Source organism: Rhinopithecus roxellana, chromosome 10 (genome assembly GCF_007565055.1).
Source record: "Rhinopithecus roxellana isolate Shanxi Qingling chromosome 10, ASM756505v1, whole genome shotgun sequence".
In the NCBI taxonomy this organism is placed as follows: domain Eukaryota; kingdom Metazoa; phylum Chordata; class Mammalia; order Primates; family Cercopithecidae; genus Rhinopithecus; species Rhinopithecus roxellana.
In genome coordinates this window covers 100,646,820-100,865,310 of record NC_044558.1, presented here as the reverse complement: position 1 = coordinate 100,865,310, position 218,491 = coordinate 100,646,820, and the positions used below count along the sequence as shown (strand labels likewise).

At 40.5% G+C, this 218,491-nt stretch overlaps 2 protein-coding genes and 1 pseudogene across 7 annotated transcripts; 2 read left to right on the top strand and 1 right to left on the bottom strand.

The window, feature by feature from the left end:
- The first annotated feature begins 20,125 nt into the window (after positions 1-20,125).
- On the top strand, positions 20,126-83,668 carry WASHC4 (WASH complex subunit 4). Of its 2 annotated transcripts, XM_030938304.1 has the most exons (33): positions 20,126-20,267; positions 23,514-23,653; positions 26,878-26,931; positions 27,024-27,089; positions 28,102-28,147; positions 28,545-28,612; positions 31,665-31,747; positions 33,613-33,655; positions 34,165-34,268; positions 35,176-35,296; positions 39,314-39,437; positions 39,545-39,672; positions 40,437-40,597; positions 47,127-47,253; positions 51,539-51,664; positions 53,944-54,051; positions 54,530-54,676; positions 54,797-54,876; positions 56,380-56,485; positions 57,059-57,175; positions 58,218-58,386; positions 58,646-58,800; positions 60,351-60,425; positions 60,947-61,051; positions 63,543-63,677; positions 66,212-66,320; positions 71,015-71,081; positions 71,520-71,606; positions 74,600-74,747; positions 77,298-77,394; positions 78,347-78,543; positions 78,869-78,968; positions 81,403-83,668. In XM_030938304.1, exons 1-33 carry the CDS (start codon positions 20,207-20,209, stop codon positions 81,468-81,470), a joined length of 3,522 nt encoding a protein of 1,173 aa, XP_030794164.1. In that variant the 5' UTR covers positions 20,126-20,206; the 3' UTR covers positions 81,471-83,668. The 2 variants fall into 2 exon arrangements, with proteins under 2 accessions (XP_030794164.1, XP_030794165.1); XM_030938305.1 differs by lacking the exons at positions 20,126-20,267; positions 23,514-23,653 and having other exon boundaries at positions 34,153-34,268; positions 81,403-83,664.
- A 4,461-nt stretch (positions 83,669-88,129) lies between these two features.
- Positions 88,130-150,444, bottom strand: APPL2 (adaptor protein, phosphotyrosine interacting with PH domain and leucine zipper 2). Of its 4 annotated transcripts, XM_030938302.1 has the most exons (22): positions 150,146-150,437; positions 144,645-144,908; positions 142,325-142,423; positions 130,179-130,238; positions 129,588-129,659; positions 123,723-123,810; positions 120,745-120,786; positions 120,558-120,616; positions 119,639-119,785; positions 116,292-116,374; positions 112,432-112,590; positions 110,834-111,022; positions 108,768-108,810; positions 108,628-108,684; positions 108,444-108,532; positions 103,206-103,370; positions 102,987-103,039; positions 101,499-101,673; positions 92,049-92,085; positions 91,717-91,857; positions 90,871-90,918; positions 88,130-89,280 (listed from the first exon to the last, which is right to left on the bottom strand). In XM_030938302.1, exons 3-22 carry the CDS (start codon positions 142,346-142,348, stop codon positions 89,146-89,148), a joined length of 1,866 nt encoding a protein of 621 aa, XP_030794162.1. In that variant the 5' UTR covers positions 142,349-142,423; positions 144,645-144,908; positions 150,146-150,437; the 3' UTR covers positions 88,130-89,145. The 4 variants fall into 4 exon arrangements, with proteins under 4 accessions (XP_030794162.1, XP_010373652.1, XP_010373654.1 ...); XM_010375350.2 differs by lacking the exon at positions 144,645-144,908 and having other exon boundaries at positions 150,146-150,444; XM_010375352.2 differs by lacking the exon at positions 144,645-144,908 and having other exon boundaries at positions 88,130-89,067; positions 150,146-150,444.
- Positions 146,084-146,700, top strand: LOC115899880 (annotated as a pseudogene). Its single transcript, XR_004059464.1, has one exon. The product of XR_004059464.1 is annotated as an interferon-induced transmembrane protein 3 pseudogene (transcript).
- Positions 150,445-218,491: the final 68,047 nt, after the last annotated feature.

The following is a 218,491-nucleotide window of genomic DNA, read 5'->3' as shown; positions in this document are numbered from 1 at the left end:
TCAGAGGGGTACCTGGCTGTATGAGGTGTAGGTCGGCCCCTACTGGCAGATGTCTCCCAGTTAGGTTACTTGGGGGTCAGGGACCCACTTGAGGAGTCAGTCTGTCCGTTCTCAGATCTCAAACCCTGTGCAGGGTGAACCACTACTCTCTTCAAAGCTGTTGGACGGGGACGTTTAAGTCTGCAGAAGTTTCTGCTGCCTTTTGTTCAGCTATGCCTTGCCTCCAGAGGTAGAGTCTACAAAGGCAGGCAGGCCTACTTGAACTGCAGTGGGCTCCACCCAGCTTGAGCTTCCTGGCCGCTTTGTTTACCTAGTCAAGCCTCAGCAATGGCAGATGCCCCTCCCCCAGCCTCACTGCAACCTTGTAGTTCAAACTTGGACTGCTGTGCTAGCAGTGAGCAAGGCTCTGTGGGCCTGGGACCCTCTGAGCCAGGTATGGGATATAATCTCCTGGTGTGCCATTTGCTAAGACCATTGGAAAAGTGCAGTATTAGGGTGGGAGTGTCCTGATTTTCCGGGTACTGTCTGTCATGGCTTCCCTTGGCTAGGAAAAGGAATTCCATGATCACTTGTGCTTCCCGGGTGAGGCTATGCCCCGCCCTGCTTCAGCTCACCCTCTGTGGGCTGCACCCACTGTCCAACAGGTCCCAGCGAGATGAACCCGGTACCTCAGCTGGAAATGCAGAAATCACCCATGTTCTGCGTCGTTCATGCTGGGAGCTGCAGACTGGAGCTGTTCCTATTTGGCCATCTTGGAGGGCACTCTGAAAATATTGTTTAATTCTTCTATATACATCTACATTGTGTCTACTTTTTATATCAAATACTGAAAGAAGAATGTTGAAGTCTCAAACTATAATTGTAAATTCATCTATTTTTTCTTCTTTCTATTCTGTCAGAATTTGTTTCATATATTTTAAAGTTCTGTTACTGAGAGCATATATATTTAGAATTGTAATGTCTTCTTGATGAATTAGTCTCTTTGTCATTGTGAAATGTCTCTATTTATTTGAGATAATATTCTTTGTTCCAAACTCTAATTTGCATGATATTAATACAGCCACCAGCCACTTCAGCTTTTTTTTTTTTTTTTTTTTTAGACAGAGTGCAATGGCAAGATCTCAGCCCACCACAACCTCCGCCTCCTAGGTTCAAGCGATTCTCCTGCCTCAGCCTCCCGAGTAGCTGGGATTACAGGCATGCACCACCACACCCGGCTAATTTTGTAGTTTTAGTAGAGATGGGGTTTCTCCATGTTGGTTAGGCTGGTCTCGAACTCCCAACCTCAGGTGATCCACCCACCTCTGCCTCCCAAAGTGCTGCAATTACACATGTGACCCACTATGCCTGGCCCTCCAGCTTTCTTATTATTAGAGTTAGCATAGTATATCATTCCCTTTCCCTTTGTTGCATAAAATCTGTGTCTTCATATTTAATGCATATTGCTGGATTTTCTCTTTTCACCCAGTCTATCTCTGCATTCTTTTTTTATTTTGAATTTCTGCGGGTACATACTAGGTGTATGTATTTATGGGGTACATAAGATATTCCGATACAGAGATACAATGCATAATAATCACATCAGATGGCTGGGCACTGTGGCGCATGCCTGTAATCCCAGCTACTCGGGAGGCTGAGGCAGGAGAATCACTTGAACCCGTGAGGTGGAGGTTGTGGTGAGCCGAGATTTTTGCCATAGCACTGCAGCTGGGGCAAGAAGAGTGAAACTCCATCTCAAAATAAATAAGTAAATAAATAAATAAATAAATAAATAATCAAATCAGGCTAAATGGGGTATATATCACCTCAAGTATTTATTCTTTGTGATACAAACAATCCAACTATACTCTTTTAGTTATTTTTAAGTGTGCTTTTGTGCTATCAAAATACTAGATTTTATTCATTCTATCTAACTATATCAACTATATTTTTGTATCCACTAACCACACCCACTTGCCCCCTACCACCTGTGCCACCACCGCTACCCTTCCCAACTTCGGGAACCATTATTCTACTCTCTAATCCCATGAGTTTAGTTGTTTTTCTTTTGTAGCTCCCACAAATAAGTGAGAACTTGCAACATTTGTCTTTCTGTGCCTGGCTTATTTCACTCAACATAATGACCTCCAGTTCCATCCATGTTGTTGCAAATGACAAGGTTTCATTGTTTTTATGGCTGCATAGTACTCCATTGTGTATAAGTATCACATTTTCTTTATCCATTTATCTGTCGATGGACACTTAGGTTGCTTCTAAAACTTGGCTGCTGTGAACAGTGCTGTAATAAATATGGGAGTGAGTGCAATATGTCTCTTCAATATACTGGCTTTATTTTCTTTGGGTATACACCTAGCAGTGTGACTCTTTGGGTATATACGTAGCAGTTTTGTTCTTTTTGCACAGGATAGCTTTGGGTATTCTGGATCTTTTGTGGTTCTATATAAATTTTAGGACTATTTTTTCTATTTCTGTCAAGAATGTCATAGGTATATAGATTGTAGATTACCTTGAGTAATATGGACATTTTAACAATATTGTTTCTTCAAATTCATGATCATGGAAATACTTTTCCATTTTTTGCATGTCCTCTTCAATTTCCTGCATCAATATTTTATACTTTTTATTGCAGAGATCTTCAATTATTTAGTTAAATTTATTCCTAGGTATCTTATTTTACCTGTAGCTATTGTAAATGGGATTACTTTCTTGATTTCTTTTTCAAATTGTTCACTATTGGCATATAGAAATACTACTGATTTTTGTATGTTGATTTTGTATCCAACAACTTTACCGAATTTGCTGATCAACTCTAATGGTTTCTTGGTAGAGTCTTTAGATTTTTTGAAATGTAAGATTATATCATCTGAAAACAAGGATAATTTGACTTCTTACTTCCAGTTTGAATGCCCTTTCTTTCACTTGTCTAATTGCTCTAGCTAGGACTTCCAGTACTATGTTGAATGACAGTGGTAAAAGTGGGCATCCTTGTCACTGTTTCAGATCTTAGAGGAAAGGTTTTCCATTTTTCCCCATTCAGTATAATACTAGTTGTGGGTCTGTTTACTGTGTTGAGGTATGTTACTTTTATACGCAGTTTTTTCAGGATTTATCGTGGAGGGATGTTGAATTTTATCAAATGATTTTTCAGCATCAAGTGAAATGATCATTGGTTTTTGTCCTTCATTCTGTTGATATGCTGTATCACATTGATTAATTTGCATATGTTGAGCCATCCTTGCATCCCTGGGATAAACCACTTGGTCATGATAAATGCTCTTTTTAACATCTTGTTGAATTTGGATTGCTAGTATTTTTTTTTTTTTTTTGAGGATTTTTGCATTAATGTTCATTGGGGATATTGGCCTGGGGTTTGCTTTTTTTTGATGTGCCTTTGGTTTTGGTATCAGGGCAATACTGACCTCACAGAATAAGTTTGAAAGTATTCCATCATCCTCTATTTTTCTGAATAGTTTGAGTGGGATTGGCATTCATTTTTCTTTAAATGTTTGGTAAAATTCAGCAGTGAAGCCATCAGGTCTCTGGCTTTCTTTGACTTTATATTAAAACTTTGATCTCATTACTTCTTATTGGTTGGTTCAGGTTTTGGATTTCTTTATGGCCCAATCTTGGTAGGTTGTAGCTTTCTAGGAATGTATCTATTTCTTCTAGATTTTCCAATTTATTGACGTTCAGTTGCTGATAGTAGCCACAAATGATCCTTTGAATTACTGTGGTATCAGCTGTAAAGTCTTCTTTTGCATCTCAATTTTATCTATTTGGCTCTTCTCTCTTTTTTTCTTAATTAGTTAGGCTAAAGGTTTGTCAATTTTGTTTATCTTTTTTAAAAAACCATCATTTCCTTTCATTGATCTTTTGTATATTTTTTTTCATTTTAATGTCATTAAGTTCTGCCCTGACCTTTATTATTTCTTTCCTTCTATTAGTTTTGGGTTTGATTTGCTTGTGCTTTTCTAGTTCTTTAAGATGCATCATTAGTTTATCTATTTGAAGTTTTTCTTCTTTTTCGATGTAGGTGCTTATAGCTATAAACTTTCTTCTTAGGACTTCTGTCACTATATCCAGTGTCTGTAGGTTTTGGTAGGTTGTGTTTCCATTATCATTTGCTTCAATAAATTTTTCAATTTTCTTTTTAATTTCTTCATTGATCCACTGGTTATTCAGGAGCAACTTGTGTAATTTTCATGTGTTTGTATAGTTTCCAAAACTGCTCTTGTGATTTCTAGTTTCATTCAATTGAAGATGTTTTACATTATTTCAATTTTTTGAATGTTTTAAGACTTGTTTGTGACTTAACATATAGTTCATCCTTGAGAATGAGCCATGTGCTGAGAGCGTGTATTCTGCAGCCGTTGGATAAAATGTTCTGTAAATATCTATTAGGTCCATTTGGTCTATAATGTAGATCAAGCCTGATGTTTCTTTGTTGATTTTCTGTCTGGATGATCTGTCCAATGTTAAAAGTGGGGTGTTGAAGTCTCCACCTATTATGGTATTGAGGTCTCTCTCTGTAGTGGTAATAACATGTACTTTACTTACGTGGGTGCTCCAATGTTGGGTGCATATATATTTACAAGTGCTATATCCTCTTACTGAATTGACCCTTTTATCATTATATAATGATCTTCTTTGTTCCATAGTTTTTGTTTTGAAATAATCTATTTTGTCTGATGTAAGTATAGCTACTCCTGTTCTCTTTTTGTTTCCACTGGCATGGAATATCTTTTTCCATCCCTTTATTTTCAGTCTATGTGTGTCTTTATAGGTGAAATATGTTTCTTTTTTTTCTTTTTCTTTCTTTTTTTTTTCAGACGGAGTCTCGCTCTGTCCCCCAGGCTGGAGTGCAGTGGCACGATCTCGGCTCACTGCAAGCTCCGCCTCCCGGGTTCACGCCATTCTCCTGCCTCAGCCTCTGGAGTAGCTGGGACTACAGGTGCCCGCCACCACGCCCAGGTAATTTTTTGTATTTTTGGTAGAGACAGGGTTTCACCATGTTAACTAGGATGGTCTCGATCTCCTGACCTCATGATCCACCTGCCTTGGCCTCCCAAAGTGTTGGGATTACAGGCATGAGCCACTGCATCTGGCCAGGCGAAATATGTTTCTTACAGGGAATAGATCATTGGATCTTGTCTTTTTACTTATTCAGCCACTTTATGTCTTTGGAGTGGAGAGTTTAGTCCATTTACCTTCAACGTTATTATTGATAAATAAGAACTTACTCCTGCCAATATGTTATTTATTTTCTGGTTGTTTTGTGCTCTCCTTTTCCTTCTTTCTTTCCTTCCTGTCTTCCTTTAAATACAGGTGATTTTCTCAGGTGGTGTTTTTAAAATTCTTGCTTTTTATTTTTTGTGTATCTGTTGTCTGTTTTTTTATTTGAGGTTACCATGAGGCTTGCAAATCATATCATATAATCTATTAATTTAAACTGATGATAACACTAATTGCATAAAGAAACAAGCAAAGGGAAAACTAATATAAACTCAAAATCTCTATACTTTAACTTCATCCTCCAGCTTTTTAACTTTTTGTTTCTTTTTTTTTTTTTTTTTTTTTTTTGAGGCAGAGTCTCACTCTGTCGCCGGGGCTGGGGGCTGGAGTGCAGTGGCCGGATCTCAGCTCACTGCAAGCTCCGCCTCCCGGGTTTACGCCATTCTCCTGCCTCAGCCTCCCGAGTAGCTGGGACTACAGGCGCCCGCCACTTCGCCCGGCTAGTTTTTGTATTTTTAGTAGAGACGGGGTTTCACCGTGTTAGCCAGGATGATCTCGATCTCCTGACCTCGTGATCTGCCCGTCTCGGCCTCCCAAAGTGCTGGGATTACAGGCTTGAGCCACCGCGCCCGGCCAAACTTTTTGTTTCTATTTATATTTTATACTGTGTATGTCTTGAAAAGTTGTTGTAGTTATTATTTTTGATAGGCTCTTTCATTCTTTCTACTTAAAAGTCGTGTACACACCAGTCACTGTTTATTTTTAATATTCTGTGTTTTTCTGTGTGCTTAGTACTATTAGCAAATTTTGTACCTTCCGGTGGTTTCTTTTTTTTCTTTTTCTTTTTTTTTTTTGTGTGACAGAATTTCACTCTTGTCACCCAGTCGGGAGTGCAGTGATGGGATCTCAGCTCACTGCAACCTTCACCTCCCAGGTTCAAGTGATTCTCCTTCCTCAGCCTCCCAAGTAGCTGGGATTACAGGCGCCCTCCACAACACCCAGGTAATTTTTTGTATTTTTAGTAGACACGGGGTTTCACTGTGTTGGCCAGGCTGGTCTTGAACTCCTGACCTCGTGATCCACCCGCCTTGGCCTCCCAAAGTGCTGGGATTACAGTGCCTGGCTCAGATGATTTCTTATTGCTCATGAATGTCCTTTTCTTTCAGATTGACAGCGATTGGCAAATCCTGCCAGGCTAGTGTCTTTCCCTTGAGGGTTGTGAGTTCCTATAGTCCTGACAGGGTTCTCAGATGCCATCTAGGAGCCAGGGCCTGGAGTTGGGAACTTTAGGAATCTACCTGGTGCTCTATTCTACTGCAGCTGAACCTGGCACCAAGGCTGGAAGATAAAGTCCTTCCCACTCTTCTCTCCCCTTTCTTCAAGCAGAGGAGTCTCTCCTAGTGGCATCCACTGCCCCAGGCCTTCAGTGCATACTACCTGTGTACCCCTGATATTCACTCAAGACCCAAGGGTCTTTGGTCAGCTTGTGGTACGTGCTGCCAGTTCTTAGTCTCACCCTTCAGGAGAGTAGGCTCCCCTCTCGCCAAGGGCAGGTCCAGAAATGCTGTTGGGAGCCAAGGTCTGGAAGAGGAACCCCCAGGAGCCCACCTAATGCCATACCCCACTGTGACTGAGCTGGCACCCAAGCTGATTTTTGGTTCTTATGAAGGTGCTTTTCTGTGTGGAAATTCAATGTAGTATTCCTGCAGGGGCGATGATCACTAGAGGCTTCTGTTCACCCATCTTGTTCTGCCTCTCCTATCTCCGCCTTCTATTGGAGTGTTTAGAATATGCTTCCTTCAATGTAATTATTAATGTGGTTTGGTTTTAAATCTATCATTTTGCTATTTATTTTCCATTTTCTTCATGTGTTCTTTTCTTTTTTTCCCTCTGTCCCTGCCTTCTTTTGAATTAATGGAATACTTTTCATTATTCCATTTTATCTCTACTACTGGCTTATTAGCTACACCTCTTTGTTTTTTGTTTTTGTTTTTTAGAGCTTACTCTAAGTTAAAAAATGTATCTTTAACGTATCACGTCTACCTCCCAATAACGTACCATTTTATGTTTAGTATATCAATCCTACAACAGTATTTTTTCATTTACCCCTCTTGTCCCTTGTGCTATTTTATCATATATTTTACTTCTGCATATAATATAAACCAAACAAAACATGTTTTCAATTAGACTTTTAAGTATTAAGGTTATTTACTTTTTTGACTTTTTTGAGACAGGGTCTTCAAAAAAGACCTGTCTTTTTTACGCAGGAGAATGGCGTAAACCCGGGAGGCGGAGCTTGCAATGAGCTGAGATCCCGCCACTGCACTCCAGCCTGGGCGACAGAGCGAGACTCCATCTCAAAAAAAAAAAAAAAAAGTGGGGAAAAGAGAGGTCAGCCTGTTACTGTGTTATTATAGAAAGAAGTAAGTTTAAGAGACTCCATTTGGCTCTGTATTTGAGATGCTGTTAATCTGTGACCCTACCCCCAATCTTGTTCTTACAAGAGACATCACTGTGGTAATTAAGGTTTAAAGGATTTTGGGCTGTAAGGAATGTGCTTTGTTAAACAAATGCCTAAAGGCTGCTTGTGGTTAAAAGTCATCACCATTCTCTTAAATCTCAGTAAAAGAAAAACATCTGTCTCCTCCCCATCCCTGGGAAATGGAATATCTCCGTGTATCTATATGTCTTACTGCTGATTTACTCCCTTATCTTTTGAGCAATAAAAGCTCAGAGACCGGTGCCGGTGTGGGTCCTCTGTAAGCACAGCACTGGTCCCCTGGGCCCCGCTTTTCTTTCTCTATACTTTGTCTCTGTGTATTATTTCTTTTCTCAAGTCTCTCGTTCCACCTAACGAGAAGCACTCACAGGTGTAGAGGGGCAGGCCACCCCTTCAAAAAAAAAAAAATTTTGCTATTTCATTTTCATTTTTAAAGTATATTTTGGCTGGGGAGAGGCACTTTTGTTTGTTTTGCACCCTTTTGGCCCTTTATTGGCCCATTGTCACCTGACTTGCATAGTGTCTGGTGAGAAGTCTGTAATTCTTTTTTTTTTTTTTTTTTTTTTTTTTTTTTTTTTTTTTTTTTTTTTTTTTGAGACGGAGTCTCGCTCTGTCGCCCAGGCTGGAGTGCAGTGGCCGGATCTCAGCTCACTGCAAGCTCCGCCTCCCGGGTCCACGCCATTCTCCTGCCTCAGCCTCCCAAGTAGCTGGGACTACAGGCGCCCGCCACCTCGCCCGGCTAGTTTTTTGTATATTTTAGTAGAGACGGGGTTTCACCGTGTTAGCCAGGATGGTCTCGATCTCCTGACCTCGTGATCCGCCCGTCTCGGCCTCCCAAAGTGCTGGGATTACAGGCTTGAGCCACCGCGCCCGGCCGAGAAGTCTGTAATTCTTATCCCTCTTCTTGTGTGTAAGAAGACATTGTATTTTTCTCTCTAGCTTCTTTTACGATTTTCTCTTTATGATCAGTTTTTAGCCATCTTAACATGATGTGAGTGTGTGTGTGGTGTGTGTGTGTGTGTTTATGTCTTGCTTGGCGTTATCGAGAGTTTAAGATATACAAGTGTATTATTTGCTTCATATGAGCAAACATTTTGGTCATTGTTTCTTAAAATATTTTCCTGTCCTTCCTTTTCTGGGTCCTCAACTATAGGTACATTACAGCACTTGATACTGTCCCAAAGGTCTCTGAGATTTTCTTAATTTCTTTCATTTTTTTTCCTCTGTCTCAAGTTTAGATTGTTTTTGTTGGTACTTCTTCACATTTATTGACAGTTTCTTCTTTGTGCCTACTCTGCTGTTAATCTCATTTCATAAATCTTTCATTATCATTTCTAAAAGTTTTGTTTGGCTCCTTTTTTGCTCTTTTTTTATATCTTACATTTCTTTCCTCATTGTGTTCATGTTTACTTTTTTTTTTTTTGAGACAGAGTCTTGCTGTCTTGCCCAGGCTGGAGTGCAATGGCACGATCTCAGCCTCCCAAAGTGTTGGGATTACAGGTGTGAGCCACCATACTCAGCCCATGTTTTCCTTTAAGAACTGAAACAGGCTGGGCACAATGGCTCACATCTAACATTCTAGCATTTTGGGAGGCAGAGGCAGGCAGATCACTTGAGGCCAGAGGTTCAAGACCAGCCTGGCCAACATAGTGAAACCCTGTCTCTACTAAAAGTACAAAAAAATAGCTGGGTATGGTGGCATGCACCTGTAATACCAACTACTCAGGAGGCTGAGGCAGGAGAATCGCTTGAACCTGGGAGGTGGAGGTTGAAGTGAGCTGAGATTGCACTTACTGTACTCCAGACTGGGCAACAGAGTGAGACTCTGTCTCAAAAAAAGAAAAAAAAATTAAAACATAAGTTTATCCTTTTTTTTCAGTTAAAACTTTTTATATTTTAATAGCTTTGGGGGTACAAGTGGCTTTTGGTTACATGGGTGAGTTGTATGGTGGTGAAGTCTGAGATTTTACCACACCTATCTCCTTAGTAGTATATGTTGTACCCAATATACAGGTTTTGTATCTCCCTACTCTCCCGCTTCTGAGTCTCCATAGTTCATTATATCACTTTGTATGCCTTTGCATATCCATAGCTTAGCTCTTGGTTGTGAGAACATAAGATATTGGGTTTTCCATTCCTGAGCTATTTCACTTAGAAAAATGGCCTCCAGCTCCATCCAAGTTGCTGCAAAACACATATTTAGTTCTTTTTTATGGCTGAGTCATATTCCATAGTGCATGTGTATCACATTTTCTTTATCCACTCATTGGTTGATGGGCACTTAGGTTGGTTCCATGTCTTTGCAATTGTGAATTGTGCTGCAACAAACACATATGTGCAGATGACTTTTTGATACAACAACTTATTTTCCTTTGGGCAGATACCCAAGAGTGGGATTGCTGGATCGAATGGTAGATCTACTTCTAGTTCTTTAGGAAATCTCCATACTGTTTTTCACAGAGGTTGTACTAATTTACATTCCCACCAGCAGTGTATAAGCTTTCCCTTTTCTCCACATCCACACCACCATGTGTTGTTTTTTGACTTTTTAACACTGGCCATTCTTGTAGGAGTAAGGTGGTATCTTGTTGTAGTTTTAATTTGCATTTCCCTGATAGGTGATGTTTCATATGTTTCTTGGCCATTCACGTATCTTCTTTTTTTTTTTTTTTTTTTTTTTTTTGAGACGGAGTCTCGCTCTGTCGCCCAGGCTGGAGTGCAGTGGCCGGATCTCAGCTCACTGCAAGCTCCGCCTCCCAGGTTCACACCATTCTCCTGCCTCAACCTCCCGAGTAGCTGGGACTACAGGCGCCCGCCACCTCGCCCGGCTAGTTTTTTGTATTTTTTAGTAGAGACGGGGTTTCACCGTGTTAGCCAGGATGGTCTCAACCTCCTGACCTCGTGATCCGCCCGTCTCGGCCTCCCAAAGTGCTGGGATTACAGGCTTGAGCCACTGCGCCCGGCCTTCATGTATCTTCTTTTGAGAAATGTCTGTTCATGTCACTTGCCCATTTTTTGACAGGATTATTTGCTTTTTCTTGCTGTTCTGTTTGAGTTCCTTGTAGATTCTGGATATTAGTCCTTTGTCAGATGCATAGTTTGCAAATATTTTTTCCCATTCGGTAGATTATCTGTAAAACATAATTTTAATGCTGTTTTCACATTCTCATCTACAAATTTCACCATTCCTATTATTTCTCCTCCCTTCCTCCCTCGCTCCCTCCCCACCTCCCTCCCTCCCTTCCTCCTTCCTTCCTTCCTTCCTTCCTTTCTTCCTTCCTCCCTCCCTCCCTCCCTCCCTCCCTCCCTCCCTCCCTCCCTCCCTTCCTTCCTTCCTTCCTTCCTTCCTTCCTTCCTTCCTTCCTTCCTTCCTTCCTTCCTTCCTTTCTTCCTTCCCTCCTTTCTTCCTTCCCTCCTCTGAGACAGGGTCTCACTCTGTCATCCAGGCTGGAGTGCAGTGGTGCCATCGTGACTCACTGGAGCCTCGACCTCCTGGGCTCAAGTTCCCATGTCTGTCTCCTGAATAGCTGAGACTACAGGTACACGCCACCATGCCCAGCTAATTCTTGTATTTTTTGTAGGGACAGCATTTTGCCATGTTGCCCTGGCTGGTTTGAACACCTGAGCTCAAGCAATCTGCCCACCTTGGCCTCTCAAAGTGCTGGGATTACAGGAGTAAGCCACCATGCCTAAGCCATTTCTATCCTTTCTATGTCTATTACATGATTTTCCACTTGGTTATAGATCACATTTTCTTGCTTCTTAATATGTCTCATAATTTTTAATTGGATATTTGAGTCTTACACTGTTGAGTGCCTAGATTTTGTTATCTTCTTATAAAGCTTTTGTTTAAAACTGTACATTGTATATAATATATTGTGGCCACTCTGGATTCTATTTTGTTCTTCAGATAATTTTTTGACCGGTATTTTTTGTTTGTTTGTTTGTTTGTTTCTCTGAGACAAGTTGTTGCTCTGTCACCCAGGCTAGAGTACAGTTGCAGGAGCACAGCTCACTGGAGCTTTGACCTCCTGGATTGAAGCAATTCTTCTACCTCAGTCTTCTATGTAGCTGGCACCACCGGTGTGTATCACCACACCTGGCTACCTGGCTAATTAAAAAAAATTTTTTTGTAGAGATGGGGTCTCACTTTGTTGCCCACTCTGGTCTTTAACTCCTGGGCTCAAGTGATCCTCCCACCTCTGCCTCCCACAGTGCTGAGATTACTGGTGTGAGCCACCTTGCCTGTTTATTTGTTTTTAAATCAAGTAAACTTGCCTAGACTCCCTGTCTCCTTAGTAGAGTGAAGCAGTTTATATTCTGCTTAGTTCTTAGTTTAGTGAAGGATTTGGCCAGTGTTTACACTTAGACTGTGGGCGTTACACCCATCTACAGTTGCCGTAATGATCAGTCTTTCCTTCTAAATTCTAAACTGCTTTACCAGCTCTACTTCTATTCTCTGTTATCTCAAATAAGTCTTCAGCTTTCTGCTACCCAAGGTGTACCTCTGTTGGGAAATATATGCATTCAAAAGAGCAGCAAACTCACACACTTCACTGAGTGCAGTTCTGTTTTTCAGGGACTCCTGTTATTTCACCAGGCCGTCTGTAGTTTAGCGGTCAGCCAGGGATTTGGGCAGAGTTTACACCCACATTTTGGATCTCACACATTTTGGAGGTCACTCCCCAAACTGATGACTTCTCTTCTAACAAACCCTGTACTCAGTTTACTGACAGTTTGAGCCAGTAAGCCTGCAGTGCTGAACTTCAGTGGGTGAGGGACACCATCAGACAAAAAGCCACAAACTCAATATTCTTATCAGTTGCTGAACAAATTCTCCTGTGATTTTTACCTGCTTCTATTGTTTTAGATCTTTAAAGAGTCACTTTTTGATATTCTGGCTACTTTTCTTAGTTATTAACTGTAGATGGGTTCACTTGACCACTTTATGCTGCCTCCGTTATCAGAAGTGCCCTATCAATTATTTTGATATGAAGATTTTCAAAAATGTCTATGCTTTTACAAGTAGATTATTTCAACCTACTTTACATAACTTATGTAGCAAAATTTTTTATTTTTATTTTGAGACAGAGTCTCGCTCTGTCCCCAGGCTGGAGTGTAATGGTGCAATCTCGGCTCACTGCAACCTCCGTCTCCCAGGTTCAAGTGAGTCTCCTGCTTCAGCTTCCTGAGTAGCTGTGACTACAGGCACACACCACCACGCCCAGCTAATTTTTGTATTTTTAGTAGAGATGGGGTTTCACCATGTTGGCCAGGATGGTCTCAAACTCTTGACCTCACGATCCACTGGCCTTGGCCTCCCAAAGTGCTGGGATTATAGGTGTGAGCCACCACGTTCAGCCAGCAAAACTTTTTTAAATATTATTTTGCTCTTTTAGAGTTCAGATAAGTCAGCAAACTAACTTCCTTCCCTTCCTTCCTTCCTATTTTCTTTTTTCTTTTCTTTTCCTTTTCTTTCTTTTTTTCTTTCTCTTTCTTTCTCTCCTTTCTTCCTTCCTTCCTTTCTTTCTTTCTTTTTCTTTTCTTTCTTTCATTCATTCTTTCTTTCTCTCTTTCTCTTTTTTTTTTTTTTTCTTGATAGGGTCTCATTCGGTTGCCAAGGGTAGAGTGCACTGGTGCAATCACAGCTCATTGCATCCTTGAACTCCTGAGCTCAAGTGATCCTCCCACCTCGGCCTCCGAAGTAGCAGGGACTATAGGTGCATGCCACCATACCCAGCTACTTAAAACAATTTTTTTTAGAGATGAAGTCTTGTTGTGTTGCCCAGACTGGTCTTGAACTTCTGGGCTCAAGCTACACTTTCACTTTAGCTTCCCAAACTGCTAGGATTACAGGAGTGAGTTACCATGCCCAGCTGACAAACTTTTTCTTTTTCTTTTTCTTTTTTTTTTTTTTTTGAGACGGAGTCTTGCTCTGTCGCTCGGGCTGGAGTGCAGTGGCTGGATCTCAGCTCACTGCAAGCTCCGCCTCCCGGGTTTATGCCATTCTCCTGCCTCAGCCTTCAGAGTAGCTGGGACTACAGGCGCCCGCCACCTCACCCGGCTAGTTTTTTTGTATTTTTTAGTAGAGACGGGGTTTCACCATGTTAGCCAGGATGGTCTCGATCTCCTGACCTCGTGATCCGCCCGTCTCGGCCTCCCAAAGTGCTGGGATTACAGGCGTAAGCCACCGCGCCCGGCCGACAAACTTTTTCTTAAAGGGCCAAGTAATACATATTTTAGGCTTGTGGGCCATATAATTGCTGCTATAACTACCCAACTGCCATTTTAGTGTGAAGCAGCCATAGACGAAACACAAATGTAAATTATGTTTAATATAAAATATGTAAGTTAATGGGCATGGCTGTAGTCTGATATTTTATTTAGAAAAGTAAGTAAAGTTTTACTTTATTTACTGATCTGCTGTCTGTACTTTGCTGACCCCTAAGTTAAAATATCTGAAAAATTTCACTTATCAGACAATTGGGCTTTTTGAAGAGTTTTGTCACTGTGGCATACCAAACAGAGAAAGTCCTGATTAATAAATACTGGTTGAAGAAATGAATAACTAAAAAAGCCATATTATTTCATGATTTATTTTATCCCTTACAGATTCTTTAACAAACAGTGCCATCTATTGAAGAACTAAGAGGAAATACTTTTTCTGTATACTGAGTATTTATTACAGAGCACTTGAAAAAAATGACAATTATTGGTTCACTCATTCAACAAATACATATTTACCATCTATGTACCTAGCATTATACTTGGCACTGAACTGTATCAAAGAGATAAGGTTTAGATGCTTATAGAGCTTACAGACAAGTGGGAGACTATATTATTGTAAGCACAATTGGAAGCTGCTGGGGTAGTATTTCCTACACCCCATCATATAAATATATATTACATTTTAAAAAATCCATTCATTCCTCTATGGACATTTGGACTGCTTCTGCCTCTTGGCTATTGTGATTAGTGCTGCAGTGAATATGAGTGTGCAAATATCTTCTTGAGATCCTGCTTTCCATGTTTCTTGTCTGTTTTTTTGAGAGAGTTTAGCTCTTGTTGCCCAGGCTGGAGTGCAATGGCGCAGTCTCTGCTCACTGCAACTTCTGCCTCCCAGGTTCAAGCAATTTTCCTGCCTCAGCCTCCTGAGCAGCTGGAATTACAGGTGCATACCACCATGCCCGGCTAATTTTTGTATTTTTAGTAGAGACGAGATTTCACCATGTTGGCCAAGCTGGTCTCAAACTCCTGACCTCAAGTGATCCACCCACCTTGGCCTCCTAAAGTGCTGGGATGACAGGCATGAGCCACCATGCCTTGCCTGTTTTTGGATATATACCCAGGAGAGGGATTGTTGGATAATACTGTAATTCTATTTTTGGTTTTTAAGGACCCTCCATACTGTTTTCCATACCAACTGCATCATCTCACAGCCCACCAGCAGTGCACAAGCATTCCAATTTCTCCACATCCTTGCCAATACTTGTTATTGTTTGTTTATTGATAGTGGTCATCCTAATGGGTGTGAGGTAATATCTCATTGTGGTTTTGATTTGCACTTCTCTAATAGTGATGTTGAACATCTTTTCATATGCTTCTTGCCCATTTGTATATCTTCTGTGGAGAAATGTCTATTCAGATCCTTTGCCCAATTTTTAAATTGTTTTGTTATTGTTGAGTTGTAAGAGTTCTCTTACATAATGTGGAAATCAATCCCTTATCAGACATATGATTGCAATTGTTTTCTCCCATTCCATAGGTTGCTTTTTCACTGTGTTGATTAATTCCTTTAACATGCAGAAGTTTTTAAGTTTGATGTTATCCAACTTTTCCATTTTTGCTTTTTTTGCTAAAATCCTTTTTGAGGACATTGGAAACCCAGGACAGTGAGGATTCAAGGAACTGAAATTCAGGAGAGATGATCCAAAAAGTTGAGCTTGACATTTGGTACCACATTTCACCTCAGGACATCTGCTGATTTGTAATGTGGAAGCTGAGAGTTGATGAGGCTGGGGAGCAGAAAGCAGTAGCTGAGAGGTGGAAAAACCCATCAGGTTTGGCAGGCCCTGCTGAGCACCCCTGCAAAGCTATACCCTAGGACTGAGGTGATAACAGAAATAGATGAGCTCTCACAAAGACAGAAACCCAGTTTCAAATCAGAACAGTCCTAGACTGGGTTAAAGTAATCTGCCCCTACACTAATGGCCTTCCAGAACAAATAGTAATCCCCTCTGAAGAAAGATGACATCATTCAGAGCCTTAACTTATCTTTACAATTTTTCGTACATAAAGGTCAGGATGCACTAAAAAAATTATCAGCTATACCAGGAAATAAGGCCAAATGACGGAAAACCAAGAGAAAAAGAAACAAAACATGACAAAACAAAACATCACCAGAAAACAGAAAACAAACCCACAGGAAATCCAGATATTGGAGTTACCAGAAAGTACTTCAGGCTTCTTGACATCCTATATTTACTGTAATTATTTTGTCATGTTGGTCAGGCTGGTCTTGAACTCCTGATCTCAGGTGATCCGTCCATCTTGGCCACCCCAAATGCTGGGATTACAGGAGGCAGCCACTGTGCCCAGCCTAGATTACTGTTATATCTAACTCCCTGAATTCTGGTTGGACTGAGTGCTTAAGCCCTGTGCTTCCATGATGTTTACCACTTCGAAGTTATCTATTGACATAACTAAAATGTGTCAGGGACTGTGTATCAGGGACTGTGCAATGTGGGAACAAATCATGGTCCCTGATACCAAAGAGTGGATGGTCTGCATTAGGCTGAATAACAGGTGCCCAAAGATGTTCATGTCCTAATCCCTAGACCCTGTGAATATGTTACCTTACATGTTTAAAATGACTTTGCAGATACGATTAAGGTAAGAATTTTGAGATAGGGAGATTATCCTGGATTATCTGTGTGAGCTTGATGTAATCACAAGGGTCATTATAAGAGGAAGGCAGGTGAATCAGTCAATAGTAGGAAGAAGTTCAAGTAATGCACAGAAGCTGAGAAAGGCAAAGAAACAGATTCTGAGTGTCCAAGAGGAACCAGCCCTACTAACACCCTTACTTTAGCCCAATGAGACTGATTTTGGCGTTCTGACCTCTAGAACTAGAAGATAATAAATTTGTACTCTTTTAACCACTAAGTTGGTGACAATTTGCTACAGCAGCAATAGGAAACTAATACATAACTTAATAGGGAAGATAACTATGTCAAATTATCTTCTGTGACAAATTACTAAGTGAAATATCTCTAGTGAGTTTCTATTGCAGGAAGAAGATTTTATTTATTTTAGATTTTATTTATTTTAAACTTTTATTTTAGGTTCAGGGGTACACGTAAAGGTTTGTTACATAGGTAAACTCATGTCATGGGGGTTTGTGGTACAGATTATTTCATCACCCAGGTATTAAGCCCTGTACCCAATAGTTATCTTTTCTGCTCTTCTCTCCATTCCCACCCTCCACCCTCAGTTAACCTCCAGTGTCTGTTGTTTCCTTCTTTGTGTTAATGAGCTTTCATCATTTAGCTCCCACTTATAAATGAGAATATGTAGTATTTGGTTTACTGTTCCTGTGTTAAGTTTGCCAAGGATAACAGCCCCAGCTCCATCCATGTTCCTGCAAAAGATAGGATCTCATTCTTTTTTATGGCTGTATAGTATTTCCATGGTGTATGTGTACCACATTTTAAAAACCCAATCTGTCATTCATGGGCATTTAGGTTGACTCCATGTCTTTGCTATTGTGAATAGTGCTGCAATGGGAAGATACATTCCCATGCATGTATCTTCATGGTAGAATGATTTACATTCTTCTGGGTAAAAATGCAGTAATGGGATTGCTGGGGTGAATAGCAGTTGGAAGAAGACTTTAAATGTAAATTAAGAAACAAATTCATGAAGAACTTAGCTATATAAGATATATTTAAAATATTTTGGTATGGAATAAACTGGTATTTAAGGTGTGGGTATATGGGGCTATATGTTAAAGGCAGGGATTCCTAGGAACTGGCAGGCAGACACCTTCTGTAGGCAGCTGTTCTAAAGTTCACAGAAGCTTTCAGAATAGCACAATATTGTCCATATGAAAAATTTCTCCTTCTATTTCCAAGCTTGCTTTTCAGAAAGTACTGTGTGAATGAAGAGTAGTAGAATGAAGAATATGTGACCACTTAAAATAATGATTTGCCTTCTGCAGACTAGGTCTAAGAAATACAGGATATTTATTTTTATAAATAATTTTCAGATAGCACTTTTCATTTAGTGAATGTGCTTTTCTATTTGGTATCTAATTTGTAATTCTCTAACAAAATTTGAAATTATAGGCTGTGGAAATTGATTTAAACATATTTAAGATCAAGGCAGACAATCCCTGAGTCTTTATTTATTTATTTATTTTTGAGGGGGCAGTCTTGCTCTGTTGCCCAGGCTGGAGTGCAGTGGCTCCGATGATTCTACTGCCTCAGCCTCCAGAGTAGCTGGGACTACAGGCAGGCACCACCATGGCCAGCTAATTTTTGTATTTTTAGTAGGGACAGGGTTTCACCACGTTGCCAGGCTGGTCTTGAACTCCTGACCTCAAGTGATCCACCCACCTCGGCCTCCCAAAGTATCGGGATTACAGGTGTGAGCCACCACACCGGGCCTTCTGAGATCTTTTAAAGATAAATCTATATTGATTCATAATAGCAACCTGGTACAGTATGTGGTTGGTATTGTTCTATGTACCTTATATGTAATAACTAATTTGGTCCTCTTAAGAATCCCACAAGGTGTTTACTAGTTTTATTTTATTTTCATTTTATAGATGGGGAAATTGAGGCAGAGGTTAAATTACATGACCCCAGATCACATGGTTAGTAAGAGGCAGAGCCAGGATTTGGATCTTGGCAATTTGGCAGTCAAAACTGTGCTTTTAATGATTACATGACATTGCCTCTTGCTACTAATCTATTAACTTTAATAGATTAGTGTATTTATAGATTCAAATTATTCTGACTTGTAAGTTCAATTTATCACAATGAGCTGCTGGGAGATTAATTATAGTGATTTAATGCAAATGTTAAGAATCCAGGAAAGTCAAACTCACAGTCACACAGAAAGTACAGGGAAAAAGTTTGTCAGCCATTAGACCTTAAGGATGCTTGTCATTTTCAAGATTTTTTTCTTTCTTTCTTTCTGAAATGCCCACTAAGTCTGCCATAGGGCCAGAAATCAATTTTCTTACCTGTTTTATAGTTTCTGCATCTAGCCTCGTGCCTGGTACCCAGTGGGCACTCAATAAACATTTAATCCAGGGCAGATCCAATGACCTCAGAAGAATGCTCTTCAATAGACCTTTTGCCTACACTGATTAGTTCTTTTCGGTACTTTTTAAGATGACACGAGTAAAACCTTAATAAATTCTCATTGTTAAGGATTCAAAACATATACGTAGACATATCAAAACTTGAAAATCCTGTTACTCACCGACACATACTTTCCCCCCAGGTAACCACCGTCTTGTGATTTGTCTTCCTATGAATTTGTATACATATACGCACATACGCGTTTGTATAACTTAAAAACATAAATGTAATCACAAATACACATTGCTCTACAACTGTCTTGTCTTGTGTCGGTTTTTCATGCCATTATAAATATATTTCATCTATTTTAGCAGCTCTTCAGTGATTTGTAGTATGGTGTATTAAGCTTTATGTAATTCACTTGTAATGGACATTTAGATAGTTGCCTATTAAAAACCACGTTGCTATAAACATTCTTGTGCAAATACATGTGTGCACGTAGAATTTTACACCGATCCCGATTCTCCAAAAATCCAAGTAGCGGGTGGGATCATTTTAGAATGCACTTCAATAGCGTTCTTCAACCCTCCTCGCGTTTTTAAAAGGACTGAGTGGAGACCCGGGGAGAGGTCGTGTTCGTAAAGTAACTCTTCCTCTCGCACAGCCGTCTTCGCTAAAAAACAATCTGCACAGAACGTGCGGGAGAGCTGTAGGAACTCCTACGGTGGCGACAGGGAGGGAAACAGGCTTGTTGGAAGAAGCGCCTGGTCAGCGTTGTCCTCGAGGATCACGCCTTCCTGTTAATTCTACCCTTTTTAGGTTAGACTGAGGAGTAAGTTTCCCAGGTATTAAAAATCGTCTAGAGAGAGCAGGGCGAAATTAGAGCGCCGAAGTGGCTTGAGAAGCACAGCGAACGGTGGCGAAGCCCAAGCCGGGTCGTAGTACGACCGCGGGCACTGCCTGCGCCACGGCTGCCGCCTTCGGCCACGGCGGAGGACTCGCTTTCCCAGCGGCCCCCGCGGTCGCAGGGGCAACGAGCTCGGCCGGCCCTCGCGAGCGGAGGCGGGGCCGGGGCCGGAAGTTACGTGCTGTGACAGTAGCTGGGGTGAGGCAGTTGTCGCCGCACGGGCGTTTTGGGGCTGTGTCTGTGGGAGGCGCCGGGGTGATGGCGGTGGAGACTCTGTCCCCGGACTGGGAGTTTGACCGCGTTGACGACGGCTCGCAGAGTAAGGGAGCAGCAGGGCGAGGGCTGCGGGTGGACGCTCCTCCGGCCCGCCGCTGTCCTGGGCAGCGCTCTGCGAGAGACGGCTGCACAGCCGTCTAGTGCGGGACACTTCAGAGCCCTTGGGGTGTGCGAGGGACGCGCTCCAGCGTTACTTTCGGGGTTGGGGTCCCAACCACGGCGGGTCAGGCTACCCGCTTAGGGCTCGGCGTATGAGGCGGGGGCTCTCTTGGGGAACCTGCAGTGCCCCGCGGGAAACGGCGTCCGCCTTCAGCTGCCCGGGGGCTTGGGCGGGGCGCGCCCGGGAGGCCCAGCGGCCTTGGGAGCCCAGGCTGCTTCTGTCTTTGGCCTCTTGGGGATTTCGCCAGACTCTCAGCGTTCAGCTCTGGAGGACGCTGATGTCTGGGTTCCTGTTTCGGTTTCCTGTTTTTCTTCTTTTCCTCCCAAATCAACTTTTGCAAGTTTGGGTGTCTTTCCCATTGCGTTGTTATAACCGTAGAAGGGAGCGAAAAAAGAACTTTTCACCCCGCGAAAATAAACACGTGAATGTCATTTTAACCTTTTCCAGGCCTTTTATATTATGCTAAGTGGTATTTTGCAGTGATTTTCTGTAGTTTCCATCACAGCTATAAAGGCTTCAAAAATTACAGCAAATCTTCACATTTTGCTTCACAAGATCAAATTTTCTGATTTTAACTTAGAAGTCCGTCCCGAAATAAATTCTGTTTTCTTGCAGTAAAATATTGGGGCCACATTAATTGTAGTGAAACTCTGCTTGAAGTAAATACAAGTTGGCAATCTGCTTCTTGTCTTTGGTGATAGTAATCTGTGTGAGTGATCTAAGATATCAGAGCATGCTGTTTGTGATTTTTTTTTCCTTATAGTTTTCCCAAAAGGTGGAACGTCGCTTTTAAAGATTACAGATGAATTTTGCTTAATTTTACAAAGAGAGACTAATGCCTGCAAAGTTAGATGAATTAGGTATTACAAGTCTCTCAGAGAAGAGTGAGCTACACCAGGATGGGTTGCAGTTTTTCACAAAACATTCTTGAGGTCAGGAGTTCAAGACGAGCCTGGCTAACGTGGTGAAACCCCGTCTCTACTAAAAATACAATAGCCTGGCGTGGTGGCGGTCACCTGTAATTCCAGCTACTTGGGAGGCTGAGGCAGCGGAATCACTTGAACCCGGGAGGCGGAGGTTGCAGTGAGCCGAGATAGCGCCATTGCACTCCAGTCTGGGTGACAGTAAGATATTAGCTCCTATGCAGCATAAAAATTAATCTTGGAGGTAATGACAAAATCTTTAATAATTTTTTTTGTGGAGAGGATTCTGTATTTATTGTTATAAAGTGAACTGTACCTTGTCATATATGAAGTTTTATGGACAAAGGTGACGAACTGGAATCTTCAAAAAAAATTGGAATAGAGTTATGTTAATTGGGTTTAAATGGTTCAGCCTGGAGTAGAATGATCTGAATCACTCAACAGATACTTTCTACAACCAGTGACTGTGCTAGATGTTAGGGATACAAAGATAAAACAAGGAATGCAGTCTATTGACAAAGATGAGCATGTTAAGTAGGTTTTTGGAACTTTTAAAAAATTACCAGGTAGTTATTAAGTTTTGTTAATTTAACTTTCACCAATTTTACAACCGTTTGTTATCAGCGAGGAACTTTTAATGTTATTTTAGGTTTTCTGTTGCCTGTTTGTGAAACCCTAAACATATTAAAGGAGTGATTTATTGGCGTGGTGTTTTTTTAGCATTGTCTTTTTTTTTTTTTTTTAAGAGAAGGTCTCACTCTGTCGCCCAGTGCAGTGGCATCGTCATGGCTCACTGCAGCCTCAACCTGCTGGGCTCTCGTGATCTTCCTACCTCAGCCTCCCTAGTAGCTGGCTGATTTTTTCTTTTTTAATTGGGGTAGAGACAAGGTTTCGCCATGTTGCCCAGGCTGTTCTTGAATTCCTGGGCTCAAGCCACCCACCCGCCTTGGCCTCCCAAAGTGTTAGGGTGAGCCACCATGCCCGGTCTAGCATTGTCTTTAAGAACTCATTTGCTGGCCCAATGCAGCTTTGGTCATTTCCCGTGTAGTTGAGAATAAGACAACTATTAGGGGTTCTGAAAATCTAGGCAGTTTTATATGTAAGCTGTAGGGAAGAGAACACCTCCTTATGCTTGGCTTTCATTAATTTTTGTTCTGTGAATCATATCTAGACTAATTGTTTTGCAAAATTGCCTAGATTAATGCTATAATAAGACAGAAACCTTAATGAACTAAATGGATTCACCGGATTTAGAACTTTATGTAGTTGAAGAATAAGGGAGAATGGGGGCTGGGTCTTTAATACAGCGTGAGTCAGAGCACACTTTATCTACTTGCTTCACATTGCTAATTTGAGGAGAGCAAATTTTTACCTTTTTTAGAAGACAAAGGTTGAATGAAGTTATATCCATAAAAGAAACTGAGTTGGAGTTGAATTTGTTACCTTTGGGAACAAGTAATGAATTTTTATGTGTAACGTGAAATACTTTCATGCATTTCGACGAATAGGCATCTTTTAAAATCCAGCTTGTTCCAGTGATTCCTTAAAGTTACCTATGAATGTGTTAATTCTGTGAAGAACAGCATAGTATTCTGTAGTTAAGCAGTGTTCTTTGCTGTTTTTTCCAACTTGATTATGACAGTTAAATAAGTTAACAGATATCTTGGTTAAATTTTAGACAGTATGGAAATAATATGCTCAATCAGATCTAAAACCTCCATTTAAAAATATTTAGGTGTATTATTAAACATTAGTGCATATAGAATTAAAAACTACATTTTTAAATGTTACTTCTGTGTCAGAATTTTTTTTTCACCTGCTTCAGGTCATGAATATTTGTTTTTGCAGAAAGGTTTTTTGTGACTAAAAGATAGAATCAGGACATTGAGTTGTTTAAGGCACTTTTCAAATTGGTTCAAAGCCCTCTATTATGGGGTAGATGGGCTGGTGACTTTTTCATAATATGTTAGGGTTTTAAGGTAGTGTCTTTATAATGGTAACATTTACTGCTTTTAAAGTTATTTCATGTATAGAGAAGATTGAAAGCTGAATTATTGTTTAACTTTGAAACTTTATTTTCAGGAAGTCCAGACATTCCGGAGTAATTATTAACAAGGCTTTGCGTGACTTTTGAGGTTATTTGAAGTAAATGTCCTGTAATTCATTACTTGTACTTATCACATACTGTTTTAAAATTTAAACTTAGAAATTCATGCCGAAGTCCAACTTAAGAATTACGGGAAATTTCTTGAGGAGTATACATCTCAACTGAGAAGAATTGAGGATGCTCTGGATGACTCAATTGGAGATGTTTGGGATTTCAATCTTGATCCTATAGCATTAAAGGTTTGATTTTTTAAAATATATGTATGTATTTTCTGGACATGGTATATCCTGAAAACATAATTTTTTAAAATGGAAAAAGTATTTGAAATCTAAGAACAAAATGAAAGTTGGAGAAAATTGTTGATTTCCTTTTCTCTAAGCCATGCAGTTGGTTTTTAAATGTGTGTGTGTTTTTTTAAGAATGACACAAACTCCAAGTCTTTTGAGCTTGCCTTTGATTTTCATTATTAAGAAAATAATGAGGGCTAGATAGAATATTCAGCCTTTGTTTTTTCTTAATTGAGGCTATTTTACATAGAGTGAAATGCACAGATACTCTTAATTTTGCCAAACACATGTAACTCATATCCCAATTAAGACAGAATATTTTCACCATTTCTGAAAAGTTCTCTCATGCTATATAGGAGATGTTAATATGTAATTTTTTTTTTTTTTTTTTTTTTTTTTTTTTTGAGACGGAGTCTCGCTCTGTGACCCAGGCTGGAGTGCAGTGGCCGGATCTCAGCTCACTGCAAGCTCCGCCTCCCGGGTTTACGCCATTCTCCTGCCTCAGCCTCCCAAGTAGCTGGGACTACAGGCGCCCGCCAACTCGCCCGGCTAGTTTTTTGTATTTTTTAGTAGAGACGGGGTTTCGCCGTGTTAGCTAGGTTGGTCTCGATCTCCTGACCTCGCGATCCACCCGTCTCGGCCTCCCAAAGTGCTGGGATTACAGGCTTGAGCCACCGCGCCCGGCCAATATGTAATTTTTTAATGTATAAAATACGTCACTCTTTCCATTTTGAAATACTTTTTATCTTTAAAATTAGTTTGTTACCACTTGAATAATAACGTACATTTTATTGAGCACTTATGTATTAGACACTGTCCTAAGTCACACACTGACTTTTTATAACAACTTTCTTGAGAGATAATTCATATATCATACAATTCACTCATTTAAATTGTATAATTCCATTATTTTTAGTGCAACCATCCCAACAGTCAACGTTAGAACATTCTCACGCCCCCGAAAAGAAATCATGTACTTTGGTAATCAACCCCCTAGTTCATGCCATGGCATACCTGCCCTAGGCAGCCACCAATCTGCTTTTTATCTCTGTTTGTCTCCTCTGTATACTTCATATAAATGAAATCATACAATGTGTACTCCTTTGTTGCTGGCTTCTTTAACTTAATGTTTTCAAGGCTCATCTGTGTTGTCACATGTTTTAGTACTTTCTCTTTTTGCTATTGCTGAATAATATTCCATTGTAAGGAATGGGTAACCACATTTTATTTATCCATTCATCAGTTGATAGACGTTGGAATTTTTCTACTATTTGGCTATTATGAATAATGCTGCTATGAGCATTTGGGTACATGGTTTTATGTAGACATATATATGTATATTATATATAAAATGTATATATACATTATGTGTATATTTTATACATATGTATATATGGGAGTGGAAATCCTGGATTATGTGGTAACTATGTTTAACTTTTTGAGGAGCTGCCAGAATGTTTTCCAATATGGCTATACCATTTTACATTACTACCAGCACTGCATGAGGGTTCCAGTTTTTCTATATCCTTGCCAGCTTTTATTGTCTTGATTATATTCTTCCTTGTGAATGTGATAGCTCATTGTGGTTTTGATTTGCATTTCTGATGGCCAGTAATGTTGAGCATCTTTTCATGTGCTTATGGCCATGTGTCTATTTTCTTTGGAGAAATGTGTGTTCACATCCTTTGCCCATTTTTAAATTGGGTTATCTTTTTAGTATTGCATTATAGGACAAGTATTGACTTTTAATTCCCACAACAATCCTATAAAGTAGATATAATGTCATCTGCATTTGTAAATGAGAAAACTCAGGCATAGAAAAGTTAAGTAACTTAGTCGAGTAAGTGACACATTTAGTTAAATGATGAATATTAGGCAGCTTGGCTCCAGAGCCTGTGCCTTTATCCAGTACCCTAAACTGCCTCACAAATACTTTATATATTTGTAAACTGAAATTACTTTCCTTTGACTTCTTTCTTGCAGGCTGGATAGACCTAGTCTTACTTTAAAAATCTTTCCCCCAAATTTGTAATTGTCTCTTTTTGTTCTTCAACACTTCTGTGAGAATCCTTGTATGTAAGTTATAGGAACTCTATGAGGAAACTGTCATTCTCAACCTGTACTGTCTCTGAGGGTAGTAAGTTTCATACCTCTGTCACTTGCCATACAGTAATACTTGCTGATTTTTTAAGGAGATGCTGTTCGGCTTTCTCGCCATTAAGTAATACTTGTTGATTTTTTAAAGACTTGCTCTTGGGCTTTAAGGGCCTCTTCTAGATAGGATTATAAAATCTGTTTTTTGTCTTAATTCTCAGATTTTATAAAAGGGTGAAATCATCTCTTAGTTTTTATCTTTCTCCTACAGAAGCATTCTAATCTTTCCAATTTTATTATCTGACAGACTCCGTCTCCCTAGTTGCTTTCTTTGAAACCTCTGTTTAAGTTCTATTATTGGGCAGTTGTTTAATTGTTTTTACTATACAAGGTTCTTAGTATTTTGGGAAAAACCACAAACTCTGATAAAATATCTGTAAACAAAAATTACAACCTAATGAGAAAGGGTGTATAATAACTTACTTGCATAAATAGTTAATTGTTAGTATGTAACCAGAAGGGAGATCTAAGATTTCACTTAATAAAGAGATCACATATAGTCGATGATCAGGAAGAGGTGGAAATTGAATGGGCTTTAGGAGTGAACTCCACACAGTATTTTAAGTGTTTCTGAGCATGGATTTATACAAGAAAATACATTTTTTCTGTCTTGTTTCATTCTTAATTTATTTTGACTCTTTAGTTACAATATCTTATTAAATTTGTGGCTGCATAGACAATTAAAAAATGATGAGAGGTTTTTCCCCATGATCATAACTAATGGAGTTTAATGATGTTACTGTTACCTTATTACCTTGCATTTTCTTGTACTGCACTCATAAGTAGCCACCTTATGCTCCATAGGACAACTAGAGTTGTCGCAGCATGATTGGGTCATGGTGGGCCATTTCTTATGTGTTGTCTAATGAGATTGTTTTGGATGAAGTAGTTGATATGGTGCTAATGTTGAGTACAGGATCTAACACAATTTAAGTCGAATAAAGCTAGTCTGAATTTGTGTATTTAAAATTTCGGTTATTTTTCAAATTGAAAAGAAATGTTCTTTTCCTTTGTTTCTGTAGCTTTTGCCTTATGAACAGTCTTCTCTTTTGGAACTCATAAAGACTGAAAACAAGGTACAGAATCCTAAATCTAAAAAGTTATTTAAAAAATGTTTTAGTTATCTGTTACAGTTTACTTTTTATTTTGTTTTTACTCATGAAACTAGGTCTTAAACAAAGTCATCACTGTTTATGCTGCACTTTGTTGTGAAATCAAGAAATTAAAATATGAGGTAATTATTTGAATTCTTGTCTTAAAACTTTAAAAACAGATCATTTAGAAGTAAGTATGTGTTTATATATGTACAGTGTGCAATAAATATTGAATGTTGAATGAATTATTTATTTAACATAATACTAATACTACCATTCATTGAGTACTTAGTATGTACAAAACGCCAGGCTAACACTAACCCTTATAGTAACCCCAGGAGGTAGGTGAGACATTGATGAGGAAACTGAGGCTTAAAGAGAGGGTTACTTGCATAACATCTTACTGGTAGTCAACAGTTTGAATCTAAGTTTACAAACCTCCAAAGTTTGTGTTACCTGTCATATATACTGGCTATCTAGAGAAAACGGATTTTTTTTTTTCTTAGAATGCATTTAGTTTTGTGTTTCCTTACCCAAGAACCGTTAAAAGCCTGGTAGAAGTTGTCAAACTTCATATTTTATTCTCTTGCTTTTTGATACCGTGTGGTTGCTCTTTATTTCCCATGAACTAATGGGAGGATGTGGGACAGTGAGGGTGGTCAGGTAAGATGAAGTAAAGGCTAAAGGAATCAGGATATCACTTTGAGTATCAGTAATATTTTTGTTACTCTAAAGATAAATTGAATTGCTTTATAAGCAGGTTTTGAATTTAAATGAATTTGAATTTAAATGAATTTGAATTTAAATTGAATTTAAATGAATTTGAATTTAAATGATGTAGCCCTCTGTTTATGACTGACTATACAGATCTAAGAGAACATAGGAGGGGGGAGGGGGGAGGGATTGCATTGGGAGTTATACCTGATATAAATGATGAATTGATGGGTGCTGACGAGTTGATGGGTGCAGCACACCAACATGGCATAAGTATACATATGTAACAAACCTGCACGTTATGCACATGTACCCTAGAACTTAAAGTATAATACAAAAAAATAAATAAATAAATAAATAAATAAATAAAAAGAGAGAACATAGGAATTTGGAAACAAAACAGTCTTTAAAATTATTTTAATTTTTTCTTAAAAACAGGCTGAAACTAAATTTTACAATGGTCTCTTGTTTTATGGAGAAGGAGGTAAGTTTAAAATTCAAAATTATAATGTGATGCCTTTTTGATATAGAAATGAACAAAAAGTTAACACAATTTTAGGACTACTATGATTATATAATAATGTGAGAAAATAGTGTCTTTTTTTGTTGGTATGTTTGGTAAACAAGTAAAAAATCTGATGAAGCAGCATCAAATTTGTGGTATCTTTGTACTTTATGAAGTATTATAGCTAGATGAGAATTTTCCTTGAATTCATTAAATAGTGAAGCAGATACTTCTAATTATTTGATTAATGATTGTCTCATTTTTCTATTAGTAAAAGATGTTCTGATGGGAAAAAACCGCTTTTCCCCCTTTTTTTGGTATTGATTGAGTTTAAATTTAAAAAATGAAATATACTTAATCATGTTGCCTTTTACAGCTACAAATGCCAGCATGGTGGAAGGTGATTGCCAAATTCAAATGGGGAGATTTATTTCATTCTTACAGGTAACTGATTTTTACTTTCTACTGAGCTTTTACTTTGAAAAGTTTGAGTAAATTACACAACATGTAAAAAGTTCTGAAACCTTCAAATACTAAAGATGGGTACTCTGAGGATAAGACACTTAATTAGCATTGGATTATAGTTTAGGAGAGCATAACTCCTAAAAGATTTCCAAATATTTTTAGAGGAAAAAGCTATCAAAATAAGATTCTTTGTATATATTCATTTATGGATGACTTGTCACCATGCCTTTTAAAATAATTTAAACTTTGTACCCACTGGAAAACACAAATTGTATCAGGAAAAGTTGTTAACGGAGAGGAGAGAATTAAGCTGTTACTATTACATGAGCAATGATGAAGTTGTTTAGAGCGGTAGCCCTGGGTGCTTCTCACAGCTTGTTTCAGTTTAGGTAGCTTTTCATCGCTGCCAGCTTTTAATGATTGTAGGTCCTTTGGTTTACTTTTATCAAAATAATAAAATAGCTTCTATTTCCTCCTCTCTTTATGATAAAAATAATGCATGTACAATGTGAAAAAGCAAAAATTGAAGCTAAAGAAAAAATACTCATAGTCCCACCTCCATTCTGGTTGTTGAGTACAAGATTTGATACATTTCATCAAATTAGGCATGCTAACATACTGTTCAAATCTTTTATATCTTTACTACTTTTTTTGATCTAATTGAGAGCATTTTGTTCATATTATGATGCGTGTTATTCAGGGTCCTGTCTAGAAAACTTCATGCAAAGTATTTCAAAAGATATAGTTTGGAGGATACAAAGTAGCAGATATGTAAGATGAATAAGTCTAGAGATGTAATGTACAGCATGAGGACTACAGGTAATAAAAGTACCATATATGGCATTCATGCTGAGTAGATTTTAGCTGCTTTTGCCACCAAAAAAGTGGGTTAGCTATGTGAGATGATGGATTTGTTCATGCACTTTACTATAGTAACCTTTTTATTATCGGTATGCATCCCATAACATGTTGTATACCTTAAATATATACAATAAAATTTATTTAAATAAGAAAAGAGGGGATTCAATATAGAGAATTGGTTACCCAGGAGCTGGAGGACAAAGAAAATAGTGAGGTCGTCCAAAGGAAATGGATACCTCCTTTACATCCAGGGAACAAAGAGGAAAAAGATTGGAATTGCCAGGATCTGGGAGCTTGGAGAAGAAGCCTCATAAAACTGATGCCCATGCCTCTGAGGAGGTGGCACTGCCTAGCTGCTGCTGGCTTCTTTTCCATCAAGGTGTCTAAAAAATGTAGTTGGTAAGGTCCCAGAAAATGTGGAAACTTTGCATTTTTCATTTTTAGGATATTTTATTCAGTGTGTACAAGTTTAGAATTGTTAATCATTCCTGGTAAATTGAATCTATTATCATCATTTGTGACCTTCCTTAGCTATGTTCATGATTACGTGTATATGATTATGTATATGTATTTTACATACATAGCAATTTACTAGACTGATGCTAATCAAGTCTGTTTTGTCTGATAATAATGCTGCCCTGGCTCTGTTTTAGTTAACGTTTTCTTGATTTATCTTTTTCCATTCTGGCAGCCCTTCAGTGTCATGTTTTAGTTGGGTTTATTTAAAACTACATATATCTCGGCCGGGCGCGGTGGCTCAAGCCTGTAATCCCAGCACTTTGGGAGGCCGAGACGGGCGGATCACGAGGTCAGGAGATCGAGACCATCCTGGCTAACACGGTGAAACCCCGTCTCTACTAAAAAATACAAAACACTAGCCGGGCGAGGTGGCGGGCGCCTGTAGTCCCAGCTACTCGGGAGGCTGAGGCAGGAGAATGGCGTGAACCCGGGAGGCGGAGCTTGCAGTGAGCTGAGATCCGGCCACTGCACTCCAGCCCCTGCGACAGAGTGAGACTCCGTCTCAAAAAAAAAAAAAAAAAAAAAAAAAAAAAACTACATATATCTGAATTTCGCTTTTTTAATGCAGTCTGACAATACCTGTTTTTTAATTGCTTAATTTATTCTATTTGTAGGTTTATCTTATATAGTCTGTATATATATCTGGGCTTGTTTCTGCCTTTTTACTTTGTTCTTCCTATTTGTCCTGCATTTTCTGTTCTTTGCTTTTATTAAAGTTTTAGAAGTTTAATAGGACATGTAAAACTGTAGCTATTTAAAAATAAAATGCATTATTTATTTGAATTTTTAAAAATGCTTTACATCATTTTTAGATCTCACAGCTGCATAAAAATTCCATTTTTAAATATTCAGCAAATATGTTTTGTGAGCCTAGTATATGCTAGAAACAGTTATTGGTGCGGGTGATATAGCAGTGCACAACACCAACAGAAATTCCTGTTCTCATAGAGCTTAAAATTTAGATCAGCATAGTTTTAATTAGGTTTTAAATACTTCAGATACACACTATTTCTGTAGGTTTAAAAGTCGAGAGCTTCTGAAACGGATTTTCAGAAAGTGTAGGGTATGTTAGATACGAACTAATTATTTGATGACAAACGTATCCCTAGGATAAGTGATACAACATTTCACTTGCTGTGTGCCAAGCCTGCTTATACATACGATTACAGGTGATCAATGTTTGAAGTTGTTTTACAGTGACTTCTGGAAACCCCTTCCTGCCATCGTTGTACTTTCTATACTGGTGGCTTTTGAGCTCCTTCATTCATTCAGGTGTTTATTCATGTAATAGGATAGAAATTTATTGAGAAGCAGGTGAGTGTTAGTCACTATGCTAGGCAGTGGATATCAAAGAAGGAATGAGACAGCACCTATCATTTAGGAGTTATATGAGTAACTACAATATTAGACATGAGATAGTAGTATGAATGAAATGCAGTGGGAATAAAGAGATAGGAACGACCTTGGAATGCAGGAGGTGAGTTAAGTGTTGATTGCTTGAGGGATGCTTGAACTTGTCTGGGTTTTGGTTAACTGGAGGCTTTATTGGAAAACTGTTTTGTTTTTATTAGAGTTGTTACTGTAAATTTCAGTAAAAAATGGTGAGATTTAAAAAACAACTTTGTAATATATACCCACCTTGTCATTTCAGGAACTGTCTTGTTTTGTTACGAGGTGCTATGAAGTGGTGATGAACATAGTCCACCAGTTGGCTGCCCTCTATATCAGTAACAAGTAATGGATTTTAGAAATATTTTTGCTTTTATAATAGAGATGCAGAAAATGTTCTTTCTAAAATTAATGACTTGAAGTAGTTTTTCTTTCATTCAGCATTCGTTGAACACTTATATTTCAAACAGTACTTGATGTGTATAATGCATAGGTTAGTAAGACGCAATTTCCACCATGGTGAACGAACCCATTGTCTGTCTGAATGAGAGTGTGTGCAGAACAATCTTAAAGAAATTTGACCATGTAGAGGAAGGCTAACATGGAATTAGTACATGTTCTGTGTTCTCTCTCTTTATTCCTTTCCTCTTTACACGAATGGTTGCCTGACTCTAATGGAGTCACTTGAGACTTTTCTTAGACTACAGAATCTTGAGGGTTGGAGCTAGGGAATCTACATTGAAGAAATTTTGTGAGTAGTTCTAATGATTTTAAATATACCCAGTAAAATATACCTTAAATATACACTGTAAAATTTATTTAAATTAAAAAAGAGGGGATTTAATATGGAGAATTGGTTACACGGGAGTTGGAGGGCTGAAAGGACAAAGAGAACAATGAGGTCATCCAGAGGAAATAGATGCCACCTCTCCATCCAGAAAACAGAAGGGAAAAGATTGAGGTTACCAGAATCTGGGAGCTTGGAGAAGAAGCCTCATGGAATTGGTGCTAATGCCTCTGAGGAGGTGGTACCGCCTGGCTGCTGCTGGACCGTTGCCCTAAATCAAGAAAAATGATCACATTTTCATAGACCCCTTGTAGTTTTACTGCAAAATAATATCTCACATTTGATTGGTTCTTTATTCCTAAATTTTTTTTCCATACTTACAATTTAATTAATACAGTAACTTTGTTTAGCTCTACGACTAGGGATTATTAATGATGAGAAGAGATAACTGAGACCTGGAAGAGACAGCAAGAGTCCCTAGCAATTTTGGCACTGTTCTTTTGGTCACCAGCACATTCATTTTTCTTACTATACCATGCTCCCTAGTAACTCTTTATACTGGAGTGTTAACTGTTTCTTATTCTCCCATTTTCCACCTCAGTTAGGTATTTATGTTCTGTCTTTTCACTGAAGCTCTCATGGCAGGAGAGAATGAGAGTATAGCTCCCCCACCCTCTGCAGTACCTGATGGATAGTTCTAGGAAGACTCCCCCTCATCCAACCCCTGCCCTAGAAGGATGAAATTTATTTGAATTTTGTGTTTAAATTTAAAATATGCATTCTATCTTGTGGAATATCTGTATGTGCTTTAATATTATAAGTACTGTTTAAAACTTGTTGAGCAAAATGAGTAGGATGTAGAAGTGAATTTTTCTTTGATTTTTGACTTTGGTATAATTCTAGTAGTATACACTGTTTTTCAGTAGGGATGAGGACTCAAACAAACCCAACTGAAGAGAGGACTGATTCCTAAAGGCCAGTTTGGATAGAATAACAAAAATTGTAGTTGGTAATTGAGAAATTCTAGTAGTTTAGAAAGATATGAATACCACTTTTAATATTTCTCTACCTCTATCCCAAGATACATCATTTGGGTTTAAATGGGTAAGGTTCTTCATAGGTCACCTATCATCATAGCCCTACCCATGAGTGGGATATAGGCAAGAATACTATTAGGGTGGTGCAAAAATTATTGCTGTTTTTTAATCACAGTTACTTTTGCACCACCCTAATAGTATGCACAAGGTAGTTCTCTTCTTGGGAAAGTGGATTTGACGTTCTTAAATTTTAAATGACTAGAGCCTTAATAAAGATAAATATTAAAATTCCAAGATCATCTGCTCCTGTGAGTATTTGAAATAAGAATAAACTGACAAAAAGGAAAGTTTTTTTTTTTTTAAACTTGGTGGTTATTTTATTATAGGATTGCACCCAAAATTATAGAGACAACTGGAGTTCATTTTCAGGTAAAAGACATTTAACTTGACTTGTAAAACTGTAATTTTTACTATATTTTACTTTGGAGTTTGTATGGTTGGAGAGTATGACACTCATAACAACACTCTTAAAGGGGTGTACGTGTGTGTGTGTGTGTGTGTGTGTGTGTGTTTGCATTTGTTCTCTTTCATCTGTGAAGTTGATGAGTCATTATTAACCATTATCAGTGTAACTTCGTTTTTCCCAGTAGTGCCTTAATGCAGATTCCCTAAATGATCTCTTTGGACAATGAAATGAATCTGCAGTATTGCAATTAAGGATGAAATTTTGTTCATCTTAAAAAGAGAAAAGAGTTCTCTGTTTAAGACTAAAAGACTAGTAGTCCTTTCTGAGGATCCAACCTGTAGCTGAATAAACTGATTTACCCACTGCTTTTACTAATTCAGTAATTAGCCCAAATGATTTTACTTTAAACGTCTACATGAGGCTTAACTTCTAACTAGTGACTAAATGATAATCATTAAAGGTTTTTTGACAGACTATGTATGAGCACTTGGGAGAACTGCTAACAGTTTTGCTCACCCTGGATGAAATTATTGATAATCATATCACACTGAAAGACCACTGGACTATGTACAAAAGGTACACCAATTAAAATATTTTAAAATGGTCTCTTACTTTGGTTAATGTATTTGTGTTAGTAAAAAGGAAACAAATATAAATAATACAGATTTTCTAAAAGAGCTGGGGATTGATATTTAGAAGGAGCTCATATCAAATATTTTTATGAATACAGTAACCGTTCTTTAATTTCACATGAGTTTGTTGGGACAAGTATACATCTGTATAAAGCATCCTAATTCTTATAGTAGTAGAAAGTTAATTTGCCTAGCTTAGGACTCAGATTTATTTTTTTGCTTGGGTTCAATTCAGGTGACAGTTTTTCTTTCTTTTTCTTTTTTGAGACGGAGTCTCACTATGTCGCCAGGCTGGAGTGCAGTGGCGTGATACTGGCTCACTACAACCTTTGCTTCCCGGGTTCAAGTGATTCTCCTACCTCAGCCTCCCAAGTAGCTGGGACTACAGGCGTGCACCACCATGCCCAGCTAATTTTTGTATTTTTAGTAGAGACGGTGTTTCACCGTGTTGGCCAGGATGGTCTCCATCTCTTGATCTCGTGATCTGCCTGCCTTGGCCTCCCAAAGTGCTAGGATTACAGGCGTGAGCCACCATGCCCAACCCGACAGTTTTTCTTTCCTGAGCTTGGTTTTATTTTATATACCCTGAATTTTTTTAGACCATGGTTTATTTTATTCATGTTATAAGTACTTATTAAATGTCTGGTATGTACAGAGTATGAGGCATTTTAATTTAAGATGATATTAAAAAGCGTAAGAAAATCTATTAGGATTATTGAAAAACAAATTTTCAAATATATAGCGCCAAACAAGAAATACAAAGATAAAATTTTGACTTCCAGGAACATTTTTAATTTTTAATTTAAGAATTTATTCGGTGAATTTAAGATGTTTCTCTTAATTTCCACAAGATTACTGAAATCCGTCCATCACAATCCTTCAAAATTTGGAATTCAGGAAGAAAAACTAAAGCCATTTGAAAAGTTCTTGCTGAAGCTAGAAGGGCAATTACTGGATGGAATGATATTCCAGGTAAGTAGGTCTGTATCAGACTGTAACAACTGGGCTCATATTAGACGACAAAGCTCAGAATTACAGTAGGCCACTTTTATAATGCACTGTTAAAATATATTTTTCTTTAAAAAGTGCTTTGGCTTAAAATTATTGTTAGAGTACTAAAATATTTCTGTATCTAGTAGCCAACAAAATTAATAGTGTATTAGTTGTATCTAGAGTAAGAGTTTTAGAAAAATTATGTAAATGGATACAAATATTTGAGGATTAGCATCTAATCTGAGTAGTTAGGTATAGGCATATCTTGTTTTATTGCATTTCGCTTTATTGCATTTCCCAGGTAATTGCATTTTCTACAAATTAAAGGTTTGTGGCAACCCTGCATCAAGCAAGTCTTTGATCGTCATTTTTCCAACAGCACTGTGTTCACTTTGTCTCTGTGTCACATTTTGGTAATTCTTGCAATATTTTAAAGTTTTTCATTATTATCATAGCTGTTATGGTGATCAGTGGTTTCTGATGTTACTATTGTAATGTTCTGGGGTGCTACAAATAGTGCCCTGTAAGATGATGAACTTAATCGATAAATGTGTGTGTTCTGACTGCTTTATCAACTGGCTGGCTGTTGACCTGTCTTTCTCCCTCTCTTCAAGCCTTTTTATTCTCTGAGACACAACCATATTGAAATTAGGCCAATTAATAGCCCTACAGTGGCCTCTCAGTGTTCAAATGAAGAGTTTCATGTCTCTTAATCAAAAGCTAGACATGATTAAGCTTAGCAAGGAAGTCACATCAAAAGCAGAGATAGGGCCGGGCGCAGTGGTTCACGCCTGTAATCCCAGCACTTTGGGAGGCTGAGCCGGCAGATCACGTGAGGTCAGGAGTTTGAGACCAGCCTGGCCAAGATGGTGAAACCCTCTCTCTACTAAAAATACAAAAATTAGTAAGGTGTGATGGCAGGCGCTTGTAATGCCAGCTACTCGGGAAGCTGAGGCAGGAGAATCGCTTGAACCTGGGAGTCAGAGGTTGCAGTGAGCCAAGATCACGCCGTTGTACTCCAGCCTGGGCATCAAGAGGGAGACTCTGTCTTGCAGGCGGGGCGGGGACAAAAAAAGCAGAGATAGGCCGAAAGTTAGGCCTCTTGCTGAGAATAGTTAGCCAACGTGTGAATGCAAAGGAAAAGTTTTGAAGGAAATCAAAAGTGCTGTGAACACACAGATGGTAAGAAAGCGAAACAGCATTACTGCTCATAAGGAGAATGAGCAGTTTTGTTGGACTGAATTGAAAATCAAGCCAACCACAACATTAGTTTAAGCCAAAGCCTAATCCAGAGCAAGGCCCTAACTCTCTTTAATTCTCTGAAGGCTGAGAGAGGTGAGGAAGCTGCAGAAGAAAAATTTGAAGCTAGCACAGGTTGGTTTATGAGGTTTGAGGAAAGAAGATGTCTCCATAACATGAAAGTGCAGAAGCAGCAAGTGCTCATGTAGAAGCCAGTAAGTTATCCAGAAGGTCCAGCTAAAATCACTGATAGAGGTGGCCACACTCAGCAACAGATTTTTCAGTGTAGAAGTAACAGCCTTCGATTGGAAGATGCCATCTACATCTTTCATAGAGGGAAAGCCAATGCCCATTTGCCATTCTGAAAATCTTAGGACCCTTAAAAATTATATTACTCTACTCTGCCTGTTCTCTGTAAGTGAAACAACGAAGCCTGATGACAGCATATCAACATTGAGGCAAGACCCTCAGCCAGCAAAAAGATGATAGCTCACTGAAGGCTCAGATGTTAGCATTTTTAGCAATAAAGTATTTTTAAATTAATGTACTTCGACATAATGCTATTGCATACTTAATAGACTATAGTATAGTGTAAATATAACTTTTTGTTTTGATACAGAGTGTCACTCTTGTTGCCCAGGCTGGAGTGCAGTAGTGCAATCTCAGCTCACCACAACCTCTGCCTCCCAGGTTCAAGCAATTCTCCTGTCTCAGCCCCCTGAGTAGCTGGGATTACAGGCATGTGCCACCATGCCCAGCTAATTTTGTAGTTTTAGTAGAGATGGGGTTTCTCCATGTTGGTCAGGCTGGTCTCAAACTCCCGACCTCAGGTGATCCGCCCGCCTCAGAAATTTGTGTCACTCACGTTATTGTGCTGGTTGGGAACTGAGCCTATGGTTTCTGTGAGGTGTGCCTATATTGTGTTTGCTGTTAACCTCTAGGTTTAGGGGTTTGTTTTTGTTTTTGTTTTGGAATCTCGCCCTGTCACCCAAGCTAGAGTGCAGTGGTGTGATCTTTGCTCACTGCAACCTCCGCCTCCCGAGTTCTAATGATTCACCTGCTGCCTCAGTCTCCCGAGTAGCTGGGATTACGGGCGCCTGCCACTGCACCCAGCTAATTTTTGTATTTTTAGTGGAGACGAGGTTTCACCACGTTGGCCAGGTTGGTCTCGAACTCCTGACCTTGTGATTCGGCAATCTCAGCCTCCCAAAGTGCTGGGATTACAGGTGTGAGCCACCATGCCCCGTCAGGTTTAGGTTTTTAAGACAACCCTTAACAAGTCTGTTTAATTCTTCCTAGGCCCAGGGAATATAATTTGGGTTTGCACAGTCCAGTATGGTAGCTTCTAACTACATGTGGCTATTTAAATGTAAATAAATTAAAATGAAATACAAAATTCACTTTCTTGCTCATGCTAGCCACATATAGTTCATGGCTAGTTATCATATCAGACAACACAGATGTAGAATATTTCCGTCATCACAGAAAGTTCTGTTGGACAGTGCTGCTTTGAGCAGGTTCCACCAGAAATTGCATTATATTCCATTTATAATATATTTCAAGGTTACCTTTAGTTTATGTTTTACGTGATCACAGTTTTTAACCGATTGATCTCAACTCTTGTTTACAGTTGACCTGACCCTTTGAACAACATGGGTTTGAAGTGCACACGGGTCATACAGATTGTTTTTCAAGAAATGTATTAGAAAATTTTTTGAACATTAGCAACATTTTGAAAAAAACTTGAAGACAAATGGCTTAGCCTAGAAATATTTTAAAAACCTGAGGAAAAGTTAGGTATGTCATGAATGCATAAAATATATGCAGATACTAATCTATTTATGTGTTAATTGACTTATCCATAAGATTTTTGGTCAACAGTATGCTATTACTAGTTAAGTTTTTGGGTAGGCAAAAGTTATATGAAGATTTTTTACTGCACGAGGGTCAGTGTCCCTAATTTTGTGTTGTTTAAGAGTCAGCTGTATATCAATTTAATGTTATTTTTTTAATTTAATTTAATTTTATTTTTTGAGACGGAGTCTTGCTCTGTCGCCCAGGCTGGAGTGCAGTGGCGCGATCTCGGCTCACTGCAAGCTCCGCCTCCTGGGTTTACGCCATTTTCCTGCCTCAGCTTCCCGAGTAGCTGGGACTACAGGCCCCTGCCACCTCGCCCGGCTAGTTTTTTTTTTTGTATTTTTTAGTAGAGACGGGGTTTCACCATGTCAGCCAGGGTAGTGTCGATCTGCTGACCTCGTGATCTGCCCGTCTCGACCTCCCAAAGTGCTGGGATTACAGGCTTGAGCCAACGCGCCCGGCCTCAATTTAAATGTTAGTTCATTAGGTTAAGAAGATAATTTTTTTGTTACTGATTCTTTTTCCAGGAGACATTTCTATACATGCTATAATAAAGTTCTAGGAAAGTAATTATAAACAGTAAACATAAATTCTACTCATGAAAGTGCAAAGTAAAATAAAAAATATGCTTTATCTTCTATACATCTCTGAACATTGTGTGTATTTCTTTATACAGGATTATAGATTTGGATTCAATTTTATTACTTTCACATAACTAGTACCCAAAAATATAAATACATACATATTTTTCATTCACAAAGATCTAAACATTAGATTTCATTAAGAACCTGAACTTTAGTTTTAGTAAAATTTAAATGATGAATATAGAAATTTATCATTTAAATGTTTAATCGTTAATTATTGAGAGTCTGAATTTCTCTTTAAATGTTTCCTATCTAGGCCTGTATAGAACAACAATTTGATTCTCTCAATGGAGGAGTATCTGTGTCAAAAAATAGCACTTTTGCTGAGGAATTTGCACATAGTATTCGGTCAATTTTTGCAAACGTGGAAGCCAAGCTTGGTAATGTAAATCTCATTTTTTGTTTTTTGTTTATAAAATTTGCATTTCCTTAAAAGCATAATTGAAGTGTAATTGTTCTGCTTTCTCTTATGTTATTGATTTGTAAGGAGAACCTTCTGAAATTGACCAGAGAGACAAATATGTTGGAATTTGTGGACTCTTTGTATTGCACTTTCAGATTTTTCGAACTATTGATAAAAAGTTTTATAAGTCTTTATTGGACATTTGTAAGAAGGTAAGAGCTTGAAACTTATTTTTCAATTTGAGTAGATTAAAAAGATTGCAGATAAAACTAAGTATTTTAAAATGCATTTTATTCCTGTTTATAAAAATAATTTAAAAGTATTCTCTTGTAAAATTCAAGTATTCCAGAAATAAGTAACTTAGTGAATGAAAATACATCATATTTCTACATCATATTACTACATACTGGTAGATGGTGTTCAGGTTTGTTCTGTACATTAACTTTCTTTTAGTGGTACTAGTACTACTTTTTTCTTTTCCTTTTTTTTGCCACTGATTTTCATTACTGAAGATGAAGAAATTTAAAATATATTTCTTTCTGTGTCTTTGTTATTTTCATAATGTGGCACCTGATTTCAAAACTGAAAGATTAGTTTATGTGTAACATCGAGTAATAGTGACTATGATAACCCAGCCAATTTTTTAAAAACTTATATAAAATGAAACTAAAGGACGTGAAGATTCAAGTTTCTATTTACTTGTTGCATTTTTTTATCTGACAATCCATGAGAGGGTGTTTTGTGTGTGTGTTATTTAATACTTAGGGGAATAAAACTGTCATGCTCAACACCAGATGTAGAAATGCCTTAACTCTGCCACAGTGAAAGATATTTGTCTCATAATATATTAATAAGTATTTTTGTGGTTATTTTTTCTTGAAATGAATTGTCTTCCATGTGTATTATAGAACTTTTACACAACTTATTGTTTAGCCTGCATTTAATGATTTTTCCCCTTTTCCCTTTTCTGTTTCAGGTACCAGCCATCACTCTAACTGCTAATATTATTTGGTTTCCTGATAGTTTTCTGATCCAGAAAATACCAGCAGCTGCCAAACTTCTAGACAGAAAAAGTCTTCAAGCCATTAAAATACACAGGGATACTTTTCTACAACAGAAAGCTCAATCACTTACCAAGTAGGTTTTATAAACAAGTATAATGAAAATATTTAGATATTCTTTATTTTCAAATATTATACTATAAATGTATAATACTATTTGAGTTATTAAATGTACTTGCTAATTAAGGGTCAGGCAATCTCCAGGAGATTTGTTTTCTAGAGGTTTTTTGTAAAAAATATTTTACACTTAAGGTCAATTTAAGATGTGGACAGATTATACTTTATGGATACAAATGCGTACATACATAGTTTTTATCATCTGTGTTAAATATTTTTTGTCTAAATGAAGTGAAGTCTCAGATTTTGTTGCAGTGGATATCATTTGATGACATTAAAAACGTGTGTCCATGGTGATTTTGGGAGAGGCTGAGTTTTTCTTGATGTGCTTCCTTTTTCCCCCTTTATTTTTATTTTTATGAAAATAATATATGCATATATATAAAACATCAAAAAGTGCTAACACTTAAAGGGAAAGATAATTCTTCCCAGTTCCTTCCTGTATTTCAGTCTTGCTCTCCAAAGGAACACTTTTAACTCTTTGTTTCTTCTGATATTTACATCCTTATTTTTTGTTTATCTCTTATTGTGTAAATTTTCAAATATACACAAAGTAGAGAAAATAGTATAAAGAGCCCCTACATTCCCATCACCCAGCTTCAACAATTAATTTATTGCACATTCTTTCTTGAGTATAGGGCTAAAATCCCATGTTAACTTGGATAAAGCTTTTGAGTGAAATGACACAGGACTCTGCTGCTGGCCCCATCCTGGTGACAGATTTTGTTTGTGATATGGCTGGATGTAATGGGGATACTTATCCACTTTCTGTTGATTTTGACTATCAAAGGGAAGATGGGTCACTACTATACGTTGGGGGAAGGAAGAGCATGTCATTTTTAGTACTGCCATGTCCTCTGATTAAAGTGGAAAACTACCACCAATTTAGGCAGGTCTACTGATTTCAGAACTCTAGTAGATATCCTAAATCAGGTTTGAAGAGGGATAAAAACAAATGTTTAGATTTAGATTAGAGAGCTGAATTAAGTAATATAAGATTTAGAGACATTTATCTTTCCATTTGAGTAGCAGTAAGTAGGGAAAAATGTGTGTATTTTAGTTCTTGGAATGTTGATGTTTTGTAACAGTGTGATGCAGTTACTCAAAATGCCAATACATACTTAGCTTACATTAATAACTGTAATACCCAGGTTGTAGAAACTAGTTATAGTACAGGTTGAGTATCCCTAACTGAAATGATCCAATACTGGAAACTTTTTGAGTGCCATTGTAATGCCCAGTGGAAATGCTCATTGGAGCATTTTGGATTTCAGATTAGGTATGCTGAACTGGTAAGTATATAATACAAATATTCCAAGATCTGAAACACTTCTGGTCCCAACCATTTTGGATGAGGGGTACTCATCATATATCTAGGTCATGGGAATTGATAGTTCCATTAATTTGGCTAATTAATGGATTATCCATTAATCCATTAATGAATTATTCTATTCCAAAAAATGGATAATTCCATTAATTGTTTTTTTCTTTTTCCTTTTTTTTTGAGACCAAGTCTTGTTCTGTTGCCCAGGCTGGAGTGCAATGGCGTTATCTTGGCTCACTATAACCTCTGCCTCCCAGATTCAAGTGATTCTCCTGCCTCAGCCTCCCGAGTAGCTGGGACTATAGGTGCCTACCACCATGCCTGGCTAAATTTTTTTTTTTTTTAGATGGAGTCTTCCTCTGTCACCCAGGCTGGAGTGCAGTGGTGTGATCTCAGCTCACTGCAACCTCCGCCTCCTGGGTTCAAGTTATTCTCCTGCCTCAGCCTCCTGAGTAGCTGGGATTACAGGCACATGCCACCATACCCAGCTAATTTTTGTATTTTTAGTAGAGACGGGGGTTTCACCATGTCAGTCAGGCTGGTCTCGAACTCCTGACCTTGTGATCCGCCTGCCTCAGCCTCCCAAACTGCTGGGATTACAAGCGTGAGCCACCGCTCCCACGCCCGGCTAATTTTTATATTTTTAGTAGAGATGGGATTTCACTATGTTGGCCAGGCTGGTCTTGAACTCCTGACTTCCGGTGATCCACCCACCTTGGCCTTCCAAAGTGCTGGGATTACAGGCATGAGCCGCCACACCTGGCCTTTTTAAAATTGTTTGTTTGTTTTTAAACTTTTAAGTTCAGGGTACAAGTGCAGGTTTGTTACACAGGTAAACATGTCATGGGGGTTTGTTGTGCAGGTTACTTCATAACCCAGGTATATTCCATGGAATTTTTATTGGTCAGCTCATAGCTGGTGTTCGGTGGTGCCATGTTTTGAGAGGGTCACAAACTGCAGTATCCCTAGATAAAGCTGATCAGGATGTCAGAAGGTCTGAGAAGCATGCCTTCTTGTTTATCTTCTCTTTGTTAGTGTCTGTATAGTTTGGCTTTTAAAAGAGAAATCTGTGGAATGATGCAGTGGGTTTCTTTCAGTATTTTAGGGGCATTCGGAATGAAGAGGGAACAGATTTGATCTCTGTGGCTTCAGTAGGCTAAACTAAAACCAAAAGGTGAAGATGACAGATAGTAATGATAATAATTGCCAACATCATGAAGCTCTCAACTCTGTGGCAGACATTATGCTAATAGCTTTAAACATATCATGTTCCATAAAGCATGTAACAGTCTTCTGGCATAAAATAATAAATGTAACAACTAATGTTTATGGAGTGCTTACTATATGCCAGTAGCTATTCCAGGAACTTCACACGTCTCCTTTAATGATCAGAAAATTGTATGAGGTAGATATTGTTGTTGTTGCCGTTTTATAGATGAGAAAACCCTACAGAGATTAAACTTGCCCAAGTTTAAACAACTAGTAGATGGCAGATGCAGACAGTTCAACTCTACAGCCCAGGCTGTTAACTACTACCATAAACTATTTTTATCCCATTTTTAGATAAAGAAAATGAGGCTTAGAAAAATGAACTTTGCCAGGTCACACAGCTAAGTACATGTCAGAGGGGGCATTCAGACCAGTGCCAGTCCTATTCTAGTGCCTCTGCAGCAGGTAGCGTTGTGTAGGCTGCTCTGTATTCTCCTTCACTAAAGCTGTATAGGCAGAATATAGACGACTGTCAGTCCAAGATCTGTGGGAAGTGAGTCTTATTAAGTGGACAGTTGAATAAGTTGACTTGAAAGACTTATCACATGATGGAATTTTGTTTCTAAATTATTTACTACAGAGCTCCATGAAGATGAAGAAAAAGGTAACTGAACAGTTACCTTTTTCAGTCTCTTTGCAGTTATGTCAAGTAAACCTAAAATTCACTAAGGTGAAACTCAGGAGAGAGATGATGTGATCAGCATGGGCTTTGTCCTGACATTTTAGAGAAAGTTGAGGGGGTGTCTAAGAGGTGTCCCGAGGTCTTGCTTCAGAGTTTACGTGAGTAGGGAGCAATGGAGAGCAATAAGCAACAGTTTTCCTGCCCCCACACTATACACCAGACCCCAAGTGGCCAGTGTCCCAGCTGCGTCCTTGACTGGGGTCCAAGGTTTGTGGATTTTTGCATTTTGCTTTTGATTCACAACCATTTTAACACTGGAAAATACTGCCTTTAGAGGACAGAGGTCTGAATCTTCGTTTCAGCCCCCCATGTTGACATATAGGTGTTGACACTGTTTAGTACTTTATGTTGGGGCAGGAGATTTTGTTTTTTTACCTTGGTATTTTTCCTGTTTGTACTTTGAAATGCACCTGACAATCTAATAGGTCACTTGGTGATTTTTGTACTCTTTGTCAGTTAACTTGCTTTTTGAAACTTGAAGCAATTTCATTTTTATATATTTATAAGAGGTAAAGATCATCTGTCATCTGGATGTGATCACAGAGTGATGGGCAGAAGTGACATATAAACCTCTGCATTATCCTATAATCTTACCTAAAACTGACTGAATGCCGTTCACTATGTATTATTGCCTTCTTCAGAGTGTTATTGACGTAGTTGCTCATCAGGGAGAGTTCCATAGTCTTGCCTAGGTCTCTTTCTTTGGTCCTTGCTTATGATTTTTTTCTGTTCTCTCCTGTACACGGTATTCCTGCTGAGTCTTGATCACAGCCTCCTCCTCAAAAGTGAAGGTGTTGCTCTAGGATCATGCTCTCTGTTTTTAAAAAAGGACCAGGCTTTTAAAAAATGATTCCTTAAAAAAGGAGTCATTCATAAGTCAAACAACGTTTCAGCACCATTCTAAGCAAAGCCACAAAGTACGACTATTTGTGTTTTTCGTCTGACGGAATTATGGCTCTGTAGAAACCATTTTTCTCAGATTTTGTGCTAGGGTTTTACCTCCGTGAGTCACATTTATTAGAGACTTTGGCAGGATACCTCTTTAGATTGAACTCTTGAGACTGACAGATTGCCCGGCAATATGGCTAGCCACTGACCTCAGTGTGGGATTCTAAATGTAATTGAGTGTCTTTAGTTCCTTGCCCTGAAGAGCTGTCCTCTAGCTGATTCTAACCTGTAAGAATGGGACATTTCTTTACCCTGTGTAGCTAAGGAAGATTTGAGTTGGTAATGTCTGATTCCATAAAGGAGAATTGTCCATTTTGCATACTAAGTTTTTGTTTGTTTGTTTTTGAGACGGAGTCTCACTCTGTCGCCCAGGCTGGAGTGCAGTGGCGCGATGTTGGCTCACTGCAACCTCTTCCGCCTCTCAGGTTTAAGCAATTCTCTTGCCTCAGCCTCCAGAGTAGGTGGGACTACAAATGTGCGCCACTATGCCTGGCTGATTTTTGTATTTTTAGTAGAGACAGGGTTTCTACTAAACCCGTCTGGTTTACTAAACCCGGCTGGTCACGAATGCCTGATCTCAGGCAATCTGCCTGCCTCGGCCTCCTGAAGTGCTGGGATTACGGGCGTGAACCACCGTGCCCGGCCACATACTAAGTTTTTTAAAGAAAAGTATAGCTTAAACAGCTCGTGAATACAAAGAGGTTCCGAACCATCTTGAATGAGATTGAGTTGGGAAACATTGATGGAGTGATTTAGTATTTGTAATCATCCCAAATAGTAGAGAGAATTACATTTTTATTGCCCTAGTCTTTCTGGGATGGAAAAACTTCCTGGATGTGAGCTTGAATCTTGCCTGAACTTACGATCTTGCTGCCTACTTAACTTCTCTGTGTAGCAGTTTCTTGTTCTGTGTGGAGGTTGTAGTACCTGCCTCATAAGGTTAATGTGAGGATTGAAAGAGGTGGTGTGTGTGTGTGTGTGTGTGTGTGTGTGTGTGTGTGTGTATATGTAAAGTTCTTGGAATAGTAGCTGTCATATAGTAAGCATTCAATAGCTATTAGCTTTTATATTCAGATTCTTTTTTTTTTTTTTTTTTTTTTTTGAGACAGAGTCTTGCTCTGTCGCCCAGGCTGGAGTGCAGTGGCCGGATCTCAGCTCACTGCAAGCTCCGCCTCCCGGGCTCACGCCATTCTCCTGCCTCAGCCTCCCGAGTAGCTGGGACTACAGGCGCCTGCCACCTCGCCCGGCTAGTTTTTTTTTGTAGTTTTTAGTAGAGACAGGGTTTCACCATGTTAGCCAGGATGGTCTTGATCTCCTGACCTTGTGATCCGCCCGTCTCGGCCTCCCAAAGTGCTGGGATTACAGGCTTGAGCCACCGCACCCGGCCTATATTCAGATTCTGACCACTTCCACTGTTACTATTCTGGTTCAAGTTGTCATCCTCTTTCTTCTGCATTATTACAGTAGCTTTCTAGGTGGTTTTCCTGCTTTTACCATTGCCCCCTCTGTAGTTTATTTTCAACTCATCAGGTCCTCTTAAAACTAAAGTTAGATCAAGTTACTTTGCTTGGATCCTGTAGTGGCCTTCTGTCTCAGAGTCAAAATCCCTACTCCTTGCAAGTCCTTCCACAAATCCCTTCCCCATCTTACTTTTCCAGTCCCCCACTCCCTCCCTGTGTATCTCGCTGATCTAATCCCTGCTCACTGTGCTTCAGGTATACTGACTTTTTTGTTATTACCTGAACAAGCCAGACACATTTCCAGATGTCTTAGGATTTTGCATTTGTCGTTCACTGTTCTACACTTCTCGTATATTTGCATGAATTACTCATTCATCTACTTCAAACTTTGGCTCAAAATCACCTACTCAGTGAGCCTAGTTTGATCACCTCCACCCCAGTCCTTATCCTTTTTCCCCTGCTTGTATTTCTTCTGTAGTATGTATGTTTTAATTAATTTAAAATTTTACTTACTGATTTCATTATTATACAATTCTCCTTTCTAGAATGTAATCATCATGGGAGCAGGGATTTGTATTCATTTTATTTACTGCTGATTTCACTGTTGTATTCTCAGTACCTGTATACACTAACAGTGCCTGGCATGTTTGTTGAATGAGTAAATTATGTATGTCTATATGATATTTATCTTTTGAAAACCAGAAAGATGAAGTGACTGCTGCAGAGAAATAATGTACTCCAATCAATATCAAGAAATGGAAGTAAATTTTCTTTGCCAAGTAACCCCAGTATTTTCCTTTGTTAGAGATGTACAGTCTTACTACGTCTTTGTGAGCTCATGGATGATGAAAATGGAATCTATTTTATCTAAAGAGCAGAGAATGGATAAATTTGCTGAAGATCTCACCAACAGATGTAATGTTTTTATACAGGTAGTTGCATCTTATAATATTTCGGGGAATTTTTTTTGTTAATCTTATAGAAATTAAACTTGGAAAAAACTGAACAAAGAGTAGAGTCTGTTTTTGTTTATTGAAACAAATTGATTTGGTTATGTTGGGATCTGTGTGACTTACTAATTTAAATTTTCTAACAACCCATTCAAAGCTCTACATTCCTTCAAAACTTGACTATTTAACTGTACCCTAGAAGTTTTGATATGTTGTATTTTTATTATTTATTTCAAACTATTTTAAAATTATAAACTTTGTGGGCTTTTTGAAAGATTTCCTTATTTTGAACTATATGAGGATTTTCTAGTTATTTTATTATTGAGTTGTAGCAATAATTAAATAATTTTAGTATTTTGGAGTTTGCTTTATTATCTAGCTTATGGTCAACTTGGGTAAACATTGCACATCCACTTGAAAAGAATGTATAATTTGTATTTGTCAGTTGTAGCATTTTGTATATGACAAGAGGATCATATTTATTAATGATTTTTGTCTGTGTATTTCAGATACTGAGAGTTGTGTTAGAATTTCCCACTATTGTGGATTTGTCTGTTTATCCCTTGTTCTGTAGTTTTTATTTTGTGTATTTTGAAGCTAAGTATATAATGTTTAGAATTGTTCTGTCTTTCTAGTAAACTGGACCTTTTCTTGTTAAGAAATATTCCTTGTTATCTCTTGTAATGCTTTTTGTCATAGGTCTCTTTTGTGTGATATTAACTATAACTGTTTTAATTAATGTCTGCATGGTATTTTCTTTTTTGATCCTTTCACTTGTGGCCTTTCTGGCTCCTTATATTTAATGTGTGTCTTCTGTAAGTAGCATAAATTTTTTCTCCTATCTGATAATCTTTGTTTTTTTTTTTCATAGTACTATTTTTTCTGTATGTCCTTGTTGATATATTTGGTTTTAAACTGCCACCTGACTAGTTGCTTTGTATTTGTCTCGCTTGTTCTGTGTCCCTTTTCTTTTCCTCTCTTGTTCTTTTTTGGAGTATTTTTAATTTTATTTCTCCTCCTATTAGTTTAATTCTATATTATTTTACTTTTCTTTTAGTGGTTACTCTAGACATTTAAAATGTATCGTTTACTCATTTAGCTCTAATATAAATTAGTTTTACCACTTTTCTGACAGTGTAAGGTTCTTAAACAGCTTTAATTCTGTTTATCTGCCTCTCACCTTTTGTGCTGTTGTTGTATACTTGAGTTCCTCTGTATTTTAAACCTCACAAGGCATTATTATTGCTATTGTTGTTTTTATAGTCAGTGTTTATTTAGATTTACTCATATTTACCTGTTCTGTTGCTTTTTATTCTTCCTACATCTCTTAATTTTCATCTTCCTACTTGGGGAATACTTGCTAGTATTTCATTAATACAAGTCTCTGTTGATGAATTGTAACAGTTTTTGGTCTGAATATGTCTTCATTTCAATCATATTGCTGTGTTAGAATTCTAGGTTAGTTGGGTTTTTTTTCTTGTAGCTTTTAAAGGTGCCATTTTATTGTCTTCTGGTTTCCTTTGTTTTTGTTAAGAAGTCAACTGTAGGTCTGTTGCTTTTACAATATGTATCTTTCTTTACTTTTTGGCTTTTAGTAGTTTTCCTACAGTGCCCCTAGGTGTGGTTTTCTTTGTGTGTTTGTGCTACTTTGGGATCAGTATAACTTCTTGAATTCATGGAATATTCTTTACCATTAACTGTTCAAGCATTACTTCTTTTCTATTTCCTCTGTTTTAATTCTTCATCTATCTCTAATCTGCTGTTAAATTCATCTACTGAGTTTTAAATTTTAATAATTTTACTTTTCAGTTGGCTTCTTTTTTATAGTTTACAGTTCTCTTCTGAGATACTTGATTTTGTGTTTTATTTTCTTCAACACATTCAGCTTATTTTGAAGCACATGTCTAATAATTTCATTATTTGGCTATTTCTCTTATCTGTTGTTTCTCTTGTTTTTGTACATCTCTTACCTCTTTATATACCTATTTTTTATAGAGTGCCACACATTGTATATGAAAAGCTGTAGACATAATTTGAGGATCTGGATCTTTTCTTCCTCCACAAGGGATTTGTATTTGTGTTTGCTTTTGTACACAGCTAGTCTAGGACAGTTAGCAACCCAGTATATCAATCTAGTAGGTTGATCGAGACGATTTGAAGCAGAATTTTGATCCTGTGATGGTTGTTTAATTCACCCTTACTTTTTGGGGGCTTACCCTTCAGGACCCCAACTCAGAGCTTAGGTGGTTTACGAAAACCAGCTCTGATGAGCCCCGAGCTCCTATTTTTATCTCCCTTCCCTGTGAGATGTTGTTGAAAGATATGTTTGACTTTTGTCTTTAGAGCAGATGCTTTAAGAGAAAGCAACCCTGAATGCCAGGCTCACTTCTCTGAGTTTCTGTCGTTCCAGATCTTGGCCTTATATTTCCTTGTTTTTTTGAATCCTCTGATGCCTTAGGAGGCATTTTTAAACCATTTTGCTCAGATTTTCTAGTTGTTCTCAGTGGGAAGGCTGGTCTAAATTGTTTATTCTGTCATTAACTAGTACAGACTCCAGACTACCCTTTCCCTTACAATTTAGATTTCAAAATACATCCCTTCACAAATTAATGGTTATCTGGGAATGTGCTAATATGGGCCCTGGAGTTCTGTACTTCAAGTACCTCTAAAAAAGGGAATCCTTCTTTTTCTGCCTGACTTAGAGTTAGATTTTTGCTGTTCCTTGTTTGTGCTTTTTAATTTTTCCCAGGGCTGCACTAGGGTAGGGTCTGATGTAATAGTCCTGTAGCCGACAAGGTAAGATTTTGTGGCTCTTTCTGCATGTATGTGCCAAGCTTTGGTCTTACTGTCACCTTTCTTAGGATGCTATCCTCTCTTTGATTTTTTCATTTTGTTAATTTAGCACATGCCTGTTTGCCACAGAGAAACTTTGTGTGTGGTTCAGAGGAACTCCTATTTTGTGCTGAGTATCATTTCTTTAGTGAGCCGCTGTTTCTGATGGGAGAATACATTCTCTCACATGTGGTGGGACAGGAGTAAAAGGTTGAGGAACACTGGCATATAGCTTCTGCCCCCACCTCCTTCATGTATCTACAGTAACATAGTTAAGGTTCATTGCTAAACTGTACATGTATCTCTTTTGGGAACTTTATAGACCCAAAGAATCTCCGTCATTATCTTTGTGTTTTTCTGTGTTTCCCTTTTGGGTTTAAATGAAAAACTATTTGAGAAATAATATCCCTTTTTTCCTATTTTCTTATTCCACCGTTTCACTGAGTTTAATACCATTAAAAGAATTTTAATACCTCACAAGACCTGGCTTCCTTCCTGAATAGAAGGGGAGGGGAGAATCTGTTCTCATTGGCCTGGAAGGAGAGAAAGCCTAATTGGCACCAAACTAGGCAAGGAGGAGATAGCAGATGGATTGTGTTGATTGGTCTAGGTGAATAGGAAAGGGGGGACTTGGCTTGGAACTCAGAAATTTCTGTGCCTATATGTATTGACTGAACAGCTCTCTTTCTCCTTATTTTTCCATTTTTAACTCCTTAGAGTCCTCAGCTCTTGCCTTAAGTGGCAACAGATAGGAGTCTTTATTCTCTTCCCTGGCAGGTAAGATAAGGATGAATAGATACCTTTCTAACATCCAAATTGTTTCACTCAAAGCTTTTCTAAGGGAAAGAGTCTTTTTTTTTTTTTTTTCTAGACAGAGTCTTCCTCAGTCGCCCAGGCTGGAGTGCAGTGGCGCGATCTCGGCTCACTGCAATCTCTGCCTCCCGGTTTCACGCCATTCTCCTGCCTAAGTCTCCCAAGTAGCTGGGACTACAGGCGCCTGCCACCATGCCGGGCTAATCTTTTTTGTATTTTTAGTAGAGACGGGGTTTCACCATGTTAACCAGGATGGTCTCCATCTCCTGACCTTGTGATCCACCCACCTCGGCCTCCCAAAGTGCTGGGATTACAGGCGTGAGCCACCACGCCCGGCCAAGGGAAAGATTCTTAAGCTGTGATTACACACTATTATTTTGACAGTACTAAACTTATGGTATGTGACAGGATAAATAAACGGTTAGGGCTGTTTTGAAACTTAACCACCATGTATAACATTGTCTCTGTGAGGAAGAGTATCTCCAAATCTTAAGAGCTGGCTTTAAAATGAACTTTAGAAGCATATAGTTACTGGTAAGTTGAGGAATAACTGCTGTTACATAGATAATGAAATCTTGAAGAAGTCTTTCCTTGTGATTATAATCAATGTTTTCCTTTACAGGGCTTCTTGTATGCATATAGTATTAGTACCATTATTAAAACCACAATGAATCTCTACATGTCCATGCAAAAGCCAATGACCAAAACCTCAGTTAAGGCGTTATGCAGGCTTGTTGAACTTCTCAAGGTAGGTTTTAGATTATTTTACTTTGCCATCATAATTGAGAAATGACCCAGGCTTAAGTTAGGATAATCTTGTAAGATTTGACTACATGATTATATGAGAACAGAAAATTATGAGAAAGTACTTCTCTCTCAGTTGAATAAAGGAACCAGCCATTTAAATAAATTTCTGAGTAACTACTTACGACTAGTCATTATATTTAAACTTTACTAAATAAAGTTAATATATCCAGTTCACACAGTAAAAAAAAAAGTTAAGGTAGTGAGAGAGTAAAGAAAGAAAATGGAAAAGTTAACTTTAATATTATTAGTAAAGTTTTACTCATGGAAGTTTTAAAAAGGTTACATGAGTTAAAAAAAAACTTGTCTACCATTATCCATTATAGTGTTTACATGCGTATGAGGTTAGTTAACATAAGGCTATTTATTTTGTAATTTAGGTTAAGTGCTGTAATCTTGTGATTTGAACAATAGACTCCTTATAGAGGTGGTCAAATGAATTAAGAATTAGTACACCTATGCAAGTATGGTAACGTGTTTCTTAGCTTACTTCTGTATTGGAGAAAAAAGCTGTAGGCAGGAAAGCCCAGTTAACCTTTTGTAAAAATTGAAATTACAATTTGCTGGTAAAGTTTCTCCTAAATAATTGACTAGATTTGTTCAGGAAATAAAGATTTTTCTTTTGGAGATTCTGCTTTTGGATTTTCAGCCTTTTTTTCTTTATACTATTTGTTTATAGATATTTTACGTTTTATTTTTTATGAACTATAAATACAGATGAGTATATGTATATGTTAGAATATGTATAAATATGTAATACATAAGTATGGTTTTAAAATTAATAATAAACACCTAAATACCCACTGTCCCACTTAAGAAATAGAATGTTACCAATATTTTCAAATACTGTGTTTCTTCCTAATTGTATCTCAACCTGTCCACCTCAGAGGAGACTACTGTCCTGAATTCTATGTTTATCATTCCCTTGTTTTTCTTTTTAGCTTACCAAATATGGATGAATCAATAAAACATGAATCGTTATATATGTTTTTGAAGTTTATATTAGTGGAGTAGTACTTTATTTTTTGGTCTGCTTTTTTATTCAGCATTTTGTGTTTTACTCAGCATTTTGTATTTGAATGTATCCATGTTGGGAGGAGTAGCCCATCTATTTTCATTGTTGTGTAGCTTTCCTGTGGATAGACTTTGGGTTGTTTCCAGTTTTTGTATCATAAACAATGTTGCCATCCTTGTATGTGTTTCTTAGTGTACTTGTGCAGGAGTTTTTCTAAGGAATTGTATACCTAAAAGTTGGTTACTGGATTATATGTTACGTATATGTTCAGCTTTTCGAGATGATGTCACATTGTCTCTATATACAGACTATATATATATACATACACACACACACACATACACACACACACACACCTCCCACAATACATTAGAAAGTTACATTAGAAATAAAATTGTATTTCCAATTGGCCAACTCTGGTATTATCGAGCTTCATTTTTTTTTAATGTAAATTAGTGAGTATAATTGGTTTTGATTATGATTTTTAATATTTAACCCCTGATTGTTAGTGATGGTAAATATCCTTTCAATTACTTATTAACTGTGTTTCTTTTTTTGTGAAAAATCTGTTTATGTCTTTTCAGTTTTTTAATTTGATTGTGTGCCTTTAAAAAACAAAATCTTTCATTCATTTTGGGTCTTATATCCTGAACATTAATCACTTGTACCTGGTAGATATTTTGTGATACATCGGCTTGCCTTTTTATTGTCTTTATAGAGACTTTTGATAAACGAAAGTGCTTAATTTTAGTATAATTGAATTTATCAGTTCTATAGTTTGTAAAGTTTTTGTTTTGTTTTGTTTTTGAGACAGAGTCTCGCTCTGTTGCTCAGACTGGAGTGCAGTGGCACGATCTCGGCTCACCTCAGCCTCTGCCTCCCAGATTCAAGCGATTCTGCCTCAGCTTCCTGAGTAGCTGGAACTACAGGCATGTGCCACCATGCCTGGCTAATTTTTGTATTTTTTAGTAGAGACAGGGTTTCACTATGTTGGCCAGGCTGGTCTCAAACTCCTGACCTCATGATCCACCTGCCTCGACCTCCCAAAGTGCTGGGATTACAGGCATGAGCCACCGCGCCAGGCCTGTAAGGTTTTTTTGTATTTCATTTACAGATCACTTCCCTAGCCTAAGGTCATAAAGATCTTCTATAATTTTGCCTAAAGTTTTTAAGTTGATTGTCACAAAATTATTTCTGATTCTTTTTAGGCAATAGAGCATATGTTCTACAGGAGAAGCATGGTTGTGGCTGATTCAGTTTCACATATAACACAGCACCTTCAACATCAGGCTCTTCATTCTATTTCTGTGGCCAAGGTATGCAAATTAATATGTATTTAGCATAAGTATGTTATCTTTTTTGTTCTTCCATTGTTTTATATGTGTTTTCTGGTTTACCCTGTTTATTCCATTCCTTCAAACATAATATGCTTGGTTATTTATCTCCATAGTATTTTACAATTTTTACTTCAAGTTATTGGCATTATCTTTACTGTGAAATTGCAGCACGTAATACTTTAATACACTTCTGGAAAAGGATGTTGTTTGCACTTTTGAAATTGATGCATCATTTAAAAAATGATTTCTTATTAAATTAATATGGAAATTTTAAAGTATGCCTAACGTGTTGTTTCTGGTAGTACTAAGAGATAATGTTACAGAAGTAAAGTATAAATAAAATATTATCAGAAGCTTAATGGGGAAAGTGTGTATGGTCTCTTAAATTAAATCATGGAAAAGTCTTTTGTTATTGCCTCAGAAACGAAACAAATCGTTTTCCTGTTTTATTTTTAAGAAAAGAGTGATTTCTGACAAAAAATATAGCGAACAGCGTCTTGATGTGCTCTCTGCTCTAGTTTTGGCTGAAAACACTCTAAATGGACCAAGCACAAAGCAACGGCGACTTATTGTTTCTTTGGCACTAAGTGTTGGCACACAAATGGTAAGCGTACTGCTATTACTTATGGAACAGAAATGAGATCTGAGATTTCACAGTTCCCTTGTTACTGACCCTAGAAACCTTTGACTGCAACTTCTCTGCCTTTTTTCCTGTCCCTGATAGAAAACGTTTAAAGATGAAGAACTCTTTCCACTTCAAGTAGTCATGAAAAAACTGGATCTTATTAGTGAACTTAGAGAACGGTAAGTAGGACTGGGATATGCTGTGGTACTCTAAAGACAGGGTTAATAGAAACATTGATTTTCTTTTTAGCACAGCAAGAGAAGAAATAAAATTCAGATAGAACATTAGTTCCTTTCTGTAACTTCTTTTTTTTTTTGAGACAGAGTCTCGCTCTGTCGCCCAGGCTGGAGTGCAGTGGCCGGATCTCAGCTCACTGCAAGCTCCTCCTCCGGGGTTTACGTCATTCTCCTGCCTCAGCCTCCCGACTAGGTGGGACTACAGGCGCCCACCACCTCGCCCAGCTAGTTTTTTGTATTTTTTAGTAGAGACGGGGTTTCACCATGTTAGCCAGGATGGTCTCGATCTCCTGACCTTGTGATCCGCCCATCTCGGCCTCCCAAAGTGCTGGGATTACAGGCTTGAGCCACCGCGCCCGGCCTCTGTAACTTCTTTAGCATGACCAAAAGGAGATTGTGACTAGGGATCATATTTATTTAGCTTTGCTTCTACAGGAAGCATGTAGCCCCTAGAAAAACTCACACGAGAAAAAGCAGTGCAACCTCAGAGCATCTGGCAGACTCTGATGCATATCGTGATTATTATGTTGGGTATCTCTATTGGACCTAGACTGCTGCGTTATATAACAGGGCTTCCTCTGTTTGTGTGGGGACTTAGCGATCCATGATATATAGTGTTCTATAATTTTAAGACACGAATTTGAATTAACATTGTTGAATTAGTTTTTGGAAGGCTTATTTTTGTAGCTACTTCTGGCTTTCTTGTTTTCTTTTTGTTGAGTAAGCAGTAAGTTTCTTGAAGGGAAATTTGAATATTTTGATTTCCAGCTGAATTAAGGTTACAGCACAATTTCCATTTAGTATTCATACTTATAACTTATTTTGTTGTTGTTGTTCTGGAGAAACTGACATTTCTCTTGTTATTGGCATTTAATTTTCCACTCTTGGGAAGAAATATTGAACCTTTTTCATTATAAGATAGTTAATGATCATTCTATTGCCCTTTAAGGTGTGAAATAGTCACTTGGCAAAGATTGTAGACATGTTAAGTGTGGGGTTTTTTTTTTGGTCGCAATTTTTTTTAAAGATTTTTCTTTCCAACTTAGAATCAGGGAAAATGGAGCATGTGATGCAAGTATTTAAGTCTAGTCATAGCAAATAATATTGAAAATGAGTTTATTTTTATTTACCAAAACCAAAAATGGTCAATAAATGTTTATTTTAAACTCTGACATTTGAATATTATGCATATCATTTTTCAAGTATGGTTTACAACTAAAGCGTATGTGCAGAATTCTGACAATGTCAGGCATTGGAGTGTTGTTACCTTTGTTTCATTTTGATAGTATTTCTTTTGTGACTTTTCTATACTACGTTGGGTTAAGTGATGTAGGGAATGCAAACTGTGTAAGATGGAACTCTTCCCTCTGTAGTAGATGTCGTTCCTTTCATATTGTTTTGGGATTCTTCAGTTTTGGTGTGACTGATTACTACTTTACATTGTAGAGTCCAAACACAGTGTGACTGTTGTTTTTTATACTGGCATCGAGCTGTCTTCCCAATTTATTTAGATGATGTATATGAAAATGCTGTTGATGCAGCCAGATTACATGTAAGTAAAGAACAATATAAAGGATAATTCCATCATTTTAAAAGGCACCGTATAAACCGTTTTAGTTTAAAATAGATCATTTGACTTAGTAAACTATTTTAAAATTGACTCTTTTGTAAACTGCATATTCATTAAGTGTTTATAGTCTGTAGTTAAATTTTATGTTACTGTTGATGAAGTTAATTTATTTAATTTCTTCCTTCATGTTCCTAATCATTTTCATTTCACTTAATTTTAGTTTATGTCATAGTAGTCTGACATTTACTCATCAGCAAATTATAATGAAAAAGAAAAAATATTTTAAAAAAATACTCAAATTTTTCTTTTTCTTTATGGAAATAAGTGTTTGAATGCACAAGATAGGAAAAGAATAGTGAATGTGATTTTTTGGGGTATATTTAGTTAAAGTATATACTTTAGGTTCTTTTTCTTTAGAAAAGTTAAGACAGTTGTGGAAAATCATTTTTCCTTCAGATTGAGGTTTTGTCTTTTAAGATAATTAACTTTTGCAGTATTGTTTAGATTAGAGACCTGGTTTTTCTAAATTCATGTACATTTTAATTTTCTTCTTAGTACATGTTCAGTGCTTTGCGCGACTGTGTACCTGCTATGATGCATGCAAGGCATTTAGAGTCCTATGAGATACTTCTGGATTGCTATGACAAGGAAATTATGGAAATTTTAAATGAGGTAACATCATATTTGAGATTGAAAAGCTTAAAACATGTTCAGAATGTAGTGTTTGGAAAAAAATGTTCGATTGAAGCAGACTATCACTGAGTTAAATTTTTTATAAATTGCTGGGTAGAACAAAGAACTATTTTTAGTTACAATATCACTGTTATGCTAATTGGTCTGTAATTCATTTATTTAGAAATCAGACTAGGACTTAGGAAATTTTAAATTTACTTTTGTAAATAGATATTTTAATTTAAAGTTGTTTATTAGAAGAATGCAAATGTGAAATGGGTTTGAATGTTGAAAGCTGCTAATGGTCCAGTTAAAGCAACTTAACTATTAATATTTTACTGAATTTTATTTGAAGAGCTCCTAAGAGAAGGAAATTGTATATTTAAGAGATTTAGTGTGTAACAAAAGTAATTTGAATCCAATATGTGTGCCCCTCCTTGTTTTAAGGAAATATATATTATAAACATTGATATCTTTAAAATTAAATTTCCATCTAGCGATATTTTTATTTGGAGGGAGGAATTAAAAACGAGGAAATTTCACAATATAATCCTACCTGGGTTTGGTGAAATTGTGAAAAACTTTTTATAATTTCTTGTATTAAATATTCGTATTTAGGAAATAAAATACATGCCTGGCTAGTAATTTAGAACTCCTTGGTAGACCAGAAAAGATGATTAATTTTATTACCTTTAGCACAATGAATTTTGTGATTTTTTTTAATGGTTATTACAAGAAAGCTTTTTTTATTTTCTCTCTTGCATGTTCTCATGACCTTTCCTCCTTTGTTGCTGGTTTCCATAAATTTTATGCTTTAAGTTGCATATTCATGTTCCTTATAATGATACCATCAATCATTAGTTTTATATTTTCTTTTCAAGAGTATTAACCTTAAGGTATTAGTGAAAATAAAGACTTAGAATTTATGTAACTGCTTCTGACCAAAAAACTGTTGGTTTAGAAAGGAGCATAGACATGTAGGGAAACAATACAATTGCAATATCATTTTGAAAAATTAAAGTATCAAATCTTTTGTGAATAGCATTTGCTGGACAAATTATGCAAAGAAATAGAGAAAGATCTGCGACTTTCTGTGCATACTCATTTAAAGCTGGATGACCGAAACCCTTTCAAAGTTGGCATGAAAGACCTGGCTCTTTTTTTCTCTCTGAATCCAATTCGGTTTTTCAATCGTTTCATTGACATTCGGGGTGAGTGTTTTGCTTTCCTTCTTTGAGTCATATTTTCTATTTTTTTTACCCTACCGTTAAATAACAAAACTTTGAAGGTATATTTAAATTTTGTGTTGTTATTCTTTAATTACATTTTGTTTCTTTTCTCATTTTTATTAATATCATATTTTAAAGGAACAAATCTGATGTTCAAGGACAAGTTGTTGTTTTTTCCTTTTTAGTTTCATTTCCTTTTCTACTGTTTCATAAGTTGAAATTTTTATTTTTTTTTTTGTAGCTTATGTAACTCACTACCTAGACAAGACTTTCTACAATCTCACAACAGTAGCCCTTCATGACTGGGCCACTTATAGTGAGATGAGAAACTTAGCTACTCAGCGTTATGGACTGGTTATGACAGAGGCACATCTTCCCAGTCAGACTTTGGAACAGGTATAGTATAAAATGTTTTTTTTTTTTTTTTTTTTTTTTTAGCATACTCTGACTGTTGGCCATAACGGTCCTTTTTAAGGAAGTCTATTTTCTTTTTGCTTTAGTTAGTGTGTGTTTATTTTTTAAGAAATTATCTGCTGTATAAAATCTTGTACATGACAACGGTAAAAAATTAGGTGCTGCTAGATTGCTTTATAAAGGAATTTACCACAGGCATCCTACTTATATTCAGCCTTCTGAGCATTTGAAATATACACATATATATAGATTTATATACAGCTTTTCAGAAACCATTAGGATAGTGAGGTGACTTCCGTAGAATTTTAAGAAGTTCAAAGTCACAGTTAAGGATTTTAAGCCTGGTTATAGTATATAAAATTTAATGTCTTAGGAAAAATGGTTATTTACATGATTATAAATGTGTTTGTTCTTAAAATGAGGAGTATAGGAAAACATTTAGCTTTGCTAATTCAATTAGTTAATGTACAGTATGGCATTATCTCATGAATATAATAATTTATGTTATCAGATAATTTGCATGGAGTTCTTTCTAAGATGATCCAGATAATATTTACCAAAAAACATTTATTCAGTTCCAAAATTTGAGAATTCTAGTTTTCCCTTTATCTTGCTGCATGTAGGGATTATTTCTAGGATCAGTTTGTATATCCTTTCATTCATTCATGTATATATCTAATATTTATTGAGAACATGCTAGGCACTGAACTATGTTTAGGAATACAAAGATAAATAGAAATAGTCCCAGCTCATGTAATAGCTTCTGGGAGAAAAAATATGTAAACAAATTAAATATGATAAAAGTTATAATGAAAACTTAAAAAGGTATTGTGATGCTCCTTTGAGCCCTAATTAGAAAAAACTATGGAACAGTTTATGTGATACCACTGGGTGTTAGAGTAATATCTAAAAAATGACGGATTCTTAATAGATAACTTGTACTATTTGAAAATTGTCTGGTGTGATCAAAAGAAGCATAACAGTTTGGAATTAGACTTTCTAAACTCCCAAGGTCCTGCTGCTTCCTAGCTATTTTGCCTCAGAGAACAACTTCCTTAGCTTCATTTTTATCACCTATGGAATTTAGAAGAATGATACCTCATATTTTAGAATTACATATAAGGAACCTTGCAAAGTACCTGAAAAGTAGTATATATTTTATAAATGTCACAGCATATTCTGACTACCTTTTAGAATCTGGCCATTAGTTTACTTTGTAGAAAAAATGTAGAGATTGTTGAAGAGACAGATATTCTTAAGGCTGGTGAGGAGATGACTGTGGGTCATGGATCTTTGAATATTTAAACTTAACTGTTTCTGTCTGCACAAAAGATAAAGTAATAAGCAGCCAGGTTTCCCTAAGGAGATAGTCTTGTTTGTCTTTTAACCTTTGGTCATACCTTTTATATAGTTCTTTAAAATAACTTAAAAATATTAGGAAACAATATAATCAATAAGTCACTATGTTGATACAAGTTTAACTGATTATTTTAATGAATTATAATAAATCTTTCGTGTCTATTATGTTGTAGGGCCTTGATGTTTTAGAAATTATGAGAAACATTCATATATTTGTGTCCCGATACCTCTATAATCTCAACAATCAGGTGAGTAGGGTTTATAAATTTTTTTTTTTTTAATGTGGGTGGAGATATAGTGGGAAGGCTGAGGGGGCAAGGAATTGATTCTTATGGGTGGAAATTAAATGAAACAAAAAATAATTGTTTTCGAGGGCTTATTTTTTTGCTTTGATTGTACAAGTTGAGTATCCTTTATTCTAAATGTTTAGGACAAGAAGTGTTTTGGATTTCAGATTTTTTTTTTTCGGATTTTGGAATATTTGTATCATACACCAGTTCAGCATCCCTAATCTGAAAATCTATAATCTGAAATCCTCCAGAATTGTAAACTTCTGACCACCAACATGACGCTCAAAGGAAACGCTCATTGGAACATTTTGGATTTCAGATTTTTGGATTAAGGATACTCACCTGTACTATCTTCTTGAATGCATTTTCAATGAAATTGTCTTTAATGAAATAGATTCTAAAATTTTCTTTGGATAACTGTCTGACCAGTGTTTGCTATGGGTTGTGTTGTTACTGAGCATAAATTTGTTTCATTGCAGATTTTTATTGAACGAACAAGCAATAACAAGCATTTGAATACTATTAATATTCGGCATATTGCTAATTCAATTCGAACACATGGCACGGGAATTATGAATACAACTGTAAGAACTTTTCTTTGGGGGTTGGGTGGGTAATAGACCCCTGTTTAATAGCTTGGAACGTGGTTTTCTCATAGAATATTCTGGCAAACATACACTACGAGTTTATATTTTACATGAATTTCCATGTTTTTTCTGGTTAGTAATTAAAATGTCTGGTCCTAAAATTGTGTTGGATGTGATGGGAGCTGTGATACAAAAGACACTTTAGGGTAGATTACCATCTCAGAGCCATCATTATAAATAGTACTAGATATTTGAGGACATCAGCACATTAATATATGTGTATGCACACATATATATATGTTTATCTGTGTTGATTCTGTGATCTCTGAAAGTTTACTTTTGAAAGTGAGCAACTGATAGTAATTTATTTAATGTTACTTATGCCCTTTTTGGGGCAGGGGTTACTAATTATTTGATGTCCATATAAATAGGAACTTACTAAAAATACATTGAATCTTCTTAGAAATGGGCATTCATGGTCTGGTGTGGTGACTCACGCCTATAATCCCAGCACTTTGGGAGGCTGAGGCAGGAGGATCACCTGAGGTCAGGAGTTTGAGACGAGCCTGACCAACATGGAGAAACCCCGTCTCTACTAAAAATACAAAATCAGCCAGGCATGGTGGTGGGCACCTGTAATCCCAGCTACTCGGGAGGCTGAGGCAGGAGAATTGCTTGAACCTGGGAGGTGGAGGTTGTAGTGAGCCGAGATAGGGCCATTGCATTCCAGCCTGGGCAGCAAGAGCGAAACTCCATCTCAGGGAAAAAAAAAAAAAAAAAAAAAAAAAAAAAAAAAAAAAAAACCACGAAAAGGGCATTCACTTGAAGGAATCATTTGAACTCGTATGCTATTTTTCTGTCTGTGGAAAAACAGAAGTCTTTCAATTTATCAGGTTTTCAGAGCACAATTAATGTCTCCTTTAGGGCAGAAGACTGTGAATGCTTAAGTAGTACAGTATTATTAAACACATTTGGAGTAGGGAATTGGGAGAAAAAAAGTTGGGATCATTTTAGTATATGGTAGGAAAGCATTGAAGATTTTGAGCCAGTGAGTGATATGATTGGACCTCCATTATAGTGTTTATCAATATAGAAGTGAAACATACAATTTTAAATTCCAAATAAGGAGTCATCCATGTAACGATCATGTTTGTACCTTTGAGGATAAATAAAACTGAACTTTTGAGAGTAAGCTCTTCCTTGAGTTTTGTCATCTATCAAATATTCATGTAACAGATAAGAATGTATTTTATGTGTCAAGGGTTGTGCTGGGCACTAGTGTGAGAAAAAGACATTTTTTGCTTTCACAGTAATCACGGGGATATAGATGTTCATCAGTTAATTACACTAATGAATGTAGATTACTGATGTCTGTTGATGAAATGAGCATAGAAGGATAGAAATCAGAGGATGGCAGAATAGTTACCCACTATTAAGAGTGGAAAGGATTAGAAAAAAAGACTGTTGAAGAGATTTTTTTAAAAAATGCAAAGGAACAGAAAAAACAAGGAGAATAGAATATTTAAGCTGCAAGATAAGTTCTTGAAAATCATTCGTTTCCATAATTGAGTAAATGACTACTGAGTAAAAAGGGCACAAATTTGTCAAAATCATTAGTAATACTTGAGAGTTGGTGGGGGTTGGAAATGAATTTAGGGTTTTCATTTGTAGGTTGGAATTAATCTTATGCTATTTCTGCCTGTAGGTTGGAATTAATCTTATACTATTTCCATTTGTAGATTAGAATTAATTTTATTGTGCCATTTTGACTTTAATCTCAGCTCATACCTCACTTTCTTAGGATTTTCTGAGTCAAGGTCAGGGCTTTTTGTTATTTATTGTCAAAGCACACACATACTTAACATTTTGAGAAATAATTGCAGTAGAGATTTAATAATTTATGTAACAATACTTGTTTAAAATGTTTGTCACCTGTTCTAGAATATAAACTTTGTGAAGATAAGGACCATGTCTAGCATGGGAGAGGGCACGTTGCCTTGCGTGTAAGAGGTGATCAGAAATATTTATGGATAGATAATTGAATGTGTGGTATCTTCAGGAAGGTTCAGAGAACACCATGTTTCTTACTTTAGTGTCATTCTAGACCTGTAGATTAGCAATAAGTAATCTTATTGATGGAGGAACATAGAAACTTCTCACTGGACCATGGCCGAAAAACTAGGGTCTTAAGTCTGGTTTGTGATTCTCACTACAGCCTTTAGTCCTATCATGAGAATATTTTCCACTTTTTTCTTTTCGGTTTTCTTTTATAGTAAAAATCTGTAAGAGGAACTTATAGAAATTTTTGTGACCTTGAGCAATAAAAAACATTATTGAAATATTTTCAGGTCCTATATGAAATAGACTTATAAATAGTACTTTATAGGTAGTACAAATAGATAATTGTTACATAGTAAAATTGATTTAAATTGATTTGAATTAATTTTTATATTAACTTTTTTCAACTTTTTGAATTTTAATTTCATAGGTTAATTTCACCTACCAGTTTTTGAAAAAGAAGTTCTATATATTTAGCCAATTTATGTATGATGAACACATCAAATCCAGATTGATTAAAGATATTCGATTTTTCAGGGAAATTAAGGACCAAAATGATCATAAGGTAGGCTACCTGTTCTTTTTAAGGTGTTTGATTCAGCTGTTGAGTATATGGCAAATGTGTATGCTAAAATTCATTACTTAGATCTCTATTGGGGTTTTAGTTTTATTTTCCCTATAATTTCTTACTCTGCATTATCTGTAGGCTTAAGGTAAGGAAAAAATTAAATCATAAATGTAGCCAGGTGATACTTTATTTTAAAATAATATAAAAGCAGGACATGCTTATTTTGAAACATTTAAGCAATATAGGGTGAATAAACTGAATATCCACCTTCATTTTTCTTTCCATTCCATTTTCTGGAGGCAGTCGCTAACAATGTAGTATGAAGGCTTTCAGATATCTTTGTATATAAACATGTATATTTACACACATATATTGCTTTTTGGTAGTAAAAATGGAATAATAGTATACATAGCATTTTGCACTGTGCTCATCACATGTCAGTACATACAGATCTGCTTCATCCCAAGAGTTGATAGGGATACATCCATGTATATCATAACTTATTTAACCCTCTTCTGTTGACCAATATTTAGATTTTTCTAATTTTTCATTCTTACAAACAGTGTTACAGTGACATCTTTACACATCTATCTCTGTAAATATAGACTTTCTGAAAACTTCCTTAAGGAGAAATTTCTAGGACAAAGAATATGAACATTTAAAATTCTGGTACATATTGCCTAGCACTCCAAAAACAATTCACTATTGATATTCCCGCTGATAGTTTATACAAATGCTGCTGTTAGCTGGGTGCAGTGGCTCATGCCTGTAATCCAGCACTTTGAGAGGCCAAGGTAGGTGGATCACTTGAGCAAGGCATTTGAGACCAGTCTGGGCAACATGGCGAAACCTCATCTCTACTAATAATACCAAAATTAGCTGGGCATGGTGGCGCATGCCTGAAGTCCCAGATGCTTAGGAGGCTGAGTGTATTAATCTGTTCTCATGCTGCTATGAAGAAATACCTGTGACTGGGTAATTTATAAAGGAAAGAGGTTTAATTGACTCAGTTCTGCATGGCTGGGGAGACCTCAGGAAACTTACAATCATGGCGGAAGGCACCTCTTCACAGGGTGACGGGAGAGAATGAGTGTCCAGTGAAGCAGGAAGCCCCTTATGACAACCATCAGATCTTGTGAGAACTCACTCACTATCATGAGAACAGGGTAGGGGAAACTGCCCCCATGATTCAGTTATCTCCACCTCATCCCTCTTAGGACATGTGGGGATTATGGGAACTACAATTCAAGATGAGATTTGGGTGGGGACAAAGGCAAGCTGTATCAGTGAGGCACAAGAATCATTTGAACCTAGGAGGTGGAAGTTGCAGTGAGTTGAGATCATGCCACTGCTCTCCAGCCTGGGTGACAAAGCAAGACTCTGTCTCAAAAAAAAAAAAAAGAATGCTATTGTCCTTTCACCTTCCAGGCTGAGTTTTCCCATAGTGAAGTGAAGAGTCTGTTGGATTAAGTGGCAGCAGGCTCATGTAGCCATGTGGATGGAGAACCAATAGGCTTAGATGGGTCCTATATTTGATTTGCCATATACGGAACTATTTTAATTACTTTTCTTAAGATTCACCTAGTAGTTCCAGCTCTCTTGTATAATGGCCGTTCTCTTTAGTGCCAGAGTAGCAAAATATTACTTTCTCATAGGATAATCTGATAAAATTACAGATTACGTTTATCAGTAGAGGATTGTATTAACTCATTTTTTTGAGACTGTGTCTTGCTCTGTCACCGAGGCTGGAGTGCAGTGACACAATATCGTCTCACTGCAGCCTCCACCTCCTGTGTTCAAGCGATTCTCCTGCCTCAGCCCCCCGAGTAGCTGGGATTAAAGGTGCATGCCACCACACCCAGCTAAGTTTTGTATTTTTAGTAGAAACAGGGTTTCACCATGTTGGCCAGGCTGGTCTTGAACTCCTGAACTAGTGATCTGCCCGCCTCTGCCTCCCAAAGTGCTGGGATTACAGGCGTGAGCCACTGCGCCCAGCCTATTTTTATTAGAGCAGAAATTCGTAGTATTTAGAGATAAATATTCATGCTATTATGTAAGAATTGCTTTATTGTTACAAAATGAATAATTTCCTAAATCTCCTAATCAACCAAGACCAAAAAGTAGTTTTTTATTGGTGATGGTTACTAGAAATTTTAACCCAGCTGACGTGTGTTTATTGGGAAAGAGTATGTTTCTAAGTCCCTCATACCTATTCAGTCCACAGAAACTTGGTCACACATCTGTGAACAAGTGTTTCTGGGAGGAATTGGTTTGGGGGTTAGGAGACTAGTAATTGTGGTAGGGAAATTAGGTTAGTGGCATTGATTATTAGTCGCTTTAGCTAATGTCAAAAAGAAAAAAAATTATTTTTGAACATTGGTAGTCTGTGAATTTTTTATTAATGTTAATTTAATTTTTAAGCACATTGAAATACAAAATTAAAAGGAGAGTGGTATTGGCATGGTTTATTTGGGAAGCATTTTGTGCTTTAGAAATCTTTATTAAAAGTAGCCTTAAAATTTTCTGTATAGTATCCTTTTGATAGAGCAGAAAAATTCAATCGAGGCATCAGAAAACTTGGAATAACACCTGAGGGACAGAGCTACCTTGATCAATTCAGACAACTCATCAGCCAAATTGGTAAGTTATGATAAAAGTGTTAGGAAATCAAGTATCAATCCCTACAGTCTGTCGCATATATTAACTATTTCACACTAATAAGCAGCTCATGTGAAAGCCTGAGCTCAACTTTACTCCACTCATCTAATTTTTTTGCCCCCAAAATTTGTAAGTATGATTAGACTATTGCTGCAGAAATAATTGACAGACTATAGACTGATCATTTAAATAAAACCTCTTCAATTATAATAAAAGTTATTTAATAACAAAATCTCAAAGGTCATATTAATAATTGTAAACTGGTAAGTACTTGTCGAATACCTGCTCTGTTCAAGGCACTGTTTTGGGCTTCTAAAAGGTTCACACAAGTTCCAGTCTAAATGTGAAGGTATAAAGTATTTACATGAAAAGTTACTAAGTTCTATGTTACACCATTTTACTTGTGCACATAATATATTGTCCTTCTGCCCTTACAAGTGGAACTTGTCTTCTGATATATAGTACTTTATATTTAAAAGTAACAACTACATTTCATAATAATCATAGCTTAACAAAACTTTATACTTATTTGAGCTTTTCACATACATTATCTTTATATGTTCACAATAACCCTGTGAGATAGGCATGTAATTGTTTTAAAGATAAAAAAAGAGAAACTTAGAGAAAGAAGTACGTCATGTTTCTGGGACTTAAACTGGGGTTATTTAGCTATAAGTCCAAATGGATTTTATATTCTTGACAGTTTATATTAACACTAAACAGTAAAATCTTATTGACTATATTTTGGGAAAATTATGCCTTGTGAGATTGATTTATTCATTTATCAAGCATTTACTAAGCATCTGTTTTGCCACATTTTCTGTTAGGTGCTGGGAATACCAACCCCTTTGCTTTCAGGAGACTTTAGGTTTACCAGTGGGTAATATATTATAAGCATCTCATTGTGGAGTAAAGTTTTATCAGTTAATTGATTTGCATATTAGACATTTCTATTATGTTTTAGTGCAAGAACTTGGAGAATTTTACCTTTGGAAATGTTTTATTATAAACCATTCAATATGAAGTATTGTCAAATAAGTACTGTTTTCTTCAAGAGGACGTTTAATATTAGGCGGCAAACTTACGGAGCAATAGTTCTTAACCTTTTTTGAGAATCTGAGGAAAACTCCAGGATGATTCTTCCAGAACTAATGTCTATATGACATATGGGCAAATTTTGTATATAATATGCTAGAGTCCATGTGCTTAAAGCTTGGGTCTGTAGACCTCAGATTAAGAGCTGTCCTTCTAGAGCAGTGTTACTTAAGTTTTATTTATTCACATAAGCAGAATTTTTGCATCGTGTTAATACTGTCTTCACTATTATTTGTTTCATGTTTTTATATTTTTTGAAACTGTAATTTTTCCTTAGAAACAACAGTTGTTAAATCATAGTCCTTAAAATGCTAGTCATTTTTGCCCTAAATACATAATCACTAAGTGTTCTTTGGTGTGCCATCTAATGTCACCTTGATTGCCACCAAGTTGCAGTCCACAGTTGGGGAATATTTTTCATTTTAACCCATCATTTTACTCTTTATTCTCTTCTTAGAAAACATAAATTCTTTTTTTTTTTTTTTTTTTTTTTTTTTTTTTTTTTTTTTTGTGAGACAGAGTCTTGCTCTGTCACCCGGGCTGGAGTGCAGTGGCACGATCTCAGCTCACTGCAAACTCTGCCTCCTGGGTTCAAGCAATTCTCCTGCCTCAGCCTCCTTAGGATCTGGGACTTCAGGCGCCCGCCACCACACCCTGCCAAGTTTTGTATTTTTAGTAGAGACAGGGTTTTACCATGTTGGCCAGGATGGTCTTGATCTCCTGACTTCGTGATCCATCTACCTCGGCCTCCCAAAGTGCGGTGCTGGGATTACAGGTGTGAGCCACTGCTCCTTGCCAATACAAATACTTTACCTCTGCTTATAAAACACTGTAATGGGCCGGGCGCGGTGGCTCACACCTGTAACCACAGCACTTTGGGATGCCGAGGCGGGCGGATCACAAGGTCAGGAGATCGAGACCATCCTGGCTAACACGGTGAAACCCTGTCTCTACTAAGAATACAAAAATTAGCTGGATGTGGCAGCATGTGCCTATAGTCCCAGCTGCTGGGGAGGCTGAGGCAGGAGAATGGCGTGAACTCAGGAGGCGGAGCTTGCGGTGAGCTGAGATTGCACCACTGCACTCCAGCCTGGGCGACAGAGCGAGACTCTTATCTCAAAAAAAAAAAAAAAAAAAAAAAAACACACTGTGTAATGTGCTTTTGAGTCTGATAAATACCTTGAGAAAAGGTGTAAAGAATCTGGGAGCAAAATGGAAAGCCTTTTTGACTAATAACTTGCCTGCTGAAATAATAATAATTAACATTTATTGAGCATTTACTGTGTGCCATGGCTATTCTTAGTGCTTTATATGTTTTAACTCATGTGAATCTTACCACAACATTTATGAAATATTGCTTCCCTTCATTCACTGCACGGGTATTCATTCAGTACAACAAATGTTTCTAGGTGCTGATGATATTTATGACAGTAAACAAAGTCTCTGTCCTTATTGAGCTTAATTTACCAGATGAGAAGACTGAGATACAGAGAGGTAACATAACATAATTTGTAGGTCTCTTAGCTAACATGTGGGAGACCATATTTGAACCCAGGTGGCCTGGCTTCAGAGCGTTTACTCTTAATTGCCGCTCTATACTAGGCATTCTTATTTTGCTTCATCAGACTTTGGTCTGATGGTTTGGAGGAAAACAATGAAACTAGACATTTGACTTTTTAAAGACATAAAAAAAATTTTAATGTCATCTCTCATATTGGGATAGGCCTTAAAATAGATTCAATGTTAACTGCTGTGTAGGGTTGTTAAAAACATCAGATAAGATAATGTTTGTAAAATGTATATTACTCATGATTATGAAATGTTAACTCCTTTTTACATTTTCGTCTGTTCTTTCTTCCAAGTCATTTCAATAAAGTTTAATTATAAATTGAATTCCTGCTATTTGCCAGGACATGTTGGCTCTAGGGATGGAGCAGTGAAGAAGACAAAGGCTGTACTCATGGATCTTGCACTCTAGGTGGGGGAAGATGCACTCTAGGTGGGGAAAAATACATAGTATGTCAGTGATAAGTGCTGGGTAAGGAGATACAAGGGGGCCAGGCAGTGCTAGTCAGTGATGTTCAGGGAAAGCAAGAGGTGACTTTTGAGCAGGGACCTAAATAAGGTTGGGGAGTAAGCCACGTGCATCTGGGGAAAGAGTCTACCAGACAGAGGCAGCAGTAAGTGCAAAAGCCCTAATTCGTTTCACATTTTTGAAATATTCGTTTCACAATATTAAAATAGTCAGGGGCTGGAATGAAGTAAGCAGAGATCTAAGTGGCAGGGCATGCTATCTGAACAGTAGCAAAGGGCAAGGTCATGCAGGGCTGTTTTGACCACATAAAGAAATTGGGTTTTATTCTGAGGTGGAAAGCCATTACAGCATTTTCAGAAAATGCATGATAAGGGGCCGGGCATGGTGGCTCACACCTGTAATCCCAGCACTTTGGGAGGCTGAGGTGGGTGGATCACCTCAGGTCAGGAGTTCGAGACCAGCCTGGCCAACATGGTGAAACCCTATCTCTACTAAAAAAAACAAAAATTAGCCAGGCATGGGGGCGGATGCCTGTGATCCCAGCTACTTGGGAGGCTGAGGCAGGAGAACTGCTTGAACCCTGGAGGCAGAGGTTGCAGTGAGCTGAGATCACACCACTGTACTCCATCCTGGGTAACAGAGGGAGACTCTGTCTCCAAAAAAAAAAAAGAAAAGAAAAAGCACTATACGTTCCAACTTAGTTTTTAAAAATTCACTAGTGGCTCTATAGATATTATACAACACGGGGGAATGTGGCAGGATGCTAAAGGTGAAAGTAGGGAAATCAGGAGGCCAGTACATATTGCAGTGCTCCAGCCAAGAGATTGTGATGGATTGATTGGATAGGAGGATATCTGTGGAGGGGGTGAATGAAAAGTGGGTGGATTCTGGCTACATTCTCAGGCAAAGTCAACATAATTTGCCCGGTAATTGGATTATAAAGTATGAGAGAAAGGAGCCAGGGATGACTTCAAGACATTGGCTTGAGCAACTGAAAGGATAGAATTGCCAGTTTCTGAGATAGGCAGAATTGGGGATAAAGATCCTGAGCTTGCATTGGACATATTAAATATAAAATTCTATTAGACATAAAGGTGTAGGCATTGGATGAAAAAACCTAGAGTTCAGCGGAGTCCAGGCCAGACATACAAATTTGGGAGTCATCAAATAAAGATTTCTTGATATCACTTCCAATTGTGTGTGGGGGAGATTGAATCTCATTGTAAGAGTGGAGAAATTATTGATATTATAATTTTAAGTTTGACCATTTTAATGTAGTCAGCATTTAATGATTTTAGTTTATCAAATGAAAGTAATGTTTATTTTTAAATATTTAATATAGTTGTATATAAGTATATATATATTTTGATTGTAGGAATATGTGACAGTTTTACTTTTTATGGAACAAGAACTGAAGTAAAATATAGCAAAATATTTTGGTACTTAGGAGTAGAAACCTTGTAATTTACTACTGTATATAACTATATTCCTATTAGAATTTAGAGTTATTTATATAAATATCTGATTTTTTTGTGTGGTTTTTAAGGTAATGCTATGGGCTATGTACGAATGATAAGATCTGGTGGTCTTCATTGTAGCAGCAATGCCATTAGGTATGGATGCAAACATCATTTTTGCCTTGTTTATGCCATTTTAAAAATTATGTCCATTAAATATTTGTTACAAATGATACTGTAGATAAGGTGTTTGTTCTTGATATATTTTGAGATAAAATATGGAAGAAAACTATTCTAGATTTTTCTCAAATTTTAAGACTGCAGCAGACTTCTGAAAATATTTCTCTTAAGGTTATAGTTAATTTATCAATATTTATGAATGCATGTAAAGATTACATGATTTTAAGGATTAAAATATTCATATCTAAAATTCAATTTGGACCTAAAGTGGTGATACGAATAATATTACTGAAATGCACAGTTGTTTCCAAATACATAGTTGAAAATTTTAGTGTCCTGCAGTACCACTTTCATATCTGTCAATTGTACATATTTTACTTGACCTAATAAATGCCTTCCCAAATTCTCATGTAGATTTGTTCCTGATCTTGAAGATATTGTAAATTTTGAAGAACTGGTAAAAGAAGAAGGTCTTGCAGAAGAAACGTTAAAAGCAGCAAGGTAATCTAAATTTGGAAATATAAAAAAGTGTGTTTATAAAAAACATTCTGAACAGAAGACTAGAGGATAATATGTAATTTATATGCCACTGTTTTTATTATACAAAATTATGGTCTCAGTTTATGAAGTATAATTTTTAAGACTTCAGTATTCTAAGACCTTTCCAGCTTCTAGAACATGCTGTCCAGTATTTCAGCCACTAGCCATACATGGCTCCTGAGCACCTAAAATTTGGCTGGTCCAAATTGAGATGTGCTCAAGTATAAAGTACATAACTAATCTTGAAGATTTAATATAAAAGGAGGAATGCCAAATACCTCAATCATAAAATTCATTTCACCTGTTTTCTTTTTACTTTTTAAAATATTTCTCTTCACCAACAGTATTCTAGAATGCCAGTCCCTTCGTGTATGTAATCTATAGCAGCACTGTAGCCACTACCATATATGGCTGGTAAACACTTAAAATATGGCAAATGTGACTGGGGAATTGAAGTATACATTTTATCTTAATTTAAATTTAAATAGCTAATGTCTATCTTACTGAACAGTGCAGGACTTGAGTCAGTTGTAATATCGTAACATAAAATGAGAGGCATGCAGAATTGCTAAGGATATGTTTAGAAAACTGTATGTTTTATTCATACTTACAGCAGATTATTGAATCAGGCATGAAGGGGCACCCCTGGGCAAAGGGGAGACAATTTGATAAAAAAGAATAATGATAGATAAAAATCTGTTGAATAAAAAAGAATCAATGAGTCATAATGATAAGAAGGGTTATCAGAAGATCATAATGATAAGAGAATGAAAGTCATTTCTTTATGGAAGAATGCGTGTTAAATTTAGGGGGGGAATTATAACCATCACTGTAATACTTGAAATCAAGCAAGAATCCCCAGTGGTTTCTAAAACATTAGGTGAAAAGTTTTTAGAGAACAGGATTCATTCAGTAATTCATCTCATAAAATTGCTTATTAATTACAAAGGAGAAAACTGTCTTTACAGTGGAGAAATATATTCCACCTTGGCCAAGTGATCAAACTTAGCATCACCAGTAATGGGGCAGACAGATGTTATGTGGCCTCTTGATGCAATGTAATGACAAGTACCTAGTTTGTATTCTTGCCAGAAGTGTTTATCCTGAATTTATTAGGAGGAAATGTCCTGAAAAATTTAGAATGTGAGCATTTTATGAAACATTTGGCGTGGACAAAAAATATAAGGGAATTGTTCTGGATTAGGAGAATAAAGAGACCTGATAATCATATGTAATGGGTGATACTTAATCGTATCCTAGATAAGGACGGAAATAGCTGTAAAGGACATTTGAGGAATAAGTGGGGGAGATTTGAACATGCATTGTATATTAGTTAATACTGTATTTTATTCTTGGGTATAACAGTGTTTTGTGGCTTTGTAGAAAAATGTTCTCATTCTTAATAGATTCATGCCAAAGCATTAATGGACTAAGTGATAAAAGGTCCACAACTTTCAAGTGTTTCAGAAAAATAGAGAAAACAGTTGTGTCAAAATGTTTACAAGTGGTGAATCTAGTTGAAGGGTATACAGATGTTCATTATACTATATTTTAACTTTTTGATAGACTTGAAATTTTTTTAAAACAGGAAGTATATGGGAAAATGCATGCATTTCTATGAGAATAAGGCCCCAGCACAAAAGCTTTGCTCTAGAATAGTCTGTTAGATAGCTTAGCTCTTTGCCAAATTACATAAGCCATGTGCAAAGTTAAGCTGTTTGAAGTCATGTGCCTTAAAATTGTTTAGTTTGTGGTGTGTATCTCAAAGGAAAGGATCAGACCTCTTTACCTTATGTTTTTTTTTTTTTTTTTTTTTTTTTTTTTTTTTTTTTTTTTGAGACGGAGTCTTGCTCTGTCGCCCAGGCTGGAGTGCAGTGGCCGAATCTCAGCTCACTGCAAGCTCCGCCTCCCGGGTTTACGCCATTCTCCTGCCTCAGCCTCCCGAGTGGCTGGGACTACAGGCGCCTGCCACCTCGCCCGGCTAGTTTTTTGTATTTTTTTAGTAGAGACGGGGTTTCACCGTGTTAGCCAGGATGGTCTCGATCTCCTGACCTCGTGATCCACCCGTCTCGGCCTCCCAAAGTGCTGGGATTACAGGCTTGAGCCACCGCGCCCGGCCAACCTTATGTTAAATGATGCCATTCACTCCAAAACTGTTCACTATTTGAAAAATATTTTGAAGCAATGTGAGGAAATCAGAGAGTAGGATATTGTCTTATAAGATCTCTAGGGTAAAGCTGATTGCTAATTGCAAGATCCAGATTGGTGCAAGGGAGTGGTTGATTGAAGTCAAGGAAATGTAGGGTCACAATAATGAATAGATTATCTGCATAGACAGTAGAGACCTGGAGCAGGCATCCTAATCCTGCGTAATTGCAGGACAGTGGTTAAAAGGTTTCCTGTTAGGAAGAAGTAGTTGAGTATTTGGGTAGTTAGATATAGCTGGATTATGTGAGTCATAAAGGAAGATTTCTTCCTTACAGTGGTGGAGGAATAATTGAAAGTGGTAGTAGCTGTACATGAGGGATGCAGGAGAAAAAGCAGCTGATGTTTTTGAAGATTGAGAGGGAAACTGAGTTCTTGAAAAGAGAGCCAGGTTTAAGTTGAGGTAAGGGAATGTAGGAGAAACGTTAGAGATTTAAGGGGAAGAGGAAATTATTTACAATGAAGAGGAGTTCTACAGGCCTTACTGTGGGAAGAAGAAATACGGAACTATTATTTTAAGTCCCAAGATGTTCTAATAGTCTATTTTTGGGACTAAATTTACTAATACTGATCAGTTTTCTGTCCATAAGAAAATGAGTTTATTCTGAACTCCAAGAAAATTTTCTTAGAAGTGTCTTATAGTGTTTCCTGCTTTTTGAATGTTCTTTTGTAAATTAATGAGAGATGGATTTTTTTTTCAAAGCCACACTTCTTTTGAGAAAGGAACCAAATAATTTTTTGCTTTTTAGGCATTTGGATTCAGTCCTCAGTGATCACACACGAAATTCTGCTGAAGGCACAGAATATTTCAAAATGCTTGTAGATGTTTTTGCTCCAGAATTTCGAAGGCCAAAGAATATACATCTCCGAAATTTCTATATAATTGTTCCCCCTCTGGTGAGTATTTCCAGAACCTAAAATGAATTTTTAAAAAGAAATATGAACGAATAGATCTGGTTTCTTTGTAACATGAAATGCATACAGACTACACTATTAATATCCTTGTTGTATATAAAACTAAATGTGATCTCAGTGAATGTGACATAGAATTTTTACTTGTTAGCTGTGCTGAAGAACACTTACTTATCGTTAGATTTTTTTTTTTTCTTCTGAGATGGGGTCTTGCCCTGTCATCCAGGTTGGAGTGCGGTGGTGTGATCATGGTTTACTCAGGCTTGACCTCCTGGGCTCAAGCCAGCCTCCTGCCTCAGCCTCCCTAGTAGCTGGGACTACAGGTGTGCACCACCATGCCTAATTTTTGTAATTTTTTTTTTCTTTTTAAGATACAGAGTCTCACTGTGTTACCCAAGCTGGTCCTGAACTCCTGGACTCAAGCAGTCCTCTTGCCTCGGCCTCCCAAAGTGCTGAGATTACAGGCATGAGCCACCACGTGTGGCCTAAGATAGATTCTTATTTTTTAAAATAATTACTGGAGAAATTTGAGTGTTTTTTAAGTTACATGAGTATATGCCATAGAATCTTTGGGCAGAATTATTAATATATAATCATTTTAAGTGCTTAATGTAGACTAGTTGTTATAGTTTTTTCTAACACATTTCTTAAAGCATCTTGTTTCAAGATAACTTCTCTTCAGTAGTAAATACTAACATGTAGACTAAATTTTTAATGCTTCTTAATGTGTTCTTGCTCTAACTCTATAGTTGCTATCTAAAAGTAGTTCAAGTTATCAAAAATTGCATTATAAAAACAGCTGTTCCATTAGGGAAAATGGAGTTAAGAGTTTAAGAGGTATATAATAGTAATAAAGAGTGGTTTTTGCTTAAAGGTTCCTATAAGGTTTAAAAAAAATTGTAAGTAGATAGCTTTAAAAATCTAAATATCACCCAGCAGTTGAAGCTCTTTATTAAATTTAATTTTGATCAAGAATAGTGACTTTTCATATTGCTGCCCAAGTTGTTAACACATCTTCTTACATATTAAAACCATTATTACCTATTGAAAGTAACCAATAGCCTGTAAACAGCTTTTTTCCATGAATTTTGTTTCTTTTATACATTTGTTAATTTTCTATCATAATTGTATTTTAACTGTGATATAGCAAAAAATGTTCATATTCATCTGATAAGAATCTTTTCATCTTAAGATGGTGTCAAACTGGAGGGGAGAGTGTTTTATTTGGTAATACTATAGTTAACTTGGAGTGAGTTCTCACCATATTTTTTTAATTTGAAGGGCAATGTACTCAAACCATTGTAGACAGCAGTGAACCCATTGGTAAGCTTAGGGAAAAGTCTGGAGTTTTACAAGGCAGTTGTCAGAAGTCGCTTAGTGATGGAGAAAACAAAGTGAATTAGGAGCACTACAAAGAAGTACAGAATCCTATTCTTGTACTTGAGTTTGTAGTGTAGTTCCAGAAAAAAGACAAGCATAAATGAGATTTCTAAAAAAGATTGAATTAATGATTGATGAAAAATTCACAAGTAGGTGATTAATTGCTGAATAAGTTCCACAGTCAAAAAAATGAAACTTGGTTTTGTTTCCAGTGTAGGCTTAGCACACTGTATATCATAATTAGTTTTTAAACACTTCTGCATTTACTCTTCTAGAGCTGTGCTATCCATGTGTAGTCACATGTGGCTACTTTAATTAAAATTTCATAAAATCATAAGGCAGGGCGAAAAAAATAAAAATACTTTTTTAAAAATTAAAAATTCAGCTTGTCAGTCACACTAGCCTCATTTCAAGTGTTCTGTGGCCGCTTGTGATTAGTGGCTTACTGTGTGTACTGGATGGTGCAGATACACATTTCTGTCCCTGCCAACAGTGTTGCTCTAGACTGTGGACTCTAGATAGTAATCATTTGTTTAATCATAAGTACTTAATAATGCTGGTATATTGTAAGCTTCAGTAAATCTTTGTTGAATAGAAGATATGATTAGATAAGGCATTTTGGAAGAGCTGAATTTTCAAGAGACGTACTGTTTTGAGGACTTCACACTTAAGAACATGAAAAGAAATAGTATTTTCGAATAAATTAGGTAGGTGTAAGTAAGGACTGTCTTGCCTGTGTTTTTAAGAGCATTTGTGCTTTGAAGTAAAGCAGGCCTACTTTGCTAACTCCAGGTTCACTTAATATATGACTTTGGGTGAGATAATAAATCTCCCAAACCTCAGTGTCCTTCTCTGTAAAATGTGCATAATATTTTATAATGAGATATACAAGGCACTGTTCTTGGGTTAAGTAGTGATTGAGGGAGTGCCCATATTTAAAGGACTTGGAAAGGAGAGCCATGAAGATATAGTTGTATAGATTGTATCTTCACCAAGAGGGCATCTAAGGCAAATGTTTCAGATGAAAAGGACTGGAACCTAGATTCTATTCTATTTATAGTGATTCTATTTATAATTTTTGAAATGTCTGTTTTAGGAATTCTGAAGATTTTCTTAGTAAAATTGTTTTTCTGACATCTTGTTACATCTTTTTAGACCCTGAACTTTGTAGAGCATTCCATTAGTTGCAAGGAAAAACTGAATAAAAAAAATAAAATTGGAGCTGCCTTTACTGATGATGGCTTTGCCATGGGTAAGTTTAATGGAATTGTTTTTCCATAATTTTATGTTGACCTTGTAATGGATTCTTAGAAACATTTGCTTGAGAATAGGTCTATATATTCTTTATAGATTTATTTTTCATGAGCATTTTTTACTATGTTTTTAGCTGGAATATGTGATTGACAATACTTGTTTTCTCTAGTTTATAACTTACTTAATGCCTTCTTAGTATTGCTAATCACTTGTCTACTTTGGCTTAATATTTAGGCTTTGTTTTTGTTGGGGTTGTACAGTTTTGACATCTTATATTTAGTTTCTCTGGTTTCCTTGTAGCTTCCTCAATTGCCATCTTTTTAGCAGTCGAATTGTTTTTGTTTTTTTCCTTTCTTTTTGAGGCAGGGTCTTGCTCTGTCAGCCAGACTGGAGTGCAATGGTGCAGTCATGGTTCACTGCAGGCTTGACCTCCTGGACGCAAGCGATCCTCCCACCTCAGCCTCCCACGTATCTGGGACTACAGGCATGCATCGCCACATCTGGCTAATTAAAAAAAATTTTTTTTTTTAGAGACAGGAGTCTCACTATGTTGCCGAGGTTGGTCTTGAACTCCTGGGCTAAAGAAGTCCTCTAGCCTTAGCCTCCCAAAGTATTGGGATTATAGCACCAGTCATGGAAATTTTTATTCTTTACCCTTACAGCTATATCGTTTCTCCAGGTGATTTATATGGCCATGGTAGTTATTTGTTTTCTTCTTAATTGACTTGTCTTTAGTTTGTTATACTTCTACATTGTTTTTAAAGAGGGATTAAGCCATTTTGTTAAACCTGTCATTCATTTATGCTGTAGAATGTAACTTGAAAGGGAACAAACTTAAAATGCTAGGAATTACTACTCAAAATGTTTAGTGTTAGGAATTACTGGTGAAGGAGTAGAATATGACTTCTGTACTCACTGTAATTTAACCTTAGTTTTGCTGATGCCTGCAGGTGTGGCTTACATTCTAAAGCTTTTGGATCAGTACCGGGAGTTTGACTCACTTCACTGGTTCCAGTCTGTTAGAGAGAAATACCTGAAGGAGATAAGAGCAGTTGCTAAGCAACAGAATGTGCAGTCGGCCAGTCAAGATGAAAAACTCTTACAAACCATGAATCTCACTCAAAAGCGACTGGATGTCTATCTACAGGTAGAGGAGCCTAAGAGTCACATCTGCTTTGACTTACTGTTTGATATCATGACTTCTTAATGTCTGAAAAGCAGAAGCCATATAGAAACCCCCATTTTCACAAGTGAAATGAATAGTGGCAAAAAGATTATATTTTAAAATGAATGCTATTTGGAAGCCATTTGACTCAGATCTTAAAAACAGGCGGGTTACTTATTTCAATTTCTGTATTTATGATTTCCACTAGAGCTTTTAAAAATAATAAGAGGCATAAAAATGCATTATTTTTGGTATTTTGCCATAAGTATTTTTGGTTTTTATTTCAAATTTTTAAAATTTACCTTAGGAATTTGAATTGCTGTATTTCTCACTGAGCAGTGCAAGAATTTTCTTCAGAGCAGACAAGACTGCGGCCGAAGAAAACCAAGAAAAGAAAGAGAAGGAAGGTCAGTGAGTGGTTTAAATTTGGAAAGACCAATAAATGTCTTGAGTAATAGATAGTAATGTACCATTTTATTTGGTCAGACATCTAGCTTCTTTGTCCTTTTGGAAAATAACACAGACCTAGCAAGAAGTCTTTTAAAAAATGTAAAGCCTATGTAGATCTTGTGTGAAATTGAAAAGGAATTTATATAGTTTATTCATTTCACACTTGGTAACCCTTTAAGCCCTTGTTCAGGATCATCTGCTTTTAATTTAAATATACTTTTCACAAGTTTGGTTTTTCTTTCATGGCTCAAACTGTATTAGATTTGAAGGAACAAATTAGAGGAGGACAGCTAAATGTTGCTGAAGGCAGAGCTGCTGATGACTGATGTTGACTGAATGAGATGGGACAGATTTAGATTAAAGAAGTATAAAATCATAGGGGCTATTTAGTTGTAGTAAATAGCATTCTGCCTTCTTTCATAGTCGGGCCCTGGAGACTCAGGCAATATAGCCATAATAACTGATAGTGATTCCAGTGAACTTCAGTCATTAAGGAAAGGATTCTGTCCATTGTATTCTGTGTAGGATGGTGGAAAGGAATCTATACTTTTTAAGGCATAAGAGCATTGCTCAGTGTTTCATATATAACGTCCCCATGTTATATTTCTCTCAGATTTGAAATTTAGGAATAATCGTCTTCTCTGAGGAACAGATGTTTCCCTTTTTCTGTCATGGAAATCATATAGCGTACATTTCTCTTTGCTTGGAAGATCAATAGTAGATACAGCAACTAGTTGACCCTTATAATTTTCATGTTTACTAGTCTCCTTTTTGTCTTGTTTCATGACGTTTTCATAAATCAAGATAAAAAGCTCTTCATAAAACAAGATGTTTTTTGTTAATCTTACGTTAATTTTTAAAATATACCTTTTTTCTTTATATAGAGGTGACTCATTTGGATAGACCACTTAGATGAACTACCTTATTTCTTGACATTGTTGCATAAATTAAATATTACTTACTAATATTACTTACTAGGTGCATATCCAGGCATTTTTTGAATCTAGACTAAATATGCTTGAAAAATTTGTTTCAGCTTATTAATCCGGAAGATATTCAGTATTAAATGAAAATTTATACATACATTTGTGTTCATTTTCAAGGATAAATTAGCAAAGCCACTTGAAAGAATTTGAATCAATATAAATTATAAAGAGGCCGGGCGCGGTGGCTCAAGCCTGTAATCCCAGCACTTTGGGAGGCCAAGACAGGCGGATCACAAGGTCAGGAGATCGAGACCATCCTGGCTAACACGGTGAAACCCTGTCTCTACTAAAAAAAAAACACAAAAAACACAAAAAACTAACCGGGCAAGGTGGCGGGCGCCTGTAGTCCCAGCTACTCCGGAGGCTGAGGCAGGAGAATGGCGTGAACCCAGGAGGCGGAGCTTGCAGTGAGCTGCGATCTGGCCACTGCACTCCAGCGCCCGGGTGACAGAGTGAGATTCCGTCTCAAAAAAAAAAAAAAAAAAATTATGAAGAAACTCAGTTATTGCCTCAGTTCTGCTCATGTGTTTCATGATGCCAGACCTTTTCCCCAGCCCATGTGACTGGGAAAACTGCAGGTCGATTGGACATTTGCTTTCAGGCTAAAGCATTAAAACAAAACAAACAGCCCTTCAGTCTCATGGCAGTGGGATTTCTTGCTTGCTTTGGCCTGTTCCTCTTAAGGAACTCTCCTGGGTTGCAGTTGTTATATATCACTCACATCACTCTTCTAAGACTATTTCAGCTAAAGATTGCTCAGAGATATAGTCAGAGTTTCTGAATACATTAGTCAAACAGTCTTTGTCTGTTAATGAAATATGAACACACAACATTTTGCACAAAATGCCAGGAATTCATTCTGTCAAAAACAGTGAAAACCTGCTTCATTTAAAATTTATTTTAAGAAATAATATAATATATATTACATATAATTTATTATAATAAGTTATAAATACAAATGGAAAGTTATTCATTCTGGATAGTTTTGATATGTGAGTTTGCAGCCATATTCTACCAGGAATGACAACATACTATAATGGTCCTTTCTTGGCCCAGCTAGAGGAACTGGCGTTGAGGGCAGCAGGCCTTTCTTAGACCAGCAATGTCAAGATTCCTCAGGACAAAAGAGTCCATGTGGTTTGAAACCCCACCCCAATGCAGTTCTGAACTCCTTCAACTCCACCTTCATTAAAAACCAGTGGAAACAATTGCAGTGTTTAGCCTAGATTTTAAAAAATTTTAAAATATAAACAAGGTATAATTTGTGATGTTAGAGAAACATTTGATGGATGCAACTGTAATTTGAAGTTTGGCAATATAGCTCTTCCCAAATTTTTTTTACTTCTTAATTTATTGTTTAAAAATGAACATAAATATCCATTATTATCTTCACTCATGCTTTCAGAAGAAACTAAAACAAGCAACGGAGACCTGTCCGACAGCGCTGTGTCTGCTGATCCTGTTGTGAAATGATACCGATGGTATTCACTGCACATATGATGAAATCGTCAGAATTGTTAAAAACTTTTGCCAGTGGAATGGATAAACTTGATGAATTGTTTCCTGGGTCACATCTCTGGAAAATAGATGTTACAGCTCTTAAAGGCAGTGCTTTAAAGTGAAGTCCTTTCTGTTTCCAAAGGCTCTACTTTCAAAGGTTGAGAATGAGATTTTAAAATTGGATTTTTGCCTGGACTTGAGGGTACAAGATGTTTCTATTTGATGTGAAGTTATAAAAGGGCAAATCCAGATTCATAAACTATCACCTCGGATTTCTTGTAATCTCCATGTTTGTAATTTGTATTTGCATAGATCTTTGATCTATAGTTATTTCAAGTCATGGGAAATTCAATGCATATACTATATACAGCCAGTAAATACATGCTTAACAAAAGGAATGAGCCTGAAATTCATGAAGAATACATATCAATATTCTCATAAAAGGAATATATGAAGATGGCTTTGATACTAGCGGTGAGGCACAAGTGTTTTATGTACTCTCAGTGTACAGTATAACTGATGATCATTCTTTCATTGTTAATTTCATGTGACTCACAAGAGCTGCTGATGTCTTTGATGAAACATTTTATAACTAGTTTACATTGCTTTGAGAACATTTAACCTCCAACAGCTGCTTCAAATTTAAGATTTACTTAGTACTCAGAAAATTCAGATAAAGCCATAGAGTCCTGTTTGAAGCTTCACTTCTATTTTGGTTGAAAGCATGATGTATGATGTCAGAAAAAAAATTGAATGAATTATTTCTACATCCAAACTCAGGTTTCTTCTACATTAGATTGAATTGAAATTTTGGTGATGGTTTGGGTAGACTTTTTTTTTTATATCAAGTATAATTTAAGACATCAGATTAATAATTACACTGTTCAGGCTTTTTTAAAAAATACCACTGTGAGAATAAACAGCTAGTAACATCACTTACTGATTTTAAAAGTACAGAAAGATTTGAGTAAATTTCGTACCCAGCAAGCTGTTAGTTTTATTTTTGTAAAGGCATGTAAGTTATTAGTTAAATGGTTAATCATGGCCTTTAAAAAATATAATAAAGTGATACCTTTACAATGAAGACAAAAGTTTAAAACTTTCTAATACAAACATCATTTGGGGAAATGCTTGATTTTTTTCTATTGCATTTGTCTGCGAAACATTTCTTTGGATAAATCCTGCAAATGCTTCTACCATTATTCTTTGATTCCAGCTTTTAGAATGGATGTACAATGCCCTGTTTGTACTTACTGGTTAGGGTCAGGGTAACTTGCCAGCCCAGGATAAATACTTTAATTGTTAAAAGTCAGAAGAGACAGAATATGTAGGAAATGTTTTTTGTTTATTATGTAAACATGGCTTACAGAATTATGAACAGTGGATAGATTAAAGGCATTTAATATTTGTAATCCATAATAACTGTAGAAATGGCCCTAAAGCATGCTGCATAATTAATAATTTATATTTTCATTATCATAAGTTTATATTAATGATCTTGCATTTGATTATATCAAATTCGTCATCATTTTATAGCAACAGTATTGTTTTCTCTGTTTTTCTTCTCTAACTTCTCTGAAATCATCTCCTATTAAGGGATAGAAATTGTTACTAGAAGAGAATCACATGTTCTCTGTTCATTATCCCTACACGTGTAAATTAATTATCAATACTAGATAGAGTTCACATGCTGACTCCCTGGATACCTACAATTGAGAAGAAAATGACAGACAACTATTTTTCCTTTAGGTTAAAATAATGTCACTACAATCTAGATAAATTATAAGTTAATATATTTGAAATAAGATCTTGGAAACAGGAATTTAAATGGTGTCAAACTGCAGAGCAACAGGGCTTCAGTATATTCACACCTAATACGTTCATATGTACATTTCGATTTTCTTGATAACATATTAACATTGGTTTTATTTTTTCAGACATACTGTAATTTAAAAATAAATGTGAGCGTTTGTTTTAAGTTCACAGAAAACTTAATGATAATTCAGATTCTCAGGAATTAAGGACTAACCATAACATTGTCAGTTCTAATTACATTTTGTAAAAGATGGCAAGTTTGTTACCTCACTTGAGTGGGGTTTCCCTCTTCCCCCAATTCTAAGAGAATATAATGTGTATACTAAAACATTAATAAACATAATTTTGAAAATTTCCTTCCCCTGGATGTTTATGTTCAACATTGAATGTCATAAACCAGTAGTTCTTAATATTAACCTTTTTGGGGTCCCCCTTAATTGAATGAAATGAAATTATGGAATCTTTTTTAAAAAAATGCATGCACATAGGTAAAAAATTTGAAGTATAAAATTGGCTTCTGTCAGTGTATTCCAGGTGAAAGAAAGGTATTTTCCTTTCCTGTATGCATTTTTGATCTTTCCAGAGCTTTTTTCCAATAAAAAGAACCAATATGAAGTTACTTTAAATCCTAATCCTGGAAAGGGATTATCAGTATGCAGTGTTTAATGTTAGTAATAACTATAGTGCTATTTGCAAACCTGAGTTGAACTAAAACAATACAGTAGTCTCCCCTTATCCATGTTTTACTTTCCAGTTTCAGTTACCTGTGGTCAGCTGTGGTCTGAAAATATTAAATGGAAAATTCCAGAAACAATAAGTTTCAACTTGTGTATTATTCTGGGTAGCATGATGAAATCTTGTGCTGTCCTACTTCATCCCACCTGGGACGTAAGTCACCCCTTTGCCCAGCATCTTCATGCTGTATGTGCTACCTGCCCATGAATCACTTGGTAGCTAGGTTGTCAAATCAATAGTGTTTGTCTTCCAGTAAGCCTTATTTTACTTAATAATGGCCCCAACGTGCAAGAGTAGTGATGCTGGCAATTCAGATATGCTATAAGAGAAGCCTGAAATTGCATACTTTAAGTGAAAACATGAAAGTTCTTGGGAAAGAAATCATATGTGGGGTGGCTAAGATCTGTGGTAAGAATGAATCTTCTATCAGTGGCATTGGTGACAGTATTTGTTACAGTTGTTCTGTTTCATCATTAGTTATTGTTAATCTCTTACTGTGCCTAACTTATAAATTAAACTTTATCATAGGTATGTGTGTACAGGAAAAAACACAGTATATATATATATGGTTAGATACTATCTGCAGTTTCAGGCATGCACTGGGGTTCCTGGCGTATCCCTCTCAGATAAGCAGGGACTACAGTAACAACAACAGAGCCTTCAAAATACTACACTGGAGATGAGATACAATCCTGTTAAATACTACCCTGCAGAAATCATTCTTGGTAAAGTTAAGTCTGGTTGCTGTTCCTTTTTTCTTCTGAGGCAGTAAATTTGTAAGATTGTGGGAAAGATGAGAAAATATTGGATACTTCATGTTACTCTTTCATGCTGAGTCTGCTAAATGTAAAAGGTAGACTTTAATTGATTTTAATAATTGTAACAGGATTTTCTTTCCAGCTTCACATTGCAGACGTTTCAGAAGATGGCATTCCTTTTTTAAGGGAAGTTTTAATGCCACATTTTTTTTTTAACAAAGGCTTTTAGATGTTCGGAATACTTTTTTTTTTTTTTTTTTTTTTTTGAGACGGAGTCTTGCTCTGTCGCCCAGGCTGGAGTGCAGTGGCTGGATCTCAGCTCACTGCAAGCTCCGCCTCCCGGGTTCACGCCATTCTCCTGCCTCAGCCTCCCGAGTAGCTGGGACCACAGGCGCCCGCCGCCTCGCCCGGCTAATTTTTTGTATTTTTAGTAGAGACGGGGTTTCACCGTGTTAGCCAGGATGGTCTCGATCTCCTGACCTCGTGATCCGCCCGTCTCGGCCTCCCAAAGTGCTAGGATTACAGGCTTGAGCCACCGCGCCCGGCCGGAATACTTTTAATAGGCTGTCAAAGATGTGAAGTGTAAAAAGGGAATCCAGAATAAGTGGAAATCTGTAGAGATTAAGCAAAGGCAGTGAACTCGAGATGGTGATGGCAAAGTTAGAGTTCAGCTTATAACACAGGTCAGCATATATATAATGTATAAGAAAAGTTGGGCAAGTAAGTATTTTCTTTTCAGTAGTTTGGCTCCTCTTTACCATTCACTTTACCCGATACCTCCATTTCCCATTAGTGGAGATATACTCAGGAATGTAGATGAAATTTATTCAGTCGATGCAGATCTGATACCATAATTCTTGGATCATCTCTACACACTATAAATACATTCTGTAGGTAAGAGCTACATGTAGTCAAGCATTCTTTAATAATGCCCTCATTTAATGGGGAAAGGAGTTAACTTTTATACCTAGAAGCACTTGTCTTTATCAAATTAGTATTAAAGGATTTAATCTTTTCAGAATCTGCACAAAAGGTAGCAAAGTATTAAGGATATTACGCTTTAGGTTGATACTGCTACTGAATTGTCAGCTTAATGTATTGAGGAATATTTGGATTGCTTTGTATCTGGTTCTCTCTTGAGGTCATCTATATATAGCACAGAGTGTTTAGAAGCATCGACTGTGGAGCCAGAACAACTTGAATCCCGATTTCCTGCCTAGGAACAGATTCCTTAATATCTCTGTGCTTCATTTCCTTGTGCAAAAGATGGGATGATAATGACAGTATGTAGCTTATAGGTTGAGGATTAAATTTGCATAAAGCACTTTATAAGGAAATAGTAAATATTAGCTACTATTGTATATACTATAAACATTAGCTCTTACTATATTATTTGTACTCTCATAGGTAGAAATAAACTTGGCATATAAGCATTAGTTGTTACTACTCTTTTAGGTGGAACGTTTGAAACTAAAGTCTGTATTTGACTTTAAGTGGGTATCTAAAGAACTATTCCTTGTTAAGTGGCTCAGGTAGATGTAGACAAGGTAAGGAAGGCCCTGTTCTTCCCTAAAGAAGGTAGTCTGATGAGTATGTGAGGCTAAATCAGCCTGGGAAGTGGGAATTGGTAAGAATAGCTAGCTTCTAAAAAGGTCCCATTTCCTCTTTTCCCGCCTTTCATTTACCATGGCACTTGTTAATCTTTCAGAGCACTTTAATGTGTGTTAATACACATTTCATAAGTGGAGAAAAGGGGCAAATCATCCACTAGTTCTAAGTTTTAAAATTATTTAAAAATACTCAATGCATACAAGGTATATAATATGTATTACACTATTTGAAGAATGAAAATAAAGCACTTGGAAAGAAGCTACCATATCAGTTAACACCTTGCTCCTACAGTTTCCGCCCGAGGAAACCATGTGGGGGTTTGGTGTTAACCATTCTCTTGCTCTTCCCTTGTTTTACAACTGATTGTATATTCCTAACTATTGATAATATTGTTATGTTTCAGTTTTTAAACTAAATATAAATGGGGTATTATATGCTTTTGTAACTTTTTCAGTATTATTTTAAAAATTCATCCATGTTGATGCATATAGCTGTAGTTGAGCATTTCATTACGTGAATACAGCCATCTTCTGTCGATGACATCTGCGTGGTTTTCACTTTTGGGATACTGTAAACAACGATGCTGTAATCATTATTGAACGTGTCCCTGGGTCCAGGTGTTTAGAGTTTCTCTGGGCTGTGTACCTGCAGGTAAAACTGCTTAGGTAGTAGGGCAGGTGCCCTTTCAGTGTACTGGACAGAATGCCATACTGTTTCATCCCAGCAGCAGAGGAGATTCCCCTTTGCTCCATTTCTGCCAACAGCTGAATTTTTGCAGTCTGGTGAATATAAAGTGTTTCTGTGGTTTTAATTTGCATTTTCCTGATTACTATAAGGAGTCTGTTTCTGTTTATGAGCACTTTGTCTTTTTTAATGTATGAAATGCCTTCATGACTTTTTTTCAGTTTATCTTTCTAACTGTAGGAGTATTTTATATATTCTGGATGCTAAGTTTTTGTTGGTCTTGTGTGCTTGCTAGTAGCTTTGGTTTAGTTGTGTGTTTTCATTCTCTGTGGTGGTTTTTGATGAAGTTAGTTTTAGTGGACTGAATTTGTCTTTTTATTTTTCCCTAATGATGCGCATGCTTTGTGTCTTATTTAAGCCATGCAGTCTTTTAAAATGGTGGATTAATAAAACAACTTTTGTACTCCAAAATTAGGTTAACATCATAGGATCCATTTGAAATGTATACAGAAATGTATAGTGTTTCAGTTTTCAAACTAATAATTGTTTAGGACTTGAGTGAGATTATACCCCTCTCCCAAAAAAGTCTAAGTAAGAAAAAAAAAAAAAAACGTTCAGGGGACTGTGGCTCTTGCACTCTGTCAGAGAACCAGTTGATCTAAAGCAGTTATGTCATACAAATTTGTAATGCATTAGTGAACAATGAATAATTTTATGGTGCATAATTTCACACTGGCTTAGACTGACTCACTATGTCTTTTATGGTGTATACATTTCAAATGGATCCTATGATGTTAACCTAATTTTGGATTACTTATTTTATTAATCCACCATTTTAAAAGCAACACCTTTAAAAATTTTAGCAATGGGATCATATATTCTACTCATGTTGACTGGAAGTATTTTTTGATACTATATCCCCTCTGTGATTTCATTGTGCCCTAGTTTTTGGGAAATTAAATGTTAAAGCTATGGAGCTGACTTTAGTTTTCTTCCAGGGATGTTCCAGAAAATAACAACAAACAAAAGAAAGAAACAGAATAATTTTTATTGCTAGGTTAATTCATTACAAAGATAATAATAGTCTGTTGAACTTAGTTACAGTTAAACACACTGTACCGATTCAAAATCATTATACTAGTTTCGTAGAGAGGAGGGATGGGGGAGTGGGCTGGGGTTCCAGGAATTGGAAGTATCAGGGTGGAAATAGGAACTTTATACAAAGCCCCATGACCAGCTGTGCTTCAAGTGAGTTTTAAAATTAACTGGTCCCTTCCTTGAGGAGGGTCTGGCTCAGAAGAAACAGGAACTGGTAGAGCTGTACCCTGTCCACAGTGATCCACTACTAAAGGTACTCATACCTAGGAGGACCTCAAACTTCTGAATGCTGGTTCAGTAAGGCTCCACTGTAAAATCAAACATCTTTTGTGGTATTCATTTTTTTATTGCTTGATGTCTGGAACAGTTATTGCAACTAGACCTGCATCATGCATCTCTACTAGTGCTTGGGCCTCAAAGCAGTGCTCATCACCTAACTGCACAAAGAAATGCTATTAGGTCCAATTATGAGATAAGCTGAATTATAAATACACAATTTTCAGAACGACAGGCACTTAAAGCTCATTAAGTAAAATAGAAAAATAGATTATATTAATAGGAAATATTTAGTGTTCATCAAATTGTAAATCTAGGCTTTTGCCATTTTTTAAAAAGGATACTGGAAACTGAAAAGGTGACATTCATATGAACAATGCATTTTTCAAACTTTTGTTCTGAGCGCTGAACAATCTAAGAAATCTTAGCGCAATCTAAGAAAAAGACTTACCACAAAGCACCTAAAAGAACATTTGTAGATGGGTGGGAACGCTGTCAACCGTTTCTTAGTTTCCCTCCCAAGTCTCAGTATCAAGGCATCAAGATTACATTCCACAAGCGATTGTCAGCCTTCGGAAGTCAGGTCAGTGTGCCTGTATGTCAGAGAAGTTGAAAACCCTTAGGAGGTAGCTCTCCTTCCTGTTTGCTCTTCCCCTACAGGCGCAAGTGAGTTATGCTTCAGATTCTGCGCCTCTATGTTCACTTGGATTTCCATCATTGTCATCTGGTTGATCGTTTAACAGTACATATTTTCCATCATTGGTTAGTGGTATGGACAGCATTAATTGAGCCAGTGCTTCTGGATCCTGAAGTTAGGAGAGTTTAAGAGGGAAAAAAGAAAAGGCTTAAGATGCATTTAAACCCCTTTGGCCTGGCTTTCAATATGTTGTGTAATCTAGTCTTATTTCTCCTGACTTTTGTATGTGTGCCTTCAGCTGAGTCTCCTTGCTTCTCAAACTCAGGCATGTCACTTCTAAAATCTAGACTGTTTTCCTCTGAGCCAAAATATTGTTTACGTAGTCAGTTCATATCATCTTTCCAAAGATTCCATAGAGGAACTTCCTTCACATAACTTTTGTCTTCTATATCTTTAAACTCCTTTCTTTTATCACGTTTAATCTATACCAGAAGTTGGCAAACAATGGTCATTTGGCTAACCACTTGATTTTTATTGGAAAACAGCTGTGCCATTTACATACTGTCCATGCTGCTGCTGCTTTTTAATGTTTTTTTTGGGGGGGAGGGGAGACAAGAGTCTCGCTCTGTCGCCCAGGCTGGAGTGCAGTGGTATGATCTCGGCTCACTGCAACCTTTGCCTCCCGGGTTCAAACGATTCTCGTGCCTCAGTCTCCCGAGTAGCTGGGACTACAGGTGTGCACCACCACACCCGGCTAATTTTTGTATTTTTAGTAGAGATGGGGTTTCACCATGTTGGCTAGGCTGGTCTTGAACTCCTGACCTCAGGTGATCCTCCTCCTTCTGCCTCCCAAACTGCTGGGATTACAGGCATGAGGCACCACGTCTGGCCTGCTTTTGTCTTATAATAGCAGAGTTGAATTTGTTGCAAGGGAGATAGCCAAAACCATAAAGGCCCTTTATAGAAAAAGTCTGCCAACTTTTGACCAATGCCATTAAATACTAGTTTGCAGTGCTTGCCATTATTTCATGTACGTGGCCTTAGTCCTTGGTCTTCCTTACCTCTCCAACAGACTGAACTGCACTAATATGGTAGCCACTAGCTACATGTTACTATGTAAATTTGAGTTAAATTTAAAAATCCAGTTCCTCAGTTACACTAACCATATTCAATTGGCATATTAAATTGTGCAGATATAAATCATTTCCATTACTGCAGAAAGTTCTGTACATTGCTGAACTAGAAGCCCCCTGGGGGCAGGGACTATATCTGTCTTGTTCACTACTATAATTCCAGGGCTTTTCTTATACAAACTAGGCTCTCAAAAATTTGCTGAATGAACAAAAGATTAGAAGCTGCTGAAAGACAGGGAGGTCTCAGAGTCCTCATTTCTTAAAAGCTCCCAGGTGATGTCTGTGGGGCATGTGATCATACTCTGAGAAGCAAGGCCTTAGAGCACATGGTGGGTCCTTATCTATCATCTTAATCTGAAAGAAAGGAAATCTAGCCAACTAGTATGCAAGCAAGAAAACAGATAAGCAGGAGCTCCAGCAGTGATAAGAAGTCCTCATGTGTTAACAGTGAACATGGAACCAGCTGATCAAAAATGTCTGGTGGTTAGAATATTTAAAAGGAAATCCCAAACTTGGCCACACTTTCCAGTGAACATCACTTTTCTTTTTGAAAAGACTCTTATCTTAGTATGTGTACACAGATGTGTTTTGAGTAGCTACTAAACCAGCACTAGAATGCATCTTACCTTCTGAACCTCAATAATTTCTTTTCCCAAGTTAATAGCATAACATATCTGCAAAAGTCAAGAAAAGTAGTGATTGGCAAAGGTAGAGAAGGATAAAATTTTAGAACAAATGTGATTTTGAAGTACAGTGAGGTCACTGTGCTCACTGTTCCCACTTGGGAACACAAGACCTGGCTGCAGGAGACTCATCCCATAGGGCTGGGGGCATTTGCATCCAACTGTCCTGACCTCTGTTGCCAATTTATGCCATACACAAAATATTCCAGGTAAGCGAAACTCAGGTTAATTCCAGTGCTTAAAGTTTTTAATAGGAATTTTTTTTCTCTCTTAAATGTATTTAGCCATGACATGTTCGTATACACAGTGGCAAACATAATTGACTGAAAGAAGAATTGGTTAATTGTGATAAATTCTAACTCGCAGATACAGTCAAAGTTTTTCATACTAAACCAACAGCTTGTGTGTACTTTTCTAATATCTTCCTTAGTTTGCTCTCTGAGACTAAATTATTCTCTATTGTAGCTTTTGCCTTAATTTTTTTTAAAGAACAAATTCGAGGGGAACTGCTTTCAACATTTCCTTATATCCTGACTAAATAATATCTCTTGCCATCAGAGCTCTTCCTCATTCACCCTATTCTGGTTGGTAGGTATTTTCCACAGAGCAATTTAAATCGAGTTTTCTTTCAGTGAGGCCTTCTTAAGGAGGTATTATCTGAACTCCTGGATGGAGACATGCAGAATAATCAACTAAATATCCAAGGAGGTAATGCCAGAAAACTCTTTTAAAATGGACTTGTTTGGACTGAGATATTTATATTATGAGAGCTTCACATGAAAAAGAGACCTTTTCGCCTTCTGAGTTGCTTTCAAAAATGTATGTACTCAGAGATTCTTCTCCAGTGGATTCAGGAATGCGGATGACAAAACCAACCAGTCTCTTGTTTTCTTGATGGGCAGCAAATTGTGTGACACTGGTAAGCTCAAACTGGGGGGAAAAAAAAGGAAACAGATCATACAATACTAGAATTAAAAACTGACAAGGTTACTCTCTGGAAAAGTCATGAGAAAAAGTGTCCTATTAGTGGCAGATCTTTATTAAGTGCCTAGGCTGTGTTTAAGGTAGATACAAAGGTGAAATAAGGAGTAATCACTAATGAACCTGTATGAGGTACTTACATTGGCCCTTGATACTTGAGTCTGTGGATCTATCAACCTGAAATTTTAAAAGAAACATTGTATCACAAATGTTGAATAAACTGAATATTCCTAGAAGAGTTTGTAGAAGTCCAGAATAAAATAAAACAAATTCCCCCAAATAGAGAGAAAGCCTGTTTGAGGGTGAGGCAAGATAGCTCTGTGTGACCACGTGTCCTGCTTTCTGCCTTTACGGAACCTGTGTAGCTAAAGCTCAGGGTATCTATCATGGAAGATTATATAGCAAGTAGAACATTTACCTTCACAGGATTCTGCAACTTACCCAAAAAGACAACATTATAATTCTCAATAGATCTGCTATATAATATGGATGGATTATATTCTGTACAGCCTCCCTCTCAACAAACATCCATTGGCAACTTTAATGTCCCCGAAGTACTAGATCAACTTAGTCTAAATTTAACGTTCTTGAAAAAGATGGGGTAGGGGTGAGAGAATAGTGAAGGGCTTTTGACTCTTCAGTTTGGGTAAAAGAGGAATAATGTTTAACAAGGTATTCCAGAATATATTTCCTTTTTTTTTTTTTTTTTTTTGTATTTACTATTTATTTATTCTGAGACAGAGTCTTGCTGTCACACAGGCTGGAGTACAGCAGTGCAATCTTGGCTCACTGCAACCTCTGTCTCCCGGGTTCAAGCGATTCTCCTGCTTCAGCCTCCCGAGTAGCTGGGATTACAGGTGTCAGCCACCATGCCCGGCTAATTTTTGTATTTTTAGTAGAAATGGGGTTTCACCATGTTGGCCAGGCTGGTGAACTCCTGACCTCAGGGGATCTGCCTGCCTCAGTCTCCCAAAGTGCTGGGATTACAGGCATGAACCACTGCGCCAGGCCTTCAGAATATATTTAACAGTATTTTAAGCATCATCTAATAATCAGGTTGACATATCCTAGAAAATAAACTATATGAGAATTTATTCCTATCTTAGATAAGTAGGTATAAATTTCTACTGTGTTGTACTCGTGTTGGAATAATTAACATGGTATTATAAATTATTACTATACATTTCATAGGTCAAAGCAAAAATACAGTTTGTGGAAAAAATGGTTATGATTCCATTCATCTGTTAAATGTTCAGATCTATAGAGATGGCAATTTTAGTGGTTAGTGGTTTCCTAGGGCTGGGTGGGTTGCCAGGGGATAATGGGTATTCTTTCTGAGGTGAAGAAAATGTTCTAAAATTGATTGTGGTGATGGTTGTACAACTCTGAATATACTAGAAACCATTGAATTGTGCATTTAAATTGTATGATATGTGAATTATATCTCAGGAAAACTGTTACCTCCCCCCGACCAAAAGGCTACAGTTTGAAATACATGCAGTTATACTTATTAAACCGTAAGACTTATCAGAGAACTCGAGATTGAGTGTTCTACCCTGGCTCCTCACGTGATCTTATGCAAGTCACCGGGACTTCTTAAAACTGGTTCATCTGTAAAACTGTGGTAAGAACCCCCACTTCCAAGAGGTGGTTATACAGTTAATGAGAAATGTGTATGGGAATTTAAGTAGACAAAGCTTAAGAAATGTTACTTTTATGTCCCTATTAATGGGTATGAGTTTAATTTTTTGAATATAGATCATAAACAATTTCCCTCAAGTTGGAATAACTTTCATAGGTATTTTGTAAAATTCCCTTATAAGTGAAAACTTAACACATGCATATTTTGTGGGTCACTTTTAGAAGTTTGCTGTTTAAATCAGGTAACCTAGATTTCTCTTTATTATTATACTTTAAGTTCTGAGATACACGTGCAGAACGTGCAGGTTTGTTACATAGGTATGCATGTGCCATGGTGGTTTGCTACACTCATCAACCCATCATCTACATTAGGTATTTCTCCTAATGCTATCACTCCTCTTGACCCCACCCACCAACAGGCCCCAGTGTGTGATGTTCCCCTCCCTATGCCTATATGTTCTCATTGTTCAGCTCCTACTTATGAGCACATGTGGTGGTTGATTTTCTGTTCCTGTGTTAATTTGCTGAGAATGATGGTTTTCAGCTTCATCCATGTCCCTGCAAAGGACATGAAGTCATTCTTTTTTATGGCTGCATAGTATTCCATGGTGTATATGTGCCACACTTTCTTTATCCAGTCTATCACTGATGGGCATTTGGGTTGGTTCCAAGTCTTAGCTATTGTGAATAGTGGTGCAATAAACATAATGTGCATGTGTCTTTATAGAATGATTTATAGTCCTTCGGGTATATACCCAGTAATGGGATTGCTGGGTCAAATGGTATTTCTAGTTCTAGATCCTTGAGGAATTGCTGCTTCAACAATGGTTGAACTAATTTACACTCTCACCAACAGTGTAAAAGCGTTCCTATTTATCCACATCCTCTCCAGCATCTGCTGTTTCCTGACTTTTTAATGATTGCCATTCTAAGTGGTGTGAGACGGTATCTCATTGTGGTTTTGATTTGCATTTCCCTAATGACCAGTGATGATGAGCTTTTTTTCACGTTTGTTGTCCACATAAATGTATTCTTTGGAAAAGTGTCTGTTCATATCCTTCACCCACTTTTTGATGGGGTTTATTCTTGTAAATGTGTTTAAGTTCTTTGTAGATTATGGATATTAGCCCTCTGTCAGATGGATAGATTGCAAAAATTTTCTCCCATTCTGTAGGTTGCCTGTTCACTCTGATGATAGTTTATTTTGCTGTGCAGAAGCTCTTTAGTTAGAACCATTATTAGAACCCATTTATCAATTTTGGCTTTTGTTGCCATTGCTTTTGGTGTTTTAGTCATGAACTCTTTGCCCATGCCTATGTCCTGAATGGTATTGCCTAGGTTTTCTTCTAGGGTTTTTATACTTTTAGGTCTTACATTTAAATCTTTAATCCATCTTGACTTAATTCTTGTATAAGGTGTTAAAGAAGGGGTCCAGTTTCAGTTTTCTGCATATGGCTAGCCAATTTTCCCAACATCATTTATTAAATAGGGAGTCCTTTCCCCATTGCTTGTTCTTGTCAGGTTTTTCCAAGATCAGATGGTTGTAGATGTGTGTTGTTATTTCTCAGGGCTCTGTTCTGTTCCATTGGTCTATATCTCTGTTTTGGTACCAGTACCATGCTGTTTTGGTTACTGTAGATTTGTAGTATAGTTTGAAGTCAGGCGGCATGATGCCTCCAGCTTTGTTCTTTTTGCTTAGGATTGTCTTGGCTATGTGGGCTCTTTTTTGGTTCCATATGAAATTTAAAGTAGTTTTCTTCTAATTCTGTTAAAAAAGACAATGGTAGCTTGATGGGAATAGCACTGTTACTTTGGGCAGCATGGCCATTTTCACAATATTGATTCTTCCTATCCGTGAGCATGGCATGTTTTTCCATTTGTGTCCTCTCTTATTTCGTTGAGCAGTGGTTTGTAGTTCTCCTTGAAGAGGTCCTTCACTTCCGTTGTAAGTTGTATTCCTAGGTATTTTATACTCTTAGTTAACAATTGTGAATGGGAGTTCATTCATGATTTGGGCTGTTTGTGTATCATTGGTGTCTAGGAATGCATGTGATTTTTGCACAGTGATTTTGTATCCTGAGACTGCTGAAGTTGCTTATCAGCTTAAGGAGTTTTGGGGCTGAGATGATGGGGTTTTCTAAATATACAATCATGTCATCTGTAAACAGAGATAATCTACTTATCTCCTTCCAATTTGAATATCCTTTATTGCTTTCTCTTGCCTGACTGCCCTGGCCAGAACTTCCAATATTATGTCGAGTAGGAGTGCTGAGAGAGGGCATCCTTGTCTTATGCCAGTTTTCAAAGGGAGTACTTCCAGTTTTTGCCCATTCCGCATGATACTGGCTGTGGGTATGTCATAAACAGCTCTTATTATTTTGAGATATATTCCCTCAATACCTAGTTTATTGAGTGTATTTAGCATGAAGGGGTGCTGAATTTTATCAAAGGCCTTTTCAGCATCTGTTGAGATAATCATGGTTTTTGTCATTGGTTCTATTTATGTGATGGATTACATTTATTGATTTGCGCATGTTGAACCAGCCTTGCATCCCAGGGATGAAGCTGACTTGATCATGGTGGATAAGCTTTTTAATGTGCTGCTGGATTCAGTTTGCTGGTATTTTATTGAGGATTTTCGCATTGATGTTCATCAGGGATATTGCCCTGAAATTTTCTTTTGTTGTTGTGTCTCTGCCAGGTTTTGGTATCAGGATGACGCTGGCTTCATAAAATGAGTTAGGGAGGAGTCCCTCTTTTTCTATTGTTTGGAATACTTTTAGAAGGAATGGTACCAGCTCCTCTTTGTAACTGTGGTAGAATTTGGCTGTGAATCCGTCTCGCCCTGGGGTTTTTTTGGTTGGTAGGCTATTAATGAATGCCTCAATTTCAGAACTTGTTATCAGTCTATTCAGGGATTCGACTTCTTCCTGGTTTAATCTTGGGAGGGTGTTATGTGTCCAGGAATTTATCCATTTCTTCTAGATTTTCTAGTTTATTTGTGTAGAGGTGTTTATAGTATTCTCTGTTGGTAGTTTGATTTCTCTGGGATCAGTGGTGATATCCCCTTTAGCATTTTTTATTGTGTCTATTTGATTCTCTCTTTTCTTCTTTATTAGTCTGGTTAATGGTCTATCAATTTTGTTAATCTTTTAAAAAAACCAGCTCCTGGATTCATTGATTTTTGAAGAGCTTTTCGTGTCTCTTATCTCCTTCAGTTCTGCTCTGATCTTAGTTATGTCTTGTCTTCTGCTAGCTTTTGAATTTGTTTGCTCTTGCTTCTCTAGTTTTTTTGAGGTGGAGTTTTGCTCTTGTTGCCCAGGCTGGAGTGCAATGGCATGATCTCAGCTTACTGCAACCTCCACCTCCCTGGGTTCAAGCGATTCTCCTGCTCCAGTCTCTCCAGTAGCTGGGATTACAGGCGCCTGTCACCACACCTAGCAAATTTTTTGTATTTTTAGTAGAGACGGGTTTCATCATGTTGGCCAGGCTGGTCTCGAACTCCTGACTTCAGGTGATCCACCTGCCTCGGCCTCCCAAAGTGTTGGGATTACAGGCATGGGCCACCGTGCCCAACCTAGTTCTTTTAATTGTGATGTTAGGGTGTCGATTTTAGATCCTTCCCACTTTATCCTGTGGGCATTTAGTGCTATAAATTTCCCTCTAAACACTGCTTTAGCTGTGTCCCAGAGATTCTGGTACGTTGTGTCCTTGTTCTCATTGGTTTCAAAGAATTTATTTATTTTTGCCTGAATTTCATTATTTATTTACCCAGTAATCATTCAGGAGCAGGTTGTTCAGTTTCCATGTAGTTGTGCAGTTTTGAATGACTTTCTTACTCTAGAGTTCTAATTTGATTGCACTGTGGTCTGAGAGACAGTTTGTTGTGATTTCTGTTCTTTTGCATTTGCTGAGTAGTATTTTACTTCCAATTATGTGGCCAATTTTAGAATAAGTGCGATGTGGTGCTGAGAAGAATGTATGTTCTGTTGATTTGGGATGGAGCATTCTGTAGATGTGTATTATGTCCATTTGGTCCAGAGCTGAGTTTCAGTCCTGAGTATCCTTGTTAATTTTCTGTCTTACATCTAATATTGACAGTGGGATGTTAAAAGTCTCCCACTGTTATTGTGTGGGAGTCTAAGTCTCTTTGTAGGTCTCTAAGGACTTGCTTTATGGATCTGGGTGCTCCTGTATTGGGTGCATATATATATTTAGGAGAGTTGGCTCTCCTTGTTGCTTTGATCCCCTTACTACATGTAATGCCCTTCTTTGTCTCTTTTGATCTTTGTTGGTTTCAAGTCTGTTTTATCAGAGACTAGGATTCCAACCCCTGCTTTTTTTTCTTCTTCTGTTTTTTTGCTTTCCATTTGCTTGGTAAATCTTCCTCCTTCCCTTTATTTTGAGCCTATGTGTGTCTTTGCACATGAGATGGGTCTCCTGAATACAGCACACTGATGGGTCTTGACTCTTTATCCAATGTGCCAGTCTGTGTCTTTTAATTGGGGCATTTAGCCTGTTTACATTTAAGGCTAATATTGTTATGTGTGAATGTGATCCTGTCATTATGATGGTAGCTGGTTATTTTGCCTATTAGTTGATGCAGTTTCTTCATAGTGCTAACGGTTTTTACATTTTGGTATTTTTTTGCAGTGGCTGGTACTGGCTTTTCCTTTCCATATTTAGTGCTTCCTTCAGGAGCTCTTGTAAGGCAGGTGTGGTGGTGACAACATCCTTCAGCATTTGCTTGTCTGTAAAGGATTTTATTTCTCCTTCGCTTATGAAGCTTAGTTTGGCTGGATATGAAATTCTGGGTTAAAAATTCTTTTCTTTAAGAATGTTAAATGTGTGCCCCCACTCTTTTCTGGGTTGTAGGGTTTCTGCAGAGAAATCTGCTGTTAGTCTGATGGGTTTCCCTTTGTGAGTAACCTGACCTTTCTCTCTGGCTGCCCTTAACATTTTTTTCTTCATTTCAACCTTGGTGAATCTGACGATTATGTGCCTTGCAGATATTGCTCTTCTCGAGGAATATCTTTGTGGTGTCTTCTGTATTTCCTGAATTTGAATGTTGGCCTGTTTTGCTAGGTTGGGGAAGTTCTCCTGGATAATATCCTGAAGTGTTTTTTCTAACTTGGTTCCATTCTCCGTCACTTTCAAGTACACCAATCAAATGTAGGTTTGGTCTTTTCACATAGTCCCGTATTTTTCAGAGGCTTTGTTCATTCATTTTCATTATTTTTTCTTTCATGTTGTCTTCACACTTTATTTCATTAAGTTAATCTTCAATCTCTGGTATCCTTTCTTCCACCTGATCAATTTGGCTACTGATACTTGTGTATGCTTCACACAGTTCACATGCTGTGTTTTTAATCTCCATCCATAGGCTGTACCCACTGTCTAACCAGTCCCAATGAGATAAGCTGGGTACCTCAGTTGGAAATGCAGAAATCACCTGCCTTCTGCGTTGGTCTCGCTGGGAGCTGCAGACTGGAGCTGTTCCTATTCAGGCATCTTGTCTGGGAATTGATTTTTCTTTTTCAATCTTCTGATTTTCTGTGTGACCTCTAAATGGTCTCAGAACCTATTCCACTGCAGGGGTATGTTTACTGTGGTGACGTATGCATAGCATCAGATTTATCATTAATGATGTTTAGTGTCTTCATAACTTTGTGCAGCCATTACCACTATCTAGTCCTAGGACATTTTTATCATCCCAGAGGAAACTTCATCTCCATTAAGAAGTTACTCATTCCTCCTCTCACCCTCTGGCAATCTCTAGTCTGTCTTCTGTCTCTATAGATTTGCCTATTCTGGATATTTCATATAAACAGAACCCTACAGTATGTTGCCTTTTGTATCTGGCTCCTTTCACTTAGCACAATGTTTTCATCATTCATCCATGTTGCAGCACATATCAGTCCTTTGTTCCTTTTTAAGGCCAAATAATATTCCATCATACGTATATACAGGTGGAGTATCCTGTATCTGAAATTGTTTTGGATTTCAGCTTTTTTTTCAGATTTTAGAATACTTGCATTATATTTACCAGGATGAGCATCTCAAAATCCAAAATGCTCCAATGAGCATCTCCTTTGAGCATCAAGTTGGCACTCAAAAAGTTTCAGATTTTGGAACATTTGAGATTTCCAGATTTGGAATGCTCAACTCAACCACATTTTGTTGATCCATTCATTTGCTGTTGGGCATTTGTATTATTTCCACTATTTGGGTATCATGAAAAGGACTGCTATGAGCATTTGCGTATAAGTTTTTGAACACTGTATTTAATTCTTTTGGGTAACTACCCAGGAGCCCGCCAAACTATCTTTTCACAGCAGCTGAACCATTTTATATTCCCACCAGCAATGGGTTCCAGTTTCTTCACATCCTTGTAAACGCTTATTTTCCATTAAATATATATGAGATATATAAATATATATATACACATCTATGAGACAGAGTGCACACATGCCATCTTGATATGGAGTGACATATCTCATTGTGGATTTGCTTTGCATTTCCTTAATAACACATAGCATCTTTTCATGTGCTCATTGGTCATTTGTATATGATCTTTGGAGAAATGTCTATTTCAAGTCCTTGGTCCATTTTTTAATTGGGTTGTCTTTCTGTTTTTATAAGAGTTCTTTGTACATTTTGTGTACTACATCCATATTAGATAGAATTTGTGAATACTTTTTTCCCATTCTGTAGGTTGTCTTTTCATTTTGATGTGCTGTGGTTTTTCACAGTACTTTTACATATATTTTCCTTTGATCTTTTTGGTGGAAATTATTCCAGGACCATTAGGATTATTAACAACCATGAGCCCATTTCTGTAAAAGGTCCAGGACATACTGAAAGAAAAACTTTAAATAAATATAAGGTTTTATTAGTAAGAACTTAATTCTCAGATAAGGTTCATAATAAATGAAAAGAATGGGCTTAATGAATGGAAGAAGCTATATCCTGATTTTTGCTATAGTCCTAGTTACCTTTTTTGAAGCTAACGTTCATTGAGTACTTTTAATGGGCCACTGAATTGTAAATGTTTTACATATATTAGCACATTTATTCCTCATGACATTTATTTCTCATGACAACAGTGGAGGGTGTGAATAGTTATTTTCATTTTACAGCTGAAAAAACTGAGGTACAGAGGCTCAAAAACTTGCTTAAGGTCACATAACTAAGAAATGCTGAAGCCAGGAATAAACTGAGACATTCTGGCTCTAAAGCAGTGCTGTCCCTTAGAAATGTAATGGAAGCCTTATACGTCATTGAAGTTTTCCCAGCAGCCACATTAAGTGAAAAGTAACACATGAAATTAATTTTACTTAATCAGTATATCTAAAATATTACCAGACACGTGATTAACCTAAAAAATTAGATGTTTTACATTCTAAATCTTAGAAATTTGGTATGTATTTAACACTGAAAACACATCTCAGTTCAGGCTAGTTATGATGCAGATGCTACCTGTGGCTACCGTATCATATGCCCAGGTTCATAACCAGGACTTTGGTCATATCTGAAACCCAGATCATATTACCTGAAACCCTAAATCATGTAGTTAATATGGCCTGCTCTCTCTGTGATGGCCAAGTTATTTAGGCAGATTTGGCAGATTTTTTAGTTTTTTTCCCCATTATTTTTATAAATAGTACTCTCAGAAAAAAAAACTTTCCATTTTCAAGCTCTGACATATAGAGAATAAATCTAGTGTGATAGCATCTTGGTGAACAACAGTATTCACTCACCACTGAATTTTTAAAGATACCAGTTCTTGTCTCTAAGGGAGCACTTTCTAGGCTGTCTTATGTAAAAAATAGTGGGGGCAAAAGCAAGAGTAGTCTCTTCATTCCAACACTAACATTTCAGATGGGTGAATTAGCCTTAAAAGGGTTAGCTGAAGCCGTAAGAAAGTGTGAAAATAAAACTGAATGTACCTCAAAGATTGACTGGTGACCATCAGATGGGATTCTGTCATGCGGAAGATGTTGTGAATAGCGCGAGCAGCCAATACTTGTCTCATTGCTTCATAAATCACTTCAGTAGTGCTGTCTGTTTTAACTGCCATTGATCCCAAAAACCGAACTATAAACATCTGCTGCAAAAGAGAATCTGCAAGACAGCATTTTCCACTCAAGATCTCATTTACTTCCTGCTGCTGTTGATCTGCACACCAGTGTCAGATGTGCTGGTTTTGCCTGCTTTCTGTGGAGGAGCTTCTACCAAAATTTCTCAATATCGCTTTTATAAGCCCAATATTGCCAAAGCTCTGCCTCTTCCATTGCCTACATTTTGTCAGTTTGTTGGGAACTACTTCATTAGATTAGAAAGGCTTTTCCTCATCTATAAAATGAGATGATGGTGGTACCAGATGAACATCCTTCTAATGCTGAAACTCTAGGTGACTACAGTGTACCTTTTCTCTGAAAGAGTGCGTTGTCTAGACAATAGAAGATTCATTACTTTGGCCCACTGATAAAGTCCTCTTAGAAAGGAAAAGTCATTTGTAGGATATAAGATCTCATGTTGGGTCTCATGCAATTCATACTTCATGCCTATTACTGAAAGGCAGTTACAATGTTTCATAGCCTAATGGAAGTAGAACTGGCTGCTGAGAGTGGCGCATAACTTGACAAAACTGACTCTCAGCGACCATAACTAGAAGATCAAAGAAGGTTTTTCTTTTCTTTTTTGAGACGGTCTCACTCTGTAGCCCAGGCTGGAGTGCAATCGCGTGATTTCAGCTCACTGCAACCTCCGCCTCCCAGGTTCAAGTGATTCTGACATCTCAGCCTCCTGAGTAGATAGGATTACAGGTGCCCATCACCACACCTGGCTAATTTTTGTATTTTTTTTTTTGTAGAGATGGGGTCTCACTGTGTTGCCCATGCTGGTCTTGAACTCCTCTAAGCTCAGGTGATCCACCCGCCTCGGCCTCCAAAAGTGCTGGGATTATAGGCGTGAGCCAGCGCGCCAGCCATCAAATATGTTCTTAAGTACATTATAAGAATGTAAAAAACCAAACATTTGAATTTGAAAGACCTAAATATCATTCATTTGTGTCATCTTCAAATTCAAGCACAAGTTATTTGTGCTTTTGGTTTTCTAAAACGAAATAGCATTATTTCCAATTCACCAAGCCTGCATTTGAATGTGGTAACAGATTCAGATCTCGCATTTCTGTGCTATGCTACAAAAAGGCTGTGGCTAACAGTGAAACAGCTGTACAGGGTCTTTCAGCTGCCCTTCAGTTTTTATCGAAGACTTGCCTCCATTGCCGATATCTTACTAAACTTTCAGAAAGAACAAATCTTCAATTCATGTTCCTAACCGTAGCTCTCTAAAACATGACTTCACATCTTATTTCGACGCCCCTCGTCATTTTGTGCAGGGCAAAGAATAAGGACGCCAAACAAGTCACTTACCTTCTGCTTCTGGAAATGACTCATCCTCAGTTTCACCAAAAGGGTTGGTACGCCTAGGGGAATAGCCAGAGTTGAACAAACACGACAGCAGCAGCTAGAAGGGCACTTAGCACTTGAACTGGAAGTCAGAATGGCAACAGTCTTTGGTGGTGGAGGGGGACACAAGAGACCTCAAATTTACTTTCAGTTCTCCCAGAGATAACCTCTCTCAGTCCATACCTGCTCCCTCTGTTCTGATCAAGGAATTCTGTAGCAGGAAGCACAATATCGAATTGAATCGGCGTTCCAGGCGCTATTAGCTCCTCTGCCTTAGGTAGACTGGCTGTTGCTTTGGGAACAATCTTGTCATTTTCATTTTCCATCTCTGAATTTTTCAGGTTCTGGCTGAAGGGGACAAAATCAGTTCCCTTAACCTTACGCTTTTATAATCAAGTGAATACTTGTTGAAGGCTGAGGTAACTTTTATGAATGAAAATACAAGGGGAAAAGATTTAACTCAATCCCTTAACCCATTCTACAAATAAACCGTCTTCAAACTTCCTTCATATCCTTGGCTAAAAACCCTCAGACTGCCCCATTTCCTGCAGTTCTCTCTGCTGCACAGCATCCTGCACTGTGCTACTAATTTTCTGTTTGTATCCTTCTCTGTGAGGCAGGTTTTGGAGGGCCTATGCTATAACTAAGTAATATGTATTCTTACCACATAGTAGGCACTCAAAAATGTTAGCTGAATGGACTAAAGGTCCTGGCTTGGCATTTAATCACCATCTGGCTCTAACTTCCCAAAAGCCTCCATTTCCACTCCTTTAATGCACCCTCTATGAGAGCTGTACCACACATACCATATGCTTTTCCTTATTTCCATCTTCATCCCAATTCTGCTGCTCACCCAACTCTCCCAACCCAGCTCAAATTCTTCCTCATCCATCCACTAGGCCAGCCTGCACCCCGCCTCCTTCCTCTGATTCTTCTAAGTTACAGGCACAGTCTTGCAGCCCTGTGTGCCTCCTGAGCTTCACACTGTGCCCACACTCATTGCTGATATCGTGGCCCATCAAATACTGTGCTCTCTGCAGAGAGATTAATCAGGCACCAACATGTTCTCCTCCAGTCTCAGAATACTGTAATTTAACTTTTCAACGTTTAAAAAATCTTTTCTCCCCAGCCAGACTATAAACTCCTTTGAAGGGCAAAGAGTATCAATGTATTTTGATTTCTTTCATTGCCTGGACCATAAAAAGCTCTCAGTGATCTTTCTGTTCATTGGATATGTCAATATTTTCCTATTTCTCAAACATGTCAATAACTGAATGTAGTATATCAAACTACTTTACAACAGGTATTTGACAAATGATCATACTTACTGGAATGTGGATTGAAACACTGTACATAGACTTGTAGATGGTCACTGCAAGGCAAGCCCTTGGAGACCACTTGGTCTGACCTCCATTGTTCACAGAAAAGGAAACTGAGGCCTCTGGAGAAACTGAGCAGTTTTGAAGGCACTCAGTTACCTGGTGGGCAAGCCAGATTAAAAACGGTCTCCTTACTGCCAGGAGAGTGCATCCCCAGGATGTCATACTGCCTCAGTAACCCTAAATGGGAGAGTCACATCTGCTGTTTGATCCTGTCTTTAAGAGAGGGCTGTGATATAATAAGTAGTAAGCACTGGAGAAAGCTATGAGTAGAAGCTTCAAGGGGAGAAAGTGAGTCCAAGATTTTGGCTCCCCAGAGAGTCAAAGTGGGGAGGTAACAATCCAGATAGGATGGGGCCAGGTTGTAGAGGGCCCTTATACCATCAGGTGGGGTCTGAGCTTGACACAACAGCATAGGGAGCCACCAAAGACTCTGAACATAGGAGTGACATGATGTTAACTTTCACCTGTGATCTCCATGTCACCAGCTCTAATGGACACTTTGCAGTCATCATAATTGACTTAAAGCATCTAACACAGCTGATCTCTCCTTGAACTCTTCTCTCTTGGTTTCTGCTGGTGCCACATTAATTTATAGAGTTTCCTCCTACCTTTCTTGATGTTCCTTCTCAATGTCTTTTGCAGGCTCCTTTTCTCCCCTAACTGCTGAAGTTCTTTAGGATTCGGTTGCAGGCTCTGCTTTCCCCTCCCTCTCCTCTCTCCCATAGAGGACCTCATCCACTGCTGTTCAGTGCTGGGAGTCCCCGATTCATACACCCAGCCCAGACGTTTTCTTTGCACTCCACACCTGTATCATCTGTTGACTGCTTGATAACTCATATGGGATGTTTCATAGGCCTCTCATGCTTAACATGTCCAAAACTGAACTCTTCGTCTCTTTAAGAAACACCATCTGCCCAGGTGTTCAGCTGTCATCCTTTGATCTGTCCTTTTCTGTTTACGCTTATCTATCAAGTCCCATAGGTTTTACCTCCAGAATAAGTCCACATCCATCTACTTTTCATCTCTGCCGTGATCCTGGTCTAAACCACCATCATCTAATCCTGGGCTGCTAGGATGCCTCCTCACTGGCTACTGACTTGCTCTGTTCTGTGTTCTCCAGAGCAGCCAGAGCTAACTTTGGAAAATGGAGAGTGGGTATCTCCATCTCCATCACAAACACACAGCTCTCAGAGCCCTTCCACAGCTGCCTGCATGCTTCCTTCATCATCAGTCCCTGCCACCCTCCCCACCCCCCCATCATGCCCCATGATCTCCCTCTGCCTGCACTGTCCCGTTACACTGCCTCCTTTCAGTTCCTCAGATATACTAAGCTCTTCCCTATCCTGTGACCTCCACAATTGCTACCAAGAATACACTACCTCTGGCTCTTTGCAAGAGTAGCCGCATCTTGTCTTTTACTTTGCAGCTTGAATATTATCTTCACAGCCAGGCCCTGCACAGGTCTCCTCTTCACCCTCCATGATAGCCCCTCATCTCCTTAACGTCGCAGTGCTTCCCTCGTTTTAACTCACTCTGTGCTTACCTTTTGCCTGTTCTCCCCAGTAATCTCTATGTTTCCTTACCTAGGCAAGGCCTGGGCAAATAGTGGATACTCAAATATTTGTTGAGTAGCTGGATAAATGAATGAACAGTAGATATATAGTAACTGCAGAATGAGGGAAGTCTACATATGATACTTGCTTAGAAGTAAATGGCAGTTTGTTCCCAAGAACACAATTTCTCTGCTTCTTTCCCCCCACTGTCATCAAAACATTGCTTTATTCTTAGTGGGATGACCCTAAGAGAGATAGCAGCCCTCTCCCCACAGCTCTGGGGCCATCTGGCAGCCACATCTGTCCCCCATCCAATCACTGGGCTAATTCAGCTGGCTGGCTAGAGTCATTTTTTTTCCCCCAGGGAGTCTTCTGTGTCCCTTCTGTGGGATCCTTTTGGTCTAAGAATATGATTTGCTTATTCTAGAATAGGGGAGAAAAAAATCAGTTACTGAATAATTAAATATGGGCTGCAAATTGTCTTTTTAGGAAACCTATCACACCTTCTAATTGCAAACCCTCCTAAACTATCCATCAACACCCTTGAGAGATGGCATATCAGAGCTAGAAGGGTCCTAGGAGGCCAGCTAGTTCCTTGTATGTTACAAGGCTGAGAAGACAAAGGCCCAGAGCGTTTACTGACTTACTCAGGGACATCTAGCTGTGTATGACACAAGGCAGAGCTATCATTAGAACCCATGTCTCTCAACTGCAGGTCTGGTATTCCCTCCACTGTGCATATCAAACATTTTTGTAACTTTACAAAGCGAAGACATACATTTACCCAGGAGAAGGCTACAGGATTAACCCTCAATGACTGGATGGATCTTTAGTTCCACTTCCTTTCATATAGTGCCTTCCTTAGAGTTCCATTTCATAAAGCATGCTACTTGTATAAACCGTTAAATCCTTAAGTTATGGTGCTGAAATATTTCTCGGACTTGTTGCCTCTTCCTCCTCTTTTTTTAAAACACTTGTTTAAGTTCTCATGTTCTGCTTCACAGCTACTACTACATCAACATCCTACTGGGTCTTGCATGCTCCCCTTCTTCCGACAACCTGTATCCAATTTATCCTACCCAGGTGCAGAACAGTCTTCCTAACCCTGGTTCTGACCACTGCCCATTTTCCCAAAACCTTCCGTTTTGTTCCACTGCCTGTAACTCCTAAGCAGGGCACCCAGGTCTTTCCAGTTAGACTCAAACCTATTTTCTGGCCTTACCTTCTCCCATTCCTTCTCAGGCACCCAGTCAGTGCCCAGCGTGTGAACACTGGCTCCACACTGCACAGATCCTGGGAAGTTACTTAACCCTGAGTTTTTAATGACTTCCTTCTGGGGTCATTAGATATTTGTAAAAAATGTAATGGGGTTCTTTCTACCATGCCACTAAAAGACGAACACTAAATATAGTCATAATTTTAATTTACCCTTTAATGCCAGGCTTTCATTAGTATGAAAATACAGCCCTCTACCATTTAACCAGATGGAAACTCCCATTAAGACAAAGGGTAGGATTCCTGGAATAAATTCTAAAGCAGAATTCAAAATAAGGAAAGCTGTATGCATGAAAATGTTTGCTCTAAATGATGATAACAGTAAACGCCAGGGAGATAACCTAAAGAATCAATGGTTAATAAATGGTGGAATGGGCCAGGCGCAGTGGCTCATGCCTATAATCCCAGCACTTTGGGAGGCCGAGGCGGGTGGATCACTTGAGGTCAGGAGTTCAAGACCAGCCTGGCTAACACAGTGAAACCTCATCTCTACTAAAAAGACAAAAATTAGCCAGGTGTGGTCGCGGGCACCTGTAATCCCAGCTACTCGGGAGGATGAGGCAGGAGAATCACCTGAACCCGGGAAGTGGTGGTTGCAGTGAGCCGGGATTACGCCACTGCACTCCAGCCTAGGTGACAGAGTGAGACTCCATCTCAAAAAAATTTAAAAATAAATAAATAAGTAAATAAATAAATGATGGAATAGGGTGTAGTTACTAAAAGGAACAATTCTGAAAAGTGTAGAAATAGTTAAAGTATGTGCAAATACAAAATAAATGTATGTATAAAACTATCACCGTATGTGCAGACTTATGGGCATTAATATGGATATATAAAAGGTGATTTTTTTTCCTTTTTAAAAAAATTTTTGCTTTCGTTCAGTTACTTTGTTGACGCTGATAGAAAATGTGGGGAGAACTCCTGACTAGCAGGCCCCTCCGTGCATGTCCTGTTTGCTTGGACTGCAGCAGCACGGCCCAGTGGAAGGGACAGGGGCTGCTGACATCAGACAGGCTTGACTCCTAGCTCTACCACTCACACATGGTGTGAACATGGGCAGATGTTTAACCTTTCCCAGCCAGCGTTACTGCTTCTGTTAAACAGGCTGAAACACATGCCTTGGTTTGTGTGGATTAAGCAACAACTCATTTCATATTCCTAATCCATAATTTGGCTCCACAAAAGCAAGTTTTCCTTTGTCCTTTAGTTACCTGGGGCATGAGCTTTCTTGTTTTTTTCCAAAACTTGTAATGGGAGTCACTGCTTGCAGAGCGGTCTGATTCAACTTGATCGCGACTGCCTAAAAATCCACAGGAAGACACGCTCAGTCCCAGGAGGTGGATGCTTACCTTCCAGGTTGAGAAAAGGGCTGAGATGCACGCGACTGTTAATTACCTCAGGGTTGTCGGTCAGGTAGATCTGTCTGGAGATGTTGTTTATTGCACATATCCACTGTAGAGGACATTAAAAAAGAATACTGAATCCCAAAGTCACCCACCACACTAGGAAAGAAGGACGACAAACAAAATCTTTACCTCTTCATTTTCCTTTCTGCTCTCAGCCTGGAGGATTATTCCCCTGAAACAAAAGCATCTAAGTAATTAAGTACTTCCCCAATCTCAGTGACTGGGGATTATTCTACATAAACTGAACTTAGCTGGGGTGTGGGAGGCAACGGGCCACAAAGGCATGATGAGAGGGAAAGAAAACGGGGTTCCAGGGCCAGGCGTAGTGGCTCACGCCTGCAGTCCCAGCACTTTGGGAGGGCGAGGCAGGAGGATGGCTTGAGCCAAGGAATTTGAGACCAGCCTGGGCAACATGGTGAAACCCCCTCTCTACAAAAAATACAAAAATTAGCTGGGCATGGTGGTGTGTGCCTCTAGTCCTAGCTACTAGGGAGGCTGAAGTGGGAGGACTGATTGAGCCCGGGAGGTTGAGGCTGCAGTGAGCGGTGACTGTGCCACTGCACCCCAGCCTGGGTGACAGGGCAAGACCCTATCTCAAAAAAAAAAAAAGAAAAAGAAAAAAGAAAACGGGCTTGCAGATCTGGCTCTCCCTGATTCACTATGTGATCTTGGACAAACATGGCCCTTTCCCTGGGCCTCAGCATGTTCTTCTATGAAATGAGAAGGTGGGACTCAGATCTTCTGGCCCAAGTCTTTGATTCTACAGTGAGATTCATCTGTCGACCTCCTCTAATGATACAAGATGACCAGGACTCCAAGCCCAGCCACTCCTCCACCATGCCCAAAGAAGGACTTGGCAGCCCATTCACTCCTTTCCCAGAACTGAAAAGTCTGTGTATGGAGGCCCGGGAATAAGGTAACAGTAATACTGCCCTACCTTTGTGGAGGCTTTAACTCTATTTTTTTTTTTTTTTTTTTTTGAGACGGACTTTCGCTCTCGTTGCCCAGGCTGGAGTGCAATGGTGTGATCTTGGCTCACCGCAACCTCCGCCTCCTGGGTTCAAGCGATTCTCCTGCCTCAGCCTCCCAAGTAGCTGAGATTACAGGCGCCCATCACCACTAATGCGCCCAGCCAATTTTCTATTTCCAGTCGAGACGGGGTTTCTCCACATCTGGTCATGCTGATCTCAAACTCCCGAGCTCAGGTGATCCCCTGCCTCAGCCTCCCAAAGTGCTGGGATTCCAGGCGTGAGCCACCGCGCCCGGCCGAGGCTTCACCTCTTTAAAGAGACTCCACATCTGCCGGTTCCCTTGTTCCTCTCATCTGTGGCAGATGGGGTAACATAGATCTTATCTCTATTTTCTATCTGAGGAAAGTGAGGCCCAGAGGAGGTAACTGTAAAGGACCATGATGAGCATCCAGGAATCTCCATTCCCATCACCAAAGCAGGAAGGATGAGGTCTAAAGCTGCTCTGCCAAGCTGGAAGGAGAGACATCATCCCAACGCCGTCCCCACCGCGCCCCCCTGCGGTTCAGGTCAAATCTTAATAGAATGCAATGCAAGAAGAGCAGCTCTGATGACGGGCAGGGCCACTCCTCTCCCTAGGCAGGTGAACCCTGAAGCCCCTCCATGGGACTCCGAACTCCCTGGAGCAGTTTAAAAACCACCGCTCTGAGAGGGGATCCCACTGGGACGGGATCTACTGTGAATGACCACAGGCTGTGGATTGTTCAAGTACCACCTCTTTGGGGCCCCTCAGGTACACAGGGCATGTGGGAACAGCATGGCAGCCGCCGATACTGCTGCAGCGGGGTGCACTTCTCACAACTCCCGCTTCTGCTGGAAAAATGGCCTTCTCAGGAAGGTCATCCTTACCAAAATACAGTTACCCTCCCCTCTCAGAATCTGTGCTAACACGGACAACTTCTGTTGCTGTCTCACACATGTAGGTCATCTCCAAAGCTACAGACAAACCCTCATTTATCTGCATATGGGATAAGGCAGGCTGGATCCCTTATGGGTCACGTGGGCTTGTTTAAAGAGAGCAGAAAATCATCCTCCTGAAAGGTAAGTAATACCCAGATTGGGGCCTCTTTCACAGAGGGCTGGCACGTAGGAATGAATTAGGAGGCCCCTGGCACGGGTGAAACCACTATACTCGTTCTCCTCCCAAATAAAACGCGTGAGACATACGATTTTCCATTGGGTGTGGTGATCTGGAAGCAGTAGCGCCGGTCTTCGCAATCCACGGCCATTACTGAGCAGTTGTCCAGGTCCTGGATCAAACCTCCAGCCACGGCTCCCCTGGGCTGACACATCAGATTCCCGCCTTGGGTGAAGAAATAAAGCCTCTCCCAGGTGGTAGTGACCAGCCCTGTTTTGCTGTGAGTTGTGTTTTAAAAAGCCCATTAGTACCAGAAAGCACCAGCTGCACCTCTAAGTCTTGCTACCTCGTTATGGGTACTGGTGGCATTTTAGAAATAATGTGTTTCTTTATATCATTAAAGTAAAACTGCCCATTCAAGTGGAAAGAGCAGCAGAAGGGTACAATTTAGCTGGAATGATCTGGGAGATCATGGGCTCTGCTTCCAAGGGAGATACCAGTCCCAGGGCCGACTGCCCGCACTGCAGCCACACGCTGACTACTAAACCAGGAGATGGAACTAGAATGAGTCCGCCACCATTAAGAACTGAACACCTGGAGAATCATTTCTCTGAGACCTGGAGCTGAGCTGCTCTGAATCTACTCAGGGTTGCCTTAGCCCACAGCACCCACCCGTCCTAGGAGGCTCTCAACAGATTTGCTTTAACTGAAGGTCCTTCTTGTTTTGTGAGCTGCTTACAAAAGGAAAATCTAGTTCCTGGCAAATAACAACAGAACCCAGTGGGTTTTGTACACCTGCAGAACTACAGGGGACATTTAGCTTGTGATCGCTGCAAGTTCACAGACCTTAGAGGTGCTCCAGCCTGCTAACAGCTGGCAGTTCCTCTCTATGGACCCTCCACTGGGGGTTTTCAAATACATTTACTTGGCTCAGTATTTACGGAGTAGCAACTATGTCCAAATTTTCCTGTCCCAGTAATTTCCCCAAATGGCAGTGGCTGACATCTGAGTGCTCACTGCCTGGGAGGGATGAACACATTCAATCTAACTTCATAAAGCAGGTGCGGTTATCAGCTGCATTTTACAGATGAAGAGATCAAGGCTCAGCCCAGCTGGGCTGATTCCAAAGTCAGTGCTTTTCACACCACACCATGACAACATCCTTTGTGCTCACAGAAGCACTTAAACCTGATCATCCCTTCCATTCAAAATGGACACTTAAAGACCTGAGTGGTAAATGTGTGACCCAATCAGTATGAATCGAACTGACTCAAAAAGCCTCCTGACCCTGCCTCTGGCTCGCGGGTACGTCTCCAGCACATGGCTCTCACCTGCCAGCTGGTGTGGGGGAAGTGGCATGACGGGATAAAAAATGTCAGTGGTCCAGGACGGCAACAGTTAAGAGTGGCCTGTTTGCACATGGCCACAGTGACCACAGGCAAGGGTGGGCCAGTGTCCTGCAGTCTGCAGCACCGGGCTCTTAGAGGACTCCTTCCAGCCCCATCTCTTAGCGCCTGGGCCCCAGAGGTTTCCTATGTTGCAAGTGGGAGGGCTGCTGTGATGGGAGTTCTTCCCAGTCTCACCCGCCCACCTCCCTCCTACTTTAATGGGGCATGTAAGATTGCTTTTCAGCCACTTCTTAGGGAAAACTGATTTCAGAAAAAGAGGCAGATGGTGGCATTCTCACTTTCTGAGATTAAGGTAACCAGCCTTCTGGATGAGGTTCCTGTTGATCTGTGGTGCGGCCACATCAGAGTCTGGAGTGTAAACAGATTCATCAACAGAAAGGAATTCTTGCTGGGACACCCGCATCTTTTCCGCCTCGGCTTCCAGTTCTACCTGAATGCTTAAGACAGAAGGTGTTGGGTCAGTTACTCACTGCTGGCCAACCCAGCAGTACTAAGAAGCCACTGGCAGCCATCACTCCACCCCCGCCAAGCTTTCGGCCTTACAGATGCAGCTGCCAGCCTCCTACAGGGCCACAACCCTCTACCCTTAGGCCCTGAAAACTATGAATCACAGGGACTCAATTTTGCAGTAGTAAATGTGTTCATATGACTGCTGTTTTAAAACAGAACCTAAGGAATGCCACTGACCTATGCTTGAACCCAGCTGAACAGTTTTGCTGCTGACAGAGGTATCCATGCTCAGCACCGATGATGCACATTTTTGGAGAAAAGCTTTGAGAAGCCCATCCTCCAGGGCTGCTCACACAGGCAGCCTAAGCAAGTTCCAAAAAGGAAGGAATGAAATGGTAGTCAGGCCTCCCCTGCTCTTGTTTCAGGCAGGAGCGGTGCTGACAGGAAAATGACCAGGAAGTGGTACCAAGGTGCAACCACAAAGCCAAAGGCAATGCCTTTTGTTTTTTAACAGCCACAGATCTGCCCCGAGGCTGCATGGGCTAGCAGGCCGAGGGCTGCCCACACAGGGGTAAGTGGACAGATGGCCTGGCTCTGGGACATTAGCCCCTGGCTTTCATGGAGGTATGTGCTCAGGTGTAGAAATGGTGGCTGCCCTTTACCCCTACTAAGCTAGACCTTACCAGGCCACCCCACCCAGTTGTGACAGTCTGCCCAACAGGGCCCATCCATCTGGGAAATCACACTTTAGAGGGGGTGTTCCTCTGCACTGTGTTACAGGAGACACGGCAATCACAGGGTTAAAATCAGAAGCAAACAGGGGGCCAGTGTTTCTCCACGTGAGCACCTCAGGATTCTCTCTCTTCTGTAATTAAGGAATGTTGGCTTGGACATTCCGTATTTCCCCACTCTCTATCTATCTGTCTGTCTGTGTCTGTCTGTCTGTCTGACTAGACTCTTGCTTTGGCTCACTACAACCTCCGCCTCCTGGGTTCAAGTGATTCCTATGCCTCAGCCTCCCAAACAGCTGGGATTACAAGCATGCACCATCACACCCAGCTAATTTTTTATTTTTAGTAGAGAAGGGGTTTCACCATGTTGGCCAGGCTGGTTTTGAACTCCTGGCTTCAAGTGACCCACCCACCTCAGCTTCCCAAAGTGTTAGGATTACAGCCGTGAGTCACCACTCCTCGTCAGCTCCTCGTCTTTAATGCAGCTCAATTTTGGCTTTTCTGACATTTGACTGGGATGATGGGGGACTCTACCATTGGTGGCCTTAGGACAGGTAAGCTGGAGGACAAACTTGATTAGCTTCGCCTGCTTGTCACTGCCCTGGCTCAGAGAATGGAACGTGGAAGGCCAAGCTCAGCACATAGGACAGGGGAGAAGAAGGGGGGAGGGGAGAAAGGGAAGGAGGGACCAAGAGCCTGTCAAGAGCTCAGGGTCAGCTTTTATGGGTGAGAAACTTCTTTGAAGATGTGATACAAGAGAAGGATCCTGTCCCCAGAAGGACGCGGGCACCAACGTGGCATCTTGCGTACAACTCCAAGAGATTTTTAGTAGCTGACCTGCCTTCCCCTTCTCCCCTGCCCCACACAGACTCAGGCTCAAACAATGGGAGCTCATCCAAGGTTCCCGAGAACCAAAGGAACAGGGTTAAACTTAATTGCTTTCAACTGGTTCTCTTCACAGATTAAAAAAAAAAAAAAAAGCATGTATACACACACACACACACACACACACACACAATTATATATCTGTTCATCTATAGATATGAGCCGCAGAAAGGCAGAACTGTATCACTACAGGGTTAGGGGATAAAGAAAGCTCTGCGGGGTGGCTGGAAACCATGCCGTGCTATCTGGATTCCCACCACCGGGTTCTGAATCCACCCCCACCGCGAAAGCACAGAGCACCTGTGGCACCATCCCCCGGGGAAGGGCTGCACAGCTTCAAGGCCACCACCAGATCCTGCTCTGAGGCCTCCCTGGGTGGGCTGGCTGCTCATGCATGGCAATGCGGCAGCAAAACCACCCCTTGGTTTGGAGAAGAGTGGTCTTCTTTACTCACCAACATGAAATGAAAAATTATAGGAAAAGTAGCACTCAAAACAGTACTTTAGTTATTTGAATCAAGTACTGCAAGGTTCAGTTTGGAAACCCCACCAGCTGCCTGTCCCCTCATAGCTAAATACAGCTTGTCAGACAGAGGGGGTGACTGCAGAAGCAGCCCCAGCCTACACAGAGAAGGTCATGCAGCCCAGGAGCAGACTCTAACGCTAATGCCCGGTTGTGGTTCTCTCAGGACGGCCGGTGCGATACTTGGGTTGGCCTAATAATGGTTCATGGAAATGCTGACAAGAAGGGAAGACACAGGCTCTAAGATCTGCAGAGAGAGGAAACCACGACATCTCACACGCAGGGGCACAGATGTCCTCCCACCCATTCAGAAAATAATCAGGTGTGTGAAAACAACTGAGGCATAGATGATGGTTCTTCCAGAAACACAGAAGGCCGAGGAATTCTGAGAGTGAAAGCAGGATGAGGAAGAGACAGCGAAAGATGAGGGAGAGACGATACTTTTACAAAGTGGCCATTTAATAGCCTCTCAACTTCTACCTCCTCCTAACATTCCCAGGGGCTAAGAACCAAACAAATTAAAAGGCAAGAAACTGCAATCAGATTTCACAAGTTGGTTTCTAGCATAATTATAAATAAAAGCTACGTCACTCACTGCTGCCAATTATTCAGAGCAAAACAGCTCAGTGACTTTCAGGAAGGGGTATATGCTCTCGACTCCCTTTGCGTCTGTCTCATGTTCAGCACTGGTTTTTCTTGGGACTGATTATTTTTGGAGCATTTCAGATGGACTTCTACCTAGATCAGTTCCCTTGTTTAGCCTTCATGAGGTGTGGTGACATGCAACATCTTCAAGAAAATGAGCAACTTTCTCTTCATGTATCCACATGAAATAAATATCCTATTACTTCCATTTTGTCTGTTTGTCAACTCCACACACACACACACACACACACACACACACACACACACGGACCTATTTCTACACTCCAGAACTCGTGGCAAGCACTTGGGAAGCCCACGCCGTGCTCCGGATGAACCAAGCCTGAGGCTGCAGGGGCCAGGGCCCCCTCAGAGCTCCCCGTCATGGAAGCTGGGGAGGGCGGGCGGCAGGGCGGCCACAGCCTCCGGTAAGTGTGGCAGTTACTCAACTACTGAAGAGAGTGATGTTGTATTTCTTAAAATAAGCACATGCAGTTTTAAAAATTAATTCCAAAAAGGCTCTCTCCCTCCTTGGTCTATTATAAATTAATGCGCTGGTCAGAGTTTCCTGAAAACTGACAGCACTTCCACCTGCTACTCCCATGTACTCTCAAAGAAAGCCAAGAGCTCTTCTAAAACCACAGCAAAGCTAAGCTGGACTCCCAGGCACGTAACATGTGAAACTCCAACATTCACAACAAGAGATCCGGAGAAAACTCCGCCAGGGTGCCCCAGATATTTATGAATATTGGCAGCTAAGGTGAGGGCACTGTTACTGAGCATTTCTGGGGTGGACAGAGGCTCTGTGCGACCCTCCACAGTTAGAACCCTCCCCCCGACCTCCCAGAGATGTCAGATCAGCAGGAAAGGCAAGGGGCACACAAGAGCTGGCCGGAGTGCAGCATTACCTTTGAACCATGTCTGCAACGGAGGATAAAAAGCTGTCCATATGCTTGGAAAACATCTCTGCTCCCTTCTTAAAAAAGTTAATCTGAAAGATATAAAATATTCTGAAAATCATGCAGGGAAGTGATCACTGAACTCACTGAAGGTGAGACAGGCAGTGTGAGGGCAGCCATCACAGCCGGCTGGCCCGCCTCGCACGCGGCACTGGCAGCATCTCTACTGAGTCTACACCTGAACACTATGCACTTTGAAACTGAAACCACAGTTGCTGGCTTTGGGTGCCCATGGAAAGGATTCCTTACTTCCTGTGACTCCTGTCTAATATTCACTTCCCAGAAAGTCTGGGTCCCCTGACAAACCCTGGAGGGCAGGGGTATGGGAGAGGGGAAGAAGAACATTTCTGTGTATTAGTGGCATCTGCATCATCCCACCCTGAGCAGCTCCAGTTTCCATTCTTCTACAGCCATGACTTTTACAAATCTGCCCATTAGGTATGAACTGCTCCATTTTCTATGTCTGCTGGTTGAGAGGTAACAGTAACAGTTGCAAGCCTAGATGATAGAAAAGAGAGAGAACGTTCCGTGTGAGCAAGGGTATTCTTTCACACATTAACCCAGCTCATCTGTCTGACCTGGAAGCCTCTCTTTCCTGGCATGGCGGGCACCAAAATCGACCTCTGACCCTGAAGAGGCTAGCAGGTATTCTCAGCATAGTTCTGACGGCTTTGCATCGACTCCCCAGACACCCCGGGAAAGCACGTATTCTAATGTACTTAGTTATCACAGGTTAAAAACGGATGACTGTGGTCATCCTAACCCAGGTGATACATGCACGGGGCTGTTCTGGCCCCATGATCTTTGAATCATACAGAGATCACCACTGGAAATGCCATTTGGAACCCCTGAAATGTTAAATATCAAAATGAATATTAATCATTTAATATCATTAATCAGTTAAATCAGCACTCTCCATTTCCAATGGCACAATGTCATGGTGGCCTCTCTCTCCTTCACCTCCTTGAACTCCTTTGGAATTTAGACTCCTAGGCCATGTCTCAGCTCCTCTACTATTCTGCAAGCTCCTTAGGGCAGGGGCTCACATAATCCCTAAGGAAAGTGGGCGAATGGATGAACGGAAGGCCAGGTAAGACGCCGGCTCTACAGCCACATCACAGCCTGTCCTGTCAGTATGACACTGGAGGTCACTGTTCTGTTCTCAAAAACCTGCGCACCGATTACAGAGCCTGTTTGCAGGCATGAGGACCGAACATGACTTCAGGGGGCTGGAGAAGGCAGGAATGGAGTCCCCACACCTCCACAAAGGTGGGTGGTGCCGAGAAGCCTGGTGAGTCTCCACCACATTTGCCTTCGTGAACAGCAGGAAGTGCTATGTTCACAGAACCATCAGCTCACAGAGGCCGGGGGTCAATAAACCCTGATTGCCAAGGTCGGATGAGGCAGGAGGAGAGCTAATGCTTCTGAATCATCCAGAAGATGACGCCACAGTGCCAGGTGACAAACTTGTCTAGGAGCAGGAGCTATTGCTTTCATCTGCATTTTAAAATAATCCATAGGGAAAGGGCCTACTTGGTCTTGTGTCCTGATATCTGGACATGAAAAACAAAAGATGCCATTCTCAGCTCTCAACAATGATGCTCCTGCCACTCAATAATGGTGGTGTGCTCTGCTGTTCCCCCAGGACTGGGGCTACATGTGTGCTATGGTACCCATAGCTCCTCTTCTCCCTCTGTGGCCAGAGAACTCACTTAGAGAGTCCAGGCCGGGAGCAGTGAAGTAGTCCTTGGTCATGAACAAGAATGAAATCAGCTGGTGTCAAGCTTGTCCTGTAGGCCTTGCAGGACACCCTCTTATCAAGCAAGTTCTACAGCACTGACCGCTCAGGACTGGAGCTGCTCATCCTTCTGAGATGCTAGATCTGAGACCCTTCCTGACCCTCGGGCTCTGACTGAGCAAGGTTATGGTCCAGAGGGATGGCGTCAATCCAGGAGGGGTTAACTGAAGAGAACAAAGAGAGCCCTGGCATTCTCTAACACGGCGAGGCCATCCGCCAGCTGCGATACTTCCTGCAGGAGATAGGAGGGCAACAGTATGAGTTACTGCACACCTGTGTACACAAGTGCCCACCATAAGCACCTGGACAGCTCCCAAGATCTGCTGAAGACTGATGTCCACAGCCGGGTGGTGCTACTTCACTCAGATGACACAGAAAGACTCCATCGCTCTATTTAAATATCACTTCCAGACGCATAGGCTGACTCTAGTGAACTCACCATTCAACAACCTAACAACTAGACTAAAAAGGAAGACAACTGAGCTTGGGTATTTTCCGAACCCCTTTCCCATTTGCCCTGAGGGTACTGTGCTGGCAGTGAGCAGCACTTTTTTTCTCTGAACAGGAAATGGGTTAAAGCTCTTCTCTCATTCCCCTTTTTGTTGAATGACACTGACGTGAGGTTTTTGTTTTTTAATATATGTGCCTTAAAAACGTATTACAGAAGTATTAGATGTTCATATACCAGGTATTTTTAAGTTGGTGACTTTCTTAACAACATTTTGCTTCCTCACATCCCCTTCTGTTCCTAGATGGTCAACTGAGAGAAGATTCCTGGGTGCCTTTCTCACGGGCCAAAGGATGGCTCTGGAGACAACGCAAGTGAGGCAAATGCAGGATGGGGTGGAAAGTGAGGGGCTGGTGCCATCAGCCTCACACTCACAGTCACTCTTGTCCCTGCCACACTGGTGCCACTGCAGTCAAGTCCCCATCCTTAGAATAGAGCCTCTCAAGATAAATATTCAGTCAGCCATTAAATAGGAGGATAGAAATCCAATAAATACAGAAGACCTCATAAAGCACTGGCAGCGTTTCCCCATGCCCACATGTTTAGGTGCTGGGGATCACCTAGGAGAGGTGCCGCCTGAGAAGCCAGCAGAGGCGGGCCTTACTACAGAGCAGCAAGGAGTGCCGGGAGTCCTGGGTGACAGTCGAGCTATCCCAACGCCGGCTGGAGCTGCTTCTAGGATAGCTGCACCCAGCTGGCTTTCATTTGGATTAGAAAAAACGGCCACATAGGCTCCTCCCCAAGACAGGCCTGGGACCCAGGCCTCATTTCCCGAACATATGGCCTAACTCGAGGCCAGTACATCTCCAGCTGAAGATGACCCAGCTCAACTGGAAGCTGTCCCAGTGCTGAATCCTACAAAGTTGCCAGGGAGATTGTGCATCTATATTTCTTTCTATGATGGATGATGCTTCAGTTTCTCCTGAGTGCTCTCTCAGCAGAACGCCACAGCTGGCTTAGGTTTCAGTCCTCAGGGAGGGACTCCCCTACCTGTCCGTGGGCAAAGCCTATCATGGGCTCCATCATGGCCATCCGCTTTCTGTACTGCAGCGCGTTGAGGGCACAGTAGTACTGAAGGGAGGAGAGGTGCTGCTTCCGCCGGGCTGCAGCCACCTCTTTTCCGACTTCGGTCTTCACCTGGTTAAAAGGTGAAAGGAAAACTTCAAGTTGTCTACTGTACCTGACGTTTCTGTAAAAGCGTACTCTTCAAAACATGTGCGTTTAGGCATTATAACCATTTTTGTGACAAATATAATAAAACACAGATAAGGCTGCACCTCAACTTTCTAAAAAATCCAAATTAAAAATATGCAAGAAACAGCATCTCAGTGCTCATGAGGCCGCAGTGAGGTGAAGCCAGTACTCTCCTGCGAACAGTGCAACGTCAGTCCTACAGTCCTTCAGGATAACTATATGGCGGCATGCACTGAAGAAGGCCACAGACATTCTAGTTCACTCATGAGAATGTATGCCAAGGAAATAATTTAGCCCAAGGAAATCATGTAACAGAAGTAAAAAGTTATATGTGTGAAAATAGTCAATATTATCGAGAGTAGAGAAGGTCCTGGAAAGCATGGGTTAAAGAATCAGAGTCAACACTTGGGGAAGGAGTTCAAGTGACCTGGGTGATAAATGAGTCAGAGGAGGCAGCAAGCTGAAGTTAAAACCCCTGTGTGATCATAATCTTACAATGGCTCTAAGCTGGTGTTTAATAAACCAGTTTGAGAAGACAGAATAGAGAAGTGGAGGTCTACTCATGAGATTAGGAAGGAATAATTTTAAAAGTCCATGTATATTTAAAAAAAAAAAAAAAGACACTTGTGAATTTTCATGCCATAAATTGACAAGAGGAAGGCGCGAAGGGCCTTTATGTAAATAGAGTGAAAAACGACCTGTAAAGTGCTCTTACCTTCTCATTCTCCTTTTTCTTAGGCAGCCTGCTGTATTTGGCCATTGAGAGGTCATGCTCTAAAAATAAACAGACATCTGAGCATCTAGGAGGGTCAGGGTCGAAAGGGAAGAACATTCACTGGGGGTCTCCTCCCCGCCACAGGAAGCCCACACACACACACACCAGGAATGGAGAAGGTGCCTACCATTGCTAGCGAGTCCAAATAGATCCTTTAAAGTGCTTACTTCTGAAAAGGAGAAAAGGGACCGTCTTAGAGCAATGAAAAATAAAACATGCCTACCCAGAGCTCCGCACCTTCCCCCCAAAATAAGAGAATATGCGTGCAAGAGAAGCCCCTGTGCCCTCGGTCCCCAGCTCTCACGGGCCTGGCCCAGAGGCTGGGACCTGGGCTCCCTGGAACATATGGGCTTCAACCATGCCCCACACCCAGTGACCCTCACGGCCCGAGCAGCCCTGAATCTCCACATAGTGCTCAGGGTCTGTGAGGGAAGAGGGCACGCCGGGGAGGTGGGCTGGACAGTGCAGTGGACAGGTACTTTTCATGGAGACCTGGAGTATAAACTTAAGTTCTGATGCCTCAGCCCCCAAACAGAGTGTCTTAATACATCTTTCTACAGCCAGAACCTAGAAGCTTCCTGTGTTGCCATTTTAATATCTGACTTACTGGAGTCACCACTGGCCAAAGGAATATGGGGTGCTTGTATTAATGAAAACTGTGACACGATCTAGCATACTGTACTTGCGACAAGCCAGCACCAATAACTATTACTCCAAGTGAGTGCCACGCCCACCATGCACAGAGATGGCTGAATCAAGCCCAAGACCAAAAATGCAAAAAGATCATTGAGAGCAGTGACTGTCTGAGGTTAGAAACTTAAAAACACAACTACTGACACCTAAAAGAAAGTGATACTTTCTACAATTCTAAAACAATCCATTTTCATTCTGTCAAACAAAGCAAAGCCATTCACATCTATATTGGTTATACTGGTTTTCAATTTGCCTCCAAACTGCCTCCAGCTTTTCAATTCTCTTAGCGTCATTCACGCTCTGTTGGTATCAGGCTGCTTTCTGCCCTTTCCCGCTTGCATTTTTCTTTTTCTCTCTCCCATCTTTTACTTCTTGTTGGAGTCAAGTTGTAGGTTTCTTTACTTATCAATGTTACGTAGTTTCCTTAATATCTCTTGCATTCTCTTCATTCAGATTATGTACTTGTGTTGGTGAGTAAATAAAGGCTGAAAAATGTAAGCTAAACCACCACTGTCTAGGCAGATGGCGGGAGCAGAGGGGAGGTCAGATTCTAATTTGGTCTGGTGTTGACTCAGGTATGACCTGGGGCCAAATACTTCAAAGGGATGTCCTGGTGGCATCAGAAAAGGATGTTTAACTTTTTTCAAGATACTAAAAAGATTCCTTCGTACTACTAATGAGCAGTTTTATTCCATTTAAAAAAATCACCATCCTGGGCAAATACTACTCATCCACATTTGGGGTCACTCTGCATTAGCGGAGGCCACCGTCATGAATGCTGCTGGGCACTCTCAATTCTAGTTCTGCCTCCCACAAGCAAACCTGAAAGACATACATCTGACAACACAGGTCTTAGGAGATGATTATCTTCTTTCAAACGGACTTGGAGTTTGTTTTTCAAATGACATCCCACTCACTTCTAATGATTTTATTTAGAGAAAACGCTTCAAAAAAAATGCTAAGGCATTCAGTGAGGACTGAATAATCAGCAGATGACTGCAGCAAGCATGTTTTAGCTTCCTATGCAATGATAGATGAGCAACACTAAAAAGCACTAAAATTCCTGCTTTGTTTAATCAAGGTTTCCCTTTATGCAAGCAAATGGATGTATTACTTGTTATTTTTTATTCATTAGGTTTTAGTGCTGCCAAACTGATCTTAAGTAGAGTTTATACCAGTTCTATCATTGTTCCTTAGCCTCAAGTGACATGAACACAGGGGATCTCAAAGCAAGGGGGGAAAAGCTTCACCTTTTTTTTTTTTTTTTGAGGTGGAGTCTCGCTCTGTCGCTCGGGCTAGAGTGCAGTGGCGCAATCTCGGCTCACTGCAACCTCTGCCTCCCGGGTTCAGGCCATTCTCCTGCCTCAGTCTCCCAAGTAGCTGGGACTATAGGCACGTGCTACCATGCCCGGCTAATTTTTTGTATTTTTAGTAGAGACGGGGTTTCACCGTGTTAGCCAGGATGGTCTTGATTTCCTGACCTTGTGATCCGCCCGCCTCGGCCTCCCAGAGTGCTGGGATTACAGGCGTGAGCCACCGCGCCCGGCCGATCTTCATTCACCTTTAAGACTTGTCTTTAGATTTACTGCAACCTTTCTCCGCCTCCAACCCTGCCGCAAAAAAAGTTTAAGGTGATATATTTTTAAAGAGTAAGTACTATACTGACCAGACGTTTTAGCCTTCTGGTTTAGGCTCTTTTGGGGCCAGCGACTTGTTTATATCAGTGTTCTAGAAAATGTAATTCTTAAACTCTAAGTCATAAATACTTTCAATGAAGAGAGAATAGGACTAGAAAATGTGGAGACCCTTTTCTAACATCAGCTAAGTTTTTTCAAGATTATTCATTATTTTTTATGTGCATTTTGTGACTACCCTGATTTCTAAGAAATATAAAATTGTCCTAATGCTTTATTTTAATTGAAGAACCAAAATTAGTCCAAAAGGACAACTAAGTTTTCTTACTCTCAGATTCCCTTACTCACTAACTGGGAGTTCCGTAAGAGCAGCCCCAGCGTCTAGCACAAGGAAAGCAAGGTTCCTATCCCGTCTTCCCCTCTCCAAGCCCCCCACCTTCCATTCCAAAGCATTCACGGTTCCCCCAAGAACAGCATGACTTCACAAATGTCCCCTAACCTGGAACACGGCCTTAATGTCATTTTTCAAAACCCAGCTCAGAGATCACCTTCTCTAGGAGGCCTTCCCTAGCACACCTGTCTTCTCATTGGCCTGTGACCTCCTTTAGGTGAGCCGGGAACATAGTGGGAAGTCAGTAAAAGTTCGCTAAATTGAACTGCTCAAAAAGAAAGGCATTTCTCAGCGATCCACACATTTAAAGAAAGTAATGCAGTAAGAATTATTAAGTGCATTACATAATATTTTGAAGGTAACTGGCATTGAACTCAACTACTTTACCTGTGAGATCCTTTTCTCGGAATTGTATAATAGGTAGAACCATTGTGTCTGCCAACTGTTTAGCCAGCTCTGTATGGAGAACATTAAGCTGAAAGAAAGAGAACGGTATTCAAGTAAATTAAATACATTATTATTATTGACATAGTCTCGTTTCACCAAGGAATCACACTGAACACTTCTGTGTGGTCACACAGCGCAGACTTCCTTAGCAAACAAGTACCCTTCATAAAGCAGTAAATGATATTGGCCTAGAAGCATGAACAATGAAATGCAAGGTTCTGACTGACCAGGGCACCAACGAAGCTTGCTAACAGAGTGTGTGGGCCCGTCGTTACCCTGTTCACCAGGCGGACTCTGCTTCTTCTGTGTTTCCACTCTGGGCCCCACCCCACTGGAGAATCGGAATGCCTGGATGTGCCTGCAGAGAACACAGCCAGCTGTCAGTGCTGGTCATGGCTCAGGACCTCGCCAGGGTGCTCGGCTCTCTCACTCTCCAGGGAGGCTGAAGCCACACCTGAAAGACGGGCCTGCTGGAAACCTGCTCGCCTGAAAACCACAGCCAGCTATGGGCCTGGAAGAGACTTTGGAGAAAGAATATTCCCTACCGGCTGGACACGGCAGCTCACGCCTGTAATCCCAGCACTTTGGGAGGCCGAGGCAGGCGGATCACGAGGTCAGGAGATCGAGACCATCCTGGCTAGCACAGTAAAACTCTGTCTCTACTAAAAATACAAAAAATTAGCTGGCGTGCTGGTGGGCACCTGTAGTCCAGCTATGTGGGAGCCTGAGGCAGGAGAATGGTGCGAACCCAGGAGGTCGAGCTTGCAGTGAGCCGAGATCGCACCACTGCACTCCAGCCCAGGTGACAGAGTGAGACTCTGTCTTAAAAAAAAAAAAAAAAGAGCCAGATTTCAGACCTATAGTCTAGAAAAGGACCTTTCTGAGAATAAGATGATTGCATTAGGATGTGATGCTCCTCACCAGATGATTTTAACAGCTCTTGACTCTTTTTCCCCTTCTACCTCAAGAACTCAGTAAATTCTAACTTTGCAAATTATCTAGGAGAAATAAAAATCATCCCTGTCAGTGCATCTTTGAGTACTTTTTTGTATGCCAGCTATGCTTAATACTAAGGAGTTCTCACCCATTCTGTGAGTTAGGTATTATTTATCATCACCACTTTACAGACATGCAAATAGCTCTCCAAATCCAGAGGACAAATAAATAGCATAGGGGGCTTTTAATCTGGGGCTGCTGGGATCTAAGATTCGTTTACTTTCCACTACCTAGCCTGGGACATAGAATGTGTCCTTTATGCTCACATGTTTGGGAATCTGGACGTCGGCAATGAATACAGTGGAAGGGATTTTCCCACTAGATCACAGACTTCCAGATATTTTGGGATTCCTGCTGAGTGACTAAGGGGAAATCACCCAGCAATCATTTTTGGATTCAACATGTGGCAAAGTTTCCTTTACCAGTACTGGCAGGCATGCATATGCATCAACCTTCTGCACATGCATCTCCCAACAGATCTGGTCCTTCGAGGCTGTGGCTTCAGAGGCCACTCTTATAAGCTTAAAGACTTGCCTAAGGTCAACCATTTGCCAGGCCAGGTAGCACCGGGGCAAGCTGCTAACACTTTCCCTATCGCTCAACCAAGTCGAAGCATGACAGCTATATTTTGGGGGTAACAAGGTAAGACAGCCATGCCAGTAATTGCCTTCAGAACAGAATGTGCTGACTACTTTTCCAGAATAACTTCTATAAGAAAGGTACTGTGTTTCATTAACAGTTAACAGGCTCTGTGCTGGATGCTTTGATAGACATTATTTAATTCAATCAATATAACAGCCCAATTAAATGGGCCTTTCTGATGCCATACAAGATGGAGAAACCAAAACTCAGAAAGATTAAGTGGCTTTCCAATGGTTATGCACTTCAGAAACTTCAGAAATGGTACATTTCCCAGCCACTCATTTCCTCCCCAAGAATGAAGGGCGTTATGTCATCAGCTTTTAACGTGGGGCTTTTGAGCTGTGAGTTGTACAGGATAATCACTACTGACCAGAGCACCTTCACTGAGAACGGAGGGGGCACGCACCACCTCTCACCACTTTAGCATTGCCATACAGAAAATGGGGACAACAGCATCTCCCTTGCATGGCTAAGACATGTAAGGACAAGACAGTGACATGAACAGGACACACTCAGAGCAAGTGTGCCTGGCATATGTGCTCGGTCTTCAATCAGTGGACTCTAATGACGATGACATCCTGTCTCAGGTGCACTCATAGGAAGTGGTCCAGAAACTCTGCTTTTAGGGAAATCACCATGCATGGAAATCTCTGTGTGACTTATAACATGGAAGACCTCATTCCAATGCATTCTATTAGATATAAGCCACATAAATCTCTACTTTTTGTTGAACTCTCCTTTAATTTCTGAGTCAAATAAATTGCCTTAAAATTTTTTCAACCTGGCCGGGCGCGGTGGCTCAAGCCTGTAATCCCAGCACTTTGGGAGGCCGAGACGGGCGGATCACGAGGTCAGGAGATCGAGACCATCCTGGCTAACACGGTGAAACCCCGTCTCTACTAAAATATACAAAAAACTAGCCGGGCGAGGTGGCGGGCGCCTGTAGTCCCAGCTACTTGGGAGGCTGAGGCAGGAGAATGGCGCAAACCCGGGAGGCGGAGCTTGCAGTGAGCTGAGATCCGGCCACTGCACTCCAGCCCAGGCGACAGAGCGAGACTCCGTCTCAAAAAAAAAAAAAAAAAAAAAAAAAAAAATTTTTTCAACCTGGTTTAGGCCCAGGTAGAGAAAACAGCCCCAAAAGTTACTCTCCTCTTCCCAGATCTAGGCCCCACCTGGGCTAACTGCTTTCACTCTCTGGGTCTTTACATCAAAAGGTTTGTTTGGAAACTCCCTGCAGAGCTAACCTTCCAGGGTGCCATGATACTACCTGGAGCAACCACACTTCCGGTCGGGCACAGTGGCTCACACCTGTAACCCCTGCACTTTGGGAGGCTGAGGCGGGCAGACCACCTGAGGTCAGGAGTTCAAGACGAGCCTGACCAACATGGAGAAACCCTGTCTCTACTAAAAATACAAAATCAGCTGGGCGTGGTGGCGCATGCCTGTAATCCCAGCTGCTTGGGAGGCTGAGGCAGGACAGTCGTTTGAACCCGGGAGGCAGAGGTTGTGGTGAGCCAAGATCGTGCCATTGCACTCCAGCCTGGGCAACAAGAGCAAAACTCCGTCTCAAAAAATAAAAAATACAAACCACACTTCCATCCTTTGGGAACTATTCACTCCCTACTAAAACAATCATCATTCCTGTCCACAACAACGTGGTTCTAAGTAAATATTTTAAACTGGAAATCTTGCTTCTGGGGTTTCAACAACTAACCGCATTTCCTTAGCAGCTCTCTTCTCAAGGACACATGTGACTCCAGGGTGCAGTCCATTGCTTCTCGCCGTGGGTTATCTTTCCACTGTCAATCAAGAAACACTCTTCTTCCACCTTCCAAAAATCACTTTTGCTCCTCTATAATTACATCTTCTATGTACCTTTTATCCATTTCAACACATTTGAGAGAGAGCCACAGCATCTGAGCTCATGATATAATAAAAAATATGTATTTGGTCTTTGCCCCCAGTTCTTGGCATAGAGCTCTTAAAACCCTTGTAATTTCCTGAGCAATAGGGGTGCTAGGAACATATTTTGTTATAATATTTGGTCTTTGACTCCAGTTTCTGACACACAGCTCCTAATCCTTTGGAATTTCCTGGGTGATGGGAGTGTCTTTTGTTCTGATGAGGCAACTCCTGGTGGCCTCCAGGATAGGGGCTGGTCACCAGAAACACCAAACCATGATTACAAGCTTGGGGCTTTCAGCCCCACCCCGTCTTCCCAGAACAGGAGAGAGCCAGAGGTTGATCATATCTATGTGATGAAGCTGCCAATAAAAATGCCTGAACTGCAGGCTTTGGAGAGCTTCCAGGTCGCTAAACACCTGGCAGTGCCCAGAAGGGTGACGTCCCCAGAGAGGACATGGAAGTTCCATGCCGCCTCCCCTGTACCTTGCCCTATGTATCACTTCATCTGGCTGTTCATCTGTGTCCTCTGTAATATCCTTTAAAATAAACTGGTAAATTTAAGTGTTTCCCTGATTTGTGAGTCAATTCTAGCAAATAATCAAAGCCTGGGGGGGATGTTGCAGGAACCCCCAGTTTATAGCTGGTTTGTCAGAAGTACCAGAGGCCTGGACTTGCAATTGGCATCTGAAGTGTAGGGGAGGGGGTAGTCTGGTGGCACCATGCTCTTAACTTGTGGGATCTGAGGCTATCTCCAGGTAGATATGTCGGAATTCAGTTAAATTGTAGGCCAGCCAGCTAGTGTCACAGAATTGCCTGATGTGGGGAAAACCCACACTTTTTGGTGACCAAAGTGTGCTGAGTGCTAAAAGTATAGAAAGAGAATAAGTTTGTCTTTTTCCTACTGTTTAGTAGGGTAGAGGACAACGTCCAATAAAAACCATATGACGTGTTCACTTTTATATCTCCAGTGCCTGGAACAGCGTCTGCTAAATACGAGGTCATCAGTAAATGTTTGTTGAATAAATCATGGCTTGTTGAACTGGTTTGTTGAATAAATGAAAATGCAATCAGTACAGTTTTATATGAATGTTAGTTTCTCACTTTGTAGTATCTACTGCAGATCAATAACTGGTCAATTAAATGGCATCTGCACATTCCTTTATATTTATTCTTTATCATGATTTTCTGAGTATTCGAAACTCCTTAAAAGATGGAACTATTTATATCTACCTAATTTTGCAGAGTTCTGTCCAGCACTAGTAGCATCTGAGTTCTCATGTTTTTTACAATTAGAATTTATGCACTTTTCCTATAATACCTGGTTTTGTTTTGTTTTTCTTTTCTTTTTTTTTTTTTTTACAAATATTCCAAATGTACTGTACAATACAGCTATAAGAACAGTTGTATTAAACCCTTTGTAGTAAGCTAGGCATGGTGGCCCATGTCTGTAACCCCAGCACTTTGGGAGGCTTAGACAGGAGGATCCTTTGAGGCCACAGTTTGAGGCCAGCCTGGGCAATAAAGCAAAAGGCCATCTCTACAAAATTAAAAAAATAATAAAAAACCCATAAAAATAAACCCTTTGTAGTGGGTTGAACTGTGCCCCTTCCCTAAAAGATATGACCACCCAGAACATGTGAATATTTGAAAAAAAAGAGTCTCTGCAGATGTAATGAAGGATCCGGAAATGAGATCATCCTGGATTGTCACTAAATCCAATGCCAAGTGTCTGTATAAGAAGAGAAGACATGGAAGAGGAAAAACATGAGGGGTACAGGGGATGTAAAGCCAGACTGGAGTGATGCTGCCACAGCCAGGGAACACCTGGAGCCATCAAAAGATGCATGAGGATTCTCCCTGGAGCCAATGGAGGGAGTGTGGCCCGGCCAGCACCTTGACTTCAACCTTCTGGCCTCCAGCACACCGGGAGGGGATAAAGTTCTGTTGTTTGAAGCTACCTATTCATGGCAATTTGTTTTGGCAATCTGAGAAACTAATATACTCTCCTTCGGAAACTGAATTCTCAGAAATCTTTCTTTTGGTCTATTCTTCATATATATTGCAGCCTTTCCCCTCAAACCAGAAACAAATGTAATAGTTAGCGTGCAACCTATTCTATGAAAGGAGCCTTGGAAGATCAACAAGTTGAGATACCTTCTCAGATATTTAAGTAGATATTTAAAAAGGGAAAGTGGGCCAAAATAACAACAAAACAAAGTTCAAGAAAGAATCAAATACAAATTTTCTATGTTGCTATCTTACCTCATCCACCACTTTGGAAAAATAGTGGAGTGTTGAAATTACTTCTTCATCACCTTTGCCAAGAGCAAAGTTCTAAGACCAAAGAATAAAGGAGCAGGTGTTAAGTGAATGCCAGGGAATTCAGCACGAAGCATCACCTGCAGAACACTACCCTCCCCACCGACGTCCTTTCTTCTCCAAGAGCACGTCCTGTCAGAAGTTCCTACCTGAAGAGGGAGTCACAGCTATCCCCTTCGTCCCGCCCGCAGGGTGCACTCATCTGACCCTCCGTGGCCATTCCTTTCTGCCAAACATATTTTTTTACTTTCAGTGTTTATTTCCTGGAATTGCTAATGTTGATTCACTTGTAGTCCCTTGAAGATTCGGAACCCTCAATGGCAGTTAATTACTTCTAGAGGCTAATTAGAATACCTCATAAACACTGTGGGATAATCACTGATTTCAATACATCAATGGAAGGGAAAAGAAAAGACAAAAAACTATGAAGAAAATGAAACAAATAATTTAAGTCTCTAAGGATGCCTTTGGATAATTCCACTTAAGAAAGTCCTGAACACAGCAGCATCATAGGCCACATAAACACCAAGTTACCTGTTTTTCATATGCCAGCAGTTGCTTAGAAAGCTGTTGTGTGGCCAGGCACATCTCATTCTGTGGAGAGAAGAGAAAAAGCAAGTAAGATTAGTCTAATGTATACAAAGTCACTGAAAAATGCCATCTCTGAGAATCCCTTAAAAGGTAATATTGGCTGGGTCCAGTAATACTGGTAAGTATTACTGTAGGTGCACACCTACAATCCTAGTACTTTGGGAGATTGAGGCAGGAAGATCACTTGAGACCAGGAGTTTGAGACCAGACTAGGCAACACAGTAAAACTCCATCTCTGCAAAATAAAAAAAAATTTAATTATCCAGGCAGGATGGCATGCACCTGTAGTCCCAGCTACTCAAGAGGCTGAGGCAGGAAGACCCCTTAAGCCCAGGAGGTTGAGGCTGCAGTAACCCATCATTGTGCCACTGCATTCTAGCCTGGGTGATAGAGTGAGACCCTGTCTCCAAAAAAAAAAAAAAAAAAAAATTATGAAAGAAAAAAAATCCCTTTCCAGCAGATGTAGCTAAAAAAAAAAAAAAGGAAGAAAAAAGAAAGAATATGTGTGTGCCTGTCAAATAATAAAATGTTTTGTTCAGACATTCGGAAAACAAGACCAAAACAAATCAAAAGGTTAAAGCTTGCTATTTTATTTTTTAACCCTTTACAAATGACTGCTCCTTTTGGTCATTCAGTCCATAAAGAAATGTAGTGAGCAATTATAATGTGCCAGACATTCAACAAGGGCACAGTCCCTGTCCTCATGGGACTTTTTACGGAAGCAGGCATCAAAAAAATAGTTACAAGTGTGATGAGAACTGCAAAACAAAAATACTGGCTGTGTTGGGAGGCTCTGACAGACAGTCTCCAGGGAAGAGATGTTTTAAGCAGGCTCCTGAAGACAGACTAGGAGTCAGCCATGGGGACGAGCTTTCTAGGAGGCGCCAACACGTGGAAGAAGTGCACTGCCTGTCTGAACAGCTCTGAAGTGGAGCACGGCTGGAGCAAGAGCTGTGCGCTTGGAGGCCAGATCAGGCTGGGAGTGAGGCAGTGGGAAGGTGTGCAGGCCCCCGGGGCCCAGGCTCACACATACCGGAAGCACAGCGGGGACTGAAGCAACATATGACAAGGTCAGATTCCACCAGGCTTAGAACACTCACTGGCAATGATAGATGGTAACAGAAGCACAGCTAAACCTACTGTCCCAGAAAACCCAAGGAAGCCCTACTCTTCAAGGAAGCCCTGGGAGGCCTGTTTTGTGCCATTTTCACCAGCCCATACTGCTCATTTTCCTCTCCTCTTGTTTATTCCTCTAATCTCTGGCTACACCACGGTTTTCTACCACTATCCTCCTACCACTGATGTGGGCAGCCTAGAAAACTTGTCTTACATTTCTAAAGCTCAGTTAAAGCTTAAGATTCAGGGTTTATTCCTAAGGAGCACAGCCACTGGGTCTGACGTGGCACAGATGATGGGAGGACACTGGCCTACCTTCTTGGCCTCGGCCTCCACTGGCTATTTCTCCTGGGGTGGTTGTTTCTTTAAGGCTAAGGTCTGAGCTCTGCAGGGGGTTATTTTATTTTTCCCAGTCCTATTTGGCAGAATACAGCAGAGCTAAATCCTACCTTTTTTTGGCCCTCTTTGCAGACGACTAGCCAACCTGTTCCCTGACTTCCTGCTCTGCTCTAAGGAACAGACATTAATAGACCAGGAAATGTGGCTCTTTTTCCTCAGAAAAAAGTCAGACAAATACAACAAAAGTGCCTGGCTCTGACATCCTACTGGTGTTCGACTCCTTTCAAAACTAACCAGAAATGTGACTTCTAGCCACATAGTCAAGAATCCAGCAAGCAGACAAAGCCACAAGCACAATGTCCTTCATTTAGACAGGAACGTCCAACAGTTCTTAGCACACAGCAAGCTCTCAGCAAACGTTTGATGAATGAATGAATGAATGAATGAATGAATGAATGAACAAGGTTAGAAGATTCATGTAAATTCCAAGTTTAAAACAATACCTGAAATCATGGGGTGAGGGGAAAAATCCTTCCTAACCATACAAGGAAACATCACAAATGAAATACAATACGAAGCGATTGGCCAGGGCCTACTACCTGTCAACCATCTTTAGCAGTGTTGTTTTGAAGATCAGAGTGCATGGGAACAAACGTCTTATCTCACTCACTGGGCTGATACTCGGCAATGACTGAAAATCTTGTGCTCCTCCTTCCTGAGTTAGCAGCAGACGGATTCATTCAAGCTACCTTGGGATCTGCCTGAGAGCAGCACCATGTGGAACATGATTTGCAGACCCCCAGAATCATTACAACAGCAGCTGACATTTACAGAGGGCTTAATTCATGCCAGACCCTATGTTAAATGCATTCTATGCACGACCTCATCTAATTCCAATGACCCTGTAAAGCAGGTTCTAATTAACAACTCAATTCTACAGATGAAGAAACTGAAGCACCGAGAGGTTACGCCACCTGTGCACAGCTACACGGCTGATGAGTGGCAGGGCTGGGATGTGAACCCGGAGCTGTTCGATTCTAAAATCCACACTCCCAAATGCTACTAAGATCCCCAGTTCTACTACCAGGCAGGAGAGGAGAAGGCCTCTGCTCTATACTGGAGTGGGCAAACTTTTTCTGTAGGGAGCCAGAGAGTAAATGTTTTTGGCTTGTGGGCCATATGGTCTTTGCCACAACAATTCAGCTCTGCTTTATAGCACAAAAGAAGCCAGAAATAACACGTAAACAAGTAAATGTTGCTTCATTCTGATATAACTTTATTTACAAAAATAAGATGCTGGCCCAAGAGCCATGGATTACTGATCCTGCTTTGTCATCAGATGTCTCAAATACCCATTCTTTTGCCACACCCTCTGCATGAGGCTCTCTTAAGCTACACATTTCAGATCCCAGGAGCTTCTACTCTTCTAATTCATTCTTTTCTTTATTTTAGTCAACTCTAAAATGTCACTTCCCCATATATGCCTCCTTCAGAGACTGGTCAACACATATACCCACCCTCCAGTCCTTCCAAACAAGCAACGACCATGGGCCGCTAGAATTCTTCCTCAGAACTTACTGGCAAGTGCTCCAAATGTAATGGGAAAACTTGCCAGGGAACTGCCAGCATCAGGCTGTACCCAAAGCTCAAGGGGAGGGCACACATGTGCCACCCACACAGCCACACAGCTCCACCTCTGCTCAGGGAAGAAGGGGCACAGCGTGCAACACACAACAGCTGCCTTCCAAAACGACTTCGAACAACGAGACTCTCCGGGTCTCTCCCAGAAATACCATTTGAAAATGCTGCGCCGTTTTCCTAGTGTAATATTTCAGGCTGCAAGGCCAGCTACGATTCTGTGCAGCCAGTATGAGTTCATCGGAAACCAACACACTTCCAACACGGCCTGCCACGGGCCCTGAACAGAGCACATTGTGTGAAAAGTCTTTCAAATGAGATCAACTTGAATCTTACTCATACTTACTCTACTGTATGCAAAAGTTGTAGGAAATGCTTTACCAACATCAGCTAATGAATCCACGCCCTGTGCCCTGTGAGGTAAGGCTGCAAAAATATCTCTGCAACAGGACTTGCAAAAACTGGAGCCCGAGTGAGGAGTAAATATTAGCAATAACATCAATAAAGATAGCTGCTAACCCTGAGTCTGTCCCAAGTACTTGATGTTGCTATTAAATGTTTTTCATATATCATCACATTTAATCCTCACAGTGCACCATGAAGTAGACACTATTATCATTTCCATTTTGTAAATGAGGAGATTACGCTTCAGAAAGGATAAATAACTTTCTAAAGCCACGTGACTAGTGACTAGCAGGCAACAACTCAATGCAGGACTCGAAATCAAAAGCCCATATTCTGACTATTATGCTATTCCAATCTAAAGTCCAAAATTGTACCTACTCGATACTCTGATGGGCAGGACTTGAAGGGCCCAGAGATATGAAGCTAAGTCCCACACTTTTCTAGGGGTAGAAGAGCAAAAGAGGTGGCCTACAATGGGAATTCTCAATGGAGTTCCATGAACAGCACTGTTTTGGGCACTCTGGGCTGCTCTGGCTGCCATTTATACTATGCACCGCTTTGTGAGAAGCCTCAAAAGGACACCCTGAGGAGGATTTGCCGACGGCATCTCCCACGCTCAACACAACCTCCCAGGGCTGTTGCCAAGGCAGAAAGTCAAGCGGCTAGCAAGCCCGAAAGGAAAACTGGGCATTTGGCAAAGGAATGTTTATCTTTCTGTGGCACAGAAAGCTAACTAACTGCAGCTGTCACCTGAAACCCCCGGGGGCCTCTGTGTGCAACAGCAGCCATGGTGACTATGAATGGAGAGGCTAGAGAGTTGGGTGGAGAAAACCCACATCGATCTATACCAACTACTTGGCTGGAAATGTTGCCTAGAGCCAAGAGGTTCAAAGTCACATTCAGCACCCAGTGTTTGCCACAAAGCTGGCGGTCACGAGTCGCACTAGTTCACGAGCCCTCGAGGCAGGATGCACACAGGGAAGAGTAAGGGGTGTGGCAAGAACGCGTCTGGAGCGTTTCATGTGAGGCAGGCCACAGGGGATGCCTGCTGGACCTGGACTTTATTCCAGGGGCAGTGGGGAAGCACTGAGGAACTCAGGCAGGAGCATGAGAAGCTCAGGCACGGGCGGAAGGAAACCAGGAGTGGTGGTGGTGGGAAGAAAACACTGACAGGGGAGAGAGAACAGATGAAGGGGACAGATCAGGAGGCCACTTGGAGAAGCTGAGATAAACAAGGGTCTGAGCCTGAGGCACAAAGTGCAGAGCAGGGCACGGAGGTGTTCCTGAGGCAGAAACAGCAGGGTGCGGTGAGTGAGGAAGGCGGGGGAGTCAGAGAGAACTGTGCTGCCCATGTGGAAGGCCAGATGGAGAACAGTGCCTTCAGCCAAGGAACTGAGGAGGGGATATGGATTTGGAAATGACAAAAAAGTGCTGTGAGATGTCCTTGCTTTTAGGTGGGGCTGTCCCAAATTCAGTCCTTCATTCAACACCTATGAGGCCAGACTGCTACCCACCAAACACTGATTGGGGGCAGACATGGTGTAGGGCACTGGCAACATCTAACTCTGAGCTCTGGGAGCTGAGAGTCCACGAAGGGACCAAGAAACCCCATCACTATGTCTTACGTGCTCTGACCAACAAGTGTGCGAGGTATTCGGGCACAGCGGTGAAGGGCAAGGGCACTGTGGCCAGGAAGGGAGAGAAGGAAGGAAGAAAAGGTGTCAGAGAAACTTTGTCGGGCTTGCAGTCAGTCTCAGAGGCCAGGAAGGACATCTGCCAGGGCAAGGGGTTGATAAAGAAACAGGCAGCAGGAGTGGCACAGCAGAGTGGAAGGTGTGCAAAGGGTCTGGTATGTTCTGGAACAGCCAGAAATAAAATGAGAGGAGCAGGCCGATAGGCAGCTCATGAAGGATTTAGCGTGACTCGCTGAGGATTTTATGCTTTTCCTTGTGGTTACAGAGAGCCACGGAGGCATGTGAAGATGAGGAGGTGACAGGAAGGTTTGAAGTAATCCAGCTGTGGTATGGAGGAAAAATTAAAGGGGGAAGATGTCTTCCTGATGACAAGAACTGCAATCACCCAGGAAAGAGCTAAAGCTAACTCTGCACAGTGACAACAGGCAAACACTGTTTTGAATAAAGACCCAGAGTTCGGAAACTGGCAAGGGCTAGAAAAGGATTCAGAAATGGCCAGGCAGTTGCTAAAGTGATCCTACCCAGGGAGTGAACAGAGACTCACCAGAGAAGGATTCCAAAGGAATTGTGCAGGACACCAAGACTTCAGGGATACATAGCAAAAGGGTACCAGGAGAGAACCACCAAGAACAAGGGGCAGAGCCCAGGAGGGGGCCAGGAGACAGCCTGTCAGAGGAACCGATGGAAGACAGTCTCAAGGAGGGTGTTGTTAGCAGAATCAGATCCTGCCCACGGGCAGAGTGGAGAGAGGCTGTGAGCCAGGCACTAAGCAGCCTCCCATGCAAGGTGGAGGCCAAGCCCAGACTGAGGTGGCTTGAGGAACAAATACCAAATGTCTGGCGAGGAGGCAAAGACGGCAAATACTGCTGTTCCTTCAAGAAAGGATGAGACGACTAAACTTCTATTTAACTCAAATTAACAGTGCCAGTGAATAGTGCCATCGTAACTATTATCATCATAAAACAGAAGACGGTTCTGTTCACACTGAGAGCACTCTGTGAGCAGAGACTGATCTTAGCATTTTACAGGTCTTAACACGATTCACTCACAAGAACCCTCTGAGGTGGGTATTCTTATGGCCTCTGTTTAGCCGATAAGGAAACTCAGGCAATCAAGTGATGGCTTGACCTGCCCAAGGTGACACAGCAAGCAGCTGAGCCAAGACTGGAACTCAGATCTGTGAAGTCCAAGGTCACACACTTAACTCCTGTACCTGAATGAATGAGCCTAGCCCAGAATAATCTAAACGCAATAGCTTTTAGATTGCTATCTGAAAGCTACCAATGCCAGCATGAGGGAAAGCTGCAGATCCCACGTGCAGACCAAGTGCAGGACCCAGGTCTATGAAGTCGTTTCCAAGAGCCACTCAGGCCCTCGGCTCCCTCCGACCTTAAGCTACATATGCACCTCCTGCCAGTCTCTGTCAGACAAGCCTCAATGTGACTGGTTTTCAGGACTGCTGAAACACACTGATTAGAACATTTATGGATAAAAACTAATGAAACCAAGAAAGTTACTCTGTGATACAAAAGGGAACTGGGTCCTGCCTCTAACATATTACAAAGCGGTGGGCTGATAAACAGGGGTGGTCCTTCCATAATGACAAGAGGAGCCTCTAAAAGCTTATACTTCTTTGGCCTCTGCTGCCATTAATGGTGGCTAGCGTGTCAGGAGAGCAAGTACAGTGGTTAAGAGTGAGTGCAGGCTTTGCAGTCAAAGATTCGGGTTTAAAATTCTGTGTGACCTTAGGCAAGCTACTTAACCTCTCTGAATCTTAGCTTCCTCATCTGTAAGTACATACTATACAAAGACCTCTCCTCTGCTGTGAAAGCTGAGTGCCCAGCCTATTGTGTGGCACTTTTATGTGCCTAAGGAAGGCCACTATTGTCACTACTAAAACACGCAGCTCTGACCCTGATCTGCCTCCCATGTGCTTCTCCTTCCCCCATGACAAGCTCACACTCCTAGATGCTCACTACTCTCATTTGGTTTCCCAGTCAGTACATTCACTTGTTTAGCTAGGTATCTATATCATCATTCTAAAGAAAAGTATTTTCTTCTTTATAACACCAACTTATGCATACTTTACTCCTATTCCCTCCCACTGTCTTTACTCCAATTTGAGAAAATACTAGTCCCACCTCCAGTTCAGGCTTTTAAGATCAGGAGTTTTGGCCGGGTGCGGTGGCTCAAGCCTGTAATCCCAGCACTTTGGGAGGCCGAGACGGGTGGATCACGAGGTCAGGAGATCGAGACCATCCTGGCTAACACGGTGAAACCCCGTCTCTACTAAAAAATACGAAAAACTAGCCGGGCGAGGTGGCGGGCGCCTGTAGTCCCAGCTACTCGGGAGGCTGAGGCAGGAGAATGGCGTAAACCCGGGAGGCGGAGCTTGCAGTGAGCTGAGATCCGGCCACTGCACTCCAGCCTGGGCGACAGAGCGAGACTCCATCTCAAAAAAAAAAAAAAAAAAAAAAAGATCAGGAGTTTTAAGATCAGCTGTCAAGATCAGTAGTTCTGTATTCTGAAAGCTCTGGTTAAGAACAACTGCAGACATGTAGCTGTGTTAAATCAAACCTGCTTTGCTGAAGGACAGTGAGAGTCTTAATCATGGTTCTCATTTCAAAAAAATTCCATCCCAAATTTACTTTAAAAAAAAATAGCAAAAACAAAATAAAAAATCTCATACAGACTGAAGTTAGCAACCACATAGGTTTGTCATCTGGTGGAAGAGAACGCCAGGTTACAAGGGTTGCCAGGTTTCATGAATACTGCTGGGGACAGCCTTCCTGTCCTACCGGCCAGGAACATTATTACCCCTGCCCCCACTTTCTCAGTAACAGCTGAGAGGAGAAGCAAGATGACCTAAATAAATTTCATGGTAAGCCCCTAACAAATCCATTTTAAAAGATTAGAAAATTGTAAACCTCTTTAAACCTCCCTGCAGGCCGAGATAAAGAATGAAAATAAATTCCAATGTGTTGAATGCAAAATTTGAGCAGAATTAACTGAATATATATGCATACGTATCTATTTAGATATAACCGAAGTTGTTAACTTATTTAGCCAATAGTTTGAAAAACAGCGTGTTCTAGGTAACCAGGCTGTTCTCTGTTAATGCATTGGAAAGGTATACTGCTTCTTTCATTCAAAGAACCCACAATGGACTATTACCAGATGTGACTCCAGGGACTACTGTAAGATGCTGAAAACAGCTTAGAGCCTACAGTTTCATTCTAGAGGTTAAGCCAAACAAAATTTAAAATTTTCCCAAACTAGCCACAATCAGCAAAACTGCTCATAGAAGTTTTCCTCTAGTTTTTCTTGTTCTTCCTCTTTCTAAAACTAAGGTCTCTGAAGGACATTCGCAAAATCAGCATCCAGAAATTTACTGTGTAGTCTGATTAAAATGTTTTATGAATGCTTATCATTTATCAGCAGCATATGCCTACTTTGGTAATATAATGAAAAACTGTATCTTATGGAGAATCTCTTTTTAAAGAGGAAATAATAAAACAGTATCAATCAAATTCAACATGCCTAGGTGTAAAATATTTATGGAATAACGTGCAATGAAACCAAGAAAACATAACTTTAGGGGAAAAAACTTGAATGAAAACTCTGAGAAATATACTATCTTAAAATATACATATGAAAACAGATCAAAAAAGGAATCAGAAAAGATTTCTTTCTTCAATTAAAAACAAAACAAAACCCCTAAGCTTTCAAATAAACCTGAAAAACCAAGCGCCCCTGGCCCAGCCAATCCGAACACAGCCAATCACTGCTTGACTCTGTCCTTGAATTTGGCAGCACTTTCTCCAGCCACTGCTGCAGGAAACGCTGAGGCAGGAGGAAGGGTTTCTGGCCAGTAGGAGAACCCACGTGATGATCATATGCTGCACATTAAAAGCTGGGTTACAGCCTCTAGGAATGAAAGACCCACTCAATTCTGGCAAAATGTCATTTTCTGCCTCAAAAGAAAAAAATGCATGAGACAGTGTTTGGATATCCCCAAGTAAATGATTCTGACAGACACCGAAAGGCAGAACAGAGACTCCTCCGAGTAGCAGAGACAAAGTCTCTTATGTCTTGGGGCTTTTAAGCCTTAAATAAGAGACAAATCACTTAGTGATGAAATACAAATTGCTGAATAGCAAGCAATTTCAGGTATAAGCCCAGTAAGAACACTCCTGTTTTCTTAAATTTAGAATATTTAGGGAAAAATACAAAAACAAATTAAAAATTGACAGTGTTCATATCTCTAAATTCTGACTAACAAAACATATAAAATCACAGATGAGCACATTATTCTTCTGGTCATTAAAACTAGTTCTAGCTACTCAGAAGGCTAAGGCAGATCACTCAAGGCCAGGAGTTTGAGACAGCCTGGACAACATAGTAAGACCCTATCTCTACCAAAAATTAAAAAGAAAAAAAATTAGCTGGGTGTGGTGGTGTGCACCTGCAGTCCTAGCTACTTAGGAGGCTGAGGCAGGAGGATTACTTGAGCCCAGGAGTTGAAGGCTACAGTGAGCTATAACCATGCCGCTGTACTCCATCTTAGGTGATGGAGTAAGACCCTGTCTCTGAAAATTAAAAATTAAAAAAAAGAAACTGGTTCTTTTTTTAATATTTACAAAAATTTTGTGTAGAGACAGGGCCTCACTATATCAATTAGGCTGGTCTCGAACTCCTGGCCTCAAGCAATCCTCCTATCTTGGCCTCCCAAGTGCTGGGATTCCAGGCCAGCCCAAAGCTAGTTCTAATTAATAAGTTACACTTATACATTACTGCATAGTTTGCCTGTCTATATCTCCAGCCCTGTACTCTGGATCCAAACTTTCAACAAGATCTCTTTACCCACTATGATGTCCCATGAACTCCTCAAAATCAGTGTTTCCACAGAGAATTACAGTTAGGGATCCCCGTAACAGTTATGCATTCACAGGCACGCACACACACTCACACGCACCCTGCTCCTCTTCCTGTCTTCTCCCATCTATTCACCCTGCCGCTCCAGATGAATACTTGAACATCATTCTTGATTCATCCTTTACCACCTGGCCCCTTCACGCCCAATCAATCACCAAGCCGCCTCCTAAATACCTCTCAAGTACAGCTGCTTCTTTCCACGTCTACTGCCACCTCCCCTATGCTTAGGAGTGAAGAGTCTCAGCTTGGCTCCAGCTGATTTGCTCTGCCATGAATCAAATGGGTGCACCTGGACAAGTTTCTCACTATTAGCATCCTTAAGTTTCCTGACCAATACCATAGTCATAGTAACAATAACAATACCCACCTCAGAGTTGTTAGGAGAATGTAAATAAAGTAATCAACATAAAAGGCCCTGGAACTTCCTGGATGCTATTGAGTATTCACCAGATCTCAACCCTCACAATCATCCTCCTGTTGGGTGCCCAACACAACCCCACTAGGTTGGGTGGCCCTCCTCTCCTGGCCCTTCTAAGGCTCTCTGGCAATTGCTTTGTCTGCCTCCCAACCCAACTATCAGCTCCCCAATGGCAAGGACTGAGTCTTATTCCCGTAGGATGGGAAATGACTAATAAACCAATGAGCAGTAATACCAGTGGTGGAGCTATGTAATAAGAAATGACTATATATGATTAGTAAGAGCTATATACTGCTGAATGTGGTATAGGTGAAGTATCCCGCATCTGAAATGCTTGGGACCAGAAGGATTTAGGATTTTTTCAGATTTTGAAGTATTTGCTGTATCAGTCGAGCATCCCAAATCCAAAACTCCAAAATGCTCCAATGAGCATTTCGTTTGTGTGTTACAGATTTTGCAGCATTTAGGATTTTGGATTTTCAAATTTGGGATGCCCAACCTATATTCCTGAAGAGATTATTAATGAGAAAAACATCAACACATGGCTGGGCGCGGTGGCTCAAGCCTGTAATCCCAGCACTTTGGGAGGCCGAGATGGGCGGATCACGAGGTCAGGAGATCGAGACCATCCTGGTGAACACGGTGAAACCCCGTCTCTACTAAAAAAAAAAAAAAAATACAAAAAACTAGCCGGGCGAGGTGGCGGGCGCCTGTAGTCCCAGCTACTCAGGAGGCTGAGGCAGGAGAATGGCGTGAACCCGGGAGGCGGAGCTTGCAGTGAGCTGAGATCCGGCCACTGCATTCCAGCCTGGGCGACAGAGCGAGACTCCGTCTCACAAAAAAAAAAAAGAAAAACATCAACACGTAAGATTTAAGACAGCAAGGAATCAATAATGAAAATGATCAGTTACCATAATATTGTGATGTGTTCAATGCTTTGTAACATAAAGCATTTTATTTTTAAGTAACTCATAAATCTTGCTCAGAAAGCAACATACATGGGCCCTTCTTGACGTTAAAAAGATTCACTTTTGCTACTCAGCAATTTCTTTTGCATGGTTTTGCAAGCCAGAGATATTTGTTCCACAAAACAAAGAAGCCACCCGAGTTTCAGAACTGTGACTCAAGTCTTTTCAGAGGAAGCCGTCGAAAGAACATCTCCGCCCTCCCACACTGACATCTGAGACTGCCCATTTATGAAAAAGACAAAGAGTATGTCTCAAAATACTGGACCCACTTATTCACAAGTAGGAAGAGGAGACTCAAATGTTTCCCATTGGGTTGAATTAAAAAAAAAAATTAGAAGCATTTATGTGGTCCGTCTCTAACGGTTCTAATTACAGAAAAATCACTCTTTCTTAAGCAATGAGAACAGACTGTCCTTAGCTTTTTGAGGTGAAAAGCAGTGAGAAAACAATTCTGATTTTGTCTCAAAGTCTTAAATGATATTCTTCGGATTCCAATTTCTCAACCTCTGAGGGAAGTTCAGGATGAGAGGACAGGATGCCCACTCTGCAGTATTCAGGGGAGAGGTGGCGGCATACCTGGGCTCCATAGACGCGCTGCATCGCCTGCAGCAGCTGGTTGGTGTAGTCTGTGAGGGTGCCAGCATCTTCTTCAAACACGCTCAGTAAAGAGCGAGTCTGGGAGAAAAGAAGAAAAAAGGTCAGTTTCATTTCTAAGTGGAAAAGTTACAGAGGAGGAAGAAGATCCACACACCCACACATGCAGAAACCAGAATGGGAGGAAAGAAAGGTACCTGTTGGTTCCCTGGCTTCTTTTATTGATAATACCAGTATCATTTGATTCCTGGAGCTCTGGTTTAGAACTCGCTTTCTAATCCTTTAGACTACAGTGTCAGGGCAATTTCAGAATTGGAGCCAGAAAAGCCAGTTTTTAAAAGATTATGACTGAAGGGCTATTATCTATTCTGACGTTAGCCCCTACCTAAGCACCAGTAAAGTCTATCCAATAAAAAAAAGTGTTCAAAAGGGCAGCCTCTCCTCTCAAGTCCATAAGATAAACACAGGTCAGGCCTATTTGTGTACCTGGGATGTGGTCCCCTAGCACAGCTATAGTGTGAGCACCCCAGCGGGAACCGGCAGTCTGGTCTTCTGTAATCCTGGATGTCTTGCAGGAGTGTAGGAGTATGTCATTCTTTCCTCTTATGGTACTACGATTTCCTTGGGTTCCTTCCTTTCCTTCCTTTCCTTCCTTCCTTCCTTCCTTCCTTCCTTCTTTCTTTCTTTCTTTTCTTTTCTTTTCTTTCCTTTGTTTTTTTTTTTAGATGGAGTTTCGCTCTTGTTGCCCAGGCTGGAGTGCGATGGTGCAATCTCGGCTCATTGCAACCTCTGCTTTCCAGGCTCAAGAGATTCTCCTGCCTCAGCCTCCTGAGTAGCGGGGATTACAGGCGCCCACCACCACACCTGGCTAATTTTTTGTATTTTTAGTAGAGATGGGGTTTCACCATGTTGGCTAGGCTGGGGTCTCAAACTCCTGACCTCAGGTGATCCACCCACCATGGCCTCCCAAAATGCTGGGATTACAGGTGTGAGTCACCACGCCTGGCCTGCTTGTTTTTAATTAGATTTTACCATTTTCAAACTCATGGCCAGGAAATTTCATATCCCCTGGGCCCACCAATAGCAGCACTGGCCATAAAACTCTAATAGCAACTTAATAAGAATGCTAGTTTATCGTTTTTAGGAAGACAAACTCCTCAGTGCTCTGAAAGCAGCTGAGCAAAGTCATAAGCTGAAAGGTATTTCTATCATTTTCATCCACAGTGCTTAGGACACAAAAAGCACTAGAGAAATATTTACATACTGGTGGTGAACGAACAAGAATCAAGGTGCGCAGAGGCAGATCTACTCAAGGGATTTTCGTTAATGTGCCCAGCACAGTGGGAATTTAAAATACTATGTTAGCAATAATTGGATCACAACTTCAAAATATAACCCATTAGGCAGAGAAAGGAGAGTAAAGTTTCAGGAATGCCTTTGAGGTGGTATCAAAGCACTTCACCAAATACAACTCACTAAGGCTCATTATTTCCCTGCAAATAAACTGCAATTCCTCCTTTTCTTTTTCTAACTTATTTCAGGTAAGAGAATAGTAACTGACCCCAAAGCACCCTCAGAAAACTAGAATAAGAATCTATGCATTGGGATCATTACCTCCCACCATACATGATCTACCCCGACTCTGCTCCAAAACTCTGATGCACTTCGTAGCAATGCATGCTTATCCCGCTTTGCCCAGGTCTTCCGGGCTAAAAACACCAGGACTAATGTACTATCTTCAGTACCAATGCTTATCCACAGAAGAGCTACAGTGCAATAATGAATAAGGAAACCGTATCATCACGTTTAAAAAAGCTCTCAGTGAAAGAAAAACAACACAGAATTCGTACAGTGCGTAATTTGTTAGAAGAGCTCTTTGAACTTGTAAAAGTTCACAACCACAGTATGAAATATATCAGGACCTGAACAAAGGTTTTCTCAAACAATATTTATCAATAATATGCATACAGATTGTCGCTTTTTCCTATTTTAGTCTATTCCATTTGTAAACAAAAATTGTGGTTGTGACCCACTGGATTTCATAATCTACTAACGGATGTCAACCAGTAGGTTAGAAACACTGATTTAGGAGAATGAGAAGGGATATAACTGGATTGTGGCTAGTTTTTTCAAAAATACTACTGATGTCCATTTAGCCAAATCCTGTTTACTGCTTTTAATACTCTTAGGGATAAAAACAAACTGGAAGAAAAGAGGTAAAAAGGGAAAGAGAGGGCTTGCATGAATGTCCTCCACAAAGAAGGTAGAAAGAAAACTAAAATTACCACTTCCTCTATACTACCTGTGTGCCAGACGCTGTGCTGGGCACTAAACATCTGTGACTTCATTTAATTCTTTTAGCAACTCTGCGAGGTCGATTCCACGGTTCCATTAACTTCATGTTACAGATGATGAAACTGAGGCTCATCAAAGTTAAGAAATGTGTTCAACCTCCCACTGTAGGAATGTGGCAGGGCTGGGATGTAAACCCAGGTCAGCAGCACTGAGGTCACCAGCAGGATGGCTCTCATCAGCGAGTGCGCTCTTTGGTCCACAGCCTACAGCCCTGACGGGAGGCAAGACAGGGGCAGACTGGAGCTGGATGCTACTACCACGCCCCCGCCCGCAATACCTGAGTACATCACAAGTGTCCTTTGTCCTTATACCGTGGACATGCGACTGTGATGACCATTAGAACTGACAGGAAAACTCTGGTCTTCTCTTTCTAATTTAACTTGGCAGTGATCAGCTCTATATATAATAAATAGAACCAGCTACCTTGGACACTGGCTATCCACATTTACTACACTATGTCTGCTCAAACTTTGGTTTGGAACAACAGGGATATTCTGAGACATAAAGAAGGAATGAGACCAAGAATAAAGCAAAAGCACACTAGTAGCTCAAAATCCCACAGTATGGTCAGAAAGACACTGGTATATCTCACTTATAAAGATAACAGCAATCACTTATGGGGTTACTATGGCATGCCAGCATGGAGACACTTTACAAATGTTATTTATTCTTCCTAACAACTCAACTAAATAGCTATTTTTATTTTTATTTCACATACCTCCAAACATAACCTCAGAGAGATTGAGTAACTTGCCAAAGGTAACAGCAGATTCAGGAGTTGAATTCCATCCATTTTCTATTGCCCAACACTCTTAAGGGTATACTCGGCCAGAGAAACAAAACCAAGCACCCTATGCATACAGCCTCAGCTCCCTATCACTCCTTTACCTTAAAGAAACTGCATATTACTTAATAAAACACTCCTAGACATTCTCAAGAATAGTGTGTAATTGTGTAATGGCCCAATTTTAACACCACTAACTATTAAGAACATTTTAAGGTTATAAACAAAGTTCTTACCGCCATAATTTGGTGGAGGAAGAGAATGTCCTAGTGAAAAGAACCAAGACTCTGGGAGGCCTAGACAGAAGATTGGTTGAGCCCAGGAGTTCAAGACCACCCTGGGCAACATAGCAAGACTCTTTCTCTACAAAAAATTTTAAAATTAGCTTTGTGTGGTGATGCGTGCCTGTAGTCCTTGCTACTCAGAGGCTGAGGTGGGAGGATCGCTTGAGCCCAGGAGGCTAAGGCTGTAGTGAGCCACCATCATGCCATTGCACCCCAGTCTGGGCAACAGAGCAAGACCCTGTCTCAAAAAAAAAAAAAAAAAAAAAAAGAACCAAGTCTATTGAAAGGAAAAATAGGTTATAAACAAAAAGAGGAACTGAGAACCATCCCACTAACCCGACCACCGCTGGCTTTCGCAGGACACCATGAACCACACGGTCCAAACCTTCTTCTCTCCTGTCAACAGTAGCCAGCCTCCCAACTATGAGTTGCTCAAGGAGGAGCAGGAGGTGGCTGTGCTGGGGGCGCCCCACAACCCTGCTCCCCCGACGTCCACCGTGATCCACATCCGCAGCGAGACCTCCGTGCCCGACCATGTCGCCTGGTCCCTGTTCAACACCCTCTTCATGAACCCCCACTGCCTGGGCTTCATAGCATTCGCCTACTCCGTGAAGTCTAGGGACAGGAAGATGGTTGGCGACCTGACTGGGGCCCAGGCCTATGCCTCCACCGCCAAGTGCCTGAACATCTGGGCCCTGATTTTGGGCATCCTCATGACCATTCTGCTCATTGTCATCCCAGTATTGATCTACCAAGCCCATCGATAGATCAGGAGACATCATTCAGGCCAGCAGCTCCGCCCATAACCTGTGTCCCACGTGCTCCACCTTCCTTCCATTCCTCGCCCTGCCCCCCGGAGCCGAGTCCTGTATCAGCCCTTTATCCTCACACACTTTTCTACAATGGCATTCAATAAAGTGTACATGTTTCTGGTGCTGCTGCGAAAAAAAAAAAAAAAAAGAGGAACAGCACAAAACCTCTCCACAATGAAGACATACAAAACCATCAAGTTACATTTTGAGATACCTTGTTTGAGGAAAGAAAGCCCTGATTTGGTTGGAGAGTGCTGTTCCCAGCTGGGCCACTCAACTGCATAACCTCAGAATTACATCTTTCATTTCTTTGTTTCAGTTATGCCAATCGCAAAAGAAACAGAACACAAAGCGAACAAGCAACAGTGTTGTTGTCTTCACCTTATCTCAAAAGTGTACTACTTACAGGACAAGAAAATAAGCCCCTGAAGAATAAGCTGCAGGAGCTCAAAGCTGCATTTGTGTTCCTATCGCAGCAGGATTCACACTGTACTGGAACTGTTGCCTCATTATCTGTCTCTGGAACAAACTGTGAACCAGTCAAGGGTATATTTGTCATCACATTCCCAACAGCCAGTAGTGCCAGGCAGGGAGCAGAGGCTTCTAAACAGCAAGAGACAGATGTCTTAATCCCTAAAATGTTCTGCTTCCCATATATGAGAGGTAAGCAGAAATAATGCATGTGTATGCACACAGACTAGTTTTACAATGCATCGTGCAGCACTGCAAACTAAAAAGGAGTCCATGAATAGATGTGTCTAAGGTCAGTTAACTGCTATTCAGCTCTTCCTGGGTCACTCAGTTCAATTACAAAAGCTTTGGTGTTCATTTAATTAATCCTGTGCAATCACATTACTGAAGCAACTCTCAAAATTACTCTTCATAAAACTAGAAGAAACACACAATAGGTGGTTTGTTAGGTCTTTTCCTTTTAGTGAAACATTTTAGGTTACTGATGACAGAAAAGTCCGGTGCTAGATAACTGGGCTAACTTGAACCATATCCCTAGTACAGGCAAGCTGCCTGGGTTCCAGTCCTGGCTTTGTCACTTTATGGTGTATAATTGTAAGTAAATTACTTCTCTGCTTCTTAGTTATTTAAATAGAGAACATACTTCAAGGCTGCTGGGAGGATTAAGTGAGTTAATATATGTAAAGCATTTAGAAGAGTCCCTGGCACATAAAATCCATGAGACAGGCATTTGCTATTGCTTTTATGCTTTGCACATAAAATGACGGGGATGGATTAGATTCCTTCCAGTTCCAAGTCTATGAGTCACCTTGAGAATAAACCTACGTTAGACACAGGTCACATACAAGAGAGTAGTACATAAATATGCTCTGATGATCATTAAATACCTTCTTAAAGTCAGTTTCCATTCTGTACAACAGCATCATCAAGAGCCCTCCTAAGGGTGACAGCCACGTCTCAAAAGCAATGACAAATAAACTTCCTATATTAAAAGGAACATATTAAATAAGAGTGATAATGTCTCTAAACCTCCTCTGCCACATACAAGTTCCAAGTTATACACCATGTAGATATGACACAATGTTAACTCTAAAGTACCTTGAAGATCACCTGCTCCCCCCCGGCCCGTCTCTCATTCTGTAGATGTTCTGCAGATGAGGAAACTCAGCCAGCCACAGGGTGGAGACGAAGAGACTCACCCACATCACATTCTAAGTGAGCGTGAGAGCCAGAATTAGAACCCAGGTCTCCTGACTTGGTCCACAGTCCTGTCTACTTCCTCACAGCTGGGAAAATCCTTTAAGCCACTCAGAAACAGTGTATATTCCTTTATGGAAGAGCTGGAAATTAAGAATGTGATCTGTTTGTGAGGACAACATCAAGAATCAGTATAACCTCTGTAACCTGGCTTAGGCATCACCATGTAGGTTAGAAAAGCAGGATATTTCTTTTTTTTTTTTTTTTTTTTTTTTTTTTGAGACAGAGTCTCGCTCTGTCGCCCAGGCTGGAGTGCAGTGGCCGGATCTCAGCTCACTGCAAGCTCCGCCTCCCGGGTTTATGCCATTCTCCTGCCTCAGCCTCCCGAGTAGCTGGGGCTACAGGCGCCCGCCACCTCGCCCGGCTAGTTTTTTGTATTTTTTAGTAGAGACGGGGTTTCACCATGTTAGCCAGGATGGTCTCGATCTCCTGACCTCGTGATCCGCCCGTCTCGGCCTCCCAAAGTGCTGGGATTACAGGCTTGAGCCACCGCGCCCGGCCAGAAAAGCAGGATATTTCTGTGCACCTCAGTTCCCACAAGTGCAAGGCAAACAGAGATCCTTGTTCAAAGTGATCATTTAAGATCTCACATTGCTATCTTCAGATTCCACACAACAGGTATGAGCATGGACGAAATACCTTCTACCAAGGGCTTTAGCCTGATAAAAATGCCAGGAGACTACAGCTATATAAAAAAGAGGGCCTTGAAAAAGTCAGTCCAATGGATGCAAACTTACCAAAAACAAAAACAAATCACAGCTTGCTTCCAGATCCTTACTTATCTATACTAGGAGGATCACAAGAAATGAACAAAAGACACCTATGCATACAGTCTTTTGGACTTATTCTGAACTGTTGATGTAGGTAAATCCATACAAGGATCATGCTGGGAGGTATTATTCACTCAGAAGAAAAAGGGAAGGAAGCCCAAAAGAGGGGAAAGCGTGAAACGAAAACAGGTTAATCTCATTCTAAGTTTTCAAGAGTTGAGACACTAGGAAATAAAGGCACTTATTTAAATAAACCTGGGATGCTGAACCAGGAGTGTAGGTCTGAAGCTGGGGAAATGTTAAAGGAGAACAAAAGACCCCTGGGGAAAGGTGTGCTGAATTATGAACTAATGTCATTCTGCACTCATTTGCTATATTTACACACCAGTTTTCATCGGCAGAGCTCAAAGGACTTGACTCTCATCTCGAGTGTGCTAATGAAGTTCCCTTGTGCGACAAATGGGGCAGGTATTGTATTTTTCTCTTCACTATTGGGAAACCTGTGCCAAGAGGAGGCCTGGTACCGCCAGGAAAGAGATCCAGGCTCTCTGCCTCTCATTCTGGCTGGCACAGGTCTCATCACATCATTAGGAGTAGCAGTAATAGGACTGACTCATTTCTGTACCAGACGTTGTCTGCTGACAACTTTACAGGTGTTTCTCACTGACTTCTCTCAACAACCCTATGAAGCAGGCACAATTATTATTCCTATTTTACAGACGACAAAACTAAGGCACAATAAGGTGGTTTTCCTGAGGCACTCAGCTACTAAATGGAGTCAAAGTTTAGATCTCGCAGCCTCTCATTTGCAGCTGAGTTTGGAGGCGGGTCACGACATCAGGACTCCGGCCGCGGGGCGCTCTCCCAGTTCCCCAGCTCTGCCCCGGCTCAGGACTCAGGGCCCGGCCCGCCCCCTCCTTAGCCCGAGAGAACCCGGGGGGAGGCGCCGCGAGCGGGCCGGGCGCACTACCGCGGCTGCCCGGCCGGGGGCGCGGCCTCCACCTCGGGGCTGGAGGGGCCTCCTCGGCCTTACCCCTTAGGGCGAGGGGCACCGGAGCGGCGGGAGGTACCTGGGGACTGTCCTGCAACGCCTCCTCTAGCAGGAGCTTGTCCACGGCGGGCATGGTGCGGTGCGGCTCAGCCGAGGGCTGGGTTGGCAGGACAGAGGGCAGGAGATGCGGCGGCCGACAGTGCTCCCGGGCTCTGGGCTCGGGCGACGCGGCGGACACTCCGTGCCCGCGGCGGCCCCGCGTGTCCACGCCTGGCCAGTGGCCGCCGACGCCTGCCCGCCAGCCCTCCTCCAGGCCCTCCTCCCGACCCAGCCCCCGGCCGAACCGGATCAACAGGAAGTGTGGCGAGCGCAAGGCCGGGAAACCGGAAGTATGGTGAGCTCGGGTCCGGGCACCGGAAATGTGGCTCCCACGCTTCCGCCTGCGCTCGGCGGCTGGTGGGGAGCTGTGGTCTCTGGATGTCAGTTACGACGCTGAGGGAACCCTTCGGGTGTTTGTGTTCTGTGCAGAAGGCCCTTCAAGTCAGTGCATATGAAGTCCAAAAGAGGAACTCGAGGGTGGAAAGATAAGGTTTTATTTGCTTGTGGCTACCCAGAAAGCCTTTTGAGTCAAAGGAGCGAACAGATTTTTTTCTTTTAATGGAAGGAAAAACCCACACTTCCCACACCACTTTTTCTAGATAAACTTCGACGCCCCTGAAACAGCTTTGAGAGCAAAAAGGTCACCTCTCCTATGGGAACAAAGAAAAGAGGAGAAAAGCTGGATAACTGACTCGTCTGTGATAATCAGAAATAACCACTATGGAAACCGCAGCTATTTGATGTGGTTATAATTAGGTCTCGTCCTCCTGGTTTATGTTTTGTCATTTTGGAGAATTTCATAATCAAATGTTTAGAATTAGAAGGGCTAGACAATCTAGTTTTCAGTGTTGTCATTTAGAGATGAGAAAATGGGACCCAGAGAAATAAGTGATCTGCTCAGGGTCAGTTAGTAAACGCTAGAGGAAGAAGAGAAGGAAGGGAGAGGGATGGAGGAAGACTGGCAAATGGAACTTGACATCTTTTTATACGGAAGGCAAGGGTTTCCGAAGTTCTTTCTTTAGAAGTCAGTAAGACTGGCCGGGCGCGATGGCTCATGCCTGTAATCCCAGCACTTTGGGAGGCCGAGATGGGTGGATCAGGAGGTCAGGAGTTCAAGACCAGTCTGGCCAAGATGCTGAAACCCCGTCTCTACTAAAAATACAAAAAATAGCCGGACGTGGTGGCGGGCATCTGTAATCTCAGCTACTCGGGAGGCTGAGGCAGGAGAATCACTTGAACCCGGGTGGCAGAGGTTGCAGTGAGCCAAGATGGCACCACTGCACTCCAGCCTGGGCAACAGAGCAAGACTCCGTCTCAAAAAAAAAAAAAAAAAGAAATCAGGCAGTATGTATATCACCAAAATCAACAGAGGGGATATGGTAATATACAAATTCTACATTCTGCAGAGACCCCTTCGGTATATCACGACGCAAGCTGCATTGCTGACACCTCTGACAGTCTAGTATAGTGGCATGCTGCCTGATCACTTGAAAACTCCAACACCGTTATTCCCTTGGTCTGACCAGCACCAACCTGACCTGAACCATTTTGTGGCCTCCATCTACCATCTTTTCCTCCACAGATTTCTTTCTTCCCTATTCTTTCTTGCCTCCACCATACTCTGTCTCCCCTATAGGTGGAATCATGCTCACACCATATTTCTTCCCTTTCCTCTATTTTATACTAAGTGCCATTCAGTTCATTTTACCTCATCCAGTGTCCCAGACTCTCTTCTCACTGAAATCGTCTTCTTCAAGGCCAGACTCATGCTCTTCCTTCATCCTGATTGCGAGAACAGTACAAGGATAGTATTATACCAAGGGAAATAAATGTGCACATTTTAATTTGAAAATATACACTACAAGAAGTTAGTGCCCTCAGAACCCTTGAAAGGGCTCAGACAGTCCCTTGGGAATCACAGCCTTTTTCATGTACTGCCTCATCTTCTAATGAAAGTTACTTTTCTTCAAATACTAGTATTCAACATTAAAAGTTGTTTAAGCTATCCCATTACTTTTCTGCATTTTATTGCTACATTATGGGCTAAACATCCTTAGTGGGATTTCTTGGAACTTAAGAACTATTTACAACATTGTTTCTATGGGAAAATGTATCCCAAATTCAAAACAACTAAGTTACAAAACTGGATCTGGAAATACACACATGCCTAAATGGTTTTAATTTATCTCATTTGTTAATTCATCCAATCATTCATTCATGTATTAAATATAGGCTGCTCAGTGTTAAGCACTGTCTGCCACTTGTTTGATTCTCATTTAAATTCTGAAGGCAAATATCATCTTCTTTGATAATCTGAGAAACTACAGAAGAGAAATTTTTATGTCAACATGAACATTTAAAAATGTTTCATTAAAGAGTATATCTGTTCCTATTAAACTATTATGCAGGTGGATTTTAGAAAGCCACCCCACTGTCTCTGAAATCCCTGGTCAGCTGTGAAGTTGGTGACAGGAAGTACAAAGATAGTCTGGAGTTGTCATGACGTCTGGAGAGAGGATGAATTCTATGGAGCTGTAACCTGTGACCCATTAATGGCTAGTGGGGAAAAGGACACAGTGAGATACAAAAAAAGGACCCAGGATGGCCAGGTCAGAGAAGGCCTGGGGCTTCAGGAGTAAGAGAGAAAGATACGAGTGAAGAAGGCAGCTGTTTTGGGAAGATGCTTAGCAAACTGCATGGTAGGGCACATGCACTGATATTCTTTCCTCTGCCGGTCAAGCCCTTTCTCCTGCCTCTTGTCTGACAAACCCAACCACAATCATCAAATCCCAGTTTAATGTGACTTTTTTGATGAAGTCTCCATTTACTCCTGTCCCTGCAAGCAGAATACATTTTCCTTTCCTTGAGTATGCTTCAGTAACACTTGCCGAGATAATTCTAGAATCACACTTACCTCTATTTCCACCTCCAACCTTCCAGTTAGAATGAGCAGGAACTTGGTCTTATTTAGTTCTGTAATAGAGTGCCTAGCACAAAAGCAGTTGTTTGATAAATACTTATTAAAATATAATATGTTATTATAACTTTTACATGATTGATACTCCAGAGTTTAAAAAGTGTTTTCATGAATCTCATTTCATTTGATAGCACAATGCTGCTTTTGCCATTAATCATTCGCTGGGTAGCACCGACTGTGTGTTAGACTCTTCTCTAGAAGCTGAGGATATAGTCTGAAGCAAAAAGAAGCCCTTGCCCTAATGGAGTTCATATTCTAATAGAGGAAATAATAAGAAATACAAGTTGGTAAGCATACAATAACATTTAGTAAAGGAATAGAGGATCATGGGAAGCGGAAAGGATTCTTTGAGGTGGGCAACTGTTGAGCTGAGAATTGAATCAGGGAAGCCCAGCCGGAAGGAAAGAACAAGTGAGAGGGCCCTGAGGCTTGCTCCTCTTTGAGGAGCCTCAGTTTACTTCCCTATGACAGGAGAATGGCATTACCAATCACAAGTTGTTTCCGTAGACACCTGTCTCTATGTCCTGCATTAGTCAAGACTTTTTAAGTGGCAAATCACAGAAACCTAACTCCAATTGGCTTAAAGAAAACATAAAAGTCTGAAAGAGATTGGATTTCTTAGATCACTTATATGCTGATGAGAATGATCCAGTAGAGTGTGGGGGGGGGGGAACTAAAGATATGAGAGAGAGGTGACAATTGCAAGAACAAAGTCCTTGAGTAGACAAAAAGGAGTAGAATCCAAATCACAAGTGATAGGTTTGGGAGGCTGAGGCAGGTCGATCTCTTGAGGCCAGGAGTTCAAGACCACCATGGTGAAACCCTGTCTCTCCTGAAAATACAAAAATTAGTCGAGCACGTGGGTGAGCACCTGTAGTCCCAGCTACTCAGGAGGCTGAGGCATGAGAATCGCTTGAACCCAGGAGGCAGAGGTTGCAGTGAGCTGAGATTGCACCACTGCACTCCAGCTTGGGTGACAGAGTGAGACTCTTTTTTTAAAAAAATGCTAAAAACAAATAACAAGGGATAGGGATGACCTTAGATAGAAACAAACAAGGACAGTACGTTCATAGTGATACAAGAATAGTAGGTTGGTAGATTAAATGGGAGGAATGAAGGCGTTCTATTCTGATTGCGTTTGTTTTTCTCAGTGAGATAAGAAGCAAGGCCATCAGCTCAATGCAATAATGGTCAGATGGTATTGAAGGTTTGAGGAGAGAGGAGATGGCATAAAATAGCCATCTTGGGGCACCGGAAGGTGAGGCATAAGTATTAGTATCCCCATTTTATAAACATTACAACCGAGGCTCAAACAAATGATGTGACAGAGCCCAAATTCTAAATGCCAGGGCTCTGCCCACTGCACCCAAAGAGAAGAAGGAAGTCTGCTCAGTAGGAAGCTTCAGAATACCTAAGCCTAAGATTCCTATCCTTTTACCTCCCAGGTGCCTACGTAGTGTCTGACTTACAACAAATGCTCTTCGTTCTTTTCTTTTTTTTCCTTTTCTTTTTTTCTTTCTTTCTTTCTTTCTTTTTTTTTTTTTTTGAGATGGAGTCTTGCTGTGTCGCCCAGGCTGGAGTGCAGTCGCGCAATCTCAGCTCACTGAAACCTCTGCTGCCTGGGTGCAAGCAATTCTCCTCCCCCAGCCTCCCAAATAGCTGGGATTACAGGCGCCCCCCCACACCATGTCCAGCTAGTTTTTGTATTTTTTGTAGAGATGGGGTTTCAGCATCTTGGCCAGGCCGGTCTTGAACTCCTGACCTCAGGAGCCCAGGAGGTCAAGGCTGCAGTGAGCCGTAATTGTGCCTGGGCAACAGAGCAAGACCGTGTCTCAAAAATAAAAGTTTTAAAAGTGGGTTCTATTATTGAGGATAAAAAAGGAGGGAATATCATTTTGGGGACAATGGTCTCTGTCACAGTTCCCTAGAATGAGTTAGTCAGAAAAGATTCTCTTTAGAATAGGTTTGAGTTAATGGAATAGAAGGGAAAAAATGAAATAGAAAGAAAAAAGAAAAAAAAAGAAGAGAACACAATGATACACAGAGAAACAAGTTCAAGCAAAGGGTACAGAGAGATGTTCTCAAGTTCTGAAGCCTTTGGCTCAGTTTGTTACCACTCCTGTGACTCCTGGTAGGGATTAAGCCTTGACTTTCCATTCGAACTCATAAAACAAGATAAAGTTTAGGAGAATAATGTCCGAGCCACAAGGTCGCTGACTTTAAACTTCTGCAAAATTAGCAACTTGGTCCTTTGCTATCCATGACTTTCAAAGTGGGACTAGTCAGAGCCTGGGAAACACTCCAGAGAAACCCTGGTCTAGCCTCATCACTTCTGGTCATTGAGCAAGAAACTCGAGGGAGTAGCAGCATGCATATTCCTAAATTTGAAACCCTGGGTTTATAGAAAAGAGTGCTAAGAATAATTAACAGATTAAGAGGAAAGTATGGCATCGTAGAAGGATCATCAGCTTTGGAGTTAGCCCTGTGTTCAAGCCCTGGCATTGCAGTTTGCTAGCCATGAGACTTTGTGCAAGTAAAGTAAATGTATTTAAGCTATCTGAACCTCAGTTCACTTCTCTATGATATGAGCATGATAATGCTCAGTATATCCTGCTTCCGTAGGCACCTATCTATGTGTCTGTATCAATCAGGATTTTTTCAGTTCCAAATGACAGATCCTAACTCCAACTAGCTTAAGGAAAACATAAAAAACGGGAAGAGTGGGAGCTGCTAGTGGTGGTGGTGGTGATGGTAGTGGTTGGGTTGTGAGGGGGAGCTGGATTTTTTGGATTGTGTAACCAGGAAGGGCAGATGTGATGGCAGAAACTTCCTGAAACTAGGAAGCCAAAGCCCTTGGACTCTCTCTTCACCACTCATGCAAACACATCTCTCCATGCTGTCTTTATTCTTTAAAACCGAGTCTCAGGGTCATTAGAACCATATCAGCTGGCAGCTGCAGGCTCCCTTCTGGTCCGAGAGAGAAAAGGGACATCTCCTAGCTTTGGCTTCAAAAATCCTGGAGAAGAACTCTGATTACCCTGACTTCAGACACCTATCTGCCAACTTCTTGGACCCCTAGCTGTGACCGTGCGTGTATATGTGTGTGCATACCACCAGGTACATTGCTGGGCCTGGCCTAGGTCAGGGCCACACCCCTGAGGCCAGAGGAGGCAGGGTCTGTTACTAGAAGAAGGGGGATGGGGAGAGGTACTGCACACACCCAAACATGACTCATGTCTACACATGTCTACCGCATGTCCCAGTCCCAGTCAACCCATCCTTCCTCCCTCACATACCCAACTCCCTTCCTCCTAGTCTATATCTCAGTGAAAAGCATCACCCAATGGCTGAAGCCAGAAATCTGGGAGCCAAGCTGTATTCTTTCCTCTTGTTTATCTCCCACTTGCCATAAATTCTCAAGCCCTAGGGCTCTGCCCGCTAATTCCTCACACATCTGTCTAGTTCTCCAACCCCTCTGACCCTGCTCCAGCACAGACCTCACCAGCTTGTGCTGCTCACAAGGACTGGTCCTCTTGCTCCTGGTCGTATCTCTCTCCCCCTGCTGTAACTTCCACACTCTGGTGACAGTTATTTTTCCAAAATGATGGTCCTGTCTCTTCCCTGCCCAACATTTTTTAGTGGTGCCTCATGAAGGCCAGCTATATAGTTTGTGGGGCCCAGAGTAAAATGTTCAGAAAGCAAGGGAAAAGTGTCGTTAGCTGGATTGAAATAGAAAGATTTTTGCTTTTTCATAGTTTCTGTCTCAACTTGTCATGGTGTTTTTATTTATTACTTAGTGTTCTAAGTAAAGAAAAATTTGAATTATAAATTATTAATATAACCTTTACTGTTCATTTTATATTGTGCAATGCCAGTTTTGCTGAAAATATAAAAGCATTTAATGCATATGTGGAATCACTGAAGTTATGCAGTTTGTATTTTCAGCCCATTGTATTTCATTCTTACCACGACAGAGGAAATGCTGCACAAACTAACCCCCTGTTTTACACTATTTCACTTCTTGATGAGGACCTGGTGCAAGTACTTTGTACTTGCATTGAGTCTTGTCAAACTCCCACAGACAGTAGCTGTAGTGGAATTCTGTGCCCACGGGGCATCATGAACACATTTAAATGAATTGGCGAGAAAAAGTGAACATACATAGTGCATACATCGCCTCTGCTCATGCTCCAGGACAAGCGAATGAAACACAAGTTCTAAGATAAAATTATTAAGAATTTCAAGACTGTCGACAGCAGAGCATTAAACCAACCACAGAGCCCTTCGGAGTGCAGGGGCCTAGTGCAGTAAAGTGCACAGGCCACATGCCCACGAAGCTGGTCCTGTTTCCTATTTTCTATATCACACAGCTACAAACAAAAGACTCAGCTTTTTGTGATTAGGCCTAAGCCTCATTTCTTTCCTTTCTCCTACCTTCTTTGCCCCACAGAAATCTCTGCTTCTGCAAATACAATCTATTTGCAGTTCTCTGTCACCACTCTCATTGCCTGGGATGCCTGGAAACCCCTGCTCATCCTAAGTCTCAGTTGTTTGAAGGCTGCCCCTCTGTAGACTGCCGCAGCTCTCCCAGAAAGACTGGATGCTCTTCTGTTTCCCTGCACTTTGATGCAGCCTGTGGTCATTAGATATTTCATTGCCATTTTTTTGTGTGTCTCTTCCCAAGAGTATAAGCTCATTGAGGGCAGGAACTGTTTATTTTCTTTTTTGAATACAGTGTCCAATAGCATCTAGCAAATGATAGGAGTTCACTCAATAAAATATTTGTAAACGGAAGGAGCAATGAAACAATGCCTGGCATTGTTTAATTAATTAATTTTTAAATTTTTTTAAAGACTCATTTAATTAATGAGTACCTACCGTAGTAGGTACCTAAAAGATGAGGTACTCATTAATTAAATGAGTCTTTTAAAAATATTTAAAAATTAATTAATTATTTAAAACGAGTCTTTTAAAAATATTCACTGAGGCCAGGCATGGAGGTTCACACCTGTAATCCAAGCACTTTGGGAAGCCAAAGTGGGAGGATTGCTTGAGGCCAGGAATTCTAGACCAGCCTGGGCAACATAGGGAGACCTGTCTCTACAAAATATTTAAAAATTAGTTGGATGTGGTGGCACATGCCAGTAGTCCCAGCTACTGGAAAGGCTGAGGTGGGAGGGTCACTTGAACATGGGAGGTCAAGGCTGCAGTAAGCCATGATTGTGCCACTGTACTCCAGTCTGGGCAATAGAGTGAGACTCAGTCTCAAAAAAAAAAAAAAAAAAAAAAAAATCACTGAATGCCCACTATGGAATGAGACCTGTGCCATGTCAGTCCTTCCTTCCTTTAGCAAGCATTTATTGAGTGTCTACTGCATGTCAGGATCTATGCTAGGAGCTGGGAACACATTGGTGAACAAGGTAGGCAGAATACCTTCCTTCCACGACCTTACATTCTAGTTGCCTCTCAGTAAATGTCATTTCACTTCCTCTCCTTCTCACTGTGCCTCCCACGAGTAACCGGATCAAGTCATGCATATTTTAAGACTTTATCTGCTTCCACCTTCTGCTCAGGATTCTCTTTCTTTGCTCCATTCTCAGATACCAAAAGATGGATGCTCGGTCTTGCCAGAGTTATCATTTTTTTTTCTCCAACCACTGCAGAGATCAACACAGAATGAACATGAAATTAGTCCCTTAGCTGCTGCAAGAGCTGCCCCAGCTCCTGGGCCAGGGCTCAAGACTTCTCAATTCTCACAGAGGTCCCCCTTAGACTTGAGAAAGCCACTACAGGTTTTAATTGACTCACAGTTCCACATGGCTGAGGAGGCCTCAGGAAACCTACAATCATGGTGGAAAGCAAAGAGGAAGCAAAGACCTTCCCGACATGGCGGTAGAAGAGAGAAGTGCCAGCAGGAGGAAATACCAGACACTTATGAAACTGTCAGATCTTGTGAGAACGCACTCACCGTCTTAAGAATAGCATCGGGGAAACCGTCCCCATAATTCGATCACCTCCCTCCCTTGACACATGGGGAATACAATTCAAGACGAGATTTGGGTGGGGACACAGAGCCAAAGTATATCAACTGTTTTCCATCTCTCCCCCTCACTTAATAGCTTCTCTAACAAATTTGAGGTTTATTTATTTGTAAAACATACCATATCTGGTCATCAAAACTGCACGTGGCTCATTTGGAGTGCAGCTGGTTACAGTGCTCAACTCCGGGTAACCAGAGAGAACAGATTCGTTGTTTGATGCTTAGATTGTTGATGACATAGGTCTATTTTCCATCCTCCCCCTTTTTTCTCCCCATCCCTCAATCCATCAACCTTCTCCCTTCATGTAATTTCAAAGTGTTCTCCAGTAGAGAAGAATGTCACGAAGACCTCCTTTATAGAAGTACGCTTACTCATACATAGCTTATTTTTCACTAACGTTCTTCCAGCTAGGATGAAATCTTTCAGGCTTAATCATGTCTAAAAGAAGAAATATTTTGGAAAGAAGAAACTTTGAGCACATACACTTCAGAAACCATTGAGGATTTAGAAAAGCAACTTGTAGATGTGTTTAGGTGAAGAAGTTTCATGAGGGTCATAATTACTTTCAGCAAACCTCTGTTAAGACCTAGGCACTGTGGAATAGCTTGGACTCCCTGAAGATACCTTTGTTGAATAGTTTGGGTCCCTCCAGGGCACGTTAGAGGCTGGATTGGCCATGTCTACGGCCTCAGCCGCTCACTGCACTTCATTAATTTAAATGATTCCAATGAGCTCTGACATACTGGAAGTGAGAGTGGGTTGTTGGATCCAATGACCACTTGAAACCATTCCCCAACCCACAAATAAGTTTTCATGGAATTCTCATTCCTGAATAAAGTTAAATCATGATTTTGACACACTGTGGAGGACTCGGCTCTTAGTCATAGCTCTCTGAGTCACTCTGCTCACCCAGAAGGTCACTGAAGATTCAAATGAGGCAGATAGGATTGTCCATCTCTGCTGGAAAATTGTTCTATAGCAACTTTGCCTATCTGTTACAACATTTTGGAATGCTTGGGATAGAATAACAAGAACAGCAACAACAATCATAGACTATGATACCTGCCATACATAGAGGCCTAATGTATGTTAGATGTTGTGTTAGGTGCTTATATAATTGAGGTTGACAACCACACAAGGCATGTATCATTATTCTTATTGTGTGTATTAGGAAACAGAGGTTTATATAGCAAGTTTGAAGGTGGCATTGGGATTTGGGCTCAGATCTAGCTGACTCTGATGCCTGTGCTTTGCCCACCACATTGAACTGCCCTGAAAATGTGATTCTATATAATTGAAGAAAAGTCTTTGATACGCCAATTACCCTGATGTGATTATTACACATTGTATGCCTGAATCAGAACATCACATGTACGTCATGAATACATATACCTATTATGTACCTGTAATCATTAAAAATATTTAATTCTTTTTAAAAAATGGGAGCAATGGAAATATATGGAGAAGGAGTATTCTTGTGGGAAGTTTCCTTTAATGTAGCATTTTTAGGAACACAATGTTTTTTCCCCATATAATTGAATTGTCAGTTTGTTATTTAAAAAATACTTTTGAGGAGGAACAGAAAATCCTGGGAGAAAAGTGCGTTTGTTCTTCTTAGCCTTATTAAACAGATTAGACAGAATGTAACATTCTATTCTTGGTGTGTTAAGGCCATTTTTATGAGCATGAATTGTGATTCTCTAACATGAATAGTGCTATCCCTGGAGCTACGGTAGGCTGTCTATGAGGGAGAAGGGGTTTCCTCTGTATTAACCAGCATGAGTCCCTTTTTTAATTTTTGTTTTGAAGGATGCCAAAGTCATCCCTCAAGACCCTACTTAATCATCTTCCTTGGAGACCTTCTCTGACCCCAAGGTGGAATGCTTCTCATTCAAGCTTCACCCAGCCCTTACATACTTCCATATGGCACGTGGCCCCTAGCACTGTAAGGATCTCTTTATAGGCAGGTGTTTCCACCTGCACCTGACTGCACTGTGCTGGAGGACATCCTTCCCTTGTGTGCCCCAGTCCCTGCTTGGTACAGCCCAAGCACAGAGTGGTCTCTCAATACATATTTCCAGAATGAATGAGTGTTTATACCATGGATGACAAAAAGGGAGTGAATTACTTTTTCATTATGATTGGGGGTTGTCATTGAGGTCAGAGTAGCAAAATGTATAAATCTTTTTTTTCCTGAATGCTTTTCATATTAAATATGAATTTTGGGTGTTTCACTCTCCAGTCTTCAAATGTGAAGCTGGCTCTATGGTTTCTGTGTGCCTGTGTCATTATGTATGACTGGTTCTATGGCTGAGGTCATTTTAGGCTGTGGGCAGACCTTCCCACCTCTGCCTGTGCTGCAAGGCTCCACTTGATCCATCCCATATTCTCTCCTCACCCATCGCCCTTCCTTGACTTCCTCATAAGAGGTGAGTTTCTCTAGCGTCTGACTTTCTATAGAGAGGTCAGCAGACAAGTTTCTAGACCAGTTCTTTCTTCTCCCGCCGGTGTACGCAGTGGTCATCTTGTTGATAGCAGAATTCCATTCCCTGATGATCTGGCATTTGCCGCATTGTTGCTTACTGAATTTGCAAGTAAAGCTCCCTGGTGGACAGAGGAAGGGTCTCTCCTTAGCCCCTCCCTGCAGCGAGGGTCCAGTAGTGATTAATGCACGCGCTAGGAGGGAAGTCGGCCCTGTCTTTGGGCCTGTTTTGATCACTCACAGCTGTTTACTTAGCATCTCTACTGTGAAGATGATACAAGTCCCTACCTCATATGGTTTTTACAAGGATTAAATAAAATCACATGTGTGAAGCATACTATCATTTCTGGCATGCAATAAGAATGCAATAACAAAAGCTACTAATTTTTGCCCAAGATTGGGGGAGGGCAATTGGTGATAATAATAAATTTTATTTTCTAGCTTAAGGATTCCAGATGCCTCATCTAAACCTTTGAGGCAAGGTTTTTTGTTTGTTTGTTTGAGGTTGTTACAAAACACTTTGTCTAAGAAGCAGAAAAACCCAATCCAGTATCAAGATTAGGTTCAACTGTTAGTAGCACAGCCCCCTTCCCTACTCCCTGAATAACCATGGCTTAAACACACAGATTTTCTCTCTCACATAAAAGTCCAGAATTGTCAATCTAGGGCTAATGTGGTAGCTTTTCTTCATGAGGTCCTCAGGGATCTAGGCTCCCTCTATCCTGAAGCTCCACCATATAGCCTCCATAGGTTACATCATGGCCCAAGAAGTCTGCTCAGTTCCAGCCATTGAATCTCCATTAAAGGCAGAAAGTAGAAAGGGGCAAGGAAGAAATAGTAAATGGTATTTGCCAGCTCTTTTAAGGAAGATTTCAGAAGCTGCCATATGACACTTTCACTTATATCCCATTGGACCGAGCTGAGTCACATGGCCATACCTAGCTGCAAAGAAGGTTGGGAAATTCAGTCTTTATCTTGGCATTGCCCTGTGCCCAGCCAGAAATCAGGAGTTCTATTACAATGGAGGAAAGGGAAAATGAATATTGAAATCAGTCTCTGCCGCACAAACTCATCCACTTCTCCTCATTATATTCATTACATTCAAGGGATTTAAGTGAGATCCCTAAAACCTCACTGTATTCTTTTCAGTCGATCATAACAGGACTCAGCATTATGCCTGACACTGATACATATGCAATAAATCTAGGCATTGGGAATGCAAAGATAAATAAGGAACAATTCTTCCCTAAATAAAAGTGGTATAAAGGCTTCTGTGCTGTACCAGTGGTAGTTTCAAAGTATTACTGGATATGGAGGAAGGGATGATTGAGTTTCTGGAGGGTCACAGTGGACAGTCTGGGAAGGCCTCACAGAGAACAGCTTTTGTTTGGGACCTTGGTGAATAAAGAGGACTTTCTTAGAAATAAGCAGATACAAGCCAAAAATCAACTACTGGGTGCATTCCCAGCTATAGGCAAGAAACTCTTGGCTCAAATATGTGAATTCAAGCAAAGAATTAGGAAAAAATGGAGAGGGAAAGTCCTTTGCCTCCTCCCACCTATGTGCAACCAAGGAACCAGAAAGAAAGCATGGAATACAATGGTTATTTTTTAATTTCAATAGTAAGACATGGCTAGGCCATTTATTGCTGTAGTCCCAGTTTTTCCTCTGAAATACTGGATACTTTTCCTGCTGAAGAACAAATCTAGCATAAGGTTAATGGGCAGAGGGCCCCATTTTTAGAGACAGGTTAAACATATTGTACTGTGGAATTCGCTGACGTATGCATGATATGAAATTTCTGCTAAAATATCTCTAAAAATCTCATTAGGAGAGTAACCAGAGATCCCGAAAAACAGCTCTAATAATGACAATAAAAGCAATCTCACCTAGTTTATTATTACAAATGGGGAAATGAAACTATGAAGTTACGTAGCCTAGCAAAGTCATGGGGCATCATTACAGAAGGAGCTCAGATTTTCTCGTTCCTATGAACGTTTGGTTCCCTCAGTTACTAAACCTCTTTTGCATACAGACATCTAGTTATTTCCTACACTGCACACATATAAGGTTTCAAATTACACTTTGTTTTCTATTTTGCTCCAATGTACATAAAAGTTCACATGTACAACCTGAAAAAACTTATAGTTGATTGTGACAAGTCTTGATGTCTTTCTTCATGCCTTTGGATAACAATTTAAACAACTGGGACAGTGCTGTTACAAAACTAAAATGATAAATGTGGAAGCCATCAGCCATCATATGTCAAAACGATTCAAAATATTTTGAAGGCATTGCTTCCTAAAAGAAAACAAAGTAACTCTAGTTCATCAGAATCCAGGGAAGAAGAGAAAACCTATCCGGCCATCTGTAGTATAGCTGAGTCTATGACACATACCTTCCAGGGGTTGCTTTAGGAGCCTCGGAGAAACATGGAGTACATCCAAAAGAAAAACACAAGGTCCGTATACAAAATATGTTACACTCAGCAGGAAAAATAAGGGCAAAATAAAATGCTGTTTTTTTTTTTAATGCTAATAAACTTGAAGGGCCCATTTTGAAATAATTTCATTATGTGACTGTCAAGAAAATGCCATAAAAGTCTCACAGACATAAATAACTGCCACCTTCACTTTGTAAAATGTCCTGTTGTTCACTGACTTTGTATTCTAGAGGGCTTAATGCTTTTTCTCTATCCTTTTACTTTTACTGTTAATTCCCTCTGCTTTTACATTTTTGAGGAAAGGGTTTTCATTTCACAAGTCAGGTAGGGTTTTCTCAGTGTTTTGGATTTTCACATCCTGGGAACTTTTGTTTCTGACTGCTAAGAACCCATCAACCTCCTGGCCAGGGTCTTCCTGTACCCGAGCTGTGCCCAGGTTTCCAGTATAAGAGGTTGCAAGGTGACAAACTCAGTCTGAGGGGCTGTGTGGCATTGAGCATGCAGATCCTGGGTTTGACTAGTGCCACTGCCACTCTGTGATGTTGGATAACTGACTTACCCACTCTGTGCCTCAGGGGCCTTGTAATGAGGGTAATGAGAGTGCCTACCTCCTGAGGTTATTGAGAGGATGCAATGGTTGGCTAGCCCATTGTGAGTGCTAGGGATATATTAGCTATTATCATTGTTGCATTCTAATATCCCAGGAAGATATTTATATTTGTGGCAAATATTCCTTAATATGTTCTTTAATATGATGTGTACTGAAGTGGAGAGTTCAGTTATCAAAGTTGAAAGATCTTGGTTTGAGACTCAGCATTGCCACATTCTAAATATGTCGCTTTGGCTGAAATATGGAACCCGTCTGGGCTTCAGTTTTCTCAACCATGAAACGTGCAGGGGATGGGGAACTGGATAATTTCTTATTCATTCATTTAACAAATATTTGTCGGACAGTTAACATTCATCTCCAAAATCTGTGTGATTGTTGTAAGCATTTTATATGGACTCAATTTGATTCCAGGTATTTGCTAGTAGAGTTGTCAGGGGTTCTCCCATGTCACATTTTTCTCATGCAGATGAGCAGTGGATTTAATGTTTCTGTGGCTTAGGGATCTCTTTGGGTATCTGGTGGATGTGGAGCAACCTCTCCACATGCTGATGTATACACCGGCCAGACAGAATTTGGGTACAACCTAGGGGCTGGCTGACAGCTTTGCAGTCTATTTGCAGCTCTCTGGGGCCCTAAGAGCAGTGTACAGATCGAGAGTTGAGCCACTCAGATTCTGCCTAGCTGGGAATCCCAGGAATCAGTAGAAAAAGGAATATGGTGGCAGCTACCCATTTGGAGATCAACTGAATAAGACACTAAACACTAACACAGGCAGAAAGGTCTCTGTCTTTCAACCAGTTGGCAACTCCTGCTACAGGTGAAATCAGGGAATGAAAACTTTTTTTTTGTCTTTTTGCAAGACTAAGTCTTGCTATGTTACCCAGGCTAGAGAGTAGTGGCATGGTCATAGCTCACCGCAGCCTCGAACTCCTGGGCTCAAGCACTCCTCCTACCTCAGCCGCCCGAGTAGCTGGCACTACAGGCATGCACACCACACTTGGCTAATTTCTAAATCTTTTTGTAGAGGCAGGATCTCACTATGTTGCCCAGGCTGGTCTGAAACTCCTGGCCTCAAGTAATCCTCCTGCCGTGGCCTCCCAAAGTGCTGGGATTACAAGTGTGAGCCACTGCACCTGTAAGGAATGAAAACCTTAAAAAATGTGGTGTATGTGGATTATCTAACTCCCATGCTCAAACCCTCCCATGTTCCCATTACACATGCTGTAGAATCCAAGGTCCTCTCCATGGCCTGCAGGGATGTACCTGGTCGGGCTCCAGGTCTCCTTGTTTCACTCCAACAATGCCACCCTATTGTCTGTTTCCAAACACATGCAGTAGGCTCCCTTTCCTTCTGTTCAGGGCTCTCTTAACCTAGATCTCATGAAGTCTTTCTTGTGACTCAGGTTTCAGCCCACTGAATCTAAAGTACTTCTCAGACACTATTGTGTATGTTTCTTCTATTCCCGCCACTTGTCACCATCACAGTTCCCACGTTTATGTATATGTTTATTGTTGGTTTACAACTTGAAGGATGTACTTCTCATGAGAGTAGGAGGGACTTTGTCCCATTCCTTGCTGTATTCTCAAGGTTGAGCAGAGTACCCAGCACACAGTTGGAGCTTGATCGGAAGTTGTCAGTTAAATGAATGAATAAATACATGGGTGAGTGAGAACAGTCATTGGGAAACTTGCTCTCCTCTCCATCCTATTAGGTTGGTGCAAAAGTAATTGCAAAAGTAATTGTACCAACCTAATAGAATGGAGGGGAGAGCAGGTTTGCTGACAACACTAAATGCTGGCAAGGATGTAGAGCAACAGGAACTCTTATTCATTGCTGGTGGGAATGCAAAATGATACAGCCACTTTGGAAGACAGTTTGGCTGTTTCTTACAAAAATACATGTACTTTTACCATATGATCCAGTAATTGTGCTCCTTGGTATTGACCCAAATGAATTAAAAACTTATGTCCACACAAAAACCTGTGCATGGATGTTAATAGCAGCTTTGGTTATAATTAACAAAACTTGGAAGCAACCAACATGTCTTTCAGTAGGCGAATGGATACATTGCTTTTATGGTAAAAGTCTCAATTACTTTTGCGCCAACCTAATAATATCATGCTATTAACAGAGGAGGTGGCGTGGGGTGAGGAAATGTCGTTAAGAAAGTCTCAGATGAGTCTCAGCATCAAGGTGATGTGGCACATTGAGGAACACAGAACCTCAATCAGTCTGGCTAGATTCAGTCCATAGCTCTGTGATGTCTGGTAAGTTCCTAAGAGCACCATATACTAACTGATTGTGCCACTGGAGCTACGGGTAAGTTCTTTAAACTCTCTGCAAAATGGAGTGATAGTAAAAGTACTTGTTATTGTTTTGAGTACTAAATGCAATCATACATACAAAGCTCTTAGAATAGTGGCTAGCAGGCGGGCATGGTGGCTCATGCCTGCAATTCCAGCACTTTGGGAGATGGAGGTGGGAGGATCGCTTGAGCCCAGGAGTTGGAGATCAGCCTGGACAACATGATGAAACCCTGTCTGTACACAAAATACAAAAAATTAGCTGGGTGTGGTGGTGTGCGCTTGTGGTTCCAGTTACTCAGGAGGCTGAGGTGGGAGGATGACTTGAGACCAGGAGATAGACGCTGCAGTGAGCCATGATTGCACCACTGCACTTCAGCCTGGGAGAGAGAGTGAGACTCTGTCTCAAAAAAAAAAAAAAAAAAAAAAAAAAAAAAAAAAATCATTGCTATTAGGTCATTGTTTGTAAAACTTTAAGCCTCTGCATTCATGTCCACCTCTTGCCCCCACTTCATCATCAGCTTTTCCAAATGTTGAGCATTGCCCAGTAAGACAAGAGCCTGCCTCAGAGGTTCTCAGAATTCTCCCCATGATACACCCGTGTGCTATGGAAATTTCTAGGTTCCTCCCATTTGGCTTTACTCCATCCCTTTCTCTCTTACTAAAGAAAGCATTTTGGAAAACAGGTGCAAGATGAAGTTATTATAAATATAATCTTGCATCTTTTTAAACTTAAGAATAAAGTGTAAATCATTAGAAAACTTGATTATTTGTCAAATGACCAAGACAAATGAAATTGAAAACCACTGGCCTTCATGGTGTGCTTAGCAAGAAAGGGACTGAAAATGAAATGGGTAGGAAAGACCTGAACAGTAACTCCTGTGGTCCCAGGCAGTAGCCAGTGACATTACCTGGAAGTGTTACGGAACCAGCTCCCAGAGAAGGACTTTTCATGAGTCCCACCAGGAAGTGACACTGTTTCTCAAAAGTAATAGAATTGGATCCCTTCCCCTCCACAGGGGAACTGCCAGAGCTGTGTCCTCAAGCAAACAGAGAGAGATGTTGGATAACCCCCTCTGGGATAAGCAGTACATCGTTGACACTTTGTAGGGCTAGCCTTCCTCAGCAATGTAAGTGATGTAAAAAATGGTGCTGAAATATGAACAAGAAGATATCACTACACACCTATCAGAATGGCCAAAATCCAAAATGCGCACAACACAAAATGGTGGGAAGGATGTAGAACAACAGGAACTCTCATCCATTGCTGGTGGGAATGCAAAATGGTACAGCCACTTTTGAAGACAGTTTGGCTGTTTCTTACAAAACTATGTACACTCTTACCATATGATCCAGCAATTGTGCTCCTTGGTATTGACCCAAATGAATTAAAAACTTATATCCACACAAAAACCTGCACATGGATCCTGCGCATGGATGTTAATAGCAGCTTTAATAATAATTGACAAAACTGGGAAGCAACTGAAGTGTCTTTCAGTAGGCGAATGGATAAATAAACGAGGGTACATTTAGACAATGAACTATATAATTCAACGCTTGAAAGAAAGGAACTATCCAGCCATGAATAGACATGGAGGAAACCTCAAAGAATATTATAAAGTGAAAAAGCCCATCTGAAAAAGGCTACATACTGTATGATTCCACCTATGTGACATCTAGAAACAGCGGAACTGTGAAGAGAGTGAAAGTACCAATGGTTGCCAAGGGTTGCGAGGAGGGAGGAATGAAGAGCAGAACCCAGAGAAATTTTAGGGAATCCAAATTATCCTGTAAGATACTCTAATGGTAGGTACATGTCGTTATACATTTGCCAATACTCATAGAATGTACAACACCAAGAGTGTCAACTATGGACTTTAGGCAATAATGAGATGACTCATTATTGAGTCATCAATAGTGATGACTTGTCCATTGTAACAAATGTAGCCACTTCCGTGTGGGGGTGTTGACAGTGTGGGAGGCTGTGTTGTGGGGGGCAGAGACTATATGGGAGCTCTTTGTACTATCTATTCAATTTTGCTGTGAAGCTAAAGCTACTCTAAAAAATCAATTCTATTTTAAAAACTCTGCAAATTAAAGCTTGAAAAAATCCATGGAGCAGAGATCTGGAATAAGTAGCCCCATGCAGGAAGTCCCTTCCCAGCATATCAGAGTGGTAGACACAGAACGTCAGCAGAACAAATGATTCCAGCCCAAAGATCAGAAGAAAAAGACTTACCTTGACCAATCCTTTCCTTAGGGTTCTTTTCTTAGGGTTGCACTTTGTGAGGAGGGAATGGGAAAATGATAGACCCCACCAAGTGGTGGTTTATGATAGAATTGTATTAACTAAATAATAAAATGTATATAGTTCTCCTCTCTATTGTGTTCAGTTGCACTCTTCATTTTGTGGTCTTTGTAAAACCCCAAAAGGAAGTCTTTGGAAAGCCATAGTTATGTATCTATATATCTGAACTGGGTTGTGTGACTGTCTCAGTTTGTGTTCTTCCCAAACCAGACCCTGAGACAAAAATGTGAGTATAAGTCGTTTATTTGGGAAGTGCAGGGAATACTGGTAGGAAAGGGGGACGTGACACAGGAAAGGAAGCTAGTAAAGACTCCATTATTTTTTTAAAATTTTATTATTATCATTATTATTATTATTATTTTTGAGATGGAGTCTTGCTCTGTCGCCCCAGCCTGGAGTGCAATGGTGCAATCTCAGCTTACTGCAACCTCTGCCTCCCGCGTTCAAGCGATTCTCCTGCCTTAGCCTCCTGAGTAGCTGGGATTACAGGCGCCTGCCACCATGCCTGGCTAATTTTTGTATTTTTTAGTAGAGATGGGGTTTCACCATGTTGGTCAGGCTGGTCTTGAACTCCTGACCTCAGGTGATCCACTCACTTCGGCCTTCCAAAGTGCCGGGATTACAGACATGAGCCACTGTGCCTCGCCAAGGCTCCATGATTAAACCAACCACTGCCGTGGGCAATTGAAATGTAATTTTACAGGGATGTTCTGAAAAATGGCATAAAAAACATACCTCAGAATAATTCTTCCTGAGTAGCAAGTGGCTAGGAGAGATAGATTTGGAGGGCTATTGGAGTGGAGAGAGGCTGTGGTCATTTCCTGGTGCTTCTCTGCACAAGCATATGTCAGTTAGAATAGCTTCCCATGGTTCCAAAAAGAGCCTCCAGGCCCTAAAGGCCCACACTGGGAGCTGTGTCAGCTGGAGCTTAGTTAGTGAAGGCTGTAAGCAGGACACTGGTAACAGTTGCTACATTAACCACTGCAATCATCTAGGTGCATCTGGTTCCTATCCCAGCCCTACCATTACCAGCTGTAAGATCTTCAGCAAATTTGTAACTTTTCTTAAGACTCGGTATTAAAGCTTAAGAATTAACACCAGCTTATGAGGTGGCTGTGAACATCAACTAAAAAATGTGTGTCAAGTAAACCCTGGCACATAGTTTCAATTTATATATATGTGTGAGTCTGTGTGTGTGTTTCTGTGTTTGTGTGTACACACAAGGACACAACACACATAGTTCTCTGAGTAGTGAGACAAGAGACTGCTCTCATTGAATGTAGTTTTAACAAGGCTCACTTAGACCTAAGAGGGCCACATATTACCGACCATACTGGAAAAGACCGATTTCTATGTCAGATCACCACCCCGTTATTGAGCATACACAATATCAACAGGATATAGATTGGCATTCTCAGGGCTTTAAGAAACTTTCCAGAAAGTAATACAAGAGAGAACTTCTATAGCTGTCAGATGGCTTCCTGGCTCTCTCTGCTCTTAGGCTATGATTTAGTCCTATAAGCAAAACCCAAGTCAAGCTTTTCCACTAGTGGGAGAGTGACTCTCCTCTCCTAGTAATGGAGATGAGGAAACAGAAGGTGCTGTAGGTTTCCAAGGGAACTGTTTATCTCAGATGCCTGAAGGACCTTCAAATTCTCTTCTCAGATGCGGTTGTGGCTCACTCCACTGCCAAAACCATGAAATCTGCCCCGAACAATAATTGTTTTATGGAAAGAAAAATGTTGTCAAAAGAGAAAATCTTCATTGTATTGTAAAATCTCTAAAAGGACCAGATATAAACTGTTGATTGATTGACCAGTGTGCTTATTTTTCAAATGGAAAAATAATACCTTTTTTTTTTTAAAGTGACCTTTCATACAAAAGATATTGAAATTTTACAGGTTTTTCTTTTTTTTTTTTTTTTACTGAGATATTATTGAGATACTGAGAAAAACCTTGTATTAAAAACACTTTTTGGCATGAAAAAAGGATGGATAATAGCTGCATTTGGTTGGCTCTAAAATGTTAGGATTCAGAATTTGATTTGGATTTTAAAGTCAATCAATCTTTCCGTCAACATTACCAAAGGTCCAACTGGCAAGAGTATAAACTAAGAGAAGGCAAAATATTTAACCAAAGTTGATGGTTATTGAGTTTTCCAAAGAACATCACTTTTTTTTTTTTTTTTTTTTTTTTTTTTTTTTTTTTTTTTTTTTGAGACGGAGTCTGCCCAGGCTGGAGTGCGGCGGCGCCATCTCGGCTCAATGCAAGCTCCGCTTCCCGGGTTCACGCCATTCTCCTGCCTCAGCCTCCCGAGTAGCTGGGACTACAGGGGCCCGCCACCTCACCCGGCTAGTTTTTTGTATTTTTTTAGTAGAGACAGGGTTTCACCATGTTAGCCAGGATGGTCTCGATCTCCTGACCTCGTGATCCCACCTGCCTCGGCCTCCCAAAATGCTGGGATTACAGGCGTGAGCCACTGCGCCCGGCCAAGAACATCACTTTTTTTTTTTTTTTTTTTTTTTTTTTTTTTGAGACGGAGTCTCGCTCTGTCTCCCGGGCTGAGTGCAGTGGCTGGATCTCAGCTCACTGCAAGCTCCGCCTCCCGGGTTTACGCCATTCTCCTGCCTCAGCCTCCCGAGTAGCTGGGACTACAGGCGCCCGCCACCTCGCCCGGCTAGTTTTTTGTATTTTTTAGTAGAGATGGGGTTTCACCGGGTTAGCCAGGATGGTCTTGATCTCCTGACCTCGTGATCAAAAAAGTGTCCATTCTTAAATATCACAACTGTTTATTATTCTTCTCTTAGTTGCTCTGCTGCTGCAGTGGTTGAAACACAGGCTTAGGCTCTCCAAAGATATTCCCTTCTCTAGTTTCTGATAGAGTCATTTTGAAACTATTGCCCTAATGAAATTGCAATGTTGGTTCAATATCTATTGTCTGTTTTATAAGCCACATAATTGTTAAAAGAGAGAGGATGCTAAACATATCTTTCTACATTTTCTTCTTTCTTTCAAAGTAATGAGTTTTCTGATTGTTTTAAGGAATTAGTCATGTTGGTAGGGCGTGCAGATTGTCATTTTGATGGATCCTCACAGTATATGACAAGATTTGACAAACAGGTTTCAAAAATCATTAGGCTTGTCAAAATTCTATTCTCTGCTTTGTCAAGAGCCACCATCCTATACTATACATCTGAGAGTTTGTCAGATAACAAACCGAGTTGCCATAGCTGGAGTTGGTTTGTGTTTCTCAGGTCCTCTGCACCAACTTCAACCTGAAAAACCACAATTTAGTATCTTAGAATTCCAGGTAAGATTTCATTCTGAAAAGGGGTTCACGGCTAAAATGCTTGTGCTTTTCTACATGCATGTCTTTCTGTAGTCTTAGACAGGAGATCTATTTCTAGACTGGGAAAAACATTTTAATTAGCCATTTGTAGTGGGTCAGAGGAGTAAAAGAGGAACAATGCGAAGTCTAAGAAAAAAAGAGAGGTAAGTATAGACAAATAGACACAGCACACTGCAGTAGAAAAATACTTTTTTTTTTTTTTTTCCTGACCGGGTCTCAATCTGTTGCCTGGGGGGAGTGCAGTTGTTACTGGTGGAGGGTCTTGACTACGAGTTGTCCAGGTTCTTGGTGTTTGGAACGAAGAACTGGACAAAACACACAAACAAAGCACAATGAAAGAATGAAGCAACGGAAGCACAGATTTACTAAAACAAAAGTACATTCCATGGAGTGGGAGCCTGCTCTAGCAAGAGGCTGAAGAGGCTGGTCACAGAATTTTCTGGTGTTTAAACACTCTTTACAGGTTTCCCATTGGTTACCTGGTTACACCCTATGTAAATGAAGGAGTGGTCCATGACCAAACCGATTGGTCACGGGAGGTGACCAATCAGAGGCTGAAGTGAAATTACAAAGTTACACACGAGGAATTGGGTAGTCTGATTGGTTGTGGGAAGGGACCAATTGGAGGTACTTTTCATTTTTCATCTACCATGCAGTGCAAAGAGAGTAGCCTCTGATCCTTTTGTTACTTGGGTGTGGAGAGGTGGGGCTTTTCTTTTGATTCAGTTTTAGGAAGTCAGCAGTGTGATCTCAGCTCACTGCAGCCTCGACTTCCTGGGCTCAAGTGATCCTCCTGCCTCAGCCTCCCAAGCAGCTAGTACTACAAGTGCATACCACCATGCCCTGATAATTTTGGTATTTTTTGTAGAGACGGGGTCTTGCTATGTTGCCCAGGCCGGTCTCAAACTCCTGGACTCAAGTGATCCACCTGCCTCAGCCTTCCAAAGTGTTGGACTACAGGCATGAGCCACTGCGCTGGGTCGGAAAATACATCAAAAATTTTTTTTGTTTGATATAAGTTTGACATATACATGAGACCTGACTTCAGCTACCTGCACCTTAAGAATAGAAACTGGATTTTAAACTCAGTTTTGTACATCATGAGGAACTGGTCTGGTAGAGTTCCAGACTGGAACTGGAGCTGGTTGGAACCAGAAGCTGAAAAACTGGTATGTTACTGGTCTTCTTTCCACCTCTAGTCCCTGCTTTCCTTTGTTAGCTTCATGTTCAGACAGGATTTCATGGTCCCTAGCTAGTGATCCTGGGAGGGGAGAGGGGTAGGAGAATAGGGATACAAAAGGACTCTTCTTTCCCAGTGTTACTAGGAAGAATCCTAGGCCTGGCCAACCTGTCAGGCAATCACTGTGGTTAGGGGAATAAAGTGCTCTCATTGGCCATTTCTGGGTCATGTGTTCTCTCCCGGAGCTCGGGTGGGTGATGAATTGTATTTAATGTAGACCCCAGAGCAAGAGAGGGGTGTTATCCCAAAGCAAAATCAGAGTGCTATTCCCAAGAGACAAAACGGTTGGTATCAAGTACGCTCCTGAGACTATCCCCTTTCATACCTGCTCCTGTTCACCCTCAAAATTCCCAAAAGAGAATTTTGTGCAGAAGCTGTTAAAGACACTAGCTTTGTGTTTAAATTCTGTTACTTATACTTATTAGCTTGGTGTGTCTCTGGATGAATGATTTAGCCTTTTTCTGCTTTCACTGTCTCATTTCTAAAATGAAGATAATAATAGTGTTCACTTCATTGGTTGCTGAAAAGATGAATTGAGATTAGGCTAAAGCAACACTTGAATGGTTAGACCAATTAAGGATACAATCAATGTTTTCTGTTGCACAGAAGCTCTCTTAACTACCTTCTACCTAACCCATCCATCTAATTCAACCCCATTCTCCATTCCCTCTTAAAATATACAGCCACTTTTGACACGCCCATGGCATTCTAAGTATCTGGACATGTCGGTTCCCGCCCTTTGAATTGCAATTGGCCCAAAACCTGTTTATTTGTGCTGTGCTTGTTGTTATAATCACATAATACTAAACCAATGACCTATAAGTGCAAAAGTGCTTTTTGTGAAACTTCTTTTGAATGCTTTGTGAATGTTTTCAAAAGACTTGATAAAAGTGAATTGCTAAAAAGAATTGCTATAAAATTAGATATTGGCAAAACTTTATAAAAGATTGATGAACCCTGTTGTTTTGATGAATAATACTTGGTGGGGCGAGGGGGAAAGAGTAGGGGTGGAGGGGTAGGAGGATTTACTCTTCCAGCGAGAGCTATGCGCGTCCCATCCTCCCCCTCCCCCATCCCCGGGCTCCGGCGTGGAGGCGGGGCGTGGCCGGCCTGCTTTGGGAGGGGAGGGGCTTCCCTTACAGTGTTGGGCTCTGCCAGGACGGCTGTGGGGTCGCCTTACCTCGGGGTATCCACTCTGCAGTGGACCAGTTCCCGCCAGGGGCAAAGGGTAGGAAGGAGAGCAGGATCTGCTGTAGGAACGCAGCTACGGCGCCACTATCACGAAGACACAGCAGGCTCGGGGCACGAGACGAGCTGGAGACCGCGCTGCCTAGTCTGGGTAACCTGGGAAGCAGAGGGTAGTAAGTGGCGCCTTAAGATAACCCTGTAGCAGCAGCAGTGGCGGCCAGAGGAGGCTGCTCAGGGAACAAGCGGCTGTAGTAGTCTCTGGGGCGATTGGAGTGACCGAAGCCAAGGCAGTTCAGTGCCTCTTGTGTTCTTATTTTTTAACCTCTGACTATGCAATTCTGAAACCTCCCCCATTCGGGGGACCAGACAGCCTGATAGACACCTTCCACTCTCCTTCCTCCCGCCGTGGTCTCGAGAACAGAAGGATCTCTCCCTAACGCCTTTCACCATTAAGAGGAAAGCGATGGAGGAGCTGAGCGCTGATGAGGGTATGCAAAGAAGAACGGCTAGATTTACATCAAGTTAAAGTGTGTGTGTGTCGTCAGGAATTTAAAGCACGATTTTGGATGGAATGAGAATGTATGATTCGACGGAGGCGCCTTGCACGACTTGCTGGTGGACAGACCTCTCAGCCAACCACCCCACTCACCTCTCCCCAGAGGGAGAACCCTCCGGGGCCTCCCATAGCGGCATCAGCCCCAGGACCCTCTCAGAGTCTTGGTCTCAATGTCCATAACATGACCCCAGCTACGTCCCCAATAGGTGCATCAGGTTTAGGTATTATCTCTGATGACAAGATGATTAAGACTGAATTTGGTTCTGCTGATTTTATGAATTTGGTTGATGATTTTAAGATAAAATAATCTGAAAATGCAAGACTAAAATATTGGTCAAAATGAACACCTCTAATTGCAGATTTCCTCGTCTTCATTCTACATTGACACATAACTTTTTCTCTAACTTTTCAGAGGATAAAATTACCTGATAGGATGTTTTAGAACTATCTCATTAAAAAGTAAAAGTTTATTTCTTTATAATAAATGAGCTGATGCTTGATATCCAGGACAAAAAAAAAAAAAAAAAAAAAAAGATTGAGGAAAATTATAAAGCTCTAGGGAGAGTCTTCACACAAAATGATTTATTAGTGTGGTTTGTTCAAGAAACGTAACACAGAACTCTAATCACAGACTTATACTCAAATAAAAGGCTTTGTCTGTAGAATATCAATTGACTGATGGCTGTACATAAAATTATGTGTTTTAAATCTAAATATGCCTAAAATTATTTATGAGATTTTCTTACGATTCCATGCTTTAGCTATTTTTTCAATTAACTAAACAATAACCAGTTCCAATTGTTTTAAACAGATAGAAAATGGAATTTGCTGTATTATTATTACTTTCACTCATTGCCATCTTTTTTTTTTTTTTTTTTATAGAAACGGGGTTTCACCGTGTTAGCCAGGATGGTCTTGATCTCCTGACCTCGTGATCCACTCGCCTCAGCCTCCCAAAGTGCTGGGATTACAGGCTTGAGCCACCGTGCCCGGCCTGCCATCATTTTTTAACCTCCCACTCATTCGTCAACCATTTACAGTCTGGCTTCTATAACCACCACTCTCTTAAAACTCTTGTATAAGAAATTGCCAAACTCAATTCTCTACCTGCTTTTTAAAAAATGAGGTTTCTCAGAATTCTGCTTCCCCTGAAAGTTCAGACTCCAGGGGACCACTTCCAAATACCCCATAAAGCTGAAGAACTAGAAGATCTAACTGGTCTTTCAGGGATTCAATTTTCAGCTACTACTAGCACCACCACTGAAAATCCATGTGGTACAGTCACTGGGTTCTCGTCCACTACCGTAGTGATGCCCTTGCCGGCCAAGGTAAGTGCACAGGCCTCTTGTTTGGTCTCCAACATTCCAAGTCCTGGGCTTGCACTCAGATACTCTGTCATGGTCCCTGCAGCATGTCTACCATGCTACCGGGCTTAGGAGTAGAAGGACAGCTTTGGCCACACACCAGGACCAGCCCTCTGGATGCTAGTGCGCAGCTTGGCTCACCTCTTCCCTCATGAAGACTTCCTTTTGGGGCTCTTAATGCCTTTCTCTCTCAGTAGAATTCTATTAGGAAAATATCAGTGTCCCAAAGAGATTTGCAAGGAAAAATTGTTTAAGACTTTAAAATGAACTGAAAGATGACTGAGTGTCTTTATCTTTATCTAGCACACCTTTCTGGATTATCTGATTCTATGGGACCTCTGCGACTTTCATTGCCTTTGAACAATTTTATAACTCTGATTTGTAGACAACTGATAGGAATGTAAATGTAAAATCTGTGTAAGGACAATTGATTCCCCTTCTTTACAAAAGAAGCCAGTTTTGCATCTATTTGTAAATTCATTTTAGCATTCATGGTTGACCTATGTAAGTGTGGTACTTTGAATTTGCCTTTGAACTGATCGCAATATCTTACTGGTTCCCTCATTAATTAGTCAGTTAAATAAAATTTTGACAAATGTGCATCTTACATTTGTATGAGGGTCATGATATATTTAAATATACGTGATATATTTAAAGCATTATTCTTTAACAGCTTTGCATACTCCTGATCCTCCAAAGGGCAGCCTTTGTCAGAACAGAGTTCTGTTACACCCTCCCCCAGGACAATAGCTGCCATCTTTCCTTTTATTTACACCACTAAGAGGAGCCACCTATATAAGTCTTTCTAGAATAGAGAATATTTGCAGCAAGATGATTTACTGTTTCCAAATAGAGAAGCAGCTGGCAATCCTTAAATGGCAACTTCCCTCCCTCAAGTTCCTTCTACCCAGGCACCTCCCTCCCAAACTCATTTCCACATCCTGCATGAACCTGTTCATTTGTATCCTGATGTCACCCTAATCTGTCTACTCTCCAGCTCTTTTAGGGCGAGGACATGTCTTACTCATCATTATTGTCTCCATAGTGCCCAATACTGTCCCTCGCGTATAGTAGGTGCTCAGAAAAGATTCGCTGAATTTATTCCATGTTGTAGGGCAAAGAAAAATAGAATGGAAGCATGTTAGAGCAAGGGTCTTAAAATACAGTATTAGGCTGCTGGAATTTTAGAATGAAAAAGAACCCTTAACAATCTTCTAGTGGATATGATGAGAGGGAAAAGGGGGCCTGGTAGCAGTTCATAAACAGTTGCTCCAGATGCCCCCTCATAACACCGCATAGTCACTGCCTCTCTTCCTACTCCTAGGGACAAACATGTCCCTACAGCCCTATGTGACTTTCATTGTACTTGGATCAGGAGTGAGTGTTTATAAAAACAAGACTAAAACTTTGTATCATATCAAATCTGGGACATGCTGAACTAACAAGGGCCAAGTGATTATGAGACAAATAACAACATTGTACTTACTGTGCAGAGAATTCTGGATAAAGGAAAAGGTATTCTGTAACACCTTGATATTCCTTTTTAGCCAGCACTCAGTGATCCCAGAGGAGATTAAACATACCACCAAGGGCCGGGTGCAGTGGTTCACACCTGTAATCACAGCACTTTGGGAGGCTGAGGCAGGAGGATTGCTTGAGGTCAGGAGTCTGAGACCAGCCTGGGCAACATAATGAGACCTCATCTCTACAAAACAAAAAATAAAAACAAAAACAAAAAACCCTGGGTATGGTGGCATGCGTCTGTGATCCTCACTATTCAGGAGTCTGAGGCAGGAGGACCACTCGAGCCCAGGAGTTCAAGGCTGCAGTGGGCCATGATCATGCCACTGCACTCCAGCTTGGGAGACAGAGCTAGACTCTGTCTCTAAAGAAGAAAAAAAAATACTACCAAGATTATTCTGTTTTTCATGAAGCCAACTCATAATGTCATCAGTTTAATATAGGCTAATTTTGGATTTTCCTATTTATTTATTTATTTATTTTTTAGTAGAGACGGGGTTTCACCATGTTAGCCAGGATGGTCTCGATCTCCTGACCTTGTGATCTGTCTGCCTCAGCCTCCCAAAGTGCCAGGATTACAGGCGTGAGCCACCATGCCCGGCCTGGATTTTCCAATTTAACACCAATGGGAAATTCAATGTTCATGTTTTGTAAACATGTTTCAACATCAGAAGAGGAAGAGAAATGAACTCCCAAGATAATAATTATGTCTAATTGAGCATTTTGATGTTCTTCAGCCAAGACCAACAGAAAACACCTGTGCTTGAATAAGCTGGGTTCCCTGCTCACTTCATTGAGGGAGAACTCATACCTTAGAAAACCATGGAACTTCTCAGTGTGAGGTTGTCAGAAGGAACTTATTACAGGATTGGGGCATGCTTGGGTAATTTAGGGGTGGGTCTAATGAAGCAGGGGCCCACTCTAGAATGGGTATTGTCACAAAGTGGGGGGCAGTCCTTCAACTGGGCATCTCAAAAAATATTCTCTCTAGGTAGGACAGACTGGAGCAGGGAAAAAACTATAATTGGCAAAGAAGTAGCAGTCACTCATTTCGGCCTAGAGAGGGGAATGTTTAATATTTTATGGGCTGCACAGTGACCATGTTTTGTCTCACTTTAATTATCTCAGAGTGGCCTTGGCTGACACTGAGGTCCTATAATATTGTTTGTATCCAGTAGGAGAACATGGCCTGGCTGTGAGCATCTGCCCAGTGCCAGGATGTTCAAAGCTGCTTTCTCAGCACTGACTGCGCATGCACCAAGTGCTTCACACACATTATTTCACTTAATTCTGAAAACTCTGTTAGGCAGATATTGAGTCCCATTTTACAAGTGATAAAATAGAGTCCTGAAGAACTTAATGTTAGCAGTGAGTAAACAGCAGGCTGTCAGGACTAACAGTACTGACCCCAAAGTCCATACACTATTAAACTACCACCCGTTTGAGCCTGAGCTGCCTTAGAGATAAGGAAAGGGCAGAGGACATGCATGTGTGGGAAAGCAAGCTGGACTACAGGGCCTTGGCACTTGGCTTGTTCCCCTGCTTGTACTGTCTCTGAGACTTCAACATTCCTTAGATCAGTCACCTAACACTGCTGTCCTCCCAGGTTCTCGACCCTGGCTCTCTGCTCCAGTAACATTCCCCTGCTATCCATTTGGCTGCCTCCACTTGCCTGATCACAGTTTGCCATTTCTCCAAATGGGCCACATCTGGAAGTTAAAATTGTGCACTTCTTCTTGTATCAGAGCATCATATCATGCACCTAGTATGTACCCACAAAAATTAAAAAATAAAAAAAAATTAAAGGCGTCTTATTAGTCTACCTTTTTCATGATCTTCTGTCCATTAAAATCATTCTTCCCCTTTCTTTCTCCTTCTTGACTCCTCCCTGTCTTCTAAGCCTGTCACCCCTTCTGGCTTCATTTTATCTTCTTCCTTTTCCACCTTGGCTCGTATGGTGCATCAATGAATTCACTAAATCTACCTAAATCCCCTCACCTCCTTGACTTTCTGGTAGTTCTCAACCCTGCCTTAACCATGATTTTGATTTAGAATGCTTACCCTGTGTCAGACACCGTTCCCGGCTCTTTTTGAAGATCAATCCATTTAATCATCACGACCTATTTAGCCCACATCCTATGGGCTACATTCAGTTATGTACTGCATAACAATGTTTTCGTCAACAACTAACTACAAGTATGACAGTGGTCTCATAATATTATGATATCGTATTTTTACTATACCTTTTCTATGTTTAGATATGTTTAGATACACAAATATTAGGTTGGTGCGAAAGTAATTGCGGTTTTGGCCATCACTTTCGATGGCCAAAACCGCAATTACTTTCGCACCAACCTAATACTTACCATTGTGTTACAATTGCCTACAGTATTCAGTACAGTCACATGCTGTACAGATTTGTAGTCTAGGAGCAACAGGCTCTACCATACAGCCTAGGTGTGTAGGAGACTATACCATCTAGGTTTGTGTAAGTGAACTCTATTATGTTCACACAATGATAAAACTACCCAGTGGTGCATTTATTAGAATGAATATCCATCGTTAGGTGATGCATGACTGTACCGTTACACTCTCATTTTACAAATAAGGAAACTGGGGCACAGTTGTTAAATAACTTGCCTAATGTTAAACAGCCACTAGGGGGCAGAGTCAGAATTTGAACCCAGGCTATCTAGCGCCAGAGTTCATGCCGGTAATCAACACACTGTGCTGCCTTATCCATTGTATTCTGCTGACAGCCGTCTCTTCTTCACTGCTGCTTCTGGTGATTAAATGGCTATATAAACCTGCATGGTCAGGGCATGCAGGAAGTCTCACTTCACTCACAAAGCTAAGTTCATCAACTCCTATCCCTTCTACACCAAACTTCTCTGCATGCTCACCTGGTCTCTTCCTTACTCTTAACCCTTGGAGTATGTAGTATGTAGTATGGCGAGATGCATAGAAAAATCAAATAACTAAATTACAGTAGCCCTTATCCATAATTAAGTTATTAGATTTTTTCTGTGCATATCCCCATACTACATCCAACCACCACTAAAAATCCATGGATTGGAAATAGGTAGAGCAATGCAAGGGTGTGCTCTACCTAAGATTTCCAAACCATGGCCTCAGCTCCTCAGTCAATGCTCACCAAGCCTGATAACACATAAAATGCTCCCATTTGCACAGCAAGTAGAGAACAGAATTTCTGTTGTTTCCCCAAATGAACATTTATTAAGGACTCCCTCGACACCACTGGAACTATCCAACTCTAGCCTTCCACCCTCACCCACCCTGCGTGTTTGGTCTGACTGGCAGAGGTAAGTCATGACTTGTGTGGCTGAACTCGCACTAGCCTTTTCTCTCTGGGGAATGAATTATGTTCTTTTCTATGTCCAGTGACCAGAAAGTTCCTTCATCCCTGGGGAAGTTTCTCCTGGAACCAAAGTAATGCCACCCACCTTGTAATGCCTCTCGTCGCTGCCTAAGGAGTACTGTGGCCACATCCCACCTATGGGGACTGACCATTCCGATCAGTGGGTCAACCTTTTGTGTGTTACAGACACACTTAAGAATCTGATGAAGGTTAAGAAGACCTCTTTACTGATATATGTATCATTTAAGCAAATATCCTGGAATTTTGCAAACAAATTCAAGGACTTACAGATTTCCCTGAACTTTTTTGCAAAACTACTCATTTTTGTAACCAGTATGGAGTGTGGCACTTAGTAAATGTTTGTTGAATTGAACTGCATGAACTAAATCTCAATTCAGCAATCCTAAATGCAGAAACAATTACACACACACACACACACACACACACACACACACACTAGTTATTTGTCTTGCTCCAGAAAAGGACTTAAAATGGTTAACATTTAGACATTTGCTTCTTCAAAACATCTTCATAAGTACTGAGACTCAGTAGAGACAAATTCCTTTTCCACTTGATTTAACAAAGACTCAGAATTTTTTTTAAAGAAATAGTATCAGAATACAAAATGAAAAAAGCAAATCGCCCAAAACCAGTTAAAAGACATAAAACTGAATTCTTTGTAGGTTGGATATTTCTTATCAGAGTGGTTCTTAGTCCCCTCCCTCCTGCCAAATTCAACAAAGCCATTATTAACAGTGACTCAGACCACATTGATTCCATTGAGGGTCGGCCGTGAATCACACATATACTTGGGGATCACGGCAAAGTTTCTGGGGAGAGGCCATAGTTTAAAAGAAGGCCTCCAGGGGATTCTGACATCTCTGCCTTTTGGTATCCCCAGTCTCGTTAGTGTCCTAAGATAACAAGTGCTACTCAATCATTAACTCAGTTTGGCTTATTGAGCACAGAACCTTCTGTTCCTCTATTGATCTGGTTAGGAAAGCAGGCTTTAAACCATCTGAATTTGAATTTTGGCTCTATCACTTGACCTCTCTGTGCCTCAGCTCCCCTGATATCACCTACCAAAAGCCATTTCTTCCCTCTTTGGTGCTAACAGAACATAGATTTGTTCAGATATTAGTGTGATGTCCCTTGACCTCTGGTATTCCTATACCCTATCCCAGCCCCAGAATATGAATCATGATTGGTCAAAAATACTCATAGAAATCTTACTGCTTTTGGTCAGAGATTAGTCTAAAGGTGGGCTTGCAACCCAGCTATGACCAGAGAGATGGAAAGGCAAGTCAGCTGAGGTAAGTTGGGAACATAATCTATACCAAATATAAGGCAGATCCTTAGGAGGAGAAAATCCTTCCTTGTTCTTCCTGCCTAGATGCAGACATGATCCTGGAGGGGCAGCAACCACCTTGTGGCTTTGAAAGGAAAGTCAACATGCTCAGAAGGCAGGGAGGGAAAACAGAAGGAGCCTGGTAGTTGTTTGTTGTTGCTGTTCGTTTTAGAGTCCAGTAGTTTAATTGTATAGTGCAGGTTCTGCATCAGCTCTGGACTTTAGACTCCTTATTCAGTGAGAAAAATAAACAATTCATTTGTCAAGCCCCAGTAAATTTTGTTATTTACAGCCTGAATGCATTCTTATCTGATATACTCAGTTTATAATTTATAAAGTGAGGATAAAAACAGTACCAACTAGAAAGGAAGTAAAATTACCCCTGTTCACAGAGGACATAATCCTATATCTAGAAAACCCTAAAGATTTCATTTAAGAAATCCAAACTGTTTAACTAATAAATGAATTCAGCATAGTTTCAGGATACAAAGTAAATGCACAGGCCGGGCGCGGTGGCTCAAGCCTGTAATCCCAGCGCTTTGGGAGGCCGAGACGGGCGGATCACGAGGTCAGAAGATCGAGACCATCCTGGCTAACATGGTGAAACCCCGTCTCTACTAAAAAATACAAAAAACTAGCCGGGTGAGGTGGCGGGCGCCTGTAGTCCCAGCTACTCGGGAGGCTGAGGCAGGAGAATGGCGTAAACCCGGGAGGCGGAGCTTGCAGTGAGCTGAGATCCGGCCACTGCACTCCAGCCCGGGCGACAGAGCGAGACTCCGTCTCAAAAAAAAAAAAAAAAAAAAAAAAAAAAAAAAAAAAAAAAAAAAAAAAAAACAAAGTAAATGCACAAAAAAATCAATTGAATTTCTTTATACCAACAGTGAAATTAAGAAAACAGTTTTCTTTTTAATAGCATAAAAAATAATACAATACTTAGGAATAAACTTAACCAGTGAGGAGAAAGACTTGTACATAACTACCAAACACTGCTGGAAAAAAAAAAAAAAACCAAACTAAAGAAGGCTTGGCTAAATAGAAAGTCATTCATGTTCATGGATGAAAGGACTTGATTATTGTTAAGATGGCAGTACCATCAAAAGCAATCTACAGATTCAGTGCAGCTTCTATAAAAATTTCAATGATACTTTCGGCAGAAGTAGAAAAGCCCATCCTAAAATTCATATGGAATGTGAAGGGACCCCAAATAGACAAAACAATCTTGAAAAAGAACAAATATGGAGGGCTCCCACTTCCTGATTTTAAAACTTACTATAAGGCAACAATAATCAATAGTAGGTTACTGACATAAAGACAGTGAAATAGAATAGGAAGTCCAGAAATAATTTCTTGCGTGTATGACCAAATAATTTTTGACAAGGGTGCTAAGATAATTCAATGGGGGGAAAGAGCAGATTTCAAAAAATGGTGCTGGGAAAACCAGATGTCCACATGCAAAAGAATGAAGTTGAATCCTTATCTAAGATCACACACAAAAATCAACTCAAAATGAATTAAAGACCTAAATGTAGGACCCCAAACTAATAAACTCCTAGGAGAAAACATAGGGAAAAAATCTCATGACATGGATTGGGTAATGATTTTTTGCATATTACATCAAAAGCACAGGTAACAAAATAAGAAATAAATTGTTTTTCATCAAAATAGAAAACTTGTACAACAGCAAACGATATTATCACAGAGTGAAAAAGGCAGCCCATCGAGTGGAGAAAATAATCGCAAATCATGTATCTGGTGAGGTGTTAAAATCCAGAATATATAAAGAGCTCCTACATCTCAACAACACAAACAAACAACTCAATTAAAAAATGGACCTTAATTACTTTAATGGACTGTAATTAATTTACTTAATTGGAGGACTCGAATAGACATTTCTCCAAGGAAGATGCACAGATAGCCAATAAGCACATAAAGAGAGATTCATCACTAATCCTTAGGAAAATGCAAATCAAAACCACACTGAGATGCCACTGTCAGGTTAATGCTAAACCATTGGCAGTACCCAGAAGGAGAAGTTAAGGAGTCTAATCTCTGCTCTGGCTGCTGTGTGGAGGAGAATGAACTGTGTAAGGGTAAGAGTGGAGGCAGGGGGACTCGTTGTGAGGTTGCTGCAAAAATGAGGCCGGACATCATGGTTTCAACTTGGGTGATGAGATGTAGGGTTGTGGTTATATTTTGGAGGTAGAGTCAGCAACATACATGGCTGGACTCAATGCAAGATTTTAGGGTGAGGGAAAAATCAGAATAAGCTCTAAGTTTTGTACCTGAGCAATTGAGAATACGACAGTGCAATTTACCAAAAAGAGGAAAGTTTAGTGAGGAAGCAGGTAAGGGGGCTTGACTGGTAGGGGAGAGAGAGGAGTAGAAAAGTAGATAGCTTTGTTTTGGTTCTGCAAAACTGGGATGCCTACTGGACTTCCAAGTTGATATATGATTCTGGAATTGGGGGGTTGGGAATTGAGTATCATAAATTTAGAGATGGTATTTGAAGTCAAGGGAGAGGATGTAGAGAAGAGACAGGGCCAAATATAGAAATTTGAGCTACCTAAAAGATAGAAGCCTGGCAGAAAAGAAGAACAAAACAAAAGGCTGAGAAAGAGTGGCCACTGAGTTAAGAGAAAGTCCAGGTGGGTGATCTTACAAAGGCTCAGAAAAGACTTTCAAGAATGACAGCATGGTCAACTGTTGCTGAGAGGTTGACTAAAAGGTAAATGAAAAAGGAACTAGGCTTTGGCTAGATGTAGAGTATCTATATCTTGGTAGTGACCTTGATAATGGAGAAGTGGTAGAGATAATAACCCAACTGGACTAAATTGAATACAGAAGGGGAAGTAGGGAAGTGAGGATATCAAATATGGACATGTCTATATAGGAACTTTGCTGAGAAGAACTTTATGGTTGATTGGATGTGGAGGGTGAAGCAGAGAGAGAGACCAAAAATCTCTCCCACAGTTTTGGTCTGTGCAACTGGGTGGATTGGAGGTGCCAGTCACAGAAGCTGGGTTGTTGGGTTGTTGGTTCAGGATACTGGGAGGCTGGGGAGTTCAGAGGGATGGGTGCCTTCAGCTCCACATCTACCCAGGGCTCTTTGGAATTTTTGTGAAATGATGGCATCCTTCCTTCTTGCTGGGCTAAGGCACATGGTCATTAATTAACAAAGATGAATTTCACAAAAAAAAAACATGTAAGAGCCCAATAATTTACACATGGGTTTTAATTTGGGTGCATTTAAAAAATGTAAAACAGCAAAAGGCAAACATGAGCTCTTAAATCCCCTCTGCTGTACTACTTCTGAGATTGAGAAATCACTTCTTAATTATTAAGGAATACTCTCTAACACAAGCAATTTTCTTTTAAAAACAGCAATCAGCATACACTGCTTTCAGTTGTTCAGATGAATTAGCCTCAATTTGTAGACTCAGTACTGGGAATTATTCCAGAATTATTTACTCTCAATAAGTTATTAAACATAGTTAAGGCATAAAATAAAAGTTGGCTTTTTAAAGTTCCGCCAGCAAAAAGGACAAAATAACCTCTTTAATAATTTTTCATTTGAAAAATACATAAAGACCGCCCCTCCTCCAATTCCTGAGATTATTCTGCCAGTTTTACAAGAGTTCCCTGCTTCTAACTGCTATGGATTTCTTGTTTTGAAACACTTAAGTTATATTCATCAAAGAGATGAATATGAGTATCTTATATTTTAAAAGCTGGAAAACAATTTCAAAAGAATCATAATGCTTTTCCTGCAATAATGTGACAAACTGTAAAAAGAACATTTAAAAATTATCAGTATCCCTGGAAAGGAGGAACAATTAGTTTTAGATCTTGCTGATGATTGTGAATTTCTTTAACATTTATTCTTGCCTAGATACTCCTTTTTACCTCATTGTTATAAAAATGCTAATTTCAGGAAATCATTTTCAAAGGAAGAACAAAGAAAACACTGGAGAAGGTAGGTATTTCCTTTCTGAGGTTTAGGGAGAAACTTATTCTTACTGCTGGTGATTACATTCTGAGAAACACAGGGTTGAAACCGAATGTTCATTTATGACTTCTGCTTCTCTTCCTTCATTTTCATCATATTCTGTCACTGCTCAAAACCTTATTTGAAAAGCTGTGGTTTTAAACCTGATTTAAAATTTACAAAGAACACAAAGGTATACAAAGAAACATCCTCCGTTACCTCCCCAGCCAGCCAGTTCGCCTTCCCAAAGATAATCCATGTTTTCAGTTGGTCATGGATTGCCCCCTCCAGGTAGTTTATGCATTCACATGCAAATACATACACACCTGCATAGGTATATCAATTCCTCCTTAAAGATAACTTTATAGTTTGAAGTAGTTTATAGCAAATATTTCAAAATTTTTCGTAACATCACAAGAAGTTACAGAAATGGTAATCTTGCATTAGCATAGCATAAAGTCAACAGGCATATAGTCAAGAAAAATGATATTGGTATAATGCTACCAATTCAAATATAAACCATATTCTATACACTTATTTCTACCCATTCTATTTTCCCCTCAAATAATAGCATGTTGTACCTCTTGTGCTGCCTATTGCTTTTCTAAATTTAACAACATAACTTGGAAATCATCTCATAGCAATACACAGAGCTCTTCTTCAGTCTTTTAAAAGTCTACGTAGGGTACTACTGTATGAAAAATCAATTTAACCAGATTTCTATTGGTGGGATTTTTAGTTGTTCCCAATCTTTTGCAATTACCCATAACTCCATGATGAATAATTGTCTACATAAGTTATTTTGCACATATCTGTAGGAAAAATCCTTAGAAGATGGCTGGATCAAAGGCTATGTGGATATATAATTTTAATGTAGCCAAATTAGCCTCCAGAAAGATTTGTCAATTTACATTTTCTCTGTCTCTGTGTGAAAGAATTCTTATTTCCTCAAACCCTAACTAACATAGTTTACTAACCTGACAGAGAAAACAGGGTATCTCAGTGTGGATGTAATTTTTACATATTTTTCTTCTTATGAATAAAGTTGAGCATACTGTCATATGTTTAAGGGCAACTTGTATTTTCTTTTTTTGCAATAGGCTATTCTTTTTGCCTGTTCTTCTATTGGCTTTTGAGGTTATTCTTATTGGTTTGAGGAAATCTTTATATTTTAGGAAAATTAACCTTCAGTCTAGGGTTTCAAACATTTCCCACTAATTTGTTGCCTGTCTTTTGGAAAATGGAATGTAATACTCATTTCTTGACTTCTGGGAATTTTTTCATACTTATAATGACTTTCATACTCAACATTTAAAAAACTATTCTCCTAACTATGTATCTAGTACCTGCAAATTTTTTTTATTTACACTTAAATCCTTAATTCATCTGGGGTAAGGTATGAGGTATGACTTGAACTTTATTGTTTTGGAGATGGCTACCTAGTTGTCCCAGACTTAATAATTAATCTATCTTCTTCTTATCGACTTAAAATGTCACCTTCATCACATACTCAATTCTTATACAGTTTTAAGTCAATTTATGGACTTTCTATTGCATTTCATTAATATGCCCACCTCACACATCAATACCTGTAAAGAAAACCCCACTATTTTAAAATTATTGTAGCTTTATAAGTATGTTTTAATGTTTCTCAGAAACTTATAATTGTTTGCAAGCACCTACTCCTATAGTTTCTGTATAGCTTGTCCCCAAGGCAGTGCCTCCCCAGTCTAAGTTTATTATCCATAGCCTTACTATTCTGTCTTTTCTCATTTTATTCCTTTTATTTGAAACGCTCTGTCTATTTTTCTTATCCAAATTCCACTGTCAGTTTGGGTTGTGATCATGACTTAGGTGGAGATCTCCCTTAGGTAGCAGCTAGAGAGGTAGATACGGGAGCAGGTACGGTTGATCAAGGCAATAACTTTCGTTAAGAAGATTTTGGGAACAGTGGATGATAAGGACTCAGAGTTATGTTAGCTTTAGAGGTGCAAGCAAACATTACAAGCCAAAAGTTCATAGAGTTAAGAGTTGGCATGTCTGAGAATTGGGGAAAAAAATCACATATCCATACAGGCATATTAGTTAGGCTACGACACCAGCAAGCGGAGCACAATAACTTGAACTAGATATTGAGGTAGAATGTTTGAAACTAGTGCTCTTGGTATATGTGCAGAGAGTTACATGGCTCAAGCATCATTGAGATGATTTTAAACAACCAATAGACTAAGACAGAGGGAGAGAGAAACAAGAAAGTCAACGGTGCACAAGAGAGGGTGATAATAATAATGGAACTGAGCCTCCAAACCACGTAAAAATGTAAGTGATGACATGGGACGTGGGGGAATACAGAGTGAAAGGATGATGGGCTCTATGCACTGGAGTTACTGGGAAGATAAAGCATTGCTGTACACGGGTACTTGAGGAAATGAGTTGGAAACAGGAGGTGGTCATCAAAGAGAGGGTGGAGTGCTTCAAACTGAGACTATGGAGGTTGTAGCAGAGATTGCTATGTATTCACAAAATCCATTTCCCTTACATGCTGAGATGTAGCTATACTAAATTTCTTGCCCTCCCTTGCAGGTGATTGGGGGTCTTGTGACTGAGTTCTGGCCAATGGAACATGGACAAAAGAGATGCACTCCCCTTCCAGATCTGGCCCATCAGAACTCCTGCATGCACCTTCACACTCTTTTGCCTGTATCTGTTAACTGAAGTAGGGAATTTCACAGGGTCACCTGTGGAAAATTTTGAGGATCCAGGGCATGGCAGGGCCTCAGATGAAAGGGATCTGGCTCCTGAATGACCACATGGAAGATTTGCCACCAACCAAGAGCATCCTCTGTAGGCTTCATACAACAAGCTACTGTGATTTGGGGGTTTGTCATGGCAGCTGGTGCTGTATTACTTAGTCCTGAAATGATGCAGACATTAACAAGGCATGGAGGATAACCATGTGGTGTTATGAGTGTCTGATCCAATTGGAGACTTGGAAGTATGCTGAAATATATTTTTAACTCACAGGGTTGGGGAAACCTGGAATGGAAAGTCCTGGGGAACCATTCTATGGGAGTCCCTGGGTGTTATTTTGGATTGAATAACTTAGACAGGCAGTGCTGAGGCAGGTGAGAGAACTTGGGTGAAAACAACCTTGCCAGTAGAGGGTGTGATTTCCAGAAAGATGGGGTGACAGTTTCTTGACAGAGCCTACAAAAAGGAGGTATCTTAGAAATAATGGCAAACTCAAGGCCAAGGGAACAAGAATAGGACCAGGATGAATCCATGGGGGAGCCCCTGGGGAAAGTTTACATGAAGAGCTTTTCCTTTGGTTGGTGGGAAAAGTACTATTTAGTAGATGGCTTATTATAAATAAACTATTTTATTTATTGTCAGCTATTTGAAGTATTTTATGCTCTCCCTTAGTCTGCTGCTTTTTCTGAGTTGGTATTGAAAATGGAAGTAAATAATGGGGTCCTAAACTGAAACTCCATGAAACTCCATGTTTACATGTGCTTCCTGGTCCCTGCATGGAGAGTGTGTTAATTACCCATTAATTACCAATTACCCATGGTGGGAGTGATGGGTAGTGGAGTCCATGAATTATGGTCTGTGAAGAGTACAAAATGAGCATGGAACCACAGTGAGTGAATAACAGCAGGACAACCACGAAATTTACAGGCATGGTGATCAGGTGACTCCACGGGAAGAGGATATGATTCAATCCCTCCCCTTTTTCTCAAATAGACGCATAGGAAAAAAGCATGGTGGAATGTCCATAAACCTTAATAGTCACTATTTTTGCATTGTGGGATTGGGAATAGGAAAGATTTAATGTTCTACTTTGTACATTTCCAAATTATCTGAATTTTATGGAAAAAATACTTTGATATTGATGAAGTGTAATATAGTTTAAAAGGTAAAGGAAACTCAAACTCATAGAGACAGAAAGTAGAATGGTGGTTGCCAGAGGATGCAGGGAGGGGGAAATGAGGAGTTGTTTAATGAGTATAGAGTTTGTGCAAGATGAAAAAGTTCTGAAGATTGGTTGCACAACAATATGAATATACTTAGCACTACTCAACTGAGGCTGGGCACCGTGTGGCTCATGCCTGTAATCCCAGTGCTTTGGGAGGCCAAATTGGGAGGACCACTTGAGGCCGGGAGTTGGAGACCAGGCTGTGCCACATAGTGAGATCTCATCTCTCCAAAAAAAAAAAAAAAAAAAAATTAGCCAGGTGAGGTGCAGTCCCAGGAGGCTGAGGCAAGAGGATCACTTGAGACCAGGAGTTCAAGGCTGCAGTAAATTATGATCGTGCCACTGTAATCTGGCCTGGGCAACAGAGCCAGACCCTGTTCTCAAAATCAACAACAACAAAATGAAAAAAAACACTACTAAACTGTACACTTAAAAATGGTTAAGATGATACTTTTATGTTATGTGTATTTTAACACAATTTGTTTTTAAAGGTAAAGAGGTTCTTTAAAGTTTCAAGAGGCAGAAATCAATTCACCATTGGAGTGTAGCCTAGATCCAGATAAAAGCCTTTAAAGTAGTTAAAGCCTATATAGTGTAAGCTGCTGAGAATTCATAATCCTCCAAAATTTTTAAACCTTATACTTCTCAGTGAAGGAAAATGAGAGCCAGTGAAAGTACCTATGGAGATTTTTCATGAAAATGCCTTTTCATAGTGACCACAGTTTTCGGATATGAAAAGGAATCTAAAATTTGTTCCTTGGCATTATTTTCATCAAAATCCTGAAATCACTAATTCATATAAACCCTGATGTGCAAAACTTTGTGTAAGTTTATTGTTATGAATAATGCATCAAGCAGATTTGTGAGCAAGGAATATTACCAGGGCCAAGGAAGGGCCACAGGTAAATTCATTACAATAAAGGGACCAATTAACCAAGAGAACATAGTATTCACATCTGTTTTTAAGGGTCGTGTGCCTACCCTTGATATTCTGATTTAGAGCCACCAACAAAACCATCTGACTGGAGTTGGCGTAGGAGCAGTTCTTGCAAAGCAGGAGATGCGAAGTAGAAAAAAACAATAGATGCCTATTAGAGAGATGCTTGGTTTGACCAGTTCAAGGATATGTACAGAGACAGTGGTGCAGAATATTTGACACTAGGATTATTCTGGGAAGTCCAGGGGATACCTTAAACAAAGCTGTACTATATCCTTTCCTTTCTGCTTTTCATGATGATGATTATTGGTATTCGTGACAGAGTAGAAGCTGTCAATTACAATCCTGAAATTGACATTTTAACTTATTTTTCAGGAACAAACCAAATAAACTATTTTATGATAGGAAAAGTATGGCTGATAAATGATGCCATTCATTTGATAAAGCAAACAGGTTTTTGAAAATATATATTTGTTTGTTTCATTAATTAATGTATTTATTTAGACACAGGATCTCACTCTGTTGTCCAGGTTGGAGTGCAGTCGCATGATCTCAGCTCACTGCAGCCTTGACCTCCTGGGATCAGGTGATCTTCCACCTCAGTCTCCCAAGTAGCTGGGACTACAGGCACATGCTACCATATCCGACTAATTTTGTTTATATTTTGTAGAAACAAAGTCTCACTATGTTGCCCAGGATGGTTTCAAACTCCTGGGCTCAAGTGATCCTCCCGCCTTGGCCTCCTGTAGTGCTGGGTTTAGAGGCATAAGCCACCGTATCTGGCCTTTTAACAAAGACAGTAAACTTTCTGGTACTCAGAGAAAGCGACCTTTTGCCAAGTAGCATTCTTTGTTACGTTTCTAATGGTTCACGTTTCTGTTATTCTGAAACTATAGCATCTAGGTTTTCTGTGTGATTTGTTGAAGGGAATACATGAGTGTACAGTGAAACAAAAAGTGTGAAAAAATTTAGATTACTTTTTTCTTTTTTACTATCCTGATTAAAAACTGGGCAAAAGATCTAAATAGATATTTCTCAAAAGAAGACATACAAATGGCCAATGAGTATATGAAACAAATGCTCGACATCTCTAATCACCAAGGAATTGCAGATCAAAACCACAATGAGAGACCACATCACTCCAGTTAGAATGGCTATTATTAAAAAGATGAAAACCAACAGGTGCTGTCAATGATGCCGAGAAAGGGGAATGCCAGCACACCGTTGGAGGGAATGTGAAGTAGGACAGCCACTACGGAAAACAGGATGGAAGTTCCTCAAAAAACTAAAAATAGATCGACCTATGATTTAGCTGGGTATATATCCAAAAGAAAGGAACTCCGTGTACTGAGGAGATGTCTGCACTCCCATGTTTATTGCAGCACTATTCACAATAGCCAAGATTTGGCATCAACCGAAGTGTCCATCAGTGGATGACTGGATTTTTAAAAATACCATATACATACACAATGGAATGCTATTCAGCCACAGAAAAGAATGAATTTCTGTCATTTATGACAACATAGATGAACCTAGAGGACATTATCTTAAGTGGAACAAACCAAGCACATAATGTCACTCATATGTGAATGCTAAAAAAGTTGATCTCATGGAAGTAGAGAATAGAGTAGTGGTTACCAGAGGACACAGAGGGTAGGGAGGAGGGGGCTGGGGAGAGGTTGATCAACGAGAACACAATTACAATTAGATAGGAGGATAAGTTCTGGTGTTCTATTGCATAGTACAGTGACTACAGTTAACGATAATGTATTGCATATTTCAGAACAGCTAGAAGAGAGAATATTGAATGTTCTCACCACAAAAATGACAAGCATTTGAGGTGATGGATATGCTAACAACCTGGATTTGATACACATGTATTAAAGCAGCACACTGTACCCCATAGATATGTACAATTGTGTGTCAGTGTTAAATACTTGGAGTCCCAGCTGCTTGAGAGGCTGAGGTGAGAGGATCACTTAAGCCCAGGAGCTGGAGGCTGCAGACAGCCATGATTGCACCACTGCACCCCAGCCTGGGAGACAGAGAGAGGCCCTGTCTCTTAAAAAACATAAATAAAATGATGAAATGAAACTGAAAAGTGTGAAAAATTGTATTGGGTTCTATTGCCATATTTGTCAGGCAACAATTACACAGTTTTATTTCTACAGAAATTTATTTGCCTTTAATGTGTTTTCACATACATTATCTCTGTGATTTAATTCAAAGGTTTTCTTCCTCTCCAGATTTCAGGCATTGTGCTCAGCACTGTGGGGACTTAGCTGACTAAGCGCCAGTCCTTGCATTCCGTGTGATTGCAGCCTTGTTGGTAAGAGTACACAGTACATAGAAAAACAAGATACAATAAGAAAATCATTGCATCACCACTTTGGAGTTCTAGTTGGCAGGAAAGGTTTGGAATCCAGCTTCATATTTACTTCGGGTTTAATGTGTCTTTGGGGGAAAATGAAGAGACATTTGGAACTGAGGGCTGGACAGGAAAACATTTGCTTTCTTCTACAAAGAGTTTCTGACTCTCTCTCTCTTTTTATAAATAACCCTCTTTATTCCAAAATAGACTTACTATTTGCCCTTGAAAAAGTTTGTCCGAAGAGCTTGATTTGCTGAAGTAAATGTCTTATTTAGAAAAAGAAATTGTCTAGAAAACTGTTCCAACCAGTGTAATTTCCATCCTCTCTGAATGATAATTTATTTTTGCAAAGTATTCTCTTTTACCACTTAATCATCTGCTGTCTTTGCATTATTACATAACAGTTTCAGGCTTGTATATGTCTTATATACCAACTCCAGGGGAGAAGGTGGACCTTATTCCATTTGAACATCCTTCAATCCTTAGAGCATCACTTGGTGACAAGCAGATTATACACGTGCAACAAGTATTTGATTAATAAATGAATAAATGGATGAATTAATGGCTGCTAGAAGCTTGACAATTTCAAAGCTGTCTGTAAACCTTTTCAATTTGTGCAGATTATATTGTAACTTGTTTTATAATAAATCAATCTATATGGAGGATTCTCATATTTAGGAATATTTACATTTTGAAAATATTAATTACAGGAAAAGGCAAGACAAACTTCTTGGGAGTAGGGAGATGTCCCCAAAGTTAAAAATGTAAAGATGTAATGAGTCATTGGGAACAACAGCAGAAAGAAGAAAAGGAAATGTTTCAGAAAAGCTGATGGCCAGCAAGCATGGCAGTTATGTGAGGGTAAGGGAGTTACATTGGCCAACTAAGGAGGTGTGCATTTCATCAGATGCCACATAACAAGAAAACCCATTTGACAGCTTAAACACAGGAGTTTATTTGTCTCATGTCTAGGGGTAGGCAGTCCAGGGCTGGTATTATGGCTCAATGATACCACCAGAGTCCCAGCATTGTTTGTCTTTCCATTTTCTTATCCTGAGCATATAGGCTTCCATCCTCATACATCTTACCTTGGGGTTTCAATATGATTGCAACACCTCCAGGTCTCACATCCAAATTCACGAAAAAAAAAAAAAAAGAAAGTGTGTGTGTGGGCAGGGAGAAAAAAGAACAAAGGAGCAAAAGAATGTGACTTTTTATTCAAGAAGGGGTAGCTTCTCTGGGGACTTCTACCTATATTTCACTGGACAGAACCATGTGACATGACCACCCCTAGCTACAAAACCTGGGAAATTGGATATTTTCAGCTTCCTTGAAAAAAAAATGAGCTTCTCTCAATAGGGACAAAGAGGAGGGGTGGGGATGAGTGTTGGGTCAGCAACCAGCATCTGTCAAAACATGACTAGATGATTAGAGTCACCTGGTTGGGGAAGGTGATAACCAATTACCCAAGTGGAATTTACCCAAGTGACCAGCCCAGGTCAGGAGAGAAACACTCGTACAGAGAAATTCCGTGGCTGGGAGACCCACTGGAAATTACTGAATTAGTAATTATTGAAATGATTAAGTGCTTCAGAGCAATGCTGTGGTCTAGCCTGGTCTGGCCTTGAAAATAACACTTAGAGACATCTAAGGTAAAGGACCTATTCCTTGCTTTCCAGAAGAGCCCACAAAGAATGTTCTTGCATTGAGTGGTAGCGGAAACAATGGCAGAATTAGGAAGCAACATAGAGAGGTTCCATAAAGACTTGATTGACCCCTTGTTAATTTATACCACCATAAAAGTTTAGAGATTGAAGAGACCTTAGAGATTATTGTAATACATTATTATAATAATCTAAACCTTCATTCAACAGGAAGAAGACTAAGGCATAGTGAGGTGATGTGACTTACCCAGAATAACCCAGACAGCACCAGGTCTCAGCCTACTAGCTAAGTATTTTAACTCTCAGTTCAGAACTATTTCCACTCCAGTGGTTCCTCTAAAGGCAGCACCAAAATCACTTAGAGCATTAGCTAAAATTCAGATTCTTGAGCCCAGTCACCAACGTATTAAATATGGCCATTAGGAATCTGAATATTGAATTGGCGCTGCATGTTGTTCTGATGAAGAGCCTGAGCTGAGAATCATTTGTATCTTCCTAAATTCCTACCCATAGGAATTTCTGTCCTGAAGTTTCTCGACATGCTTGTAAACTTGCCTTCGTCTCTAACAGGGTGTTGGGCTGAGTCCTACATGAAGGAGAGCAAGAGTGTAAAAGCTGGTGTTTCAAAACCATAACCTAAAGAGCAGAAAATTCTAGTTTCTTTGTCTAGTGGCAGTGGAATTTTATCACCGAGGAATACTAAAGAATATTCCAGTTGGTGTTGAGTCATCCTGTTTCATTAAGACCTACATTGAAACGCAGATAATTGCAGTTTGAAATAATAACACTCAATATCTTGGCCACCGGACAAGCAAAATTTAAACTTTCCAGGAAGGAACTAAATGAGTAAAATTTTAGCTTGATTTGTGGATCTTTTCATTAAGGAAGTAAGACAAAGCACTTTACATATTGCAAGTATTTGACGGTGGGTAGGAATTTAGGTTTCCTGTCTGCTGTCCCTGTACAAAAGGTTTTAGGGGTTCCCCCACTTCCCAGCCTGGAACGTTTCACCTCCAAATTTCAAATGAGTTTTTTCCCTCCATCATTTCTTCTCTCCTTTATTATTTGCTGTGTAGACAAGTGCTAGCAGGTGTCAACATTGCTTGAGGCGTGGCAGTTACAGGATAATTGGAAGAACTTGCATCTTGAGAGGAAGCTCAATTCATTTAATTGAGAAATTAAACTAATGGACTTTTATCTCATTTGGCTGGTGCAATGGTCCCTGAAACTGGCTGATTATCAGAATCCTTTGGGAAGTTTTTAACATATTTTTGCTGTTGATTAATTAATTTCAATTATAAAAGTAGTACATGCTTTTGGTTAAAATAATTCAAATGGTACAAAGAGTGAAAAGTGGAAGATAAATGACCTCTCCTCCACTTTGCACTTACTAGAATAACCCCACTGTTAATATATTATTGTGTCTTGCCTTCCAAAAATGTTGGTACAATACAACCAACATTTCATTTGTTTTTTCTACAAATATGCATTTTCATTTGTTTTTTTTTCTACAAATATGATTATCCCATATTTACTGTTCTATAACTTGCTTTTCCAAACCATGGTATCTCGGATACTTTTTACTGTAGCACATCTAGCTCTACTTTATTCTTTGAAGTGGGCACGTTTTTCATTCAAGTGATTCTGATTTAGTGGATTAGGCCAGACCTAGAGATTTATGTTTTTGAAGAAGCTTCCCCATGATTTCGAATGTAAGCCAATCTATGAACTAGTATTTCAAAACCACTGTCTTAGCTCATGTGACAAAACATGTTTTAAGATAAATCATTTCCATGTCTGGCTGAATCTTTTCCTCACTGAAGATTAGAAACTATGTTTTCTTTCCTGTTGCCTAATAAGAACAAGAAATGTAAGACACGATTGCTCCCAAAGAGGTTCCTTTAAAGACACAACAAAATTCTACTGTACACACAAGGAAGAAAAGTTTCCTTGGCAACTGGTGGCAAGTATGGAAGATGATAGATGGAATTTATCATAAGAATAAGGCAACGTTCTATTGAGAGCATGTCAGAGTGAGGCAGTGTAAACATGGTACTCACAGGTCTGCATGCAGAGCCCAGGATAATGCCTGATGTTCATAGATAAATATATAAATAATGGCAAAGTAGTTAAAATTGAATAATCTTTTTTTTAAGCAGAAACTGTTTTTCTTTTTTTTTTTTTTTTTTTTTTTTGAGACGGAGTCTCGCTCTGTCACCCGGGCTGGAGTGCTGTGGCCGGATCTCAGCTCACTGCAAGCTCCGCCTCCCGGGTTCACGCCATTCTCCTGCCTCAGCCTCCCGGGTAGCTGGGACTACAGGCGCCGCTACCTCGCCCGGCTAGTTTTTTGTAGTTTTTAGTAGAGACGGGGTTTCACCGTGTTAGCCAGGATGGTCTTGATCTCCTGACCTGGTGATCCGCCCGCCTCGGCCTCCCAAAGTGCTGGGATTACAGGCTTGAGCCACCGCGCCCGGCCAGAAACTGTTTTTCTACCAAACTAATCCTCACCTTGAACTTGGGTTCTGGTGAATTGCCTTAACTATTTTTTTTTTCTGTGAAGGGATAAAGGCTTCATTTTTGAAAAGAGCTATTTAAAGCCGTTGGTGGGGGTTTTGAATAGTTTTCTAGGAAACAATTACAAGTCAATAAGCCTGCCAAGGAGCTTCTCTGGGCTCTCCTGCACTAGGCGGTTGTCATCTACCAGCAGTGAAACGTGTTTTTCTACAGGATGAATCTTGGCCAGTCAAATTAAGACTTGCCAAGAACACTAATGAAAGCAATATAAGTTAGAGTCCATTTTCTCCCTTAGGAAGGATTATGAATATTATGGGGGAGGGGGTATGAGAATACTGGATCTTTTAAATTCCTTAGCTTAGAGAGGCACCTGCCCCTCTAAGCTGAACATCTCCCCAGCATGTGACAAGTAGCAGAAATGATATGTTCCCAAGGCATGAAGATTAAGCTTTTTAAAAACTGCATTATATTTTCTAAAATAAAAAAAATTCGAACAAAACTCAAAAGATCTTTTAAGAATAATTCTTTTTTGTCATCTACATACAGTAACAACTGGAATAGAAGCTGATTACTTTGAAAGAACACCCTTAGAGATTTCAGTTTGATTTTTTTTTTTTTTTTTTTTTGAGACGGAGTCTCGCTCTGTCGCCCAGGCTGGAGTGCAGTGGCCGGATCTCGGCTCACTGCAAGCTCTGCCTCCCGGGTTCACGCCATTCTCCTGCCTCAGCCTCCTGAGTAGCTGGGACTACAGGCGCCCGCCACCTCGCCCGGCTAGTTTTTTTGTATTTTTTAGTAGAGACGGGGTTTCACCGTGTTAGCCAGGATGGTCTCGATCTCCTGACCTCGTGATCCGCCCGTCTCGGCCTCCCAAAGTGCTGGGATTACAGGCTTGAGCCACCACGCCCAGCCTCAGTTTGATTTTTGTCAGCCATGGGACTATACCATTTTGGAAACTATCACTTTAAGAAGTCAAAACTGCATGAGAATGCATATTATAATTATGATAACTTTGGGAAAACTGCATAGTTTAGCTTGTACTTCTAGGTTAGTTTCTAAAGAAGCATAAATTAATTAATATGTTTGTTAGTCACTGTATCGGTTACATTTCTTTGGTTAAAAGACCGAAGAAATGAATTGAACTATTTAACTTAAAAAATAGTTAAGGCAATTCAATGGAACCTAAGTTCAAAGTAAAAGACCAAAGACCTGAGTTAAAAACCAACTCAGGTTAACTTAAGGAAAATGGCATATATTGAAAGAAAACTGTATAGCTTTACAAAATCAAAGGATGCCTCTGAAAAGAAGCAAGCAGGAAAGCTCTGGAAATGCCACGAACAGGCCCTTTTGGGCACTGTCATCAGGATGATAGCTCCAACCACTTTCCAGCCTTGTGTCCCTCTGTTCAAGGTGCAGGTTCTTGGGGGGAGAGTTAGATTGGCCTAGTTTGGATGACAGCATACCCTTCAACCACTCCTTCTGCTTGATGAGCTATCATGGCTCAAAGTCCCAGCAGAACCACATTGAATAGGAGATGGACAGTTACCCCCGCAAAAAAGTTGGGTGCATGTGACAAGAGGAAAGGGGAAGAAATGCTGGGCAGGCAAAAACCAGATCAGGCCACTGCCATCACCTAGTATATCAATTATTACGTCGAGCAGCAATACCCAACACTACTGTGAACAGGAGACACTGTGCTTGTCTCTCCCCACCTTTGAGGTGGTGAGTGTGGAGACTGGTGGTCTCAGGAGAAGCTCAACAAATGCTCATGATGTATACACCTAGAAAGACTGTGGAGAGACCAGAGGTGACCCATACCCTGGGGAAGTGAGGACAGCCAGAAAGAGCAGTGGGGAGAAGAACCTGATAGAATTAGTTTCTGTAATGATGGGAGATATTCACAGCCCTAAAGCCAGAGAAGAGATAAACCCTGATGCTCCCTGCAGGAGAGGAAAGTGGTAAAAGTGTTGGTATTTTGGTAGCAGAGGGTGGAGTTGCAGGTAGAGGGTTACCTACTTGCAGAAAAATTATATATGGGTGCTTTCACATGTGGTATGGGGTTGCTAATGCCCATCTCAGTTTTTTTTTATCAACATGGCCATATTATGTGGCTATCCCAGCAGCCCAAGCCTGGTGATGTGGTGATATGGTTTTGCTGTGTCCCCACCCAAATCTCATCTTGAATTGCGGCTCCCATAATTCCCACGTGTTGTGAGAGGGACCCATTGGGAGATAATTTAATCGTGGTGGTGGGTCTTTCCCATGCTATTCTCATGACAGTGAATAAGTCTCACAAGGTCGGATGCTTTTCTACAGGGGAATTTACCTGCACAAGCTCTCTTGTCTGTTACCATGTAAGATGTGCCTTTCACCTTCTGCCATGATTGTGAGGCCTCCCCAGCCACGTGGAACTGTGAGTCCATTAAAACTGTTTCTTCTGTAAATTACCCAGTCTTGGGCATGTGTTTATCAGCAGCGTGAAAATGGACTAATACCACGTGGCAAATGAAACAAAAGAAAAGTTTGCTGGTTTAAAATGCATAGCAATTTAAAGTTAGACTGGGGAGGGTGTGGAAGAAGAAAATATTAGGCCCTATCATAGTGTTGCGGGAAGTCAGGGACCCCGAACGGAGGGACCGGCTGAAGCCATGGCAGAAGAACATAAATTGTGAAGGTTTCATGGACATTTATTAGTTCCCCAAATTAATACTTTTATAATTTCTTATGCCTGTCTTTACTGCAATCTCTGAATATAAATTGTGATGATTTCATGGACATTTATCACTTCCCCAGTCAATACCCTTGTGATTTCCTATGCCTGTCTTTAATCTCTTAATCCCATCATCTTCGTAAGCTGAGGATGTATGTAGCCTCAGGACCCTGTGATGATTGTGTTACCTGCACAAATTGTTCCTAAAGCATGTGTGTTTAAACAATATGAAATCTGGGCACCTTGAAAAAAGAACAGTATGACAGCGATGTTCAGGGAACAAGGGAGATAACCATTAGGTCTGACTGCCTGAGAGCCAGGCGGAACAGAGCCATATTTCTCTTCTTACAAAAGTGAATAGGAGAAATATTGCTGAATTCTTTTTCTCAGCAAGAAACAGCCCTGAGAAAGAGAATGTGTGCCTAGGGGGAGGTCTCTAAAATGGCTGCTCTAGGAATGTCTGTCTTATACAGTTGCAGATAAGGTATGAAATAAACCCCGGTCTCCTGTAGTGCTCCCAGGCCTATCAGGATGAGGAAATTCCTGCCTAGTAAATTTTTGTCAGACCGGTTGTCTGCTCTCAAACCCTGTCTCCTGATAAGATATTATCAATGACAATGCGTGCCCAAAACCTCATTAGCAATTTTAATTTCACCCGGTCCTGTGATCTCGCCCTGCCTCCATTTGCCTTGTGATATTTTATTACCCTGTGAAGCATGTAACTACAATTTACCTGTAATTCTGCAGGCCCTCCCCCATCCACTACAGCCCCTCACCCTCCTGTTGCTTTGGTTCCTCAACCAGTCACTTTGCCATCCACTCAGCCTGCTTCTCTGTACCCTCCTCACACATGGATGCCAGTAATCATCAGTATAGTTTTTCTCCTTCTGCTCCCCCAATGCCCTTTTCACATACTCTCATTCCAGTCCGACCCCCTCACCCTCAGTTTCCCTTATCTACACAGGTTTTTCTGTCACTTCTATGCCAACTCCATCTCAGATACCTTCTCTTGAAACTTCATTGCAACGCTTATTATGCCAAAACAAAGAAACAAGTGGATTAGATGCGTGGGCTTATCTGGTCATGCTAGACCCTCCTAACTTCCAAGGGGTACAAATGCATCATTATGTACCTCTTAATCTTACCTTTTCAAAAGAATTTAAGGATGCTTGTATTCAGTATGGTCCTACTTCTCCTTATGTTAAAATGGTATTGCAAACTTTTCATATGGAGGTCATTTTGGTTCCTTTAGACTGGGACGTTTTGGCAAAAGCTGTTCTAACCCCATCTCAGCATTTACAATTCCGTACCTGGTGGGCAGAGGAGGCCCGTTTGCAGGCTCAGCTAAATCGGACTAATGGCATTCTAATTACTCAGGCTCAGCTCACAGGCTCCAACAGTTTCTCTGATACTTACGCCCAATTAGGCTTTGATGCTTTTACCACGGAACAAGTAACAAAGGTGTGTATCAGAGCTTTGGATAAATTATGTGCCCCAGGCCAAGCTCCTGTTTCTGTTACTACTGTTAAACAAGGTCACTGATGTTTCTGTTATTTCCTCTAGTCTATGGTCTTCCTCCTGGCTTAAACATCCCACTAATATGGGACTAGTAGGTGTTGGAAAACCTGAGGAAGTTTATGAGAGCACATTTATCTTGCCTTGCACTGGCCCTGATGGTCAAAAGGGTACAATTCAGCCCTATATCACGCCAATTCCCATTAATCTTTGGGGTAGAGATTTGCTGGCACAATGGGCGGCTGAAATTAATATTCCACATAACTGTCATGGTGCTCCTAGTCAGCATATGATGGAAAACATGGGGTTTGTTCCTGGACTCAGTCTCGGTCCAAAACATGAAGGGATTACTAAACCCCTCCCAATTATTGTAAATGAAGACAGGGCTAGTTTAGGTTATCCTTTTTTTTTTTTTTTTTTTTTTGAGACGGAGTCTCGCTCTGTCGCCCAGGCTGGAGTGCAGTGGCCGGATCTCAGCTCACTGCAAGCTCCGCCTCCTGGGTTTACGCCATTCTCTCGCCTCAGCCTCCTGAGTAGCTGGGACTACAGGCGCCCGCCATCTTGCCCGGCTAATTTTTTGTATTTTTTTAGTAGAGACGGGGTTTCACCGTGTTAGCCAGGATGGTCTCGATCTCCTGACCTCGTGATCTGCCCGTCTTGGCCTCCCAAAGTGCTGGAATTACAGGCTTGAGCCACCACGCCCGGCCTAGGTTATCCTTTTTAATGGTGGCCACTGCCACGCCTCCTGATCCTATACCTTTACAATGGAAATCTGACACACCTGTGTGGATTGACCAGCGTCCACTCTCTAAAGAAAAACTGGAGGCTTTAACTCACTTGGTTTCTGAACAGTTACATCTTGGAAATGTGGAACCTTCTCTTTTCCCCTGGAATTCTCCTGTGTTTCTAGTAAAAAAGAAATCAGGCAAGTGGCAGATGATAACCAATTTAAGTGCCATTAACCATGTAATTAAACCTATGAGGGCCATCCAACCTGGCATGCCTACCCCTGCTTTAATACGTAAAAATTGGTCTCTCATAGTTATTGATCTTAAAGATTTTTTTTTCATATTGCTTTACATAAATTGCATTGTGAAAAATTTGCTTGTACTGTACCATCTGTCAATAATCAGGGGCCTGCAGCTCATTATCAATGGAAAGGACTTTCTCAGGGAATGCTAAGTAGCCCTACCATCTGCCAGCTTTATGTTGGGCAAGTGCTTTCACCAGTTCGAGCCCAATTTCCCCAGGCCTCTATTCTTCATTATATTGATGACATTTTAATTGCTGCCCCCGCTGATAAAGAATTAATTGACTGTTATCAAAGTTTGAGCCGCCATGTTACAGAGGCTGGATTACACATTGCTCAGGATAAAATTCAACAGACCACTCCTGTTCAATATTTAGGAATGGTGGTCGATAAACAACGTATTCAACCTCAAAAAGTTCAAATTAGATGAGATTCTTTAAAAACGTTAAATGACTTCCAAAAACTTTTGGGTAACATTGATTATTTAAGACCTACTTTAGGCATTCCGACCTATGCGCTATCTAACTCGTTTTCTATGCTGCAGGGAGATTCCAATCTCCTCAGTCCCAAGACTTTGACCCCTGAGGCTTCGCTAGAACTGGAATTCGTAGTGGAAAGAATCAATCCAGATAGCCCAGTTGTCTAGAGTACAGCCATCTCAGTCTTTTCAGCTTCTGGTTTTCGCTTCATTACACTCCCCTACCGGACTAATAGTTCAACGTAATGATTTAGTGGAGTGGTGTTTTTCCCTCATTCTGTGTCAAAAACTTCATCTGTTTATCTAGATCAAATGGCCACTCTAACTGGACAGGCTCGTTGTAGAATACTTCAGGATCTGATCTGAATTTAATTGTAGTTCCTTTAAATTGGCTCGAAGTTCAAGCCGCCTTTCAACATTCCGTACTGTGGCAAATTCACTTGGCTGATTTCACTGGCGTTATTGACAATCATTATCCAAAGAACAAATTGTTTGATTTTATAAAAATGACGTCTTGGCTGGGCGCGGTGGCTCAAGCCTATAATCCCAGCACTTTGGGAGGCCGAGACGGGCGGATCACGAGGTCAGCACATTGAGACCATCCTGGCTAACATGGTGAAACCCGGTCTCTACCAAAAAATACAAAAAAAAAAAAAACTAGCCGGGCGAGGTGGCGGGCGCCTGTAGTCCCAGCTACTCGGGAGGCTGAGGCAGGAGAATGGCGTGAACCCGGGAGGCGGAGCTTGCAGTGAGCTGAGATCCGGCCACTGCACTCCAGCCTGGGCGACAGAGGGAGACTCCGTCTCAAAAAAAAAAAAAAAAAATGACGTCTTGGGTGGTCCCTCGATTAACCAAAGATCAGTCCTTTCCTGAGGCCGTTACAGTGTTCACTGATGGCTCCAGTAATAGCAATGCTGGTTATGTAGATCCTACAGACAAGCTTATTTCTACCTCTTATACCTTTGCTTAAAAGGCAGAGTTAATTGCTGTGATTACTGACTTACAGGATTTCCCCAAACCTTTAAATATTGTCTCTGATTCTGCTTATGTTGTACATGCCACTAAAAATAAAGAAACCGCTACTATTAAACATATTGATAATTCTGAATTGGCTTCTTTATTTTCAAGGTTATAACAGGCGGTTCGCCAACGTGGACACCCTTTCTATATTACGCATATTAGATCTCATACCACTTTACCAGGACCCATGTCTGCCAGTAACCATAAAGTCGACTGTCTGGTCTCTTTTGCAACCCAAGAAGCTCAGGAATTCCATAATCTCCCTCATGTCAATGCTGCTGGATTAAAAGGTAAATTTGCTCTTACCTGGAAACAGGTTAAGCTTATTGTCCACTGCTGCCCTCAGTGCCAAGTTTTTCTACTTCCAAATCAGGAATCTGGCATTAATCCCAGAGGCCTAGCTCCTAATAATTTATGGCAAATGGATGTGACCCATTTTAGCTCCTTTGGCAGACTTTCACATGTGCATGTCTCTGTAGATACCTTCTCAGGTTTTATCTGGGCTACTTGCCAAACGGGAAGGCACGGCCATGTTAAAAAACATCTGTATTCTTGCTTTGCAGTTACGTGGCTTCCATATCAAATAAAGACAGTCAATGCCCCTGGATATGTCAGTAAGGCTTTTGATTTATTTATGCAACAGTGGGGAATTTCCCATATTACTGGAATCCCTTATAATCCTCAGGGACAGACTGTGGTGGAACAGGCCAATCTCACTTTTAAAACCCAGTTGTCCAAACAGTCTGAACAACAAAAACGTAATTTAACTACCCCCCACTCCCAATTACATTTGGCATTGTTTACTTTAAAATTTTTTAATGTTCCTTTCTTTTTTTTTTTTTTTTTTGAGACGGAGTCTCGCTCTGTCGCCCGGGCTGGAGTGCAGTGGCCGGATGCCAGCTCACTGCAAGCTCCGCCTCCCGGGTTCACGCCATTCTCCTGCCTCAGCCTCCGGAGTAGCTGGGACTACAGGCGCCCGCCACCTCGCCCGGCTAGTTTTTTTTTTTGTATTTTTTTAGTAGAGACGGGGTTTCACCATGTTAGCCAGGTCTCGATCTCCTGACCTCGTGATCCGCCCGTCTCGGCCTCCCAAAAATTTTTTAATGTTCCTAAAGCTAATAATCTAACTGCAGCTGAACGCCATTATATAGGCAAAAAATTCTCCCTAAACAAAGGCAAACCAGTGTTGTGGAAAAACTCCCAAACCAATACCTGGGAACCTGGCACAATTATAATGTGGGGAAGAGGATATGCTTGTGTTTCACCAGGAGATCATCAATCCCCTGTCTGGGTACCCACCAGGAGACTCAAGCTTCAGATGAATATTGACAACAAAAACCACAGGGAAAAGACATTTGTGTCAGAGACTGCCCTCAGACGTGGTGAGATCTGTGCCAACTCCTTAGAAGCTGGCACACCAAATCACAATGGGTCTGATTCAGTCCTCCCTGATGGCAATGGAGACCCATCCAACTAATCCCACTTCTCCTGATTACCTTTCTTTTTCTCCTTACAAACCTAAAAATCTCACCATTTCTATTAGCCTGAAAATAACATCCCCCTGTTCTTCTCTTCCTCCTTCAGCACTGAATCTCGCTTACACTAGGTTTTATTTAATGATTCTCCTCCTTATACTTTCCGTCTCACCAGTTTCCTCTCACAGTGATTTACCTGCTACACAAAATTCTTCTTTCTGGGCTTATGTGCCTTTTCCTCCACTTATTTGACCTCTCACCTGGACGGACTCTCCTGTGGAAATCTACACTAACGACAGTGTGTGGATGCCTGGAGCTACAGATGACCTTTGCCCCGCTCAACCAGGAGAAGAAGGCACTGCATTTAATGTTACCATGGGTTGTAAATACCCTTCTCTGTGCCTTGGACGTGCACCTGGTTGTATCCATCTACAAACTCAAGTATGGACTGCTTATCTTCTGGAGAGATCAGCTACAGAGGAACTGGGACATTTAGTCTCTGGCCTCTCCCTTTCTCCTTTAAATCAAATGAAAGGGGGAGTAATGGGAATAATTGAAAATACCCCATATTTTCAATATAACCCTGCAGGAAAACCATGCCCTAAAAATTTTGAGGGCCCATCTAAAACTTTAATTTGGGAAGACTGTGTTAACCCACATGCAGTAATATTAAAAAATGTCTCATATGTTTTAGTAATAGACTGGGCACCAAAGGGCTATTTAAAAAACAATTGCTCCTCTGGCAGATGGGAATGCCTGAGGCTACTTGTTTTATTTCTTTTTTTTTTTTATTATTATACTTTAAGTTCTAGGGTACATGTGCATAAAGTGCAGGTTTGTTACATATGTATACTTATGCCATGTTGGTGTGCTGCACCCACCAACTCGTCAGCACCCATCAATTCATCATTTATATCATGTATAACTCCCCAATGCAATCCCTCCCTCCTCCCCCCTCCCCATGATAGGCCCCAGTGTGTGATGATCCCCTTCCCGAGTCCAAGTGATCTCATTGTTCAGTTCCCACCTATGAGTGAGAACATGCGGTGTTTGGTTTTCTCTTCTTGTGATAGTTTGCTAAGAATGATGGTTTCCAGCTGCATCCATGTCCCTACAAAGGACGCAAACTCATCCTTTTTTATGGCTGCATAGTATTCCATGGTGTATATGTGCCACATTTTCTTAATCCAGTCTGTCACAGATGGACATTTGGGTTGATTCCAAGTCTTTGCTATTTATCAGGAGAACGAGAATCATCATTCTAATTTGCATAGGAGGTTCAGCTCGTTCTTTCCCTTAAAACGGGAAGATAAAGGCATTACCCTCCTGAGACCTCGTATGATATTCCCCATTCTGAGCCCAGAACACCCAGAACTTTGGAAATTGGCTATTGCCATGTCTGGACTGCGAGTATGGGAAGGGGAAACTATTCTGTCTGTTGTCCCTAATACCATCACTCTCCCTCAGTATCAACATAAATACAGACGTTCTGCTTTGCTTACCTTCAACCTGACTATTCCCATACAGAGTTGTGTTAAGTCTCCTTACATGCCGTTAGTGGGAAATATCAAAATTTGGACGAACAATCAAACTCTTCAATGCATTAACTATCATTTATACACTTGTATTAACTCCCATTTTGACTCCAGGAAAAGTGTAATGTTGGTTCGAGCTTCAGAAGGAATCTGGATTCCAGTAACTTTGCCCAGATGTTGGGAATTCTCCCCCTCAGTACATTTAATTAATGAAGTGTTACAGTGAATTCTAAAAAGATCTAAGAGATTTGTTTTCATTTTAATCGCTGTGATCAGGGGCCTAATCACAGTCACTGCACTGGCCATCACTGCCGGAATGGTGTTACACCAATCTATTCAAACGGCTCATTTTGTTAATGATTGGCAAGCCAGTTCCACTCAAATGTGTAATTCTCAACAAGGCATTGATCAAAAATTGGCTAATCAAATTAATGATTTAAGACAGTCTGTTATTTGGCTTGGGGATCGGCTAATGAGTCTCGAACATTGCATGCAAATGCAGTACGACTGGAATACCTCTGATTTCTGTATCACCCTGTATTCCTATAATGAAACTGATCATTCATGGGAAATGGTCAAAGGACACCTTCTAGGTAGGGAAGATAATTTATCATTGGATGTAACTAAATTAAAGAAACAAATTTTTGAAGCCTCTCAAGCTCATTTATCCATTGTGCCTGGAGCTGAGGCGTTAGATCAGGTGGCAGAAAATCTTTCTGGACTAAACCCCACGACTTGGATTAAGTCTATTGGGGGCTCCACTGTAGTAAATTTTGAAATTATGTTTCTCTGTCTAATCGGCTTGTCTTTAGTGTGCTGGACCAGTCAAAGAATCCTGCATCAAAATCAACAGAATGAACAAGCCTTCATCTCCATGGCACATTTATATAAAAATAAAGGGAGAGATGTTGCGGGAAGTCAGGGACCCCGAATGGAGGGACTGGCTGAAGCCATAAATTGTGAAGGGACCCTGAATGGAGGGACCGGCAGAAGAATATAAATTGCGAAGATTTCATGGATATGTATTAGTTCCCCAAATTAATACTTTTATAATTTCTTACGCCTGTCTTTACTGCAATCTCTGAACATAAGTTATGAAGATTTCATGGACATTTATCACTTCCCCAATCAATACTCTTGTGATTTCCTATGTCTGTCTTTACTTTAATCTCTTAATCCCATCATCTTCGTAAGCTGAGGATGTATGTAGCCTCAGGACCCTGTGATGATTGTGTTACCTGCACAAATTGTTTGTAAAGCATATGTGTTTAAACAATATGAAATCTGGGCACCTTGAAAAAAGAACAGGATGACAGCGATGTTCAGGGAACAAGGGAGATAACCATCAGGTCTGACTGCCTGAGAGCCAGGCAGAACAGAGCCATATTTCTCTTCTGAAACAGCCCTGAGAAAGAGAATGTGTTCCTAGGGGGAGGTCTCTAAAATGGCCGCTGTAGGAATGTCTGTCTTATATGGTTGCAGATAAGGGATGAAATAAGCCCCCATCTCCCGTAGTGCTCCCAGGCCTATTAGGACAAGGAAATTCTTGCCTAGTAAATTTTCATCAGACCGGTTGTCTGCTCTCAAACCCTGTCTCCTGATAAGATGTTATCAATGACAATGTGTGCCTGAAACTTCATTAGCAATTTTAATTCTGCCCCGGTCCTGTGATCTCACTCTGCCCCCATTTGCCTTGTGATATTTTATTGCCTTGTGAAGCATGTGATCTCTGTGACCCATGCCCTATTCGTACACTCCCTCCCCTTTGAAAATCACAAATAAAAACTTGCTGGTTTTGCGGCTTGGGGGGCATCATGGAACCTACTGACATGTGATGTCTCCCCCAGACACCCAGCTTTAAAATTTCTCTTTTTTGTATTCTTTCCCTTTATTTCTCAGACTGGCTGACACTTAGGGAGAATAGAAAAGAACCTATGTGGAATTATTGGGGGCTGGTTCCAATATCATAGTATTCCTATAACAATGTACTTGCTAGGTCAGTGTTGATCAGCAAATGATCCCAAGGAGACTTGCATATGTATCACCTGTGGGTGTTCTAATTTAAGATGCAGATTTGTAGGCCCATATCAAAGTTACTAAATGTGACTCTCTGAGGCTGAGGCCTAGGAATGCACTTTTATTAAGAAACTCATTTAATTCTGATGCTTCTTAAAAGCTGAGAACTACTAAACCAGTTTCACCAGACCAGTGTTTCTGTGTTGCATAAGTTCAAGGGGTACATTTTCATTGTACTTCACATGCTCCCAGGGTGGCATGTATGTAAAATAAAATCTGAATGGTGCCCCTGGGGCTTTCTAATGTAGAGCTATTGCTTGGCCTTCTCCTACTTTTGCTGTTACAGGCCTTCTCCTAGTAGGTGTGGTTCATTCCTAGTGACACTGAAGAAGCTCTTAGCACCATTCACTGTGGGGAGCTATGCTATGGAGAATAAGAATTTCATTCCGTGCCAATAGGTAGAAATTGCTTCTGATTTATTGTGCAGGGAAATCTAGGTCACAATCTCTAATGGCCAATGAGTGCTCACCAGATGGCAAGAGAAGCCCATACACCAGGACTATGTGTTTCAAGGGGATGTAGGACTCCAATTGGAACAAAGTAATTTGTTCCAATTACTTTTTTCTTATTGGCTGTACATTTTGAAAGCCTGTATTCAGGAAACTAAGGAGAGAGGAAGTCAGGAAATGCTGCACAAAATTGCTTTGAACAATTTCTGATCTGGTTTATTGACTCCTTCCTCAAACAAGTTCTACTTGTACTGACTACCTGACTCAATGAACATTTGCTCAGCATCCATCAGAGAAATAATAGCTCAAGTTGATGGGAGGTTACCCATGCTTAACATGTGTTTGGCTGAGCTCTGGGAATGCAAAGTCAAGTAAAACCCCGATCTTGTGGAGTTTATATTTTAGTTAGTGGGTTACAGGGGGATCTAAACAAGATATAATGATATCTGGTAAGAAATGTGCCTAAGGTATGGAGGGAAGAGGAATTAATTCTTCTCAGGCATATAGAAACCTTGTTTAAAAGGCAACACTTGATGGGCCTTGAAGGCGGAGTATAAAGGTGCTGGGGAGGAAAGCGTGCTTGGCGGGAACACCTACGTGAGCAAAGGTATGGTGGTGGGAGCCCATGTGGCGAGCTTAGAACACAGCGCTCATGATGAGGAGTGGCCGGAGATGGGACGGGTGGGGACAAGGCCAGAGATTAGGGTTGGGTTGGGACAAGGCTTTGAATGTCTGCTGGAAAGTCTCACCTTTATCTTCTTGGGAAGCCGAGATCGGACATAAAGTAGAATGATGTGATCAGACATGTTAAGGCAGAAAGAGCACTTGGCATCAGCATGGGGTATGGCTGCTTCCTCTCCTGAATGCCTTCCTTGTTGTCTCCATCTGACTAGCACTACTCATATCTAAAGATTCAGCTCAAGCGTCACTTCCTTTAGGGAGCCCTCTGTGATCTTCACGGCCTGGCCACCTACCTGTCCCATGGGCCTCCGTTGAATCCAACATAAACCTGGATCACAGAGCCTGAAACATCTTAGACACGTTTGTTTCCCTGCCAGCCTGAGGGTTTGTTGAGGATTGGGCTCCTGTCTGCATCTCCCTATGGCTGGCAGCTGGCACAGAATCCAGCATTTTATAATGACTCACTAAAACTATTTATTGTGAAATAAATGAGAATAAGCATCCTCTGCTTTCATGTCTTCTGAAGTTGTGCATATGTAATTACTACCATTGATTGAATCCTTACTGTTTGTGAGGTGTTTTATGATCTCATTTAATTCCCATACAAAACTTCGATGATAATGACAATAACAGGACTACTACTATACTAAAACTGTCGCATGGTGCCTAACGTGCTTGACACTGAAGTGATTTGCTTATATTAACCCATTTAATTATCATATCAACCCTTTTATGATCCTGAACAACACAGCTTGAACTGCTCAGGTCCACTGATATGCGGATTGTTTTCGACCCAGCCCCAGTGGAAAATACAGTATTCAAGGGATGCAAAACTCATACAAGCAGATTCTGCAGGGCAGACTGTGGGACTTGAGTGTGTGTGGATTTAGGTACATGGGGAATGCCTGGGGGTGGTTCCTGCAACCAATTCCTTACAAATACTGATGGATGATCATATTATTTTCCTTTTTTACAAATAAAGAAACTGAGAGGCTGGGAGCAGTGGCTTTCATCTGTAATCATGGCATTTGGGGAGGTTGAAGTGGGAGGATCGCTTGAGCTCAGGAGTTTGAGACCAGCCTGGGCAATATAGTGAGACCTCCATCTGTATTAAAAACACAAAAATTAGCTAGGCGTGGTGGCACATGCCTGTAGTCCCTGCTCCTCAGGACTGAGGTGGGAGGATGGCTTGAGCCCAGGAGGTCGAGGCTGCAGTGAGCTGAGCACACTGCAGCCTGGGCAACACAGGAAGACCCTGTGAGGGAAAGAAAAGAAAAGAAAAGAAAAGAAAAGAAAAGAAAAGAAAAGAAAAGAAAAGAAAGAAGGAAGGAAGGAAAGAAGGAAGGAAGGAGAAAGGAAGGAAGAAGAAAGAGAGGAAGGAAGAAGGAAGGAAAGAAGGGAGGAAGGAGAGGAAGGGAAAGAGAAAGGAGAGAGAAAGGAAGGAAGGAGGCAAGGAAGAAAAAAAGAAAGAAAGAGAGAAAAGAAAAGAAAGAAAGAAAGAAAAATAAAAGAAAGAAAGAAGGAAAGAAGTAAAGAAAAGAGAAAAGAAAAGACACAAACAGATACACAGTGATTAAGTAACTTGCTTGTAAGTGGTGGTGAAGTTAGGATTTGGACCCAGGCACCATGGCTGGAGTCTGTGTTCTATCTGCTGTATAGACTCTCCATTCCCTGGGCTTAAGTGAAGTTAGGATTTGGACCCAGGCATTATAGCTGCAGAGTCTGTGTTCTGTCTGCTGTATAGACTATGTCCATCCCCTGGGCTTAAAGAGGTTAGGAGGTTTTAGATTATTTAGCTATAAATGGCAGGGCAGGGAGTTGACTCCATGTCTGTCTGGCTCCAAAGTCATAAGCCTTCAATTTCCTGCCCTGTTCTATCTTAAACGTAATGTGAGTGTTTACCAGGGTCATCACTAAGGCATTCAGAAAATGAAATTTCTGCCGAATTAAACACAGGGAGAAGTCTGATTCATGGTGGGGTTAGCAGCAGCCAGTTGGTGAAGGTGGAGAAACTCAAGGTGGGTGGATTGAATCTGCAAGAAATGGGGATTCAGAATGCAGCCTCAATCTAGGACATTTCCAGCCTGAGACATTATCTGAAATCACACCACAATATCTTCAAGCTACAAAACGCTGTAGTAGTTTAATTAATCTTTTCTTAAAAAATCTGTTGTAACCGGCAGGGCGCGGTGGCTCAAGCCTGTAATCCCAGCACTTTGGGAGGCCGAGACGGGCGGATCACGAGGTCAGGAGATCGAGACCATCCTGGCTAACACGGCGAAACCCCGTCTCTACTAAAAATACAAAAACTAGCCAGGCGAGGTGGCGGGCGCCTGTAGTCCCAGCTACTCGGGAGGCTGAGGCAGGAGAATGGCGTAAACCCGGGAGGCGGAGCTTGCAGTGAGCTGAGATCCGGCCACTGCACTCCAGTCCGGGCGACAGAGCGAGACTCCGCCTCAAAAAAAAAAAAAAAAAGATCTGTTGTAGCATTTAAAATCAGAAAATGATGTCCTCATTATCTCTCTGAATCCTGGAAGATTCTTCTCTGCTAAAGGAGCCTGGATTTGAAAATCACTTCCTTTAGAAATCCCTTTTGAGTCCAGGTTCCAGGTGCAGGAGTCCAAATTCCTTTTGCTTTAGATAATGATTAAATGTCTCCTTTTCACCTTCCAGTTCCCTTCCTCTTTTCCAAGCAATTTAATCTTAACCATTCATGTATATTGTTTAGTTAGTCATGGCAACAAGGCCATTCGATAGGTCAATTAGCAACTAAACTTAGACATGATATTGACATTCTGGCTGTGTTAGCCACATTTTTGAGATCCTAGTATAAGGGTTTGACTGATCTCCATGAATTGCCAATACACTTGGACAATGAAGGTGCTGTAATTGCAAAAGAAAAGAAAATTTCAGGACCCTTTAAATGTATTTTGCCAAGGGGGAAGTTAAACCCTGGAAACTGAGTCATGTAGCATGTTTGCAACTGATGCTTCTTACATTATAGATTAATTCTCTTCTGCATTGTTCTTGCTCTGTAAATGATTAGAAGAGACCAGAGACCAGAACTCCTTCTCTTCCAATCACTGACCTTTGTTGCAGATTAAGCCCCTCCATTTTTCTTTTGTACCTAACTCAGACCAGTTGGTACAAAAGACTCTATGACTCTTACATCTTCAGTGTGGAATGTTAAATGTACCTTTCCTGAAAGGAAAAGACCACCTCGACTAATCAGACCATTGCAATTCTGCATTCGGTCTTATATAGAAAAATGTTGAAATTCTGCTAAGCTTCCCTAAACCTTGTCTATGTAAACAATCCCAAACATCTACACTTCAGAACACTGACTTCCATTTGTTGGAATCCATGCTTCCCAAGTGGCCATCTTCAACTTTTGCACTTCAATTTAACTCTCTTCAAACTCGCTTCTGGCCGGGCATGGTGGCTCATGCCTGCAGTCCCAGCACTTTAGGAGGCTGAGGTGGGAGGATCACTTGAGGCCAGGAATTCGAGACCAACCTGGACAACATAATGAGACCTCTGTCTCTACAAAAAAGGAAAAACAAAAAAAACCCCAAAAAACCAAAAAAACATTACCCAGGCATGGAGGAATACACCTGCAGTCTTAGCTACTTGGGAGGCTGACACGGGAGGATCCCAGGAGTTTGAGGCTGCAGTGAGTTACGATTGTGCTATTGCACTCCAGCCTGGGTGACAGAGTGAGAACCTGTCTCTAAAAATAAAAAAGCCAACAAAGAAACTAGATTCTGACCCTTTTGATTATTTGAGGTTGACAAACTACAGTGAAGAAAAACCAGGCCTGATCTCTGCCCTAATGAGGGATAGTCTAGAGGGAGAGAGAGAAGCACATCTCAGAATCATATACAAACATGAAAGTGCAACTGTGACAACTGCTTTGAGGATCAACAGGTTCTCTAATAGGGAAATTTAACCTCATCAGGGAGGTTGAGACAAGGCTCAGTGAAGAAGCAACACTTGAGTAAAGCCTGAAGGCTAAGCAGAAATTAATTAGGCAAAGAGGAGAGGGAAGGGTGTTCTAGGTAGAGGGAACAGCTTCTGCAAAGGCCCAGTGGTGGGGAGTCCAAGGAGTCCAAGGAGCTGAAAGAAGGTGATGAAAGGAGCTTAGGAGCTGAAAGAAGTAGAAGTAGGAGAGGCAGACAGAAGTCAGACCAAGCAGGGGTTTGTAGGCTCAGTGAAAGACTTGTATTTTTATCACAAAAGCAATGGGAAGCTATTGAAGAGTCCAAGGAAAAGGAGGGGTGGTGATCTGGTCAGTTTACATTCTGAAAGCTGCTCTTTAGTGCAAGGCATGGAAAGGGAAAGGGTGCTTGCTTGGATGCTGCTCTTCCCTGCCTCACTCTTAGTCCAGGAAGTCTGGGTGGAAGGCTGATGGAGCAAGCCTGGCCATATTGCCACATCCTCTCACCTCAGTGACTGGTTCAGGGATAGGAATGTAAGGAAATCAGGCTCAATCAGAAGTCCTGTCAGGTATTTAGCAGGGACGACAGGAACTGACGCATGGTCTTTCCTGTTGGCCTTGAGCTTAAGATCACATGAGGAGCTGCTGTGGCTGTCCTACCACTGGTGGAGAGCCTGATGCTAACAGGAGGTGCCACGTGGGACCTGAGAGTGAGGCTGAGCCTAGAAATGGAGCCAAACCGAGTCCCGATGGCTTTTATATCTTGTCCAAGCACAACTGAAGGCATCCTTGCTTCTGTACTTTTCAGTGACATAAGCCAATCCATTTCTGCTTTGCTTATACCACATTTCATCCAAAGAGTCAGTGGGTTCATAGGCAGGAAGGGGACATGGAAGAAGTCTCCTGGGCATGCCCCTCTGCTGGATCAGCGCTGTGGAAGGAGCTGGGCTTCCTGTTTGAGCTACTCCTGCCAAGCAGAGAGGCTTTCAGAGGAGGAGCAGGAGCAAACCGGCCACTGCCTAGGAACAAGCATTCTTTGGTGCCTGGTAATCTGGTCTAGTTAGCTGGTAGCTGTGTAAATTTACCCTTCTCTATGCTGAAGGCTTAGCACTGCGGGTGCCGTTGTCTTCCGGTTCCCTAGTAAAGTTTCTTTTAGAAGCTTTTGGCTGACCTGAGGGAGAAAGGGAGGAAACTAGGGAACCAGAGAGGTCTCAATGCCCTGGAAGCCAGGGATCAGTGTGGTGTCTGGTGGGGAACATGGCAGTCACTGAGGACAGGCTTTGGCTCCAGGGAGATGTGCTTGCAGCCAGGAGCCAGGAGAAAACCATGATTGTCCTTGATTCTTACCTACGGTGGGTGCTGCCTGCTAAGTACCTGCCTCCCCAGCCAGCTCCTCTGGACCCCACAGCCAGCTCTCTAGGTTTCCAGGGCCAGAGCTGCCTCTCAAGTCTGGTGGTTATTTGAGGCCCAGAGATCCACCCACAAACCTCAACCTCTCATTCCTCCAAAGGAAGAATACTATCTGCAAGGGAGGAGGATAGGCAGGGAGTGACATTGCTCTGTTCTCTCTTTCAGGATGAAAGGGGCAGAACCATCCAGAGAGCTGGACAAGAAACAATAAGCCATGAGTTTAAGTTCTTGCTCTAAGAACTCATAAAAGAACTGTGAGCCAGACCTCTTTGGGCCTCTGTTTTCCTCACTTGCCAGTAAAAGCATTGGATTATTGAATCTTAAATCAAATATTATACACATTGGACTGGATAACTACCTTTTAAAACTATTCAGAAAATGAAGTTTCTTGCAACTACTGGAAAAATTGGTTGGGGTTAGTGTTTAGGTCACAATGGAAGGCAGAGGTCCTCCATCCCTCTCTCAACTAAAGAGAGGACAGCAACTCTGTCTGACCCCATACAGCATTTGACCTCGGACCTTTCCTTCTGGGACTTTGAACCTCGAGAGAGAGGCACATGGTTAGGTGAAGGTGGGGTTGGGTTTGTGACAGTAGCAGTGTGGGGTAGAGGCAGTGGCAGTAGTGTGGCACTGGGGGACAGGCACAGTGCATGCTCGCTATGTGTTCCTTTTGCCCAGCCTCCCTGGCTTCTTGATGGCATCCCAGGTCTGGTTCCCGAACCTTCCTATCAAGTCTGTGGACCACCTAATAGCCTTATAGTTACTCCCTCTCCTGGTTACATCAGCCAGAGTCAGTTTCTGTTGTTTGCATCCAAAGTATCCTGACTGATACATAATGGAGGACACTTATGTTATTAAAACCCCAAACTAGCTAGAGTCATTTTTGCCTTTTAAGATAGGATGACATAGTTCATGTCAGCAGGAAAATAAATGTTTGTATGTCTATTTCCCCTGCTAAATGTGTTGGAAGAGGGTCTGGAGAGTAGCAGGGGGTAGGCTGTCCTTAGGGTGCATGTGCACGGGTATGGATATGGAACCTCTGTGTTGTCAGACCGTTTCCTTCTTGTATTTCCTTAAGCAGGATCAGCAAACTTTTCTGTAAAGGGCCAGATAGTGAATATTTTTGGTTTTGTTGGTCATACAGTGACTGTTGCAGCTACTCAAGTCTGCTGCTGTAATATAGAAGCAGAAATAGTATGTAAACGAGCAGATATGGCTGGTTTCCAATAAAACATTGTTTTCAAAAACAAATGGTGGGTCAAATTTGCCTGTAGGCCATAGTTTGCTAATCTCTGTCCTAAAGCACTTAAAGCACTTTGTATTCCTCTGTGATAATTCGAATTATTGTTCAACCAATATTTACTCCTTTCCCTCTTCCACTGTGGACAAAGTATAATTCCCTAAACCAGTGATGTTAGGCTTGGCCAAGTGACTTACTTTGGTCAATGAAACATTA

Bases quoted from the DNA above. Each gene is read 5' to 3' on its own strand.
- APPL2 (XM_010375350.2), bottom strand. From the start codon at position 150,199: ATGCCCGCCGTGGACAAGCTCCTGCTAGAGGAGGCGTTGCAGGACAGT. The intron at 120,787-123,722 runs GTAAAGTAGTTG...TCTCCTTTTCAG, and splicing joins CCGAGAAAAGGATCTCACAG to AAGTAAGCACTTTAAAGGAT. The intron at 89,281-90,870 runs GTAAGATGCATT...TCCTAACTTCAG, and splicing joins AAATTATTGAGGTTCAGAAG to GATCCAGAAGCACTGGCTCA.
- WASHC4 (XM_030938304.1), top strand. From the start codon at position 20,207: ATGGCGGTGGAGACTCTGTCCCCGGACTGGGAGTTTGACCGCGTTGAC. The intron at 39,438-39,544 runs GTAATGTAAATC...TTGATTTGTAAG, and splicing joins AAACGTGGAAGCCAAGCTTG to GAGAACCTTCTGAAATTGAC. The intron at 54,877-56,379 runs GTAAGTAGGACT...TTTACATTGTAG, and splicing joins ATTAGTGAACTTAGAGAACG to AGTCCAAACACAGTGTGACT.